A 288,358-nucleotide genomic window follows, 5' to 3' on the forward strand; every position below is an offset into this window, starting at 1 on the left:
CTTCAATATGGTGGATATTATGAATGACTTTTCAACTTGAATTCAAACGATAGAAAATTCGTTCTTATTTCATTAAAAACATAAAAAAGATAGAACACTTATTGAAAAGTTTCATTGAAAACAGAAAGAATACAAAGACGGAATAAGGATAAAAAAAAAGACATAAAGGAAAGTCTAAATCACCTACACCAAGCAGGTATCATGTCCTGAATCAGATTATAAATCTTAAGAGTGTAGGAGCGATTTACGAATTTTACAATAATGACTTTTTAAAGTGTGTCAATCGAAAAACTGCTTTAAACAGACGTACAAGCGAAGAATTTGATTGGTTGATTTTGTTCACTCAATGTCCAGTGCAGCTATTACACCTTATATCTCTCATTTGTTATATTTTATCTCATCATTTTTTTATGGTCGATCATGATTTGACTTTAGTAAAGTTCGACTTATGAAATTGCATGATGGATAAACATAAGATAATGAAATTTTTCCCGTTCTCTCAATTTTATATCTAAACAGCCAATTGTAAACAGCTTTATTTTTTTAGCTATATCACAAAGTATCCTAAACAGCGAACGTATTACAACACAGGGGGTAAATGTATTATCAATTTCATAAAGTTATACCACACCTGATTACACAAAGGATCGTAAAATTGTCTAAATGTTTTTTGTAAATAGGATATCGTTATTTTTATTATTATTGTTTACACTGCTTTCAACAATGTTTTCCTTCTTGCATAGCATATTTGTTTGCATTATATAACATATCAGTTACATGTAGTTACGTCATCGGTACTGTGGTTGTTCCTTAAAAAATCACAGTATACCATACTACATACACCAGTTTTTATTTTATTTCGATTTAAAGGATGATCAAGATTGCTTGATTAATGATACATAGAATCGTATGTTTACTACTATTATGGCACCAAGAAAGGGTCAATGAAAAATAGACCGATTAAATTGATTTTTGTTATGACATTTCTGCACTTTCTCTCAAATCTTTTTTAAAAATGCAGTAAAGAAAGGTGAATAGACTTCTTTCTCTGCATTTACAAGGCATACATATACTATTTAAAGACATTTTGAGTTGTAATAGTAACCGCTTTGTAGGATATATATACTTTTAATTAACAGATTCCATCTTCAAATTTTCCTCTTGTTCTCTTTTAACAATAAATGATTTTTTTACGAATGACGTATGTGGGATGTTTTCTTATTTTAGATATCTTGTCCAAATATTGATACCAACTGGCTTTGTATATTTTAGATCTACTGAAATATTTAATTATTTTTTTATTGTAAATATGTTTTGCTTTAATTTGTTTATTTCCCCATCTCAATTTATTCTTTCTTGTATTGATTTAACTCTATAAGGAATTTTCTTTTCTTAAAACTAAAACTTGCTACCATTCTTTTGGGATGGAGGATTTTTACTCTAAATCCAGGTTGACTTATTAATTATTTATTTTTAGAATATGTCGTTGATATTTTGTTACATCTGGTGATCCGTTTATTTGGCAATCGCCATGGCAGTCAGCAGGGTTTAAGAACATCCGTTGTTTGACCTGCTAGTCAAATGCGTTTTGTTAAAATATACTTTTTCACTTTTTTGGTCTTTTGGAAAATGCTGTTTGTGCTGTATTTAGGCCCCTCTACCAAGATCGGTTGAGAACAAAACTTTACGACAAAAGAGATGATTTCAGTTTCCCAATTTTGAGCTGTCCATTTCTTTGTAGCAACATTTCCAGCAGCACCTGCATATGGAGTATATATCTCCCAGTTGATACGATATTCTAGGGCTATATTTCCTATCATGATTTCCTACATGGATAGTTGCTGCTCATAAGGAAGCTAATAAGTCAAGAGTTCCAAGTGGTGAAGTTGAAATCATCCCTTCGTACATTTTACGGACGTCATCACGAGTTGGTTGACCTTTATGCAATATCTGTTTCACAGATGACGACGGATATGTTCCAATTGTCGTCCACTTTTACTCGAATGTGACCTACCGAATTAGATTTATCCTCGGGTTTTTACTTTTACATGTTTTACTTTTTGGCCAAAAAGGGTAATCTTTTGTAGTATTAAAGATTTATTATAGATCTTATAATTAATATTTTCCCAAATCATAGCTGATTTTCTTTTTCATAATGTTTGATTAAGGGTTTCAATTTATCAATTTAAGGTTTCCCAATTTAACTGTTTACATAAAAATCTGTCATAACCAAAATTAATACCTAAATCTTTAACGGACTTGTTTATCCAGGGTATTTTCTCAATTTTATCTATATGCTAAGTTTAAGCGCCCAAATCCAAATATCCTTGTTTTACTACGATTTAATCTCAGAGAACGAACCAAACGTTTCGATTTTATTCATAACATTTGGTATGTCTGTTTTTGAACTACAAGAGTTGCAACATCAGCAACTGAAATATTGTGGTGCTATGTGTTTTATTATGTATAGTAATCAGAATACATTCAAACGCGTATTTTTAACTGATAAAACGAAAAGTAAAGTACATAATGGACATCCTTAATGAATTCCTCTAGAGTTTTCAAAACTCTTGGATACCCATCCTTTATTTACAACATATGTCTGTATTCTGTATTAATTTGAATTCCTTTGCCTAAGAATCAAACACTTTTGTAAAATCAACAATTATTCACACCCCATCTATTCGGTATGATACTGCATAGCCTGTTATATCTTGAGCTTTCCTAAAAATAAATCTAGTATAAAGATTTTTTACACATGTTGTTTAGTTTAGGAAGAAGTTTTTAGTTTATGTGCCAAAAGATGCCAAATTACATTCCATAACGATAATTGTCTTAAGATAATGAGTCATTCTTTTAAAATAATAAAATTAATACACTTGTTCGTTGGGTATATTTAAGAAGTTTTTCATTACTTCCCTTATTAAGAACATCATTATTCATTTTCCCCCAGAACATCTTATACAATGCCAATGTCAAACTTTCTTGACCGGTGCTTCATCTGTAGAAACTTACCTATCACATTTATCTCCTTTTCCATAACAGTATCAGACATGCAAGTATATTTGGAATATTTTTATCTGGTTATGTTGTGTCAAATGAATTTTTTACCATTTTGAAATGTCCTCCTAATTTGTTGTTATCTCGTTTTTTTATATATAGATATTTTGTTGATAAATTATTGAATTAGTCGGGTTTTTTTTTAATCATAAAAAATAAGCATGTTGTCCCTTAGTTCTACATTTACCCATTTCCCTGAATTCATTAATGACCTCAATATCTTAATATATATTAATAGCGAAAGCTATCCTTCACCCCCTTTTTCACTCTATTATTTCATTAAGTGCCATTAGTACTGTAAAAACTAAAATCTTTTTCATTTCTAAGACTTATCTTTGTATCTTCATTAAAGTATGTTTCTTGCATTTAGGCAATGGATCTTTTTTTTTTCATTTAACCGACCATTCAAATCAAGTGTTCACAATTTAAAATTTTTATAATTGTTCTGGTGTGGGACAAGTACTTTAATTTCGGTGATTTATCTACACGATCTATCATAACGTTAAAATATAGATTTTGAGGAATGGCATTAAGGCCCGGTTTTGGCCCAAGAAAACAAAGATTTTAAGATGTATTTCAAATTTGCGCATAATGTTTGGAAATGCATAAAATCAAGAAATAAAAAAGAATTATGCAAGATTGTTGATGTTATGACTTCACACTTACGTCATATTATGCACCGTTTTCATGAAATAGCAGAAAATTGCAGAATTTATGCAGTTCTCCGTCGTTATGTCCTTGGAGGAAACACCGTGCGCAGCAAAGAAACATCAGAATAATATCAGAGAAGATTAATTATAACTATTCACACAATCTCGCCGAATATAAAGTTGTTTCTATGGTCGCACGTACTTTTACAAGGAAAAAAAAAAATTTTTTACAAAATATACAAATTTTGTCATGGTTTGTTGCCATAGTAACTCGATAAATGTGAAAATTGTTATTATTTTTAAACAAAAAACAATCTCAACATCAAAAAGTGGCGGAACAAAAATAGAAATAGAACACAATGGAAAAAATAGAAATAGAAAAAGCCTAAATAATGTATGATTAAGATTTTTCTTTTAAAAAAGTGTATTGGGTATACATGCATACCTATTGCTTCATCCATGTCAAATCATTTATTATGTTTGCCTAAGTTGTTGGTTGGCTTTTTATGCTGAATTTGGATCTGGATTACGACCACAGTAAATTAATCTAAAGCAGTTATAGATTATAGAATAAAATACTTGAAGGGTTATAACTTCGTAATTTATAATGTGAGATGCCAAAAAGAAGTTATTTTTTTTTATAAATAGAATATCACAACAATATCGATGTAAAATTTGTAGTATGTTTTGTCTAATTAAGAAAACCTTAAAATTTTAAAGTAAATTTTAGCAATGAAATTAAAGAACAGAAATGGGTGTATGACATTGCTAGTTTATTACATCAAGCAAGTTTTAATATGTTACTTTAAATTGATACTCAGTACAGTATTTAGCTAATACAACATTACTGAATTACTTTACACACACCAAATGTGGTTGATGCTTTGTTAGATTTCAACAAGTTTTGATTTCGTTATTTGTACAGTAAAGCATACAGACACATCATATAGCAACGATGATGATGATGATGATGATGATGATGATGATGATTATGATGATGATGATGATGATGATGATGATGGCAACGATGATGATCACGTGATGACGACAACAACGACGATGACGATGATCATGATAATCATGATATTCATAACGATGATAATGGTGATGGTGACGAAGACAATGACGACGACGATGACGACGACGACGACGATGACGACGACGACGATAATTATAAAGACGTTGGTGACGATGACAATGACAACGACGACGATGATGATGATGATGACGATGACGACGACGACAACGATGATGATGATGAGGAGGAGGAGGAGGAGGAGGAGGGTGATGATTTGAACCCTGTTTTGTCCTAGTCTTACACGATGAACCAGATTTTTATCGTATTAGTTTACTAGATAACTGTCTGTACATACAGGCTGCGCCTTTCGGACATGATATATCATGACATAAATCGAAAAGTTTTAAATACTTCAGGTCTAAGCCCTTATTTAAACTTTTACTTATCCCTGGTGAAATTAAATCATGAAATGCCTGTTGTCTATTGAAAACATCCCCAAGATGGTGATAGCATAGAAATCTAAGACAGTGAGACATAACAACAGGTGATATATTAATATTACTGTCTTCCACTTCCCTTTGTAGTTCTTTCGGTATTAATGATGATTCAGATTTAAGCAAACATTCAATAATTGTACGTACTTTATAACAATGTGAAATGTCTGTCGAATGACATAACTCACAAATTCTGTAAAATAGGAAGTCTTGCATAATAAACGATGTTTCACTGTTTGAATATAAGAGACGATCATTCCTATTTCTACGCGGAAATAAAGTATTTATCAACCCATCAATTCCACTTAACTGTAAACTGTCCAGTACATGTAGTAGTATTCTATTGTTATCTAGAGTGATCTTTCCTAGGAACATGTTGTTTTCAGGTATAAAATAGTTCGGACAGTGACAGTTTTTTACCCATGATATTAATTTATTTAGACAGAGAGAAAAACAAAAAAACAATTTAGACAATTTAAATGTGTCTATATCCACTTCCTCTGAGACCCAGAATAAAGCCGTCTTCAGAAAGTATGAACACAACAAATCTTTGGCATGATCGTTTGTGTTAACGATATGCTTTAGTGTTAATTTGAGAAGACCGTAACATAAGAGTTGAGTGAAATTAAACGAATGTACAAGATGTTTTTCTGCCACAGAGAAAGATAATCTCCATAAAAAATTACAATTTGACACATTCTTAGGTCCTATAGGTACTAACAAACATCCGTTGTTTTTAATTTTGTTAATTACATAATTAGGGGGCCACTGATGTCGATAGCGCCATGACCATGGAACTGCAATGTAAGGTAAATATTTACTTCGTAGGCAGAATGCAAAATCAAAATTCTGATTTTTGTCGGATAGACAGGGGCCGTGTTGAACAAACTTAAATCCACGATATTGCTTACTTAGAACATTAAGAAATTCTTTGACTGACAAATATCTATTGTTTTTAATACTTTCACTGAGGTCAGATTCCCCTTGCCTTCTTGGTAGTAAGCTGAGTCGAGCAAATCCAGGATGAACAGTATCTGTCTCCATAACCAAGGTAGTACGTTGTAATGTGTGTTTGATATTCCGTAAATTCTCTATAACGTCTATGGTTTTAGTTACGAACATTATATCTAAGTCACTACTTGGTAAATTGAGTCCTTCTGCTAAACTTCCACTCAATATTTGTTTTGATTTGGAGATAACAACATCATCGATCATATCCTGTATTATGAATAGTCGTTGTCTATTTCTGATGTCTATTTCAATTCCAACTGTTTTTATTAGATGTCTGACCAATTCTGTTTGTTTGAAGTCATTTTCATCCAAAAACAAGTGCTCTAAAAAATATAATTATGTATATAGATGTATGTGATGTTATGCGACAGGTTCCATTTTCGTTATTCGATATTCAGTATCTTACCGGTTGTTAGCAGTCGGGTCGATATTCAAATTTTCTTGGTTAAAGTAATAAAAGTTTGAATATTGGAAAACATGAAATTTTATATTAATGGTTACAAGGAGTAAAATTAATAACGGAAATCATTGTATGGCTCCATTTGTTATCGTCAATTCTATTTGTCTCAAATATAAACCTTTATGTAAATCACAATTTTTTTAACTCTTATGTAAATCACAATTTTTTTTATAACTTATAGATTTTTTCTCAATAATATGCAATCGTAAACTTTTGATAAACTATATGTCAGAATACAAAAACGAACGGACACTCAAGTAACATGTGTAATTTTGATCAAAGCGTCCAGGGCATTGACTAAACTTTTCTGATCTTCATAAAAGTATGTATAGAGTTAGCTAACATATATATACTAGTGCTATCTAATGGAGTTTAAGGAAAGGTTTCGTCTTTAAATGATCAAAAGGTGCGTTTCATTTGTTGTGTATAATCATAGACTTGCATAGATTTATATATCTTTTCCCTTCATTTTTATTGACTTCATACGTTATAAAAAGTATATTTATACAATAAAATATGTTTGCACTAAACTTCGATATGTACGAAGGACCTAAAGTTCTAGTATAATATTCCACCGCATAAATGACTGTGATACCCTCCTGGTCTCTCAATTTCAATAACATTTGCCTAAAAACTAGACTAGGTATAGATGCAATAACTATTGGACTCATTTCCTAGAATCATTTCATCATCGATGTATAAGGAGGGCTTAAAGTGTCACTTTGCAATTAGAAATTGTCGAAAATTCATGTACAATTTTCCAGAGCATTGGCTAGAGTTTCTTGACCTTTCAATCTTCATACAACTATGCATTGAGTTAGCTTTCATATTTATATATACATGTACTAATACTTTCAATGGGAATTTGTTAATAACATTTGTCTAACAGTCAGAATTGGTATAGATACAATTACAATAAAAAATTATTTACAAGAAATATTTGATTTTTGATATTTAAAGAGGTCTTAGAATATCACTTTGCAATAGCCGATCTTCAAATTAGTGCTTTTCCCCGGAAAAAAATGACATCACAAAGATATTATCTTTACGTCACAATATCCTATGATGCGTTTTCCCGCGAATGACCCCATGTCAACCGGGGCAGTTCATTCATAAAATCGAAATTGGAATCTCAAGTATTAAAAATCGTCGAAAATGCAGGTATTAGGCCGCAGGGCATTGGATGGACCTTCCTGAAATACTATCGCTGTTCATTGGCATTTGTATATTTTATTGATTGTTTTGTTTGCTTGGTTGACATATTTCTTTATAAAAAACGTGCAATTTTGTTTGTCCGATCCTGAAGTTATTCTAGCGATACAAATGTGTTTATTATCTATTAGTTACTGTTCTTCTTTCAGTCGATTATTTACATATAAATATTTATCATATGTTAATTAATCTTTAGTTTCCTTCGCAGTATTAAGTAATCATTTTTGTTCTTTGTATATCTCTTTTTAGTTATGGTGTAGTCCAGCCAGAAATTAGGAAAAGGTGGAATGATTAAAAATGGAAATATCCACCACAGACTAAATGACGTAGAGTTAATAACTATAGGTCATCGTATGGCCTCCAACAATAAACAAAACCCATGCCGAAAAGTAAACCATAAACGCCCGACAAGACAATGTAGAACAATTCAAAAGAAATAACTAAATGCCTGTAAAAAACAATAATCAAACAACAACAAGACATCTACAAAAATAAACAACAACCACTAAATTATAGGTTCCTGACTATATTTGTCTAATTGTTTTAGATTTGAAAATTGGTATTTGTATAAATGTTTTAGCTTTTAACCTTACTTTTTGTACTTCAACAAAATCTAGTACACACTTGCAATTGTCAATATATCCTGATTAAAACATAACAAAGTATCTACCTTTACCGCAGTCTGTACAATTCTGTAAGTATTCCAGATATTCATTTGACGATTTGTCAGGATATCTAAGGTTTAGTATCCACTGTTCGTGAGTTTTCCGTCTATCTAAACAGGACTTATACGTTCGTTCAAACTGTCTGATTGTCAATCCGAAAACATCATTCGAGATTATCATCCCTCCATCTCCAGATTGGTAAACTAATGGTGTATATCTGCGCCTTCCACGGTAATGAAAACGTTTAACCCCGTATTTTTCCCAGTACGTATTTTTTTTCATTTCGTACATATTTTTATAGTCGTCATTTTCTAGCTTATTGGAATTTGTGTCCATGATGAATCTAAAGTAGAAATTATTAAAAACATATAATTGTAGACTTTAGTTATTCAGCAGTGTATTTGAAGTTTAACATCACTGCTCGACATGTAATGTCGTGTACTCTTGTTTACTTATTTGTGTTTAGTCAATGTATGTACTCTTGTTTACTTATTTGTGTTTAGTCAATGTAAAAACCTGACAATGATTAAATTGAAATTATAGCTATTGCATTCGAATCAAAAGAGATAGACTGTATGCCTTTACAAGGTTGCAAATATTGTCAAGTGACGCGTGATTCCATGGTAACCCACAGTTATTAGTTGTTAGCCTGTAAGCCGGAAACATTGTATAATTGCAAACGACTAATTGACATATGTGACAACTGAGATCTATGACAAATGTACAATTTTACAACGTACATAAGTTATTACTAGATTTCATGTTTTGAGATCTATCGATGTCAGAAGTGTCGTCTGATCCTAGAATTCACAGAAAGTTTGCTATTTCTGATGTTTTTGTTTTTTACCTTGATTTATTCATGTTATTAGTAGATTTATGAGATTTAAACATACACTAGCTAGGGTTGTAATCAAGTTAAATTATACTGGTAAAATGTTAAAAACAACATTTGAAATATCCTGGAAACGTTCACTGCGATTGCCTTATGGCGTCAAATTGAACATTATATGCGTCCGTAGCTCTTCCCTTGATTTGCCCTCATCAGAAACATGCAAAGCCATAAACACGTAAAGCCAGCGATGTATTAAAACTTATTAAAGATACACGGACTCAATTTGCTTTGCCAAACACGCGTTTCGTCGTCATACGACCTCACCCGGGGGTTCACTGGGATATAAAATAGGGTCATTCCATGGCATTTACCGACATGCAGTAACTCCCTTCGGAAAGTGGAGCGTTCGTTTTGCATTTCGGGATGTATAAATTTGCAACGGTTACCAAGTCCTATCAAAATGGGGACATTGACTTCAATGCCTCGTGAAGAGTGAATGTCATGCTCTCTGCACGTTACGTACCCTTGCAACAACTCTTTGAGGGGTTCGTAGGTGGTCTTTTGCAAAGCTAAATGTCTGTCTCTATCCAATTTATCCATTTTTTGGTGGCATACCAAATATCCCACCCTTCTCCCCAGTCTACCTATATTGCAGGACCTATTTATCATATAAATTGTCGACAGAATCTCGCCTTCGCGTACGTTAAATATTTGCCACTTGACGTCAGACAAAAAAATAACAATCAACCAATATCCATAATACCTATAAGTGGCACTCGGATAAAACGAGTTGGAATGCTTAATCAATCAGAATTAGTTATAGAGCATTTGCAGGCAAATCAAATTCTAAAATTTATGCCGGAAGTTACGAAGAACCGAAACAAATGAAGAGCTATTGGACGCATAGGAGATTAGAATAACTAACCGTTTATTTAACGGCAGTCGTGATCAAATCAAGATGGCTTAACGTTTGATATTGTTTTAGATGTGTTAGCTAATAGGTATTTATTTTTTTCGATTAGCGTTACTTTTAGAACTGTGTTTTGTTAATATTAGTAACCAGATTAGACAAATATGGTGATCGTTTTCTCTGTCTCAGTTTATGTATTCTTCAATTACCAGCTATTACAGAAATTCACAGTTTTTCTCAAGTAATTCTTACAGGAACAGTGTTCTGCAATTACTTTAAACAGAAAATGGGTTGCAAAAAATCATAGTAAGCACCGTAGACTTGGAAGAATCCTCTTCTTTGGTACCAATTTAAACGTAAAAATCCTATTGTTACGAGGTCCAGTTACCGTTATAAATGATTGTAGCATCTAAATTTGAGAATTTGATATTAATTTGAAAACCTATGTCATATTTTGCTATGTTTTATGAAAAAGAGAGGAATTTTCACAAATAAATGCAAAAATATCGTCATTCTGTCTATAAATTCTGAACCTGTCGAACTTTCTCTAAATCAGAACTGATCATGTTTTATAGATAAAAATTCTGCTAATTACATAGTGATTGCAATAATTAAAGACACTGACAATTATAGTCTATTCAAATTTGTGACAACTGACTCAAATAATGTCTTGTTTTAGTAGAATTCGTTTATAGGAGTGCTGATAAATCAATATTAGCAATATTTTCCACCACAAATCTGTGTACAAAAATACTTGATCACTTCAAAAATAAAATTACACCTGTCATTTCATATACCTACACCAAACCTTTGCATTCAAAATGTCCAACCACAAGAGGATGGTGTTAGAGACATTAACCAAATCTTCTGATTACTTGTATGAATCGTCCCCATACAAATTTAGTCGTGCTGGATAATTTATAACTGGAACCTTGGCAAAGTAAATAATAAACACCTTAGAGAATAGTTAAAAAGCGAAAGGCCCGAACAATTGAATTCCCGAGCCCATCAACTAGAAAAAGAATTTCACGTCACTATAGAAAAGTGCTTATCCTTTCACTTAACATTCCGCTATATAATTGATGTCCTCTCAAAGTTTGGTGACTTTGTTGAACGCATCTATCCCATCGAACTCGAAATAATGGTTACAGAGCCAGTAAAGTCTGCCGAGGGTCGGTTGAGAACAAAACTTTACAAAAAGAAAGATGATTTCAACTGCCCAATTTTGAACTTTCTATTTCTATGTAGCAACATTACAGCAGCGTCTCATTATGGAGTATATACTTCCCATTTGGAACGATATTCCAGAGCTTGTTGCTCCTGTAATCACTCCCTGTTTTTGGTGGGTTTCATGTTGCTCAGTTTTTAATTTTCAATGCTGTGTTTTATAGATTGTTGTTTGTCTTTTAGTCGTTTTTCCTTTTGTGCGATGGCGTGTTTGTCTTCGACTTATGATGTTTAACATTCCTTCAGTATATGTAGTTTCTCTTTTATAAACACTATTATCAGGACTTAACTGATGGAATGTTGGTAGAAGCTCCTGTATGGAAATCTGCATATGATGACTAGACCAGTATGGATAGGGGTTTTATGTTCTAAAATAGATATAGAGTTACGTTTCGTATCTCTGTTTTTTTTATGTTTGCCATCATAAATTTTTTTTCAAGTTTTTTTTGTGTTTGTTTCCATCATAAGTTACTGGTGAATTGTATCAATTTTTCATTGCATCTTTAACATTTCAACTCTGTCTTTTATATCTTGTCACAAAATCAAAGGAACCTCGCCGTCCCAAGAAGGAACATTAACAATAGGATATTGAAATTCATAGAATTAAAACACATATTTTAGTTACGTTTTAATTGAATGTTACTGCCTTAAAATAGTGGGTTTTTTTCAGACTTTATACTGGTAAAGCGTTTTCAAGTATTAATCAAAGGTATATCATAACGGTTCGCAGATTAATTAACTGGTTTGTAAGAGCGTTTTTATCAGTTTATTATATGTAATTCAAATCACAAGTTGTTCGCCTTCGTAAATTGGTTTATCCTATCCCTTTGTCTTTATCTATATTTAAAAATGTTGATTACCATTGTCGACAAGACTTGTGCATTTTTAAGATCAAATCTAATTACTTTGTAATCACCTTCCCATTTATAGAACAATATTTGCATTTAAAATTAAAGGAGAGGTTAACGACATGGATTAGATTTTATTTGAGACGAAAGTAGGTATTGAGGTCCCTTTCTCAAACAGTCATCTCCTCTTTGTCTTTTACAATATTATCCATGCGTAGGAAAGACTAAATGATACGGTTTGTATCAAAGTACAGACCAAACTAAAGTTGTTTTTTTTAACATCACAATTTTTAAATACCTTATGCAATACTATCTAAGACTCTTAACATTGCCATAAAAGCTGGAGGTTTGGCTAGCCACAAAACCAGGTTCAACCCACCATTTTGTTCTTAAAATGTCCTGTACCAAGTCAGGAAAATGGCCATTGTTATATTATAGTTCGTTTCTGTGTGTGTTACATTTTTAATGTTGTGTTTCTGTTGTGTCGTAGGTCTCCTCTTATATTTGATGTGTTTCCCTCAGTTTTAGTTTGTAACCCGGATTTGTTTTTTTTTCTCAATCGATTTATGAATTTCGAACAGCGGTATACTACTGTTGCCTTTATTCATCTTGTAATTATTTTAAAATATTTGACTTTTCTACACTTTACACAATTATTTTTCATTCCGAACTAAAAGACAAATTGAATGAGTTGGTCCTTCGGTATGGGATCGGCGAACATGATTTATTGATTTGTTTCATAAAAATAATTAGCCAAGTAAATACAAGTACCTTGTATAAGAGAGGGATCCATCGCACTTTGTACACAAATCACTCTGATTCAAACAACAAGATGATATCAGCTTCCCTATTGTGAACTTCCAATTTCTATATAGTGAAATTCCAGCAGCGCCTGCATACGGATTATATATCCCCAAGTTGCTACGATATTCTAGGGCTTTTATTTCCTATCATTATTTCCTTGATAGAAGGTTGCTGCTCACAAGAAAGCTATTAAACCAAGATTTCCAAGTGGTGAATTTGAAATCATCTCTTCGTGCATTTTACGGACGTAATTGCGAGTTGGTTGACCGTTATGGAATATCTGTTTCACAGATGACGACGGATATGTTCCAATTGTCGAAACTACAATCCCGTCTCCTTTTCCCCGAATGTGACTTACCGAATTAGACTTTTATGAGCAATACGGCGGATACCACATGTAGAGCAACATCTGCTTACGATTAAGGAGCACCCGAGATCACCCCCTGTTTTGGTGGGGTTCGTGTCGGTCATTCATTAGTTTTCTATGTTGTGTTTTGTGTACTGTTGTTTGTCTGTTGTTTTTTTTTTTTTTTTTTTTTTTTTTTTGACATGGTGTTTACAGTTTATTTTCCACTGATGAGCTTGATATATATGATAATTTAAAATCCGTCAGGCAGATTAAAAGAAGAAATATTTTAATTTTAATCTCATTATATCGATTATTGCTGTGTACAAAGCATGGAGGTAAATTGCCAATTAATAGTATGTATTTCATTGTTTTTTATACCTGTATATCAATTATAGTATAAAAACAATAAGATGTGATATGTTTCCAATTAGATAACTTTTCACCAGAGACCAAAAAAAAGTACGCAACTACATGGGTCACAGTACAGCTCAACGATGGGCAAAGCCAGTACCTATAGTAAGCTATTATAGGCCACAACATGTCAAAAAGTAAAACGAATCAAACGAGAATACAAACGGTCTGATTTTGTACAAACAGTACACAAAATCATATATGATAAACAGTTACCAACGACGACTTTTTGTGTGTTTACATGCAACATGGATTCATTAATATATGCGATTCAATAACATGTATGTATTACTATTCAATTCATAAATATATGTTATTGTTATTGTGGGTAATGAATTTGATGAAAAGAAACACCTTGAAATATGGATTTACATAACTCAAAATACGGGTAAACACAACCGTGACAATAATATATCCTTTATTTTAAATTGGTTGCAGTGCTTTAATAAACTGATACAGTGCAATTCTTTTTATAATGGGTCAGTTGTAATCTTTTTTAAGACATACAAATTGTGTCATACTTTTAAACTTGGAATGTATAATTCGAAATGACAATGCATTAGACGATTAAATAAACATAAAAACCAAAACATCAAAAGAAAGACAAAAAGAGAAAAGGGACAACAACACAATTACATTTCATAATCAATAACGGGAAAGTTATGTCAGCTTAAACGAATTCGAATCTTTAAAGAAATAAAATCTCTGAATAATACGTCTGCGATCTATCAAGTAAAAATAAATCTAGGTAACGAACAAAATCTTTTGAAGGAATTGAATGAACCCCAAAAAAAGGAGCGAGACCGGATAAGTTGTCATGATAACCGTCTACTGCTATGTATGCATTACCAAAGACATATATCTTACCTACTGGGCCGCTGTATATACACTTGCTGCTTCACAATATTACTTGAATGATTAAACGTAGGGGTTCAAGGAAACTGACACATAGAGAGAAACATTTCCTGATGAGAAATTGTAAATACTTGTCCTGAGGATATATGATTTTCATTGTATTAAAGCAAGAACGGAAAATCACTTAACAAAAGCGTTAAACTCTTGTATAAATGTATTGACAAGGAAATCGAAACTCAACGTTAGTGAATCAATCTCATCTTTTTTCTTTTCTTAACACATACGTTTGCCAGTGGTCATATGATAATTTTATAATTTCTCATCGTTTAGTACTTAGTTGTTATTTTCACACAGACATGTTTTATGTCAGTATAAAAAAGAAGATGTGGTACGATTGCCAATGAGACAACTCTCCACAAGAGCCCAAATGACACAAAAATTAGCAACTATAGGTTATACAGAATGTAACGCGGTTAAACATGTTAGCGGGATCCCCATCCCCCCTAACCTGGGAGAGTGGTGTAACAGTACAACATAAGAACGAACTTTAAAAATCAGTTGAACTCATCAGATGGATACCAATAGAAATACATCTAACAAAAACACAGAGTGGACGTGGCCTGATACTTGTATATCCCAACAACAAAAAGACACTAAGTACAGATCTGAGAGTACTCGCTGTTACTGACAGCTAGTTCAAAGCCATTAACAACTCATTAACAAAATCATGCATCTAAGTCTAAATTATCAATCAGTACACATCCAACATCCAATGGATTAAGTGTAAAGACGTCATAAACAGTCAGAGAAAAAACATGACCTTGTGCAATGCCAAGACAAAGGTATCCACAGATTGCAGATCCATGAATGTTTATATGTATATAATAATAATATTTAGGTTGCTTTTAATTTACTGATAACAAAACCAATATTAATACCAATAAAAACAATATTAAAAGATCTAATTACAGTGTTGAATTGGTAACCTTTTAGTATAAGTTTATTTAAAGGATCGATAAGTTTACCAGGATCGTTTCTTATTTCCGGGCACGGTAAAATGTTGTAAAATTATTTATCAACTTGTATTTATTCATTGGACATATGCTAACAATCGATTCACCATCTGACATTGGCGGTTTGTATATTATTTTCTAAGCAGATGTGGTATGATTGCTAATGAGTCAACTATCAATTGAAGTCAATAGAAGAACGATATAACCAATATCATGTCATAGTATGACTTCAACCATGAAGGAAAACCCTAGTCTTGTAGTATGTTGTTAATGGCTTCTAGATGATTTAATGTGAGCTTCAATAGAGAAAACCACCAAACGCTTGAATAATACTACAACATTCAGGAAATCGTAATTATGGAAGCCAGCAACCAACGAAAATCATAACAAATATACCAAATTCCATACAAAGTCAAAAAGGGAAAGTCTATAAAAACTGAAAAAATGAAACGCTATCAATGAACGGAATCAGTGAAAAAAAAACTGCCTTATTCCTGACTTGGATCTTTGGATAACAGTGCCATATCACACCTACAATTTTACCACTTTTACTATACATTTTAATGAAAAATACTGCCTGCATACCAAGTTCGTGGGTATATACCTTTTTTTAATGCAAATTATATTATGCTAAAATGTTCGATTCTAATACAGCCATCTTAATTTAGAAACCAATATAGGTATTTATTAATCCGACTTTCAGTGAAAAGGGTTTACTTCCGTAGAAGGAAACAGAAATATATCTTTGCGGACAATTTTCATATTATCTAACATTCTATATATATAAAATTAAAACAAAAATATGCTCACATTTAAAACTACATAATTTTCACTTCTTTTCTTTTATATATTTAACAGTAAAGTCTAGTATTAAAGTTTTAAGCTTCTACCTATAAAATTTAATAAAGGAAAAGTTAGGACCATGTCCCTTCTACTTAATAATTAATGGACAGGCATTTTAATGTGAGTCCTGACAGGGTTCTCATTGGCCCTCAGGGGTCCACGCTAGATCCCTTATTTTTTAATGGATTTCAGGAATCTCCATATAGTGTAAATAAGGCTCTGCTCAGTGAAATGGCGAATAACTTGTTAGCTGAAGTCTACCTGATGACTAGTAAGCTTAACCAAATTTGCCGTATTTTATTGAAGTTATCATTACCAGACCATTTCCAGAACAGAATAGCCAAGCATTTTAATATAATTAAATTTATGTAAGATGAAGTATTTTAAGGAAAAGACAATGTAGCGGCAGTTATCCCCCACCACAATGAGTGACCTAAAATGTCCCAAATATAATGATTACTAAGGCGCATGCATTTGTGTGTGTACATATATGTAAATAAATAATATATACGTTCGAACTGCAAAATGCAGCATATTCCTGACGAGAGTACAATGGGCCCTAAGATTGTCAACAGACCCTTCCACAATTACTCGGCCTGTGGCGGCGGTTTGTTACAATATTGTAGGTATTTTCTAAATAAAGATAATGCATCTATCAAAGTCAATGTAGTTATTGATTTCCGTTACTTTGTTGTTACTTAGATTGATAGGAAATGGATACTGAAAAAAAAAGAAAAACCAAAAATTCCTAGTACAAAGATTCTTAAATAAAAATTGCGTTTTTCTTTCATGAACACTCAGGGTTTGTAAAAAACTAATTGGTATCTAATTTTGCACTTTTCGATTGACATATATACATGTAGGTATCATTTAAGAATGACAGTTTATTTCAAAAACGAATAAAAAGGTTAACAAATGCATTGAAAAAAAATTATATGACGGGATTTCTAAGTTGCTTTGTTTCCCATTTCAAACAGTCCCCTCTTAAATGGATTTTATTCCTTATATGTATTTTTCATTGTTATTTACTTTGTTTGTCTTGGATTTAAAGAATATGTTTTCAACGGAATGTTCAAACGAAAGTTGTATACTGCCCGGATATGCAAGGTATTGAATGTGTAATTGTATGAAGCACTTTTGAACTTTTTTGCCAATTTCTATTATACCAGCTTTTCATCATTTTTTTTTTTTTGGGGGGGGGGGGGGGTAAAAAACAGATTAGTAATACAATTGTTCTTAATATGCGAGGACTACTGACCAGTTCAATCTTCTGAATATATAGAGGAAAAATTGGCACTCGCATTTCAACCCGATTAGATATCAATAACAATATTGCTGTCATTACTTCAATTATTCAATGTATTCTAAGTTACCAAATTTATTGGTTTATAACGTATATGTTTAGTATTTCTTATCATTGAGTCATAAGGAAAACCCTGTATAGTATATACATCGGCAATAAAGTAAGAGAAGTATCGAAAATAAACATGACCAGGCTTATAATTGTTTTCGTCAGAAGAGCGTTTCGTCTACAAAAGACCAATCAGTGTCTCTCCAATTAAAAAAAATAATAAGACCACATAAAGAACGAAGTTAAACAGCATTGAGCACCCAAAATCTGAAAGGTTTATCCAAATACAGCTAAGGTAAATAATTCCTTTTGTAGAAATCCTTGGTATTACGAAACAGTTAATCTATAAATATAACCATACCAATGATATTGCATGTCAACACAGAAGTGCTGATTACTGGGTTGGTGAAACAATTGGGGAAGAAACCTCTACCATCAATTGCATAGACCTAGTTGTTAAAAAAAACAAGGGCAATCAAAGATACCAAGTTTATAATTTTGTTCGCCATATCCGCTACAAAAGACTCAACATTGTCCTTCCTATCAAAAAAGTTTAAAAGGCTTAGTGAGGAACGAAGTTAAAAAGCATTTAGGACACAAAATTCCGAAATGTTTTGACAAATACAAATAATAGATAATATATATGGTCGGTTGTGAACGTAGTCTATTTTGTGTTCTTGACATGTACTGTTATCTAAACTCCTCCTACAGCTTTCATTATAGAATGTTTTATAGTGCAATATTGGTACACATTAAGTCGCACTGTTTGTCCGTTTAATGTTTACAGAATATATTATGAATTCATAAGCACACTATTAAATTTTATTCTGATATGAATAGAAAGTTCATATACTTGCTAAGTTTCAAGAAGGGCAATTTTACTTTTTTACATTACCTTTCTAATTAAATAAATACAGCAAAATCTGTTGTTACATATATTTCATTTGTTATAATATTATATGTAAAAAAATTTTAACTTCGTTCCTCACTTAGGCTTTTAAACTTTTATGATAGGAAGGACACTGTTGAGTCTTTTGTAGCGGAAAAGCTGATATGGCAAACAAAATTATAAACTTGGTATCTTTGATTGCCCTTGTTTTTTTCACACTATTAAATTTGATACAATTACCTGTTCACAGAACGAAAATTCATTACCCTTAGTCAAACTTTGCTAGGTCGGTTTTGCAAATTTTTCATACATATATGGTCCACAATATATTCAAACAGATGTGACATGAATGCGTGTTTATATGATATTCACAAAATGTTATCTTCAAGGGTCTTATTTCGTCTCTTGACATGCATTAATTCAAAAATTTTTACATATAATATTATAACAAATGAAATATATGTAACAACAGATTTTGCTGTATTTATTTAATTAGAAAGGTAATGTAAAAAAGTAAAATTGCCCTTCTTGAAACTTAGCAAGTATATGAACTTTCTATTCATATCAGAATAAAATTTCAATTTCATATGGCAAACCCGTTACCATCAAGTTTTAACAAACGCAGTTTCCAAGTCCGTAATTCCTTTTACAAAGAAGGCTAGTTCCTGTCGGCTATACAAACAGTACCAAAACGAAAAAATCGCGAAAAAAAATAATGTTCATATCCTTCTTAACTTGCTCTCGTGGAAAAAAACTAGTTATTTTTTCAAAATATTAATCCTATTCAATATATATTGAATTTTAAGCTGCAAACATACAGTTCAAAATTAATACGAGTTTCACTTATTAAGTTCATTAATTAGTATTGTGCAGAAAATCGTTGTTGGTAATTGAAAGACTATTACGGGTGTAGATCGCACGGTCTCCTGAACATCTGGCCAGCTTCACGTATCCACTTGTTACCAACTGAAACAGAAAAATATGAATGGATCTGACTGATTGATTCTGTATTATTTATATACAGTGACAAATAATTCATGCATATTCAAGACGGAATTTCCATTTCACTTATATATGTAAAGCCTCAGACAAAATACCATAAATCATACGAATTTCACTGCACTAGATGCGCATTTATACAATTAATGTCTCTTCAGTGATGCTCGAGACCAGCATATTTAAAAATCCAAAATATAAAACCAACATTGAAGAACTGATCAAATTAAAAAAGACCTAAATTTTAGCCAAATTCAGACAAGAAATCAGAGCTTTGCAAGAGGGAGATATGTTCCTTTAAAATTCTATATAATTTTTAGAATTTTATAACAGCAAATGTCAATCAAATAATATCCGTAATTTCGTGTCAGTTCCGAAATATTCGCTACTGGTCTGATTGTACCCTAGGGGATTTACAGTCCACCAGCGGATGAATTGACCCAGTGGTAGTAATAACGTAAACGGTACCAATTTTACTGTACCAGATGCGCATTTTTACAATTAATGTCTCTTCAGTGATGCTCAAGGCCAAAATATTTGAAAATCCAAAATAATTTATTAAATACCAATGAGAGAAAATTGTAACTTGCGCGCTTACAATGTCGATGTTTCTATCTAATAACATTTCAAAGGGGAATAACTCTTCAAGGAATATTCGGAACTGATTTGTTAACATTTTCAAGATAGTGCTTGTCTTAATATTTGACATTATGTTAATCAAACTCCGATTAGATAGGTAGACGTGAGAGCACTTACAATGTTGACTCGTCATATCATTTCGAAAGAGCATTAAATAGATCCATGCTGAATATCAAACTAAACCGATATATTGCTGATGTAAACCTTTGACATAAATTATATTTAACACCGATGTGAACTGTAATAAGCAGGAGTTAAATGTCGAATGCCGAATGTCCCCACGCAAACCTGTTGTAAAAATTCATCTAACATTATACACTGCTTTGAAGATTATTTTATTTTCTTATAGATAAAAATCTACTGTACCTTTCTTCAAGTTCCTGTCAAGTAAATAACTTAATATTAGGAACATTGTTTCATTGCCACATCTATCTCATAAACGAATCGTAACCATTTCTAGCATGTTTATCATAAAAATGAGTTTGACTAATTGTTTCTGAAGTGAAACCAGATGCAATTTTGCATTGTGCAAACTAGCAATCACAAGATAATAAACTGTCGAATGCTGTTTGATTTTTCGTCGTTTTACATTTTTGCCAACATATTGTTCGTTTTTCTTCGACTGATGATTTTGACTGTCTACGGTGTCTTCTTCCTCTTTTTGAAAGAACAAATATATAACCCTAAATTGAACCAATATCTGATTTACTCACCCCATTTAGACCCAATTACAACTGGACAGCCTGCGTGAACTGTTCTATTATCAGTTAGTCCACTAGGTAGTAAATTATACCAGAAGGCAGCACCTCCCTTGACAGAAATAAAGTATAATATTTAATAGTATGCTAGCTTCCCTAAGAAAATTACATACCAATCAACTTACTTTTACATCTAGTAGGTTGGCAAACATTTAACTGCAAGCCGAAGTCATCTAAGTTGTTATTGAAATAATGATAAGGAAGTCCCATACAATATTGTTTTCATTTCAATGGTGGTCAGGTGGTATACATGCGACATTAAAGCCATTTTGATTAGTTTCCAAACACATATGTGATTTTGTCTGCATTAGTTTTTAAATGAATCAAAGTAAACCGAAATTATTTATGGAATGCCTTGAGAAATATTTGAGGCTTGTTCTTTCATAAGTACTGTTCGAGATGCATATGTATATATATATATATTTACTTCCATATTTCAGAACAAAAACAGAACTTTCAAATTCATATATCGTACATATGTCAGAAATATAATAAAAAGATAAAATGAAGTTTCTCGAACAACTGATTCATACAAAAACATGTTTTATCGTTTATTGTTACATAAGTGAATGTATGAAAGGAAGTATATCGTTTACAAAAAAAAAAAAAACTTGAGTAAAAGTCCACTGACACGCTAAGGTTTGTTGCTGTCGTCAGACCAGAAAAGAGTAAAGATTAGGAATGAAAATATTGGATAAGGATCACATGCTGTTACCTGAATAACAGGAATCCGAGTATTTATGTTTGGAAATACTGTTGCTCCACCAACTTTAACATCATTTAACTGAAAGGAAATAATTTTAAGAAAGCATGATTAATATAGCAGAACATAGCGTACGTCGTAACTTGCACATTTGGAGTAGGATCTGCTTACCCTTCCGCAGCACATGAGATCACCCCCAGTTTTAAGTGGAGTTCGTGTTGCTTAGTCTTTAGTTTTCTTTGTTGTGTCATCTGTACTATTATTTGTCTGTTTTTTTTTAATTTTTGGCCATGGCGTTGTCAGTTTGTTTTCGATCTATGAGTTTGACTGTCCCTCTGGTATCTTTCGTCTTTCTTTTGTAGTCACCGTGAGCAGTACTTGGTGTGTTTTTTTTTAAGATCATTTTACTTTTACATGTAGCTATTTTGTCGTCTGTAATACCGTTATTCTTCACTTGATGAACAGAATGCTCTTACACTTCATGAGCACTGATAATACACCCCTCCTCCCACTAGTTTTGGTGGTGGTTATTGTTGTTTAGTCTTCAGTCTTCTATTTACTGTTGTTTAGTTTTTTTATTATGTTGTCTTCGGTTTTTTTGTGGGTTTTTTTTTTGCCATAGCATTGTCATAGCATTGTCAATTTCTTTCGACTTTTAAGCTTTGAATGTCCCTTTGGCATACTCCATCTCTTTAGTCGGAACATTTTGATATTCCAAAGAGACTGATTGATATTAAAAAAAGGGATTGTTAAGTCTCAGTATGTTTTAACCTGTCACGTAGTGCCTGTTTCAAGCAAGAAACCTCGCCATTTGTTATGTGATTTTCTCCATGCTGTCCTGATTTTAGTCCCGGAATTTTCACTTTACAAAATGTTGCTATATCCATATCGTTTTGAATACATATAACAAATTTGCTTTGAAATTTTAAACGAAGATCGATCAATCAATCAAATATGGATTTTTATGTTATTAATACCAGAACAATACATTATGTCTCTCCTGTGTAAACACAGAAAAGGCATATTTTAATGTCGAGGACACATCTATCTTGAATTAAGAGATACAATTTGTTTGTAATCAGCATTACTGAAATTACGGAAATGATCATTTAAAAATTACTCACATAAAATAGCCAGGTAGCTATTCTATCACCCGTTCCCCTCAAATCATCTGGTTCATCTTCACTTATTGGACCCCATAATGGTTTCTCCTTAAATAAATAGAGGTTAATAACAAAGTTAAGAATTAGATCTTCTTTTCTGAATGCATTTTTGTTGGTCTGTTCTCTTTTTCAAATTATAGTCATAGTTTTCAGGTATATTATAGATATGGTTATTGAACTAACATTTAATGTTTGATTTTTTGTCATCAACTTTAGTTAAGAAACTAAGGTTTCAACTCCCTCAGGCAAAGTTGACCTTAGATGAATTTGGCTATTTGTTTTAGGTATTTTTGTCATATAGCTCTTCAACTGTTTCGGTACTTATACATCCCTCGGATTTCAAATGTTTGGCTTTGAGCGTTCCTGATGAAGGTAAATCCAGAAAAGCGCTTCGGACGCATGAAATTATTAAACGTGTTGTTTTCAATTTTTTAATTAGGTATACAGGTTCGCTCTTAAAAGAGAAAAATTTTAGTTTGGTCATAATGTCATAAAACACTAAGATGAAGTGCTGAGTCTGACTACTGTATGTACCAAATACCTGTATCACTATTGATAAACAGACGCACTGGAGCGCATGTTTGCATATAGAAATTATTTCCAGAAGAAAATGGAACATTTAGCTGGTATTCTGCCAGTATTTAGTAAAATAGCCCATCAGATAAAGTTCCCGATGCATAGAAATAAAGTCTACAATATGACCGTTTAAAGTGTCATAACTCTGGAATATCTGACAAGAATATTTTCAAAATCGAACAAAAGGGTAGAGCCAACATTCACAAATCTTAACAATTGACGGATGAAGAAAGCGTAGAGGACGTAGAACCCTCCCCCCTTTGATTGAAAAATATATCATTTCTTAGCATTAAATTGTCCAAACACTTTTACGATGCGCTACGCACGGCGATATTTATTTCTGTTTTATTGAAAAATCCTAGTTCCGCATACAGTTTTAAGTAAATTGATCAAAGCCAACCGGACTTACTGTGTACTATGTGAAAAAAACCTTAAAGCTGACGGTTAAAATCCTGTGACTCTTGAACGATTAATAAAAAATTCAAAATGATAAAATGAGACTTTTTTTTTATCAATCCCAACAGCAGTGTAAAGTTTTAAGAGTTTTGATCTAAGCCAACTCGAGTAAGTATTTGATGTTTGAAAATTGGCCTAAAATATGATGGTAAAAGTAAAGAAACACTGTGACGTAAAATTAAATAAAAAACTTTCGTATATCATTCTCAACAACAGCATACAGCTTAAAAAATATTAAACAAAGAGTTAATGTGTGATATGCAATAATTTTATTAAAAATGTCTTGATCTGGACCAAAAAACCAACTAATTTTCAAAATCGAAAGGGAGTTTTCTTCTGTCAATCCTTATAGTGAGTTTAAATTTATGAACATTGAATAAAGCAAATTTGTGTTATCGTTCGACATGTTGACATACGGACAAATAGACGGCTGGACTACGATATACCGTCATACGTCCCGTCGATAACGGGCGTATAAAAAGCATCATATTAAATTAAATAGTTGTTTTCTTAATTGGGGAAAAGGACAATTGCTGCATACAAGAAAGGTACCAACCCAAATCATTCTTGTGTCAAAATTGAAGTAACGTTTCGAAAGTTATAAACTTCTATTATAAGTTATAAAATGGAATTTATTAACACTTCGTCTATGAACACAAGTGTATCAGTCATCCGACAACCAGCCTATTTTAATTAATTAACTGTTGAGGTATAAAGGTGTCACGTATAACCACCGCTGCGTTTCCTGTGTTGACGGCACGGTTCAATGATTCCCTTGTAATCTAGATTTTTTTCGCGTAATACGAGTTACCACCGCATTGATACTCGTCGTACAAGAACTGCTTTCACTTAAAGAGCACCAGTCAGTGACCAACCTTTACCACCGGATATTGTGTGAGTTGATAAATATTTAGTTGTAATGTTTGAATTTTTAGGGGAGTTGTTTTTTTTTGTTGGTCCTTTTCTTCTACATTTTTCATTGGTTCCTTCTTCGACTGGGGAAAAGTATATTGCCTTTGACATCTTTAAGTTTTGTCCTAATATATCCTACTTACAAAAGTATCATAATGTGGGTTATACATTCCTCCTATCCCATAATTCACTATCTGGAATGGTTCGGTGTTGCTGAGCAATGGAGATGATTTCGTTTTTAAACCTGTAAGCAGTCCAACTCTCTGTGTCGCCCTTATAACTATTCCGGGTTTATCATGCAACCATGCGCTGAAATGATTGCAATGAGATTGCTCATCACTGACATGCTCTTATAATTTGATTTGGATGTAACGCGTGTTCTGATTGGCTGAAAGTGTTTTGTCTATCAGCTCATAGACATAATTTTGTCATGTACCGTGAGATCACCAAAATTTTTTTTCTAAATTTACTTAAAATGGAATTTAGAATTAAATAATAAGGAATGACTGTAATATTTTGTCTGTCTATTCGAAATAAGCTAAAAAATGTGGTGCACACTTTTAAATAACACGCTACGCAGTTATTCAGTGCGCACCACATTTTTATGTTATATCTTTATAAACAGAAAAAAATATTACAGTCATTCCTTAAAAGAGGGACGAAAGATACCAGAGGGACAGTCAAACTCATAGATCGAAAACAAACTGACAACGCCATGTCCAAAAATAAAAAGACACACAGACAAATAATAGTACAGATGACACAACATAGAAAACTAAAGACAAGCAACACGAACCCCACCAAAAACTGGGGGTGATCTCAGGTGCTCCGGAAGGGTAAGCAGATCCTGCTCCACATGTGGCACCCGTCGTGTTGCTTATGTTATTACAAATCCGGTAAATAGTCTAATTCGGTAAGTCACATTCGTGAAAGGGGAAGGGTATTGTAGTTACGACATAAGGAACATATCCGATATCATCTGTGAAACGGTTATTCCATAACGGTCAACCAACTCGTGACGGCGTCCGTAAAATTTACGAAGGGATGATTTCAACTTCACCATTTGGAACTCTTGGCTTAATAGCTTCCTTGTGAGCAGCAATCCTCTATCAAGGAAATCATGATAGGAAACACAAGCCCGAGAATATCGTATCAATTGGGAGATATATACTCCGTATGTAGGCGCTGCTGTAATGTTGCTACATAGAAATGGAACGTTCACAATTGGGAAGCTGAAATCATCTCTTTTGTCGTAAAGTTTTGTTTTCAACCGACCCTCATTGTCAATTTCTAGATGTAAGTCAAGATATGAGGCAGACATTACTGTATCTGTAGTATCCTTTATCTCTAGTTCAATGGGATAGATTTGTTCAACATAGTCACCAAGTTTTGTATTATTTAGTGAGAGAACATCATCTATATAGCGGAACGTAGAGTTAAAGGATATTGCTAGCTTCTTATCTTTCTTCCTAAGAAGTTCCTGTATGAAGTCAGCCTCATTATAATAAAGAAACAAGTCGGCAAGAAGAGGGCACAATTGGTTCCCATTGGAATTCCGACAGTCTGTTGAAAAACACGTCCTCCAAACGTAACAAATATGTTGTCAATCAAGAAATCAAGCATCTTGATAATGTCAGTTTCAGAGAATTTTTTGTTTGAATCAGAGTGATTCTTTACAAAGTAGGATTTATCCCTCCCCAAGAAAAGATACTTGTATCTACGTTCGCCATTCTTTTTAATGAAACAAAGTAATACCAACTCTTTCAATTTGTCTTTTAGTTCGGAATGGGGAATACTTGTGTAAAGTGTAGTAAAGTCAAATGTTTTAATACTATTGCAAGACTTAAGCAATGGTAAGTAGACAAGAGAGAGAAAAATAATAAAATCTCTAGAAATATATGTAAACATACCATATATATATGGGTATAGAAAAATCTTCATGGAAAGGGACGTTAATTTTGATGCCTCTTGTAAGGAGAGTGCTTAAGTCTCTACACGTTTGCAACGAAATCTAGTAAAACGTTGTGGGAGTCTAATGCAAAGACTAAATGTATGCACATAACCGAAGTACCCATTTTCCATTGACAAATCTTTTCCCGCTTTTCATCCCTGTCGACCAACTTCTCAGAGTAGATATAACATCTCGATTATGCATGTGATATTTGAAACTGACTATTAAGCAAATCATACTATTTTCAATTTCAGTTACATTTTAATTTTATTTATATTATTGCCCATTAGCACTACAAACAACAAAACGCATAATTGACATGTTATGGCAATACAAATATTTGGTATCTTCCTACATTTTTCAGTTATTTCATAATACATTTGGATAGTTAAAAAATCTAAATTACAAATTGCAATATTATTTAATTTCACCGCTTAGATAATTGAGCACAGATAACTTCTTCCAAAAAGCCTATATCAACATGGTGAATATTTGTCAGTCATACATAAAAATGAAATACATTTAAAGAGGTACATGTATGTTATAAATTATCTAGCAATTAAAGTTAAAGACAATTTAAGCTTTTGCTTTCAAATATCCGGCTTTTGGCGTTCCTGATGAAGTTAGATCAAGAAATCCGTTTCGGAAGCAGGAAATTTTTAACGTGTTGTTTTTATTATTTGTTTATTAAAATTAAACCTTGAACAAAAAGTTTATAAAAGTATCTCTTAAATTGGCAAGACTTCAAAAAGTTTAAACCAATTCCGAATTGTGCACCAGCTTTGTATACTTACGTTTCACTCACTCTTGTTTTATCTACCTCTGAACCGCTGAGTTGTCCCTGGCCAAGCTTGGATCTATGAAACTATATTTAAACGACAATTAAGTCATGTATTATAATGGTTTCATTCGGGATAAATGAACACAAGGTTTCAGTATTTCCTAATCTAAAATAATTTTCTACGTTGAATTACGTTGAATTACAATTAAACAATACTCAATGTTTCTTGCTATGTCGAAGCACTGACCTGTTGTCAGATCCGTAAAGGGGTGCTAAAATTCCCACTTTTTATAATTTTTTCCACTTGCCATTATTGTATCCTAGATCTCAGTTTTTGACACCCTATAACCCACATCCCCACTTTTTATCCCCCTAATCAGTAGATACATGATCATACTTTCAATCAAATCTATAACAATATTTAGTACGAATAGCCTTTTGAAAATTGACGAAAATTGGGTTTTAAATTTTTTAGAAAAAAATGGCCTGATACCTCTTTGCTGCCTTCATTACGTAGATGCAGTGCTTCTCTCTCTGATATGACGTCATGGAATAAAAATATTTTGGGTTGAAGATTAGCAATTTCTACCTTTCCTTTGTAATATGGTATAACTGTACTACTTAAATAACAGTAGAGTTTCGATGATTCTTTTGGAGTCTACAATAGAAAAAAAAAAACATATTATTCAACACCAAAATTCAAGTCAATGAAATTATATTGTGTACAGAAATGCTGATAAATAGAAAGAGATGCACGTCAGCACATCAATGAGCCAACAAACCAACAACACAAAAAGATAAAATGATATCTATCACTAGTAGTCAACATGTGAACGATCAGTTTGATTTGAACAGGTCAAAAATGACTTAAAAATAAACTATTTAGACATAATGTATCCAGTCTGAACTAGTATACATTATTGTTTAAGGGCCAGCTGAAGCCCGACTCCGGGTGCGGGATTTTCTCGCTGTGAAGAAGACCCATTGACGGCCTTGTGCTGTTTTCTGCTCTTTGATAGGGTTGTTGTCTCTTTTGACACATTCCCCGTTTCCATTCTAAATCTTATTTCAATCCATTTCCACTGCGGTAATATCAGTACTGTTCAGACAATTTACCTATTGTCAATTAAGATCTGTTCAGACTGTTCAGTAACTGTTATGTACCCGTACAAAACAACCACGTAGTTCATTTTCTGACTTGCTATTGAACAGTACTGGGTCGAATGCAAGTCAACTTTATGAACTAAGGAAACGAAATTCACAACATGAAAATAACTGATAAATAACTTAAATTCTTAACAAGACTTAACGTTTCTAAGTTTAGACTTTTCAGATATTGTTAAGATAGAAATAATAGAAATTACCATTTCATCCTGCAATTTGTTTACAAGTGTAGATATGTCAACAATGAATAGGTGCTTATGCAAAATGACAAGCTTTTTATCGTCCAAAGACTAGAGTTCTTTATATAAAATTACAAAGTCACATCTGTATTTTTAAACTAACTTTTAAAGTTAATTAGAAGCACCTAAGATCACCATCCGTTTTGGATGGGGTTCGTGTTGCTCAGTCTTTAGTTTTCTATGTTGTGTTGTGTGTACTATTATTTGTCTGTTTGTCTTTTTCTATTTTAGCCATGGCGTTGTCAGTTTATTTTCGACTTATGAGTTTGAAAGTCCTTTTGGTTTCTCTCGCCTCTCTTTTAATTTTGGTAATTAAAAAAAATGGATTAACAGTGAAATAGCAAGGTCCCAAAGTGTCTTGATTCTTAAATAATTTGAGGCGACTGTAGTTTACTGATGACACAATCCCGTAAATCGAACAGGAAGAGACAAATCAAGATAACAAACAAAAACCTGAGGGAATCGTATGGACTCCAAAAGGAACTACAACAGGTGCGTTGACAGGGTAAGCGGCTCCTGCTATGCAATCATCATCCGCCATGCGAATTCACACTCAGCCAAAATATTACAATTAGGAATAGGACCCCATCGGTAAAATTACAGGTTATACTTAAAAGAGGGACGAAAGATACCAGAGGGACAGTCAAACTCATAGATCGAAAACAAACTGACAACGTCATGGCCAAAAATAAAAAGACAAACAGACAAATAAAAGTACAGATGGCACAACATAGAAAACTAAAGACTAAGCAACACGAACCCCACCAAAAACTGGGGGTGATCTCAGGTGCTCCGGAAGGGTAAGCAGATCCTGCTCCACATGTGGCACCCGTCGAGTTGCTTATGTTATTACAAATCCGGTAAATAGTCTAATTCGGTAAGTCACATTCGTGAAAAGGGAAGGGTATTGTAGTTACGACATAAGGAACATATCCGATATCATCTGTGAAACGGTAAAGCCATAACGGTCAACCAACTCGTGATGGCGTCCATAAAATTTACGAAGGGATGACTTCAACTTCACCATTTGGAACTCTTGGTTTAAAAGCTTCCTTGTGAGCAGCAATCCTCTATCAAGGAAATCAGGATAGGAAATACAAGCCCGGGAATATCGTATCAATTGGGAGATATATACTCCGTATGCAGGCGCTGCTGGAATGTTGCTACATAGAATTGGAAAGTTCACAATTGGGGTGCTGAAAGCTTAACTGTTATCGAGAGATCTAAGACCACGAAATTAGGTCGAGACACCGACACATCATATCGGTCAACCAATTCGTGATAGTGACCATGAAACATATGTGTTGTCGATTTCAGTCGTCTTTCCTCATAACTCTGTTCAAGCACTTTTTGTAAAAGGAGCACACCCTTGTCAATGAAGTCCGCAAAGTTTGAACACGCATGAGCGTAACGTATTAACATCATCAATTTACATGTCTCAGAAAGTGAATTACAGATTTTTGCCAGATGCTTTTTTTTTTTGTCTGTGAGAAGATTTGTATGAATTTTGCTACATATGAGTACTAAAACAGAAGTGGTGCACAATTTGTACCCATTGGAATAATGACTGTCTACTGAAATATCAAACCACCCAGTTGTCTCTTCATAACTATTGATAATCATCATCATATTCTTCTCTAACAAATTATATATAAAAATAAGAAGATGCGGTTTAATTGCCAATGAGACAAATCTCCACCAGAGAAGAAATGACATATAAGTTAACAGCTATAGGTCTCCGTACTACCTTCAAAATGAGCAAAACCCATACCTCATAGTAAGCTATAAAAGGCCAGGAAATGAAAATGTAAACAATTCAAACGAGAAAACTACGGCCTGATTTATGAACAAAATAATGAACGAAAAACAAATATGATACATAGCAACAAACGACAACCACTGAATTACAGGCTCCTGATTTGGGACAGGCACATACAGAAGGTGGCGGGGTTAAACATGTTAGTGGGCGCCCAACCCTCCTCTAACCTGGGACAGCGGTGTAACAGTACAACATATGAACAAACTAAAAAATCTGTTGATAAGGGCTTAATTCATCAGATCACAAAAACACAGACAGGACGTGGCAGGGTATTTATACATCCCTACAACAAAAAAGACATGAGTACAGATCTGAGAGTACTCACAGTTTCTGACAGCTAATGCAAAGCCAAAAACAACTAATAAAAAATCATGTATCTAAGATTAAAGTATCAATCAGCACACATCCAACATCTAATGGATTTAGTGTAAAGACGTCATTAACAGTTAGAGAAAAACATGACATATGGCAGCCTAATACATATCTTTCGGTTCTCGCTACATAACTTTATATAATCATCATCATATTCATTTCTAACAAATGATATGTCGGGTTCTTATACATACTTTTTGGTTCTCTCTACATAACTGTTTATAAGCATCATCATATTCCTCTCTAACAAACGATATGTCGGCTTCCTCCTCCTCGTTAATATCAATTTGTTCATTTTCGTTTAAGACTTCGTTGTGTTCTAGATAATACATTAATGTACACACATATAATATAGCATTACTAATATTCACATGAATGTTGACTGCATTGTGTTGCATACTTAACAACAACAATTATAAAGGTTGTAATTACCTGTTGATAAGGCAGATCATAAGGTATTGACAATTTTTTTTATTATTTTCTATGATTTAGATGTTTTAACACAAATAGATAGTTTTCTTAGTTAATTTTTTTTCTAAAATGAATGTGTTTTTTTTTAATTAATAATAAATTTTTTACCTTGGAAGGCCCTCTATTCTTATACCTCCTCCCCCTCCCCCCCAAAAAAAATAAAGATTATATGTTCGTTACTGTAAATGCTATGTTTTCTTGTAAAGATTTTTTTCATTGTACATTTCTAAATCCATTAAAAAGGTAGAGATCTTAACATCATATTTATTTGAAGACATCTGCAAAACCGAATGCATGTAAATTTAATATTCTTATTTTCAATATGATCATTATCCACTAAGAAAATTCCAGACTAATTTCATCAATTGTTCTATTCCATTTATCATGGACTCTATTTTGTTAGGCATTGATATTTTTACAAGAACGTTGTAGAAAGTTTCCAATTTTTGGTGAATTTGTGGTCACATTTGATTTTTTGTGTAGAAACGTCGTAGAACATTGTTTGTTTGATATGTTGTTCGTTTTAAATGATATATACCCCATAAAAATGGAAGTATTGCTATAACTGGAGGACACACAGACATACTGATCTATACATACTTCTCATTTAGTATTATGGATTTTAAAATAATGAAAAAAATATTCAAGCTCCGAGACTATCCGTTGCCTCGCTTGAAAGCTTCTGTTTTATTTCTTTATTGTAAATTACAACTCTAATGATTTTAAGTTCAGTATTTCAATATTAATTTTTGATAAACATAATGATTTTACATTCCTTACCATCTGTGATTAAACTCCCTAAAATTGCTAATGCTTTATGATGCAACCCTGCCTACAAAATAGATACATTATTATAATAATATTATTAGCAGTTAAAGTTGAAGCAGTCATCTCCATGTTGACAATAACATCCCCCTTCCTTGGACTCCTAGGAATCCGCCCCTGAAAGATTCTACCGTCTGTTATTTTTTTGTCACACTAAGTATTCACATTAAACAATTATTAGATATAAGAAGATGAGGTATGAGTGCCAATGAGACAACTCTCCATCCAAGTCAAAATTTATAAAAGTAAACCATTTTCGGTCAAAGTACGGTCTTCAACACGGAGCCTTGGCTCACACCGAACAGCAAGCTATAAAGGGCACCAAAAATTACTAGTGTAAAACCATTCAAACGAGAAAACCAACGGTCTAATCTATATAAAAAAAACGAGAAACGCTTATGAACCAAATCAACAAACGACAACTACTGAACATCAGATTCCTAACTTAGGACAGGTGCAAACAGTTATGTCTGTTTGGGTTGCTCACCCGATTTTGTCAATATAACGAAACTATAAACAACTGTCATACAAGTGGGATTTTAAAAGAGAGGCAAAGGATACCAAAGTGACATTCAAACTCAAAAGTCGAAAATACACTGACAACGCCATGGATTAAAAAGAAAAAGACAAACAGACAAGGAGTCTGTTTTTCAGTGGTTGTCGTTTGTTGGTGTGGTTCATAAGTGTTTCTCGTTTCTCGTTTTCTATATAGATTAGATCGTTGGTTTTCCTGTTTGAATTGTTTCACACTAGTCATTTGGGGACCCTTTATAGCTTGCTGTTTGGTGTGAGCCAAGGCTCCGTGTTGAAGGCCGTACTTTGACCTATAATTGTTTACTTTTTACACATTGTGACTTGGATGGAGAGTTGTATCATTGGCACTCATACAACATCGTCTTATTTATATAAACAACAGTACACAAAACAACATAGAAAACAAAAGACTGAACAACACGAAGTCCACCAAAAACTGGGAGAGATCTCGGGTGCTCCGAAAGGGTAAGCAGATCCTGCTCCACATGTGGCACCGTCTTGTTGCTCATGTAAGTACAAACCCAGTGATATGTCTAATTCGGTAGGTCACATTCGGGGGAAGGGGACGAGATTGTAGTAATAAAAAGAATAGAGAATAATTGGCAAAAAGTGCAGAATACAGAAAAATGAGTTAAATGAACAAAGAATAGAGAAATTGGTCTAAAAAAAAAAAAAATAAAGAAAATGAGGGACTCCTCCATCCAGACCCTCTTATATATTGTCAATTTTTCTAGCCTTCAGGTTTTTTTTAGATTTCAATAATAGAATATGGCTGTCGAGACAAAATTATTTATTACGATGTTGAATAACATAATATATGTAGTTCTAACCTGTTCATATATGGACGACACTACTTTAAGGATTGAAGCCTCGTTTACATTTTCGTCTAGGAAGGAAGTAAACGGAAGTCTGCGCAGTAAAGCTTCACTCCAAAGTCTTGCCTCATTCAGCATGCTGCTGTCTTTAGCTATACTAACAATCTTGAGTATCTGTGACGGATTAAGCGGTTGACAATGCTCATCAAAAAGAACACCATTGATTGCCTCGTCGATGTTGAAATAATAAAACGTGCGCAGGCGTAATAACGCCTGTGCTGATGCTTGAACGTCGTACTCATCTGGCCAGTGACCAATTTTTCTAGTAACAACTTGATAGGTTGCATTTAAATCTGAAAATAAATACAAAATGTGATTCACCGTTACAACAATATATAAAAATGCAGTTATACGGTTATTGTTTTAAACTGTTAAAGACAATTATCAGGAACAATAAGGTCAAAAAAAGATCATCTTAGGTGCTCCGGAAGGGAGATATGTTCAGATGATCCATTCATACTTCAACATATCTTCACAAGGTCAAAGGAATTGTAAAACTGATGACTACTCAACACAGTCTGAATGACATTGATGTAAGCGGTGCTTGGTCATCGTACATTCTATATTTAGAGCATTTCTCTCTATTCTCTTAAATTCTCAAGAAAATCATTTTACTATTATTTTTTCCTGTGATTAAATGATTATTCATTTCTGTCATCAGTATTTTATTACCTAGTAACTCTTTTATTTTCCACCGTTATTCTCTATACGTTTGCTCTCCAGTTATTCTCTATTCTTTATTTCTATTGCTCAATTTTCTCTATTCATTTTTTTGGCCATATTATCTAATATGTAAACCTCATCCAGACCCTCATATAACTTCTTACTGAATCATTTGTTACCATCAAATATATATATACTTAATAATAAAATGTTGTATATGTTTTTTAGACGATATAATTTCACGTCTCAACATTTCTTCATAATAACAACATCAAAGGATTAGAGTACAATAATTGTGAAACTGGTGTGTTGATATTGCCAATGAGATATCTGAAAGACATGAATGTAAGCTACGACAATTCATCGTACGGTCTTCAACAATGAGCAAAAACCGATACTGTATAGTCAGCTATAACAAAAAACGCGACATGACATATGTGAAACAATTCTGACACTTTTTTATAGATCTTACTTAAAAGTCGTTCCTCTAGAAGATTAAACTGCTATTTTTCCTTTAAAAGCATAACATTATATCGTATTTAGGAATTCGATGAATAATACATTTATGTGGTCTTTCATAATAGTTATTTTTACAAACACGTACGTGTCCTGAAAACTAAAATCGGATAGCAAGTTTGTCGACTCTGGCATCATTTAAATAGTACAGTTTTTGTAAATTGCCTGTTTATCTTAAATGTTAATGTTTCAAAATTTCCAAAAAAATAATTTAAGGTTGACAATTTCTAAGATTTCCTAGATTGTATGTTCTTTGTTTTTTAAATGTATGCTCACAAACATTTATTTGTACTTTAAGCTTTCAAAACTTTATCCCACCTGGTAACGGAAATTCCAGGAAAAAAGATGCCGGCAATCTGAATCGTTATTGTACATTTTTTTCTTATACAAACTATACAATCCACAGACAATACTTCAAACACTTTAAACCTTTATGACTCACCTGATGCAGCATCGTCTAATGTACAATCTTCACATAGAATACTGCTATAAACAACTGGCCATTTATAAACAAATCGACCTATCAAGTGGAAGGCATTTATTGGATGTTCTGCATATCTTGGATCCTGAAAACTCTCTGTTACTATTGGTTCTAGGTCATTTAATAATCTGAAATTAATGTGAAAACTTACCTTTCTTTCACATATGTAAACGCATATGTATTCATTTGAATTAAATAAGAAACATGTATTAATGCATAATTAACGCCTTGGTGTGTTAACATTCGAAGCAGAAAAGTTAAAGAAAGGAACAAATTTTAAGCACCAGATTTCAAAATAGTCAACTGAACCCCAAGTTGTTGAAAATAGAGAAACTAAAAATTGCTCGAACTGAATGTTTTAAGTCATACTGGTCCCAGATCACTTTATCTCAGCATATGATACTCTCACGTAAAACCAGTTTTGGTGGGGTTCGTGTTGCTCAGTCTTTGGATTTTTTGTGTACTGTTGTTTGTCTGTTTGTCTGTTTGCCTGTTGGTCTTTTTCTTTTTTAGCCATGGCGTTGTCAGTTTATTTTCGACTTATGAGTTTGAATGTCCCTCTGGTATCTTCCGCCTCGCCATATCATAATTATAATATCTAATTTTTGGCATCCATTTTTCAACTTCCCGAAGATCTGACTACATGTAAACAAGTATATTTGAATGAGATATATAGTTCCTGAAATTATTTAAATGAAAGGGTGAATAGCAGCAAGTACCAGTAACGTCTGAACAATACGGCCAATATGGGTTATATTTTTCTTTTATAATAAGACACGTGGTAAAAACATGGGAAGACATTTATTTCTGACTCCAATGGCAAGTAAAAAACAGAAAACAGAAAATTTTCCAAATTTCATTTTTCCAGCTAAATTAAGAAAACGTCAGAGTGGCGGGCTTTAATATCGGTCTCATTGTTGTCTTTAGAAAGTAGCAACAACACTCGTTTCTTAGGGCTTGCTATCAGACTATTAATATCCAATGTCCAAATAACCAATGACTCACTGCACGTTAAGCAACAATCCATTAACTTATAAAAGTGACCATCTACTTAAAGAATTAGAAAAGCTAAGATGTTTTGAAAGATGAATTATCCAAAGATTTCATTCTTTCCTCCCAGATGTCTTGTATTTTTAATAAAAAAAAGAGGTCGGGGGTTACGTAGAAAGCTTTTTTTAAATCTGTAATTAAATTAAATCTTAGGTTGCATCTTCCTAGAGTTAAGTAGTCCAAATACTTATGACGTCGAAGGAACGCGTCACAGCAAAACACTAAATAGCCTTTCAAATCATCACAATTATTTGGACTACGTCGAGCAAAGATGACCGTAGACGTCTTACTTTTAACAAAGTAGTTTTCACATCAGGGACAGGATTAAGGTGGGTCTCATTGGGGTCTAAGCTTGATGCAGGATTGGCCGAATTTTTGTAAGCGGGAGACGTTAAAGTCAAAATATTTTGCGTGAAAACGGGAAACGAAGTCGGGCGGAACACGTGAAATTACAAGCGGTATTACTACAATGATAAGCGGGATACGGGATTCTGATATAACAATAAGCAGGATCCGGTATCGAGCGTCAGTGGTGAGTCGTTTGTAGACGTACACGCGTCTGGCGTACAAACGTCTGGTGTACAGAAATTATAAGCCTGGTGGTATCTTTGATGAGTTTTTATAAAATGTGAAAAGATAAAAACAAAACAAGAAAATAAAAAAATAGCTATTGGTAAAGAAAAAAGACAATTTAAGAATCACTTCCTACCTTTGAAGCTCAAACGATATTGATTTCTGATCTCTGGCTTGTGTAGATATGTATTTATTAAAAGCTGACAGTAATTTTCCTTCCTCCTTGGATATTATAGACAGTTTATATACAGATGAAAATATTTCTCCGTGTATATGACAAACGTGCAACAATGAAACACAAAAGTATAAAAATTTCCTCAAACGTTTCATCATAATAAGCAGTAGAATTAAATCCGTTATATATTTTTCATAAGTTATTAAACTTCACCATCTGTGTGTGTCGATCGTTTGAATATTTTAACTCAACATATATCGTACATGGATCTGTTGTCGTGGGTACGTTCTATGTAATCCTAATTTTAATTAAAAATTTTTAGAAAATCTTTTAGAAAACTTCTTTTAAAAAAATCGGTAAAAGATAACACATTCACATTTGAATCGTTTGGATGATAAAAGACGTTCAAACGTACGACTTTGAATGTTTTTACACGTGAAAACACGATGTATTGAATATATAATCACCTTACTTTGTTTTCGACAAATTTGACAATATGTTGCAGCTTAAAGATTTAGTTTAAGTTAGACATGGGATAATTACTGTAATAACATGTACAAATGTACACATAATATAAACGCACTACTTACATTAAAGTCAATCTTATAAAAGAATGCCCAATGCAGAAGAAATGTCTTGTTTTTACAAATATACAGATTGAGAAACAGACAAATGTAAATCAAACTCTAACAAAAACAACCTTGTCTCCACAAAACAATGTTTTCTGAGACTGACATCATCAAAATGCAGGTTGTCTTGATTGATTTGTTCACGTGTTTTTATTTGTATGAGGCAACTTGGGAGACGTTCAAAAATAATGAACAACATTAGCATATTCTTCACCTGTCTCTATATAGATTATGTCCTCTCACTGATTAATTTAAAGTTTGGGTACTATGCTAATTGCATGTATCCCATCCAATTTGAAATAAAGGATACAACAGATACAAATATGTTTGCTTCATATCTTGACTTGAATCTAGAAATTGACAGTTAGGATCGGTCGGTTCTAGAATATTCGTTTTGATTATTATTTCACTCTTAAAATATAAGTTGATTTAGAAAATATTGGATTCATTGTTAAGACATGCAATAGGCAGGGATTTGAATAAAGGGTAGTTCCTTCATAAGGGTTGTACTATTCTTATCGTTGCTATTGTAAGGCAATGCAAATATGATCTAGTCTGTTCCAAAACAAATATTAGGTAAGAATAACATTTTTAAAAGCACTGGAATGGTGATTATGAAGTGTTATTCCTATAATATGTAAAAGTCCGTTTAGACAGGTGTTGCACATGAAGCAGGGTATGCCTTCCCATATGAAAATCAATCAGTCTGGGAGGGCTTAAGTCTAAGTGTAAAGAGTTTGCTATTTATGCATTTTTTCCTGATTTGTATTTATATTTTAACACACCATTGTCCTGTCGTGTATGGCTGTTTCATTCCTGTATTGTGCATTGGATTTCAATTTGTTACCTTTTTGATACAGACGGTTCGGAATCATCTACTTTCGTCATAGAAATCGACAGTTTGGAGAAAAATTTTCTTATGATTTTTAGACAGAAATATATACCGGTCTTCGAACTAGACAACTCTTGTAAAAACAGATAGTTAACAACAGTTCTGCTATACACGTAATTTGGAATCAGGTTATCATCAACATCAAATATGTTATTATTAGTGTTGTTACTACGATGCAATATCCCATGCTTAGAGTTGTATTTTAATAATAGAGTGTTATCTGTTTTGGGAACCAGAACAATCTTTTGTTTGATGTGTTTGAGCTTTGATTTTGCCATTGGATAAGGGACTTTCTGATTTGAATTTTCCCTGGAGTTCGGTATTTTTGTTATTTTACTTTTTAACAGAACCCTTTTTATTTCATTAGCCAACTAGACAGATTTTTCAATAATAGAATAGCCTCCATGAACCTTCCACCAAATCACAACCATGGGATTCCGATTGAGTTAACAGAGCTGTTTGGACGCATAGACTTAGAGTCGAAGAATTAACTTTGGATCTCAAAGTCAACTTCAGCACTGTAGAAGTCAAACTGACATAGAATCAAGTTGAGGTACCCAATACTAAGAAAAGGACACAACCCAACAAGGCCCTAAACAAAAGAGGAAATCGTCACCTTCTACAAGAAAGGAAACGCTCAGAGTCTAGCCCCAGTGGAAGGTGAAAACTAAGCTAAGATTACTAGCGTGTTATAGCCTTACTATAAAAATCCTTGGATAAAGTAATCTCAGGAGAAACGAAAAACTGCCGTTTTGAGCACACCGGAAGTTGGTACCACCACAACAGCCACTGAAATGGTAGATTCTGCAATAAAAATAGCTTCCGCTAGACATGCCACAGGAAGCAGGAAGAACCATCACCAGAAAAAAAGTCAAACCAAATAAGTAGCAGTCTAAGCAGTAACAAAAAATATATCCGAGGCGTATACGTATACATAACACCGATTAAAGACAATAGGAAGAAAAAGAAAGTATGAATTTAGTAGACAGTCTGTGCTACAAAAAATGATGCGATGAGTCATGTCGATATAGACAATTTTCAAGTAAAATGTACAATATTAGTCTGGGAATGGTATACTTCATGGTCTTTGCATGCCACTGAAGTTACACTTTATATTAACAGGTATATAGTTAGAAAAAAATAGCTGACTTATTAAAGGTTTTTCGAAAAGCAGAGTGTTATTTTAGTATAAGGTGACGTTGGGATAGTCCTCTGTTTAAGTCACAGGCACTTAATTGTCTATGAAAATTTTTCTACCTATATACCCTTTAATATAAAGTGTAACTTCAGTGGCATGCAAAGACCATACACTGATTGTTTAAACTTCAAAGTGCACATATTGGAACATAAACAGTTCAGGATAAACATAGGTTCTAGTAATATAAACTTCAATTGGAAATATTAACAGTTATGTATATAAATGAAAACAAATGGTTTACATGTTTATATGGGGTCAACTACTTATGAGGCGCCTTTTTTCTATTTATTCCTTATTTTCTGATATCAAAAATATTTTTTTTATCAAAATACTGAATTCATGTCAAAACATAATTCTTGATATTAGAAAATCAATTTGTATTTAAAAAAAAATGCCTATTTTGATATCAAAAATTCGATTTCTTGATATAAGAAAATCGTCCTCATTTCAGGCGGACACAGCTGAACACAGTGCTATTTCTATATAAAAATTACAGAACAGGGGGCTACAGGCGGACACAAGTGGACCCAACGTTATTTCTATTTAAAACTTATAGAAACTGATGGCTACAGGCAGACACAGCTAGACACAGTGCTAATGATATATAAAACTTTAAGAAACAGGAGGCTACAAGCGGACATAAGTGGACACAACGTTATTTCTATATAAAACTTATAGAAACTGGTGGCTACAGGCGGACACAGTGCTATTTCTATATAAAAAAAAATCAGAAACAGGGGGCTACAGGCTATAACTTGTTGTTTGTTGAAGTGGTCATAAACTTTTTAAAAATTTAACCCCACTGGTCAGGTCATATTTCAACCAAACTTAGGATGAAAGATCCTTCGAATGATCAAGGATGAGAAAATATGTTATTTTGTGTTCCTGTCTATGAAAATAACAATAAATGAATTTTGCTTTTATCTTAAATAATATAATTTATCATAGTTGAGGTACCAAGTTTACTATCTAAAGGATTTTCAATTAACAGAAGGCATATTGGCATTCTTAATTAATACGGAAAAAAGATTTAGAGCTTGACATATTATACAGATATCTAAAATATAACATAAGAAAACAATTGATCGTAAGAAATCCTTTATTTCAAAGTCCATTGGTTTTTAATACTGGTACAGCATTTCAATTAAAAGAAAGACTATTGTCCTTTTTAATTAATGGAGTCAACAATGTTAACACCTCTTCAACTATGAGCATATCTATGAGAAAAGAAAAATAACTTTTTAATAAATAAGTTTTTAAATGTTGCGAACATAAGGTACCATTTAGTGATCATATATTAAATGTAACAGTAGAAAAATAATCATTTGATGTATAAGATTTCTTAAAGTTATTCCAAAGTCAATTAACCTATATGAGTCTGTGCTTGAAAAGAGTTTATCAGATAATGGAAGGGCTTGTACAAATAAAAATTTATGAAGATTTTTGTTGAAAATAATCCTTCTGCATATATTGAATGTACTTTCAACAGAAAGAAAAGGAACAAATAGCATACTAAATTAATATAAAATGGTCTTAAGCCTGGAAATAGCTGTGGGTCAATTTAAGTGATAGCACATATTTACTTATAAAAATGCCATAGAAGTAGAAATTCCTTATTTTTTTTTACTCATTTCTATGCTTAGAATCCACGTCTCACTCCGTACTTACTGCACGAAATGGATAAAACGAGAAAAAGCTGACAAAAAATCCTTAGATTCTTTCTTCAATTCAGAAATGAACATAATTCGGAAGGAATATAGTTACGATACTGTTGTCTGCAGGTCATTAAGGATTGCATATTTTGGTATTAATATTGATTCACTCATATAGGGTCTTTGCATCAGAAATAAACACATTTATTCTAAAACCAGTTGTTGGTATGATACGGGTTATGTTCTTCTCATATATTTTATGATGGTATGATGCTAAACCCCTAACGGGAGGGATTGTACTTGATTTTCATATGATTAAGACATAATCTTTCAATCAGTTTAATTGAGGTCTGGAGCTGGCATGTCAGTAACTGCTAGTAGTCCTTTGTTAATTTATGTATCATTGTCATTTTGCTTAGTTTCTTTTGTCACCTATTCTGACATCGGACTCGGACTTCTTTTAAACTGAGTTTTACTGTGCGGACTCTGTGCGTATTGCCAGAGACATATAATATATTATATGTCTCTGGTATTGCTATGTGTTTCTTTATTCTACATTGGCTAGAGGTATTAGGGGGGGGGGGGGGGGTTAAGATCTCATGAATTCGAATTTTGATATCACAAAATCATTTTTTGGTATCATGAAATCATTTCTTGATATCTCAAAATCATTTTTTGATATGAAAAATCAATTTCTTGATAAAAATAAGAATGAATCATAAAATCAGTTGATTTTTTTAATATTAAAAATAATGAATTTTCTATTGTCTATTTCAAAGTATTTTTGTTACTTCTAATATTTGAATATATTCTTATATGGAAAGAAATCAAATTGTTAAATTTTTTATATCAGAGCGAGCATAAGGAAACAGTAAAACGGTATCTCGTAGCTCAGTACAGAACAAATTTTCCCGCCATTTTTTGTTTGTTTGGTTTTTATTATCTCCCTCATTTGTTATGGTTTAAACTTCCTGTTTCGAGAAAATGAAAATAAACAGGACACACATGATCTCTTTGAAAAGTAATCTACGCTATTTATATAAAACTGACAGTTACTCCCCAATGCTTGAATGTGAGTACTTTGATTGCATATATAATTTTAAAATTCTTAGAAATTTAACCTTTATTCAAATAGTGTTTTTTTTCAAAGACTGTAACTGTTTGGAGGGCGTGTTGACTCATCATGTGTTTTATCAATAGTGAAAGTTCAATGTATATTTGCTGAAGGATTTTTTTATAATTTGAAGTTCAATAGTCAAGAAATGAAGGACAAGTCACACTTTGATCAAGCTCTTGTGTTATTTTTAAATAATTTCCTCAATTACAGTCACCTGAATTTCTAGCAATGAATAATTGAAAATAGTGTAATAAATAATTATAATCATGATAATTACCTATATTATTATAAGACTAAAACATTTCTATTTTCTCATTGGCTAAAAGCATACCCTCTTTGATAAAACATTTTATTGGACACCTCGGGGGAAATCACAAGAGTCAAGAGGTTAAACATAATATAAGATTTGGAACAGCTAACATGTACCTTAATACAGATATTCCAAGGCAACATCAATGACTACCATTTATGACATTATGCAAATTGTCGTTTTTTCTTTTTCTTCTTGTTTTCGGTGTGTTTTTTTTAGTTAACTATTGAATATTTCATCTTATGAAAGTTAGCGACTGCAAAAGCAGATGATATATTTAGTATATGAGCAGTTTGAAAAGTAGCTTCAGAAAAATACTTGAAAATTGTTGAAGGATAAAAATTCATATAATAAAACAATTGTTGACCATTGGCCTCAGTGAATATCACATCCCTAGGGTTGATAAATCATTGTACCAACCTCGTCTAAAGTCAATAATTGTATACATTTTGTATTATCATTTTCCCCTGTTGTCAATCACTTAACATGGTTATTGAGAGATATTCAGGTGACTGTGGCTCAATACAAATGTACTTTGTCCAGATAATCATACTATCTGCTCATGTTATTTTGATTTTTATAGATAGATAGATCCCTCTGACATTGCAGGGAATTTCATTTCAAAGTTAATCTTAAAATAATCATCTGATAATGTCCTGATATTTAAACTACAACTTTATTGAAGGATCATTCACTTGTACGCTCAGCATGGTCAGTGGTTACACAGGTAAATTTCACTCACATGAATTGAGATTTACATGAATCTCGTGAATTTCACCTAACACATGTCAGATGAGCTAGAAACGTGAAACTGAAGTACAAAAATGTAAACTGATTTCACTTAAGTTTCACATGAAAATCACAAGAAATATGTTCATGTAAAATTCACAGGAATTTTTAAAATAAAGTTAATCTGATAACATCTAAATTTTCAAATTAAATTAAAATCATCATGATCATGAAAAATATCTTCGAACTTTTTTTGTAAAGTTCTCGTGAGTTTCACGTACGGTACATTGACGTATAAACTTGTTTTAGGTTAATTTCTCATATGAATTATGTGAGCAAAATTTGCCTGTGTACATGTAGTTTTGAGGATTTGAATACATGTACAGAGTCAATGTTTCTAAACCAAACTTCTGTTGCCCTAGGTACATAAAAAAGAGTATTTCCAAACATATTCTCTGTTCAAGAATTTCAGGAAATAATACTGTATTTTTCAGGTTTTTGAAAAGATTAATGGAGTAATTTTAAAATTGAGCACAAATGTGAAACATAAGCATGATCAGTTCAATATTTATATTGTAACACATTTTCCTAAGCTTATTATTAATCATTTTAGTAGTTTGCTTGAATGTGTTATTCATCCCAATCAGTGAATGTTTAGAAATAATACTAAATCAAAGCAGAGAAGATGTTGTGTAATAGTTTTATATTTAAATCGGGGCTCATACCAAAACAGTAACTTTTAATTATCTAAAATACCATGATTCTGACAAGAGAAGCCTTGAAAATGCAGGACTTGATAAAATTCTTGATCAAAAGATAAGTCTAGAACAGGGATTAAATTAAAGGTTTCAGTACATGTATGTACCTTTCATACTAACCCTTATATTTCTGATTATATTGGATCACATGACCATCAGTAGTGTTCGTAGGTCATCTTGATGGTTAATAAGATGGTGTTTAGTCCTAAAATTGCTGGAAATGCTGAAACTTTATTTCAATTTCATACATTGGTTATTATTTCCTACAGAACTTTTTGTAATTCTGGTAAATATTTTGGTATGTTATAAATCAGGTTTTGAGTCAATTTAATGGTAATGAATTTGGCAGCTTATACCCCTGCAAAGGAGTTAATATGTCCCTTCAAAATGTAGATTATACGAAAAAAATGTGAAATTTGTAAGTGCTCTCAAGCCTATATTTCTTGTCAGATTTATAAGAAACTTGTATCAAAATAATCACTGCCAATCAACTATTTTTACAAGAGTTGTGCACCTTGAAATAGAAATGACATGTACGGTTATGTTGAAAATTGCTTTGCAGGTCAATGTAGGTGATCTCACACTTCCATTTCTTGTAGGATATTTATGAAAAAGTTGAAAGAACAAAACGAAATATTGGGAGACATACAAAAGATGTGCAGTAGCATCAGAAATTTGGAACACTCATTCTTTTATTATTTCTGATTTATTATAAATCTGTCACGGTAAAGTTACTGAAATTTATTCAAATGGAAAAAAGTCAGTTATAAAGCACCTGCATGATAGGGGATCTACATACTTTTTTTAACCAGTTGTTTTGATTATCACTGAGTGTATGTGACAGTATGCAATATTAAGGCCAACAAAATATAAACATGATAAATGTGTTTACTGTCACATGAAAAAAATTAAGGTCAGTATTTTAAAAAAAAAAAATTTTTAACCATGAGTCTATTGGTCATTGCTGGTATGATTGTAATGAAAAATGTGATAGGTCGCCTCGGGTGACAGTACACACACATAGTGACATACTTTTTATTTTGACTAGATGCGAAAGTACTCGGTATGTATAAGAATTTCCATAGGGTATGTAGTTCAAATTATCTGAAATGCTCTGACTTATCACTTTTATAATCTATATCATTGATCATATTTTTATAGAAATTTACATCTGTTCTAAGACATGATGGTTTGACAGAGATGTCTGACACAGAGGTAAAGTCAGATCCAGAGGATGACACCTTGTCTCCTGAGGAAAGCTTGCTGTTGTATGCCAGGAATGGAGATATTAGTGGTGTAGAGAGCCTTCTAGAAAAAAGAAATGGAAAACAGATTTCTTTAGATCTAAATTGTAAAGGTTGGTGTGTTTGTTATTTTAGGTCAGTACATCTTTATTGCTGTCAGATTATTTAGAGGAGAACACCCAAGAACCTATTGGTGACAAACTCACATATGTCATGTACATGTACCAGTAGTAAAGCACACTTTTTTCATTTTCTAATATAAGCTGAGCTCAAGTACCCACATATGCATGTACTATATACAGTAATGATACACTGTATGTAAAAAATGGTCAGTGCAGATTAATAGGATTGGCTACCCCTATTACTCAATCCCCATGTCACCATGCACTATAGTGATGATATATATAGAAATGGTCTGTACATTTTGATATGACTGGTTACCTCTATCACCTGATTACCAGGTCACCTTACTTCAAAGATTAAATTATACTCTCTAAATTCAAAAAAGATTTTTAACTGTACAGAATTTGTGACAAGATTTTGCAATTATTACAATTTAGTCAAAACTTGCAATAAATGTTTGCTAAAAAAATATTCTGCAGTATGCATCGGAAATGCTCAAGAACTGTTTAACTGTTGACAGTTCACATTAAAATGTATTGATAATGCTGTTATAATTAACATTTTGGTTCTGACAACAATTACATTAACTGAGCTATCACCACTCAAGGTGCATTCCATTAGTCATAACATGAATTTCCACTTACATGGAGAACTCCGTATTTTGACCTTTGGCATGAATTATTACATTCATCTTGATAAATTTTCAGTTGATTAATTTTTTAATTTCTATAGCTCCCTTTTTTAGCTCACAGGTGCCCGAAGGGCCCCTTGTGAGCTTATGCCATCACTTGGCATCCGTCGTCTGTCTTCGTAAACTATTTCAAAAATCTTCTCCTCTGAAACTACTGGGCCAAATACCTTCAAACTTTATTTAATATTCCTTAGGGTATCTAGTTTATAAATTTGGCTTATATCTCAAAAACTAAAGCTTTTAGAGCAAATCTGACATGGGGTAAAATTGTTCAATTGGTCAAGATCTATCTGAAATTTTCAGACGAATCGAACAACCCATTGTTGGGTTGCTGCCACCGAATTGGTAGTTTTAACAAAATTTTGCAGTTTTTTGTTATTATTTTGAATATTATCATGGATATATATAAACTGTAAGCAGCAATAATGTTCAGCAAAGTAAGATCTACAAAAAAGTTAATATGACCATAATTGTCAATTGACCCCTTAAGGAGTTATTGCCCTTTAAAGACAATTTTACACAATTTGTTCATCAAGTTTGCTAACATTTAATAATCTTCTCCTCTGAAACTACTGGGCCAATTACCTTCAAACTTAAACTAAATGTTCCTTTGGGTATCTTGTTTAAAAATTGTATCTGAAGTTTGTATCCATCTTTAAACATGGCCGCCATGGCTAAAAATAGAAAGTAAGGGTCAAATGCAGTTTTTGTCGAGCCTGAGACTTTTGTCGCAGAAAGCTCGACATAGGGATAGTGATCCGGCGGCGGCGGCAGCGGCGGCGTTAGCTAACTTCTTAAAAGCTTTATATTTTAGAAGGTGGAAGACCTGGATGCTTCATACTTTGTATATGGATGCCTCATGTTACGAAGTTTCCGTCAGTCACATGTCCAATGTCCTTGACCTCATTTTCATGGTTCAGTGACTACTAGAAAAAAAAGTTAACATTTTTTGTAATGTTAAATTCTCTCTTATTATAAGTAGTAGGATAACTATATTTGGTATGTGTGTACCTTGCAAGGTCCTCATGCCCGTCAGATAGTTTTCACTTGACCTCGACATCATTTCATGGATCAGTGAACAAGGTTAAGTTTTGGTGGTCAAGTCCATATCTCAGATACTATAAGCAATAGGTCAAGTATATTCGGTGTATGGAAGGACTGTAAGGTGTACATGTCCAACTGGCAGGTGTCATCTGACCTTGACCTCATTTTTATGGTTCAGTGGTTATAGTTAAGTTTTTGTGTTTTGGTCTGTTTTTCTTATACTGTATGCAATAGGTCTACTATATTTGGTGTATGGAATGATTGTAAGGTGTACATGTCTAGCTGGCAGGTGTCATTTGACCTTGACCTCATTTTCATGGTTCAGTGGTCAAAGTTAAGATTTTGAGTTTTGGTCTTTTTTCTAATACTATATGCAATAGGTCAACTATATTTGGTGTATGGAAATATTTTATGATCTCTATGTCAGTCGCGCAGGTTTTATTTGACCTTGACCTCATTTTCACAGTTCATTGCTCAGTGTTAAGTTTTTGTGTTTTGGTCTGTTTTTCTTAAAACTATAAGCAATAGGTCAACTATATTTGTTGTATGGAAGAATTGTTAGCTGTACATGCCTGCCTGGCATGGTTCATCTGACTTTGACCTCATTTTCATGGTTCATTGGTCAATGTTTAGTTTTCTTGGTTAATGTTAAGTTTATGTGACAGTTGTAATAAAGCTTTATATTAAGGACTATCAACATATCAGTGATGAGTAAAGAAGGCGAGACATTTCAGCGTGTGCACTCTTGTTGGCTTATATCTCAAAAACTAAATCTTTTAGAGCAAATGTGACAGGGGTAAAATTGTTTAATTGGTCAAGATCTATCGGCCCTGAAATTTTCACGAATCGATAACCCATTGTTGGGTTGCTGCCACCGAATTGGTAGTTTTAACAAAATTTTGCAGTTTTTTGTTATTATTTTGAATATTATTATAGATATATATAAACTGTAAGCAGCAATAATGTTCAGCAAAGTAAGATCTACAAAAAAGTTACTATGACCATAATTGTCAATTGACCCCTTAAGGAGTTATTGCCCTTTAAAGACAATTTTACACAATTTGTTCATCAAGTTTGCTAACATTTAAAAATCTTCTCCTCTGAAACTACTGGGCCAATTACCTTCAAACTTTAACTAAATGTTCTTTAGGGTATCTTGTTTATAAATTGTATCCGAAGTGTTGATCCATCGACAAACATGGCTGCCATGGCTAAAAATAGAACATAAGGGTCAAATGCAGTTTTTGGCATATATCTCAAAAACTAAATCTTTTAGAGCAAATGTGTCAGCCCTGAATTTATCAGACGAATTGAACAACCCATTGTTGGGTTGCTGCCACCAAATTGGTAGTTTTAACAAAATTTTGCAGTTTTTTGTTATTATTTTGAATATTATTATAGATATGTATAAACTGTAAGCAGCAATAATGTTCAGCAAAGTAAGATCTACAAAAAAGTTAATATGACAAAAATTGTCAATTAACCCCTTAAGGAGTTATTGCCCTTTAAAGACAATTTTACACAATTTGTTCATCAAATTTGCTAACATTTAAAAATCTTCTCCTCTGAAATACAGGTAAGCAATTCAGGCTCTTGAGAGCCTCTTGTGTTTATTGCCATGTTAAGGAATTTGGAAAAACATTGCACTTTGATTAAAAATTATTTCACCATGGTACAATCAATGACCAAATATAAAGTTGGGGGCGGATACAGGATTTTTGAAAAGGGGGCATAGTTCCAGAAAATGGAAAATTTAATGAAAAAAATGAACGATTTTATGCTAAAAAATCATATAAAGCATTAGAATCATGAGATTTTGAATTTTTGGAGCGATCAAAGATGTGTGGTACTGTGTCCCCTGGATTTGCCACTACATAGTGTTTTAAAATCCAAGAACAAGAAAGAACACTGTGGAGTCACAAGAAAAATAAATTGTGGTCAAGTCTCTGTATACAAATATAGAAGGCAAATAAGGCCATTTTAGCACCCTGTCCAGTATTCAAGTGAAAAGTTGACCAAAGATTTAATATCAACATATATATTAACAAATTGTTTTCAGGGAACCAGAAATCTAACAGAGGATGGAGTCCTCTACATCTGGCAGTATACTTTGGTCATACAGCTGTGGCAAAACTTCTTTTGGAGGTAAGTTCCTCAGTCCCGACTCTCATTAGCCTTTCAATGCTAAGTTTGTGAGTTTGAACCATGTGTGTGGCAGGTGCGTTCAATCTAAATTGACTAAGATTGCCAGATATCCTGCAAGAGCAATGCGGTTCTCTTTGGGCACTCCGGCTTCCTCCACCAATTAATACTAGCCGACACAAAATAGTCAAAAGTGCTAAAAGTGGTGTTTAGCACCAAACATTAATCAATCAATCAATTAGGACACTGGAAGTCAGGGCCAGTAAGAACATTTTAATTACAGGAGATGTGATAAATTTTAATGAGAAAGCAACCCAACAACAAAAAAACTGCAGCAACTTACAGTGATAGTGAATAGGCTTTACAATGGAATAAATGGATGGATACTCAACATTCTCAATGTCCTTGGCAATTATTAGATGCATTTTCATAGAAAAAGTTTCTTGATATTGTATGAAAGTCAGGGGTACTACTTATACAAGTAATTTTTATTTACTTGAAGAAGTAAATAATAATATACCTATATAAGTAAATTATAATGTTTGAATAATCTCCCCTTAATTTTCTCAAAAGTTTACTTGTATCAGTAATTTTTTTTTTAACAATCCCGAAAAATTCTCAAGTTTTGAGATGTAAAAACATGCCTTTAAAAATTTTCTCAGGTTAGCTCATAATTTGTATGCCCCCGCCGTAGCGGAAGGGGCATTAAGTTTTACCCTTGTCTGTCTGTACGTCCGTCCGTCCGTATGTCCCAAAATTGGTGTCCGTTATCTAAATTTAGTTTGCCTCAACCAAATGTTATGAAACTCATACACAATGCTTATTAACACAAAACACAGGTCGAGTTTGAATTTGGTTGGCGTCACTTTTATCGTTCTAGAGTTATGCCCCTTTACAAATGGAAAAATTGTTGAATTTTTCGTTTCCGTTCTCTAACTTTAATTTGCCTCAACCAAATGTTTGAAACTTATACACAATGCTTATTACCACAAAACACAGATCAAGTTTGAATTTTGGTGGCGTCACTTTAACCGTTCTAGAGTTATGCCCTTTACAAATGGAAAAATTGCTGAATTTTTCATTTCCCTTCTCTAACTTCAGTTTGCCTCAACCAAATGTTATGAAACTTATGCACAATGCTTATTAACACAAAACACAGATCAAGTTTGAATTTTGGTGGCGTCACTTTTACCGTTCTAGAGTTATGCCCTTTACAAATGGAAAAATTGCTGAATTTTTCGTTTCCATTTTCTAACTTCAGTTTGCCTAAAAAAAATGTTATGAAACTTATACGCAATACTTATTACCACAAAACTCAGATCAAGTACAAATTTGGGTAGCTTCACCTTTACAGTTCTTGAGTTATGTCCCTTTATAACGTTATATGCAAGCGGGGGCATCATCTGTGTCCATAGGACACATTCTCCATTTATTGATTAGAATTCAATGTTTCATCTCATTAATTCAACAAAGAAACTAATTGCGCAATGTCCTAAGTATTTGCGCAAGGCCTTCAAAAATTGCCTATTGGGGGCTTGTAAATGAGCAGTGTTCTGAAGATAACAGACAAATGAGATTTTCATTGTCCATGAAATTACACTTAAATGATTAGTAAAGACATCTGCAAAGGACAGACAATTAAAAATTCTATTAGAGCAAAGAAGTCTTAAGAAATTCAAGAAAAGAAGATAGGATAACATTTTTACTTGTATAAGTAAAAAAATCTGAATGTCTAAGGGACATAACTAAACCAAAAAATAATTTACCTATACAAGTAAATAAAATACACTTGTATAATTATAAGTATCCTACAAATTTACTTATATAAGTATATTAATATTTACTTTTACAAGTAAATAAAAATTACTTGTACAAGAAGAACCCCTGACTGCATGTACGTCAATCAGACAGCAACCCAAACACTAAAAAAAAAAGTGTGTTGAGAGCAAAGCATGTTATTCAACAGTTATAAATAGGCATATATACAAATGATACAATATGTCAAGGTCTAAATTGCTGATTCAGAGTCTAGAAAAAGTAGAAAATGTTTAACAGCTAGATTCTATGCCATCAGTACCAAATGCCCCAAAAATGAGAAATGAATACATTAGGATAAGTGGAACTAAAGAAAGGTAGTCATATCACAATGTGGTTCATTATTTGGAGAATTATTTTTGTTTTTTTATTAAACTTCCTATACATCCTCTAAACTAAAAATTTAAAGAGAAAAATGTTTTTAAGTACGTTGGGGGAAAACTCGATATATGAAATGATTAAATGATTAATGGCTGCTTAATTGCCAGTGGCAAATATGACATGCATATATGTATATAATGCGTTATCTGTAAACCCTGCGTATATTTAAGTACAATCGGAATCATATTTTTAGTGTGCTAGCCTCACAAGGTAAAAGAGGGGCCTTAGTGGCCATGGGACTTGACTAGGATTTTTAGTTTTCCTGTGGAAGCCAATAATGCTGAAAGTGGTGTTTAAACACCAACAATCATTTACATGATTTAATTAATTAAAAGTCTGCTGAAAGGGTACCAGACCAATTTCAAAATCTTTAAGTTTGACCCAGATCAATATCAAAACAACAACCTCTTACGAGGCTAGCAGATTATCAAAAGACCATTGAGGTGACTTAAGAATTGATTAAATATAGGAACAACATTGCTTGATAATTTGTATTTGGACCCTTTTTATAAAAAGAGCTTACATATTATTAAATTAAATAGTGTGTAAATTAAATATAAGGCTTTTGACATTTCAATCATATTTCATTTCAGCATGATGCAGATGTAAATATTGTGAACAGTGTTGGAGATACACCCCTTCATAGAGCAGCTTATACAGGCAGACATGTAAATATTGCGAAACTATTAGTTTCATTCAATATTCACACCATCTTGAAAATATTGCATAACTAATATCGGTTCTGATTGGTTACCTCACCATGTGGCTAAGGTTTTATTGGCTAAAATGAGATAGAACTGAAAACATGTCATGGAGAAAATAACAGTATGGGTATTTAAGATCTGATCAACAATTATTGCTAAATGTTGACCAAATTTATGATACTGCAAAGCACTAGAAAGTTTAAACTTGTATCACGTCCTTTATAACAATTAGTATTGATTAAGTCAGGTAGCATTAATTAGAATAAAAATTGTTATGTCGACAGTTGTTTACAGCAGAAAAAACTTTTTGATTGCTTAACTTCAAATCCTTTTCTGAGATTGCAATCATGTGTGTTAAACTTAAAAAAAATTGAATTAAAAAAAATTACCAACCAGCAGACAGTTCCTGTATTTGGTTTGAAGTGGCTTCTTTTCTACCTGTTAATCCTTGATATTTTAACAAAACCTTTATGAATATTTAAGGTATCATAATTTTTTTCTTGTTCTTGCATATATTGATCTTATTTGTATTTGTAGTGCTTTATGATTAATACTACTATGAAATCACTTTTTTTTTGGCATGCATGCCAAGCTTTGTGGTTTGTGAAAAACATGGTTGGTTTGTTGGGTTTCAAATTAATTGTTTTAAGATCAACATATTTGCACTCACTGGAAAAAATCTATTTCCTGGAGTACTTAGATTCATGGTTGAGGAAACATGAACTCAACAAAAATAGGCACCCAACAAAAAAAGCTCTTTTACAGTAATAAGTTTGAAATCAAGCTAGTTTTTTGGTTTTAAATTACATCCTTAAAGGAATTTCCTGTTGAATTTTTAATGTTTAAAAAATTGAAATTGTACACTCAATTTATTTGTCATGCCTTCAGGTTTTGAACTACCAGTAATTAATAAAGTTGAAATGAAAAACAGTTGTCATGATGTATTTTTGATGGAACTGCAGCCCATAGAATAAGACAGATTTCATGAAAATTGTATATTATATCCACAACTTATATCTTGCTAGCAATGTTATTTGTATAATACATGTACATAATATAAAAGCCTCTCAATATACTGGTAATTGATAAAGTATATGATTTTAACAGGAAGCAGTAACGTTACTGGTACAACATAAGGCTGATATACATGTTATCAATGCTGAAGGCTTCTCTCCAAAAGATGTGGCCAGGAACAAAGATATTAATCAACTTTTAGAAGGTACATTGTATGATGTCATTTAAGTCATATATTGGACAGTTCTTAAAAGTCTTTGTACCCCATTTTTGAAACGATTTTTTACATTGATTTATTTAGGACACAATCATGATTTATGATTTGCTATTATTCTGTCTAAAGTTATATTCGTACCAGAAACAAAGTTCTTAGCTCAGAACAAGGGATTTGTAAATTCTTGCTCGACTTCTTCCACTTACAATTTTCTTAATTTTATGGTTTTTAGCTCATTCTGTTAAAAGATTAGTATCAGCTGCTGATATCTATTGGCATCCTTCTTGGTTGGTTATGCATTAATTTTTTATGCCCCACCTAGGGGGCATTATGTTTTTCAGTCTGTGCGTTCGTCTGTCTGTCCTGCTTCAGGTTAAAGTTTTTGGTCAAGGTAGTTTTTGATGAAGTTGAAGTCCAATCAAGTTGAAACTTAGTACACATGTTCCCTATGATATGATCTTTCTAATTTTAATGTCAAATAAGAGTTGACCCCAATTTCACGTTCCACTGAACATAGAAAACGATTGTGTGTGTGGGGCATCCTTGTGCTATGGACACATTCTTGTTTTAAATTATTTTTATATTCATATCTCCAAATGATTAGCCAGCCTGTATAAATTTGTTGAAGTCATCTTCCAAAATTTTCTGACAATTTTGCCAATCTACCAAGTTGGCCACAAGACCCTTTGAAACAGACATTTTTGACATTAAATAAAATGCATTTTCACTTAATTCAAGATGACATCATTTAAAGCTATTGTTTCTATTGAACTACAATAACAAAATATGACTATATACAGCATACTATACTAATATATAATTGATTGATTTTTACAGCTGCAGAAAATCATGAGAATCTACAAACTCACAAAGAATTTTTGTCATCTGTTAGGGATGGCAACCTGGAAAATATACAAGGCATGGTATGTTTAAATGTGCCTTCATATAAAAATTGTTAAATATAAGTATTGCGATAAGGATACTATGTTTGTATGACTGCCAATGAAACAACTATCCACCAGAGACCAAAGATTTAAATGAGGTGGAAATAAGCAAATATACCGTAAGGCCTTTAACGTTACAAGCAAAACCCATAGCAAATATACCGTAAGGCCTTTAACCTTACAAGCAAAACCTATAGCAAATATACCGTAAGGCCTTTAACCTTACAAGCAAAACCCATAGCAAATATACCGTAAGGCCTTTAACCTTACAAGCAAAACCCATAGCAAATATACCGTAAGGCCTTTAACCTTACAAGCAAAACCCATAGCAAATATACCATAAGGCCTTTAACGTTACAAGCAAAACCCATAGCAAATATACCATAAGGCCTTTAACGTTACAAGCAAAACCCATAGCAAATATACCGTAAGGCCTTTAATGTTACAAGCAAAACCCATAGCTAATATACCGTAAGGCCTTTAATGTTACAAGCAAAACCCATAGCAAATATACCGTAAGGCCTTTAACCTTACAAGCAAAACCCATAGCTAATATACCGTAAGGCCTTTAATGTTACAAGCAAAACCCATAGCTAATATACTGTAAGGCCTTTAATGTTACAAGCAAAACCCATAGCAAATATACCGTAAGGCCTTAAGGTCTTTAACGTTACAAGCAAAACCCATAGCAAATATACCGTAAGGCCTTTAACGTTACAAGCAAAACCCATAGCTAATATACCGTAAGGCCTTTAACGTTACAAGCAAAACCCATAGCAAATATACCGTAAGGCCTTTAACTTTACAAGCAAAACCCATAGCAAATATACCGTAAGGCCTTTAACGTTACAAGCAAAACCCATAGCTAATATACCGTAAGGCCTTTAACGTTACAAGCAAAACCCATAGCAAATATACCGTAAGGCCTTGAAGTTACAAGCAAAACCCATAGCAATATACCGTAAGGCCTTTAACGTTACAAGCAAAACCCATAGCTAATATACCGTAAGGCCTTTAATGTTACAAGCAAAACCCATAGCAAATATACCGTAAGGCCTTTAACCTTACAAGCAAAACCCATAGCAAATATACCGTAAGGCCTTTAACCTTACAAGCAAAACCTATACAGTTGAACGGCAAACGCCTGAATCTGACAGATAGAGGTCAATTTGTCGACAAAAAAAGTACCCGTATGTAAAATGTTTACGCCCACAGACAGCGCCACCTATAATTTTTTCTATGGCGTCTTTGAGAACGATGTTCCGTTCTGTAGTAAATTAAAACATTAAATTAACTAAAACATAGAAAAGTAAGTGTATAAAACTAATTAAAAGATATATTTGCACATGACTGGTTATGCATGATACGCTGGCAATGTGCGCAATGTCCTTTAATCCAAGATTCAAAATTAGTTTGTTTCCTATGTCAAAATGGCGGATTCCAATGTTTACATTTTTCCATCGATTTGAGAGCTGACACAAATTTGTATCCAATCATTAATTTGCATATTATGTACTGTGTAGGGTAGCTTATCCAATGGGATTTACTGTTATAAAGTGGCTATACGTTACCAGCCATCGTTACAACAGTGCCATGTGTTTTGTGTGTATAGCTCAGGAATGATGTGTATTCAATATTTACGGTAAATAATCAATGTAATGTTCATTATATTTCCATGCATACACAAGTCATAACAGCAAATGCATTTTTTATAGAACTTACTAGGTAAACAGACATGTTTAACTGTCTGCTTTAGCAAAAATTCGTGTAAATAAACCCGATGGGTCGTTTTGAATATTCAAGCACAGCAGACGAACACGTGGTAGATTATTGATGTTTGTTTACCTAAATTGCACGCTGTTGTTACTAAATACTTAGAAATAACCATTATCGTGTTATTATTGTTTAACAGCAGATAAAATTAATTTTACAATTGCATTTAACTACTTTCAAGAGTTATATAATACACCTTGCCTAAGAAATAGGTCTAGCTAGGTCCATGGACCTCCTTTACTAGGTCCTTAAAAAAAGAGGCTGTAATAATGTACATGATGTAAATTACCATATTTACATTCCAGCATTTTTTTGCATTTGATATATTTCATATATATGTACATGTATGTACATAGAGAACAAAAGAGTAAATGAACATACATGGGTTTAATTCCCACCCTAGGTATTAATTTTAATACTCATTAGAGGTTGGAGCAAATAGGGCAGATTGCAATCGACCATAATGTAGTGTCTAAAAATGCTGATTGATGTGGCCAAGTCCTCAACAACCTTTTTTCTAAGTATACAGCAGCTCCTTTAAGGATTAGTAAGGGAACACTTTACATATAGTCCAGTGGCTAAGTCCTGTCTTTTTTGTCTCTATTATTTCCTTATTTATATTATTATATTTCTTATATTCTCTTGTACATGTAGTAAGCTAAAAGCTATCATTACTCTTTTTCCTCATCTGCCTGATAACAATGAAATGTATTCATTGTTGATGTCTGTAAAGTGACTTATAATTTAACTGCTAACGGACATTTGGACTCTGGTGGATAGTTTCTATACTGTTATCTCATTGGCAATCATACCACATCTCTTTATTTTAGTACAGGTTAAGTATTTAAAGTAAGTGACTAACAAACATTAAATCATTTGAAAGAAAAATTCTGCAATGATTTCAGTTAACATATATCAACAATAAGATTTGGTTGTATAAATTGTGTCATTATGTTTATAATGACCACTGTAATTGTGAACTGCCATGACTGCCTTGTACAAAATATATTTGAATAAGTTCCCTAATGAATAGTATATAGATGTTTAAAAAAACAAATGTATGTACTAGTTCCAGATCTATCAATTCAAAAATAATTGATGATTTTTTTAATTAATTGAATAATAACAACTTATTGCAATAATCATGATAATCATGATATTAAAATACAAACTAGCATTCTTATATGTGATACATATATAACTTAATGCAGCTTATTCTGAAATTGTAAGGTATGTCATAAAAAAGAGATTTTTTGTAAAAGTTACCAAAATTGTCTGTATTTCAACCACATTTAGGCCTAGGAACCTTAAATTTTTAAGTGTAGAGGTTGACAAGTCATGACTGTAAATTCAGATATTATCATGAGGTTTTTATTGAAGTAAATAATGCGATTAAATTGATTATCTCAATAAAAAGAACTCTCATTCTGATTTGATACTATGAGATTTTTTCTGATATCAGAAAAATAAATATCTCATTGTTGTCCATTCTTCAAAAAATTTCTGAACATACTGTACATGTATTTAAGTCAGCTTTGTTTTTGTCTGAGACTACTATAACATGGGAAGTGACCAATCTCTATGTTAATTGTTATAGTAGTCTCAGGTTTTTGTTTTGTAGTTCAATTGACTATGCATTTTAGAGCAGTTAAATATGAATTTGGATTAAATTTGAAGTTGATTCAGTATATTTTATGACATAATAACACTCTTTTATTTAAACAAAGCATTTTCAGACTTTATTTACAGACCAGCTTAGCTAATCATTCATTATTCAATCAATAATTTAATTAAAAGACTCAACAGTTGTTTGTAGGACTTATGAATTCAAATATAAGGGAAAAAAATCAAAACTTGAAGTAATACATGCAATAGGAATTATGAGAACTGCATGATATCAGATTCAATACAGCTTTTTTTTCAGTTTTCTTTGTGTTGATTATAATGTTTTAAATCCCTTTCTGGCTTTTTGGATGTTCAGATTTTTTCTCTTGATTAAGAGCGAGCAACGGAACTTGTACATCTTATATAGTTTCTTATCTAGGGGTGGATCAAGCAAATTTTCAAAGAGGAGGGGGGCATGTATTGTCTACATTTTCTTTTTTTCCATATTGTAATTTAATGTAATGCAAAGTTAAATTCTATTGTAACACAAGTTCTGCTGACAAATGGCTGATAAACCCCTCTTGTATGTAATTATTTGGCATGAAATGAAATATGTTTTTTCTGTATATGGAAATTAGGAATAATCCACCCTCTCTTTATAAAAGACCTGGATCTGCTTAAAAGTTCTTGCTTTTCTCAGAATTTTCCATTGTTACATCAGGAATAAAGGCTACCAATAATCATGCTTGACAATCATTGAGGTCACACATAAAGAACCCATCTCTTTGCAGATCATAGTAGAAAAACAAAGATACAATGTAGTTGGTAACATAAATGTATTTAAAAATATCAAGCGAAACATTCCCATACAGAATCTCTGTCAATAAGTTATTTTTCCACTCTTAACAGTGAAATCTTAAATATGTAAATTGATCGGCAAGCCTCACATCTTGAAAAATAAAATGTCTGTAGGAAAGAACTATTGTTTCACAATTGATGCTGTGTTAGAATTTATAATATCACTCTTTTTTCTCCATATGATTAGCATAAAAAGTGACAAGTTCTTCAGTCTAAATAACTTTGTTAAATCTCATTTCTGATGGAACATTTTCAGTGCACCAGATTAACAACTTTCTATGTTAGATACTTATTTAAATATAAAAATTCAAGTCTAATTTTAGAGTGAAATTTTAATATATTTAAACAAACTGTTCTAAACAACCAACATGTACAAACACTGAGTTTATTTTCATATCCTTTCTTAGAATATTGATACAAAGAAAGTAAAACAAAGACTTGTATCATTCCATCTACCAAAAGGGTGTTTGAGAATATACAAATAAGTCCAAGTTTCAGAGAAAAGTCAGTTATCTATAATTTTCTTTTTTGGAAGTTTTCAAAAACCTGTTTTAGGGTACTTGAAAAAATGCCATATTCAAACATTCCATGACTATTTTAATGTTACAAGAGTAGAGGAACATAAAATATTGAATGGTTATTCAAGAAAGTGTCAAAATATAACTACAATCATTAATTTTACTCGAATTTACTGTTGTGAACTTGCAGTTTCCTACGACGCGTGTACGGAGTTATCTCCCGTTGATCTCCGCTTCGCCACGAATAAGCTGACACAATTGCGTATCCGGGGAATTTATGATCTATAATTAATATATAAGATGCAGAAAATGGTTTTACTTCATATTTTATACCCCTCCATACGTTACCAAACCCATTTAAGAAATGATTTGGGATTTTCCGTAGACCTACGCAAATTTTCCAAAAAAAATTTCAACTTCCATCGTTGTTTTAGAGTACTTTTATAACACCTTTCATAAATAAGTATACATAATAATGAAGCTTATTCACTCAAGATTTGGACCCTACAAGTTTTATTTATGTACGAGTTACAATTAGACGATACGAGGTAAAAAACCAAGAGGTGTACACGTTCACAAGAAAACGGTAAACTCTGACCTTTTATCACGTGACCAATGTCTTGAACTTAGACGCCATTAAAGCGTTTGCCGTTCAACTGTATAGCAAATATACCGTAAGGCCTTTAACCTTACAAGCAAAACCCATAGCAAATATACCGTAAGGCCTTTAACCTTACAAGCAAAACCCATAGCAAATATACCGTAAGGCCTTTAACCTTACAAGCAAAACCCATAGCAAATATACCGTAAGGCCTTTAACCTTACAAGCAAAACCCATAGCAAATATACCGTAAGGCCTTTAACCTTACAAGCAAAACCCATAGCAAATATACCGTAAGGCCTTAAACCTTACAAGCAAAACCCATAGCAAATATACCGTAAGGCCTTTAACGTTACAAGCAAAACCCATAGCAAATATACCGTAAGGCCTTTAACGTTACAAGCAAAACCCATAGCAAATAATCATCTTTAAAAGGCCCAGATGTGACAAAACCTGAAACAGTTTTAATGCTTTGATGCATTGACATTGTATTTTCAGTTAAAGACATTTATACTTATTATTTTAACAGCCATAAAAAAGTATAATTTTGGTATAGCTTAAACAAGTTCTCTTCACAACAACTTGTCTAATATGTTTAGTTAAACTTTTTATGTTTTATGTACTTAGTATGATATAAAAATTCCATCTTGTTCTATTTAATTTTGAAAATTATTATGGTTTGTTTTTTCAGTTAAAGACATCATTTATGTAAATTTTTACGGACAACAGAAAGTCTTATTTTGCTACAGCTTAAACAAGTTTCCTACATAGCAGTCTTTTAAAATATCAGGTTACCTTTGTATGTATTTTTTAACTCTCACATTTTTAAGCTTAAAAGCAAGAAGCCTCCAGATGTAAACAAAACAGATGAGTTTGGTAACACAGCTTTACACATAGCTGCACAATCCAATCAGAAAGAAGTGGCTGTTCTGTTGTTACAGAGTGGGGTTAATGTAACAGCAAAGAATGCCAAAGGTATTGTATGGTATTTTAATTTTGCCAAATATTTGTCTGAAGTTAAAATCAGTAGCAATGCCATTATTATTAGTTAAAATGTCAAGTAATGGTTACATACCTTCCAACTTTTCGAAATCTTCATGGGGGATTTTAAGCACAAGAGGACCTAATGCATACCTATACATGTCATTAGTGTACTTAATTAAAACATTTTTTTGGTTTTGAATAAGTATTTAAATGTATGTTTTACTTTTCTGAATTCCTCTTTAACAGGTAATTTATAAAAAATTGTTCTTGACCTATAGGTTTTTCTCTTTTTTCTTTCTGGATTTTTTTAATCTTGTAAAATTAATACTTAAATAACCTGAATATACCAACTTAATGATAATTTATGCAGTCATGATAATCCTTTTTTGTCCATTTCTGTATTTTATTAATTGTCATGGCTCCAAGTTATATTCAAAAAGGATGCTGACATGATAAATGTTCAAGGTATTTTACATAAGATACATTAGAATTGTCTAGTAAAATATTCTTTAGTACCAAGATTCCTGAACAGTCTAGTGGAGCTTTTATGGAAGGTTCTGATTTTTAAAAAGATTTCTATCGATCTTGATTATAGTTATTATTTGTAGCCCAGACAGCTATAGATTTTGCATACAACACACCAATGAAACAATTACTATCTGTTACACCAGTGAAAAATATACCCAAACTTCCTCATCACTGGGAAGGCATCTTACTTAAGGTTAGTAATCATAACAAATACCTGGAACACCTAGATATCTGTAACCTCATAATTTAATGAGTGTATTTAAGATAAGTGTTAAATAAAGGCAGCAGTAGTATACCACTGTTCAATAGTCATAACTCTATTAAGAGAAAACAAATCGGGGTCATAAACCAAAACCAAGGGAAACACATCAACTATAAAAGGAAAACAACGGAACAACAGAAAAACAACTGCAACAAAAACAAACGCCAACATAACCCAGAATTAAATGAGTGCATTTGAGATAACTATTAACTCAGAATTTAATGAGTGCATTTGAGATAAGTGTAAACTTAGAATTTAATAAGTGCATTTGATATAACTGTTAACTCAGAATTTAATTAATGCATTTGAGATAAGTGTTAACTCAGAATTTTAATGAGTGCATTTGAGATAAGTGTTAACTCAGAATTTAATGAGTGCATTTGAGAAAACTGTAAACTCAAAATTTAATGAGTACAAGAGAAAACTGTTTACTCAAAATTAAATGAGTGCATTTGAGATAACTGTTAACTCAGAATTAAATGAGTGCATTTGAGATAGCTGTTATGGCAATATATGGCAGTTGTTATCAAATGGTTTGTTTCTATGTATGTTGGCGTTTGTTTTTGTTGCAGTTCAGTGTTTCTGTTGTTCCGTTGTTTTCCTTTAATAGTTGATGTGTTTCCCTCGGTTTTGGTTTGTGACCCAAATTTGTTTTCGCTTAATCAATTTATGACTATTGAACAGCGGTATACTATTGTTGCCTTTATTTACCTCAGAGTTAAATGAGTGCATTTGAGATAAGTGTTAACTCAGAATTTGATGAGTGCATTTGAGATAATTATTAACTCAGAATTTAATGAGTGCATTTGTTAACACAAAACTTCAACTGGAATATGCTGACTGCTGTTTACTTAATATCCATCAACAGTAATTTAAGACTATTATTTCCATTGCATATGCATGCAAGTTTTAACTAGTGTGAATGCATTCTAACACATTTTCACTTTGATAAAATCTTAAAATTTATGGATTGCATTTGATTGCATTTGAAATTTTTGTTGCTTACATTCACATAATTCATTTGGACTTGGATGAATATTACTGTGTCATTGGCAATCAAACCACATCTCTTTTTTTCGTAATGTTTAATTTTCGTAACATGTTTTTTTTTCAACAGAAATCTAGATTCCTTGGCTTCCAGGCATTATGGGTAGTTTTGGAGAGAGGTGTACTTTCATATTTCAAGAATAGGTATATAATTTATATTCATCATCTTTAATAATTACAACTAGATAATCTAGTTTTAGTAAAATATACCGAAGATTCTTTATTATTTGGGGAGTTTCTAATTTTAGTTGAAATTGGTGAACCACAAACGGCTGGTACTGTGGTTTCATTATTATTTGTTGGATACCAATTTTTGTTAATTTTGCTGGTAAAGTTGAACCATGAATTGAAATGTTCAAAGAAGTACAAACTTTCTATTGACATATACAGGTATGCAAATTTTTGCACAACCAGGATATCATATATCCTCAAGATTTTCCCTAAATTCACAAAAACAGGAATCAATGAAAATAAATAAGTCCACAGTGTACAGACTTTGTCAAAACTATGAAATCAAATATCCATGAAAATCCAACTTTACCCAATCAAGTGATAATTGATATCAACAAAACTGGAATAAATGAAAATAAATAAGTCCACATTGTACAGACTTTGTCAAAACTATGAAATCAAATATCCATGAAAATCCAGCTTTACTCAATCAAGTGATAATTAATATCCACAAAACAGGAATCAATGAAAATAAATAAGTCCACAGTGTACAGACTTTGTCAAAACTATGAAATCAAATATCCATGAAAATCCAACTTTACTTAATCAAGTGATAATTAATATCCACAAAACTTAACGAATATACAGTACACTGCATTAGGTTTTACCTTAAGATAGTCTTCTGTAGCCTCATTAACTGACTTTCCTTAAGTGTTGGTGGTTTAGTGGTGTCATTCCAAGCTTGATGAAGTGAATGACTGTAGAATTGTTACATATAACTGCTAATTAGCTGCTAAATGTGCAACATGGAGGAGTAAGATCAAAGACTGATCAGTTCAATGTAAGATACTTTTTCCATAAACACAGATTTGACCCAATCTTTTCTAGGCTTTTGCCCTGTAAATTATACAAATAAATGTGTGGTATGATTGCCAATAAGATAACTAGCCACCAGAGACCAAATAAAGTTGATGTAGGCAATTATAGGTCAAACTTTGACAATCATCAAAACCCATACTGTATATAGTCAACTATAAAAGTTGTCATGTTTAAAATCTGACGTACTACAGATTCATTATAATTCATGGGATATCAATTTTCATGGATTTCAAGGTTACAGGTGAAACACGAATTTTACTGTTTAAAGAAGTACTAATTTTCTGCAGACTTCTGAAGCCCGCCCCCAGGTGCAGGATTTTCTTGCTGTGTTGAAGACTTATTGGTGGCCTTTGGCTGTTTTCTGCTCTTTGGTCGGGTTGTTGTCTCTTTGACACATTCCCCATTTCCATTCTCAATTTTGTTTTGTAAAACCATGAAATCAAATATCCATGAAAAAAACATTTTTTCCTAAGACCACAAAAATTGATACCAAGAAAAATAGATGAATCCACAGAATTATGTCAACCAAGTACAAATAAGGGTATGTTTGTATCACAGAATCATGTCAGCCAAGTACAAATAAGGGTATGTTTGTATCACAGAATTATGTCAACCAAGTACAAATAAGGGTATGTTTGTATCACAGAATCATGTCAGCCAAGTACAAATAAGGGTATGTTTGTATCACAGAATTATGTCAACCAAGTACAAATAAGGGTATGTTTGTATCACAGAATCATGTCAGCCAAGTACAAATAAGGGTATGTTTGTATCACAGAATTATGTCAACCAAGTACAAATAAGGGTATGTTTGTATCACAGAATCATGTCAGCCAAGTACAAATAAGGGTATGTTTGTATCACAGAATTATGTCAACCAAGTACAAATAAGGGTATGTTTGTATCACAGAATCATGTCAGCCAAGTACAAATAAGGGTATGTTTGTATCACAGAATCATGTCAGCCAAGTACAAATAAGGGTATGTTTGTATCACAGAATCATGTCAGCCAAGTACAAATAAGAGTATGTTTGTATCACATAAACATTAATGATTAGGAATGTGGATCTTATAAATAAAATGTTATCATCAGGTATTTTTAAGTTAATCTCGGTCCCAATATCTGGGTTCAGTGAATGATTTTCATTTGGAAAATGCTGGACTCATTTTCAGACTAGTTAATACTACACTTAAATAAGTTTTTCAACCCCTAGGCATAGATGGCCTTATTCAGATTTGAAAGCACTTTTTGGAACTTTTATTTATCAGTGCTCTTCAACTTCATGTTTGAGCTTTCCAACCATTTTGATGTAAGCGCCGTTGACAAATCTTATGTAGACTAACACCTGCGGCCCTTTTCACAAAAGATCTTAAGAGTAAAAACACTCCTAAGTCATACACATTTCAGTATAACTTACGATCAATTTTAATCGTAAGATTTTTGGTGAAAAGAGTGGCTGTATCTTTGATGATATTTTCCTATTATGTTTTCAGTCAAGAATGTTAGAAAATTTTAATAGTAGTTTGTGTATTTGTGTATTTGTAGGGGAGAAAATGTTGATACTAATTTGTGTATTTTTAGGGGAGATGCCAGTAGTGGAGTAAAGAGAAAAGGAATGAAGTATTTAGATAATGCTACTGTACTGGTATGTTTATTGCGGTTCAAAGAATTGTAATGGACAGCAGAATCTCAAAATTATGTATTTATTGTTTTCATAACCAGTGAAAACTGGATATCGCTTGATGTCAACTTGAGTTATTTAATTTCAAAATAATAATAAACGAGCCTGTGACTTTTCATCATAGACAAAATAGCCTTAAAACTTTGAATAAGAAAGTACTTAAAACAAATTTGGACCCCTGTCTGAAGTAGATGACAATCACTGAATATTCATGAAGTCATGGGGTGAACTTGATTACCATCTTAAATTTATAACATTTTGACTCTTCCTAGCAGCATCTACTTTTAAAATAACTGCTGAAACAGACTACTTTCAAATTTATGCATTTTCCCATACATTTCTGGTATCACAATCGGTGTATGTTGTTACATCATGATCATGGTAGGAGTCAATTGTTCAATGACATCATTTATGCCAATTGACCTTGGGTCAACAACTCATTTAAAAAAAAAAACTCAAAATTTGTCAACAACAAAAAAATTGTGACCTCTACTACAATCGTTTAAATTGTATATTGGAAATCTTCCTGAACATGCATGAAATGTTTGCTACTGGACAGTTAAGCAAACATCAATCAATGTATATTGGAAAACTTCTGTTAATAATAGATGAAAAGAATAAAAAGAATTACCAAACATATCAGACAGTACAACAGGCCACACTAACAACCAACATCCAAAGTTAAAAAAATAACAAAATAATTTTGAACTATACTTCAGACTAGTTTACAGAATTCGGTCACATAAAAAGATATGAAAATTTAAGTAAGTTAAAAGCCATTGATTGAAAAATCATACATTAAATATTTCTATATTTTTCACTTTCTTGTATTCCTTTGATTGTATATACACCCAGTGCAGAAAAGCACATGTTCAGTGTATTTCCTCTGGTGACTGGTCCAAAAGTTTTCTGTTACTTAAATTTTTAGTTGATCTTTCATTTTAGGGAAGAGAATCTGAACCAAGTGAGTTTGTTATCCATTATTCGGATGGTACCAGACATACGTTTAGTTTTCCTCCTAAAGAACTTGATCTAGTTGTTAAACAGGTAAGTCAGGCATGAGAATCAGGTTACCAGATCAGTAAGTAAGCTTATCATATGTTATACAATCTGTTGAACTGCTAATACCTCTACAGATTCATAGGAAATAGCAAAACAGCTTTACAAAGAAAACTTGATAAACTTTGTTATTTCCTGCATAACATATTCATAGGATCTAGTCTTCACATATTATCTTCTTCAAATTTATATTTTTACCTAACACATTTGTTGTGCCTATTTGTCTTCTTTAAAACTTTTGTCTGCACTAGTTTTGATTCTCCATGGTGAGAACATGAACCAGTGTTATCATTAAAGGTCAAGGACACTGCAAATGTAATAGAGAAAGAATATTCATTATGGAGTTTGGCATTGTGCTCTGTGAATGGAAGAATGTAGCCCCATACTCTGGGTGTATGCTCCTATATTATTGTCAGTTTTGGAGCTTGCACTCATGAGATAGCATTCAACAATTTGTTTCTTGTCTTTTTTGTTTTGAGCATCACATTTTATTAATGTCTTTTTCTTGGGTTCAAACTTCATTATATTTGGCAGGATTATTTTCCATTAGAATAGGATGTATCTTATTAAATATAAAATTTTCTGAAAGCATTGTTGAAAACAGCCATCAAATTCATATATATGTTATTTGGAGCCAAAGTTTATGTTTGCTAAACAGTTTTAAATTCTAAGGGAACATGTCAAATTCAGTATTTACTATATTATATATTGCACACATCTAGTCAGTAATTATATTTGATAATAATTGTATAGGAACAAACGAAATTTATGTATTACTGAAAAATTATTACACCAGGGTTTTCGATATCACAAACTAGTCAAAACATTTACTAAATTTTATCATCGGTATAAGGACATCATTCGTAAATATAGCTCAACATGCAGACTTCTTATACGTTCAGGTATTTCACATCCAATTTTTTATGGAAATATTCTTTATAAAGCACAAAAATGTCAGTATTCACCTCTGAAACTAACAAAACCTTTAAATAGACTTATTAAGAAGGGATATAGTTACGATACTGTTGTCAGGTCATTAAAGATTGCATATTTTGGCGTTAATATTGATTCACTTATAGGGTCTTTGCATCGGCACTAAACACATTTATTTAAAAACCAGTTGTTGGCATGACACGGGTTATGTTCTTCTCATATATGTAATGATGGTATGATACTAAACCCCTAACGGGAAGGATTGTGCCTGATATTCATATGATGAAGACATAATCTTTCAATCAGTTTAATTGAAGTCTGGAGCTGGCATGTCAGTTAACTGCTAGTAGTCTGTTGTTATTTATGTATTATTGTCATTTTGTTTATTTTCTTTGGTTACATCTTCTGACATCAGACTCGGACTTCTCTTGAACTGAATTTTAATGTGCGTATTGTTATGCGTTTACTTTTCTACATTGGCTAGAGGTATAGGGGGAGGGTTGAGATCTCATAAACATGTTTAACCCCGCCGCATTTTTGCGCCTGTCCCAAGTCAGGAGCCTCTAGCCTTTGTTAGTCTTGTATTATTTTTAATTTTAGTTTCTTGTGTACAATTTGGAGTTTAGTATGGCGTTCATTATCACTGAACTAGTATATATATTTGTTTAGGGGCCAGCTGAAGGACGCCTCCGGGTGCGGGAATTTCTCGCTGCATTGAAGACCTGTTGGTGGCCTTCTGCTGTTGTCTCTTCTGTGGTCGGGTTGTTGTCTCTTTGACACATTCCCCATTTCCATTCTCAATTTTACATTTATCAGGAGTTTATTGCTGAAACAACTCCCTTGCAAATGAATTCGAATAAAATGTAAATTTGTCACTGAATTACCCCTAATACATATCAATAAACTCCAGAAAATTGGGTTTATTCCTAAGTATTTCTTTTTATTATGCGAATGCTTTAAGATTTATTACTATTATAGAAACTGTTCAACATCCTGAAGGAACATATCACATTCAGTACCCACTACACGTCACAGGGTAAACAGCTGGATGGTACCAGCCAGGAGATTGTTTCAATGAGGTCTGTTGAAGACTCATTTAAGGTAATTGGATTTTTAGATTAATTTTCTTGAAATGTTTGTTATACACAAACGTTTAGCCAACTAAAATTGAGAATGGAAATGGGAAACTTATTTTCTACATCTTTTTAATGATATTTAGAGTATGAAGGAGAAGTACATTAGTATTGGATTTTTAAATAATTTGATATTTCTTCTTTTGTATCAACTAATCAGTATATTTTTAAGGTTTATAGGTCACTGTACAGTTTATTACACAAATTTTTCATTTTATGATTCGTAAATTAAAAAAAAATGCAATGTCTATTTTGTCATTTATACATTACAGACTGCAGAAGCACATCATAATTTGTTAGAGAAAAAAATCAATAAAATGTTTGAAGAGGCCACTCATGTACAGGCAAATTCAGCAAGTTCAGGTAAGGTCAATCAATCTGTTACAATAGTCTGGAAATGTCAAACTTCTCCTTTTAAGGAGAAAAGGGTAGGCAGAAAATTATTTTCTTTATGTCCTGCCTACTATAGTAGAGGAGCATTATGTTTTCTGGTCTATTGGTCTGTCAGTCCATCTGTTAGTAAACATGTTCACTATCATGTGTTTTTGATATAAAAATAAGGAGATGGTGATTGCTAATGAGAAAACTATTCACCACAGTTCAATAAAGAGGATGAAAGCAATTATAGGCCTTCAACAATAAAAAAAAACCCATACCGTATAGTCGGCTATAAAAGTCCCAGACAGTGTTCTATTATCAATGTGTATATAATGAACTATTTGAAATTATATGCCCAAATTAGGTTTTGGCCCAATTAACATGGTTCACTGAATATGGAAATGTGATAGTTGGAAATAAGTACATGCTCTTTGTTAAAGTTTCTAGTAAAGGTATTTTACCATGAAGCTTTTGTAACATCATCTTGAAACCAAAGACACATATTCATTGCAGTCTGTGCCAAAAACTTTTCAAAGCACTAGCCCATAGGGCTAGTTGAATAAAAAAATTACTAGCCCGAATTGATATTTACTAGACCTGAAAAATTTTGTGTCAACGGTGAGGATCACGAAGTGATCCGAACCTTCTAGGAGGGTTTGGGGGCATGCCCCCCCAAGAAAATTTTGGAAAATTAGATGTAAAACCCTGCATTCTGAGGTTACATTTTTGTATCTGTAAGTGAATATAACATATCAAAAATTGTTGTTTTTTTCTCCAGGTCAAATGTAAAGTTCTCATTTTCTCCAATAAAAAATTAGAATAGTTCTTTTGCAAAAAAAAAAAATCTTTTTTCCATAAACTGACGTACCATTTCAAGTAAGCACTAGTAAATTATTACTCAACTTAGGGATTGTTACTTTTTTGGGGAAAAATTCCCTCATTGTCATTGATGGATGATCCCAACCAGTTTAAAATTATTCCTAATATTCTTTCATATTTTGTTAGTCTTAACAAGGATTCTTAAATGTCAAAGTTTAGTTAATTCTCTGGCACTTCTTTTTGATCTGGAAGGGGCCTTCATTTCTGTATTGTTTGCCACTGGACGTTAAGCAACCAACAATCAATCAATCATTTCTGTATTCTTTATTTTTTATGCTATTTTTCTCAATTTTTTTCTAAACAAATATTCTTTATGTTTTTTTGCCCATTTGTTATATTTATCTTTTTAATACTGGTTAATGAAAAATCATAATACAGTGTGTACTGGCTGGTCATTAATGCGTATGATACGATTTTGACACACCTACATAGCTGATGAATATTCATGACTTAATAGATAAGGACAGCACGTGTAGCCAAAAACTGGGAGTTGTAGATTTGTAGCGAAAATGTATATATGTAGTTTATAAAATAGAAAAATTAGATCAGAAATATAGTTATTAATTATTATAAAGCCAAGCGAGTAAAAACACGGATCTATCACATTATTCTCTATTCTATAAACCCCTATCAACACCCTCTTTATTGTCACTTTAGCCGTTAATTTTGACTTTTGTTTAAAATAATAAAATGCCTAGATCGTTTTCTGCATAGGTTTTTTAAACTCGAAACTCGAAACTTCTCCAGTTATTCATGAAGGCATTTTCAACTTTTCAATGTTTTACCTGGGATAGCCCCCTGTTTCCATTTCAGAATCGAATGAGATCGAATCCTTGATTGTTTGTTTACATTGAGTGGTATTTATAGATTGTGTTTATTGCAAGCACATGGTCGAGCCTCGTTCTCGATTTCGTTGGTGATTGGGTATATCGCGTTGACAACTGGTTCCCTTTGATAAGAAGGGGGAACAACCGTAAAGAATTTAATAGGGATACCAGTTAACGGAAGAAAACAAGGTCGGCGACAAATTTGTAACTTGTTTTTCATAGATTCAATAAAACACCGGCTTCAATTTCGCAAACGATTTCAGATGTTCACAAGACCGGTCGGGCAAACACCAGTGCTTCTGCACAAGTCCGATGAGATTTTTACTAGACAGGGGCTTCAGGCTACCGCTTAACGTTGCAGACTGTCATTGTATAGCAACCTTTTCAATTTTCATTCCCGCCTAAGATAGAAATTTGGCGTTATGCTTTCTGGTCTGTGCATCTATCAGTATGTTATTCCATTCCTTATCAGGTGAAAAGTTTCCGCTTAAGGCATTTTACCATGAAGATGTAGTCATAACAACTTCAACTTACTACACATTTTATTGTTAGGAAAACTTTTTAAATTATATGACAAATAACAATTTAACCCTGATTTCACATTGACATGATAATGTGAACAGGGCATGGTTTCCTATAGACACATATTCTTGATTAATATTATAACTGTTCTATTGCTGAACACACGGCTTTGATTGTTTCATTCTTTTTTATTCTGATAAAATGGTTAAAGGCTTTGTGAAAATCTTTCTTAATGACTGTTTGATATCACAATATCACACACTGATTAGTTGATCTGTTATTACTTGGCAACAGATTTTTGAAAGTTCTAAATTTTACCATAACCAGACTGTTTGATCATAAAAGTTGTTTGCCTATTTGTAAAAAAAAAGTAATGATACATAGATTGATTTAAAACATGTTTAAATTATTTTCAGCATTTTTATTCATTTCTGGAGTATCACTGTGAGTGTATTGTTATCATGTGATAAAAAGAACATTTTTATACGACCGCAAAAAAATTTTTGTGGTCGTATATTGGTATGACGTTGGCGTCGTCGTCGTCGTCGTCCGGCGTCGTCCGAAGACACATTGGTTTTCGCACTCTAACTTTAGTTTAAGTGAATGGATCTCTATGAAATTTTACCATAAGGTTCAATACCACAAAAGGAAGGTTGGGATTGATTTTCAGGGTTATGGTACCAACAGTTAAGGAATAAGGGGCCAAAAATAAGGATTTTTGTAACTTCCAGACAATAACTTGTGTTTAAGTGTATTGATCTCTCTGAAATTATACCATAAGTTTCCATACCACAAAGGGATGGTTAGGATTGGCTTTGGGGGGATATGGCTCAAACCGTTTAGGAATTAGGGGCAAAAAAAGGAAAAAAACAAGGGTTTCCTGATTAATGGACAATTTAAAAGCAGTGTAAGGGAGGTAATCCAAAAACAAAATTGTACAGTGTTGTACAATGTTGGATTACCTCCCTTACACTGCTTTTAAATTATCTATTTAAGACTTTTATGATGTATTTAAATTGGTAATTATGGTTGCAAACTCCATTGGAAATTTGAATTGAGATTATGACCATATCTTGAGGGAAAGAATTTTTTTTGGAAAAGGGGGGTGGGGGAGGGGGATAAAAAAGAAATTGTGGGGTGGGGGCAATATTTTTTTTACATTTCAGATTTCAGATATTAAGAGAAAATCTTCAAATTTTTTTTTGTTTTGTTTGGGGGGGGGAGCTGATGTCAATTCGCAACAGCAAAGTGTCTTGCACAAAAGCAAAAAATTGAATATAAATTCAAATCATATAACCAATTCTAAGTTCTTTGACTACAGTTATTAAGTGTCAGAAACCTATTATGTGTCAAATATTTAATTACAATCCAAATTCAGACCTGTATCAAGCGCAAATATTGTGTCCATTTTCACCCCAACTGTTCAGGGTTGGACCTCTGTGGTCGTATCCAGCTGCGCTCAGTGAAGCATTTTATTGTATTTTAGTTTGATGGTATTTTCCCTATCAGGGGTTCAGATTTGCTTTTAATAATTAAAGGTCCAGGACCTTTGAATTTTCAAGTGATAGGTCCTGCATAAAAAATCAATGGTCCTGTATAAAGCATCATTGTTAAGACTGGGAAATCCTGGACTTTCTTAATTCAAAAAATTAAAAGTACCCTCCTAGAAAAGAAATTTCCTAACCTTGGACCCACACTAATGTGAACCCCTGTTGGCATATTTTCTAATTTCAGTTGTTGAGTTCATTATTAAGTTTGTTTGACTGATTTTGGATATAAAAATTATTGACTTGAAATGAAAATGTATATTCATGTATCTACCTGACTAATGACATAAGTGAAAATGTAAAATTTGCTACTATATAAAAATAAGGAGATGAGGTATGATTGCCAATGAGACAACTATCTACCAAAGTTCAAATAAAGTGGATGTAAGCAATTATAGGCAACCATATGGCCTTCAACAATGAGAAAAACCCATTCCGGCTATAAAATGCCCCGACATGAAAATATTAAACAATTCAGTTGAGAAAACTAAGGGCTTAATTTATAACAAAACGATTAACAAAAAACAAATATGACAGACATGAACCAACGACAACCACTGAACTACAGGTTCCCAACTTGGGATAGGCACATAAAAAATGTGGCGGGGTTAAACATGTTTGTGAGCGCTCAACCCTCCCCTAACCTAGGACAGTGGTGTAACGGCACAACATAAGAACAAACTATAATAATCATTTGAAAAAGGCTTAACTCATCAGATCGATACAAAGCAGAAAAACATCAAACAAAAACACAGACAGGACGTGGCAGGGTATTTATCCATCACTCATTCCTAGCAACAAAAAGGACACTTAAGTACAGATCTGAGAGTACTCACAGTTACTGACAGCTAGTTCAAAGCCAATAACAACTAATAAAAAAAATCATGTATCTAAGACTAAAATATCAATCAGTACACAGCCAACATCCAATGGATTTAGTGTAAAGACATCATTAACAGTCAGAGAAAAACATGACCTTTTGCAATGCCAAAATAAAGGTATCGACAGATTGTTGTACCGATAAAGTGCATATGTGTATAACAAAACTATTTAGTATGATTTTAATTTACTGATAACAAAATCAATATTTATACCAATAAAAACAATATTCAAAGAGCTAATTACAGTGTTGAATTGGTAACCTTTTGGAATAAGTTTACTTAAAGGATTGAGAAGTTTCCCTGGATCGTATGTAAATTTCTGGTAAACAACATCACCATAAAATTTAGGATGTGCTATTCCGTCTGAAATAAGTTTTTTACAGGTACGGCAAACCAAATCTTTGTATCTATGGAAGAATTTAGTAAAGGTTTTAACTAATTTGTGGAAACGAAATCCCACTTTGCCCAGTTTGGTGAAAATAGTAAATAATGGTACAATGTACAATTTGCCTGTCTGTTACTGTACTAATCCCTGCCAGTAATTTTCTTTCTCTTTCATTCATTTTTTCTTTGATCTTTTTTTTTTCAATCTTTCTGATCTTACTTCAGAAATTATAAAATATCATTAGTAAATTATCCTTTATACATTTTTATGTAGGTGAGAATTTAGTATTTTAAAAGGATTTAAAAATGTTTTAAGTAAAAAGATCTGGAAATGGAATTATCTCACCTATTTGAGCTAGCTTTTTTTGAATTTTAAATAAAAACGCAAATTTGATACCATTTGAAATTTTTAGAAAATAAGTCTAACAAAAACCCTTGTATATTTTTTAAACACTCTGTTTAAACTAACATAAATTATTCATGTGCTCAAACGTGCAAGTTTTGTATAGCATACATATCTAAGCACATCCAGATATGCTTTTACTTTAAATAAGTATACAAATTTTGAATTTCAGCTGGATTAGTTGGTATGATGGAACAGATAGAAGATGTGATGAATTTATCTAAAGAAATGACTATGTCACTGAAACAATGTCTCACACAGTTCAAACAACAAGAAGAGGTAAGTCCATATTTATAGAAGTCTATGTAAAATGAAAGTATTATCAAAATTTAATACATGGATGGAAATTAAGATTAACTTAACTATAACAGAAATACCTCACAAAACTGTACTTATACAATAATACCAAGAAAACTAAATCTTTGAACTGAACTTAGTAGGTCCTCATAGCATAATACAGTCCTCATACAGATATACATTGTGAGAGGTTAAATAGTTATGCATGTAAAATGAATAAAGAAAAAAATGCGCTTAAAGCAGTAACCATTTAGGACTTCCAGTCTATTTGCCCAGCTTTTGTATTAAGGATTGTTTTTATATTGCATATATTGTAGCAAAGAGGTTTACACATTAAAATCAATTATAAAGTAGTTATTCGATACTTTGTAAGGCCACCCTTATAAAATTCTTTGTTTGATGTTACCTAACCATGCCTGGTAGGGTTGGGTAGTTCGGTAGGGATTTTATTTTTTTGGGGGGGCCAACAACATAAGTTACATTTTTTTAGATAAGAAAAACTACATTAGAGCAGGGAAAAATATTTAAATAATAATGGAAGCAATTTGTGTCAGAAAATTTTTCTGGTAGGCTGCTTTTTAGGTGGGTAGATAGGCAACATCAAACAATCTTAATTTTATTTTTGGCCTAAGTTGGTAACTCGTACACTTCTGTTTTATTTTACTGGTTAGTGAATTAGACTTATCTCCCTTTGATGCTGTTCTTTCAGATGCAGAATGTGAGTTTTTATTTTCATAGTAGTTTCATACAAGTTCAGAGTTGTTCTGCATGTTGAAGTTACTTAACAATTGCTAATTTTTATTCTCATAACATTTAATAAAATTTTATTTTATTTTTGTTTTTAACTTCTATAACTATTCCTTGTAACCTGATCATTCCTATGGCAATACAATGATTTCATCCTCTCCATAGATTTAACCGCTTTACAGACAATACTACCTCCTTAGCCTGAAAATGCATAAAATGCTTGTGGCTGCCAGTACTCAATTAATCATTTAGACTCATGAAAAGTTTACATACATCAATTGATTATTCTGATGAAAAAAAAAAACTTGTTTCTGAATTTTTTTAACTCCTTATTTTTGGTTTACATATGTCAATTTTTCTTTTTCAATAATCATTTGCTTCAGTGGGATATACAAAAAGTATGTGTGCATGTAAATAACAGTAAATTAACTATTTTTATGCCCCACCTAGGGGCATTATGTTTTTCAGTCTGTGCTTCCGTTCATCTGTCTGCCCCGCTTCAGGTTAAAGGTTTTGGTCAATATAGTTTTTGATGAAGTTGAAGTCCAATCAACTTGAAACTTAGTTCACATGTTCCCTATGATATGATCTTTCTAATTTTAATGCCAAATTAGAGTTTTGACCCCAATTTCACGGTCCACTGAACATAGAAAAGGATCGTGCGAGTGAGGCATCTGTATACTATAGACACATTCTTGTTCCTTCTGTATTACTTTACATTGATTTCCTTGGGAAACTGAAACTGTGATTTAAAGTACAAGTTTCCTATAGGCTTCTATTCAGAATTTTTTAAAACCATAAATATATCAGTATAATATTACAATTACTTTCTCAATCCAAGAAAATTACTAAGCCATAATTCTTATATGATTTGCATATCAACAAGTACTTGAATTGGATTGGTTCATTTAAACTTTTTATGCGCCAGCCACAGCAGAGGGGGCATTAAGTGTTACCCTTGTCCTTACGTATGAACGTACCAAATTTGTTTCCATTCCCTTATTTTAGTTTACCTCATTTAAATGTTATGAAACTTATACACAATGCTTATTACCACAAACACAGGTTAAGTTCGAATTTGGGTGGTGTCACTTTTACCATTCTAGAGTTGTGCCCCTTTATAAAAGAAAAAATTGCTTATTTTTTTTTTCCATTCTCTAATTTTAGTTTGCCTCAACCAATTGTTATGAAACTTATACACAATGCTTTATTTTGCCTGGTTTTCACTTCAAAAAATCATGTTACTGAAACTATTATCATAACCTACATAAACACTATGTTGATTTTACTGTGATCTATTCTTGCATGATACACATGTATGGGATCCTTGGGTTCCAAGCAAACTGAGATTGAAAAAAACAATAAACAGAACAGTTATTCCTATTGTAATGCATAATGCATTAGAGCTTGTAAAATGTATCAAATTTAAAGTAAATAAAATTTTGTGAAATTTCATGAATGATATTGGTGCATGATTACAAACATCAAGGCAAATTCAGTATTCACTATTAACACTTTTACCTGTTAGGAGTTATGGTCCTTGATTGATTGTAAATAGGCTTTTCCTGCTGTTACTGTGTGATAAATTGAAAACACTTGATCCAATCTGTTTCATTATTTTTATACAGTACCTTGTTTCTCCTTACAAAATTGATATGAGAATTTTCACTTTAGCTGTTTTTAAGTTATGGTCATTAATTAAATGGCACTTTTTTTTTGATTCTGTGTGGTGTCATTAGAATGCACGATCCAATTCTTTTCAAATTCTCATGACAAAATGGATGTCAGGATTGGTGTTGACCATTTTTTTATTTTGCAGTTCATGAGTTATTGCCCTTGATTGGTTACACAAGGACAATTATAGATGTAAGAAAAACCTGGTTTGCTGCCTTTTTGAAAGCCTACTGATGTGTTGTTGGGTTGCAGTAACATTGATCTTTACCCTACATTACCTTTTGATGGCTCATCTGGCCTTACAGGTTATGTGAGCCATCACTTGGCATCGGTTGTCGACATCCATCTTTCGTCGTTTGTTCATTGTCAGATAATTATAAGATTATAAAAATTTTACCAACCATTTTGACATTAATGCGCCTGAAATGTAAATTTTTAAGAACATTTAACATTTTATGGCCTTTATCTCATAAACTTAAACAATTATCGCAAAATTACCAAGAGTAAATATGATCAGCAGGTCAATTCTTCTAGGGAACTTTCAGAAAAATTGGACAACCCATTTTAAATTTATTACACCTGAAATTTTTGCAAAAAGTTTTTGGTTGAATATTATTTTGAAAACTATTACAGATAGATAGAAATTTTGAAAAGTAAAAATTCTAGAATAATAAGATCTGCAATTTAATTGATTTGACAGAAATCATTAATTGAGCCCTGAAAGGAGTTATTGCCTTTGAATGGCGATTTTTACATTTTTTGAAACTATAGTAGATAGAGAATCTTTCAGTAGAAAGAATATTCAGCAAAATTAGAACTACCAATAGGTCAACATGATAAAATCATCAATATTCCCCATACACAAGTTATTACCCTTGAAAGATGATTTTTACCAATTTTTGCATTTTTTGCAGAAATTATAATAGATAAAGAGAAATTGTAAAAGGCAAAGATGTTAAGCACTATATGATCTTCAAATAGGTTAACATGGTGGAAATTGTCATCTGACTTCTTATTGGAGTTTATTGCCTCTGAATGACCTTTTTCACCTTTAGTCAAAAACTATTGCGGATATAGTGAAAAAGCAAAAAATAGTGGAAAAATAAGATCTAACAACTATTTATTGCCCTTAAATGACGATTTTTTTTTACAAATCCTATAAAATAAATATCAAAATGGCAAATTTTTACCAGGGGAGCTATTTAGGCCTTAGTGATCCTCTTGTTTTAATCCTCTCCTCTAAGACCACTGAACTAACAAATGTTGGATAATCTGTTTAAATTACCAACCAATTATCTATTACTATCGTTTGACAGCATCCATTCGACTATCGGTTATAATCATGATAACTTGCTCCTTTTGTAATAGAAAATCATGCATTCTGGCACATTGTACTAGTTGTATGCAAATATTCATATCATTGCAGAGCTTTATTTGTTTATGTTTGATCTTATGTTTACTTTTCATATTTTAGTAAGCAATTAAAACAGTGAATCAATTAGAGACCAGATTCAGATTGGGCATCTTTTGTCTTTACTTATAATTACAACATTTATTCTCAACAATGAAACTGAAATTTCTAAATTTCAATGATATCACTCACATCTCACATGATAATTTCAAATACATAGCTGTATCAAAATTTGAATGGCTATCATTAAAAAGATATATAGAATTAACTTTAACCAACTTAAATCAATAAATTGAAACATTAATGTATTAAAAATAATATTTACATGAGAATATATTCATTTAACTAAGGGGATCTAACCAAATTGCTGTTAATGTGTGATGAATGTGTATTTTTCACTTTTGGGCATTAAGTTTTTCTCTTGACCATCCATCCTTAGGTCTGTCTTTCCGTCCGTCTGTCCTTCGGTCCATCCCATTTTAGTTTGCACACTCTAACTTAAGTTTTCCTCATCCAAACTTTACCAAACTCATACATAAGGCCAAGAACCAAAACCTGCAAACAGAGTTCGAATTTGGGCAGTGTCAAGTCACTTACCATTCTAGAGTTTTGCCCCTTTATAAATTGAAAAATTGCAAAGTTTGCCTCATCCATAACTTTATAAAACTCATACACAATGCTAAGAACCACAACATGCAGACAGAGTTTAAATTTTGGCAGTATTTCATTAACAGTTCTATAGTTATGCCCCTTTTTAATTTGAAAAATTGCAAAGCTAATTGAGTGGGGTCATTCATGTCCTCTTCTATTAAATACAAAAATTGGTTATGTCTTTGATAATTCAATGTTTGACATTGTTTTTTTCATCCTCTGATATTTTCATTACAATTTGTATCACTACTCGTGTAAAATTCAAACCGGAAACAGACCAGAAATATCGACATCACTGAGCCAAACCAACTGATTTCCAACTGATGATCGGAACATCACTAGAACTAATGTCAACCAAACTTGAACTGAATAATCCTTAGAGTATCTTGTATAAAGTTTACGTTTTCGTTACTGCTAATCGAACAATATGGTCATCATGGCTAAAATAGAGATATTGCCTTTAAAAGAATATTAATGTCTAATTTTGATTTTGTTCCTATTATCTCGAAAACTATAATAGATAGGTAGAAAATGTAATCAGCAACAATATATATTTTTGAGAGGTGAGGTATTCAGGCTTTTTGGAGCCTCCTTTTTATACAGTTGTTATAAAGTACATGTAAATGATACTGGTATTTTGCATAGACAACCCTACACTGTCATTACAAACTGAATATGAGTATTTATTGTATATGTCTGTTACATTAGATCTTTGATGTTTATAAGCATTTATGCATCTTGGGTTCAAATGGCATATTTAGCCATGCTCCTTTGTCAAGATCAGTGACTTTTATGTTTTATCATTCTCTGTAAATGTGTTCTGTGTAGGTGTGTTTTGTAAGATGATAGGCCATTGATATTTAGAAAAAGTCCAATATCCATTTTTTAAAAGAATGCAGGTCCTTACTTTTTTTTTGATCAATTTTTGTTGAAATAGATGTTTTAATCATCTTAAAAATCTCTTATATACAACGATGAACCCCAAAACAAAACTAAAAGTGTCACCTTGTTTTCAATAAATGGATTTTGTAGCTACAAACAAATTAGAAACACAATCATTTATTTACAAATTGGAACATGATTATAATCCATGATGATTAACAATAAGATAATTTTCAAATAAACTGTGCATATTCAAACTGAACTAGATGAACTGGTTACATCTTAACTAAACAAACTCTATGGATATGAGAGAATATTGCATTTCTTTAGGACTTTTAAATTTTATATTTCAGAAAAATAATTTAAAAAAAAAATTTAAACATGAACACAAAGCATGTCAACCAATTTACCTTTAGATTCAAATGGACTACGGCATATACAAAAAACTGTTGATTGTAAAAATGTTTACACACTAATTTAAAACTGAATTCATGTCATTTTATGTATGTATAATTGAGTACCATATAAAGTCACAAGAATACATTTACATGTCCATATTAAATTAATAATAATATGTCATTTACAATTAACTAATTATGTAAAAATACACAATTTCAACTTTGTTATGAATATAAATAAGATGTTTTTTTATTTACTGTTATCATGGTTATAGTAATCAATATAATTTTTAAATAGAAACTAACAGATTTTACAACATCTGGGATTTAAAAAGTACAATGGGATTTGTATGATTAGAACCTTGATTTCCCCTGTGGGTGCCTCTTTAAATTGTCACAGAATCAATCACCTGCGACTGAAAAATCAAAACATTAAAAGGTGTGCTCATCAGTTTCTACCATAACAGTTAAACACTGGTTACCTGAAAAATCTGGATTTGGGATGTTTGGTAAAATGGATTAAAAATATTTTATAAGATCAGGTATGTCAAATTTTAGAATGGGATATCATTAGAGGCAATTTACTTTATTTGTCACTGGGCTAATTTCAAGGGACAGTACATTACAAATTGGTGTACTTATTACAATATGCCACTGTTACCTGAAAAAAAATCATGATCACCGATGTATGATAAAATGGATTAAAAATATTTCATATTAGTTAGCTAGGTATGTCAAATTTTACAAGTGGGATATCATGAAAGGAAATTGACATTATTTGTCAGGGGTCTAATGACGTTCAGGGAACAGTACATCATAGCATTACTAATGATGTATTTAGTACAATGATGTACCATATGTCACTGTAGGGGGATATAACAGTTTGTTGGTACAAAATCACATGATTACGAAACATTTGAAAAATAGCGATCAGTGGATCGGTAAAGTTTTATTCTAATATTTTAGACACACATTTTGACCTTAGGGTTACAAATTAAATGGAATTGAGTGATGGGGAGAAAATTTATTTCAAATTCAGTATAACAATATTTTAGCTTATAATCATTTTGTTATTTGTATATGAGATGTCTGTTCAGTGAAATAAAAGTTCAAATTTGATATCTAGAATTTTTAAGTATTATTAAGATTACACGTTATAAAGACTAATCCAGTGTTTTGAAGTCTCAGGAGTATAGCTATTGATTACAAATTGTATTGCTTGGTAGATTAAGAATTACGATTTGATTATCTTAGCTTTTACATCTTGTTTGATTCTCTGATGTAATGACATTTTTTATTAAAAGTCATTAGTTACGCTTTTAAAAATCAAATTAGTATTGGAAATGATTTAGATTATATAAGAATGCATTTTGAAAAAAATCCCGTCATTCCGTCACTCCGCAACATCTATGGACTGAATTTTGTGAAAATAACAGTTATATAGATCTTTTTTTCTAAAAGCCTTCACATATTGAGCTGATTTATCAAATTTCCACTCTTAAAAATGGCTTCAACCTTTTTTGAGAGAGGGGCCATTCATGTTGTTCCGACACATCTAATTGGAAGTCTGGAGCTGGCATGTCAATAACTACTAGTAGTCCTTTGTTATGTCCTTTTTGTTTAGTTTCTTTTGTTACTTATTCTAACATTGGACACAGACTTCTTTTAAACTGAGATTAACTGTGTGTATTGCTGTATGTTTGCTTATTCCACATTGGCTAGAGGTACATATAGATGTCACAAAACATGTTTAACCTTGCCACATTTTTGCGCTTGTCCCAAGTCAGGAACCTCTAGCCTTTGTTAGTCTTGTATGATTTTATAATTTTGGTTCATTTGTATGTCAAGGAGTTTAGTGTCGTTTTTTCCCTAAACTAGTATACATTATTGTTTAGGGGCCAGCTGAAGCCCGCCTCCAGTTACAGAATTTTCTCACTGCATTGAAGACCCATTGGTGGCCTTGGGCTGTTTTCTGCTCTTTGGTTCGGTTGTTGTCTCTTTGACACATTCTCTATTCTATTTCTTTAAATCAAGAGAGATGATCCAAATATTAGATCATTATGTCTTTTGTGGTGTTGTCATGACCAAGGGATACATCGCCAAAGGTTGGTGGCACGGGATCTCTTTAAGTTTCTAAACCTATCCTGTTGCTTTTCTGCTTTCATTTAGAAAGTATTTATAAATGCCTGCAGTGTTAATGGAGTAGAGTGAACCTTAGGAAAGTTAAGAATATATCATGGGTATAAGACCACTTTTTTTGGACCCTTGAAATTTGGAACTGCAAAGTACATTATTATATGTGTTAATCTATAAAACAATACTAATATGATGTTCACAAGACATTTTTCTGTCATATATTTCAGTAATAACCATAACTATACCATATGGGTTTTTCTCATTGTTGAAGGCCATACAGTTATGGAAGCTATAATTGCTTACATCCACTTCATTTGAACTTTGGTGGAATAAGTTGTCTCATTGGCAATCATACCATATCTCCATATTTTTTTATATGTATATTTAAATTTTGACTAAGTCTAAATTGAAAACAACGTTCAAACCTATGATTGCTTTGGATAAAAACCGCAATTTTTATATGTGTGCATGCAAAACAAATTTCTTGTTAGAGGGGTCTAAATACAGCACAAACAACATTTTCCAAAAGACCAAAATAGTGAAAAAGTATATTTAAATTTTGACTGACAGACTGGTAGGACAAATTAAACCTTTAGTTATTAAATGTTCAAGAAGTCAAACATTTACAGGTGATACAAGTATTCCATGTATGTATGTACTTATTGACACAGTTATGAAATAACTTGATTGTTTTGTATTAGGTTAGGGATTGCTGGATTGATTTTTGAATGAATATTTTATTTGCCTTTAACAAACAGTAAAGATATTGGACGTCAGAACTGTGTCATTTTGTAGTATGTTTGTGTCTGGTCATTAGCACAGTTCTAGTTCATGTACAGATTAACTGCAGTTTTTGTTTTTTTTCAACAAATTTGAAATCATGACATTGTTTTAGACAGCAATAAGCTTAAATACAAAAGTAATATATTTAATCCTATATGTATCTGATGATATGTGAAATGCTCATATTAACATGTGATAGATTCTGTTCATAATGTTGTTGATTCATTTATTTTCAAGGGTTCTAATTTTTTGCATTCAAGAAAAATTGAGAATTTACGTTGATATTTCCCTATACCCATCAAATCAATGAAAATTGGTACCCCACTTATAACAATGAATCTACACTCTACAGTATGCTATAAGATACTTAAAAGTTAGTAAAATATTCAAGGGAGCATCTAAAAACAGTCCAAAAAAGACAGACGAAAGCCATGCCCAACATACAAAAACAGAAAGACTGCAGTCACAAAACACAACACAGTGCAGCATCAACCACGACAAAAACTAGGGTAAGTGACCGTTCACTCCAATGCTCTGGAAGGGTAGCAAGTTCCTTGTCCACTACTGCCACCAAACCAGGTTGTTTCTAACGGTAAATGACATTCCATGATTAGTGATAAATGGTACAACAAATAAAACAAACTGGTGATCATTTTTGACAGACATTCTACAAGGATCAACCAAACCATGGTGGCTAAAGTAAACTTATAAAAGGCAGTGTTTCTTAGGTTTTTCTGCATATATTGTTACCCTGTTAGTTTTAGTTTTCACGTGATCAATAATGATACAAATGCCTTAAAAGTAGAGAAATATTTCATAAAATCTAGTTACTACCTGCCATATATTTATGTCAGTTTTATGTTGTGTGTTTTCTTATCTTTATTTTTATTTTATTCTTTGAGAATTTTTATATTTAATACAGCCACATCTTTAGTAATAGTATCTATCTAAGTAATTCACAACCTTTTAAGACTCAGGACAACTTATGACAAATTTATTGAAAACATGTCTGTCTATTGACCTATCATTGTTAACTTTTTATACATTGTGACTTGGATGGAGAGTTGTCTCATTGGCACTCATACCACATCTTCTTATTTATACATACTGTCTATAGCAACTAGACTTTATATTGGCCTCTAAATATTTTATTATTATTTGTGTTTTTGGGTTGCTGTTTGATTGGTGTGTACCCTACATCTATTCATATAAACTCATAACATTTTTTGATGAGCATCTGCTCAAATTCAAGATCTGCAATACTTAAAGTCATTAGTTCAGATTTCTTCTCGGTTAATTTGGCCTGCCATTATTGTATTTTATTTATTTCAGTTTAAACAACTGTTGTCTGCATGTTCTACCTTTATATTCATTTAATCTGAACAAATCATTGCTCTTGACTTTAACGAGTGTCATAGATCTAGAGCAAACAGAAAACGCCTCTGTAGCACTGATAATAAACTATTGACATTATACGGTGGCCACAGATGCTAAATATTGACAAAATATGAAAAAAAGATATTATCGGTAATTCGTAATCAGGGGCATTGAACATTCATTAAATATATTTGTAGTTTCTGCTGTGACAGACAACAGGACAGTTAGAGTTCAACAACATCTTATACATGGAGTAAAATTTCTTACAATAAATAAGTAATAAGTTGCAGACCTACTATTTTGCACTTTTTCCAGTAACCTCTGAACTCATAAACTCATAAAGGAATTAAAAGGAAATTGTGTTGGTCTTGTTGCTTATAATAATCATTTCTAATCATGTTTACATCAAAACCATATGCTGTACTTTTATTTAGTATCCAGTTTTCAGAGTGCAGCAATGTTTGTCATGGGTATTCATATTCCCCTTTAGAAAAAGGACTCATCTAACCTGAGTCATGACAGGATAATTTGAGTTTGTTGATTGTGGCCATTATCTGTCAGAAACAACCAACGAACAAATATTACCAATATTAGAATAAATATTAATTTTTTATAACAAAATTTTCACATAATACTTGCTTAACATTTTTGGCAGGAACATCTCTAAGATGGTTTTCTTTCTCTTTTACAACTGATCAACTAGCTTGAAATTAAAGATGGCCGTCATAGCTATTAATAATCATAATTCCCAAAGAAAGTACAATGAAAAAACACATTTCTGAAATAACATTTAGAATCAAACACAGTAACAATTATGATATTTGTTTAGCTCACTAATTTACCTAGCCAAAGCTACTAGAAATGTAATGTGGCTAAATGCATGAGGACTGACAAATTTTTGGGGTTGAAATTTCTGAAAAGTGGAAGATATGAATTATAATGGGAAGGATGGAAGAGGACCAAACACTCTAGAGATTTTATATTTCTGAAAGAAGAATCACAGGTTTGGGCTTAAACATGTTAAATGCAAATACTTATCAATAATTTTTTTGCTATCCAGACACTAATTTAGACCCAATGTTGATGATATGGCTCTTTGCTGGTCCACTTCCAGGAAACTTGTTTTGTTTGAACACAGAGTGTTTAAACTTTCCAGAATATTTCTATTTACATGTTAAAGATGTGCCCCTTACTTTGTACTAATTTGGAGAGTTTTTGCACATTTTCCAAATGTTGAACCTTGGGTAGCATTCACAATGAAGTCTAATCTCATTTTATTGACATTTTTTTGTTTTTGTATAAAAATAAAGATGTGGTAAGATTTCCACTGAACTCTATTCACTAAAATCCAAATAATGTGGATGTTAGCAACTACAGATCACTGCACAGCTTTCAACAATTAGCAAAAACCATACCATATTCTAAGCTTTAAAAGGCCCAACATGAAAAAATTTGAATTGTTTTCAAGTTAACTAATTTTTCTTTAAAATTTGGAGACGAGTTTTACTTGCTTATTTGTAGAAACCTGTGATCATGTTTCTTATATTGTGGATTCATTATTATTTGTTGGGTATCATATTTAGTGGATTTTTGTGGGTAAAGATATGCATACAACCCGGAATTATTTGAATCTGGAATAATTTTGAATTCTGGAAAATTGATAAGAAATGTATGTTGAAAACTAAATTAAGGGTTAGCTATTCGTGCATGGCTAAGGGGGGGGGGGGGGTTTACTTCATACTGAAATATCAGTAAAAGTAAAATTAACCATACTTAGGTTTCTAATCAGTTTTCCAGGTTTCAAAATTATTCCAGATTCAAACAATTCCTTGTTATACCATGAATTTTAAATGTTCAGTGAAGTATACATTTTTGATAGGCTTGTATGCAGACTTTGACAAATCATTGAAATTGAATATGCATCAATAATAAAAAAATTTCCTCAATTCATGAAAATTGGTACCCCCGAATATAAATGATTGAATCCACAGTAATAGCATTTATAAAATAGATAGTTTCCAAAAGTATATCAAATACTAGTGTGGCTCATTACCATCTATATAGCCTTTCGAATTACAGACCCATAAAGCCATGTAAGTATGTAGCCAAACTATTACAGGTTTTGGTCCATTAATTTAATTGAGGGTTCTGCTTGAAAGGACTCAATGAGACTTGGAGTAGGTCAATGATACCTGAGTTATTTATTTGAAAAAGATTAGGATACTGATACAGCAGAGTGACTTCTTACACCTGAACAGAAGTACATTAATGTAAAATAAATCTTGTAGATTGTATATATAACGGTTGTATAAAATTTTGGTCCAAATTTCAGACAAAGAATATATTTATGAGAATTGCAATATCAAGATACACATTATATACCTAATCAAGGGTAAAGACCCAACAACTGAGTAAAACTGAAAACAATGTACTGTCAATTCATTTATTTTCATGGAAATTAGATTTCATGGTTTTGACAAATACTCATGCATACAAGCCTATAGAATTTTTGTATTTTGTTGAAAATTTAAATTCTTGGTTTTAACCTATACCCACAAATCCATGAAAATGGTATCCCGCGAAGTTTAAGGAATCCACAGTTTAGGAGTTGGTAATGTTTTGAATATGTGAGAATAAAATGACATGTTAAAATTAGAATATCTGCTTTACTTTTTTCCTTAAGGTAAATAATTAGGGGTCCTCAGTATACATGTACTTTGATAAATGTCATAGATGCCTAGTATCTACAAATATTTGTTGGGAACACATGTCCTCAAATACAAATTAATCTCTTTAAAGTCATCTTTGTATCACAATAATTAAATCAAATACCTTATTTTTCTATCATATTGATTCAATTTTGTTGTAATTGTACACTTTGATTTTTGGAGGTTTAAATTCCAGTGAGTTATATTCAGTGATGTGTAAAAGCCCAGATTTTTTATGTATAATTGGTAGTTTCTTTTCTCTGACTATTAGCTTTATCTTGATAGGAAGATTTTTATGTTCTGAGGTCAACAAGGACTGGTAGGTGCTCAATGAATTGGAGAAAATTTGATTTATTTATTTAGCCTCCTTTCAACTTATTCAGTTTACCTATTATTATTGCAAGATGAAATGAATTGTTCAAAATTTAAACAACATTCTTGTACTTGTTAAATTTAATTTCATTCAAATATTTTTATGGACAAATTTACTTTCATACATTAAAATTTGATAAATGAAAAGTTTTTTTTATATTATACATGTACTTTGTAAATACATGAGCTGCGTTGGATATAAATCGACCTTATGCAAGTGCACGTATACATGTACATATATAAGACTTTGATTGATTATGGAACATGCAAATACGAAATAAAAGATGCATTTTGGTCTGTTTGTAGGGTCCTTATGACAACTCAATTTTCAAACAGTTACAGACTTTCTGTAGAGATTGTTTCGACCCGAAATAGGTAAAAAGATGTATTGACATTCATTTGCATAAGGTCGATATCTATCCGACGCAGCTAACATGTTTGTTATACAGTTTTTGGATCTTTCCATATTTTTCTGCTGTCAGAACTGTTTGATTGATTGGTTGTTGATAAAATGATTCTTGTACATAAGTAAACTTTGAAGTGTCCAATCATATGACTTTCAATTCAATATCCTTAGAAGGGACTTGACTGTGTATGAACACTGCATGATCGTACTGTTAGATGTTTGACTATTTGATAGTAAAGTTACCTTTTGTCTTAAAGACTGAAAAAAAAGGAAACTTGAAAATTATAAGAATGTAAATAGCCTGCTTTAAATTTTTTCAGATATTCTCTAGACTCTGGACGATTTTGACCATGACATCATATTGCAGAATACAATTTTCTGTTGTTGAAGATAATATGCTCACCTCTAGATATATTTCTGTTCTTTGTGTCGTTGACTTGCTGTGTCATTGATGTATATATCTCACATCACCTTATATTCTAGACCGCCTCAGTGGCCTCGTGGTAGCCAGTTCTCCTTGAATGCGAGAGGTTGTTGGTTTGAACCCCAGCCAAGTCAAACCAAAGACTTCGAGATTGGTATTTGCTGCTTCTCTGCTAAGCACATGGCTTTAAGGAGTAAGAGTAAAGACTGGTTGGCTTGGAGTCAGAATGATGTGTCTGGGTAGGGTGACATGTCTGATAATGTCTTCCTGGAGACTGTTAACATGTGAATTAGCAGGATAAAAAATGCGACTCAGCATGTCGGTCTAGTACAAAGTGGGGTTAATGTTCATATTACATTAACATGTTGAGGTCCTGAATATGCATTTAATTTGCAGCTGGACATTTAAAACAGTCATTCATTATTCATCATTATTCTTTTACAAATGTATTCTAAACATCAAACTGACCACTGCTGTATACATTTAGTTAATTGATAAATGTACTTGTACCAGTATGTGTGTAGACAGAAATAAACATTCTCGTGAACAGAAACAAAATGACTTTAATAACGGCAATTACATGTTTATTTGTCCCTGTGAGGCAGAAATTACCACCAATCAACACATATAGTTTATCAATTCACCCTATGTGGGTAAAACGTAGGAAGTGCACCTTTACAGGTGAGCAATTTTGAATTGAATCGTAATATGATAAACTGTGTTTAGAAAATAAATGGATGGAAGATTAGAATAGTTGTATGTATTGAAAATATACTATAGTTTACTGGTATAACATGATAAACTGTGTTTGGGAAATAAATGGATTGATGATTAAAATAGTTTATCATAATGAAAATAGTTTACTTGTATATAATAGTGGATTATTTGATGTCTGAAGGATTTATAAGTACATGTAGGCATAGTTAATATGATTTAAATATACATGTACTTATTAGTAATAATACTACATGTAGGTGGGTATGTTTGACTCTTTTTAAAGACGTTTAAATGATACAGCAGCATAAAAAATGAAGGAAGTAACCAATGAAAAACAGTAAATAATAATGCAGACTGGAAATATATAAATGTTGAACGAGAAAAAATCTTTGTGTTGTGACTGATAAAGTATATATGATTTTTATTCAAGAGAGTTATAAATTCAACAATAAACATGTTCATGTATGTATAATTTGACCAAAATCTATTAAAATATATAAATTTATGTGTGCATGTAAACAAAGGTAATATGTAATAATTAAATAAGAAGGAAATGTATTGTGTGAGGAGTTGAATGAGAAAACAAATGTTAGGGACATTCATGTTGTTACTGTTTTATACATGGACAAGAATTAATTAAAACATATATACATTGTAAATTTATGTGTGTAAACAAAGGTAATTAAATTAAATAAGAAGGAAATGACTTTACACATGTAAGGAGTTGAATGAGAAAAAATGTTTGTGTTGTTTTGATAACTTAGGATTTTTATGCCCCACCTACGATAGTAGTAGGGGCATTATGTTTTCTGGTCTGTGTGTCTGTTCGTTCGTCTGTCCCGCTTCAGGTTAAAGTTTTTAGGTCAAGGTAGTTTTTGATGAAGTTGAAATCCAATCAACTTGAAACTTAGTACACATGTTCCCTATGATATGATCTTTCTAATTTTAATGCCAAATTAGAGTTTTTACCCCAATTTCACGGTCCACTGAACATAGAAAATGATAGTGCAAGTGGGGAATCCGTGTATTATGGACACATTCTTGTTATTCATGCGAGTTATAATAAATTCAACAAAAAACATGTTCATATATAATTAGACCAAAATTCATTAAGTTAATCAAGATTATATTAGATAAATAAAACGTATGTGCACAAACAGAGGAAATGTTAGAATGAAATGAAAGGAAATTGTACAAAATTTATTTTTTTAAATAAAATAACTGTGGTAGATTGAAATTTGGCTAAACATCCTTGATTTATGCTTATAAATGTAGGATTATAAACTAAAGTGTAGTTTGACAAAATATAAAGCAATTTAACATGTTAAACTTCTGGATGTAAAAAGTATAATGATAAAGAACTTAAAGGTTAGAATATGTACGAGACTAATAATGGGGTTGATGTATATAACCTCCTACTCAAATGTGAATCATTTGGAATATGAATAGGGAGGAATGTTATACTAGGTATGAAGATGGTTAATCATTCTTTGTACCACCTTTAAAATTTAAGAGGGAAATTTAATTGGTGGTATCATGGCTCTCAATCTCTGTTGTCTTTCAAGAGAGGAAAGAGCGGATTTCAGTTTTTATTATTGATTGATTGCTGTTTGCTAATTCGTCCAGTAGCAAATATTTTATGCAATACTTCATATTTTTCATGTTGGGTACTTTTATAGCCCACTATATGGTATAGGTTTTTCTCATTGTTGAAGCCGACACAGTGGCCTATAATTGCTTGCTACCAATTCATTTTTACTCTGGTTGATAGTCGTCTCATTGGCAATCATACCACATCTACCCATTTTTTCAGTATTCTGGACGATGGGGTTTTATATTGGGTTTTTTTCTGCGGAGGATTTTGAAAATATTTGTTCAAAAATTTTGTGATTACATTAATATAGAAATAAGGAGATGTGGTATGATTGCCAGTGAGAAATCGCTATCCACAAAAGTTAAAATGAAGTAGATGTAAACCATAAAAGACTGAAAAAATTGAAATTGATTAACTGGTTCTAAGCACAATATTCATCCTTCAGGGTGTACTGCTCAGGAAATCAGAACAGAAAAAGTTTCTGAGACTTATAACCATTAAACCATGATTGTTGCATTCTCATATTTCACACATTCATGGCATTTGTGCACTTATTTGAGAAGGGCCTGATTCCAGGATTAAATGTGTTAAAATATACTAAGAAGTCACATTTTTTTTATAAAAGGGTGGAGCTTACCATCTGGTTATACAGAGTTGGATAGTCTGTAGTTAGCCAAAAATTATCTTTTATGTTTGGTTGAAACTTCCAATATATTTTTCAAAAGTATTTTATACCAGTCATAATTGACATCTTAGTGTTGCCTTCAAAGATGGCTATTCTGATTATGTTACTTTTAATGGACCTCTTGAAAAATCAACCCTGAGGCTGATGAAAATGTCATAAGTAGATTTCATCTCCACCCACCTATTTGAATTTTTTTGTATTTAAATTGTAACTAGTAACTTAATTTAGAATTCATACCTTTTTACTTAATTTAGAAATCATACCTTTTTGCTTAATCTCAACTTATACAGTATTATATGAGCTGCATCGGATAGAAACCGACTTTATGCAAGTGCACATATACATGTACATGTATAAGACTTTGATTGATTTTGGAAAATTCAGATACGAAATAAAAGATGAATTAATGTCTGTTTTGTAGGGTTCTAAAGATATCAACTCAATTTTCAAACAGTTACTGGCTTTGCATAGAGATTTTTTCAACCCGAAATAGGTTAACAGATCGATGCATTGATATTCGTATGCATTTTCAAAACTTTTCTGATTATAATTCTGAAACATGTATACTGTAGCTGTCACTTAACCTTACTCAGAGAGAAGGAAGTGTACATCAAATTGATTTTATTTTAAGCATTTTTCATTTGAGTATAGTCATCAGGTGTTATTTATTTCTATGCACATGTGTTTCTTTATAGAAGCTTGGTGACAGATTTGGAAACCCCCTGAGGATAAAAATAGATTATGTAAGTAAACCTGGTTGTTTTCTAAGAGCTTTTCTGTTTTTTGCAGCTGAGACAAAAACAGTTGGAAGAAGAGATGGAAAAGTCCAGAGTTTTGCAGGAAGCTTTACATGCATTGGCAACAGAACATCATGAATTAGAGCGTACGATAGGTGGTAAAAAATCTCCTCCTCGGTGCTATGATACGGACGATGATGAATTCTATGACTGTGATGGAGAAGAGAGCGGAGAGTTTGGTAAGTTCATATGTTAAATTATTTGACTTTTTTAAATACTGTTAATTCATCTATTTTCGTTGGTACCAATTTTCGTAGTTTAGGGGAAAATTTAATTTTCATGGATTGTGGAAAAATTGAATATTTATGGATATTTGATATTGTGGCTTTGCCAAAGTTTACTTACAAGCTTATAGAAATTTAATGCTTTGTTGAACATTTTAATTCGTGTTTGACGTATATACCCACGAAATCTACGAAAATTGATACCCCACAAATGATGATAAATCTTTAGTATTTATAAATAATGATATGACATGCTGTTGTTGTCAACAGAGTAACAGATGCTCATATTTACTAGCCAAGGTTTACGTTACATTTCCTTCCATAGATATTGACAGGAACATTTATTAAATTACTGTAGTATAGTGGACCTATATCTTATCTTCTTGATCTTTTTTATATGAAGTGGGGGTCAATATTACACCCTTTAGACATATTTACACTTGTATTCAAATTTGTCTGCCAATACTTAAAACCACACAAGTTCCAGCAATTTGAAATATTGATGATTGTTGTATGACATCAGACATCTTTGCTAGCCAAGGGTTACGATTCAGTCCCCTCCTCTCCAGAGAGAAGGAGACTGGATCGCAACCCTTAAAGGGGACTGGATGGTTACCCTTGGCTAGCGCAGATGGGCATCAGAAGTTTATTCAGAGACAGATCTAGGGTCATTCTAAGACAATTCAGCTAAATACCCGAAAGGTTGAATTCTCTATTATTATGTGTTATCGGCCATGGGAACTGCAGATTGAAATGTTGCACAGATCAAAATCAAGATTGTTAAATCCATTATTTTACAATCACAATTAAAACTGGAGACAAAAATCTGATGTACTTGATAGTAAAAACAATTGTTTTTATTGGCAATCGGGAACACAGATCTTATTGTATCTGCCATAGTGATAGCTGGAATGTAATAGAGTGTATATATATGACTTCTTTATTTTGATCTTTAATTTTTTTAACATAAAGCATTCTTTTTAGAAAAATTGAAGTAAAACATAGTCAAATGTATCAAGCTTTGGGTTTTGGCATATTTATGATTTATTGTAGTTTGTAATACGTAAACACATCATAGATACCAGGATTAAAATTTTGTAAGGCTTTCATCTACAGTGACGTTCAGATAAAAAATTTTGTAAGGGTTCCGCGGAACCCAGTGTCTCGCCTACTTTTGCTGTTAATTGCAGGCTCAACAAAAATGAGGAAAAAAATTAATAAAGATATTCCTCTTTATACTATCTTTTGATTGTAAGTAGCTTCTGTCCAAGTTTGGTAAAAATCCAGGATAGTTTATGAATCTAATAAATGTTTTAAAAACTTAAACTGCAGACTGTATGTAATGTTAACTGAAAGAAAAACTAAGTCCATTTATAAGTAAAATACGGAAAAAATGGAACAAAATTTTAACAAAATTTCCCCTAGATACTAGCTTTTAATCATAAACAAGCTTCTGTCCAAGTTTGGTACAAATCCAGGATAGTTTAAGAAAGTTATTGAAATTTGAAAAACTTTAACCACAGAGTGAACGTAATGTTAACTGGCAGAAAAACTAAGTCCATTTATAGGTAAAATACGGAAAAAATGGAATATTTTTTTTACAAAATTTACTTCTGGATACTATTTTATGATCATAAACAAGCTTCTTTCCAAGTTTGGTAGAAATCCAGGATAGTTTAAGAAAGTTATTAAAATTTCAAAAACTTTAACCACAGAGTGAATGTAATGTTTCCTGGCAGAAAAACTAAGTCCATTTATAAGTAAAATATGGAAAAAATGGAATTTTATTTTTATAAAATTTACTTTTGAATATTATCTTATGATCATAAACAAGCTTCTGTCCAAGTTTGGTAGAAATCCAGGATAGTTTAAGAAAGTTATTAAAATTTCAAAAACTTTAACCACAGAGTGAATATTTGTGGACGCCGCCGACAGCGACGCCGCCGACGGAATGTAGGATCGCTATGTCTCGCTTTTTCGACAAAAGTAGAAGGCTCGACAAAAAGTTAAAATGGCCAAAGAAAGCACGAAGCTGTAGAGGATTGAGGACCCAAAATTTCCAAATGTTTTGCCAATTGCAGTTAAGGTTATCTATTCTTGGGGTAGAAAATCCTTAATATTTCTAAAAATTTCAAAATTCATATTATACTGATTGAATAAAGAATAACAGTTTGTAAATTAAAATAGGCAATTTTTTGTTAAATTGTAATATAATTTTTGTAAATGAAATATAAATAATCATTTGTGTTTAATTCTCTGCATTTTGTTTTCTTATATAATCTGGAGACTGTTTAAAATTAATCGTCAATCTGACACGTATGAGAAGCCTTGGAAATTTAAAAGATTTTTGTCAGAAATTAAAAAAATCCTCATCAAAGTCAATTTTAGAATTCTTTTTTTGTCAAAAATTGATGTAGATTAGAACCTTCAAAAAACAAGTTCAGCACAGCAAGTTTATATAGGCTACTTGTATTTGCTGTTACTTAAATTATTTGAGTAGAAAAACAAAAAACTTCTGTAAGAAGGGAGGTAACTCATAATTACAAATACATGCCTTTTCTTTGATTACAAAACTTTAAGGTCTTTTAGATAAAAAAATTCCATGCAGTTTTTTTTATTAAGATATGAAGTAATGTATTGATTATTGAAGTCAGCAGATGTTGTACATTTTTAGACTACAGCCTATTGCTCATAAGAAAAAAACAATTATGTTTTATCATGAAAGCAAAAAAAAAATTATGTTTTTATCATGGACATGCAAATTAATCTTCAACATCTTGTGATCCGTATATAGTATTGGAAAAATTAAAAAGGTGGTAAAAAAATATACTATATAGTAAAAAGTGGTCATAGATTTGTGAAAAGGACATGCAGTGAACAAATCTGGGTGTATTAAGTGCAACTTAGGGAATATCTGTAATTTATTCTTATACATGATGACATATATCTGTCATTTTACTGCTATAAATCATGTTTTCTTGTAAGGTTTGATCACAAACAAATTAAAAATGCTTAAATAACCACTTTGTACCTAATATCCTTAAAAAAAACCCACATAGAATCTAAGCACATGTAATTTTAAAATAACTTTGGAGAACTATAATATACATATCATAAGCAAAGTAATTGTGGAAGTTTATGGTGAAAAATTAATAACATTATAATTATCTTTCTTGATATGAAACGGGGACCCTCAGTTATTTTCACCCTTCAAGTGCATTGAAAATCACAGTAAGTAAATGTGATGCTGTTCAATAAATTATTTTGGTAGCCACCTTAGGACTTCTGTTTCATGTTAGGCATTTTTTCAAGGTTTCTTAGCACAATCTTGGTGCCTCATGACCCGCATTTCATTGCAAAACACTGTTTTGATTGACAACAGGTTCAGTCAGTCTACTTCTGGAGGAGATTAAAGGCTAGAATTTAGGAAATTTACTCTATGTACTAACGCCTGATTAAATTTAAAATTGATCAAATTTTTTACAGAAATTCAAACTAGAAAGCATACCCTTTCAAATAAATCTACATACTTATGTAATAATATCACTGCACACCATTTTAAGTTTTTTTTTTAAGAACTACATTCATTGGTACTGGACTGGTTGCAGTAACTGGGATCCTATTCCATATGGATATGAAATCAGTACCAAACTTAATCTCCCTTGATTTTCCAGATATGCACATGAACTCAGTAACTAATTATCTCTCTTGAATTTTTCAAAATGGATATGAAATGTAATGATCTCCCTTGATTTTTCAGATATGAATATGAAATGTAATGATCTCCCTTGATTTTTTCAGATATGAATATGAAATGTAATGATCTCCCTTGATTTTTCAGATATGAATATGAAATGTAATTATCTCCCTTGATTTTTCAGATATGGATATGAAATGTAATTATATCCCTTGATTTTTCAGATATGAATATGAAATGTAATTATCTCCCTTAATTTTTCAGATATGGATATGAAATCAGTAACAAACTTTGACGCTATGTCTTATCAATCAGCGGACTCAGGAAACTTTCCTTGTAATAAATCATCTAACTGTGATATACCCAAAAATGGAAGGTAATGGCAAATTACACACATTATATAACACACATATGTATGGCAAATTACACACATTATATAACACACATATGTATGGCAAATGACACAATTTATATAACTCACATATTGATTGTCAACTACACATATACTATAACTTGTATGTCAGTATTAATGTTTTTATACTTCTCTATCTGTTATTTATTATGAAGTTCTGGCAGTGACTGCATTTTGGATCTTTCAGCACGTTTATTTTGGTGTATTACCCCTATTTTACCATGAAAATCCTTGGAATACAACACAGTTCAAAAATTTTATGATTGAATGCTTTTGTTTTGGTTTTTCGTTTTCGTAATTTTTTTTTTCTGTAACCCATTGTGATATATTGGTAGTTCCATAATCATTGTTCCCTATGGCTTATATCTTATGCTTGAATGGCTTTGGGTATGATTTTCATAATATTATTGGCGCTAATATCCATTCTGGTACAACATTATATTTCCTTGAACATCGTAAAATATTTGCCACTGGTTGTTAAGCAACCAACAATCAATCAATCAGTCTATATGTTCAATACAACACAAATCTACAATGGTCAAATTACTTTGAGATCAGTTTTTGTGACTAGTGAAGTTCATACGTGAGAGACATGATGATAATTTTATACAACCAGGGATTGCAATGGCTTCCAAAAAGTTGTTACTTTAAAAATCACTAACTTTGAATTTTTGTCAACAAGACCCACCATTCTTTCTTACAAAGACTATGTATTTACTTAATGTTTTACCTTAATTCGAGGTCAGTTCATGCACATTATAGACCAATTATAAATAAAACTATTAGTAATTAAATCACTTTAACCATTTGAAAAGCTGTTTGTCTAATTTTTGTGCTATTTTCACATTTCTTGAGCTGAGTGAGAAAAATATTTATCCTCACTAGTGAAAAATTTGTTCTCAGCAAATGATTGGTGGAAACTTAATTATGACATTAAATGTTTTTTGATTTCTTCTGAATTTCCTATTGTGATGTCCTGAAAAAGGCCACCATGCCTGATGACGTCACGTATAAAGAACACAACTTTCTGCAAATCTTTGAAAAGAAAGGATAAAAATCATTAGAGAAACAGATTCCAGCACTATAACTCGTGTATTACGATATTTCTCCACTCGAGTCAGTTAAATTTTTATATTTAAAGCGTGAGCTGTATATTGAACATTTATAACAAACATTCCAAAACATGGATGTTTGTTTACATAGAAACTAAAATTAATATTTTTACATGTGGAAAAATAAAAAAAAACTTGAATCTAATTTCATTTTAAAAAGTGATTAAACATGATTCATGCAGAGCTCTTTGAAACGAATGATTCATTATTTCAAATCAAATATAAGACAATCACTTTTTGTATTGTCCATTGAGGGTAATATTGACGACAAACATCATTGGGCAATCAGCTGATGTTTTTTTTGGTTGTTTTTTTTACGGGGGGGGGGGCATAAATTTGTTAAAAAGCATCCCCCCTTACAATTAAAACAGTTACTCTTAGAAAGGCCACCTTGAGGGTGCCATGTGCTTGCCTCAAGTTTGGTGGTCTTGGTAGTCACATCTCCTTATTTTTATATTGGATTAAACAAATGACTTCAAAAGTAATATTTGCTGCTTCTTATCTTTTATATATATAAAGCATCCAGCATTATGAATGACTGCTAGCATATGAACTACTAACAGTTTGCTTGGTTCAGATTTATTTCATTTTCCTTGATATTCATGAAGTATTTGCCAATGGATGTGTAAACTCTTATCTATAAAAAGAAGATGTGGTATGATTGCAAATGAGACAACTCTCCACAAGAGACCAAATGACACAGAAATTAACAACTAAAGGTCACTGTATGGCCTTCACGATGAGTAAAGCCCATACCGCACAGTCAGCTATAAAAGGCCCTGAAATGACAAATGTAAAACAATTCAAACGAGAAAACTAACGGCCTAAATTATGTACAAAATAATGAACGAAAAACAAATATGTTACACAGCAATAAACAACATGCAGCCACTGAATTACCGGCTCCTGACTTGAGACAGGCACATACAGAATGTGGCGTTGTTATACTCGTTTGAAGGCGCCAACCCTCCTCCTAACCTGGGACAGTGGTGTAACAGTACAACATAAGAACAAACTATAAAGATAAGTTGAAAAACTGTCCTTTTTGGGGTCATCATGACTATGAATTTGAAAATTATACCAGTCTATATATTCATAAAAATAATGCATTTATGTCACACAAACATAAGTATATTATCTAAATGTCAGATTAATTAATAATTCATATAGTATTTATGAATGGGAGTTTTAAAAATATTACTGTATGTTTTTGTAACCCCACTATAGATGTGAGGGTTAATTTGCAATCACCTTGTCATGTCATTTCTTCCGTTCGTCTAACAATTTTTATTTTTTGTTATTTTTGTCTTGATGCTACAGAACAGAATGACTTCATATTTAGTCAGCAACTGTGATAAGTTTTAACAATTTTGCACTATTCCAATCTGTCCCACCACTACTTTGTGTCTGATGATGCTTTGAATTTTTCAATATGTTGAATGAACTTTTTTTTTGTCAAACATTTCTTCAGACTGACTTCATATTTGGTCAGCAGCCGAACTGTGATGAGTAGTAATGGATGTGCACTTTATGCCTACTTCCTACTTCCAGATACTTTGAACTACAAGTTGGGTTATGCTTATCATTACAATGTATGCATTCTAGTTTATCTATGATGAGGGCTTCAGTGGCCACTACAGATATTTTTGGAATAACTCTTTAATGAAAACGGGAAAAAGGCAGTGAAATTTTGAAATCTTTTTTGCATTACAAGTTGTCTACCTCTATGATTGGAGTTTTACTCATTCAACAGTATTTGGTGAACATTTGCACTTAAGATAAGGTATTGAATTTTGGAAAGTCTGTCATGCTATCTCACTAAGTCGACCTTAGTTTATGGATTTTTCCACAGTATTTTTGGTCTACCTCCTTAGGGTCAAACATTTTATGTTAAGGCCAAAATTAAAATTTAAATTGGTTGATGTTGCATACCTACTTCAAAAGCGTCCTACCCGAAAAAAAATTTATGACACAAATCGTTATAAATTTTGTTTTTAAATATTTTATCCTGCTCTTACATCGTTTTCTTTTCTTAAACATGTAACTTATGTTGTTGGCCAAAAAAAAAAAAAAAAAAATACCTACTCACCCATCCCTCTGAGGCATGGGTTGGCAACATCAAACAAACTTTTTTAAGGGTGGCTTAATTGACCTTTATCATCACTATCAGTGAAAATCAGACAAAAATAATATATTTAATTAAACCAAGCCTAATTAAAACTATAAAATAATGAAAATATTGTGTTCTGACAAACATGACAAATGAATTTCCTGATTGTGGTATTGATAATGGCTTATCACTTTTTAAACTAGATTTATCTCCCTTAGTCTGAATGACAAACTTTCTGTTATGTTGAATTTTAGATGTTATTGAATTTTGATATATTTAGCAAATTAGTTAAAAAAAAATGGGGGATTTAATAAAAAAAAAGGTTGAAACAAGAATTAAAGAAAATAATTGCCTCTCCTTTTTAAAAACCAAATCTATGATTTTGCAGGTGAACTAGATAAACAAGACATGGGTGTCTGAAATGTTATGATCACTCAAAACAAATCACCAGAAATGGACAGGATCAGTGAAATGTCCAAGAAAAAAACAAATAGGACTGAAAGTTATATCTCTTATTGAAGCAAACATTTATGTGTGTTAAAATTTAGATATCTGTTTTTATACTTCATTAAACAGTCTTTGTAGTGAATATTGTATCTTGAAACTTAATAAATTTAAACTTCGATTAAAGTGCAGTGTAGGGTATTGCTATCGCTTAGTTTTGGTCCTTCCTTTCACATTTGCATATCCTCCTCTGAAACCATTGGGCCCAATTTGAACCACTCTTAGCAAGATTATAGTGTCCTTTTTAGTGAAGAAGTGATTCGATATCTAGTGCTGATGTCTTTGCATTCATGACAACAATAATGTCACACAAATTCCCAATGAACCCTACTGAAAATCCAATTTTTATCTTCTCTAGAACTAGACAAATGTTTACTAAATGTTGTAAGAGAAAGTTATATATAATAATCCTGATTTCATTCAAATGTTATATCATTATATAAACTTTCAAATTTTACCTTGATGGACTTTGAAGTAATAGCTAAGACTGGTCAGAACAATATGTCAAAGTAGGACAACATGTTTTCCTTGGGACACACTGCTCAGTGTGTGTGTCTTCTAAAAAGTAGGGTTCAAATTCACATCACATTATGACAATAAGAAGTTGTGATAGGATTGTCAATGAGACAGTTTTCCACAATAGATGAAATGACGTAGAAGTTAGCAACTATAGCTCACTGTACAGCAACCAACTATGGGCAAAACCCATACCAAATATCAAGCTATAAAAGTCCCTGACATGATAAATGTTAAACAATTTAAACGAGAAAACTGACATGTTTTTGCCTTGATATGCCTGTAATATGCCATAAGCTAGATGTTGTCAGCATCAAATTTTACAGGTATAATGATGTAGGAATTATTTAAAAAGCTACTGATGGGTTTTGCTCAAACTTCACTATGTAATAAAATTTGTGTGAATAGTTCCTTTTGTTCATGACTACATATTCTCGTTTGAGTTATTCTACCTTTGTCATTTCGGGGTCTTTTATAGCTAACTATGTGGTATGGAATTTGCTCATTGTTGAAGGCCGTATGGTGACCTATAGTTGTTAACTTCTACATCATTTGGTCTCTGGTAGAGAGTTGCCTCATTGGCAATCATACAACTTCTTATTTTTATACAATAACTTAACTGATGTTTTGAAATTGCAAAGACCGTCCATGAAATAATAGCAGTAAATCTACAACAACATCAAAATGGACTTAATAATTTTTAAGCCAAATGATACAGTATCGTGAGTGAGTCGTTAAGAAATTGTGGAAGCAGCAACTTCTTTCTAAAATTTTAATATTTTTAAATGATAAACTCTACTGAATTGACAACTCTTTAAATTAGTCTTTGACTGTGGCAAAGTACTGATGCTATGAACTATTAATAACTTATTATTTCAGGATGCAAATGCTAATTTTAATTGTTGGTGTAAATGTCTTTTTACCTCTTTTAAAGATATATATTACGCAATGATAGGGAAGATCACCAAAAAATGATGCTAAGTTACCTGTAAGACATAACAGCCTTGAATTTTTACTAGATAACATTTTTGTTCGCTTTGGAGATTCCGTATATCGTCAGGTTATCGGAATTCCAATGGGGACTAACTGTGCACCACTTATTGCGGACCTTTTTTTGTATTGCTATGAGTTACAATTTATGACAAAAATCAGCAAAGACCCATCGAAACAACATCCGATACACAAATTTAATAATACTTTTAGATATTTGGATGATATTTTGGCTCTCAATAATGACGACTTCAGTATGTATACTAAAGAAATTTATCCTGTTGAACTTACTTTAAATAAAGCTAATACTAACAATGACCACTGCCCTTTCCTCGATCTTGATATCTATATCATTAATGGAAAGCTTAATACTAAAATATATGATAAAAGAGATGATTTTTCATTTCCTATCGTTAATTATCCATTTTTAGATGGTGACGTTCCCTTGTCACCATCTTACGGTGTTTATATATCTCAACTTGTACGATTCGCTCGTGTATGTAACAATGTTTTAGATTTTAACGAGAGAAATTTATGTATTACTGAAAAATTATTACACCAGGGTTTTCGATATCACAAACTAGTCAAAACATTTACTAAATTTTATCATCGGTATAAGGACATCATTCGTAAATATAGCTCAACATGCAGACTTCTTATACGTTCAGGTATTTCACATCCAATTTTTTATGGAAATATTCTTTATAAAGCACAAAAATGTCAGTATTCACCTCTGAAGCTAACAAAACCTTTAAATAGACTTATTAAGAAGGGATATAGTTACGATACTGTTGTCAGGTCATTAAAGATTGCATATTTTGGCGTTAATATTGATTCACTTATAGGGACTTTGCATCAGCACTAAACACATTTATTTAAAAACCAGTTGTTGGCATGACACGGGTTATGTTCTTCTCATATATGTTATGATGGTATGATACTAAACCCCTAACGGGAAGGATTGTGCCTGATATTCATATGATGAAGACATAATCTTTCAATCAGTTAATTTGAAGTCTGGAGCTGGCATGTCAGTTAACTGCTAGTAGTCTGTTGTTATTTATGTATTATTGTCATTTTGTTTATTTTCTTTGGTTACATCTTCTGACATCAGACTCAGACTTCTCTTGAACTGAATTTTAATGTGCGTATTGTTATGCGTTTACTTTTCTACATTGGCTAGAGGTATAGGGGGAGGGTTGAGATCTCATAAACATGTTTAACCCCGCTGCATTTTTGCGCCTGTCCCAAGTCAGGAGCCTCTAGCCTTTGTTAGTCTTGTATTATTTTTGATTTTAGTTTCTTGTGTACAATTTGGAGATTAGTATGGCGTTCATTATCACTGAACTAGTATGTATATTTGTTTAGGGGCCAGCTGAAGGACACCTCAGGGTGCGGGAATTTCTCGCTGCATTGAAGACCTGTTGGTGACCTTCTGCTGTTGTCTGTTCTATGGTCGGGTTGTTGTCTCTTTGACACATTCCCCATTTCCATTCTCAATTTTATTTTGGCTGAGAGGACTCATGTATTTGCAGATCTCTTGATGACTATAATTGCTGTGCCTGGCTAGTTTAATTCAAGGGTGTTGCATCATTGAGGCACTCACCTGAGTCTTTCTGCCTCATAAACGGTGCCCCTTTATTTGAGCAGCAAAATAAGATCTACAAATAAGTCTTCATGACTGAAATAATCAATTAACTCATTATAGAAGTTATTGGTCTTGAATGATGATTCTTACTGCTTTTTGCCAGAAACTATCTAAAAAATTCTCATTTGTAAACCACTTTTGATCTGAACAGCTCTTTAACGACTGAACAATAAATTATTAAGTATTTTCAGTCTTTTAGTCAATTTAATTTTTTAGATATATCCATAATATGGTAAATACCGGTTCTGTTCTGACAATTAGCTTGCAGTCAGTTAAGATATGTTCAGTCTATATTCAGACTTTTCAGTGGTTGTTACTTACCTGTACATGTCAACAACATACTGGGGGCCTCAGTGGCTGAGTGGTCTAAGTAGTTACTACTGTAATCACTAGCCAGTCAACACTGAGGTTGTGAGTTTGAACCCCGCTTGTGCGGGTGCACTCGACTCCAATCTTAATTGACTAGGATTGTCAGTTTTCCTATCGAAGGTTGGTGGTTTTCTCTGGATACTCCGGCTTCCTCCACCAATAAAAACTGGCCGTCACGAAATAGCCCAAAAGTGGTGCTTAAAAGTGGCGTTAAAACACCAAAAATCAAATCAAATCAACAGATTTGCTAATCATTTTGCTTCAGACTTTCACTCAATCTACTATAGTTTTACCATAAAAATGCAAAAAAAAGGTTAAGATCTTCATTCATGGGAAATAACTCCTTGACACAATCTGATCAACATACAAATCCTGTGTCCACTTTTTACTTACAAGGATTTGAAAACAACCTGTTCTTTTTTCTGCTCTGGAAATTATAACATCAGCCAACAAAATGTCTGTCATCAAATGTTCAAAGGTGTGTATCAATATGACAACACCGCAAGATACTGAAAGTCTTTTGGACCAGTTTTAGTTTCAGGGGAGAAGATTTTTTCAAAAAAGTTTACAACAACAGACATATGACAGACGACGATGACAAACAGAAAGTGATCACTGATGGCAAAAGCTACGAAGAGGCGGAAGATACCAAGGGGACATTCAAAATTTATTATTCGAGTAAAACAGACAAAGTGGTTACAACAATTAGAATATAACCTTGTTCATCTGTTACACAGATATTCCATAATGGTCAACCAACTGGTGAAGGTGCTCATAAAACGTTGAAGGGATGACTTCAACTTTACCAATTGAAACCCTTGGTGCAATAGCTTTTGTTAGCAGGAAGGCAATCAAAATAGGAAACGCAAGCTCTGGAATAACATATTAACTACATATGAAGGTGCAGTTGGAAAGTTGCTGCTTAGAAGTTCACAATTGTGAAATCATCCCTTTAGTTGTGAATTTTTTTTCTTATCCTACCCTCAATGTCAAATTCTACAAGTCAATAAATCTATGAGGTAGATTTTACTGTATCTGTGATATCCTTTATTGCAAGTTTGATAGGATAGATGTGTTTAACAAAGTCATCAAACTTTCAATTATTAAGTGGAATGTTAAGTTAAAGGATATTTTCTTTTTATAGAGAAATGAAGGCTTGAGAGCAAATACAATGCAATTCCCAATATAATATTTCCAAGGAGCAAAACTCTTTTAAAAATATTTGATCGGCACTGATTTTCAAACTTTTCTGAATCATTGCTTATATAAACCTTTGATATAAGTTTGATAAAAATCTGACAAGAATTGTACACATGAGAGTGCTAACAATGAAATTTTCCATATGATTGATATTTCCAAGGGGCATAACTCTTTTAAATCATTGATCCGCACAACAAGACTTTGCTGATGTAAACCTATGATAAAAGTTTTAAAAACATGAGAGCGCTAACAAGACTGAACGGAAGGACTGACGGATGAACTGACGGACGCCCGATATTTCAGTGCTGTCAAGTCTCACGCATTTTCATACTTATTTGGCAGCATTTTCCTTTGATCTATTGTTTATTCTTATTGACCTTAACAAAAATTTTTTGCTAAATCTCACCCATTTGCAGTATGAAAAATTGACAGCCCTGATATTTCTATGTCCCCCTGCAATGCATTGTGCGGGGGGATTACACATAGCTTTGCCTCGGTTGACATTGTTTTCTTGGGGTAACAATCTGCTCTATCACCCTTTCAGCTATATGTTATTTATATAATGTTGAATAAACTTTGTTCTGTATTAGTGGAACTGAAATATGATTTTACCATTGGTGTTACCCCCTAGAAATGTTAGAAGTAATTTATTTGAAAAAAATACACATACTGTACTGTATTGGCCATTGCCCCAAGTAAACATTTCCTCTTACTGTCATGTGTCCTTCATTAAGATATTTTAAAAGAATAGTGTACACACAATATTCAATTCGCCACTTGGCATATCTGTAAAGATCGTTTCGTTTTGTTTTTTATATTTCGTAATATATAGTTACCTGTTATTACCTTCGTATTTCCGCTCTGTTTGACAGTCTTCGATTTAGTGCAAAGATGAAGTTAAGTGGTCTTTAAATTCCTTTATTTGACACGTGGATCGAAGTTAAATGAACAACGATGTCAACATATGTGCCATGAGTATATCTCTACTTTTGTCATCGAACTTTAGCGATGTTTTTGATCGGAATCTGTATGTTTCCCTTGATCAATGACTTTTTACTATAAAATCGTCTGCAGAGCACCAAACTTGTGAAGAAAATTTAATGTTTTTATGAAAATGGCAGCTAAAATCAACGACGAAACAGACAACGAAAAACGTTTTTCTAAATTCAGGTAACAAAACTATTCTTGTGCATGTTTCTTTATTTTGTAAAGTAGCGCTTTCCATGTTCAACTGTGTAAAGACGTTTTGAAAGGTTATTGGCCCTTAGCAGACCTCATGATTATCACCATTGTGTATAGTCATGTTTATAAATTGTTTTGGGGTATAATACCCATTAATTGGGATAAAACCCATTTATGAGAATCTTCCCCAAGGCCCAACCTAGAGTCGGTAGACATGGTAGAGAAGACTTCAATGAAAATGTTATTTTATATGTTGTATGTTTTTATTAATTAATAAATTATTGTACCAAACTCCATAAATTTTCATTTATAACATCCCCTTTTTAAAATATTTTATGCATGTTAATCAAATGGGGATTTAGGATTTCTGAAAAAAAGGGGGGGGGGGGGGGGGGGGGGGGGGGTTGTGGCTGCTGGGCCCAAACTAGACACAGTTTGTAGTGGAACAGCTAAGAAGTCTTGTTTACCCTAGTCCAAATAATTATGACGTCTAGAAAGTCGCTGTAAGGCGTCAAAGCAAAAAATAAAATAGTCTTTCTAGATATCATAATTATTTGGACTAGGATTACCCATACATGTAGTTCCATAAAGCACCCCCCTAACCAACCCCTGTTAATGTACTTGTAACTTATCTCTGAGATAGTCATGATGAACAATCTGTTTTTCCAGGTCCCAATCCCACTTTACACACACAAGCCACAAGATGATGATGTCATATTTCTTAGTAAGACATTTATCATCTGCAGCTGGATGAGGGTCAGAAAATAGAAAATTGTGCTACAGTGGTGGAATTTAGATAATTCCAAATGTTTAATCAGTCTTTTAGAAAAAGTAAGAAGATTGTATGGTGCAAATTTTTCAACTTCAAAATTGAAACAACTACTAACAGGACTAACGCAAAACTGATCCTGTGTCATTAAGTGTTTATTATTCATTGTTATTTACAAGATGAAAAACTCCTCCAGAAATAAATATCTCAATGCATGCATGTGCAATCACAATGGACATGATGTATGCATGTACAATCACTCAGAAAAAAATCACTCTTTGGATTAGGCCAAACAATATATATACATGTACATGTATTGTATATATATACAATGTATATATAAACCTGTTTCCTGCGGACAGCCTATTTGGCATAACATAATAATGGAAAAAATAGTACATTTGTCATGTGTGAGGGTAGGTAGTTTTATTTTGTAAAACCTGTTACATATATGTAGACCATGCAGACTGTATGTACTAATATACATGTGTACACGTAGGGTGATGTTCTGAATTTAAACGGGAACATACCACATCTTCTTATTTTTATATCAACCAACAATTGTCTTATATTTATATACATGATATACATGTACATGTAGGCATGAAAACAAGGGTACATATTGATGTAGGAGGCAGGAAACAGCTCTATTTGACAGTCCTTCATTTCTGTATTCTTTAATTTTTAAGGCCATATTTCTCTATTCTATATACTTTTTGCCTATTTTCCTCTATTCTTTATATTTTAGCACTTCATTCTCTATTCTTTTCTCTTTTTTTGTCTATTTTTTGCCCATTTATTCTCTATTCTGTAAACCCCATCCACTCCCTCCTATATTTTCCTAGCCTTAAAACATTTATTTTGTTCTACTTATATCATAATGGTTATACTGTAAATTAAGACATTGTGTAAGAGATCTTTGCAATGTTTTTATTATTGTGAAAATTGATGCAGGATCATGAGGATAGGTTACACAAAAATAAGAACTTGCATTTCAAATTTTGATTGCAATATTTGATATGCTGCATTTCTGAAATCTCAATAATTACTCTTGCATTTTTGTTTATTGTTCAAAAATAGCTTTTAATAAATGCACACACCTTGTACATGTATGATCCTTTTGATGAAATTGTGTGTTTTATCACCCTTTTTTGGCAGTCAACATAGGGCTAAATATATCATGTATATATAAAATCAATTCTCATTTTTCATTTACAATCATGTATTCCATTTTTGTTGAAATACATTCTATTTAATTATACTTTATATTGTAAGTACATTGTACATGTACCATGATATTGACAGTAATTTAACATAAGTTGAAAGGTCAATAACATTCATGATATTGATCATACATTGAATATTATTGGCCATACAAAATTATTAATAATTTTTTTTATATAAAAATTGCAATCCCTTTTTAGTCAATTGAATATTCGATGTAAATATATTTAAGTCCATGATCTTGTTATGCTTGTAATGAACTTAAGAAAAGTAAAAAGCACTCATGTACTTATGTTTCCTACTATTATGGCTACCCTTTATTATTGTGCTACAAAGTGTGGACCCTAAAGTTGTTATTTACATGTATGCTTACATTGAATATTTTTTGTCACATTTGTCTTAGGTCAAGGTAATTTGATATTTAGGCTCTTAACACATAAGTTTTCAGAAAGAATTTTAAATCATAAAGATTTGATGAAGCCGCTACTTTAAATGGTTTCACCTTTATAGAATTGATAGGTCTCAATGATGCATACAATGTTTTCTGCTCTTTGGTCGGGTTGTTGTCTCTTTGACACATTCCCCATTTCCATTCTCAATTTTAATCTTGCATTTTAAGGTCTCAAATATCCTGACACTGTCATCCCGACGAAAATTTTAAGTAATAATATTTTCACTTATTGTAACTCTATATCTTTAATGAATCATTGAAGGATATTCATTCATATATTGTATTTCCTATCAACAAACAGACATCTGTATACCCATGATACCCTATTGATCTAATTAAAAAAACTTCCATATATTGATTCCTGGAAGGATAATATAAACTGATGTGGCATGCTGTTATGACTTTACTATAAATACTTTACTTTGAAGTCGTTCTAAAATGCATAATTGAAATTTTACTCTATTAACTTTGTTAAATGACTTTAATGGGTACTCAGTAGTAAAAGTTCTAGTATAATTTGCATCTGTGTCTCTCTCTTTTTTTTTTTAAATTACCTTAAAATTAATGTTTGTCAATAAATGGAAACAAATCATGTCCTGAATATGGGTTTAATAATTTGTCATAGGGCAATCAGATGAACAGAGCATGGAATTTCTTGTTTGATTGATGTATGCTGCACATCCAGGTCCACCAAAAAATATTACATAGATATAAGAAGATGTGTTATAAGTGCCAATGAGACAACTCTCCATCCAAGTCACAATTTGTAAAAGTAAACCATTATAGGTCAAAGTACGGCCTTCAACACGGAGTCTTGGCTCACACCGAACAGCAAGGGCCCTAAAAATGACTAGTGTAAAACCATTCAAACAGGAAAACCAACGGTCTAATCTATATAAAAAACAAGAAACGAGAAACACTTATGAACCACATCAACAAATAACAACATGCATACTGTGTACAAATTTTCATAGATTTCATGGGTACAGGTAAACCAAAATTCTAATGTTCAACAAAGTATATATTTTCTAATTTATATCTTCACTTCTTAAAACAAGCTTAAGACACTGAGACAAGAACTTAATGAACCTTTCTGTACTGTAAAAAAATATAAGCGAAAAATACTCAAGATGAATTTAAAACGGGGAAGTTTGGTGTTTATATTAACATATTTTTGGTAGTCTCCATTAAAATTGTTTACCACTTGACTATATCATTACCCTCTATGTGGTCAAGGCAAATGTATTCCAGTACTTCATCTGTTCTCCAGATAATTATAGAAAATTATATTATATCCTTAATGAATAAAATTACATCTTAAGACTTCTTATACAGAAGTCTGGCGGGAATTATAATTTACTATAAGATGTATGTACATTATGACACTTGTTACGTACAGTCAAAGAAATTCAGTAATGAGTATTCAAGAAGTTTAGACTGCAAAGTACTAATCTGTCTGGACTCTCATTTTTAAACTGTCAAGTCCAAAGAATTTCATCAAGATTATTGTATCAACTGAGTAGTGTGGACTTCTCTTGAACTGAATTTTAATGTGCGTATTGTTATGCGTTTACTTTTCTACATTGGCTAGAGGTATAGGGGGAGGGTTGAGATCTCATAAACATGTTTAACCCCGCCGCATTTTTGCGCCTGTCCCAAGTCAGGAGCCTCTAGCCTTTGTTAGTCTTGTATTATTTTTAATTTTAGTTTCTTGTGTACAATTTGGAGTTTAGTATGGCGTTCATTATCACTGAACTAGTATATATATTTGTTTAGGGGCCAGCTGAAGGACGCCTCCGGGTGCGGGAATTTCTCGCTGCATTGAAGACCTGTTGGTGGCCTTCTGCTGTTGTCTGTTCTGTGGTCGGGTTGTTGTCTCTTTGACACATTCCCCATTTCCATTCTCAATTTTATTACAAATATCATTTTATGACAAAAGTTTAAAAATTATCTAAACTTGATGTCATTTCCTTGCTCTATTTTGTCATAGGGACTGAATAATAAGTGATATAGAAATAAAATTTTCATCTTCTCACTGTTGAACTCGCCATGACCAAAAATGATGAGTCCCTGGACTTGTCTTTAAAAATCCTTAGTGAGAAAACTGAGACCCCTGTTACCTCATAACTCCTTTTATTCATTTAATCTTTTAAGGAAATAATTTAGGTATCCTTATGTATCCTTTTGGGTTGGATGTGTTATTTATGTACTAAATACATTATAATACACATGTATCATAAGATATGAATGGGAATAAAATTGAGAATGGAAACGGGGAATGTGTCAAAGAGACAACAACCTGACCAAAGAGCAGAAATGGGTCTTCAACACAGCGAGAAAATCCTGCACCCAGAGGCGGGCTTCAGCTGGCCCATAAACAAAAATGGATGTCACACTAAACTCCCAAACATATAAATGAACCAAAATTAAAAAAAAAACATACAAGACTAACAAAGGCCAGAGGCTCCTGACTTGGGACAGGTGCAAAAATGTGGCAGGGGTCAAACATGTTTTATGAGATCTCAACCCTCTCCCTATACCTCTAGCCAATGTAGAATATACATGTACATTTTGTATAATCCTCATGTTCATTTTGAATAAGTCTTATCATGAGTTTAGAAGTAATTCTTATTTGTAGTAGAATCATAATTTGACTACGGACCTAACCTTAAGATACAAGTACACATATACATGTAGTCTAAATATACTGAATTGTTCATGACTTAGGATCTAGCAGTTTTAGTCGTAAGATCTTTTGGGTTACGAGGGTCTGTTCTGTTTATCCAATATTGTTTTCATAAATCATTCAAATTGTTGCAAACTATTTATTGTGAATTATATGTAAACACCAAAGGCCATTCAATAATGTCAGGTAAACAGGTAAAAGGTCAAAAGGAAATTTCTATTTAATGTTTTTAAAAGGTTTTACATACAAGTTCATAATAGATTTATAAACATAAATATTTTGACCTGGACAACAAAAAAGAAATTTTTTATTACGTCAGAGCAGTTAAAATTAAGAAAAAAAGATATTGTCATTGTTCATTCCAAGTTAAAAATTTTGTTGTTAAGATGATTATAAAAAAATTATAAAAAGGGGGAGGGTTGAGTACTCAGAAAACGCTTTTAACCCTTCCACATTTTATTGTGTCTGTTCCAAGTATAGAACATCATCATTTGTTGTCTTTTTACATCTTAAATCAATTTTTTTAAATCCTTTTAACGAGTTCGGTTATGGTAGTCTAGCAAAGTTCAAAGTTTACCTAAATAAATGTATATATTTAGCTATTTTGTTTAGGTCATTTTGGTCCTATAGTTTCTATATATAGTTGTAATGTATTTACACATCTCTGACTTTCAAATATTAAGTTTTAGTGTTCCTGATTAAAGTAAATCTAGAATTAAGCGCTTCAAAGGCATGAAATTTATAAAGTGTTTTCTTCATTCATTAGCTAGCTAGCTTAGTTAAATTTGTTTACAACTTGACTTATAAATATCACGTACAAAATGTATATTTTGGGCAATTTAGATGGTGACGTGGTTTCCAAACTTGTCAATTGTCGAAGTTTTTTGTTGACCTGTGGATAATATAATCAAAGTACTGGAAGTACTGAACATCGGATGACCGCAAGTTCTTGTGGATGGTCACAAGCACTTGTCTCAGAAAAACAAAAATCACATCTCTATACCTGAAAGTGAGGTTAAGGTACATAGATATATTTTTTTCTGAGACAAGTTCCTGTGTGGATGATGAATAAATGACAGGGAATTCAACCTCACCGTAATAACTATTATATTGTAGTGATTCAAATCAGTATACTCTGGTTTGTTGTTATATATTATATTAATATTTAATTGTATATAATATATAGTTACATGTATATATAATTTTCATCCATTTGTATAGCATTCTATTCTTGTAATAATTCGATTTTTCTAATAGATTGGATTTGAGTAGGCATTCATATTTTCCTGCAAAATGTTCTTGAGATATTCTTCCGCATGTGTTAACACAAATTTTCGGTATTCTTGATTTGTTATTGATATATATATTTCTCATGACAAAACATTTTTATATCATTTATCTATGTTCTTAAAAATTATTTTCATGAATATTTATTGATGAAATTGATATATAACATATGTTAAGGAATGTTATTTTGCGTTGGGTTATCAGTCAAATGTCTGTGGCAACAATACACCAGAATGCCCTCACGTTCATCCGATGTACAAATGATAAGATGCCATTGATTTACCATGAGACAGTTAAGTTCCACCAGAGTCCAAATGATGTAGATGTAAGCAACTTTAGGTCACAGTGTACCCTTCAACAATGAGCAAAACCGATTCCACATAAAAGTCCTCAACATGATCTAGATGTCTTTGTGGTTTTATTACGTTGTTTGGTTTCTATTGCTTTGATGGTTTACCTCATAACTCATCTTATTCAAGTAATCTTAAGGAAGTAATTTGTTTGTATGTCTTTAATTTGTACCCATTTAGGTTTGGATGTGTTATTTATATACATGTACATTTATCATAAGATTATATAGATGGGAAATATACATCTTCATGTTCATTTGGAATAGGTCTTATCATGTGTTTAGAACTAATTCTTATTTGTAGTAGAATCATAATTTGACCACAAACTTATGTCTTAATCTTAAGATAGAAGTTCATGTACATGAAGTCTAAGTATACTGAAATGTTCATGACTTACGATCTATCAATTTTAGTCGTAAGATCTTTTTTGTAACATGGGCCTGTTCTGATTATCATACAAATTGTTCCATATTGTTTATAGTGAATTATTTTATATGTAAACACCAAAGGCCATTCAATAATGTCTAGTAAACGGTCAAAAGGAAATTTCTATTTAATGTTTTAAATGGTTTTACATATGAATTTATAACAGATTTAAATATAACATAAATATTTTTGAGTACATGTACGTCAGAGCATTCAGAATTTGAAAAAAATATATTGTCATTGGTCATTCGAATTTCAAAACTTTGATGTTGAATTTAGTGATTCATAATACAAAATGTACATGTAATAGGGAAAGGAATAGTATTGGTTTAAATCATTATCCAGTGCATTGAACTAGATAATGACACTCTTCTCAACTGTTTAGTCATAAAGTACAGAATGATGTAATATATATATTGTTGAAATAGTTAAATTCTAAAAGTGGTGAAAATGGAAAAAAATTTGAAAAATGACACCCTTTAAATGATCAGTCATGGTCTTCCTTCAGTAGTCAATTGACCTAAAGAAAAAAAAATGACTGCAAATAGATAAAGATTGCTGTCTATATGTAAATCTGACTTGTAAAGTTGAGAAAACTAAACCCTACCACAATGATGACATTGTTTTAGTTTGTTAGAAACTGATAAGAACTGAATACTTCAGATAGAAGCTATATATATCGGGTAATTGATTGTTTCAAGTTCTTTCAAGAGTCCTAAATAGTATCTCATTAATCTAACAAGTCATTTGACGTCATGATTTATTTACAAACAGCCATCCATGATTGATTAATCAAATTCGGAAAGATTGAAAATGATTTTCACTCATGGAAAATATCGTATAGCCCACATGGTTGAAAGAGATTTATAGATTTACAGTTAGATAGGCTTCCTTCATTATCATGGTTAATTGTATATTTTTTTGATTTTTTTTTTTTTTTTGTGTTTACTTGAATTGCAACTCGATGAAATAAAATCTGAATTATTTGAAGTGTTTCAGTAGATAGGAAGTATTTTTATTGATTGAAAATAAAGTTAGTTTTTTTCTGGTATCTTTTATTTATGTTTACATGTCAGAGTCAGATATATGGATTGATGGATTTATGTGAAGATTAAAGGATACAATATTTATTATACACTATATAAAGAAACTTAGTTCTAATGTCTTTGACCTTATCTAACCATATCTTACATTTGTCAAGTTTGTAGTTTAATATTGCTTATTTAAATACCAAAAGGGTTTAGTTATTTGAAAACTGTCCAACAACACTTGTCTCGGTTGATATATCAAAAGTCTGAAAGTTTCAGTTGAACAAATGTCATTTAACTCCTCTGACATCTTACGCAATGCTTTGGTTATGTCTTTAATTATAGTAACTTTAGAAATTAAAAATGACTAAATTAGTATTCTTGTCATAAAAAAATATTGCATACATATATATGTCTGCTAGGGATACATGAACCTTTTCAGTAGGAACACTGTTTAATCATTAAGTATTACATGTATTACAACATTCTCATAAACAACTTATTTCTCAATAGATAATATACAATAATAATACTTTAAAGATACATGGAAAAATTAATACAGGTCCCTCCGTCTGTACCACTTCAGGTTAAAGTTTTTGGTCAAGGTAGTTTTTGATGAAGTTAAAGTCCAATCAACTTGAAACTTAGTACACATGTACCCTATGATAAGATCTTTCTAATTTTAATGCCAAATTAGAGTTTTGACCCCAATTTCACGGTCCACTGAACATAAAAAATGATAGTGTGAGTGGGGCATCCGTGTACTATTGATACATTCTTGTTTAAAGATATTAAGAAATATAGGGGTTGATTGGCAAATATGAAATAAAGCAAATTAAAGCCAAAAGAATTACAAATATTAACAAAAACAGAAGACAAATAGCATTAAGCAATAAGAATGTTTTTATGTTTTTCAGAACGAAGCTTCCAGTACCAATGTTTGACAGAAATGATTTCAGTATATGGAGTATACTAAAGCAATGTATAGGGAAGGTTTGTATATATATAAAGGTTTGAACGTTGTTTTCAATTTAGACTTGTTTATATATATATATATATATATATATATGTATATATATATATATATAACAGTATTTATTATTGAGTCATACATTTATTTCAGTTTGAATTGGTGTGATTTAAGTCTACTAGCATGACTAGCTAGATACACAAGAGGGTAGTAATGCCCTTTACCTTAGGGCGTCAAACGGTCATTTTCGGCTACCGTTAGTGTTAAATTGGTTAAAATTTTACCATGATTCGTCAGAGGTCTCAAATAATTATTACCGTTATTTTGGGAAAAAAATTTAACATGATTCGTCAAAATCAGTCGAATTTTTTATCGTTTAAAAGAAATTGTACATTTTATCATCATGCACCAAAAATAACCGTTAACGTCATTTGGCAAGAATCTATACCGTTATTCGTCATGAAGGTACCCCCATTACGACCCTCACACTAAGGACAATGTTCACTTTAGGCCAAACAGGACCTTGAATTTCAACTTTATCATAAAATATCAATTTTTTTTTCTTGAATGGATCTATTTTAAAAGCCTTTAACTTCAAGGTTAAATAAATCTCTTCATAAGAGTTTATTCTAGACTTCAAAGTCAGCACAAATTGGATTTATTGTTACTATGATTTTGTGCATGTTTGGTACCTTAAAGCTTGAGGAAGTCCTTGGCAGCATCTTACAATCCAAAATTGTATAGTTAAAAGTTATAAGTCATTGCTTAGAAATTAAAACTGTTTCACAAATTGCTTATTATAAATAGAAGTTGTGGTAACGTCAATGAGATGTTTTGTTCATGCAAGTATCCGACCTTTTTTTACAGGATTGTAAAATTTCAAGTACATACAATACTTATAGGAAAAGTCTTCTTTAAATTCTCTGATAATAATGTTTAAATAAGATATGATAAATAATTGAATATATTGCTTAATGAGTGTACTCCTTGATATAAATAAAAGGAGATGTGGTGTGTACATTTTGCTCATCTTTGAGACAGATACCCAACAACACTAATCTGATTTCCATTTTTGACATTCCTTTCAAAACTGTACTCTCTAAATATATACTATAAGGGATTATGTTGAAGTAATGTTGACAGTCAACTTGACCAGTGTATTTTTGTCTTTTGACACGATGGCCATATGTAAATATGAATAATTCAAACAAAGAAAAAAAAACACCATAGATAGCTGTGAAGTTTGTTGGATTAATCAGACTAATGGAAAGTAATTGTGTGAGATAATGTATCAGACAGACCTATAGATGATAATATATATAATCTGTTGATGTATTTAAACATCTGTCAGTGATATAGATAATGATATTGACATGTACAATGGTGTAATATTGACTAATCATAACAAGATTTATGTATCATTGATGTTTTGGCTAACTGGTTATGATTAAATGGCTACTGAAAAGTTTCATAAAATGATGGATCAAGCTTATAATGTTCTTATGTTGTACTGTGTTACACCACTGTTAGGGGGAGGGTTTGTCGCTGTCAAACATGTAACCCTGCCACAGTCTGTATGTGACTTTCCCAAGTCAGGAGCCTGTATTTTAGTGATTGTCGTTTGTTGTTGTTTATCACATTTTTTTTTTTTTCGTTTATTATTATGTACATAAATCAGTCCATTTGTTTTCATATTTGAATTGTTTTACATTTGTCATATTGGGGCCTTTAAAATTATAGCTTACTATCATGACTATGCAGTATGGGTTTTGCTAATTGTTGAAGGCCGCATGATGACCTATAGTTGTTAACTTCTTCATTGTTTGATCTCTGGTGGGGAGTTGCCTAATTGTTACATCATACCATATCTTCTTACTTTTATATTCAAGAAACTGTTTAATACTACAATCATAAAAACACTCTGAAAACTATGATATACAGGTAACTCTCTTTATCTCAAACTCTCTTATTTCAAAAAGTGAAATGTCTGTCCAAGTTTAAAGATTTGCATTAGTTTACTTCGAATATTTCAAAATTCCTGTTAACAAATTATTGTCAGTCCAATCAACTTTAAGATAGCAGCAGTATTTGATAAGATAATGTTTGACAGCATTGTTTTCATATAAAGCTTCTTATGTGAACCTATGTGCATTAATTAGTTTACTCATATATAGTTTTATAAATAATTTTTTTGTATATCATCACTGGATTTCCAATTTAGACATCTCTATAGACTTAATTTTACAGATCTTCTATCTGTTGTGTTTAATTAACAATTGATGAGATAGGTAACTTTGACATTTACTAAGGTCTTAGATGAAATATGCTTCTAAGGATGGATTTGATTTTTCTTAGGGGATCATGAAAGGAGAATTTCTTAGGGGATCATGAAAGGAGAATTTCATAGGGGATCATGAAAGGAGAATTTCTTAGGGGATCATGAAAGGAGAATTTCTTAGGGGATCATGAAAGGAAAATTTCTTAGGGGATCATGAAAGGAGAATTTTTTAGGTGATAATGAAAGGAGACTTGTGGTTTAGATTAAGTAAGGAATACATGTTAGTTCTGTGATTTTTGTAAGCTTATTAATAAAAGAGGCATCATGTCCTTTCGTTAAAATAAGGAGATGTGGTATGATTGATAATGAGACAAAGTTTGTAAACAACTGTTAATAAGGTCACTGCAATGCCTTAAGCAATGAGCATAACCCATCCCATTTAGGAAGCTTTACAGGCCCAGCATGACTGAGTGTACCGGTAAATCAATTCAAACCAGAAAACCCTGCTTAATCTCTTGTCAATACAGCTATAGTGTTTTGGTATGAAAAGTTTACAAATATCAACAGAGTGTCTACTAATTAAGTTCGCCATACTTATTTTCTTTATGGGATAATCTAGCCCTATGGTGGAACACATGTCCTTTATTGAGGACAGTATGTTAGTCTCTAGTTGTCCACTGCTGTTTTTGAGCTGCTAATATAAAAATAAGAAGATGTGGTATGATTGCCAATGAGACAACTCTCAAACAAACTAACTGCTTTACATTTAGAATATATCATCATGATCATCAAGTCTTCTTATTTTGAAATGATGTTTTAAAACAACAGATATACTGTACTGGACACTTTGATTGGATTGAAATATAATTGTATACTGTTGTTTGTCATTTTGGTAGGTTTTTTCATTTGTTGCCATGGCGATGTCAGTTTGTTTACGACTTCTGAGTTTGAATGTCCCTTTGGTATCTTTCGCCTCTCTTTAGTCAACATTGAAAACAGTGATCAGATATTATGTGGAACAAATTTTACTCTTGTTTATCACTTGCTTTGTTTACAAAACTTTGAATTGTTTGAAATATTCAGGATTTTAGACCCCAGGAATAGATTTACTTAGCTGTATTTGGCAAAACCTTTTGGAATTTTCACCCTTTTTTGCGTTTTGGGCAAAAACTAAAGAAGATAGAGGGATACAGGGATGGGCACGATTACTGACAAATGTAATCGATTAATAATCGATTACTTGAAGGATTTTTGTGTAATCGATTAATAATCGATTACTCTGATTTTTGTATGTAATCGATTGCAATCGATTACTTTAGCAAAAGTAATTACATTACTTTTCGATTACTGTCAATTACATGCTACAAAATTACAAATTAAATAAAGTAAGTTAAACACAAAGTCAATGATGTTGTTCAATGTATGTATAGTGGAAATTTTGAACTTTACAAAAATAGCATTTAAAGCATTGTTTCCAAATTTTATGTTGACAGTTGTTTTCTAGATGGAAGCTCTTACTGTCTAAGGATCCGAAATATTCAAAAATTCTAGAAATTTGGTTTTCAATATGAATGATTGGTGATAAAGTTCTTGCAATGGCATCACATTGCATCAATCACTTCTTTATATTTTAGGTTATCTCCATATTTTTGCATATTTTTGCTGTCATACTGACTAAAGTTAAGTTTTTTGTTTTTACTCATTATTAACAGCTATATTTGAATATAGTTCATTACAATGTTGAAAGTTTACTCTGAAAAAAAACTATAAAAAAGTAGAATAATTAATTAGTTCAGCTAATTTTAGAGATGAAAATTTATGATTTGTAATTACATGCATGAATTAATCCTTTTGTTTTGACAACCTCCCTAATTACAGGCTATAATACTGCCAATGGAGTACAATTATAACCTGGGGCAATATAATGTAAATCTCCTCTTAATTAATTAGACATAATTGAAATCAAAACAAAGTCTTCATCTTATTGATTAGAAGTCTTTGTTCATCTGATTAGTAAAGACAAGAAGTTTGTTGAGAATTTTGTACTCTCATTTCAAAATTATAAACAATTTATATTTTTTGTGCAAAAATTGGATACATGTATCTCTATTTCTGAACAAGAATTTTAATGCATAGCCATTGATTCATTGTCAAAAGGATTTCGTGTACTTTGTAATTTTTATGTCATAACATTATAATGAATCAAATGTTTATCTATTCTAAGCTAAAATTCCAACTATTATTGAAAATTATGCTTTAAGGAATTTTAATACAAATAAGCTTACTACTGCAATATAGTACAGATTTTAACTTAAGACTTATTTCTTATTTAAATCTATTTTCTTATTTTTATATAAAAGGTCTTAAATTATTGACCAGCAAGAAAAGTCATTTGTTTCAAAAGCTAGATATACAGTATAATTTGATAGATCTGGTTGAAGCAGCTGGAGCCAATAGATAGAAACAAGGCATTTGATAAACTCTTAAGTCATATCAATACATTTTATTTTTATCTGTACTATAAAGTGATGAATACATACATAATTTCATATAATATAGATTATATTTCATCAAGCTATTTTACCAAAGTAATCGAAATGTTATCGAAAAGTAATCGATGATTACATCATAATTTTTGCTGTAATCGATTAAATTACGATTACATGTAATCGAAAATATCTTCGATTACAGATTACTGTCGATTACTGGAAAAAATGTAATCAATTACAATCGATTACAGATTACGATTACCCCATCCTTGGAGGGATACTGTACACAGAAAAATGATTAGCAATACACTTAAATTAACTTAAAAGAAAATTTTGTCAATAATTACATTCTAGTCCCATTAGTGGAGAGTATAAAATTGAGAATGGAAATGGGGAATGTGTCAAAGAGACAACAACCCGACCATAGATCCATTGTTGAAAATGCACATTGACCTAGGTGAGCAACACAGGCTCTTTTAGAGCCTCTAGTTTTGTCCTGCTGTAGTCATCGCTAATAGTAAGGATTAACCTCAATTTAAAGGTCACTTTTTAGCTCACCAGGGCCCGAAGGACCCCAGGTGAGCATATGCCATCACTTGGCGTCCGTCGTCTGTCGTCGTCGTCTGTCGTCGTAAACTATTTAAAAAATCTTCTCCTCTGAAACTACTGGGCCAAATACCTTCAAACTTTAACTAAATGTTCCTTAGGGTATCTAGTTTATAAATTGTATCCAAAGTCTTGATCCATCGACAAACATGGCCGCCATGGCTAAAAATAGAACATAGGGGTCAAATGCAGTTTTTGGCATATATCTCAAAAACTAAAGCTCTTAGAGCAAATCTGACATTGGGTAAAATTGTTTAATTGGTCAAGATCTATCAGCTCTGAAATTTTCAGACCAATCAGGCAACACATTGTTGGGTTGCTGCCCCTGAATTGGTAATTTTAAGAAAATTTTGCAGCTTTTGGTTATTTTCTTGAATATTATTATAGATAGAGATAAACTGTAAACAGCAATAATGTACAGCAAAGTAAGATCTACAAATAAGTCTACATGACCAAAATTGTCAATTGAACCCTTAAGGAGTTATTGCCCTTTATAGTCAATTTTTTACAATTTTCATAAATTTTGTAAATTTTTGTAAATTTTTACAAAATATTTTACACTGTAACTACTGGGCCAAGTTCATTATAGATAGAGATAATTGTAAGCAGCAAGAATGTTCAGTAAAGTAAGATCTACAAACACATCACCATCACCAAAACACAATTTTGTCATGAATCCATCTGTGTCCTTTGTTTAATATGCACATAGACCAAGGTGAGCGACACAGGCTCTTTAGAGCCTCTAGTTTGTTATTATCTTGAATATTATTATAGATAGATATAAACTGTAAACAGCAATAATGTTCAGCAAAGTAAGATCTACAGAAAAGTTAAATGACCAAATTTGTCAATTGACCCCTTAAGGAGTTATTGCCACCGAATTGGTAGTTTTAACAAAATTTTGCAGTTTTTTGTTATTATTTTGAATATTATTATAGATATATATAAACTGTAAGCAGCAATAATGTTCAGCAAAGTAAGATCTACAAAAAAGTTAAAATGACCATAATTGTCAATTGACCCCTTAAGGAGTTATTGCCCTTTAAAGACAATTTTACACAATTTGTTCATCAAATTTGCCATGTTTGCTAACATTTGAAAATCTTCTCCTCTAAAACTGCTGGGCCAATTACCTTCAAACTTTAACTAAATGTTCCTTAGGGTATCTTGTTTATAAATTGTATCCGACATTTGTATCCATCGACAAACATGGCTGCCATGGCTAAAAATAGAACATAAGGGTCAAATGCAGTTTTTGGCTTATATCTCAAAAACTAAATCTTTTAGAGCAAATGTGACATGGGGTAAAATTGTTTAATTGGTCAAGATCTATCAGCCCTGAAATTATCAGACGAATCGAACAACCCATTGTTGGGTTGCTGCCACCGAATTGGTAGTTTTAACAAAATTTTGCAGTTTTTTGTTATTATTTTGAATATTATTATAGATATATATAAACTGTAAGCAGCAATAATGTTCAGCAAAGTAAGATCTACAAAAAAGTTAACATGACCATAATTGTCAATTGACCCCTTAAGGAGTTATTGCCCTTTAAAGACAATTTTACACAATTTGTTCATCAAGTTTGCTAACATTTAAAAATCTTCTCCTCTGAAATACAGGTGAGGGATTCAGGCCCTTGAGAGCCTCTTGTCTAAGAAGCACTCTGCTTTCTTTGGTCCCGAGGGTGACTTTTATAAGCAGGTTTGACTGATGTAACGTTCTTATTGATATGTGAAAAATCAAACAAGATTCTAAGGAAAAAAAAACGCTAACAGAACAAGCTATAAGTAAAACCTGAATATAAGGTTAATTACTGCCGATTCCTTTCTAACTCTCATCGGAAATCAATCCCCCGTGGAAGACTGTAAAACACTAATTTATAAACGTTAAACATCATACAATTTGACTTCAACGACAGCAAAAAACTTTCTATCAGTAAATTGTTTAAGGCCATTAATGAGCAAGTTACTACCAAAACGGCTTTTACTAATCAATATGTAAAATGTTTCCATGCATATCGACGAAGTTGATCTACTGTCCCAGGAATATCTCTATTTGCCTTACTAAGTCTGGTGTATTTTTTATGTAGGATGTTAATAGAGAATTATATTGATCTGGTGTTTTTTAATTGGATCATTATTTCCCATGTGTAGATCGATGCTAAAATTAGGGGTTAATGACTTGTAAAGCCACTGGTGTATGAAATCCATCTATATAAATTAGACTACAGTTTAAAAATAATTACAATTAAGATGTTAAACTGAATTTAAAAAAAATTATTTCTAAAAAGAATCTGTTGAGTTGATACGCCAGGTTACTTCAGGCAGTTTATCACGTAAAATAAAATAATATATAAAATTTTATTTGGCCCAGCTTCCTCAGTGATGGTCTATTTACCTTGAAACTTTTGCATTGGTCACACATCAAAGTTTTTGAAGTGAATCACTTGTAAATGGTAGGTCAATGGTATTTAATATGCAGTTGTATTAGGTATTTTGGTACATCTCATTTAAAAGGAGAATATTTGTCTTACCTACTTGTGTTTGAATCTTCAGAAAATTGCACCAAAACTTTCTGCAACATATTTTCTTTTGTGTACAGTGTAAGTACAACAGTACAGTTAAAGAAATGTTTCCAAAATTCAAAGTATTTCAAACAACACATAATGACATTTCATAACTAAAGCTTATACACATACATGCCGGTGCATGGACCAGTCAAGACATGTTCCAAAAACTGTTAATATATATATCCTTTTTTTGCATCTGGCCTTTTTAAGTTTAACCCTTCCATAATCTAAACATTTAGAATAAAATAATTGAAAAATATTTAAAATGCCTCTCTTTTTGTTCCCACACCAATCAAACTAAGAAATGAATGAGAGAGGGGTGGAAAAAATAAGAAAAATAGAGAACTAAGAATAGAGAACTTACAGTATTTGTGAACAAAGAAAGTAATGGTTATAGTTGAGGTCTAGGGCCTACTCTATGACTACTTTGATCATTGTTACATTTATATATTAAGATAAATGTTAGATATATTTTAAGGTGACAATACATACCCATCTTGAAAATGAAACAAAAAAGGGCAAAAAAAAAATATAAATGTCAGAATTGGAGTAAACAACAGAGATTTAAATCAACAACCAGTCCCAGAGAAAAAAAGGCTAAGCAAAAACACGTCATTTTTTATTGGCATATTATTCAATAAAACAATTATTTTGTAATGAATCGATAAATGTGTGGTGTTATTTACTGTTGAAAAACTGTTATTCAGTGAGCCGAACTGTAAACTACTTTTTGCGATTAAATAATTGATTCACATTCACACCATGGATGTAATTGGATATCCTGCATTTTATCATGCTTTATCGTACAATGAACGTATTTAAGTCGACATATAATTTTATCATGCTTTATCGTACAATGAACGTATTTAAGTCGACATATAATTTTATCATGCTTTATCGTACAATGAACGTATTTAAGTCGACATATAATTTTATCATGCTTTATTGTACAATGAACGTATTTAAGTCGACATATAATTTTATCATGCTTTATTGTACAATGAACGTATTTAAGTCGACATATAATTTTATCATGCTTTATCGTACAATGAACGTATTTAAGTCGACATATAATTTTATCATGCTTTATCGTACAATGAACGTATTTAAGTCGACATATAATTTTATCATGCTTTATCGTACAATGAACGTATTTAAGTCGACATATAATTTTATCATGCTTTATCGTACAATGAACGTATTTAAGTCGACATATAATTTTATCATGCTTTATTGTACAATGAACGTATTTACAGCAAAACGCACTGAGTGTGTAGGTATAGGTGATATCTTTGGTTAGCTTGCTTGTTAGCTGAACCGTGAAGTCATTATTAAGTTAGGTAAACTACCCTCCTTTAAGAGTAGACTAGTCAGACCGATTACCAATCTATCTGTCTGTAGGACTGTACTACTCTGAAAGGAGGTAGTATACCTAATTATATAACCTAATAATAACTTCACGGTTCAGCTAACAAGCAAGCTAACCAAAGATATTACCTTTACCTACACACTCAATGCATTATGATGTAAGTCGGCATATCATTTTATCATGCTTTATCGTACAATGAACATATTTAAGTAGGCATATTCAATTCTAGTCCTGTTACTAATGTTTAATGTTCATCAACTACCAAACATAACAATGAGAAAGTTTTGTCATCGAATGTATAAATGTTAAAAGCATTATTGTGGTATATAACAATATATAGTTTCTGTAAAAATTAAAAGAGATTAAATAAAGATAAACCTGTTGTTATTTATGATGATTTAAATTTCCCATGTGAATCCTAAACATAAGCGGTATAATATTCAAGGTATATTGTAAATAATTCAGGTATGAAGGATGTACTAAACACTGGTTTTGTATCATCTATAAATTGTGAATTTGTATTCGTAAAAACAGCATATGGTCAAAAGCAATAATATCAAGCAAAAATTCATCGAAGATAATGAATAATTATGTGAACTTAAGACTAAAAAACTAAATTACACTAAAATTTATTGCTGCAAAGCAACTAAATTTCACTGAAAGTTTATTTTCAGTATAAGCAGACTTTTACTTGATAATAAAAAAACATATTCTATTGTTGAATTTTATGTACTTTCAATTAAAACAAACTGGATAGTGCTGAGTATTCCTGGTTAGGTCAGCCTATCAGTTCCAGGCTAGCAGTAACCCTGAAGTGCCTGTTAAAATTATAAATCATGTGATGGTTCAGGCCTGGATTTCTTAATAATAACTTGGAACCTGTTCAATTTGTAGGAAAATTTCTGACAGTGTTTTCACTTCTAGGCGTATAACCCAGGTAGCAAACAGAACTAGTACTGACAAAAATATTTGTATGGAAGTGAACAGCTGACTAATCTTATGAGTCTACATGTTTCCTGCATACTTTTCTTATAATTTAAACCAACTAATTTTTGCAAGGGATTTATTTTTCGGGACTTTTCGTGAGTAGAAATATAACGTGAATATAAATCGCCACGAATATGTAATAACACCAAGAAAAGTAGAACATCGGGGAAAGTAAATTGCTGTGAAGTCAGCTAGACAGGACTATTCGCGAAATAATGTATAGATGCGAAAATAAGTTGTTAACAGCAATTTATCATGTGGGGTATATTATATGAGCTCAAAGCAAAGCCTTAATGGTAAAAATACACTAGTTATTGTTTATATTTTCAGGAATTATCAAAGATTACTATGCCAGTTGTGTTCAATGAGCCATTAAGTTTTCTACAGAGAATATCAGAGTATTTAGAATATGCTAAATTATTAGAACAGGCCAACTTGAGTGATGATCCAGTAGAGAGGCTAACAGTAAGATTTCTTAGATATATTTGAAACAAACATTCATATTCTGTGTGGTCATCAAAATAAAAATAAGTCCTAGGTGAGTTGTGCTGTGTGCCTTTATATTTCTAACATACAGTGACTTCATATAAACTGTACGGCAGTGCTCTTTGAAAATAAACACAAAACTAAGGCATTATTGAAAGGGAGACTTGAGGACAATTTAATGCAAAGGGGAGACACTTTAAAACAAGAATATCTTGGTACTGTTAATTCAGAAATTAATTGATATAAAAATAAGATGTAGTATAATTGCCAATGAGACAACACGCCACCTGAGACCAAATGACCGATGTTAACAACTATAGGTCACTTGAACAATGAGCAAAACCAATACCGCAGTCAGCTATAAAAGGCCCAGAAATGACAAATGTAAAACATTTCAAACAAGAAAATTTATATATTTATGTACAAAACAATGACCAAAAGACAAATTTGCTATACAGCAACAAAAGACAACCACTGAATTATAGTCTCCTGACTTGGGACACGCATAAACAGAATGTGTGCTGGGTTAAACATGCTTGTGCATGTTTAACTGAAGTTCACCAAGTCAATATTTTGTTGGTAAGTTATCTGCAGTGAAGTTTAATATTTTACATATATATCTAGCTTACATATAGGTCCCTAAGGGTAGAATTGTTTTTGAACTATTTAGGTCTTCTTTTAACAGTATGTTTCTGCATTTGCTGTCTCTGCGATCTCATCTAATTGGGAGAGAATTGGTAAACCGTTTAATCCTTTACTAGGGGAGACTTATGAGTTTACAAGGTAAATATTGATGTAAATAAATTTTTTCACCAGAATTTTTAGATCATTTAATAGTTATTTTTTACAATTATGTAGGTTTTATTGGTAAAATAAAATCTTTGATTTTCAGTTTCATTCAAATATATTTTAAAATTTAATCATTAATTAAATTGGTGATATAAAATGCTACTTTGAACAAACTGCTTCTTACACAACATTGGAGATATTTTCAACTAATGTAAAAACTTTCTCTTTGAACACATATTGAAATAATTTCAATTAATTTTATTATCACACTCCACAATCGATTTATTTTTGGAAAATAACCTATAATATGTGTACATACATGTATTAAAGTATAGCTTCAGCTAACACTGCAAATAAATGAGTAAAAATTAAAAAAGGTACAGGGCAAAAAGCACTTCCCTCGGAAAAAGAACTAACAAATGGTACTATTTACATAGCTGATCAAAAATTTTTATTAACAAAGAAAAGTATTAGTGAAAAGATTATTATTTTGAAAGATACCCCATATTCTGTTTCACACCACATTTGAAATTTAAGCTCTGTAATATTGAGTTTCTTCTTCGGTTTATTGTTATTTGATGACCTGTTTCTGTTTCAGGCCAGATTTAGGATTTAAGATAATAAGTGAACAGGTCAGCCATCATCCTCCAGTCAGTGCGTTTCATGCTGAATCACCTCATTTTAAAATACATGGATCGATTTATCCCAAGTTAAAATTCTGGGGAAAATCTGTAGAAGTCAATCCAAAGGGTGTTATTACATTAGAACTTTTGCGGTAAGTATATAGCTATGTAATGGTTTATTTTATCTATACAAAACATCTTTTACTAACTTTTCGAATGACAAAACAGTAACTTATTAAATTTAACTTTAAGAACTTGGTTGCAGAGTTTAAACTGCCTTAAATCTAGTACTTGTCCAATTTCATTGTTGTTCCCATGATGCTACACCTTTTAATTGGTCAATACACTTTGAAAAAATGTTATAGTTATCTTTGATTATTAAAACAAGAGGGAGTTTTCAGCTACAATTTTTAATGTTGGCCAATTTATTTCCTCCAGTTGAAGGACTTTAGCATAAGATAATATGTTTCCTGCTATGTTCCTACAGAACATCAGCGATGTTGGCTGATGTTGTCATTGTGTTCTCAATCTCACTCGACTTGAAAACCAGTTGCTTAACTAAACGTTATGAAACTTATACACTTACTTATTACAACCAAACACAGATCAAGTTCAAATTTGGATAATGTCACTTTCACTGTTCTCAAGTTATGTCCCTTTATAGATGTAAAAATTGCTGAATTTTGCTGTATATTTACAAGCAGGGGCATTTGTCCCATGGACACATTCTTCTCATTTATTTTTATACGACCGCAAAAATTTTTGCGGTCGTATATTGGTATGACGTTGGCGTCGTCGTCGTCGTCCGAAGACACATTGGTTTTCGCACTCTAACTTTAGTTTAAGTGAATGGATCTCTTTGAAATTTTACAATAAGGTTAAATACCACAAAAAGAAGGTTGGGATTGATTTTGGGGGTTATGGTACCAACAGTAAAGGAAAAAGGGGCCAAAAATAAGCATTTTCTAGTTTCCAGACAATAACTGTGGAACGGTGTATGGATCTCTCTGAAATTATACTACAAGTTTCCATACCATAAAGGGATGGTTAGGATTTGCTTTGGGGGGTTATGGCTCAAACCGTTTAGGAATTAGGGGCAAAAAAGGGGGAAAAACAAGGTTGTCCTGGTTAATGGACAAATACTTTAGTACAAAACATAATTTAAAGCAGTGTAAGGGAGATAAATCAAATACATCATTGAAATTACCTCCCTTACACTGCTTTTAAATTATGTATAAAGTAATGATTAATGAACAATTAAGATCATTTAAAACAGTGTAAGGGAGGTAATCCAAATACGTTTTGGTTGCTTCCCTTACACTGCTTTTAAATTATGTTTAAAGAAATGCATATTTATAAAGGAAGTCCAGTAAAAATATCTGCAAATGTTGCATCTTTTTGTTTTACAAAAAAATCCATATGAAAGATTTGACACTATATTTTAAATTCTATTATAAAATAGATTAAGTTAGCACTATGGTAAATTTAAATGGGTAATTATGGTTGCAAACTCCATTGGAAATTTGAATTGAGATTATGACCATATCTTCAGGGAAAGAATTTTTTGGGAGAAAAAAAGGGGGGGGGGGTTAAAAAGAAATTGTGGGGAGTCAATTTTTTCTCATTTCAGATTTCAGAAATTAAAAAGAATTATTCTTCAAATATTATTTTTTTTTCAAATCTCAAATATTGAAAAATTTCAAGAAGTAATATTTAATTGCACAGTATGGTGCATTGGATTTGTAAAATCTTTGACCACATTTATTTATTTGTTATGCCGAATCTAACCGTGTATATAGATTTTTAATTTTGGGTCCAGTTTTCAAATTGGTCTACATTAAGGTCCAAAGGGTCCAAAATGAAACTTTGTTTGATTTTAACAAAAATTGAATATATGGGGTTCTTTGATATGCTGAATCTAACCATGTATTTAGATTTTTAATTTGTGGACCCCGCTATCAAATTGGTTCATATTGAGGTCAAAAGGGTCCAAAATTAAACTTCGTTTGATTTCATCAAAAATTGAATTATTGGGGTTCTTTGATATGCCAAATCTAACCGTGTATTTAGATTTTTAATTTTGGGTCCTGTTTTTTAAATTGGTCTACATTAAGGTCCAAAGGGTCCAAAATTAAACTTAGTTTGATTTTAACAAAAATTGAATTGTTGGGGTTCTTTGATATGCTGAATCTAAACATGTGTTTAGATTTTTGATTATGGGACCAGTTTTCAAGTTGGTCCAAGTTGGGGTCCAAAATTAAACTTTGTTTGATTTCAACAAAAATTGATTATATGGGGTTCTTTGATATGCTGAATCTAAACATGTATTTAGATTTTTAGATTTTTGGCCCAGTTTTCAAGTTGGTCCAAATTGGGGTCCAAAATTAAACTTTGTTTGATTTCAACAAAAATTGAATATATGGGGTTCTTTGATATGCTGAATCTAACCATGTATTTAGATTTTTTATTTGTGGGCCACGCTATCAGATTGGTTCATATTGAGGTCAAAAGGGTCCAAAATTAAACTTTGTTTGATTTCATCAGAAATTGAATTATTGGGATTCTTTGATATGCCAAATCTAACCGTGTTTTGAGATTTTTAATTTGGGGTCCCGTTTTTTTTAAATTGGTCTACATTAAGGTCCAAAGGGTCCAAAATTAAACTTAGTTTGATTTTAACAAAAATTGAATTCTTGGGGTTCTTTGATATGCTGAATCTAAACATGTGTTTAGATTTTTGATTATGGGGCCCAGTTTTCAAGTTGGTCCAAGTTGGGGTCCAAAATTAAATTTTTTTGATTTCAACAAAAATTGAATATATGGAGTTCTTTGATATGCTGAATCTAACCATGTATTTTGATTTTGGACATAGGACCATAATCGGTAAATTACTTAGACCACATTCTTTCTTTGTCAGAAACCTATGCTGTGTCAAATATTTAATCACAATCCAAATTCAGAGCTGTATCAAGCTTGAATGTTATGTCCATACTTGCCCCAACTGTTCAGGGTTCGACCTCTGCGGTCATATCAAGCTGCGCCCAGCGAAGCATTTTATTTCAGATGTAATCAAAATATTTCTTTGAAAGATTTCAAGCCAATACTAATACATATTTCAATCTTTCAGGCATGGTGAAACATATACTTGGTCCAATATAAACTGTTGTGTTCATAATGTGATAGTAGGGACTATCTGGATAGAGCATGTAAGTTTATTGCTCCATGAATTTATGTTTTTGATAGAATTACATATCAACATAGTTTTGTAGATTTGATCCTTTATATGAGTATACTTGGCCATGTCCTTGTTAGGCTTGTAACAAAATAACAGAAGACATTCTGAGATCATTTGCCCAACAGTTTTCAAAATTTGCCAGGATTGTAAGTCATGATTTGTGGTTGACAATGTTGTGCTTCCATTTTGATTGAATGACTTGAGCAGGAGTTATATGAACACAGGTGCCTCATGATGAATGATTTTGATCTAACATTTTTTTTTTTAATTGTATGATGGTTCATACTCAATTCTAATATGGCGTTCTTCTTTTGCTTTGGAAACAAAACCATGCTCTAATTACAATAAAATATGGGCTGCACGTGATTGACTTCACAATTGAAATTGCAACGTCAGTTGTATTTTGAACAACGCCGGAGATCAAAATGGACATTTTTGTTGGTGTTGCTTGCTAGGAAATTAAATAAAATCATTCTAAAAGTAAGTTTACATATATATGTTAACTCTTTATCGTGGAACTGTTGATTTTCTTTAACGTTTTTGGTTCATCAAATCAAAATTGCTGCCTTTCGAACGTGTATTATAGGTCCGCTTCGAAGTACAAAAGTTCTAATTTTTCCTATCAGAATCGAAATAATTCTATCATACCATGCTTTATGCAAATTTTAACATGGGTAGGCATTATATTTGTCAATATTTTACACCTTGCTAACGCTCGGTATAAAGATATTGACAAATATAATGCCTACCCATGTTAAAATGAGTATAAAAAGTATGGCATGAAAGAATTATTTCTTAAGAAGTGAATACAATCTAATAAAAATATCATGAAATGTGTAGGTGAAATATATATCACACTTTCAATGTCTGTCTTCGTTTTGCATTTAAGTCTTGAAATTTTCATATTGCATTATTAAAAGATGGGGGGGAGGGGGGCATTTTACCACAGTGTAGCAATATTGTTACATCAGTTGTCTGTTTATTTTGCAGTGTTTACATTTTAAAACATGAAATATGTAGAGTATTTGACCTATAATGGTTTACTTTTACAAATTGTGACTTGGATGGAGAGTTGTCTCATTGGCACTCATACCACATCTTATATCTAGTAAGGAAATCCAACAAAGGGGCATTGATTTCTAGATTGATCTTATTTGGAGAAATATAGCAGCATATAAACTTAGATTTATTTTAGAGCATTTATTAAGTTTGGGTTTCTTTTGATGCATGTTATTTTTTTGTCTTGTTGAGTCACCATCAGCTTATTCTCTGTTTCAGTATGGTCCCATGGAAGTTATTAATCATAAAACCAAACACAAAGCATTACTTAACTTTAAACAGGGAGGCTGGTTTGGTCGAGATTTACATAAAGTAGAAGGATTTATTTATGATAGCAAGTAAGTTGATCATACTAAAAGTATAACAGGGAGGCAAGATATATATATATGATAGCAAGAAGGTCAGATATACTGAATTTTAAACAGAGGATGGATAGAGATTTATACAAATAGTAGAAGGATTTATTTATGATGCTAGTAACGGCAGCTTACAGACTTACTGTCTCAGTGAAACAGAACAGTTAAAAACAAGCACACGATACTGATTTTACTGTCGCTTGTATTTGGAATGATATTCATTAGGAAAAGATGTCAACTACCTCTAGGGGAAAAAATAGAAGATAATAAACCTGGGCAAATTCTTGACCATAATCTGTCTTTCGTTAGATCACGTAACAGGCTTTTGTTGTCTGCTCTTTGGTCGGGTTGTTGTCTCTTTGACATATTCCCCATTTCCATTCCCAATTTTATTTTGACAAAGCGTTGTTTAGGAAGGTAATATGTGCAAGGGGAACACATTGTCAGAGTTCGCGAAAATGGTCGGTCCTGTCGGTCAAAATGAGGCTCGGACCAGTATTTTGAAGGCTAGTGCCGGTCCCGATGACCGATGTAAAAACGGCCGTTGTAGTGCATATTTCGGCACTTTTTTACATCGTTATTAGATGTACCGCAACTGTTTCCACAAAGTGTTTACATCGGTTATCAGATGTACCCGCTGCCAATTTCCGGTACTGGTTTACGGATTTATTATAAACAAACCAAAGCGGCGATACTAAATTTGTTCATAGAGCCATCCCTGGCAAACAATTGGCGATTGAACCCTACAATGGAGCAAACAAATACTGTTACAGCCGAGAAAATGATTCAGATGATGAAATAGATAGTGAAGATGACTTTAAATTAGAACAATCAGAAGACCTGAACTGGTCCTTCATTGTTTATTTGCCTGTGGGTGCGAAGAATAAAACTAATATTAATAAAGTTATTTTTCGATAAAATATGTTATTAATTTTATTTCAGGATAAATTGACAGATTTTGTAGGACTGGCTAAAATTTTGTAGGACTGACAAATAATCATGCTTTGTCGGTCCCATGACCGACGGGTCAAAATAAGTTTTCGCGAACTCTGCATTGTTGGTTGATAAGCTCTATATAAGGATATTTTTGGAGCAAAATGTAGAAGAAATGTATAAAAGAAACACCAAAAGACTAGTAATAGCGTGTCATTATTTTATTTATGTACGTAAGAAAAGGATATTTTGCAAATATTGCTTAACAGAGCTTAAACCTCTAAAAGCCATTCGTCTGCATATAAAAAAATATATATATCAAAACCAATAATATAAATTTAGTTGGGTGTCAGTTAGGAACTTTACATATTCATTAGACATTGTCGTTCCCTAAACTATGGTAATTTGGTTTTATATAAAGTTTATATTTTGACTTTTTTCAGTAAACAAAAAGTAAAGGCATTATATGGAAGTTGGGTATTAGATATGTACAGTGTCCCTGCAGATATTTATGAACAGCATATGAGTGAAACAGTTAATCATCAGCCATGCCAGCATAAAGATAAAGTGAGTATGCCACCACTTACCAAAATAGAGGGGCATAATGTTTCCAATCTTTCAGTCTGTTATTAGGGCCCAGCCGAATGGCGGGTCACCCTATTGTGATCAGTCTGTCCGTCCGTCCATAACAAATTGTGTCCACTCTATATCTAGAGAACCGTTATAATTTCATACTTTATACTTGACATGTATATTAACCAACACCAGAGGGTGTATCATAATGTTTCCTAGGTCAAAGGTCAAGGTCAAAAACTTTGGTTTCAGTTGACAACCCCATGTCCTATGGTAAAGATAGTGTCCGCTCTATATCTAGAGAACCGTTGTAATTTCATACTTTATACTTGACATGTATATTAACCAACACCAGAGGGTGTGTCATAATGTATGTACAACTTCCTAGGTCAATTGTCAAGGTCTAAAACTTTGGTTTCAGTTGACAACCCCATGTCCTACAGTAAAGATACAAATTTTTTACCAAACGTTATTCACAGCGGGGCCCACAGAGATGGCTCCCATCTCAATGATGTCTAGTTTCATCTGTTTATCCGTCCTTTACTCTATTTGTCTGGTATCAGGTTTATGTTTTGATTTAACCCTTTCGCCACAATTCAGACAGCTGACAATGAGTCCCGGTTTACCGGGATCGGAATACCTCCGTTATATTTCCCGCTGAAAAACATTGCGAACACAAGTCATCTTTCTTTGTTTAATGCCCTGATGAAAGTGTAAACATGGCACTTCCGTTTGTTGAAAACCTGGTCAAAATCAAATGAAATTTACGGATTTTACTGAAATTTGAAATAAGGGAACATTTTTTTGAAAGAATTTTGAAGAATTGAAGCCAAATTAGTATACTTTATACAAAATTTTTGTGGTCGTATATTGGTATGACGTTGGCGTCGTCGTCGTCGTCGTCGTCGTCTGGCGTCGTCCGGCGTCGTCCGAAGACACATTGGTTTTCGCACTCTAACTTTAGTTTAAGTGAATGGATCTCTATGAAATTTTACCACAAGGTTCAATACCACAAAAGAAAGGTTGGGATTGATTTTGGGGGTTATGGTACCAACAGTAAAGGAATTAGGGGCCAAAAAGGGGCCAAAAATAGGCATTTTTGTAACTTCCAGACATAACTTGTGTGTTAGTGTATGGATCTCTGTGACATTGTACCACAAGGTTCCATATCACAAAAGGAATGCTGGGATTGATTTTGGGGGTAATTGCCTCAAAATTTTAGGAATTAGGGGCCAAAAAAGGGGCAAAAAACAAGCATTTTTCTAGTTTCATGACAATAACTTGTGTGTAAGTGTAAAGATCTTTCTGAAATTGTACTGCAAGGTTCCATATCACAAAGGGAAAGCTGGGTTTGAGTTTGGGGGTAATTGCCTTAAACGTTTAGGAATTTGGGGCCAAAAAGGGGCCAAAAAACACATTTTTCTAGTTTCCAGACAATAACTTGTGTTCAAGTTTATGGATCTCTCTGAAATTGTACTGCAAGGTACCATACCACAAAGGGAAGGCTGGGATTGAGTTTGGGGGTGATGAATCATAAGGGGGTTCAAAAAATTTGGGGGGGGGGGGATTTTTTTTTTTTCCTTTTTTTTCTTTTTTTCCTTTTTTTTTCTTTTAAAATTTTCCATTTTAAGTTGGTTATTTCTGATTTATATTTTAAAGCAAATAATAATGATATGGTAGGAGATACACACCAAACAGGATGTGTAAATTATTATATAATAAGTATTGTGCAATAGCAAGAAATTTTCAATTGCACAGTATTGCACAATAGCAAGAAATCTTCAATTGCACAGTATTGCGCAATAGCAAGAAATCTTCAATTGCACAGTATTGTGCAATAGCAAGAAATATCCAATAGCACAATATTGCGCAATAGCAAGAAATTGTCAATTGTACAGTATTGCGCAATAGCAAGAAATATTTAATTGCACAGTATTGTGCAAAAGAAGATACTTCGTATAAATTGCTTATAAATTTCTTGACCAATTTCAATGGGGTTTTATTCTTGAATTCTTGGGGTTCTTTAATATGCTGAATCTAACCGTGTATTTAGTTTTTGGATTTTGGGCCCCGTTTTTAAATTGGTCCACATTGAGGTCAAAAGGGTCCAAAATTAAACTTTGTTTGATTTCATCAAAAATTGAATTATTGGGGTTCTTTGATATGCCGAATCTAACCGTGAATTTAGATTCTTAATTTTTGGTTCCTTTTTCAAATTGGTCTACATTAAGGTCCAAAGGGTCCAAAATTAAACTTAGTTTGATTTTAACAAAAATTGAATTCTTAGGGTTCTTTGATATGCTGAATCTAAACATGTATTTAGATTTTTGATTATGGGCCCAGTTTTCAAGTTGGTCCAAATCGGGGTCCAAAATTAAACTTTGTTTGATTTCAACAAAAATTGAATATATGGGGTTCTTTGATATGCTGAATCTAACCATGTACTTAGATTTTTGATTTTTGGGCCCCGTTATCAACTTTGTCCACATTGAGGTCAAAAGGGTCCAAAATTATACTTTGTTTGATTTCATCAAAAATTGAATTCTTGGGGTTCTTTGATATGCTGAATCTAACCATGTATTTAGATTTTGGATATTGGACCATAATAGGTGAATGTCCAATTTAAAATTTTTAAGTTCTTAGACCACATTCATTCTGTGTCAGAAACCTATGCTGTGTCAAATATTTAATCACAATCCAAATGCAAAGCTGTATCAAGCTTGAATGTTGTGTCCATACTTGCCCCAACTGTTCAGGGTTCGACCTCTGCGGTCGTATCAAGCTGCGCCCTGCGGAACTTTTTATTAGTTTCTGTTCTCTACTTAAGTTAGCCTTAACCAAATGTTATGAAACTTGCACACAATGCTTATTACCACAAAACTCAGATCAAGTTCAAATTTGGGTAGTGTTACTTTTACCGTTCTTCAGTAATGTCCCTTTATAAATATATGCTATGCAAGCGGGGGCATCATCCATCTGTGTCCACATGTGGACACTATCACATTTATTTGACATAAAATACTGTTTTTCTGTATATTACTTATAAATGGACTTAGTTTTGCTTCCAGTTAACATCACATACAGTCTGCAGTTAAAGTTTTTAAAACATTCATTAGATTCATAAACCATCCTGGATTTTTACCAAACTTGGACAGAAGTTTATTACAATCAAAAGATAGTATCTAGAGGAAAATTTAATTTTTTCCCCATTTTTGTTGAGCCTGGGACTAACAGCAAAAGTAGGCGAGACACTGGGTTCCGCAGAACCCTTACGAATTTTTTACTACAATAACTTGAATTCGTTATTATATGTGGGATATCATTTTTTGTGGATTTTGTGGGTAAACTGGAACCATGGATTGAAATGTTCAGTGAAGTACGAATTTTCTATAGGCTAATATGTAAACTTTGGCATCACAAAGAAATCAAATATTCACAAATAAATAAATGAGTCCCCAATAGTAAATTTAAAACAGGAAACCAGTGTCCAATGGTTTGATAAACTACTTAATGTTGACTTATGTCTAACAAACAGTCAGACAATCAAACCACTCAAACTTGATTCAGTAACTAAGTTTTCAGGTATCCAGACTATTATTGAACACACAATGTAAAGATCTTGATATTGTATACAAAACAGACAGCAGGACATAGCTAAAGTTTTGAAAACTTTCAGAAATACAAAATATATCAAATTTCTTTGGGGGATTTTTAAATACCAAATTTCCTACTTTTGAACATTAGATATTCAATTTCTGGTTTTAATTTTTTTTCTAAATTACAAATATTTGACCAGCATTTTTCTTGTTTTAACTTGTTTTCATTTCAATTTGATTTGCAGATGAATGGTTCTAACAACGAAAAAGATGATGTTACAACAAAACATGCAGTATTACATACCTATGATTTACATATCCGTGATCAACAGAGTGTGTGGAAGTGTAGACAGCGTCCAAGTCATTCTGATGAGGTAAGCTTTACAATAGATTTCATATCTATGATCAACAGAGCGAAGGGTTTTGTAGATCACAAACAAGTCATGTTAGGATAAGCTTAGACAGGACGTTCATATCTATGATCAACAGAGCATGAGGTTTTGTAGATCACAACTTAGTCGTAGTAAGGTAATTATAAAAATAAGAAGATGTGGTATGATCGCCAATGAGACAACTCCCCACCAGAGACCAAATGACATAGAAGACCAAAAAACAACTAAAGGTCACAGCACAGCCTTCAACAATGAGCAAAACCCATACTGCATAGTCAGTTATAAAAGGCCCCAAAATGACAAATGTAAATCAATTTAAATGAGAAAACTAACGGCCTGATTTATGTACAAAACATTGAACAACAAACAAATATGATATACAGCAACAAATGACAACCACTGAATAACAGTCTTCTGACTTGGGACAGGCACATACAGAATGTGGCAGGGTTAACTTTTAAACATAGACATGATCAACAGATGATGTGGAAAAGTAGACCAAGACCAACTCAAAATCACGGAGGAAGTAGGTCTCTTCTTATATAAAGGTATACACAGGTTTTCTTTTTTTGGAATGTTAAATATATCAAAAGGGTGCAATTTCACAAAGATTATTTAAAAAAAATAAAGATAACAATAGGTAGAAATCTATATGTCAATGGGTCATAAATGTTCATCTTCTAATAAGATGTCTGTAGAAACTTTGTATTGATCTAATAAATTGAATGATCCCATGTGGTTAACATATTATTAAGATGTCACAGATTGTGTCTATTATCTGGGAAATATATAAATTGATTATGATTTTTCTAGAAAATATATGTATGGCGAGGGATTTTCCCAAAAATCAATTTATAAATGGGGGTATTTTTGAAACCCTAGTAGGATGTCTGTATCAAGATTTGTATGTTTAAAAAAACCCACCCCCTAGTGACAATTGGGTCAGCTTATCGAAGCATTTTGTGAGGGTGGGACTGTGGGAGGGAACCAATGAAAGAATTGTGACCAAACAGATCTAAACTAAGTCATTCCTTATAAGTTACTGTGATGAGGTAGAACACAAGTAGGTTCTGGTTCATAACTCCCTGTGCCTATATCATCCTGCTCTGTGGTTCTGTAATTCCCTTGTGTCACAGCTTAGTAATGTAAGATCAGGGCATATAATCCACCTCATAATGTCAGAGAAGTTTTTATGCTGCAATTAGCCTATTTTCCAAAAGGAATAAAAGTGTACAAATACAACTGTATTTTAGACAGTAATAAAATAAATAATATCCTGGCATCATAGTTCAATTATATTATAAAGTTAACAATACTTTGTAATTCAAATTAAAGCATACTTCACATTTTATTTTGATATCATTGCAATTTGTATCCAAACAATGTCGATTTATATTGAAAATAAAGTAAACAGAAAGGAATTATAGTACTTAATCTTGAATATTAAATTGTAAGATAAAAACGACAGAAACAATATACAGTCGAATCTCGATGTGTCGAAAACTCGGATGAGTTGAAGTAATTTCTCTGTCCCAGATAAATTCCCGTTTGATCAATGCATAATTACCTCTGATGAGTCGAACTCAATTCATTCGAATACTCTGTTAAGTCGAGTAAATTTTATAGTCCCACCGATTTAAAGTTCATGTAAATCGACCCCGATGTCTCGAGGTTCGAAAGTAAGAATTTTCGAAAGATGCAGACCTAATGATAAAAAATTCAAATCGGAATTATTTCTCATGTAACCTAATCATTTTCAAGAGAGATTAAAGCTGAGTAAACATACTTGTTTGTATAACAGTTAAAATGACATGTTTATGGTAGCCGGTAATTAACACCTTTGTCGATTGTGCAAGCGGAACGTTAGTGTGTTGAACATATTTCATATGAGGTGAAAACAAAACAAATTTAAATGACCCAAGCCGAGATTATATGAATCGTTAGAATTAAAACTCGTTAATTACAATAAATAAAAGGATTAAGACAATTATGATAAATTCATGATTATTTCATGTAAAGCAGAGGACCTTCAGATCTTATTTCGTTCCGCGAGTGATTTCATAATTTATAGTGACTGACCTTTGTAAATATTTGTGTAGACTATTGATTTTATTTGTGCATGATTTGTGTTTGTACTTGTGTGTTTAATTGTTATGAAGGACCAAAAATGGAGATTGAATACACAATCATAAAGTGCCATATCGAATAAAGGCACACTGTTCAAAGTATCTAGTTTACGCAAATTCATACCGTATTTCATGCATTCCAAATTTATGACGACACACTCGACCTCGGATAATTCGAACCTCTGAAAAGTCGATTACTTTGGTCTGGTCCCTTCGACACAGCGAGGTTCGACTGTATGTACAATGTTAGATAGTATAAAACTTGTTTGTACTTCCTATTTATCAGGAGAAAAGCTTTATTAATTTGGTGACCTTTTGTTGACATCCACTTTATAACGCTACAAATGAATTTTTATTTCTGGAAAATATTAACATTTTGTATATACATGTATTAAGAAATGAGAGCAACCAAACAATGTCTAAGCATTTAAACAACTTATTTCTAAATAAATAACCATTTTCATAGTCTCTTGGTAGCGTGTTTGCCTCGAGTGTGGGAGGTCTTGGTTGGAACCCCGACAGGATTAAACCAAAGACTTAATATTGGTATTTGCTGCTTCTCTGCTAAGGAAGCAGCATTAGGGAGTAAGAGCAAAGACTGGTTAGCTCGTAGTCAGAATAATGTGTCTGTGTACGGTGACATGTCTTCCTGTGGACTGTTACCTTGTGAACTAGCAGGTTGAAAATCCAGCTCAATGTTGTCAGTCTTGTACAAAGCAAGGTTAATATTCATTCTACATTGAGAATTTACATTTAATTTGCCACTGGACATTAAGTAGCCATCCATCATCATCATCTGAATAAGTATGAAGTCAATAATAACATGAAAATAAAACATAAATGTTCACAGAATCTGAATTTTAAAAGATATCATAGAAATCTTATCTAACAGACTTGAGTTTTAAAGAATGACATAAGATACATATCTAGTGCTGAAGACTATGTTGCCCTTCAGATGTCTTTTAGTTATTTTTATGCCCCTGCTGTAGAGGAGGGGGCATTAAGTTTTACCCTTGTATGTCCGTACCTACGTACAAAGTTGGTTTCCGTTCTCTAACTTTAGTTTGCCTCGACAAAATGTTATGAAACTTATACACAATGCTTATTTCCACAAAACACAGATCAAGTTTGAATTTTGGTGGCGTCACTATAGCCGTTCTAGAGTTGTGCCCCTTTACCAATGGAAAAATTGCTGAATTTTTCGTTTCTGTTCTTTAACTTTAGTTTGCCTCAACCAAATGTTATGAAACTTATATACAATGCTTATTACCAAATAAATCAGATCAAGTTCGAAATTGGGTGGCGTCACTTTTACTGTTCTTGAGTTATGCCCCTTTATAAACATAAAAATTGCTGAATTTTTCATTTCGGTTCTCTAACTTTAGTTTGCCTCTACCAAATGTTATGAAACTTATACACAATGCTTATTACCACATAATACAGATAAAGTTTGAAATTCTGTGGCATCACTTTCACCGTTCTTCAGTTATGCCCCTTTTTAAACATAAAAATTGCTGAATTTTTCATTTCCGTTCTCTAACTTTAGTTAACCAAATGACCACACTGCTAATTACCACAAAAATACAAATAATCAAGTTTGAATTTTGGTGGTGTCACTTTTACCATTCTATAGTTATGCCCCTTTACAAATGGAAAAATCGCTGAATTCTGTTCTCTAACTTAAGTTAGCCTCAACCAAATGTTATGAGACTTATACACAATACTTATTACCACAAAACTCAGACCAAGTACAAATTTGGGTAGCATCACTTTTATTGTCTCTTAGTTATGTCCCTTTATAACTTTATATGATATGCAAGTGGGGGCATCATCTGTGTCCCATGGACACATTCCCCATTTATTGTTTTAGTGTTTCTGTTTCATTGAAATATACCCCAAATTTCCTTTTAATCTTGCTATGGTATTTACCAGAAAATTCTATTAGATTATTTTTTTTCTTTCAGTATTTTAATTTTACATATTTTGCCATGTCATTAAATGAGCTGACAGAAGACGTAGCAGGCAAACTAGCACCTACAGACTCACGTTATAGACCAGACATTAGGTTGTTAGAGGAAGGTAAAATAGGTAAATATCATTAATAGTTATGAAGACTGAGTATTCAGGGAATAAACTCAAGAGACCTCTACTATATTTGTCAACAACAAAACTGGAGAAAAAAGAAGAAAAGGTTGAGATATATTTTTGATGCCATCTTTTATATTTCAATTTTGATAACAAAGTTTGAAAGTGACACACTAGGATTGATATAAACAACAAAAATTTGTTTGACCAAAATAAAATGTATTTGTACTTTGACTCAATGAATAAGTTAATTGATAAACAATGGATGAATAATCAACATAGTTAACACTACAGATCGTGAGGTCTTCATAGATATACCTTATGCTTCTTTTTTAAAGAGTGTTGTAAAATGGGGGGGATATGTGCCCAAAAAATTCATTACATGTTGCTTTTTTACCAATTTGTTTGAAACATATTGAAATTGAAAATAAGTTGCACGAAAACAACCCTTTGAAATCACATTAAAACATAAGTTAGAATTCTAACAAGAAGAATATAAAATGTTTGAAACAGGATACAGATTGTGCCATAAAAAGGAAAATAAATAAGTTTGCATCACATTGAATTCAGAATCAGAAAAACAATGGTAAGTTCATTTATTTTCATGCATACCAATTTTCATTGATTTAGGAAAAATTGAATTCTCATACATATTTGAGTTTTGTCAGTGTGCATACAACCTGATGTTCAGTGGTTGTCGTTTGTTGATGTGTAAAGCTATTGAATCCAAGGATAGCAGGGAATTAACATCATACATATATAAAATGATAGATAGACAACGTCATCTATGCACGATAAGTTCAACAGGAGTATTCTACATAGTTCTATGCTACCAAATCAAAAGTTTATATAAAAGAAAGAAGTCAAAGGTTTCCCATCAAAGTTTAGTTACATACATTTTTTTTGTACCTGAGGTCGTTGAATATAGATCATTATACAAATAAGGAGATATGGTATGATTGCCAATTAAACAACTATCATCCATGCTTACTAGTAACAAACCACATTTGCAAAGTTGAATAAAATACAGTTGATACCTGGTATTTATTCCTAAAAAGAAACTGCCCAACTATATTAAACAGTATTTGACTGTAAACAGGGTACACACTGGACATAATGCACTAGTTCATAAACAAGTCAGAACAATCACCTTCATATAATGCTCAGAATATGACATTCATGAAACCTGTTCAATATCATTAGAGAACTCTAAATCTTAAATACTGGAAGCCACCTCTCATAAGTACACTGTACTACACGTACTATGCAAAATAATGATATAACTGGACTAAAATTACACACAACCTGTAATTAACTGCCTTTACAGCGCTTTCGCGCTTTGATTTATATAGATTAGAACTTGGTTTTCCTGTTTAAATGGTTTTACACTAAGTCATTTTTCGGGGCCCTTTAATGTGTGCTGTTTCGGTGTGAGCCAAGGCTCTGTGTTGAAGGCCGTACTTTGACCTATAATGCTTTACTTTTACAAATTGTGACTTGGATGGAGAGTTGTCTCATTGGCACTCATACCACATCTTCTCATATCTATATACAAGCTTATACAATAATAGTACTACGTTGAACATTGAAACGTGTGGTTCACCTATACCCACATGAGAGATAAACCCCCAAAATGGTATTCTGCCGGGAATCCACAGTAAGTCTTTTAATTTATTTGAAGATGCTGCTTCTGAAGAAAAGAATAGGTTGGAAGAAAAACAAAGAACATCAAGGAAAGAGAGAAAAAAGAAGAAAGACGAATGGACACCTACGTAAGAATGGTTCTAAGAATTATTTTAGTTATCTGCTTGAATATCATTGAAAAAAACAGTGAAACACTATAAATGAAATATCTGTTATCTATATATCCAGGAGAAAAGATAAAAAACTTAATTGCCTTTCTTAAGCCAGTTACAAAGGGCCAGTGTGAGCTATTGTCATAGCTAGGTTCCAATGGTAAATTTTAACCCATTTATTTTGTATTTACTTATTATTTCTAAACTAATTATGGAAAGATTGAAACTCAGTCCAGTAAAATTTATCAAGTCAAGATTTTAGCCCACAAATTTTCCATTCTACTTAAATATTCTTGTTGCATTTTATACATTTCATGCAAAAATGAGCAATGCAGGCTCCTTGGAGCCTCTTATTTTTGTCCTGAAAAATTGTAAAAGATTTCCAAGATTTGTAATTTCAGATCAAACCTCTTTCAGATCCAGATCAATATTTTTTTTTACCAATATCTGAGCTTGAGCTATGTTGACAAAACATTGTGCTCTAAACCATCTCCAGTTTATAAGTTATCTCACAAATGTCAACTACAAAACTGGAAATATTAGGCAGCTTATATTGCAAACACTGGAAACTTTCTACCTTCCCAGACAGCACAAGAGGAATATGAATTATGGAAATGTTGGACGAACAAGACAGCAACCCAACAATATTAAGTTAAAAAAATGTGTCTATGCCATGGTTGATAGACCTTACTTAGTTGTGATCCATTTTTCCTTTTACACAATAAAATATGTTTTAACTTTGATTGATGATGATGTATTTTTTTCAGCTGGTTTAAGTTAGGAAAAGATCAATACACGGGAAAAGATACATGGATTTTTACTGGTGAATATTGGGATAGGAACTGGCAAAAATCACCGGATATTTTCTGATGTTAATTTTTATTAGTATTCAAATTAGCAATGTGTCAAAATTTCCCTAAACCAGGAAATATGTTCATGGGAGATAACTCCAGGACAAATACCCTCATGGAAATACCTGAAATCCTATTTGTTCATGGAGATGGACAGTTTAGAAAAAAAATATGAGAATCAGATAGAAAGAAAGTGTAACACTGAACATGGATTTTTCTTCTTTGCTGATGGTGTTAGTTGGATTTACAGATTATTCTGATTTGATGGTTAAAATGTAATTCTATTTGTCAGTAATAATGGATATTCACAAATTTGTCTTTTTGCACCTATAGAAAACTTTTGTGTTCAATTGCCTTATCATATACCCCATGGTATGCAGTGAAAATTGATAAAATTGTGTATTTTTTCTGGTTTTAACATGGCCATAATTTTTTTATGTAATTCAGATTTTTTATTTGAGATTCCTATTAAAATTAGTTCATGATCCATAATTTTGACAGTTTAGACAAGTTTCACAACATTCATGTTTTTATGGTCAAAACTTATGACGCAGCAATATATTCAACCATTTTGTTTAAGTATGTGGTATTTTAATTATAAAAAAAAACAGAGTAAGTACTACTCTCCTAATTATTATATGCAAACTTCTTCAAGTGTCCTTTAAAATGGTGCGTTATTCATGGTTTACGTTACATCTGTGGCCTATCAGTACAATATACTCAACATGCTTCAGGTAAAATTCATGGTTAAATGATTCACTGAAAATCCATTGTACAAAATGTTGATTTATATACCTTTCTGTAATATTTATTGAATAGAGAGATGTTTCATTGAAATCACTCACAAAGATTGTTTAAATGATTCACTTTTTGTGTATTGTTTATCTGCAGTAAGAATAGAATAATACTGTGAAAAAAAAAAGGTAAAATGTTTCAAGTACCCCATTTTTTTAAAGAATTTATTGTTGATATGCAGTTGGGGATCCAGGGGGGGTTCCCTGGGGTTGGACACCCTTTTTTTGATGATCAATGCTTTTGAATGGGGACATATGGTTGGAACCCCCACTTTATCCTGGATTGGAACCCCCCCCCCCCCCCTCCTTTAAAAATGGCTGGATCCTCCCCCTGATATGTATATACATAAAAGAACATTACTACTACATTTTAAAATCAAATACTGGTACCTGGTGTGCAGTAAATGCACAGGGTCCAGTTAGAACCTAAATAGCCATAAATACTTTAAAAGTATCCATGATTCGGTACTACCTTTTATAGACACAAGTCATGTAGAACATGTAGAATATAATTTATGTTGCATACTTTTTTTGATAACATTAAAGAGTCTACAAGTGTACTGTTTACAAATACCTGTTGACTAATATTTTCATAAAGTATAAATATGTTAAGTAATGTTATTCCTGTTAATAATGAGAAAATGGTTACATTCAATCAAAACATTTGTTAAAATATTCTCAATTGTTAAGATAAATCAGGGTTAGAAGTTCTTAATTAAATGCTTTGTGTTTGTATATTCGAGAAAATGGTATCAGTTCATGCCAAATTATTTGTTTTTATTGACCTCACCCATATTAGTCAGAATTATATTTTTGGATAGGAAAAAAGAATTTGACACTGACAAATATTCCATAAATGCTTGCATAAACTTTTATTTAAAACCATGTTTATACCCTCAATTTATTGAGATCTAACCATGCTGTGTTGATGTCAGGAGTATCAACAATTGTTACCTTGGTGAGGGGCACTTAAATCATTTTGTGGAAGGGGTAAGCTCCAGAGATATTCAGTACCCCAAACCCTTTTCATATATTTTGAATATTAAAAAGAAAACATACCCTATCATATTTTTTTTCACTGACAAAAGACTTTATACATATAATACATATGCTATTTTATGGAGAGTGCAAATAGATGATCAGATATCTGGTGCATTTATAGCTGGTTTTGATTTCATCTTTGAAAAAACTAAATATTTCAGTTTCTTATGATATAAACGTCAGCCTTATTAAATCTAATTTTCTCCCACTTATCATATATTATGAAGCTTAAAATATTGACATATTCCAGTGGCTTTTCCTTACCACTCATTACATAGTAAGTGGCCTTCCCGATAAGGTTACACAGCCGAGACACATCTCTGTGTGTTAACAGTTTCTATCAAGATATATGGTACTCATGCAACTAATATTACTTTTCAAAGGTGTTCCTCCAAATTCAATGAACCATATTCCATCAATATGATATGATTTGATATTATTTTGTTTTGATATTTCAGTGTGTGCAATAATAGCACTAATTATGAATGGTTGTGTTGGTTATGAATAGTCTTTTATTTTCTTATGTCTACTCATTGAAATGTATAGTAATATCTCAAGATTTTCTTAAAGCAATTTGAATAATGGAGATCAGCTGCAAGGCAGCAAAAAAGTTTGTTGATTTATGATTTGGCAATTATAATTCTGTTTTACCATTGTAATATTCTATAATAATAACATAACTATGATATGGATTCCATAATAGCTTCTCTTGATTGGTCAAAAATATATGGATATGTACATTGCTGGTTAATGATTGGTCAAAAGTATGTGGATATGTACATTGCTGGTTAATGATTGGTCAAAAGTATATGGATATGTACATTGCTGGTTAATGATTGGTCAAAAGTATATGGATAAGTACATTGCTGGTTAATGATTGGTCATAATTATATGGATATGTACATTGCTGGTTAATGATTGGTCAAAAAAATTGATGTGTACATTGCTGGTAAATGATTTAAAAGAAATAATTAATTCAATCCTTGCTTGTAAATGATTATTCAGAAGTGCTTGCAAAGAGTGTATGTCCATATAACTAACAAGTATTGTTTGAACATGTTCCAGTGGACACCTTTAAGGTATAAGATAAGGTGTACAATGACTTTTTTAATAAATTTGAATTAGGGAATAAATAATGACAGGACAGTGACAAAGCTACTAAATTACTTTTTGTCTGTTTAATGTGGATTCATTATTACCGTGGATTCATTATTATGTGGATTACCAATTTTCGTAGATTTAATGGGTATAAATAAACCATGAACTTAAATGTTCAGCAAAGTACAAATTGTGTATACACTTGTATGAAGATTGTAGCCAAACCACAAAATCAAATACATGTATCCACAAAAATACAATTTTTCCTTAATCCACAAAAATTTGGTATCGACAGAAGTGAAGAAATCCACTGTTTGTTAGATTTCTAATAGATAAACAAGTAATACTGTTTGGAAAATTCTTTCCACTTAAGAATTCATGTTTGATTTTGATTGTTTTATTTTATAGAAAGGTAATGGATGAGACATTTCTGTGTGTACACACTTATTTAATTTATGAAAAGTAAAGTCATTAGCTATGTCTTCATGTATGTGATATTTTTTTCTGTATTAGAACTAGGCACCATGAGGATTTTATTATATATACATGATATATAAACTATGCATTGTAAACATATTACCCTTAATTGTAAATATTTTTTTCCTAAAAAATTTACAAATGTTAAGTTTGTGAGAGATTTATGAGAGGCTATGACATGTTGTTTTATTTATATTCCAATGCCCATGTTTATCCATTGCATAAATATTCACACCATTACAATGTCTGTCATGTCTGGGAGTAATCAACAGTGTGTGTTTCTGCCATTAATATATAAGGCCAACAACGTATATTTTTCTTCTTTTTTTGTTGCAGTAGAATAAAATTTAATTTAAGAGAATAAAATTTTAATTTTGGAAAAAAAAATGTGTTGGAGTGAGATCTCGACTTTCAAATTATATTAGTTTTCCGTTGTAATGTTAATATAGGTACCTTTATATATGGTTTCGACATACAGGTCAGCTAACACATGGTTTAGAGGTAAAGTTGTTTTAGTTTTATTTATTACTATAATTGCACATTATTAAGATTTTTTTTAATTTTTGTAGCTGTAAAAAAAAAGTTCATATATCTAAAGGATAAACACAAATAAGGAGAAAAAAAGAATTTAACTGTAGCTGTCAATGGCATAATTATGTCTATGAAGTATTTCCTTTCTTGGCAACTGTCAATTTTTAAAATTTTTATTGAGATCTTCCATTTTTACACATTTACAGTTGGAATGAAACATGACATAGATTGCCCTACTTAAAATTTCTTGTGTTGACATTTCTATCACAGCAGAGCTGGATTATGTTAATATTACTCGTAAAAAAATATCTTCTCTGTTATAATCTTATATTTGTTTTCTAATATTTTGGTACTGAGCTTGGCCGGTAAATTGATTCGTCCAATTGGTCTGTTTGTTAAATGTAAAGTTGACAAAATTAACAGACTTGCTGGACGAACAAAATAATATAAAATTGGAGGGAAATTTTTTTTTGTATTGACATGGTATAATTTGGGCATTATATTCCAGTTATTGGCATTGTCTATGCACATAAATGATGTGCACATCAAGTTTTAGTCAGAGTTAACAGAGTAAGCACATGTTAAATGATGTTATGTGCAATGCACCAAGTAGTTTACATTTATGTAGAATCTTCTGAATTAGTTGTAAAAAATGTTTAGACTTGCATAATTATTAAGGTTTTTGTTGAATGTATGAGTTTTTATAGTCTTTCATTTCAATATTACGTTGAATGTGTCATGAGGTTATGAGCATCTGTGTTGAATGTGTCATGAGGTTACGTTTATTTGTATTGAATGTGTCATGATATGCTAAGTTTATTTGAGTGAAATGTGGCATGACTGGCTATGTTTATTTGAGTGGAAAGTGTGTCATGATATGCTAAGTTTATTTGAGTGAAATGTGTAATAATCGGCACTGTTAATCTGTGTTATGATTTTGTGATATTTATGATTATTTATGATTTTATCAAATGTCACAATAAAAATAGATGATGAATTTTTTGTGTGTATTTATCTGGCCCTGAATAACTTAGTAATGCTCAACAGACATATGGGGTATATAAATGTCAGTGAGGTAACTGCTCAAAAGACATAGGGGTATATAAATGTCTGTGAGGTGACTGCTCAAAAGACATGTGAGGTATATAAATTTTGGTAAGGAAACTGCCAAAAAAGATGTGGGGTATATAAATGTCAGTGAGGTAACTGCTCAAGAAACATGTGGGGTATATAAATGTCTGTGAGGTATATAAATGTTGGTAAGGAAACTGCCAAAAAGATGTGGGGTATATAAATGTCAGTGAGGTATTTAAAGATGTGGGTATATTAATTTCAGTGAGGTAACTGCTCAAAAGATGGGTAGGTATTATAAGTGTCTGAGGTATCTACTCAGACACATGGGGTATATAAATGTCTAATGTAACTGCACAAGACACAAGTGGGGTATGTAAATGTCAGTGAGGTAAATGCTTAAATGAGGTGGGGTATATAAATGTCCATGAGGTAACTGCTCAAAAGATGTGTATATAAATGTTGGTGAGGTAACTGCTCAAGACATAGGGTATATACATGTCAGTGAGGTGACTGCTCAAAAGACGTGAGGTATAGAAATGTCATTGAGGTAACTGCTCTAAAAGACATGTGGGTATATAAATGTCAGTGAGGTAAATGTTCAAAAGACATGTGGGTATAGAAATGTCAATGAGGTACCTGCTCAAAATATGTGGTGTATATAAATATCATTAAGGTAATGGATCAAATGACTTGTGGGGTATATAAATTTCATTGAGGTAACTGCCTTAAAGACGTGATATATAAATGTCAGTGAGGTAACTGCACAAATGACAAGTGAGGCAACTGGTCAAAAGAGTTGTATATAAGTGTTGGTGAGGTCAAAGCTCAAATATAAATAAATGTCAGTGTAACTGCTCAAAACAAAAAGAAACATGGGGTATACTAATGTCAGTGAAGTAACTAGTCGAAAGATAGGTTATATAAATGTTATTGAGCTAACTGCACCCAGACATGTCGGGTATATAAATATCAAAGAGACTGTAATACTACTTATACATAATAGTTACTTTCACATTTCCTGATGTATATACTGCCCCACGGGATATCCTTATTTAGCATATACAGGAATATTGATTTCTGCTCAGGCACTTCTATTTTTTAAGTAAATACAGTACTTTTGTCCCAAAGGCAGTTAATCTATCATGACCATATAATAGGGTTGTAATGGGGGTACCTTCGTGACAAATAACGGTAAAAAATCTTGCCAAATGAGGTTAACAGTAATTTTTGGTGCATGATGATAAAATGTACACACTTTCTTTATGACAATAAAAAAATCGACTGATTTTGACGAATCACATTAAATTCTTTCCAAAAATAATGATAATGGTTAATTAATTGAGACCTCTGACGAATCACGATAAAATTTTAACCAATTTGACGCTAACGGTAGTGGAAAATGACCGTTTGATGCCTGATGGTAAAGGGCATCCTTACCCTCATATAAAATAAGTAGATGTAGTAAGATTGGCAATGGTATATACAACTTTCCAACAGAGACTTAAAGGCCATAGATGTAAGAAACTGTAGGTTACTGTACAGCAATCAACACTGAGAAAAATTCATACTGTGGTTTTGTACATAAATCAGGACATTTTGGTATGTCAGTATAAAAATAAGGAGATGTGGTATGATTGCCAATGAGACAATTTTCTACCAGAGTTCATATGAAGAAGATAAAAATAATTATAGATCACAGCCTTTTATAGCTTGCTAAGTGGTATGGGTTTTTTTTAATGTTGAAGGCGGTAGAGTGACCTATAGTTGATGATATCTACGTCATTTTGTCTCTGGTGGATAGTTATCTCATTCGCATTCATACCACATCTCCTTATTCTATATACATGTAGGAAGTGTAACAGAAGCAAACAGACTATTGACTTGACAGACCAACTAACAAATGTATGCCAACTCAATTATGTCAAATCAAATTAAGTTAGTAACAGACTAAATGTGGTATTCCTTCCAGAGAAATATTAAAACGTACTTATTCAAACATGTAAATTATAGATTGATTGATTGATTGTTGGTTGCTTAACGTCCAGTGGCAAATATTTCATGCATATTCAGGACGAAGTAAATTGTAGAAATGGTGCAATCTTTACTTCACCGAACTTGTGGGATTGTGGAACATAATCTAGTAGACAGGCCTAAAAGGCCAAGAGAAGTTAAACTGCTACTACAAATATTGGACTTTAAGCTATTCCTTAATCCTGAGAATTTGACAAGGCCAGAAACAGCACACCTGTCTTGATTTTTGACTCTGTCAAGGTAACACAAAAATTAAATTATGAGCAGGTAAAAGGCACAAAACAAACTCCAGTGGAGAGTTGTCTCATTGGCAATCATACCACATCTTCTTATTTTTATATCCATTCTGCCTCAAAGTTTTTAGAGATGACTTAAACAGTCTTGCCTTTTAACACTATGGAAAAAGTTTGGCTCCTCTGGAAAAAAGCACTTTGGATTTGCTTGTATGTCAAACAATTCGTTAATTTTAATTGCCTGTGTGTGAGAGCTTCCGAATGTTCAGTAGTTTCCTTTGATATTACTTTTCTTCATCATCAGGGTATTAAATTTCGTAGTTTTTATACGACCGCAAAAATATTTTGTGGTCGTATATTGGTATGACGTTGGCGTCGTCGTCGTCCGATGTCGTCCGAAGACACATTGGTTTTCGCACTCTAACTTCAGTTTAAGTGAATGGATCTCTATGATATGTACCATAAGGTTCAATACCACAATAGGAAGGTTGGGATTGATTTTGGGGGTTATGGTACCAACAGTTAAGGAATTAGGGGCCAAAAATAAGCATTTTTGTAACTTCCAGACATAACTTGTGTGTTAGTGTATGGATCTCTCTGACATTGTACCACAAGGTTCCATATCACAAAGGGAATGCTTGGATTGATTTTTGGGGGTAATTGCCTCAAAATTTTAGGAATTAGGGGCTAAAAAAGGGGCAAAAAACAAGCATTTTTCTAGTTTCCAGACAATAACTTCTGTGTAAGTCTATGGATCTTTCTGAAATTGTACTACAAGGTTCCATATCACAAAGGTAAAGCTGGAATTGAGTTTGCGGGTAATTGCCCAAAAGGTTTAGGAATTAGGGGACAAAAAGGGGCCAAAAATAAGCATTTTTCTAGTTTCCAGACAATAACTTGTGTTCAAGTGTATGGATCTCTCTGAAATTGTACTGCAAGGTTCCATATTACAAAGGGAATGTTTGGATTGATTTTGGGGGTAATTGCCTCAAAATTTTAGGAATTAGGGGCCAAAAAAGGGGCAAAAAACAAGCATTTTTCTAGTTTCATGACAATAACTTGTGTGTAAGTCTATGGATCTTTCTGAAATTGTACAACTAGGTTCCATACCACAAAGGGAAATCTGGAATTGAGTTTGGGGGTAATTGGCCAAAACGTTTAAGAATAAGGGGACAAAAGGGGGCCAAAAAAACAAGCATTTTTCTAGTTTCCAGACAATAACTTGTGTTCAAGTGTATGGATCTCTATGAAATTGTACTGCAAGGTACCATACCACAAAGGGAAGGCTGGGATTGAGTTTGGGGATGATGAATCATAAGGGGGTTCAAAAAATTGGGGGGGGGGGGATTTTTTTTTCCTTTTTTTTTCTTTAAAATTTTCCATTTTAAATTGGTTACTTCTGATTTATATATAAAAGTAAATAATAATGATATGGTTTGAATAGGTAAATTAAAAAAATTTAAGTTCTTAGACCACATTCATTCTGTGTCAGAAACCTATGCTGTGTCAAATATTTAATCACAATCTAAATTCAGTGCTGTATCAAGCTTGAATGTTGTGTCCATACTTGCCCCAACTGTTCAGGATTCGACCTCTGCGGTTGTATCAAGCTGCTCCCAGCAGAGCATTTTATTGAAAAGGTAATTGATTCATGGGGTTTTGAGGTAACATTTGCACTAAGTGCAATCAAAACTCTTAAACAGCTTTATTGAAGGCCTCATCTTTACCTAACATAGTGCAGTGAGATGAACATTTTTTAGATTCTGTGCATGTCTGTGTCCAGCAATGTGTCACAAAATTATGTGTATAACCATTGCACACTTTACCAGGTAACGTTTATAAAATATTTAAGCACTGAGGGGTCAAAATAAATCCAACTGAAAAGATTGCACATATTTGTTTCAATGCTTAATTAATACAATGCATTTCACAAAGCAAAATGAAAGCATTTTTTACGTCTCAGTGCTAACACACACTTTAAATAATTTGTGGTTTCTAAAATGGAAAATGGAAAATAGGTTTTATGTTGACCACTACATTTTATTTTTGGATGGAACCATTAGGTTCGCTCTTCCTAGTAATCAAAACATTGACATCAATCAAACATTTAATAAGAAATAATAAGTTACAGTAAGCTACAGTAAGACATGTTAATGACCTCTATGGATATAAACTTAAATATTCACAATTGAGTATTATAAGATCACCACTTATACTTCCCATAATAAATTTGTCTTGTTGATCCATGCTCAATCTTATCTCACATATTACAGCTTAGTGCATTTAGATTTATTTAACCTGGCAGTAATAACTCTGACCTAAATCTTATTGACAACATGTACCATGCATTTGACATGAACCTATGAAGGTTTCTCCATACCACACAAAACAATTAGTGCTTAAGGTGGTACCAAACACCTTGACTAAAACTAATTTGGCTTGTTTAATTTTCATAAAATTTTGACAAAATATTTACTTTGACCCTTTGACAAAAATATAAAAAATTTCCAAAAACTTAAACCACACACTTTATCGGAAAAATTTCATTGGATATATAGCAGTTTGACAAACACTAATTTTGATCATTGAGAAGCTTAATATTTCCTTAACAATAGAACATGATTAAAATGTTCGGCAGATTTTTTAAGAGTTATCTCCCTGTAGTGTTATGTACCACCTTAAATTGATTACTGCTTATTAATTTATTTTCCTGGGTACCAATTTTCGTGCATTGAGAAAACAAATTATTTTCATGGATATTTGATTTCTTGGTTGTGCAAAGTCTGCATACAAGCCTATAGAAATTGTATACTTTGTTGGGAATTAATATTCATGGTTCACCTATACTAAAGAAAGAGTGGTGGATTTAGAAAGCCTCCCCCCTCTTATATCAATATGCAGAAAAAGTGAAAATCCCTACTAATATATGTCTCAGGATGAATCTTTTTATAAAGCTAGTGAATTGTTTTTTGTAGCTTATAAGAGGATTTACAGTCTCTATTTCTAACATTTGGAAATGCTTTTTTAAAGTGATCAAAATACTTGGGAAAATGTATTTTGAATATAATTCTTTTGAAAGGAAATCTAATTCTAAAGTTAGCTTAGATATTTGTTTGTCTCAGAACATTTCAGTTTTTTAAATTCAAGAACATTGTGCAGTCATGGCATCCCACTACTGCACACATGTCTTTCCATGATGCTTTAAAAAAAAATCAGAAAATTCTGCATTTTCCTTTCTTAATTGAACGAAGTAAAACATTTTAAATGAAATAAAATGCCAAGTGAAAGTAATCGGTTGTAGTATAAAATGCCAGGTGAAAGTAATTGGTTGTAGCACAAAAAACCAGGTTAAAGTATTGGTTGTAGCATAAAATGCCAGGTAAAAGTAATTGGTTGTAGCACAAATGCCAGGTGAAAGTAATTGGTTGTAGCATAAAATAATGGGTCGTAGCATAAAATGCCAGGTGAAAGTTTGTTTGTAGCATAAAATGCCATATGAAGGTAATGGGTTGTAGTATAAAATAATTGGTTATAGCATAAAATGCTAGGTGAAATTAGTGGGTTGTAACATAAATGTCAGGTGATAGTAATGGGTTGTAGCATAAAATGCCAGGTGAAGGTAATCGGTTTTAGACCAGTTAAATTATCCCACTGTACTAAAAAAACAACAAATAAACAAAGAAAATAAAAATATATACATATCTTTTAAATGGTAGTAAAATTCAATATAAACTAACTGTTAAAAATATTTCAAGTTTTCTATTTCTTCATTTTACATGTCACACAATACATTTGTACACACATATGTAAAGAACACAAAAAATGCACCTGAACAAACAAAATAAAAGAGGTACTAATAAATTAAGAACTACATTTTGTAAAAAAGTCATAAAGTTACAACTTATAGTTAGTATATTTACTACAGTATAAATAAAATTAGCACAATTGCATAGACTGAATATACATATTACATGTAAAATATTCTCTTTTGCAAAAATATATAGGAAATTTTATGTAAAATCTTTTTTTAAATGTAATACTTCAACAATATGAAACAACCAACACAATCAAACAACTTCAGAATGTTAAATATTCTCTTTTTGAAAAAAATATATAAAAAATTTATATTTTTTTGTTAAATGCTACAATTCACTAATACGAAACACAATAAAACTACAGCAAACTAATAAAGCAAAAACATAAAGACCACAAAAAAATTTTGTTTTAAAAACCTATTTTGGTACATTGTATTCTTCAAAATTTGTAAAATTAACATCATGTTAAAATGTTCTGTTCAGAGTTTCTATAACCTTTAAATGTTGTGATAAGGCATTAATTTTTTTGACAAAAAAAAGTCTAATTTACAATAGAATATAGATAAAATGATGTAAACTTGTACATTTTAGTACGTTGGACTCTCTGTGAAAGGTTAAATTGACATTTAAAGAACACAAAATGACTCTAGCGTCCTGCATTGAATATTTTCCACTAGAAGGTTACATTCATTGCTTTATAAAGATATACACTCTCCAAAGACCTCCTTAATATTCAAAGGCAAGATACATAAAAAACATATTACAATCATTCAAATGACACAATTTCCCTTGGATTATAGATTATCTATGGTTTTGAAAACAAGTGGGAGCAATAGTCCTGAGATTAGATGTAGCTGTGAAAATTCCTAAAGTCGAAAGGTCATTGAATGATCGATATTAAACTAGATGTGTTGGAATAACACGAATGGCCCCGGTTGCAAAAAAAGCTTGAAGCCATTTTAGTAGTGGAAAATTTCAAAGACCAAAGCCTGTAATTTCAGCAAAAATCAGTGGAGCAGAACTAACCATTCACACCATCGGTAACTCATCATAGTAGACTAACATACTAAAAATCAGCTCAATATGTGAAGGCAATTAGAAAAAATGTCTGTAAAACTGTTATTTTCTAATTCCAAAGCCGGTAATTTCAGCAAAAATCAGCAGTGCGGAACCAAAGTAAACTCTATCTGTAACTCATCATAGTAGACTCACATACTAAAAATCAGCTCAATATGTGAAGGTGTTTAGGAAAAAAACATACAACTGTTCCTTGCGGAATGACGGATAAGGGTAACACTATATAGCCCCGACCTAAGTCGGTGGGGCCATAAAAATCTGTGTATCTCTTTTTCTTAGGAAGTGTCAATGACAATGGCTTATGACTTCATTGTGTTCTCATTCTACTCAACTGTGAAAAAACAATCAGAGTAGCTTGAGATGGAAAACTATCACACAAAATTAATAAAGCAAAATTAAATATCTAAGCCACATTCAGTAAACATTGAAATCAGGGTCAAATGACTCAAAATATTTCTCATTTGGCATGTTTTAAAAAGTTCACATCACAATGAACATGTGTAATAAGTTTCAAGTGTATGTGACCACAATGTCATGGTAAACTATTGTTAACCAAAACTTTCTCCTGATATGGGACACACTAATGGATGGACAGAAGCCCAGACCAAAAAATTTAATGCTCCCACATTGTCGTCGGCAAGCTTAAGGCATAAAAATAACAATTTTACTGTGCTGCCAGCTTATTGCTATACATATTAAAAAGAAGATTGAATGGTGAGTGCAATTTGATATTTCTTATGTGAATACCTAAAAAATTCAACTTTCACACTCATATATGGAATGTCAATATGTGCGTATCTCCATAAACTAAATTTCCCTTGCCTATGCCGCCATGTAAAATTATTTTCCCATCAACAGTTCCACAAACATGCCCCGCCCGATTAATATCGGTAGTTCCTACTTTGTACATTTTAATTGGTTTAGCAGTCAAAATAAACATGTCCCCAACTGGCTCTTTGCTCTTCCCATCAAATGTTTCCCCGCCATGAATCAAAAGGGCTCCTTTTCCAGTAACAGTTACATGATTTTTTCTTCCGGATGGATATTTTTCAACCGGTTTCAACTTTTGTGCCACTTCTATGAACTTCTCTGTTGATCCACTATCTGTTAAGACACTTTTAAAGCTAGATTTGTATTCCAGAAGTTCATTGTCTCTTCCACCGATTATAAAAAGAGTTGAGGCAGCAACGTTGGCAGTGTGCCCAGATCTAGATGCTGTAGCTTGCGTATATTCACTGTAGGTGAACTGCTTGTTATCTGCTGACCCATGTAGAAGGAAACCACTTCCATGTTTTCTTTGAGTGCGTAAACCTCCTTCTCTTCCAATCACCAAGATAACTCCATTATCCATGTGTGTGGCTGTATGGGAGCTCAACCCTCCTCCCTCTGGAAACCCAGTTACAGTTGGGAATGACCAAAACTTCTTTTCTGTGTCGTAAACATAAACATTTGATGTTCTGGTCTTTCCAGTCCAACCTCCTACGAGCACTAAATATCTGTTTCCAAGTTCTATTGCAGCATGGTGGCTGAGTGCTGGACTAGTAGGAGATGTAATTTCATTCCACGTCATAGAGGAATCAAGACAATAGAATCTATTTGTTGGGATCTTACTGTCCTTCTTTTCTATACCACCATGAATGTAAAAATTGTTCCCTGAAAAGATAAAACATTTAGAGTCGAGATTCAACTTTACACAATACATATGGATCAATAAAACCTTTTTCTATAGTGAATTATAGATATAAAATAAGGAGATGTGTTATGATTGCCAATGAGACAACTATCTAACAGAGTCTTTCTATGTTGTGATGATACACTATTGTTTCAGAAAAAGGGTGAAGGTTTGGTACCATCAACACGTTAAAACACGCTGCAATTCTTTGCACCTGTCCTACGTCAGGAATCTGATGTTCAGTAGTTGTCGTTTGTCGATGTGGTTCATAAGTGTTTCTCGTTTTTTATATAGATTAGACCGTTGGTTTTCCCGTTTGAATGGTTTTACACTAGTCATTTTTGGGGCCCTTTATAACTTGCTGTTCGGTGTTAGCCAAGGCTCCGTGTTGAAGACCTTACTTTGACCTATAATGGTTTACTTTTATAAATTTTGACTTGGATGGAGAGTTGTCTCATAATACATTGGCACTTATACCACATCTTCTTATATCTATCCACATGATGAAGACGCAACCTTAGCAGCTACAGGTCATCATATATACTGTCTTCAACAATAGCAAAACCCATACTATAAAGTAAGCTATAAAAGTCTCCAACATGGCAAAATGTGAAACAGTTCAATATAAAAAATCAACTATCTGACTGTCCTGGCACTTATTACAAAACACTTTGACGATGCCATAACATTTTATCAAGGTTTTGGGTAGTGACAAATCAGACACACGTTATTTCATGTATTATGGTATTTTTGTATTTTCTAGATTTATGTGTATTGTGATAGTGAAGTGATGTAATAAAATGTGTTTTGACTTTTATGTCATATTTTGTTATATAAAAACAAATGGTCACTGAGTCTTACAGTATCTAACTTTTGAGTTCCTTATTTTTGTCTTGCCATATTTAAAGTAAATATTATAAAGGGGATATATGAGTTCATATTCCATGTCAGTGTTTTATATCCTCTGAGCCATAAGGCGGAGGGAATATAGGGTACTGACATGTACAGGGAATATAAGCCTATATACCCTGTGAAGCCCTAATAAAGATTATATATATGTGCTTAGTTATGTGTGAGCTATTCATAAATTACAGCATTTTGCACATTTATAATTCATTTGGTTAAACAGAGTGAATTGAGAGCATAAATGGGTGTTACTTACCTATTGTACATCCAGCATGGAAGGCAAGGTTAGGTCCTACTGGATACACTAATTCCCATTCCATTAACAATTTTCCTCCAGAGGCCATCTTCAAGTACATTTGTCTACATAATGCTGAAATTGAAGAAAAACAAGGTATAGTTTGTACATGCAGTGAGGCCTTTATTTAATAACATAGAAACTCCAAAGCTCTCAAACAATCATGTGTAGTGTCCTTCTAGGCACCAGTCCTGTATAATGTAAATTTTCTGTTACCAAAAAACTCAACAAGTTTGAAAAAATTTTAAACTGTAAAATTCCAATACATTTACAAATTGTAACTTTTAAAATAAAGTATTTTTGACCTAATCAATAGAAATATATGTAACACTCTCAAATGTCCCCCAAAACGTGTCCAATCCCCAAACATATCTATTTCGCTAAAACGTGTCCTATGTTTTCATCCTCAAACGTGTCCAACAATTGTTATTTGCAGAAACATGTCCTCTTTAAGACGCCATAACGTCTAAAACCTTTCTGTGCTAATATGTTGTCTTTGACGTCAGTAATGTCTATTGCAAATTCAATCAATGGATACGATTGAAGATGTTGGAATTTCTGCTTGAGTCAAAAGGAAAAGAAATAAAAACAGCTATCCTACATATAGTTCAATACAGATGTATTTTTGGGACCAATCACAAAGATTAAAAACAATACAGAGTTAAAAGAAAAGAATTCAAAATGGAGACTTTGTAAAATTTGAACGTGCAATTTTTTTTCAACAAAATAATAATCATATTTGTTGTGAAAACCGAGCTGTGGAAAACGTACATGGTATAACTGAGATGAAAAAAAATGAATACATGAAAACTATCTGATACAGTCATGACTGTGTTCTGTCTTTGCAATTTTTAATTTGGACAGAACCCACACTTTTTATATTTGACATTCTGTGCACAATTTGCTTCAAATCATAGAACCCTACTGCACCCTATTTACAACAAAACAGCACCCTTTAAAAATAACAATCAAGGGAGAACATTTTCAAGATTTTTTTCTGTGCACTTCGTCTAAGAGCCTGTTATAATCTCGACTGGATTTTATTTCAAACAACATTTGTAATAACGAAACACTTTTTCATTAGGTTTAACACGTTTGGGTGTTTTTAATATATGAAAAGGGCACATTTCACCGTCATTCATCAACTAGATATGTTGGGAGTTCAGTGATGTCATATGGATGGACACGTTTCTGAGTGTTACATATATATACAAAATATATGTTCCCATGCTTTGTTCTAGATAAGTGATCTTGTTGAATTGAAGACCTATACATTTTTGTATATATAGAAAGGTAGCATTCTTCAATACCTCTGCTAAACTTGACACTGTTGTGTTTACTTGTCACTACACCAACAAGAGGTACATGTATGACCTAAATCTCGCAGTCAGATAAACAGACTGTATGATTTAATAATTTTTGAGAGATTAGTGCATCATGTGATGTGTTTATTATATAATGTACATTATATTGACAAGAACCTGAACGAAAAAATTAGCACATTTCTATCCCTACTGATTTCTCAAGGAAATAATAGATACCAACTCTGTCAAGAATGTGATAACATATGTACTTGTGGAGTATCTATATCGGCTGCTGCCATCGGTTGTCAATAAATTGTTGAAACAAATTTTATCACATAACAGTGGTTACATGTAATTATTGATCGTATTAATCCAATCATAATTTGTTTCCCCTATATAAAAAGAACTGAATTTTCAAAAGATCCACAAAAAATCGGTAAATATTTGATAGAAGAACTATAAAATCAAATGCGTTATAACGATTGAGAATGTCAGTCTGACAAGTCTTGATTTTTTTTTTAAATCTAACTAATATCAAATGTAAAGTGCATATTATGAATCTTATGCATAGACAAATACGCATGTATATATATACAAAAAATGTATATACTAGTAGTATTTCAATGTTTGAACAAATTTATACCGATATGTCTTAAAATGTTGATTTATACCATGAAGAGATATGAATAGCTTGCCGTATGGATCTTATTAACAGATACTTATTAATTCACAATTTATAAATCAATAGACCTTATAGCTATTTGAAAATCTGCGCCACTTGACCCAAGAATCTGCACCTCTTGAACTATTGACGTCATACAACAATCACTTTTCCTTTTTGGCGTCAGATATTTTTTATTATGACGTCAAAATTTTATTGGAACCTTTGTGATGTCCAGTAATGGCGGACAAATAGCGATAAGGTGTATTTAATTGGTCAATTTCTTGTGAATTGTTGGATTTGTAACTTGTCCAATAAATGCCAAGGTGACAATGGCTCCAACCCGTTCCTTCAGAGAGAGGAGCTTTAGATGGAATTGCAGACTAGTTTATACCAGTATAATTCACAAATGAGACAGCGGAGTTTGGTATTTACAGGCACTGCAGAAACAATTTTGTCCAGTACACCAGCTGGAGTTGTTTTAAACTGGTTAACAGGTCAGGAATAACCACCAATTGGTGGATTATACCTCAATTGATGTATAATCCACCAATTGACATATAATGGTATAGACTAATTGACGTATAATTCTTTGTTTTTCAAAGCAAATTATTCAACCAAAATGGAGCATTGTTTTCTTAAAACCATATTATTGTATGAAAACATGTCAAACATTCCTAGTTTAGTATAGTGACATAACATATTGCATTTAATCAATAATTGTATTTGCAGTTTCTTCTATTGTTATTGTGACGGGATTGCTTCCCTTCATTAGTAGATATTTAGTCAGCTGTAAGCAGTTGAGCTAAGGAAGTACTTCTTTAGCTCAGTCGGTATACGCGCTGCCTTGTAACACAGCTAGAGGTCCAGGGTTCGAGTCCCGGTGGAGACATACGATTTTGCAAGTAGAATCATGCTCTCCGGTTACATTGGCGCCCAACAATAAAAACCCACGGTAGTTAGAGAGGATTTCTAGCTAGGGTATGTGTGTGAGAGTCATAATGGTATGATGACTCTTGAGGTGGGGGAAGTGTGACGGGATTGCTTCCCTTCATTAGTAGATATTTAGTCAGCCGTAAGCGGTTGAGCTAAGGAAGTACTTCTTTAGCCCAGTCGGTATACGCGCTGCCTTGTAACACAGCTAGAGGTCCCGGGTTCGAGTCCCGGTGGAGACATACGATTTTGCAAGTAGAATCATGCTCTCCGGTTACATTATCTTGTCAATTCTTGATTGGCAAATTTACCACTAATCACCTGTCAATGGACATCAATACTGTCTGCAGTCATGTGATTATGAGTTCAACTCCACAGGTGAATGGAGCTCTTTGTTAAAACTTAACTTTCATTATTAAAAGTCAATCATGGTCAATAGTACAGATGTTTCAACAAAAGAATTGTTGTACACATGCATTCTCAAGAGATGCAGCAGGCTTTGACAAAACTGAAACTTTCGGAGGACTCAATAATGGTCATAAAATAGGTTGTAAGTTGCAAAATGATGCTCCTATCTCACACTACCATTTTATAACAAAAAAACTTGCATTATACGTCAATTGGTCTATACCAATATATGTCAATTGGTGGATGATACGTCAATTGAGGTATAATCCACCAATTGGTGGTTATTCCTGACCTGGTCAAATGAGGCATTCTTAGGAGGAAATAATTGTGTACCTGTAAAAGTGGATTCAGTTATAAATTACTACAACATATTTTTTTAATTGAGAAGTGTGAGTTAAAAATGACCATGAAAATGAGTTTGGGATAAAATCTTGAGAGGACCCCCAGTCATCATGGCAGTGGTGTTTAAACAAAATGCTCGAAGTAAATTTGTCAGATGTCTTTGAAACTTGATTGTAAATGTTGTGCTGTGAAAGAAGATAATTTTGTCATTGAATAATATTATTTAATTAACGTAAAACCGACTAAACCTATTTGGTTTTACCATGATAAAATCTGGTCTTTCAACTGTTCAACTTGTTTACACTCGATACGACGTTGAAGAGCTTTCGACAAGGGAGATAATCCGGATTTGCGTTCTGTACACTCCTTCGGTAAATCCAAATTATATGCTATAAAGAAATAAAAGACGGCTTCTTTAACCAAAGAATCTGTAAAGTTTAATTTCATTCGAAAAAAAAATAGCTGATTTAAAACTTAACTAGATGTCACTTGCATTGTCTTTTTCTTTGACATGCCAAAAAGTACTGATGGTGCTACATCTCTAACAAACACATTTTTCTCCGTTTAAAGACAAAGACGAAATTTCTGGTATCATGGCGCATGAATATTTCTGGTGTTAATAAAACATATTTTTTAATAGTGTAATTTAGGTGCAGAGCGTTTAGATAAGTCATGACAAACCAGCCGCAAAGGGTTATTTCGGCAATGATCATGAAGTGAGGGCCTGCATGGTGAGGTCCCTCTGGTATCTTTCGTCCCTCTTTTACAGAATAGAGAATACTGGGCCAATAATCTAGAAAACCAAAAAAAAGAGAAAATGAGAATAAAGAAACGTGGGTGCTAAAATATCAAGAATTGAGAATAATGGGCAAAACTAATATAATGGATTGAGAAAAATGGCTTTCTCAGAATCAAAGAATACTGAATTAAAGGGACCCTATTTTCCTATTGCTTGTAATTTAAAGGTTTTGTTGGCTTGCTTGCTTTGTTTGTAAAAATGTTTGCTCAAGCATTGTAATTAAGATTGACATCTGTAATCATACGGATAGGCGGGGCTTCAGCTTGTATACATTATAAAATTGAGAATGGAAATGGGGAATATGTCAAAGAGACAACAACCCGACCAAAAAGCAGAAAACAGCCGAAGGCCACCAATGGGTCTTCAACACAGCGAGAAAATCCGCACCCGGAGGCGGGCCGAGTTCATTAATATACTCTGCATTATACTTAACATCCAATAACATTTATAAGTATAATGTATACAAGTTGTAGCCCCGCCTATCTATTGATTACAGATGTTGACATCTGTAATTAATTACAATGCTTGAGCAAACATTTAAGCAAGCCAACCAAATCTTTAAACTGACTACAAGCATTAGGAAAATAGCTCTAAAAGTTTCTTGGAACATGTATTAACTAAACAAAATTTTAAAAGGTAAGAAAAATTGAAAAAAAAAATTTGTTTTCGTTTACAGCAGACACATTTCCAGGCCATCCCATTCCAATTTGATATTAGATTTGTGAATTGATTAGTACACGCAAATTGTTTCCTTTCTAAAATTTTCGGACATTGAGTTCCATAATATGCATGGGTCTTAGCTACTCTGGGACTATTATACTAACAATATATTATGTCCGAGGTATGGGTTCAGCATATCGAAAAAATTTGTTCTAAAAGTAGTTGTTTTAATTGATGGAATTTCCAATAAATTAACATATTTCAAACTATACTTTGTGTTTGATTTTATTAGACTCAAAGGAGCTGGGCCGTTTATGATTTTAAAAGTCTATAACGTCACCGTTCTCATTCGTCTAATTTTAACTTGGGAGCTTCACCCAGTTATATATCATAATATGAAAGATAATCGTTGTCAGTGGCGTAGCTAGGCCATTTTTGAGTGTACGCTCGAATCTCATCGAGGGGTTCGAGGTCCCCTAAGCTGGTCCAGGGCAGGAGACCTTCTGGTAGGTCGCGAAACCCCCCGGAAGTTCACGCGTTATTGAGAAAAAGATACCAATATCTGTCATTAAAAACTCATATCAATAGCAACATACTTGATCGGATATAAGAACACAACTTTACGATAAAAGAGATGATTTCAGCTTCCAATTGTGAACTTTTCTTTTCTATGTAGCAACATTCCAGCAGCACCTGCATATGGATTATAAACCTCCAAGTTGATAAGACATTCCAGAGCTTGCATTTCCTTGATAGATGGTTGCTGTTTAGAAGGAAGCTACTGAACCAAGTGAAGAGTTCCAAGTGGTGAAGTTGAAATCATTCCTTCGAAAATTTTACGGTCGACATCACGAGTAGGTTGACCGTTATGGAATATCTGTTTCACTGATTGCTAATGACGACGGATATATTAAATTTTGATATTACAACAATCCCGTCCTCTTTTTCTCGAGTGTGACCTACCGAATTAGACTTATCACTGGGTTTGTACATACATCAGCAACACGACGGATGCCACACGTGGAACATAATTTTGTTTTGGTGTTGTGTTTTGTATACTGTTGTTTGCCTTTTCGTAGTTTTCGTTTTTTGCCATGGTATTATCAGTTTTAAACTGATGAGTTTGAATATCCCTTTGGTATCTTTCGCTTCTCTTTTAGAGTCTTATTTGTTTTTTATGTTAAATTTATCAATTTTTGTGTTGATTTGGAATCTAATGTACATTTAATTAAGAGAAAAATGTCCAAACCAGTTGCTTTAAAATATGTCCAAAAGGAGATGTGGGGTAAACAATCAATCAACAAAAAAATCTAAACTTTAAATAGATATTAAAACACACTTGTGACGTAAATCTATTGTTATAACTGTCCATTATTTTCCAGGAATGGAGAGTTATTTCTTATTGTCCGTCTTTAATTAGGCGTATGAAATACCCTTAGGGAAAAATCTTTGTGACTAATACCTAGACTTTGTAACCGATGACAACAATTTACCTAGAAGACTTGCCACAAGTACATTTGATATTTATATTTGTCCCCTCTAACATTGTTTCCTATCAAAATGCAGTAGTTTTACTTAAAACCCCCTTTTGAATTAATGTTCCATATTACTGCATATTTTTATAGGAAAAGTGAAAGAGAAGAAAATAAAAATAAAAAATGTACTTGTAAGAAGTGATTACAAACATCAAACAAGAAATACATCTGCACTTGTGTTCGTTGTATCGGCGTTAAGGGGACATGACGACTGAAACTAAAAAAAAAGAATATAGGGGCACTGCATATTTATTACTATACTCAGACATTTCCAACATCAAAACACAACACTGACTGAAATATTACACTTCACTTCATGGAAATATTCAATGTTATTGACAAATTGCCATCAGATTTGTTTATTTTGAACTTTCCGGAATCATCGTTTTCACTATCGGTTCGTCCTTGGATAACGGAATTGATTTTCCTTTTCTGTTTTTCATTTGTTCTTTTGTAATTTCTTACAGCATTCGATCTATGACCCGTGACCTCGCATATTAATTGCTCATCTACACCAGCGTCGTACATCCTAGTTGCGGCAGAAGCTCAAAGCGAGTGGTTAGTGCGGTAACCACCTATACCTGCTTCCTGACAAATGCTAGCTACAATGTTAGCGAGGCTATGTCTACCAATTGGTTGATCAGCATACCAAATGTTTCCGTTTGGAATTTTCAAAGGTCTCAAGTACAACGCATCGGCTTTCCTTGGAAACGGTGGACAGTGAGAAGCATATAATTCAAACAAATTCACAACGCACCTAGCTTGATTTTCGGTATTTTGATATGCCACCACAGATTTTCTTTTAACGTGTTTATGCTTGATACCTCCTTGATCTGCCTTAGATTTTGCTTCAGTATAAATCAAACACTTTGAACCATTTTTTTCATTTATTTGAAACTGTGATGAATTTCCCCCTTTTAAATCTCTGTGTTCCTGGTCATCTCTTAATGCAAAGTTTAAACCTATTAAATAGACTAACGTATTCAATAAATGACGAGCGTTATCAGATCCTAATGAACTACTTGCCCATAACTTTTCTTCCTCCTCCAAAGAAATTTCTTCGGCCTGTTTTTTAGGAACGCGAACTTCTGCTCGTAATTTCATTACATTATCTAGGGAATTTTTTATCTGAATAAAGCCAGAATCAGATAGAAACTTATGATTATATCCAAGTGTATCCATGTATAACTGTAAACAAATAACCAGAGAATAAAGCTTATCTGGTGGATATTCAGTTCCATCAGTTTTACGAACTTCACAAATAAAGCGGGAAATGGAATAATTCAATTCATCAAGCGACATTTCAGCCAGATCTACGCGAATTATACAATATTAAGAAACAATAATAAATATTCAAGCAAAAATACATATCTACTCTATATTTCAATAATTAATATTAATCGAATATTGCAGTTATGAGAGAGAGTTGAATTTATAAAAGAGTATGATTAGGGTAGACGTTAACGAGACAGCAACCTAACGATATAAAACAAGGTCTATGAAGGTCAGCATACACGACTATAAAACGAATATTTTCTAATAATGTATGAATAAAGGGAGACGTGGTGTATACACAAATTAGACAGCAACCCAACGATACAATATAAAAGATATCTAGATAGGCGACAACATATACAGTTTTCAACAATAAACAGCTTCATATCGTCCCGAGTTTAAAACAGTTAATAACTTAACACAAACTGTCAAAGATCTGACAATACGAAATTCCTAAAAAAAAATTACACAAAAAAACCAAGAATATAGGACATGCAAATATATGATTGTTTTATATCACTATTTATATTTAACTATAGAATTATACATTGCTCCCAAATAGCTCCTGATATAGAAATATAGTATTTAACCGTATTTTGTATGTCCGGCTGTAATCAAGTATCAAATGGAAATTAAATTCCGAACCTTAATCTTACTATCCATATCTGTAAATTCGTTGGTTAAAAACTTAAATAAACACTGTTTGTGTTTTACCATGATGTATTATATAATATAAGTTCTTTTTTGTGCACAAGTAAGAAAAAAAACCAGTATGAATAAGAAGGCGATATTGGTCAAACTTTTGTTTAGTCCGACTGTGACAAAATACCGACAAAAACTTGACGGCCGGACGAATCTTTTGTGAGAAGTTATTTGCTTATTTCTAAATATCAAACTAAAATATTTATTCCAATACAAACAAGGAAAATTACGCAAACTTCCTTATTTTTTTGATGTACAGATGAACGAGAAGACTTTATCACGGCATACAACTGATCCTTATCATTTTGTATGAGACCTTTATGATGTAATCATGCACAAAGGAAGACTGCTTTACATTTTGCTTTTATTTCTTCATTTCCAGAGTTAAATGGGTCCTGTTATATATTTCTTAGTTAACTAAGTATAATCGAAAAAATATCAACATGATATTTGACTGACTGTTGATTGCTTAACGTCCAGTGGCAACTATTTCATAACCTAAATGATGATAAAGCACGCACAATGCCTCAAGATTTAGAATTACTGTTTATTTTGTGTTTTGAACAAAACGTCAGTTTATATATATATCAAACATAAGTTACTTACTTCTTTGATTGCATATCTTCGATTTCTTTATCTGTCTTCGGCTCGTGAAATCTTGAAGTTGATGGTTGATGACTTTTACTTTCAATTTTTGAGACATTTATAAGTAATTCATCGTCAGACTGTGTTAATTTCGGATTGGAAAAACCTTCGTCTTCAGAAATATCAGAACATGCAACTGAATATGTTTCACTAGTAGTAGTAGTAGTATCATATCCCAAGAAAAAATTACATAAATCCAAGTTATCATCATTGGTTTCTTGTGAAAATGTGTTTTGCGTAAGAAAAATTTCCTCACCGTCCGAACGTGACATAATCCAAACTTGGACACTAGCTACTATGGACTTTCTTGTTAAAATCAACCCAATTTAAAGCAACTGTTGTAAAGAGAACTCACTAGTGAGTTTATAACTACTCACATAGTTTAGTAAATTCTTTTAAAATTTAAAAGGTTCAGTGAAGGGAATGGTCAAGTGATCAATAATTTATATATTTTATTGTAATACAAAAATTGCAAATATTGTAGTGTGTTTGTTATTTTTTAAGTGTGTTTTAAGTGATAGAATGTCCAAATAACTGTCCATTCCTGGGAAATAATGGGCGTCGGAACTTCGGGCCTCTGCTCCATTAATTCCCAGGAATGGACAGTTATTTGGACTTTCTCTATAACGTAAAAAAGCAAGTCTCCGTTTCAATGTTGTCATTCTATTCATTTTTTTACCTTATTTAATTTACTCACCTTCAAATTCAAATTTCATTAATGGACACATGTCCTAATTAATTCTTATAGATGGTCAGGTGTAACGTAAAATAAATATTGAACTATAACATAAAAATGCAAACCACATCGTATCTCAGCAGATAATGAATTGATCTAAACAATAGTAAACTGAGTAGAATTCACAGTAGATTCAGACTTAAACAGAAAATGAACAAATATATAATATAAAATATGAAAACAACACGTTATTAATTTCATGCGTCCAAAGCGCTTTTCTGGATTTACCTTCATCAGGAACGTTCAAAGCCGAATATTTGAAAGCCGAGGATGTATAAGAACCGAAACAGTTGTAGAGCTATATGACCAAAAAGTATATAAAAATAATATGATACCAGTTGATTAAAAAGTAAAGGAGTAGGCCCGGTAAGACCCTTTTTTGGCCCCAAAATATAGCATTTTTTTTTTAAATTTGTTGAAATGTAAACTTTTAGCTATTTATTGAAAGGTAGAATACTTTTGTTCCATAAATATGGGCTGTTTTTTACAATACAGTGCACATTTGTGCTAATTTTAAGACTGTTTGTGTCTGAAATGGAAGTGGCCGCATTTGTGTTCAGTCTTAATATTCAAATATATGTTGTATTTGATGGTTATACATAACATATATAAAGGTTGAGACTGAACACGAATGCGGCCACTTACATTTTAGACAAAACCATCTGAAAAGTTACGTTTAATGGCATATTTGATAGATTTTTCATATTTAAGCTTGAATTTGAGCGTCTTTAATGACCAAATCATTTCAAATCCTATTACATAATCTAAATGAATCGACTGAAATAAACACTTAAGTGTTTAAAAAATATCAAAAATCTTTCATCAGATGTACTTCGAATTTTAGGCCAAAACTAGCCGTTACCGGACCTTCTGCTTTCATCACTTTGTCTTTTATTTTCAATTACAAGCCATTAAAGAAAGAATTACAAGGCTCGTGTGCTTTTAATCAGTTCTTTTGATTTATTTGGGTTAAAATATTTTTTTCTTCAAATTTATGTGTACGCCCGGGCGTTTTTGACGTAAACGTAGCTACGCGCATGGTTGTATATAAATCTTAGAGCCCTCTCCTGAATTTCTTCAACTTTATCTGAATTGGATTCACTACAGAAATGTCATTAAAGTGGACAACATTTAAATTTGAAAGTAAAGACGTGTGAAAAATTGTTAATTTGTTTCATTTTGATAAATTACCACCGATTCTTTTTAAAACATTTAATTGTTGTGATGCCTTTCTACATAATGTTTGATTACGAAAATCAAAATTTAATTATGTCTATATTTATTCCCAAAAGTTTGACAACATCGTCACATGAGATTATACAATCCTGGGTATTGAAAACTGGATTGAAACTATGTGTTTTCTTATAACCAATAGCAATGGTATGATGAATTTTGTCAGGGTTTGCTTGCATTTTATTCGTTTTAAACCAATTTACTAGCTCGCCATATTCCTGCTCAGGGTTTTAATTTGAATATCATAATTTGGATTTGATATAAGGACAAGGTATTGCCAATATCACCAAAGTTGTCAGAGGATTGATATATAAATGGAAGAAATTTCCGGATTAAAAACGGGCCTTTAGAAAACATAAAAATGTCGAGACGACCTAATATAAATTGAGACAGGCATGCAAAATTGATACAACTAATATGTACCAAAAGAACACTGAAACAAAAAAATGTATTCATACAAACACAACTAAATACAAGACAAAGGTACACAAACGCTGAAAGAATTACAGATGTACAGACAAACACAACTAAAGAAAAGACAAAGGTACAAACACGCTAAAAGAATTCAGTACAGATGTACAGACAGACACAACTAAAGACAAGACCAAGGTACAAACACGCTGAAAGAATTCAGTACAGATGTACAGACAAACACAACTAAAGACAAGACAAAGGCACAAACACGCTGGAAGAATTACAGATGTACAGACGTACACAACTAAAGACAAGACAAAGGTAACAAGGGCTGAAAGAATTACAGATGTACAGACAGACACAACTAAAGACAAGACCATGCAAGGTACAAACCCGCTGAAAGAATTAATTCAGTACAGATGTACAGACAAACACAACTAAAGACAAGACAAAGGCACAAACACGCTGGAAGAATTACAAATGTACAGACGTACACAACTAAAGACAAGTCAAAGGTAACCAGGGCTTAAAGAATTATAGATGTACAGACAGACACAACAAAAGACAAGACAAAGGTACAAAAACGCTGAAAGAATTACAGATGAACAGACAAACACAACTAAAGACAAGACCAAGGTACAAACACGCTGAAAGAATTACAGATGTACAGACAAACACAACTAAAGACAAGACAGACACAAAAACGCTGAATGAATTACAGATGTACAGACAAACACAACTAAGGACAAGACAAAGGTACAAACACGTACGCTGAAAGAATTACAGATGTACAGACAAACACAACTAAAGATAAGACAGATACAAAAGACGCTGAAAGAATTACAGATGTACAGACAAACACAACTAAAGACAAGACAGATACAAAAGACGCTGAAAGAATTACAGATGTACAGACAAACACAACTAACAACAACATGCAACAAATTAAGAGAGAAGTCAAAACAAACGACTATACCGTCTAACAGACAGACGTACACAACTAAAGACAAGACAAAGGTAACAAGGGCTGAAAGAATTAAAGATGTACAGACAGACACAACTAAAGACAAGACCAAGGTACAGATGTACAGACAAACACAACTAACAACAACATGCAACAAATTAAGAGAGAAGTCAAAACAAACGACTATACCGTCTAACAAACAAGTACCGCTGATAACTGATAGACCTACATACAAATCATTCAAACCAAAAACAAATGCACGGACGTACAATGTCAAAAACAAGCCAACTCTGATAGGGACAGGCATATAAAAACCACACTTAACGTATTAAAAGACATACTGTGAAGGTACTTTTATTCGTGGATATTGATTTTCGTGGATTTTTCAAAATTCGCTAAGTTCGTGGGTTTTTGAATTCGTGGATAGTATTGGAGCATTTTAGTTTTAAATGGAATTTTACATTTCGTTGGGAATTTGAATTTGAAATTAGTACCCCACGAACAAAAGTACCTTCACAGTACTTATAACACTAGAAACAAGAGAGGATCGAGTGTAAATCAAACAACACTGACATGAACGCAAGACAATCTACCTACAAAACTGGGTCAAATCACAAGACAGGAATATCTATCAAACAACTCTAAACGCAATTAAAGCAATCTACCTACAAAACTGGGTAAATCACAAGACAGGAATATCTATCAAACAACACTAAACCCAATTAAAGCAATCTACCTACAAAACTGGATAAAAAACAAGACAGGAATATCTATCAAACAACACAACACGTAAGGCAATCTACCTACAAAACTGGGTCAAAAACATGACAGGAGTGTAAATCAAACAAAACTGAACGCAAGGCAATCTACATAATAAACTAGATAAAAAACAAGACAGGAATATCTATCACACAACATTAAACCCAATTAAAGCAATCTACCTACAAAACTGGATAAAACGCAAGACAGGAATATCTATCAAACAACACAACTCGTAAGGCAATCTACCTACAAAACTGGGTCAAAAACATGACAGGAGTGTAAATCAAACAAAACTGAACGCAAGGCAATCTACATAAAAAACTAGATAAAAAACAAGACAGGAATATCTATCACACAACATTAAACCCAATTAAAGCAATCTACCTACAAAACTGGATAAAACACAAGACAGGAATATCTATCAAACAACACAACTCGTAAGGCAATCTACCTACAAAACTGGATCAAAAACATGACAGGAGTGTAAATCAAACAAAACTGAACGCAAGGCAATCTACATAAAAAAAACTAGATAAAAAACAAGACAGGAATATCTATCACACAACATTAAACCCAATTAAAGCAATCTACCTACAAAACTGGATAAAACACAAGACAGGAATATCTATCAAACAACACAACTCGTAAGGCAATCTACCTACAAAACTGGATCAAAAACATGACAGGAGTGTAAATCAAACAACATGCACTGAACGGAAGGCAATTTACCAACAAATCTGGGTAAAAAATAAGACAGGAGTATAAATCAAACAACACTGAACGGAAGGCAATCTACCTTAAAAACTTGGTAAGAAATACTTTAATAAGACAGGAGTATCTATCAAGCAACACTAATAGTAATTAAAGCAATCTACCTACAAAAATTGGTCAAAAATGAGACAGAAGTATAAATCAAACAACCCAGAACGCAAGACAATCTACCTGCCTGACAACGCCATGGCAAAAAAGCAAACAAAAAAAACGACCACTGAAAGACAAACAATCGGAGGCGACAGGAGGCCTCCTTAAGGGGATACATATATGGTTTTTGCATAGATTTTTTTTAATGTTCTACTACTAACGTTGCCAAGTTTGTGCACCCCTTTTAAAGAAATCCTAGATCAGCATCTGACAAGAGTTTACAACACACATGTATATACACAACTAAAGACTGAGCAACACAAACCCTACCAAAATCCTGGGGTAATCTCAGGTGCTCCGGAAGGGTAAGCAGATCCTGCTACACATGTATCTATCAAACTACGCTACAATTAATTCTTTTGATGTATGGCTACTTTCTTGTATATTATAGAAATCTTGTTTTCTTGTATAAACGTACCATACTTAGTTTCCCCAGAAATTGTAAGGAAAATAACTAATATAATGTACAGTTTATTATATGTCTTTCAAATTATGCATCAATCATTATCTTATATATCAAGTCATTGATTTGTCAACTGCATAAAGGTATATATCATATGACACTTGCTTGCTTATACCACCCTTTTAGAGAACTGCTGAATAAGACATGATGTCATCACATTTTAATATAAAAATAAGGAGATGTGGTATGATTGCCAATGAGACAACTATTCACCAAAGTTCAAATGCAGTGGATGTAAGCAATTATAGGCAACCGCAAGTCTGCTACACTATGAAAGCAGGGTAAACTGGCAATTTCATGTATGTTAGATGAAAAGGGAGACAGTTTTTGATCTTTTTTTATTTCTTTTAAAATGCAAAGATCAATTTCTATACATGTAAAAGGTGACTTTAGCAGCATTTTTATGGTACAGACCTCTTAAAGATTGATTGAACAAAAACTGAAAACAAAAAATACTATTTAAAGACTTTCAAAGTCAAGATTCAGATTAAAGTTTGACTATTAAAGTCAGAGCGCTGTGACTACAAACCCCCACTCCCCCTGGCAGAATTCCTGGATAGATAGTTGTTTCATTGGCAATCACACCACATCTCCATATTATATATGTATATCATAGTTTTTTTTTTAAAGCCTGTAAAGCTGATTTGCCTTTTATTATGACTGTGAGGGTGGGTTGAAAACACAACTTTACAAAAAAGAGATGATTTCAGCTTCATAATTGTAAACCTTCTATTCTATGAAGCAACATTCCAGCATCTCCTGCATATGGAGTATATATATTTATTATACGTCATGTCAAAATGCCAGATTTTGATGGGTTTATATACGAGGGAGACAATTTACTTTATTATACTTCATGTCAAAATGCCAGACTTTGATTGGCTAATACGAGGGAGACAATTTACTCTATCCCATGGCAAATACTCTTTTACCCTTACGGAGACGCTTGATCAAGTGTGCGCTTTATTAAATACGGATGATTGTTGTGTACAAGACATCATAGTTTATTACTTTGAATTTGAAATTTAATAGACAGTAATAACAGAACATTCAGGATAATGAATTAAATAACACATATCTGAGAGGGTGATAGAGCAGATTGTTACCCCTCGAAAAGACATTGTCAACCTTGGCTTCGCCTCAGTTGACGATGTTTTCTTGGGGTAACAATCTGCTCTATCACCCTCTCAGCTATGTGTTATTTATATAATATCTCCCAGAGCTTGAACTTCCTATCATGATTTCCTTGATAGAAGGTTCCTGCTTTCAAGGAAGCTATTAAACCAAGAGTTCCAAGTGGTGAAGTTAAAAATCATCAGTTTAAAAATTTTACAAACATTATCATAAGTTGGTTGACAGTGTTATGAAATGTGTTTCCTAGATTATGATGGATATATGCCAATTGCGGTAACTGTAAACCTATACTTTTTATATATGCCAATTGCAGTAACTGTAAACCTATACTTTTAATATATGCCAATTGCAGTAACTGTAAACCTGTACTTTTTATATAAGCCAATTGCGGTAACTGTAAACCTGTACTTTTTATATATGCCAATTGCAGTAACTGTAAACCTGTACTTTTTAACTATGCCAATTGCAGTAAGTGTAAACCTGTACTTTTTATATATGCCAATTGCAGTAACTGTAAACCTGTACTTTTTAACTATGCCAATTGCAGTAAGTGTAAACCTGTACTTTTTATATATGCCAATTGCAGTAACTGTAAACTTGTACTTTTTATATATGTCAATTGCAGTAACTGTAAACCTGTACTTTTTTTCAAGTATGTTACATCACTGAATTAGATTTATCACCCAGTTTGTACTTAAATGAGCTACCATTTGATTTTTATTTGGGGGGGGGGGGCTAGGATGAAAAATTTTGTCCTGCATTTTTTTTTAGTTGTACTGGGTAATCTCCGTCCTGCCTTTTTATTTTTCACTCTGTTCGGTCCTGCCTTTTTTTTTATTAGTTATTCTGACTTTTTTTACATAAATTGTTATCCTGCCTTTTTTTTTGACAAGTTGCTCATCCTGCCTTTTACTCAAAACTCCTGTCCTGCCTTTTTTCAAATTTCATCCTAGCCCCATAAAAATCAAATGGTAGCTCCTTTACCTGAGCAACACGATGGTTCCACATGTGGATTAGAATTTAGTTACACTTCCAGAGCCTGTTAGATCACCCTGGGTTTTTTTGGGGTCTGTGTTGCTTAATCTTTAGTTTTCTATGTTGTGTTTTGTATACAGTTGCTTGTCTTTTTGTCGTTTTTTTTGGGTTTTTGTGCCAAAATTTTGTCAGTTTAATCTACTTATGAGTTTGAATATCCCTTTGATATCTTCCACCTCTCTTTTATTAAGGTTTGGCTAGCCATAAAACCAGGTACAACCCACCATTTTTTCTTAAAATGTCCTGTACCAAGTCAGGAATATGGCAGTTGTTATCACATAGTCTGTTCCTATGTACTGTGGATTCATTTATTTTCGTGGGTACCAATTATCATGGATTGCGGAAAACTTTCCTTTTCGTGGATACGTGATTTTGTGGTTTTGCCAAAGTCTGCATGCAACCTGATAGAAATTTGTATTTCGTGGAACATTTAAATTCGTGGTTCACCTGTACCAGCGAAACCCACGAAAATTGGTACCCAACGAATAATAATGAATCCACAGTATATTGGTGTTTGTTTTTGTTGCAGTTCAGTGTTTCTGACTCTGTTGTTCCATTGTTTTCCTCTTATAGTTGATGTTTTACCCTCGGTTTTAGTTTGTAACCCGGATTTGTTTTCGCTTAATCGATTTATGCCTTTTGAACAATGGTATACTACTGTTGCCTTTATTTATTCTTTTACTTTATATGCATTATATATAAATCTTGTTTCACTTAATTTCGAACATTGATTCCAGATAAACAGGCAATATAAATCTTAATCTTACCATTATTATATTGTTAACTGAAACTTGATGGGCAGAATAAATGTGCCAGGAGGAAAAGTCATAGAAAATAAACTTTATTGGTAAAATTAAGAGAAAAAGTACAAAAAAATATTGATTGTAAAAAAATACGTAGTAAATATATAAGATTGTCTATTTTTGATAAAACACATTTCAAAATAAATAATTGATTAATTCTGATATGACCATAAATATCACAAACAATAAGATTCTCTTTTCTTTTCAAAAGCTATGCATCCATACTCTCTCATGTTTCCTGGTTCATTTTTAGCTTACAAAACAGGTAAATATATACGGAAAATACATGCACAGTCAAACCTGCTATAAAAGTTACCTCATTTCAGTGAAAACCTATCTTATTGCCCTGTACTTGTCCCAGTGTGGTAATGCCTATGCATTCTAAACCTTAATTCAAGAATCAAATCTGTTACAAGATCGGTTCCCTTTGGTCCAAATGGCAGTGGCAGATTCAGGTTTGGGAGTTGGGGTGGTGTAGAGGGCATATGCCCTCTCTTATCGGAAAAAATTTAATTTTTTTGCTTGAAATTGTAAAAAAAAAAAAAAACACATTTCTACCATTTTGGACAATTATGCCCCCTTTCATCGGACCATGGGTCCGTCCCTAAAGGAAGACCTTTATAGACAGGTTTGACTGCTATATCAGTTTGAATAGTACAACCTCCACCTCCAATCCAAACTTCAAAAAATATGTTTTATATCACTTTTTAAATTAACTTAAAAAAAAAACATGATTGCATTATCCTGTTTTTTATAAAACGACAATAACTTTTTCAATGATTCCATAAATAAAAAGATTAACATAATTCACTTTGAGAAAAAATATCTGATTAGAAGAAAAAATATTTTCAATGAGGTCCAACTTAGTTTTTGCATTTGTAAACTATTTTTGATGGATATATTCAACAATGATTACTCGTATCCTTGATATGTATATAAAACAAACTGTTCAAACAATAACACTAAAACAAAAAAGATGAACAATACAAGACTCAGCAACATTAATACAAAACATCACTTCAAATCTAAGAACAAAACTTCACTTCACCAACTTTGTTAACTTTGGTAACACATTAAAATGACTAGTATTAAAAATGAGGACATACACTATAAACAAAGTGTAAATGAGATAAAAAAGTTACACACAAAATTCACATCTCACCCTATAAATAATTCAGGGCCTCTCAGTAAACAGATATCTTCTTCTGACCAGGGACTAATTAAACTCTTTAAAGCCTACCCTATTATTTTTTTATGCCAGGAGACAGGAAACAAGTAAATATATATTTTTGGCCTGATCTGTTACAAAGACAAACAATTGTTACACACACATAAAAATTAATTGTACATATACATGTAGGACTCTGAACCCCGATGGTCACGCTGATGTGTGATGGTTTGATGCTGAAGTGCGATGTTGGCATTGTGACAATATCTTGTTGATGGCTATGCTAAGTGAGATAGTGGTAACACTGAAGAGCGATGGACTATATAAACTATAATTTCAATTCTTTTTATGTTGATGTAAAAGTCAATTTGTTTTTTAGAAGCAGTTTTTCAGGTTTTTAAGTTAATGAGAGGTATATAAACTTTGAATACTACAGAAACGAGGAGTGATAATAGATAGGTAGATCAAGACATGGAAAGATAACCTTCTGTAGAGGATATTTTTCAAAATCAACAAAAGGTTCTTTTTTTATGTACTATGAAGCGTGGAATTTTCTAAATACATACAGGTCCACAGACAGACTCTCCATATTATAATATGGCAAACAAGGAATTCATGAGAGGAACCAAGCAAAGATAAAATGTTAAAGCATAATTATATTCACATGAAGATAATCTCTCATTTAGTACGCAAGTGTAACTAAGGACATACATAGACAATAACGAAATCCAAATTTATATAATAACTATTAAAAAAATCTGTAGATTTTAAACTAGCCATCACTCGTAATATAGACTATTGCATACCAGTGAAGAAGCCATCACACTTCAGTGTCCCCATCCCTCCTCCGAGTCCTACATATTTGTATATCACAGATATTTCCAGATCATATGTACCCTGAGTTTTTATATATATCACAGTATAAGATAAAATAAAAAGATTAGCTCTAATAGGTCGTAATAAACATTTGATGTCATCATTTTGAAAATGGTGTTCAGGTAAAGCAAAAAACAACTGAAGATGAAATTATGACCAAATAATCAAATAAATCTGAGATGATTCTGCATCTTTCAATGCTTTGTTGGTAGTTTTTTTTATTTATTTTAAGTTTACTGTAAACTCAGAAATTATTGCGATGTTTTTATTATTGCGACAGGATTATAATCGCAATAATTTAAACTCACATTTTGAAATATTTTATATGAATTAAACAAGATTTTTCTCAATATATCGCAAAAATTAAAATCGCATTTTAGTTTAAAATGGCAAAATCGCAATAATAAATGCATGCAATAATTTCTGAATTTACAGTATTTAATATCTAGCAAAAAATTGAAGATGATGAATACTCATACACTGTCATAACTATTACATTATTCAACATGTTCAAGTTCTTATTTACAGTTTAAAAATTCTAGTACCCTGGGTTTACATTTTGTACCAGAACTAAATAAACTTTCAAATACAATTATAAAATAAGTTGCAAAATCTAGTTTGTACATGTATGTTTATAAAAACTTTTGATATGATCTACATATATTTCACTGTAAGTATCTATACTTTAAAGTCTAACCATCTAGTATCACCATGAATGATTTTATGACCAAAGCCACCATGTATCAGAATATTTTCATCCTTGGTAACACAACAAATATGGCCTGAACGCCCAACTTTACTCTCACCAATTTTGTAAAAATTGATACTTGGTTTGTCTGTCATGATGAACATATCCCCAACTGGTTTTCCAATTTTACTTCTCCCATCAAATGTTTCCCCTCCATGAATGAGTATTGCACCAGATGATTCTAAGGCAATGTGATGCTTGCGTCCACCAGGCATTTTCTCCATAGGTTTAAGCCTTCTGATGATTTTTTTAAATGATTCTGTTACTTTTTCATTATCAGGTGACCCACTTCTGTAACCACTGTGAACTTCCAAAAGTTGATCATTTCGACCCCCAAGTACGTATAATCTTGGACCAATGAAATTTGTTGTGTGACCTGACCTAGATTCTGTGGCCCGGCTGTATTCTGAGTAGGCAAATTTTCCAGATTCTATACTTCCAGTCAACATGTAAGCATTACCATGGATTTTGTCATCTGGTTGCATGCGTAACGGACCTTCACGACCAAGGATTAGAACTTTACCATTATTTAACAGTGTTGCAGTATGTGAACTCAACCCTGCATCAGATGGAAACCCCTCAGCTGATGGATATAACCACTTGCATTCTAAAGTGTCAAATACAAAGACTTTCGATGTTCTTGCTTTCCCATCCCAACCACCAATCAGGAGCAGATATCTATCTCCGATGGTAACACATGCATGATGACTTAAAGCAGGACTCCCTGGTACTCGGACTTCATTCCAGATCATGGTATCAAAGTTCAAGCAGTGTAGCTTATTAGAAGCCTCTATGCTGTTTCTGTCTATTCGACCTCCATGGACGTACAGAAATTGACCTATAAAAAAATATGAAAAAAATGTAATACACATAATTATAAGTAATAGTTATCTCATAAAAAAACAATTTAAGGATGTTCGCTCCTCTTGTTTTTGAATTTTTGCCAGATATTCGGAAACCTCTGGTTTTATCCATGTAATGCCAATAAAAATTTTGCCCACTAACCTGTACTTTTCTTTTCATAATTTTATTTCATATAGTTTGAAAAGCCATTTTTCAAAATCTTCTAAAATCCTTGTTATTTTTTCATAGTTTTTGAAAGAAAAAAGTTGCCAATGTTAAATGTATGAAAAATCTAGAGAGAATTATTTCCCGCCAAATTTCCAATGGCTTATATCTCGAAAACAAGCACACGTACCCTTCATATTTTCTGCTGTTTTAGTTTCTTTAATTATGTACTATCAATTTATAACAGTCTTTTAAAAAGCTTGTTATTTTGAAACAGAGTAGCGAACATCCTTAATGCTATAACTCTGGAATCAGTAAGGCAATGTATACAACTGAGACATTTTATATGAAAATATGAATTAGTGACAATAATAATATGACTAGCACCAATGACTTAATTCATTCTAAGTTAAAATAATAATTGGATGTTTGGAGTCATTTTTATTCCTTTCCTGTCTTAAACGACTGGCTTATCTGAGGTATGCAACTAGATGTGTTGGTATGACATGAATGTCCCCTCCTGCTGCCTAATTGTTTTATTAAATGTAAATATCTGGGAATTATATGAAAGACAAGATACCTTAAAATGTTGCCTTTGCATACCTAATAAAATTGAAAATGGAAATGGGGAATGTGTCAAAAAGACAACAACCTGACCAATGAGCAGAAAACAGCTGATTAAAAAACATACAAGACTAACAAAGGCCAGAGGCTCCCAACTTGGGACAAACACACACTAAAACTCAGTTCAAAAGAAGTCTGAGTCCGATGTCAGAATAGGTAACAAAAGAAACTAAGCAAAATGACAATGATACATAAATTAACAAAGGACTATCTAGCAGTTACTGACAATTTGCCAGCTCCAGACCTCAATTAAACTGATTGAAAGATTATGTCTTCATCATATGAAAATCAATCAAATCCTACCTCAGTTCAAGGGCCATAATTCTAAAATATGTCAGTCAACATGAACAAAATTATTTTACATAGTTACAAATTGGTGGAAAACAAAACACAAGTCAGATCATTTTAAAGCTTTTAATTATGATGAATAATATTCTATTTAATTCCTTATCCTTAAAGGCATATGATACAGTTACAGGGGAGATAATGACATACTGTAAATTCAGAAATTATTGCAAGGTTTTTATTATTGCGACAAATGCGACAGAGTTGTAAACGCAATAATTTAAACTCGCATTTTGAAATATTTTATATGAACTATAAAAAAAAACAAGATTTTTCTCAAAATCGTAAAAACTAAAATGGCATTTAAGTCTAAAATGACAAAATCGCAATAATAAATGCACGCACTATTTTCTGAATTTATAATAGCTAATGTAAAATGTTATTTTTGTGACGTCAAACTGCGACATATCGGGAAAAGATGCATTTTTTCGAGGGATTTTAATAATTAGTACATGGACCCCTCTTTTTTAAAATTGGCAATTGACTTGATATTGTTTCAAGATTATTTGTTCCAATTTTTATGAAGAAGTCACCGATGTAACTTTTTTAAAATTAGATAAATAAACAGGAAAAAATGCTGTTTTTTTCTAAAATCAAGAAATTTTTTTAAAAAATGAATCATTTACAAAGAATTGTTACACAAGTTTAAAATCCTACTTTTGTAACGAAGATATTCCAAATCTTCTTACAAAAAACTGCATGTATTTATCTTTTAAAATACAAAAGATAAGTATGTCTGTTCAAAGGATAGAAATGTCCAAGAAACCAAACTATTAAGTAAATGTCAAAAATTTCGACCCCATTTATCTCTAAATTTAGCACATGAAGATTTATTTTTTATGACATATTTGAATTGATTAGGTAAAAAATAGCTTGTATGCATATTTTTGTAAAAAAACCACCTTGGGATCAAAACAGTATTGTATGCCCTTAATAATTAAACAACAATCTATAAATTTTTTTTTTTTAAAGCAGTGTGTGTCGTTAGTAATTCATGTGTGTCATATTTGTTTTATATTAATTGAATTTTCATAAATTAGGCCATCAGTTTGAATTGTTTCACATTTTTCAATTTAAATCCAGAGCATTTTAGGCTGACTATACAGTATGTTTTTTTTCTCATTGTTGAAGGCCATACAGCGACCATTAATTGCTAACATCCACTTCATTTGAACTCTGGTGGACAGTTGTCTCATTTGCAATCATACTACATATCCTTATGTTTTTAATATCTTACCAATACAGGCTCCAACATGGAAGGCAAGACTTGGACCAATTGGACAGAAAATTTCCCAATCAGCTAACAAATGTTTACCACTGGAAGCCATCTACATTGTACGGTGATCTCTAGAGCTAATAGGGTTTCTTCTAAGGCTACTTACTTACATGATTAGCTTCTGTTTCTGTAAAACAATTTTACAATAAAACTAGAGCTCTAAAGAGCCTGTGTCGCTCACCTTGGTCTATGTTCATATTCAACAAAGGACACTCTTCAACATTGTAGACGAGAATAGAATTCATGACAAAAATCTCTGATCATTTCATCTGTTTAGTTTCTCTCTATCTTTTTTAGTTTTTGCTCAAAACACAAAAGAGGGTAAAAAATCCTCATTTAAGGGCAATCACTCCTATAGGGAGTGACAGTCTTATAACTATATCGGCAAAATTTGACCTTGTAGCAGATCTTGCTTTGCTGATTATTTTTGTGATTTAAAGTGTCTATTTATATTATCTATAATAATTTTTATCATATAAGGCAAAATGCAAAAAAATGGTAACAATCTTCATTAAAGGGCAATAACTCCAATAAGGAGTCGTCAGACGATTTCCTCCATATGTCTAAATTGTAGATCTTGTCTTGTTGATCAATTTTGCTAATTCAAGTTTCTATCTATCTATTATAATTTTTAAGATATAAAATACGGCAAAAAATCAAAAAATTGGTAAAAATGGTCATCAAAGAGCAATAACTCTAATAAGGAGTCGACTGACGATTTCGACCATTCGAATTATTTGTAAAACTGGTTTTGATGATCATTTTTGCAATTTAAAGTTTCTCCCTATCTATTATAATTTTCAAGATAATAGGCAAAATTGAAAAATAATGGTAAAAATTTGTCATTTAAGGGCAATAACTCCTATAAGAAGTCGTCTGACAGTTTTGACGTATATGAACAATTGGTAGATCTCAACATTCTGAACATTTCTGCTCATGTCAGATTTTCTCTATTTATAACGGTTTTCAAAATAATATTCAAAACTTGCATTTTACCCCTATGTTCTATTTTAAGCCATGTCGGCCATCTTGGTTGGCAGGCAAGGTCATCGGACACATTTTTTAAACAAGATACCCCAATGATGATTGTGGCCGAGTTTGGTTAAATTTGGCCCAGTACTTTCAGAGGAGAAGATTTTTGTAAAAGTTAACGGATGACGATGACGGATGCCAAGTGATGAGAAAAGCTCACTTGGCCCATTGGGCCAGGTGAGCTAAACAATTATATATATAAAAATTGTTGTTTGCTTAAGTTCAATAAGAACTTTTATGCTCTCAAAAGAATACAAGAAAGGGAGAATTGGCATACACAATAATCTGTGTGGTATGGGTTTTGCTCATTGTTGAAGGCCATAAAGTGACCTATAGTTGTTAACTTCTATGTCATTTGGTTTCTGGTGTAGAGTTGTCTCATTGGCAATCATATCACATCCTCTTATTTTTATATCAATGTAAGTTAAACATTTAGTGACAACACCTGTATTGTATTTTTTTTTATTTGGAGAATTTGGTGTTGATTGCCAAAGAGATTACTATGAGATGCATAAACACCTGCCTATTGTTAAAGACTCTATGTTGCACCCTAGATGTCTAATGGGTATTTGTTGTTGGTTTGCTATCTCATTGACATACATGTATACCCTACATTGGGTTTTACTCATTTATGTTGCCCCCTAGATGTCTCGTGAGTATTTGTGTTGTATGGTTGCTGTTTCATTGACGATATACCCAACATCAGATTTTACTGAACGAATAAAATTTAAATAGGTCTCTCGGGTCAACAAATTTCCAAAGTCTTAGCTTTGAAAGACACACAGCATATGTATTTGAAAGGGTTTACTGAAAGAGAAAAATGGCCTGTAAAATATAATGACTTCTGATTAATGCCCAAAAAATTTATAAGAAAATATTAAGTATCCTGAAAGTCTTGCTATGGCATACATGTACCTGTTATACCCAATTAGGCAATATTAGAAGATATAAAAGCATCAAGGGGGGGGGGGGGGATCCGGGGGTTGGATCCCCCTCTTGTTTGACGATCTATGCATTTGAATGGGGACATATAGTTGGAACCCCCCTTTATCCTGGGTTAGGAACCCCCCTTTTACAAATAGCTGGATCTGCCCCTGGCATCTAATATTATGGAAAAGAAAGGGTACATGTAAGTGTGATATATGAACATGTATCATGTGTATTGCTTCAATCATACTGATAAAAATTAAATGATACTTCTATTGAAAATATAATAACACAATTGCTATGATTTTTCTTATAAATTTTTTTGTCTTTTCTAAATCAACAGGTCATGCAGGTTGTGAGGATTCTCATACATGGAACCTCAATAGATGATTATTGTATCTGTAGTTCAACATTCCTATCAAATATAATGAACTTTAGAATTGAAGACTTTCATCCAAATAACTCAGATCACTGTCAAATAACCGTAAACATTTTTTGTAGTAATATAATGGGCCCTAAACAGGACATATGTAATCTTCGGAAATTGCCATCAGTCATAAGATGGTCTCCAATTTGAGAGCAAAAATTTATTGAAAACTCAAATTATGATAGTTTTTATAATATTTGTACAAAAGCCGAAAAGCTGATAGCAAGTGAGAACGCTGATCGATAAAAGCACATCAGAAGTGGATGACGTGGTTTCTGATTTTAATAAATTACTAAAGGGAGCAGCAACCCTAGATAACAGATTTGAATCAAAACTGCATAATAAACAAAAAAGAAGGAAAATTAAAAAACCATGGGTTGACAAAGTCTGTGATGTTAAATATAGGCATATAAAAGCTCTCTGTAGAACTTTAGGTAGGAATCCTTGGGATTCTAGTTTGAGACTAAAAATTTTTACAGAGAGAAAAAACTTCAACAAGCTTGTACGTAAAAAACATAGGGTCTATAAAAATAAAATACTCAAAAAATATACTTGACCTATCCGAGAAAAATCCTTCGGAATTTTGGAAATCTGTAAATTTATTAAAGGACAAAGCGAAGGAAGACCCTAGCTCCAATATTTCACATGATGAATGGTTGAAGTACTGGATCAACTGGAGTATACGGAAGAAATAGTTCTCATCAGCGGGTTATTATATGAGTGAATGGGCATTACATTTAATGGCTAATACGGACACATGGACACATGGACACATCGACACATCGACATATAGACACATCGACACATTGACATTTGAATTACTAGTATCTCAAATATTTGTTTGTTTGTTTGTTTTGTTTTGCTACGCCGTGTTAATTGGCAAACTAACGCCGAAGGCTATGTCAAAGAGCAATATAGCGTCGTAGGCTGTGTATAAGAGCAATAAAAGTTAGGGTTAAGGTAAGAGTAAGGGTTAGGGTTAGGGCTAGGGTTAGGGTAATGGTAAGGGTAAGGGTTAGGGTTCATATTAGGGTTTAGCCTTATCCTGCACCGTAGGTTTTTGCAAATTGTACTATAGCTACGTAGGTAGTGGCAATAGGCAAACTAGCACCGTAGGCTGTGACTTACATCAATCTTACGCTGTAAGCTGTGTTAATTAGCAATCTATCGACGTAAGCTACATACAACTACTTTGGTTGTGTCAAAAGGCAATCTAACGCCGTAGGCTACATACAACAAGTTGGTTGTTTCACATGGCAATTTAACGCCGTAGACTATGTCAAAGAGCAATCTAGCGCCGTAGGCTGTGTCAGAGAGCAATCTAGCACCGTAGGCTGTGTCAAAGAGCAATCTAGCGCCGTATGCTGTGTATAAGAGCAATCTAAGTTAAGGTTAATGTTAGGGCAATCTAACGCCGTAGGCTATGTCAAAAAGCTACAGCTATATCTCAAATATTTGTTTGTTTGTTTGTTTTGTTTTGCTACGTAGGTAGTGTCAATTGGCAAACTATCTCCGTAGGCTGTGACAAACATCAATCTTACGCCGTAGGCTGTGTTAATTAGCAATCTATCGCCGTATAATCTACATACAATTACGTTGTTTGTGTCAAAAGGCAATCTAACGTCGTAGGCTACATACAACTACGTTGGTTGTGTCAAATGGCAATCTAACGTCGTAGGCTACATACAACTACGTTGTTTGTGTCAAAAGGCAATCTAACGTCGTAGGCTACATACAACTACGTTGGTTGTGTCAAATGGCAATCTAACGCTGTAGGCTACATACAACTACTTTGGTTGTGTCAAAAGGCATTCTAACGCTGTAGGCTACATACAATTACGTTGGTTGTGTCAAAAGGCAATCTAACGCCGTAGGCTACATACAACTACGTTGGTTGTGTCAAATGGCAATCTAACGTCGTAGGCTACATACAACTACGTTGGTTGTGTCAAATGGCAATCTAACGTCGTAGGCTTTGTCAAAAAGCATGGTACTGTTTATTTAGAGATGTATGTTCATCAGCAATGTTGAGGAAACCGATTGTCCTTGGTGAGGCAACAGATGGGTTTGACACCAACATAGTTGAGATAGATGAGAGTTTATTCGGAAAGAAGCGGAAGTATCATAGGGGAACAGGAAACCAAAAGTATTGGGTATTTGGAATAACCGAGCGCGGTACAAGAAACAGTGTTCTTCAATTAGTGGAAAGAGATCGTAATACATTGCTTCCTATCATTAAGCGCTATTTAAAACCTGGATCAACCATTTTCTCCGACAAATGGGCAGCGTACGATACTCTATCACAAGAGGGTTATAAACATTTGTCTGTTAACCATAGTGTTTAGTTCAAGAGCGATGAGGGGTGTTGTACCAACTCAATAGAAGGTTGTGGGACTGGCTAAGCTTAGGATGAAAAAGATGAAAGGAATATTACCATCGAAAATCCCAATGTATTTAGATGAATTCATGTACCGATACAAATCTGGATTTTCAAATGGTGACATTTTTCATAATTTTATTGAAGACGTTGCTACCTTTTCACCAGTTACAGTCATTCTATCAGATTGAGATTAACAAGAACATTAATTAGTCAGACATTCCAGTTGCTCAATGAATAACGCAAATGTAGGCATGGTTAACAGAAAAAATAAAGATGTATTATATTATTTCTTCAACTTTCTGAAGTATAGTCTAATATACAATTAATAGTCATTTAAAATGTCGATTTGTCGATGTGTCGATGTGTCGATATGTCGATGTTTCGATGTATTGATGTGTCGATGTATCGATGTGTCTATGTGTCGATATGTCGATGTGTCTATGTGTCGATGTATCGATGTGTCTATGTGTCGAGGTGTCGAGGTGTATATGTGTCGATGTGTCAAGGTGTCTATGTGTCGAGGTGTCTATGTGTCTGTCATTTGAGACTACGTTTCAGGATTCGATATAATATTTGATACAACATTCATATCATTGCAGATGTATGAATAGTTAATTGGGTTAGGAACTACTTCTACCGTATATTACAGTTGAGCCGAAGTACTTTATAAATTTAATGAATTTTCAACATTGTAATAATTTTGATGAAAACATTAGTAGTATTGATTGTAATAATGATTGTTTAAATGATAGCATTACTGAGGAGGAGGTGTTAAAGGTTGTAAAAGACTTAAAGTTAAAAAATTCTGCTGGTTGTGATGGTATAACAAACGAAATGATTAGAGTGTCATGTGGTAAATTAGTTAAAACATATGTGTTGATTTTTAATTTGATATTTAAAAGTGAAATCTTTCCTTCTATATGGAGAGAAAATATTGTTAAGCCTATATTTAAAGGAGGGTGTTTTAATGATCCTTCCAACTACAGGGGTATAGCTCTTTCTAGCTGTTTAGGTAAATTTTTCTTAAAGATATTATCTACCAGGTTGGAGAACTTCCTTGAAACTAACAGTATATTACACAAGGAGCAAATAGGCTTTAGGAAAAATAGCAGAACAAGTGATCACATTTTAACATTAAAAACTCTGATTGACCAGACCTTTAAAAAATCTAAACAGCTATACACTTGTTTTGTAGATCTAAGAAAAGCATTTGACACAATCAATAGAGATGACCTTTTTCATAAATTACTAAAATATAATATAAAAGGGTCTTTTTTTAATATTTTAAAAGATATGTACAAAGATGTCTCTTTCTCTGTAAAATTAAAAGAGGGACTAACACAAACATTTCCCTCATGTGTAGGATTAAAACAGGGTTGTATATTAAGCCCTACATTATTTTCATTGTATATAAATGAACTGGTTGAAACGTTTGACCACAAATGTGATCCAGCAGGCCTATATGATAAACAAGTGTCTTGTCTTCTTTATGCAGACGATTTAGTAGTAATATCAGAATCTGCATCTGGCCTGCAAGATGCTTTAGATTAATTAAATATGTTTTGTGATAAATGGAATCTATCTGTTAATCTTAATAAAACAAAGATTATAATATTCAATAAAACAGGAAAAATTAAAAAACACAATTTCTATATATCATAATGGAAAACTACTAGAGCTGACTGATGAATACAAGTTTCTAGGTATAATTTTTAAACCATCTGGATCTTTTACTACAGCAAATGATCCGTTATCTAAAAAGGCTAGCAAAGCTATATTTTGTATTAGAAAATTATTATATTCTGAAAAGATGAATTTACTACCACATTTAAAGCTTTTTGATTCATGTGTTAAACCTATTTTATTATATAGCAGTGAAGTTTGGGCTACTTTTAGTTTAGTGAAACAAAATACTACCTATATTCATTGTATATAAATGAACTGGTTGAAACGTTTCACAAATGTGATCCAGCATGCCTATATGATAAACAAGTGTCTTGTCTTCTTTATGCAGACGATTTAGTAGTAATATCAGAATCTGCATCTGGCCTGCAAGATCCATTAGATGTATTAAATATGTTTTGTGATAAATGGAATCTATCAATTAATCTTAATAAAACAAAGATTATAATATTCAATAAAACAGGAAAAATTATTAAAAAACACAATTTCTATTATAATGGAAAACTACTAGAGTTGACTGATGAATACAAGTTTCTAGGTATAATTTTTAAACCATCTGGATCTTTTACTACAGCAATTGATCAGTTATCTAAAAAGGCTAGCAAAGCTATATTTTGAATTAGAAAATTATATTCTGAAAAGATGAATTTACTACCACATTTAAAGCTTTTTGATTCATTTGTTAAACCTATTTTATTATATAGCAGTGAAGTTTGGGCTACTGTTAGTTTAGTGAAACAAAATACTACCATCAAGTCAAACTATGCAAACTTTAGTCCAAATAAGATTCAAATCAAATTTGCTAAATTTTTATTGGGTGTTAATAAAGGTGCTGTGAATAATGCTGTACTTGCTGAATTAGGTGTATTCCCACTTTCATTGTCAGCCCTTAAAAATACAATTAATTTCTGGATTCATATCATTAATATGAATAGCGAGAGTATGGAAAAGAAAGCATACAGTGAAAACTTTAACATGTCTAATGGTTTTTGTAGTAAAATAAAAGTGTTAATAGGTAAACTTGGTTTTCAGCATGTTTGGGAAAATCAAAATACTATGTCAAAGACAAAATTACTTTTTTCAGTTCAAAAGAAATTAGAGGAGGAATTTATAAAATCCTGGAAACAAGCTCTTTTTTGTGACTCATAGTCATGGTAATAAACTAAGAACGTATTGCAAAGTTAAAAATAATTACGAATTAGTAAAATATCTCATACTGGACCTTAACAAAAATGTTATTTCTAAAATGGTAAAAATTAGAATTAGTAATAGCAAACTACTAATAGAAGTTGGTAGATATACTAGAACACCTTTAGAACAGAGAATTTGTCCACTTTGCAAGGATGGAATTGAAGATGAATTCCATTTCCTCATTAAATGTAAAGCATTAGAATTTAATAGAAATATACTCTTTTGTAATTTAAGTGATATAGTTCCATCTTTTGTTATTATGTCTGAACAAAATAAATTTAGTTTCATTTTGAAAAGTAATGATACTGACATTTGTGCTGTATGTGTAGCTGGAATAAGCGATATGTATGATTCGAACATTCATTTAAAGCAAACATAATGTTGTTAAGGACTGTTGTAGTATTAAAGCTTATTGAAATAGCTTGAAGTGATAATATAGTATGAATAACACCTCCACGCAATGTAGATATAAAATATGTGTACTTTTGATTTTGATTTTTATAGATTCCTAAAAGGCATTATTTTTTTTAAAGCAAAAATTAATATAGCCTTTCAACATGTTCAAGACATTATAATTATTTTGAGCAAATCCAGATTATACCTCAGCTGAACATGGTTTCTTTTGGGCATAATAAATGTTGATGTACACAGAAGTTTGACTGCCATGACGGTCATTTTTTTGTTTTATCACTGTAGATTGGTTTGGGGGAATAATATCCATTTATAGGGATATAATATACCAATTTATGTGGATCTTCCCCTAACTGTCATGACTGTAAAATTCAGTTAAAATCAGTATTTACAATGATTTAAATTTATTTTTATTAAAACATTTCATTGGATGCCAAACTTTATTTATATTGATGTGTTATAAACAGTTTCAATCACATGTGGCCATCTTAATATCATGCTGTAGCCAGGCATTTCTCTGGCATCTAAAACTGTCAAATTAAACCAGGGCACCTGTTGAAGGGGAGATAACCAAATGAGCAAAATTAATATTTAATGGAAATTTTCACTTTAGAAATGATTTGAAAAACGTACAGGTTGTCTACATGGATAATAAATGGTTCATAAGATGTTTACCGATATAACACTGGCTTTAATCTCAAATCAAAAAGCATTTTCCTTCTGTTTACAAGTTTGTTGACCTGACGGAAGTACCCGGATGTCTATTCCCCCATAGTTCGTTGCGCCACCTAGAAGTCACCAGGCTGATTTTCAGAAAGACTAGTACGCTCCAAAAATTCAAAATATTTGATATTTCATAGAATTTTATGAAAATTGTGGTAAGATAAGTAGCATTGTAGTGCATTATTACTTCAGATTATCTACATATAAACAATACAGAATATAATTTGAATGGTAAACAAATCCTATTTTTGTGACCAAATTGTGTCGGCACATCATGGAAAAAATGCCATGAGGAAAATGATCACGTCTCATATTTATTGTCACACTACTCAATAGTCCTTCTAGCTAAATCATGAAGTGAGTAATTTTGTTATATTTTATAACATACTGTTTGTGAATATTCACAAAAAGTTGAACTTAAATGAGCTGCTGAGTCAGAATCAGATGTGTACCCAACAAAACTATTTTAACCCTGAACCAGTCATGAAACAGTAGTGGTAGGTGTAACTTTAAGCTTGGTGCTTTTGATCTAATAGATACAGTCATATATACTTTAATGGTTTACTGTTCCAAGAGAATTCTTTGTTGTTCTTGGTATCAAACCTAATAGACAAATGAATCCCCTGTGTCCGTGTAGAACTAAACTAAAGTAAATTTGGTCACAAAATATTATCCACTGTATCGGTTTTATGAGATTGCCAAAGAATAGTCACAAGTCCCAGTTGTGTGGATACACCAGACTACTGTATAGTAAACAGTGGTAAATTTAAATGAAGTGATGTCAGATATAAGCCTGTCAACGTATATTTGTTCCGCCTAACAGAAGTTCCACTGGAAACTTTGTTATAAACAATGTCATAATATCTGTTCCTGTTGGAACAAATATTCTATACCATTTTTTCCGTTAGGAACATTTACTGTAATATTTATTCCAGTGGAAATGATATTCCAGAATATTGATTCCATTTGGAACTTAAATTATGAAGGAACTTCTATTCCGTGACAAGCCATCTAAAGTATCAGCTACAGCTTCACACCTTCTGTTCTCATGACACACCCAATGTGACTGTCTAGTTTCAATAATTGATACATATACTTAACCGATGTACTGGTTGCTTTTTTTTGACTGAAGGTTTTTAATTGATTGAAAAAAAATATAAAATTAAGAGTTTTCCCAACATAAAATCTCATTAGCATTCTCCAATATAGAAGTTCTGATCTAAATATGTTCTTAAATAAGAAAATCCTTATTCATTTGTTCCCTCACTTTATATATATGATAAGTAATCTGACGTGTCTGTGGAAGTTTTACTTGATATGAACCTTAAATACAAAAAAAAATGTTGAGCTATGTATCCTTTGGACCTATGTAAATATATATTAGCTCCTCAATGAGATAGCAACCAAACCAAAATAAAATACAAATACCTTTCAGGCCAGTCTCAATTGTCCTATGTCTAAACAAAGTTTAATTGAATTCAACGTGAAGATGACAAAAGTCATTATATCTATACTTGTAATTCTTGCATGTCTGAAAAGGCAATAACTTCAAGAGATATCACAAATATTTACAAGTTTTTTGACTGGATTGATTGATTGTTGTTTGTTTATTTAATGTCTATTTGCAAATATTTCATGAATATTCAGCACAAGAACAAAATAATAAATACAATAGAAGGTCAAGGGGGATGATAGGCAAGAAATTTGGAATGGCACTGAAAAATGAGGGTATATTGGATTATAGGGAACAGAAATTCATCCTTGCAACAGGTCACCTACAGACTACTCAAAGAGGTGTTGCAAGGGATTGTGGTCTCTCTCTACATGAGGCAGCAGATTTATAGCCCTTATTCTGTCCAAACATGGCTGCAAATTTACACATACTGCACAGCCAAACTGACTTTCCTCTTTGGCAAGGGTTTTACTGTTGGTCTTGAGAAGACCAAAATTGACCATATTTCTATACCCCAGTCTTGACTAGGGATCGAAAGTTTTATAAACTTGTTGCAGGTTTTTAACCTTTCAAAACCAGGTCCGATTTCTGCTTGAATAAGTTCATACATAAAACATTCAGGGTCGTTACTTTACATGCTAAATCATTTTAGTAACTTTTTAAAATTACCACTACAAGTTTTTTTTTGAAAAGGAGGCTCTATTAAATTTTAGATTTATAAGTTACTTTTTAAATATTTTAAAGCAGGTCACTGGTGTCTATTTAGATTTGAAATAGTTTATAATATGTAACCCAAAACAAAGTATGTACATGTATGCTCTCTACATGTACATGTATATATAATTGTAATTATTTTTCCACAGATGTATAAAATAACTTGTAGAAATATTTATTTTTACCTTTTATCTGGATAAAAAACTTTGATTTTTTTTTCTCCATATTTTACTGATAAATGGACTTTTTTTGGCAGTCATGACCATATGGGCTTTTTTCCTCTCCAATAAAAATCATGCAATATATATTAACATTTTGTGTAAATCAGGTTTTGCCAAAATATTGAGAATTTCAATAATTTAGTAATTTTTACACCTGCATTTTATATTGATAGTTATCACAGTGACCTACATGTATTGTTGCTTACATAGATCTACGTCATTTGGTCTCTGGTTGATAGTTGTTTCATGGGCAGTCAAAAAATTCTCCCAACTTGACCAATTCACGATGAACTTTGTACTTTTGTCTATTTCATTTTGAAAGTAAATGAAAACCATACAAAACAGTTTATATTGAGTAGGCAAGGCGATGAAAAGGGGAGTAAATACCAATGGGTAAAACAAATACCACAATTTGAAGAAAAAAAAAATACCAACACTATCATGATCCTGGCCAAAAGAAAAAGACAAGCAGACAAACAATGGTCCACAAAACACTACAAAGAAAACTTAACATTGAGCAACTCAGTTTCCACAGTTGCCAAACAAAATTAGATAAGCAAAAGACATCAGTCCACCCAACACTGAAAACATAAAGTTGAGCAACACAAAGTTATAAAACAACAAAAATAACAAATGGGGTTGAACTCAGGTGTTCTAGAAGGTCAAGCAGTTCCTGCTCCTCCAGTGTCCCTCATCGTGTTGCTCATGGCAGGCTAAATTATGATGATTACATGCAGTCACATTCCGTGATGTCACTATCTAGGAAAAAACAGATGAATGGATGGATGGCTGTTAACATCCAGTGATAATTAGATGCATTTTCAGGACGAGAACATGATAAGGGGATATGAAAATAAACCCTGCTTTGTTCTAGACCGACAGGCTAAGTCAGATTATTATTCTAGTTCAGAAAGTACATTGTAACAGTCCACAGGAAGACCTTACTGGGACACATTATTATGACTCCTAGCCGACCAGTCTGCTCTTTCTCCTAAACATACTAAATGCTGCATGATTCTCGGAGAAGCAGCAAATACCAATTTTCAAAACCTTAGTTTGACCCGGCTGGGTTTGAACCAACTACATTCTGACTAGAGGCAAGCAAACTACTACAAGACCACAAAGACGGTTGTCCAGGAAGAGAGGCAGGGTTGTGACAATTGGAACATTTCTGTGGTCAACTAATAGACAACTTTCGAGTTCGTTGCATTTTCATCAAAAACTTTGATTTTAGTAAACATCATTCATGCGTTTTGGGGCATCTTCACTTCCTTCCAATGTTGAGCTAGAGGTTGAAAAAGTATGATGCTATATTGCACGAATTATTCTTCTAATTATAGTCTTATAATTGAAAATCAGCAATGCTGTCATTAGGGAATTGTAATTAAGTACATACGGAACAAACATGTACATTATTTCTTGTTTATCCTGCATAATGACGATCACGAAGACCCTTGATCAACTTTAACCCTAATAGTGCAAGGATATAGGGGATCCCCTCTGTCTGGTAAATTGTGACAGAATATAAGTTCCCCCATAAAATTTGTTCCAAAGAACTTTTAGCATATAACAAAAGTTCTGTTGGGAACTTTCCTTATATAAGATTTTATCCAATGCTATAAGAAAATTCCTTCACAAAGGATAAAATATTACATAAGGAAAGTTCCCAATAAAACTTTTGTTATATGCTAAAAGTTCTTTGGAATAAATATTATGGACAATGTTTTATATAATAAAAGTTCCAGGAGAATTTGTTATATTATAAAAAGTTCCAGGAATATTTGTTATATTTAAAAGTTCTAGGAATATTTGCTATATTATAAAAGTTCCAGGCATATTGGAATATTGGCTATATTATAAATGATTCAGGAATAGTTATCATGGTTATTAGATAATTAAAGTTCTAGAAATATTTATAATATGATCAAAGTTCTAGGAATATATACTACAATATCCAAAATTGTTTCTAGTATGGAAGTAAATTTCCAATAATAAAGTACAGGCATTTTCATTTGAAATTTGTGGCTAACTTCATGCTTGACTTATGTATAAGCTAAACTTTCTTCATTGGTACAGACTAACGGACCATTTAGTTTAGTAAGTCATGGTGGAGCAAAAAAAATATATATTCTTACCTTGTATAGAATAAGAGCCATCCTTTAAATATGCACAATTTTTGTTGTATTCCTCAGACTCCATTCTTTGTATGTACTACATGTACAGGTAAATGTCATGTGTGGTGAACATTAATTAAGATGTAATCAGGTGTAAAAAATCAAATGACACTCTTTCTTTAAAGGAACAAATATTATGAAACCATATGACGTTTTAGTTCCAGGAAAATATCATATGAAGGTGGAAATAGTATTATGTAATGTTTGTTCCCAAGAACTTTTATTATCCATAGTTTTGTTCCAGAGGGAACAAGTATTATGCGGAACAAATATGTTCACAAAATGACGTCACAAAGGTGCACATAATCAAGATAATTGACGAACTTTTCCGGTGAAGGACATAACTGGAAAGTTGTCTATTAAACATAAAACATGAATGTTTGTCTTTTATAATTTCAGAATAAAAGTATATATAAGAACCGATATTGAAAGTTGGTATCATCAAGGAAAATAGAGCTGGAGAGGTAAAATATAAATTGTATAATTACAAAATAAAAGGAGTTCAGAAACTGTAGGGCAACTCTCAATGAAACAGCTATCTAAGTATCTTTAAGACATGCATGTTCCTGAAAAGTTTCAGTCAAGTGTTAAAATGTATAGGTTTGATAAATTCTTATGTCATGTATGTTGTCTACAAAAGGCCCTTTCCTAATTGTACAGTTGGAAGACTGGGGTAATTTCAAAGCCATCAGATTTAAAAAAAGATAATGAATGTATCTGTGAAGAAATACAACCAAAAGTCATATTTAATGCACAAAAAAACGTCTCCTTCTTCAATATAATGCATAGCTCAGGGGTGGATCCAGCCATTTTAAAAGGAGGTTCGCAACCCAGGATAAAGGGGGGGGGGGAGATCGTCAAAAAAGGGGGATTCAATCCCCCAGAACCCCCCTGGATATTCCACTGTAGCTTATATAAATACATGTAGATGTAGGATAAAAATCAAAAAGGCAATATTTAACCAAATAATATAATAATCCTCCCCAAAATAGACATCTAGTGCTCAGCATACATTCCATATTTCAGTAATACAATTGGTCATACCAAGTATACATGGTATATATATGTGAATTGCTCAGAAATAGATATATAATCCAGCATGAATGAAAAACAGCAGAGACTAAAACAGATTTATCATCAACCACACATAACTTATTAATAATGTCGTATATTGGTATGACCTTTGCGTCGTCGTCGTCGTCGTACGAAGACACATTGGTTTTCACACAATAACTTTAGTTTAAGTGAATGGATCTCAATGAAATTTAACCATAAGGTTCAATACCACAAAAGGAAGGTTGGGATTGATTTTGGGGGTTATGGTACCAACAGTTAAGGAATTAAGGGCCAAAAATAAGCATTTTTCTAGTTTCCAGACAATAACTTGTGGAACAGTGTATGGATCTCTCTGAAGTTATACCACAAGTTTCCATACCACAAAGGGATGGTTAGGATTTGCTTTGAGGGGTTATGGCTCAAACCACTTAGGAATTAGGGGAAAAAGGGGGAAAAACAACGGTGTCCTGGTTAATGGACAAATACTTTAGTACAAAGCATAATTTAAAGCAGTGTAAGGGAGGTAATTCAAATAAATCATTTGAATTACCTCCCTTACACTGCTTTTAAATTATGTATAAAGTAATGGTTAATGAACAATAAAGACAATTTAAAAGCAGTGTAAGGGAGGTAATCTAAATACAACGTTTTGATTACCTCCCTTACACTGCTTTTAAATTATGCATATTTATATAAGGAAGACCAGTAAAAATATCTGCAAATGTTGCATCTTTTTTTTTTACAAAAAAATCCATATGAAAGATTTGACACCATATTTTAAATTCTATTATAAAATAGATTAAGTTAGCACTATGGTAAATTTAAATGGGTAATTATGGTTGCAAACTCCATTGGAAATTTGAATTGAGATTATGACTCTTGAGGGAAAGAATTTTTTTGGTGGAAAAGGGGGGGGGGGATAAAAAGAAGTTGCGGGGGGGCAGGGTCAATTTTTTTTCTCATTTCAGATTTCAGAAAATAAAAAGAAAAATTCTTCAAATATTATTTTTTTTGCAAAAAAAAAAGTGTGTGTGTGTATGTGGGAGGGGGGAGTTAATACACAACAGCATAGTGCATTGCTCAAAAGCAAAAAAAAGGGGGGGTAAATTTTTTATTTTTTTTTGTGGGGGGAGGAGGGGTCAATTCACAACAGCAAAGTGTATAGCACAAAAGCAAAAAATTGAATATAAATTCAAATCATATAACCAATTCTAAGTTCTTTGACTACAGTTATTCTGTGTCAGAAACCTTTTATGTGTCAAATATTTAATTACAATCCAAATTCAGACCTGTATCAAGCCCCCACTGTTCAGGGTTGGACCTCTGCGGTCGTATCCAGCTGTGCTAGTGGAAGCAATTTATTTTATTTGTTTGTCATTGAAACAATGTTAATTGATAAAACCAGAAAATAAATCAAACTATTACATGGTGAAAACGAAAGGTAAATATTCTGCAACCTGTTTGACTATCCAGAATGGCAATAAATAAACTGCTATATCTGTTTCATGCAAGTATATTTAAATGAATAAAAAGTGTTTAATTCAGAGCACTTTTATTTTCTCTACAGGGATGTGCAATAGAAGAAATGAACAGGTCTTAGTTTAAGGTTGAATAGAAGTTGTGAACAGTGAGTATTGACATTAAAAAACTTGCCGACTAATTATTGTAATGATTTTTATAGTATTTACCAACACAATAGCCGTGTAAAACTGTCAGTGACATCTACAGTGTTTTGCAACTTTAACCTTAAATAGCACTAAATGTGGTTTCAATCATATAAATGGTATATGTGTGCTTTTCATCGGGCTGTTCCTGATTCACATGTAAGCAATATAAAAATAAGGAGATGTGTTACGATTGCCAGTGAGACAACTACATGTATCTCCCAAAGATCAGATGATGTGGATGTAAGCCTCTATATGTCACCATACAGGTCCGTACGGCAGTCAATAATGGACAAAACCCATACCTTATAGTCAGCCATAAAAGGCCCATAACTGACAAAATGAGCACCAATTCAAATCCTACATTATAAGAATAAGTATGATTGCCAATGAGACAACTATCCACAAAAGTTCAAATGACATGGATGTAACCAATTATAGGTCACTGTACAGCCTTCAATAATGAGAAAAACCCATAATGAAGAGTAAACTATACTAGGCCTGACAATAAAAAAATGTGAAACAATTCAAAGAAGAAAACAAACGGCCTAATTTATACAACACCATTTTCAAAAAACAAATATGGCAGACATGTAACATAAACAACCACTGACTTTTAACAGGCACATAAAGAATGTTTGTGAGTACTCAACCCTCCCACTAACCTGGGACAGTGGTGTTACAGAACAAAATAAGAACAAACTTTAAAAATCAGTTACAAATGGCTTAACTCAATAGATGGGTACAAAGCACAAACAAACCAACAAACATAAAAACAATACATGCCCACTTTCAAAGCGACATGAGATTTATTATATTTTTCATTTATTGAATTGGCATTTTTATTCCCACCTAGCTATCCTCTGACAAACCTTATCTGAGATGTCATGGTTTACATCTGGCTTTGTCCACTATAATTATTAAAGCATACCTGCCAATACTGCCAATGCGCATAGTTCAGAAATACAAATATCCGTGTAAATGTGATTAATTTTTATTTTAGTTTTACATTATATGCAAAATGTTGGGGGAATGACACTAATCAATAGATAGATCGTCGCTAATTAAATTTTTAACCTGTCACTGATTGCTGTGTTGTCAAAAGGTGTTCTATGTATAATTAGTCATTTTAATTATATAAAAACAGAGATCTTAATTAAGTATACTCTTTCTTGTGGTCTACCGAACAACAATAAAGACTTGACTGAATGAAACTTTGAAACAACAATACATCTGGGAGTAAGTAGTGAAATCTACAGGAGACAAATTTTCACGTTTCTCTAGCTGGTGCGAACAAAGTGAAAATTAAACACAACACGAAAAAAAAACCATATACCGTCTATTAAATATTAAAATACTTTTAATGCAAATACAAAATTTTGACACATAATCTTCCCCTTAGTGGAGTCAGAGAGGTGGAGATCTCCTACTTTATTGCACCAAACGGGTGGCAAGTATGTTAAAGTATTTTGACTTTTTTTATGAGACATTTTCTTATAGATATATACAGCATCCCAAATACAAAGAGGCAAGAGAGAAAAAAAAAACCAAATGAACATCGTCAAAAATTCTTTGACATTGCAAGTTTACCATGATATGTATAGATGTGTATGTTTAATTTTCCAAAATGCTGCCATTAGATATTCTGAGATCCAAGCATTGCTTATTAAAACCAGAAAATTGAATACATGTGGATTTAATATTACTATCTTCTTTCCAGATTATCTGTGAAAATGTCTGACATAAGTGATGATGAAGATCCCATTGACAACATTGATTTCTCAGTGATCAGTAATTCCATAGAAGCCGGAGGAAATACACTTGACCAGATCCTGAATGCTGTACATTATGGATCTCCAGAAATTCGACATCTTTTACGGGAGTCATGTGACTTCATATTTGAATGTAAACATTGCAAGAATCTTTTCCGCTCCATACCTAACTTCATTGCTCATAAAAGAATTTATTGTGGAGATAAGTCATTTTTTCAAAACACTCCCAAGAAGAAACCTAAGAAAAAGGAGGAGATTGTTATTGTACGTCCAGTTTCTCCGTCCTTGTCCGTTCCTGTGGAAATAATTCCAAAGGAAGGAGAAAAAACTGTCTTAGAACAGATACTGACAGGTTCTTTTCAAGGTAGCTCCGAGGCTTATAAACACTATACAGAAGCAGCCACTCATGTGGAAAAACAAAAAATGATTCAATCTTCTTCCACTGTAGTAACCAGTGCAATAAAAAACACACAAAATGCAGTCAATGTTAATGTTGTTGAGAAACCGCTTACATCAGGGAAAGACGTGGTATCCAATGCTACAAATATTTTAGAAAAAGCAAAAAAATCAAGAAAACAGGCTCTAACAAAAATTGTAGATGGTCTGAAAAAATCTGCCACATCTTCAAATTCATCACCTAAAAAGATCATAGATAAGAACACTGCCAAAGATGGTATTGGTGTTGGTGAAGTTCAGAATAAATCTGTTGCGACGGTGGTCAAACCTGTCTTGGAGTCAAAACGTAAAAATAACAAAACACAAACTAAGGCAGATAGCACTGTAGTACAGGGACTTAAAGAAAAAGTAGATAACACTTTGTCTACTGTGAAATCAGGAAAAACAGAACCAATGAAATCAGCAAAAGTTGTTTTGACCCAGTTGTCAGATAAAGCACAAATTTCTGAGAAAAGAGACTCGGCTGTGGACAAATTGTCACAAAAGTCAAATGATCCATCATCTTTTGCTGATAACGTCAAAACTGGGAAATCAGCAGATAAATCTCAAACATTAAAAATATCTTTATCACCAAATGATTTAAGGCCTGTCAAATCACAAAATGGATCAGAATTGTCTGAACTTAGTCAGCTAGGTCACTGTGACCTAGATAAACTGAAGTGCCTCATTTGTAACTTACAATATACACAGAAGAAAACACTACTCCAACACATGCATGTAATTCATTCAGACACAAAGAGAAAATATCCTTGTAGTATGTGCAAAAAAAAATTCGACTATTTTTGGGGACTGACACGTCACCTTTTGCTGAATCACAAGAAATCTAAAGAGGAAGTTGATCGAATGAGACCTGAATTACGGGGTCTTGCATATACAGTTAATGAACTAAGTAAAATCGATGATTCTGAACACACCATGGACAAAAATCAAAGTACCATGAAAACTGCACGTAGGAAGCAAGTTATGAAAACTATTGTGAAAATGAATACTTGTGAGGGTTGTCATAAATCATTCTGGCAAAAGAAGAACTATGAAGAGCATGCAAAACAATGTGGTTTTTTGGCAGCTGACCAATCGCAGAAAAAAGTAACAAAAAAGACCCCTACGAAAGAAGAACATTCTCAGTCACCTTTGACTGAATCAGTAGCATCTCGTCGTAAAAAGACTGTCCAAAAGTTGGCTGAAAGTAGGGACACTAAAGACTCTGAGGATGACATTTGTGACAATACATCAGAGGTTGCTAGTGATAATGGAGGAAAATTTGTGGACAGAAGAAAAGCGGCATCAGTACACAGAGTAAGGGTTGGTGGGAAATTTGTTTCCAAGGATTTTCAGCAGAAGATGCAGGAAAAGGTAGAGCAAGAAACAGATACTAACAGAACTGAAATGAAAGAAAAAATGAACGAGAATAAATCAAATGCTAGCAAAAATAAACTTGTGAAAAAACTGAAGGAAAAGTCTCGTACATATGTTCCTGCTCAGAGATTCATCAGTACAAGAAGATCAGCTGAGTTTTATCACTCACCTGCCCAAAGGACACGGTTCCATGACAAAAGGAGAGCAGTTGTGTCCAGTCCAAAGAAAGATTCACCAAGTAAATCTAGGAAAGCATGTGAAAAAATGTCTGAATCAGGTTCTGAGTCTTCTACTAAACAATCTCCTGAACAGAAGTCAGAACTGGAACTTGCAAGACGTAATCTATTACAAGCAATAGAAAAAGGCAGGATGAAAGAGGACGACAACACAACAGAGAAAACAGGATCTCCTGTGAAAAAAGAAAGTACTGCAACACCAAGTAACAAATTGGGGTCTGTTAAAAAACTGTCTGATTCAGAGACAGGACGATCACGTTCAGTTACCAGAAGGTCAATGAGCACGCCATCCAGGGATGGTTCAGCTGATGGCATAAAAAAACCTGGTGTTAGATCAGACAGGAAACAGCCTCAATCAAGGGATTCATCTATTGATAGTGTTAGATCAAGGAAGAGCACCAGAACACAAAGAGATACATCTAGAGAACTGTCTGTAGATAGTGTCCGATCATGTCAAAGTACAAGAAGTTCATCTAGAAGCAAAATGGTTACAGAGAAAGTCATAGGAAAGAGAGATGAGAAAGAATCTGATACAAAAAGTGGATCTCGTCTTTCCACTCGTCAGTCTACTATAAAGGATTCACAAGATTCAACAAATGAAAACATAGCTAATATCAAATCACCAAGTGACTTTGCTGTAAATCAGTCAGCAAATAAATCTTCAGAGTTGCTACAAACAAAAACATCAGAAGATACGTTACTAAAATTATCTTCCTTAAAAGATGCCGAGAGCAAACCTGGTGAAAAGTCGAATAGAAAAAATGTCAAGAATTCACCAACACAAAAGCCTGATGGCAAAAAATCTTCTCCAATTTCTAAAAATTCACCTAAAGATGAGAAACAATCCCGTAAAGTTGCACCATCTAAGAAAAGTCCAGGAAAGGATGAAGTTGATGGCACAAAGCAAGGAGGCCAAGTGCAGAAAGTAAAACCTAAATGGTCCACTAAAAATTGGACTGATAGAAAACCTGTTGATCCTTTGGAAACTCCAAAGAGTGTGACAAAGCGTGGAACTAGTGTGAACACAGTGAAAGTGTCGAAAAATGACGGAAAATTAAAAGGAGTAACAAAACATAAAGTAATGAAAGCAAAAGCCAGGTATGCTACAAGGTCAATGAAGACTAGCATACAGACAGCCAAGAAAATTGGTGAATTAAAAAAGAGGTACTCCACTAGGATCTCTGCAAAGAAAAATGATGATGATTCTAAATCTCAGGACTCAGTTGAAGTGGGAAAATCTAAAAATTCTGATAAAAGTAAAGATAATATTAGTGAACAGAGGCCTGTAGGCAAAAGTCAAACTCCACCAAATTCAGATAAAAAATGCAATCCAAAAGATGGGGAGAAAAGCATAAAAGGGAAACTTACAGAGGAAGTTAAAATGTCTCCAGTCACTGATAAAAAGATGAAGACAGTTAAAACTTCTCCAGCTTCTAGTCAGAAAGGTAAAATTGAAGCACCTGAAAAATCTGATAAACGGAAATCAGTTGGTAAAAATCAAACATCTACAGAAGTAAAAACAAAGACTGTTGAAGCTGAAAAAATATCTACAAAGTCATCAGAAAGCAAAAGTGTAAAGGAAGAGAATGTTGGTACTAGCGATGAAGCTAAATCAAGTGATGTGACCGTATACTCCCACAGACCAAGGATAGCTTCAGATATGGAAGGAGTAAAGATCATAGAGGAAATATGGGTCAGCAAAGAAATAGGTCAACCATTACAGAGTGTCAAATGTAAAAAGACGATTATAGACTCACCCAAAAAGTCAAAAGCTGGAAGGATGTATGTAGTTGATTCAGCCGACACTGATTCAGACAAATCAAAATGTCTAGATTTTAGCCGAATAAATCATTTGGTGGATTACAAAAATAACAAATGTCTACAGTGTGGACTTGAACTTACAGATATTTCTAGTCTACGTAGACATGCAGTCCGGCATCTTGGATGGAAGAGGTATAAATGTAGGCTTTGTGCCTACACTGGATTTAACAGGTCAGAGTGCAACTCTCATATAAAAAGACGACATGCAGAAAAACTCATTGCCAGCTCGTCTCCATTGTCTTCATTTATCATAGACTTGAATAAGGAAGCGTCAGATGTTCGTAACAGAAAAAAGAAATCTACAATGAAAAAGAAAACTATTGCAGAAAAGAAGTCAGAAAAACTTTCTGATACAGGTCCCAGAACATTGAGAAAATCTGTAAGGAAAAGCATTGCAGAGGATGGTCAGGCAAGTGAATCTGCAAACAGCAAGTCGGAAAAATCTGAATCATCAGTCACTGAAAGTCTGCCTGCTAGTAGAGCAAGATCTAGTTCTGGTCCTCCTGTTGCAAGCACCTCCCTGGAATCAGAGTCCACTGATAATGAGGCTATATTAACACGTAAAAGAAAACGAGCAATCAGTGAAGAAAGTGTTGTTATGGAAACAAAGGGAGATGATTTGACTCTGATGTCAACTTCAGAAGCATCTGAACAGTCTAAACTACAATCTGATTCTATGAACAAGTCTATTGATGATAATTTAGATGACTTGGAAGAAGAACTTCGTAGTGTTTCTGATTATGAGGATAATAATGAACCACCACAGAGAAATGTTGTATCACCCACATGGACCAAAATGAATGCAAATGTGGCTTTAATGATGGCCACACTTGAGGAGGCAAGAGCTACAAAGTTCTCAAGAGGGAAGCGAGGCAGAGGAGGCCTTCGTAAATTTAGTCCTCCACTTCGCAAATATACCCGTCTGAGTACAGATGATTCAATAGATCAAGATGCAAATTCATTGAAGGATAACAATGAAGAGTTGTCTCCCTTAGATAGTAATGTAAATAAAAACTCTGATTCTAAGATGGAAAAAGAAAAAGAAAAAATGGAGGAAAATGCTATTGAGGAATCTCCACAAAATCCACAATCTACAGAAAACAACAAAATAGATGAAAAACCGTCGTGTGAAAAGTCTGAAAAATTTCAAAGTGACTCATCAGAGATTGAAACATTTTCGAAAGATGAAAAAAATACTGAGATAAAGGAACCACCAGAAAAGGAAAGTAGTGAAGAAAATAAGAAAACTGAATCTACTGCAAATGAGGAAGTGAAATATACTGATATGGAAGAGGTCGATTCCTCTGTTAATAAGGATGAAGAAAATGATATGAAAGGAAACGAGCAGTCTTCAGAGGATGAAAAAATGCAAATAGTAAAATCTTATGAGCAGTCAGTGAAATTAGATGTGCAATCCGAAAAATCAGATGTTGAATCGGTAAAATCAGATGTGCAATCCGAAAAATCAGATGTGGAATCAGTAAAATCAGATGTGCAATCAGTGAAATCAGATGTGCAATCGGTAAAATCAGATGAAGTTGATGCTGAAAAGGTTAGTAGTGAAATAGTTGATGTGGCAGAAGCCAGTACAGACAACAAAGTTCAAGAAGAAACAAATACAGAGTCTGGTGAAGAAATATCAAAATCAGGAGAAGAATCAAAACAGGACTTGAAAGAATCTAAAATAGAAAACACAGCTGCAAAGGTCGAAGGTTGTCAGACTTAACTTGTTCTTTGTGATTCTTTATTTAGTTTAGAAATACAACATGTACATAAATGAAATATATAATACAGTAAATTCACAAATTATTGCATCAATTTATTTTTGTAATTGTTGTGCAATGGACAAAAGTTTGTGATTAATTATTGTGATTTCAGGAAATGGTGTATACAATAATGCAATCAAAATTCAAAATGCAAGTTTTTATTTTTTCTGATACCTGGTCTGTTGTTTATTTAAACATACTATTAAAATTTCTGAATTAACAGTATCTTACATCATTGTGAATTCTAAATTGAATTCATCACATATATCATGTATATGTTCATTATTGAGAGAAAGCTCAAGTTATTTTGAAAAATAGGGCTGAATTCAGTATTTTAAAGGGGCATTAGCTGTCAAATTCATGTTCACCAATTTGACTCAAATTTCCATATTCTATTTATAACATACCGTACTAAAACATATATATCCAAATTATAAAAAGTCAAAAATAAACAATTTATAATGCATGGACTCGATAATATGTATCAGCATTTCATGTGTATTTTAGTCTAGACACAATCTAATTTACCATAGAGGTGACCTTCGAAGACTGCTGACTGTCATGGCGAACACGAGCAATTGGATTTTTCTAGGTCTGTTTGATTTCATATTAAAGGTTAAAAGAATATGTTAATCATTGATTTTACCTGTATCAGAATGAGTTTTTGTGGATAAAATCAGTCAATCAAATTTAGATTGGTTTTCTCTTGTTTTGCTTTCAATGTTGACATTCTTTTCCTTTAAATAGCTGAACACGCCTAGTTTATGCATAACCCATCTGTAGCTAAGGGGTTGAATTGAAGGTCACATGAATATGGATTCAAAGAGGTCGAATTATTAACTTGCAAGTGAATAGTTCATCAGCGATGTTTCTTAGTTTATTTTTGATAAAATTGAACCAAACTGGCTGCTAAAAGCAAACTATTATTTTACTATTTCACTTTCATTAATGTTTGAACAAAAAAAATCATATTTGATATCTTGTAGCTAATGTCCCTTTAAATCTTTTTGTTTTTTTTTTGTTTTTTTTGGGGGGGGGAGTTTATTTGATTTGAAGAAAGAGATTTAGGTAAAAGGGAATGAACTATATGCAATTGGTATTCAGGGCTTGATCACCCATCAAAACTGCTGTAAGAATTGTGTTAATTTAAATGATGATTGGAATGTTTATCATGTTTATCATGTTTATCATGTTTATATTATAAATGTTTGGATTTTTTTTATGTGATATGAATGTAAAGTATAATTTTGAAATCAATAACAACCGTTATCAAAAGTAAGAGGCTAGAAAACTGAATGATTTTATTTTGTTTGACATTTTATAATTGTCTGTTTTGTTAAATTTTGGGGTGTTATTTGAAATTTATTCATTGTTCTCAATATCTTTGTCTTATAGAGATAACTATAATATAAATTGTTTATGTATTTTCAATCTGTTAATGGATAAGAATACATTAAATCTTGAAACTCGTGTCTGTAATTATAAATTCAAATCATCAAAATTTTACTGAAATATGACTTTGTTAGGTGTTCAGATTCACGTAAAAATCCATGTTTTATTTAATGTTAGATCTGAACTTGTCATGTTTTTTTATATGACTGAAAATCATTCTTTAATAGTTCAAACTTTACAACTTTAAAGGTAAACTTTGATACATGTTAAATTAAGACTGATCGCTCCATAAATAAATGGTAAACTTTTCATAAAAATGTATCGTCATCACCATGTATATTCAGCTACATTTTATGAAAAGATACCACTGTGTAGCATAACCACTGGATATAGGTACTCCCAAAGCAAAGAAACAATGATAGCAAAAAGTAACTATTCTTTTCTATTCACCGTATAATTAATCCGCTTGATTTACATGAATGGGTCTGAAAACAATACTTTATTTAAAAAAACAGTGTTGTTCAAGCTTAAATATGATATAGCTTTGTTTCATGAAAACGTCAAATGAATAGTTTCAAGGATAAATGTGTTTTAACAATTTGAACTGGTTACATGCTACTTTGAACAGGTACCCACCAGGTCTGATTCTGATGATTTGAAGAGAGAGAAAGACAGTTAAGGATCATAATCAGCCCTAAATAGTAGCTACATTATTAGGAATCAGTACATGTATCACAAAACTTTACTAGTCAGCAAAACGTAAAATATAATGAAAATAGGAAGAATTTGACCTAACCTGACCACATTTGTTTTTATACCCCTGCTTTAAAAAAGTGGGGATATACTGTTTTACCTCTGTCTGTCCGTCCGTCCGTCCCATGAATATTTTTCATCGCATCTTTCTCAAGAACTACATCATAAGGATTTCTGAAATTTGGTTTCAGCTATACCGTGTGATGCGTTTTCAGATTCATCACTCAACACTTTCCTGTTTACCGAACACTTACATCATTTTACACATGACATCCAAGTAGCTGAAAATTTTTGTCACATTTATCTCAGGAACTGCATTACAAGGATTTCTGAAATTTTGTTTCAGGGTTTATATGAATCAGCTATACTGTGTGATACGTTTTCAGATTCATCACTCAACAACTTCCTGTTTACCGAACACTTACATTTGGGCTGGGCTGTGGGGGCATCATCAGTGAGCAGTAGCTCGCAGTTTCACTTGTTTTCATCGCTTCAGGGGTACCTATATGATATCTGGTGGTGATGCTACACAGTGGATACAGACACTCTCACATACCCGCTGAGTTTAATAGGTCTTGATAAGTGCAATGTATCTTTTTCACATGTAAATGATGTACATATTTTTTTTTATCATGATCTGTTGTATATAGTTACACTATACAAACATTGTATGTACATATCTTTTGTACTTGTGTAGATTAACTAAATATTTACTAAGAATGAATTTCCGAATTGTTTTTTAAGGTCAATTAAATTAAAAGGTTGAAATTATCTTTTCCTATACATTTTTTTTTTACAAGTTAACTATATTATTTACATACATGAAACTTATGTGTGTTAGACTTAACAGTTATCTGTAGTTGTTAACTTCATCATTTGTTCTCTGGTGGAGAGTTGTCTCATTGGCAGTCATACCACATCTTCTTATTATGCCCCACCTACCATAGTAGAGGGGCATTATGTTTTTCGGTCTGTTCGTTCGTCCGTTCGTTCATCTGTCCATTCGTTCGTCTGTCCCGCTTCAGGTTAAAGTTTTTGGTCAAGGTAGATGTAGATTAAGTTGAAGTCCAATCAACTTAACTTAGTACACGTGTTCCCAATGATATGATCTTTCTAATTTTAATGCCAAATTAAGTTTTGACCCCAATTTCACGGTCCACTGAACATAGAAAATGATAGTACAAGTGGGGCATCCGTGTGCTATGGACACATTCTTGTTTTTATATTAAGTCCAAACATTTGTCTATTGTTGCTATGGGTATGTTGACCTTCAGATGTCATTATGTTTTCCAGTCACATCAACTTGAAACTTGTTTATGATGATGTGAACTTTAGAAAATATATGTCAAATTAGGTTTATGTGATATTTTCCTATGTATATAGCCATCTAAATTCAAGAAAGGTAATGAAAGGGGGAGTTTTTGCCTGGACAAATTAATTGTTATTGTCTAAATAATGATTTGAATGGTTTGTTAAGGGAGCTACCATTTGATTTTTATGGGGGGGGGGGGGGGGGGGGGGGGGGGGGGGGGCTAGGATGAAATTTGAAAAAAAATAGGCAGGATAGGAGTAATAAGTAAAGAAAAAAGCCAGGATGAGATTATTTGCACAAAAAAAAAGGCAGGATGACAATTTATGTAAAAAAAAAGTCAGGATAAACTAAAAAAGAAAAGGCAGGACCGAATAGAGGGAAAAATAAAAAGGCAGGACAAAATTTTTCATCCTAGCCCCCCCATAAAAATCAAATGGTAGCTCCCTTAGTGTATTTGTTAAAACTTAGAACTTCTCAACTAAGGATTCTAACAAATTATAATATGAGCATTTTTTTTTATAATTCTGTTGTAAATTGATATGGATACCATTATAAAATCTTTTCGTATATTTGTCTTTTGACAAAGACTAGGTTTCTGGTGAATAGACCATATAATATTATGGTTCATGTGAATCTTGATGGCAAAGTATATAAACTAGTTCTCTTACTGCCATTTATAATTTTTGTCGAGCCTGCGACTTTTGTCTTAGAAAGCTCGACATAGGGATAGTGATCCGGCGGCGGCGGTGTAAACTAAATTCTTAAAAGCTTAATATTTCAGAAGGTAGAAGACCTGGATGCTTCATACTTTGTATATAGATGCCTTATGATATGAAGTTTCCGTCTGTCATTTGTCCATTGTCCTTGACCTCATTTTCATGGTTCAGTGATTACTTGAAAAAAAAGTTAAGATTTTTTGTAATGTTAATTTCTCTCTTATTATGAGTAATAGGATAACTATATTTGGTATGTGTTTACCTTGCAAGATCCTCATGCCTGTCAGACAGTTTTCACTTGACCTCGACCTCATTTCATAGGTCAGTGAACAAGGTTAAGTTTTCAAGTCCATATCTAAGATACTATAAGCAATAGGTCTACTATATTTGGTGTATGGAATGATTGTAAGGTGTACATGTCCAGCTGGTAGGTGTCATCTGACCTTGGCCTCAATTTCATGGTTCAGTGGTCATAGTTTAGTTTTTGTGTTTTGGTCTGTTTTTCTAAAACTGTATGCAAATACCTGCCAGTACAGTGGTGTATGGAAATATTTTACGATGTACATGTCAGTCTGGCAGGTTTTACTTGACCTTGACCTCAATTTCAATGGTTCATTACTCAATGTTAAGTTTTTGTGTTTTGGTCTGTTTTTCTAAAACTGTATGCAAATACCTGCCAGTACAGTGGTGTATGGAAATATTTTACGATGTACATGTCAGTCTGGCAGGTTTTATTTGACCTTCACCTCATTTTCACAGTTCATTGCTCAATATTAAGTTTTTGTGTTTTGGTCTGTTTTTCTAATACTGTATGCAGTAGGTCAACTATATTTGGTGTATGAAAATATTTTACGATGTACATGTCAGTCTGGCAGGTATCATTTGACCTTGACCTCATTTTCACGGTTCATTGCTCAATGTTCAGTTTTTGTGTTTTGGTCTGTTTTTCTAATACTGTTTGCAGTAGGTCAGCAATATTTGGTGTATGGAAATATTTTACGATGTACATGTCAGTCTGGCAGGTTTTACTTGACCTTGACCTCAATTTCAATGGTTCATTGCTCAATGTTAAGTTTTTGTGTTTTGGTCTGTTTTTCTTAAACTTTAAGCAATAGGTCAACTATATTTGGTGTATGGAATGATTGTAAGGTGTATATGTCTGTCTGGCAGGTATCATCTGAACTTCACCTCATTTTCATGGTTGATTGGCCAATGTTCAGTTTTCCTGGTTAACTTTGTTTCTTAGATACTTTAAGCAATAGGTCAACTATATTTGATGCATGGAATGATTTTAAGGTGTACATATCTGTCTGGCAGGGTTTATCTGACCTTGACCTCATTTTCTTGGATCATAAATGTTAATGTGATACTTGTAGTAAAACTTTATATGTAGGACTGTCAACATAAAATCAATGGTCAGTATAGTAGGCGAGACTTTTCAGCTTGTGCACTCTTGTTTTTCGTTACTAGGATGATTTGAAAATCACATGATTCACTGAAATGGCATAGTCATTCAATGTTTTTTAGACTCAAGATGATAAAAGGGCTTCATCTATTTTTATAAACATTGTCTATTGTTGAAGACTGGATGTTTTGTCTTGGGGCATACAATACAGTTTTGATCCCACAGTGATTTTTTTACGACAATTTGCATACATGCTATTTTTTACCTAGTCAATTCAAATATGTTATAAAAAAATATACCTTCATGTGCTACTTTTAGAGATAAATGGGGTTGAAGACTGTACTTTGACCTATAATAGTTTACTTTTGTAAATTTCGACTTGGATTGAGAGTTGTCTCATTGGCACTCATACCACATCTTCTTATATCTATTGAAATTTCATTTTCAAGGAAATTCTTTCCTTTGGACAGACATACTTAACTTTTTGTTTCAAAAGATAAACACATTTGTTTTATCATTGTGAACCTGATACAGTAGCATTTTTCGTATTAATAAAACTTTTTGAATTTAAAGTAGCTTGACCATTGATAAATACCTCTATTTTGTATTGATCTGGCTTTTTTGTACATTTTCATAGCAGTTATAAAAGAAAATAAAGTTACAGAGAGTTATGTTCCTTCACATAAGATTTTTTTTCATTATGCTTACCATTGTAATCATTGTATATGTATATGTTTAAACACAAGTAAACTGAGATGATTTGTAATATTTTGATATGTTTGTGATAATTTGTTACAAAATGATTCTTGTTTATTTTATGTGGATTTACCTTATGAAACTAATCAGGAACATATATATTGTTCCCAGAACTAATCAACTGTTTTCGGAATTAGTTTTCATTTCTTTTTATACATCTTGTCCTCCAAAATAATAATTATCCTACATAATAACCATTATTTTGAATTTAGATTCAATTAATTGAAATTGTTTTGATTAAAAATTGTAACTTCAAAAACAATAATCATTTTTTGTATTTTTTTGGGGGGAGGGGGAGGTGAGGGGGGAAATATTTGTTCGCACTTGAAGTCAATGTATCTGTATCGATTAATAACATTACTTTGTAACTAGTCATTATGCCACCAAAGCATGAAGTATAGTGCTATTCTGTATATTTCAAATTGATAATAAAATATGAAATGCAAAATATATTCCTTTGACCTCTCAGATCACATTTAGATGTGTACATAAATTTAATTTTGTGGTTATGAAACTTAATCATTTTAGCTGTGTATACTTGTATTTATAGATTATGGTTTGTCATCTCAACGAGATTGATTTTCTCGCTTGAGCCGGTACGGCTAAAATGAGAAAAGCAATCGAGTTGAGATGACCAATGATAATCTGTTTATCGCTATTTTTACCTATGACGATGTTGTTAATTTCATTGACAACGGCACGTGCACCCTTAGTTTCTAGTGATAATTTTTCATATCACTCTACTGTGCTGGGAAAGGAAATTATCAGTCAGTAAGATCAAAGGAGAATTTCGTAAAATAGTGATAAACTTTATTAACTATCCTCAACTTCATACCATATTCAATAGCTTGAGATTCCTGTCATTATTTTCTTGATAGATGGTTGCTTCTTACAAGGATGCTATTAAACAAAGGGTTCCAATTGTTAAATTTGTAGTCATCTATTCTAACGTTTTACCAATGCCCTCATCATTTGGTTGATCGGTATGAATTACATGTATGTGTATCACAGATGATCATGGATATGTTCCACTTGTTATAGCCACAACCAACACAATAGGTGCCACTAGTAGAGTGGTCATTGCTTACCCTTCCTAAGCACCTGAGTTTATCCCTGGTTTTTTGTGGGGTTCATGTTGCTCAATCTTTAGTTTTCTGTAAAGTGTTTTGTAGACATCTGATTGCTTTTTTCATAGTTTTTGTCTCACCTTGACAAAGTAGAAAAAGCAAGACTAAGGCATGCTGTTTCCAGCAGTGGCACACACTAAGTATTAGTTTATGATTTGGTCAGTTTAAGGGGAACCACTAGTGGTAGATCTATATTTGATATGTTTTTATATAAGCATTGTTATATCTCATTTCAATGGAGATTATTTGAACCTGCCTCCATAGTCATGGTCAATTGACTGAAACTTTTGCATTGTTTACATGTTCAAGTTTGTAATAAGATGATCCTCCAAGGGTAAGTCAATGGTATTTGGTATGCATTTTTATTAGCATTTACATATCTGATTTCAATGTAGATTATATGGCCCTACCCCCTCATCATGGTTCATTGACTGAAACTTTAGCATATATATTTTACATGTTTTTAGGTCAGTTTAAAGGGAACCTTATCATAGTCAAATAGTATTTGGTATGCAGTTGTATTGGCATTGGCATTTCTCATTTCCACGTAGGTTATTTGGCCATCCACCTTCAGGTAATGCTCATTGAATATTTTAGAAATTAGAAGACCTGGATGCCTTCATACCAATGTTCTTAATTGATTGCAAATTGGGAATTCATCTGACCTTGACCTAATTTTCATGGTTTATTTGTCAATGTTAAGTGTGTTTCTATGCATGTTTCTCTGATACTAAAAGCAATAGTTTAACTATATTTTGTGTAGTGTTTGATTGCAATGTGTACATGTCTGTATGGAAAGGTTCATCTGACCTTGACCTAATTTTCATTGTTTTTCGGTCAATTTTTAGTGTTTGTGTACAGGTATGTTTCTTAGATACTAGAAGCAAAGGGTCCATTATATTTGGTGTATGGAATAATTGTAAGGTGTACATGTTTGTATTGCAGTGTTCGTTTGACCTTGACATCATTTTCTTGGTTCATTTGACAATGTTAAGTTTTTGTGGTTAAGTATGTGTCATAGATTGATTGATTGATTGATTGTTGTTACCTTAACGTCCAGTGGCAAATATTTCATGCATGTTCAGGATGAGAACAAATTAACAATACATACAATAGAAAGGTTCTGCATAGGGGGTCGACCTAAATAATGGATGGGAAATTAGGAATGCCACCGGAAAATGCGGATTTTGGATAGGGACAGAAATTTAGTCTTGCAAGAAGCTATCGGCATCAGATTTAATTTCCCCATTCTGACCAGACATGGCTTTGAATTGATACATCCCACTTAGCAAAACGGACACCCCTCTTTGGTAAGAGTTTTACTGCCGCTTGGAAAAAAGACCAAGGGATAACCATATTTCTATACCTCAGTAAACCATTGTGGTCTGTGTTATTAAGTCCAAAGAAAATTGTACTCTTAGTGAAATAATATTACAGCTTCTTGAAATTTATATTTTCAACTTGGAGGAATATTTGCATGGATGATGATGAAAAAAAAATTATTTGGGCTTTTGATTTCCCTCAAAAAAGTATCATCTGTTACCTTCTCGAAAAAAAAACAAGCTAAATCAATGGAATCCGAAAAAAATGTCCTACCTAGTAGATCAATTGAGCAAAAAGAACGTCGAAATATGTATTATATAAGATCTTTGAGAACATTATCTACGTCCAAGCTGATCGATGTATTGTAGTTCAAATTTGTATATCTGATGCAGTATTCCGTTATATATTTGATTTTCTTTCCTTTTTGGGTTTAGGTCAGACGGTACTGCGTGAAAGTTAAATCAAATCGCAATATACTAGAATAAGCCATGCCTAGATAAATCAAAAGGATAGTGCAAATAAGTTAAAAACAAAGCTTTCATGTCGATCCGGCCCAAGTCGATCCGTCCCACGTCGATCCGGCCCAACGTCGATCCGGCCCATATTTAAAGTCGTTCCGGCCCAATAAAAAAATATATTTATAAGGAATAAAAATAAAGATATATATTAATTGTAATTCATAAATATTTATGAATTTTATTATAATGTAAAAGGTAAACGGTAAAAAAAATTGGCATTTTACAAATATTTTCTTTAGATGAGTTTAAAACAACTATGTTGATTATGTTTTCATTACAACAGAGACATATAATACATATAATACATGTATTATATGTCTCTGATTACAAGTTTTCAAGATTATTGGGTATAATTATAATAAAAACGTATATAACAGAATTTAGTACAATCAACAGACATCAACATTAATCAGCAGTAATTTGCATTTTCTTTCAATTGACTGTGATCCTAACAAGTCTTTCATCCTGTGTAATAACAAATAGTTACATACACAACGGTACAAGTACGATTACGAGTGGCATTACCTTAGTTCACAATCATTAGACAATTGTTGAATAAACAAACCAATTATAGACTAATGATTTGATTAAACAAGTCATTATGATGAGTTAAATTTTATAGGTTCCATTGGACTGTAAATATTTATTTAGCTATTCTGTGTGTGAATTAAATAAAATAAAAATCGCCATGATATTCAAAGTTATCATGGAAAATAACTTCATATTAATATGTTGAAGCTGCTATACAAATAGACACAATCACACTCATTTTCGTATCGATGTAAAATAATTCTTTGACTGGTACTCCAATACTTCACTTACCTGTTGTCATCCATCAACGATACTTTTTACAAATTCCATTTATACTGTTAAAATTTGTCACAAAATCCTCCAAAGTCAATATAGTTTATTCATATTTTATTATGGGGCCGGATCGACGTAGGGACGGATCGACGTGGGCCGGATCGACTTGGGACGGATCGACTTTGGGCCGGATCGACTTGGGGCCGGATCGGTTTGGGGACGGAACGACCGGATACCAAAAACAAACTGGCATATTCAATTCTGTTAATGCCAGGCTTCAATTTGTGAAAGACATAATTACTCTTTTACGTGCATGCCCTTTTTAGTCCACTACCAGCAAAGCCGAAGGGGGTTTTAGGTTTACACTCTGTCCGTCCTTCCATCTGTCAGTCAGGCAAATCAGTTTTCCACACTGTATTCTTCGTGCTTGAAGATATCTATTTGGTATTTGGTATGTAACTTCATTCACAAGAAAAAAAATCATATATTTTAGTATATATATAAAAGAATTATTTGCACCAGGAGATATTTGAACTTTTTTAATATGGAAAATATTACAAATTACTGATTAAGTTAGCATTTTGTTCCAGTACAATTAATTTTTAACCAGTAGGGGACTATGCATTGCCATGCAGTACTCTCAGAGTGCTTGTTATTCATCGTAAGGCAAACGACATATCAACCCAATGCCTACCCTTTCGAATCGCATGTTCTTGGTACCATCATTAGATATTCGATCAGGTCGATGTTTAGAAATGAATGTGCTGACCTGGTAAGAGCTGAAAATAGATAATCTTGCCCATGACATGATGTAACATACAATACTGCCATTTGCAAGAAATAATTGTGCACGCCGTTAATTTGAATCAGTAGTACAGACAAAACTAGACAAACTCCGAAAAGGTTTTTCATTATATATATGCCATTGATTTAGATATTCAGATTAATCCAGGCGTCATGAAACACATGCGGCTTGGGGCATGGAACCCAACATCGTTTTGCGTTTAAGATTTTCCAAAATAAAAGAAGAGGGGTAGGGTAGCATATATAAACTACAGTTATGGATAAAATCAAGAATGCGTAAAATAATAAACCATAAATTTGAATATCAAAGTTAATTTATAGCAATATCTTAAACGCAAAAAGAACAGAAAAGAAAAAGGGACATCCATCTCTCAAGCACCTATTGTCATTAACGAGGACATAGGTTAAGTTTTTAAATTTTTGGTCAATTGTCTATCGTACACTAAAACAGTAATTATTGGTGCGCGCAAACCAGACATATGCACGTTCTTTATAAATCGGGGTCATAATAGAAGTTGGATTATAGGACGTTTAGGGTGATTTTATATTTCCAAAAGTTTTGTGGTCGCCATCATTCACGAGTTGCCACACGTTAGACCATTAAAACACGGTAAGTGAATTCGATGTGTTTGCCGTTGCCATTTTTACTGAATTTTAACTACTAAGGTGTGTGTTTTACTGCTGTAACTAAGAGAAGTGTTGCTTGCTGTGTAATCAGTTAGTAATATTGGAAGTTAATCAAGCTGTACGGGTCCACTAACTTGTCCGTCTTCTCCCCTAGGAAAAACACACACACGCTCGCACGAGAAGGATACTTTGAAATACAATTTTTTGTATTTAGACATGTGATGTACATATTTACCAGAAATTGATATTTGTTGCAATTCCGAGAAAATCTTATCGAAATATCGAAAGGTACAGTAGCTTAGAAGAGTGCCCAAACTGTTACTAATGAGAGAAAGTCAGTAACTCCCTTATAAATGGTGTGCGCAGCAGCGTTCTTACCTTTGTAATAATAGAAATTCCAAGAATTAAAGTAACAGAACTACTTACAGTTTTGAAACAATATACTTTGGACTTTATCATACATGCAAAGTAATAATTAAAACAAGTACTTATCAATGTGTATACAAAACCGTTGGCCCCATACTTCAGTTTATTTTTGGCGTTATACAGTACACAGTTAATTCTTATAGTAAAATGACTGCAATTGGCGTCTTCTTGCTGAATATCTTTTTATTTGTTTGTTTTTCTGGAGAGATTACTCTTGCTAGAGGTAAGGAAAATATGTCAGTTTTTTTGTACACAGCATTAAATATTACCAAAAACACCTTTAAGTTATTGATTATTTTTGAATTGCCTCTTTCAGTCCAACGGACAATTTATCATACTCTTTCTTGTAAGATCCCTCATTTTATTTGTAGGATTTTATTTTGTATAAGAGTTTCAAATTTCTTTTTTGTTATCACAATTTTCGGACCAATTAAGATTTAAGTTCTTGGTATTTGCCAAGGGTTTTATTTCTTATTATGATCATTTAATATGGATGTACCGTAAATTTGTATATGTATAAATGATTTATTAAAATTTAAGACAAACATAGTAAACTTAAAAGACAGATTTCAGTTGACATAATTTCTGTATTTTGTTAAGTCCCACGATTTTTACAAGGATTTATTTATTCTTTAGAGGATGCATGTTTAATGAAGTCAATAGTTTTAAATAAAACTTTTAACTAAATGAAATATCAAAATTACACAGATAAGAACATTACGAATAAATTGGTTGTGGAAAGATATTATGGTCGATCGAGAAAGAAGCAATATATTTGTTTTTATTTGTTTGTTTCTTTCGTTCCGAAAATTTAAGGTAAACTTTGAAACATATACAACATGTACAATGAACAAAATAAAAAAAAATGAATTCTATAGTTTTGTTTCAGAAGAGATCAATTGAACATATTTTTACTGTACAGGTAAAACGTTATTCTAAAATATTGACCAAATTGCAAGTTGTTTTAACATAACTTTTATGTCATATATATTTATGAATATAAAATGGTCTGTTTGCACTGTTTAAAATGATTGAAATGAATAATAATAATAATAATGAAAGCGCTGATATTTTTTTAATTTTAATGAAAATGATACATAATCGTTATTTCCACACTAGAATTAGAAATACTTTTTTCAATGGTTATTTGGGCTGACATTTTAAAATCAACTACATTTCGTATTTTGACCTTTTCCTACTATGCTGACATACTTTAAAGCTTTACTATAATAACTAGTTTTATTCGTACAAATAATTTGTAAAGTCTACAATTTTGGTACCGTTTCGTCATAATAGTTTTACTTCAAAAATAAGGAGATTTGGTATGATTGCCGTTGAGATTTCTGTCTGACAAAAGACCCCCCCCCCCCCCCCCAAAAAAAAAAAAGGATGATCATGTAAAGCAAGTTCAGGTCAATTTACGACATTCAACAATTAGCAAAACTCATACAGTGATGCAAACACATGTATAATTTTGTGTTCATTTGTAATTGTTGTATTTGATGATAGTCCAATGTGTGGACTTTATTTTAATAAAAATTACTTGCTTACTTACTTACTTACAGTGTAAAAGCTTTGAAAGGCATAGGGGAAAATGTGAGACAATACAACAGAGAAAACTTACGGTCTGGTTAAAGTTAATAGCATTAAATGGAATATAATTATGTTAGACGGCAACCAAAGAAAACCATGCTTGCTTTGGAAAGACACAGAGAATCTGTCTGGGGTTGTCCATTGAATAGTTTGACCGGAGCATTGTTAAACATGTTAAACTAATCGACAAAATAGATTTCTGCTTTTATAAATTATAAAATCACAAATGCTTGTATCTTTTTATCCTGCAGTTAATGAAGAGAGGGTTATTCAGTATTGTTCTTTGACATTGTTTTCACGTAAAATATTAACTTTTTACGATAAGTCTAAACAGAAACTACAGACAAAAGAGGAAATCTGATGATAGCCGGAAGCCAGATTGGTTCATTAAAGCCCCTTTAAGAACAGTACTTATCATTATAGAAAATGTCCGTCGACAAAAATCATGATAATGAAAAAATTTACCTCACAACTATTACAATCTGTTGTAGATGATCGTGAATCATCAGAAATGGATTCAAAGATTGACAATATGATACATGCTTTACAAGGTACACGTATACATATTAGAATAATTTCGTGTAGGAATAGTAGCGTATATATCGAAAAATCCTTCTAATTAAATGAATGTTATTGATTGTTTGCAAAGAAAATAAATATTATGTTGGTGTGTATCAGCTAGTTCGACTCACTTACAAATTAAAGCTTATAAAACAAGTTTTCCTAATTAATTGTTACTATGTAAGCATTATTTTGTTGGACACAAGCTATTTTCATGCTTTATGATAGTATCGATTTTATTTACTAATTATTATTTATTATACTGAAAAGATTTTAGTTGAGCATTATGATATTTTCTATACTAGGTATATGCATTCAAGACAACCCTAATCAAACTGTTAAACATCTGAAGAAGCATACACAGACTATTTTAAACAGTAAGCTTATTATGAATATACTATTTTAGGTTTCATATAAATATATCTTCTGTTGCACATCCATATGCTGTAATTTTGCATTTTATGAAGTATGAATAATGAAAATATGAGTTTTTGGTAAATTTAATAAGTTTACTTTTCCAAAAAACACTATCACTTGCTTTGATAGTATATAAAAAAGTAAAATAACAAAAATACCGAGGAAAATTCAAAACGGAAAGTCTTTTATCAATTGGCAAAATCAAAAGTTCAAACACATCAAACGAATGGAAAACAACTGTCATATTCCTGAATTGGTACAGGCTTTTCCTTATGTAGAAAATTGTGGATTAAACCTGGGTTTATAGCTAGCTAAACAATGTATATTGAATTTTTGTTTTAAAGACATTGGATTTTACAAGGACATTGTTAAATTGAATAAACAACTGAAAAATGAAATCAAGTGGATTGTTAAAGGTACGTCAATTAGTTATTAAAAATAGTAGGTGCGTGTCATGCCAAAATCATTGAGCTTAGAAGGCTTATGCTCTTCAAATTTGGCTCACTTAGATGGGATGCTCATATAATGCATTGTAATGCATGTGATCGGTTTCTGTCTAGAACTACCCGATGAAGATTATTACAGAAAGATGTATCAATTTAACATATTTGTTTTATCGTCGTATCTCAATCAAAACACAGACCACTGCGTCTTCTAAATAGAAACATAGATTACTTATTTATAATGCTATAACCCTGTAAACAATATCAAAAGGTTCGGGGTATTTTTATGAAAACATGTGATTGTGAACCAACAGGAGAAAAATGTCTGATCGTTTTAAACATTATTATTTAAGCAGCATTATTTTGTTCTAATATTAATTCTAGAATAAATTCCTGAATTCTTTTATTCCGTTAACTAGCCAAGAATATCAACATTATTGAAATGAAATAATTATGGGGTTATCAAAATAAATCAATGTTCATTATGGAGGCGTTTCATTATATATTCGTTTGTTAGTTGTTGGTTTTGATATTTATTTTCAAGAATTAAATGGTCCTGGTGAAACCAAGAGATTATTTGAACTACTAAAACGAGATGCAAAAGGTAACGTTTCATTTTAGGTTTCAAGGCATTATAGTTTTTATTAACGTATTGAAAAATTCATAAAGAATTTGCTTAATAATTCTAATATGTATAATCGAAATATCTAATGATTCAATGACGTTAACGGTACCAATTTTACTGCACCAGATGCGCATTTCGACCATTAGCGCTATTTAGTGATGCTCGAGGCCTGCATATCCGAAAATCCGAATCCAAATAAAAACGTCGTATAGCTGTGCAAGCTATAAAGGACCTAAAGTGAAGCCAAATCTGGACAACGAAATAAAACTATGCATGAGGGAGACATATTCCTTAACCTATATGAGTTATAAATCATTGTCTCGCCTGCGAAGAAATTCGCGGAAAGCGAAAAATAGGGATTGCTTTTCCGGCGACGGCTGTGGTGACGGCTGCAGCGACGGCGTCAACAATTGTTAAGTTTTCTGCTTAAGTTAGTTTGATAGGAACTACTTGTGATAGGTCATTGATATTTGATATAAAGTTGCATTACAATCGGTTCATATCAGTTTGACAACTATTTCGAGGCCATGTTCTATATGTCATGGTCCAGTAACTTAATTAGCAATTCTCAATGATAAATTTTCTGCTTACTAAGTTAGTTTGATAGGACCTAATTGTGATAGATCAATTGTGACAATTTTGTATGAAGTTGCATTACTATCAGTACATATCAGTTAGATGATTATTTTCAGCCCTTTCCCACTAGATTATGGTCCAGCGACTGAATTAATAAACCATGTCACTGTCCATCAAATTTTTTTCTGAATTTTATGCCGAAAGGCGAGACATATCTCTGTGTCAACAGTTTATTTTAGCACAGAAATTCAATCAAACAATATCCGTATTTTCATGCCTGTACAATCTTAACTAAATTACAATTTAACAAAAATGAACTTGTGTTAAAATATTAACTAAATTACTATTCAACAAAAATAAACTCAACAATGCAAAATTTAATTTATCGCGCAGAAGTTTGTGGTGTATTACCACAGAAGAAGCCAAAATACAAAGACTGTACAGAAATAAAGGAGAAAAGTAAAGAAAAACTGGAAAGTGGAGTGTACACAATTCATCTTGGAGGAACAATCTCTGTCTAGGCTTATTGTGGAAAGTGGAGTGTACACAATTCATCTTGGAGGAACAAGCTCTGTCTAGGCTTATTGTGGAAAGTGGAGTGTACACAATTCATCTTGGAGGAACAAGCTCTGTCTAGGCTTATTGTGGAAAGTGGAGTGTACACAACTCATCTTGGAGGAACAAGCTCTGTCTAGGCTTATTGTGGAAAGTGGAGTGTACACAACTCATCTTGGAGGAACAAGCTCTGTCTAGGCTTATTGTGGAAAGTGGAGTGTACACAATTCATCTTGGAGGAACAAGCTCTGTCTAGGCTTATTGTGGAAAGTGGAGTGTACACAATTCATCTTGGAGGAACAAGCTCTGTCCAGGCTTATTGTGGAAAGTGGAGTGTACACAATTCATCTTGGAGGAACAAGCTCTGTCCAGGCTTATTGTGGAAAGTGGAGTGTACACAATTCATCTTGGAGGAACAAGCTCTGTCCAGGCTTATTGTGGAAAGTGGAGTGTACACAATTCATCTTGGAGGAACGGCTTATTGTGGAAAGTGGAGTGTACACAATTCATCTTGGAGGAACAAGCTCTGTCCAGGCTTATTGTGGAAAGTGGAGTGTACACAATTCATCTTGGAGGAACAAGCTCTGTCTAGGCTTATTGTGGAAAGTGGAGTGTACACAATTCATCTTGGAGGAACAAGCTCTGTCCAGGCTTATTGTGGAAAGTGGAGTGTACACACTTCATCTTGGAGGAACAAGCTCTGTCTAGGCTTATTGTGATATGACGACAGACGGGGGAGGCTGGACTGTATGTTTACTTTAATCTTATATTTTTTGGCAAAATGTATCATTCTACAATCTCAAAAGTTTAAATTTTTTTAATCTGGTGTTAAAGTCAACGAGATAACAATATAACAAAGAAAGTAGACATAATACATTTACATCTGGATTTCAATATACAGTGGTTAACAATAGATTGGTGTCTGTACAATATGTCAAGCTTTAAAAACGTCATCACCGAGTCTTATAAGGTTGTTAGTGAAAGTAATAGCGACTATCAAAGATCTGCTATCTAAACAAAATTCTTCAAATAACACAACACATTAAATTTAGACGCATGACAACTACTGAAAAGTTTTCTGACTGATGACATACACGTGCACATGTAAATTAAAGGTTTGAAATTATACCAATAAATATCATACCGGAACAAAGAATGTTCGCAGATACTGAAAGCAAACTAGTTTCATTGTTTAGCAATGTATATTTGTTACCTCAGTCTGTTTGTTTAGGTTATTCATAAACGATTAAATGGAACTGGTGGTTATAATCGAAAATGGGCGGAGTGTGAAAATGGATTCGGAGACATCCGGAAAGAATTCTGGTTTGGTAAGTGTTGAAAATCTGAAATAACAATGATTAATTTTGTTTTACATGTAGATACAATAATGGAGAATACACAAATTGAAAATACAAAGAAATTATCAACTGCGTTTTTTTCTAAATAATATTGATATCCGCTATTACAAATAAAATGTACTTTCAACATGCTGGTATTCCAATGGGACTCAAATGGTCCCATCACAGATTTGTTGGTTTTCTGTTATGAATCTCGGTTTGGATCTTTAAAGCTGATACTAATCTGACTCTGTGTCTGACTAGTAAATGATTTTATAACAAAGTTGATGTAAGTATCATGCTATATTGAATTGATTTGTATTGCTTTGTATTGTAGGCAATAAGTTCACCCATATATTAACTTCAAGTGGAAAGTATGAGTTAAGAGTAGATATCATTGACAAAAAGAACAAGAAGTGGTATGCAGTGTACAAAACATTTGTTGTAGGTGATGCTAAATCGAAATACAAATTAACGGTTGGTGATTACTCTGGAAATGCAGGTAAATAGTAAAAAGGTATAGCCAATTCCACCGGTATCTATGTCACATTAGGACAATTTAAAAAAAAAGTATTAACCTTACTATAATATGTGTACTTTGAGGTGTTAACAAAATAGTGGCGTATTTCTAAACACTTTTAAAACCAAATAACAAAAGTCTTACGATGGATCAAAGTGTAATTTTGTTGGATTATTTTTACTAATTTGAAGTGTTTTTGAACAAAATGAATAAGTATAACATTATATACAAAACCAAATTTCTATTGGAACTTAAGCTATGTTGTGTCCTTCAGATATAAATTTATTTATTATTGCAAGCTATGTCCTTCAAATATTGTTTCGAAATTGAATTCAACAGCACTCTTTGGCGCCGAATAACTTTTTGATTCTGTGGATGTGTATAACATTGTGGATTATTTTTTATTTTAAATTCTGCAATATTCGGACCCTCTGCGTTTAACAAATAACGAGTAAAAGTAAAATAATGTTTTGGTTAACTCCGATTGTTTTATTTTATTTGGAATCAGATATTTCATATTTCATTTTGTTATGGAGTGTGATTTTTATTTTGTTTTACTGACTAATTTAATTATTGATGAAAAAATATTTTAAATTAATCTTTTCTATCTAGATTGCTGCTTATCATCTAATTTTGAAACAAAACAACTCACTCGCATTTTTCACACATCTTTTATAAAACTGTTTTAGGTGACAAACTAACATATCACAACGGAATGAAATTCACTACAGTAGACCAGGACAATGACCCGTATAGTAGTAGCAACTGTGCTCAGTTACAGAATGGATCATGGTGGTATAAAAAATGCTCTAATTGTGACCTAAGCCGAGGTCATGGAAACCGATACAAACCATATCGGGGACATGTGCAAGATCTAGTAGAATCAGTTATGATGATCAGAAAGGCATAACTAATTTTTTCAATTACCGCAATAAAATACACTTTCGGACGCATGAAATTATTTAATGTGTTGTTTTTCATTTTTTATGTCCCCGCAACTAAAAGTTGGGGGGCATATTGTTTTACCCCTGTCCGTCCGTCCGTCCGTCTGTCCTTCCGTCCGTCCGTCTGTCCGTCCTTCCGTCCGTCCGCCCATTATGGGTATATAGTTATTCAAGATAACTCCTTCTACAGTTTGAACACTAGGAAGTTTTCACTTTGCTGGTTGTTTTTACATATATTGAAGGTGTGCATGTGGTCAGGGTTTTAATTTTTATTAATATTTGCTCTTTTGGGAGATACTTGAACTTTGTCATTTTTGGAGTATATACTTGCATAAGACATGTAAGAGGTGCATAGCGTTTCCAGATAACTCCTCCTACAGTTAACCATAGACCTATGTGCTCCCATGCTCAACTTTGTGTATTTTAAAATAACACTTTGCATCAGCGGGGGCATCATTTGTGTCTCCCAGACACAATAATATCTCAAAGAAAGTCCTACATGACGCTGCTATAATACAGTTACTTCTGAGTGGAGTGCGGGAAATTTGTTTTTGTTTCTGTGTTTATTTTGGGGTTTAAAAGAAAACTCAGCTACGTATTTACCACCCACTTTAAGCGTTGGATTTGGAAAATTTCAAATGGATAATTTTTTCCGAATAAAAATGTTAATGAAATTTCCCTTGGATGAAAATATCATCATCATGGTACGTTAGGAGTTTAATATGTTTTTAACAGGTGTGAATACCTTAGATAAGTTCGTGTACTACGAAACACATTTTGACCCTGCTTTATGGCGTCATGTATTCGGATTTCTTTTTTCAATTTAGTAGTCAGTCATCCTGATTGTATTTGTATTGTACCTGTTTTTAATATGTAATTTGGTTTAACGGCATATGGTCTAGATCAGCAAAGGAGCAAGTCTGTTCGTACGTGAAACTGATTAATTCTCACCACAGTTTCTGTTTGTATCATGCCAGGCAATCAGAATCATTTGTTGCCTGTTGCCTTTTGTTAATTGTCTTTGTTTTTTATTTTTTCGGGTGTTGGTGGTGGGAATGCCTGTTGTATTTTCCATTATTTCTGGTTATTCGTGTTGTTATTCTATACTCCACACTACAAGGTAACGGGGTATATGATTTTTGGCCCGTCCTTATTTCTGTCTGGCCGTCCATCCTTCCCTCCCTCAGGAAAATTCGTTTCGTTTTCGTCTGCTAACTCAAATACTTTTTATCCGATTGCAACCTTAGATAGCAATATAGTCATATAATGAGAGGATATTTATTTGAAGGTCACAAGGTCAATGGCCAATGTCATATACGTAGAACGAAAAAGTGCAGAAAAGTGGTTTCCAGATTCTAAATCAAATACTACATATTGGGTTACGACCTAACTTGGATATGTGGTCAAATATTATGAGAGGAAGATGAGGTCAACACATTAAAGGTCAAGGTAAAAGTTAGTAGTAACTGAAAATAGACCAACATTGTGCAAAAAAGTGGTTCCCGGATGCTAACGCAAATATTACACATTAGATTGGAAGCTGACTTGTATATATGGTTACAGCTTATAAGAAGACGATCCCAGTTGATTTTTAGGTCACTTTGTCCAATGTCAAGGTCATAGGAGAGGGTCCGGTAATATAGACTGCAATGTATGCAGAAAAGAAAGTGATTTCAGGATGCTAAATCAAATACTACATATGCGATTACAACCTCACTTGGATATATAGTCATATATAATGAGAGTAAGACCCCTATTGACGTTGAGGTCACTGTGTCAAGTATAAAGGTCAAGGTCAAAGAAAATAAAAAAAATTGGTCAATAGTCATTGTCATATAAATTTACAGAAAAATGCATAAAAGTGGTTTTAGGATGCTGAATCACATGGTACATATGGCATTTCATCCTTACTTGGACGTATAATAAGAGAAAATCCCTGTTGATGTTGAAGTCACTCGGCTCAAATTTTTTTTATGTAAGACAATGTCACTGTCCGAAATCATAACAGAACAAGATCCTCCTAAAAACGAACGGAACAAAAAAAAGCTTTTCCGTCTATATGGTGCGGAAGAGAGGACCGGAGCGTTAGGTATGAGAGCTTGTTTACTGAATGATCTTTAATTAGGTATTTAAGTATTACGTTCACATATTACCCCTACTTTCAGAAGTAAGTTTTTATTCAACGCAATCATAGGTTTGAACGTTGTTTTCAATTTAGACTTATTTATATTTTTTCGTTTGGACTTGTATTATATTTTCCTTCGGGTTTATATGATCCGTTCATCCTATTTCGACTCTTTAAAATTCAAGAGTCTATCCTAAATTGAGGTAAATTATATGGCCTTCCAAATAACGTTTCGATCCCTAACATCACTGAAGAGACATTAATTGTCGAAATCCGGATAGGGTGTACAAATTTTTGCACCTCATGTTTGCTGTATACCGTCTTCTCCGCAAGTTTATTGTTTTCTGTTTGGTATTAAATTAATAATTAAGTTCCATGTTACATCTCGTGATCAATTTATTTGGCAATCAACAATGGCAGTCAGCAGGGTTTAAGAACATCAGTTGTTCGACCTGTTAGTCAAATGCGTTTTGTTAAAATATACTTTTCACTTTTTTGGTCTTTTGGAAAATGTTGTTTGTGCTGTATTTAGACCCCTCTACCAAGAAATTTGTTGTACATGCCGAGTATAAAAATTGCGGTTTTTATCCAACGCAATCATAGGTTTGAACGTTGTTTTCAATTTAGACTTGTATATATATATATATACTTTTCAATTTAGACTTGTTTATATTTTTCCGTTTGGACTTGTATTATATTTTCCTTCGGGTTTATATGATCCGTTCATCCTATTTCGACTCTTTAGAATTCAAGAGTCTATCCTAAATTGAGGTAAATTATATGGCCTTCCAAATACCGTTTCGATCCCTAACATCACTGAAGAGACATTAATTGTCGAAATCCGGATATGGTGTACAAATTTTTGCACCTCATATTTGTGGTGTACCATCTTTTCCACAAGTTTATTGTTTTCTGTTCGGTATTAGATTAATATTAAGATCCATTTTGTACTGGTGATCAATTTATTTGGCAATCGCCAATGGCAGTCAGCAGGGTTAAGGACATCCGTTGTTCGACCTGTTAGTCAAATGCGTTTTGTTAAAATATACTTTTTCACTATTTTGGTCTTTTAGAAAATGTTGTTTGTGCTGTATTTAGACCCCTCTACCAAGAAATTTGTTTTACATGCACACGTATAAAAATAGCGATTTTTATTCAACGCAATCATAGGTTTGAACGTTGTTTTCAATTTAGACTTGTTTATATTTTTCCGTTTGGACTTGTATTATATTTTCCTTCGAGTTTATATGATCCGTTCATCCTATTTCGACTCTTTAAAATTCAAAAGTCTATCCTAAATTGAGGTTAATTATATGGACTTCCAAATACCGTTTCGATCCCTAACATCACTGAAGAGACATTAATAGTCGAAATCCGGATATGGTGTACAAATTTTTGGACCTCATATCTGTGGTTTACCATCTTTTCCACAAGTTTATTGTTTTCTGTTTGGTATTAAATAAATATTAAGATCCATTTTGTACTGGTGATCAATTTATTTGGCAATCACCAATGGCAGTCAGCAGGGTTAAGGACATCCGTTGTTCGACCTGTTAGTCAAATGCGTTTTGTTAAAATATACTTTTTCACTATTTTGGTCTTTTGGAAAATGTTGTTTGTGCTGTATTTAGACCCCTCTACCAAGAAATTTGTTTTACATGCACACGTATAAAAATAGCGATTTTTATTCAACGCAATCATAGGTTTGAACGTTGTTTTCAATTTAGACTTATTTATATATATATATATAGGTGACGCAAACGGGGATTGTTATGTCCGTCCGTCCGTTTGTCCGACCGTTCCACTTTTGTTTCAGTTACTGCTTTTGAACTGCTTGCAGATTTTTGTGATACTTTCACATAATCTCACTCACAAGGTGTACCTTTGCATCACCTTTTTCTATCCTCAGCTGAGTTCAAAATTGAGTTCGAATTATGGCACTAAGAAATTTAAGTATCAATGTGAATAAATCCCGCATTTTTTTTATAGTTTTGCTCATTGATTTATGCATTATGATGACCTGCAGTTATTTATATCCCCTGAAAGATTGATTTCTTAATATCATATCTGAAAACATTTATTTACAATATGCAAATTTAGACAAACTAAATAGTTTTGATGTCAACTGTTTGTTTTAGGCAAAGTTGACAGTTCTGGAAGTATGAAATTATTCTTGGTCTAACCATATTTCGTGATTAAATGCATTATTAAGGTCTTTTTCTTTCAAAAGAAAATTTGGACACACCTCGGACATACACTTCAACCAAAATAAATTTGTTTTAAAAGACACAAATGGGTGGGATACACACAAACAGAAGATGCACATTTTTACAACAAAACAAAAGTGGTCCATGCATGTAACTAACGTTTTCTGACACAAAAACTACCATTATTGAGTCAAATAGTAGTCAAAATTATAATTTTCCCCAGAAGAATGATCAATAATGACGTCATAACATAATACTATTGTTATGCGTCAGAACCTTTTGGTTTTGTATTTGTCAGATATTTATACATCAATTGTTTACTTTATTTACTGAAGGTACATTTCATGGCATTTTATGACCAATTATGACCCTTTGTGAACATACTCCTCTGTAATTAGTTGTCTCACTGGAAATCATATAATATCCCCACACTCTAAATTGCCGGCTATCTTTACGTCATGTAAATAAATCTATTCGCAGTTTCTCTTTATTTCACTACAGTTCTATTGTAATATTTTACATTTCACGTATTGTTATTACAATAGTTCATGTGTTTTTAAAATAAATGAGGTTAGGTCTTCAGGTGTAATACCACCACATAGTACGTCCCATCCGGTTGCATGAAAAAGGGTCGAAAAAAATATTCCCTTGAATTTGTCAGTTGTAGGAAATTAATAACTTCTTTATTGCAAAACAAACAAAAACCAATTTTGGTTATCATGAGCAATACAGGCACAAAACAAACATAAGAAAAACTCAGCAATAATAATATACATGTTAAAAAAAGTTATTGGTCTCCTTTCCTCAGTTCTACTGACTCTTTAATAAAAGAAACAACTGCTTGTATATCATTGGGTGTTGATGGATTAAGTATAATCGTGAATTTATCAGTTAAGTTGAGTGTACTAAAATTGGCATATTATTTTTCAATAAAATTCTGCATTTGGATTTATATTTGCATTTAAGTGTTTTTCTGTGTAAAAGGATTGTCAAAACTGTTCATAGAGTTAATATGCCTAGAAACAATTTAAGTAAAAACATAAATTAGAATATAGCAAAGTGCTCTCGACCAATGAAATTGTAGGATTTGATGCCTCTTAATTGTCAAGAATGAATGTAAATCATGTTCTTAGTAAGGGATTGTCCTATTATTTGGGTCTACATGTATTTACAGTTCAAAACAAAGATTTTCTATAAATGAGTTACAACTGCCCCAAGCACAATTATCAGATTGAAAGGATTTATCACACAGTGATTAAAAGTGACTAAAAGTTGAACTGTGAAACAATAAAAAAACTCAAATTGAATAAGTTGAAGTTTACTGGAGCAGTAAAATTGGTACCGTGAATGTTATGAAAATACAAAATATGTATTAATAACTTCAAATTACTAAAAAATTAAACAATATCAAAGCATTTGCTAAAAAAGAAAAAAAAAAGCTTTAAATTAAAAAATAACATAAATCTTTATAGCTTTCCAAAACTTTGATCATTGGATCAGCGGTTGGGAAGAATAGTTATTACGGTACCAATATTCCGATTAAATAAAAAAAAACAAAACAGGAATTTAATTTAAGTCTTGAACATATTAAAAACTTTTAAATGCATTTTATTTGAACATTTCCCTGACATAATGAAAAAGTATTTGATGTGAAAAGCCGGACCAAAATATTGGCTGTTAAATAGAATTAAGTTGTAACTCAAATGTATCAATTGATTTACACTGTAAATTAAAAAAAATAGATAATTCCTCACTAAAATATTACACGATTTACATTCATACTCACAATCAGGAAACATATACAATTCCTACATTTTCTTTGTTCTGTTGTGTCACCTTATATCTATAACGCATTTATTTAAAATATTTCCCAAATGATAAGAAAGTCCGTACATCACTAAAACTAATCCATAAATGAAATGCCTAAAAAAGAAGTCATGCATTAATTATAAACATTGTACTGACAATGAAACTAAAATACTCTAACTCTAATTAATTGGTATAATCATTTCAATAATAATAATTGTCTAAAATATGTTATATCATTATTATATGTTTTTTTTTTTTTTTTTTTTTATTTATATCATGTCTATACTTATAATATTACTTTGTGTTTAATTCTAAACCAATATTTAATCTTAAACACTAGACTAATTTAATAGCGTATATTTTCACATAAAATATGTAGTATGTGTATATAAAAATATTGTGGTTATCTCCCTTTATAACCAAAGTGAAAGACTGTTTAAGATAAGGTAGAAGGTTGTGGTAATTTTCTAATAGCAAAACTGTGTAACAATTTAAAACAAAGACTTATTCCACAGTCTTAAAATCTCTGTATTAGTAAAAAAAGGTTGAAAACACCAAATGTGTATCAAAACAGTGGTGACCATGTTGGACAATTTTTGTTTGTTTTTAATTCAGGTTACACAAGATACTGTGTATCTTGTCTTACTCTACAGTCTTTAGTCTTAATTTTTATATTAAAATATATCTGGTCTCTATGTTTGCTCTATATCACATATTTGACGATGTACAGGATTTATGGAAGGTATTAAAATTTTGTTAGTAAATTGTCATGGTTTAGGCGATATTGGTAAAAGAAGAGATATTTTTGGTTACTTGCGAGATAAGAATTGTAACATATATTGTTTAGAAGATACTCATTTTACTCCATCCCAAGAAAATGATATTGAAAACCTATGGGGATACAAATGATTTTTTTTAGCTCATTTTCATCTAACTCCAGAGGTGTTGCAATTTTTTTCAAAAATAATTTTGAGTTTCAAGTTCATAGAGAAACAAGAGATTAATATGGAAATTATCTTGCATTAGACATTACAACTCAAAACCATAAGTTAATTCTAATTGCTATTTTTGGTCCTAATATGGACGATCCAGGTTTTTATGAAAAAATATCAGATATTATTGAAGATTTTGAGAATCAGTACTTCATAATCTGTGGTGATTTCAATCTTGTGCTTAATCCTGAAATAGATTATTACAATTACTTAAATGTAAACAATCCAAAAGCCAGGTTAAAATTATTAGAAATTATGGATAATCAAAGTATGGTTGACCCATACAGAGAACTATATCCAGATAGAAGACGCTATAAGTCACCACTGAAACAGTCAAGGCTTGACTTCTTTCTCATATCGGATGTGTTATTACCTTCATTAAAAGGTTCATATATAGAATCAATCTATCGATCCGATCACTCCATCATAGTTTTGCATTTAGTATTTAATGATTTCAAAAGGGGAAAAAGGAAGTTTAATAAGTCATTGCTCTCTGACCAAGAATATTTGGACACTATAAATATAAAAATTGAAGATATAAAAAATCAGTATTCTGCTCAACCACTTTCAGAAAATCAGACCATTATGAATTCAGATTTTTTGTTAAGTATAGACATGATAGATGATCAATTATTTTTGGAAACCTTAGCATTTAGTAGTTACAAAAAAAAAAAGAGAGGGACAAAGTAGAAAATCTTACAAAAGAGATTTAAAGGGCAGAAGAAAATATTAATAGCAATACTGACTTCCAGAGTCTTGGGGAAAAAAAACAAGAACTTGAAGACATTAGAGAGAAAAATTAAGGGGGAGTGTACTAAGATCCAAGGCAATATGGATCTCAGATGGTGAAAAACCTCAGTAGTAAATATTTTTGTAGTTTGGAATCTAGAAACTTTACAAATAAAATTATCCCTAAAGTACAAAAAGATGATGGAGAAATGATTAGTAATCAAAAAGATATTCTCAAAGAGGTTAAATTTTTTTATCAAGAGTTGTACTCAAAAAGAAATATAGTTACAGATAAGATTAAGAATTTTGATAAATACAATGTTCACCAACTAACAAATCAGGAGTCGGATAAACTAGAGGGTCCAATCTGTCTACATGAAGCATCAAATGTTTTAAAAGCAATGAAAAATGATAAAGTCCAGGATCATCAGGTTTTACAGCTGAATTTTTCAAAGTTTTCTGGGGAAGAATTAGTCCGTTTGTTGTAAGATCTATAAATTATGGTTTCGCAAAAGGTCAGTTATGCAGATACAAGGTATAATCACATGTCTACCTAAGATATAAACCTCGACAGTTTCTTAAAAACTGGAGGCCAATTACTCTCCTAAACACTTCTTACAAAATTGCATCAGGGATGATTGCTAATCGATTTAAATAAGTCTTGGGAAATTTAATTGATCCTGATCAAACTGGTTTTGTTCTAGGTCGAATTATAGGAGAAAACACAAGATTGTTATATGATTTGATGCAATTTGCAGAAGAAACAAACATACCAGGACTTCTCCTATTTGTTGACTTTGAAAAAGCTTTCGATTCATTATCATGAGATGTTTTACAAGAAGTATTAAAACATCTATCCGAAATTGGGTGGGAATTTTCTACTCTAAAATACATTCAACTGTAAACCAAGGGGGTAAATTATCAGATTTTTTATCACATAGAACGGGGTTGTAGACAAGGCGATACGCTTTCTCCTGATTTGTTTATACAGTGTGCTGAAATACTAGATATTAAGCTTCGCAATAATAAGAAAAAAAGTGGCTTAAAATCTGTTAGTATTGAAAACAAATTGTCTCAATTTGCAGATGATACTGCTATTATTTTAGATGGATCAAAAGAATCTCTAATGGAAAGCATGAAAGACCTTAATTATTTTCGGGAAATCTCAGGGTAAAAAATTAACTACAGTAAAACCCATGTTGTATGGATTGTCAGTATGAAATACAGTCAGAATATACTTTGTACTAGGTTAAACTTATCATCGGGTAAAAGTAATTTTTTGTACCTTGGAATAGACTTTGATGTAGATTTATCCAAGATTATACGATTAAATTATGATAAAAAAAATGTTGGGGATTGAATCTCTATTAAAACAGTTGAGCAAGAGAAACTTAACTCCAATAGAGCGTATTACAGTGGTTAAAACATTGGCATTACCAAAGCTAATCAATCTGTTTTCATCATTGCCCAATTCAGAAAACAGAATTATTCAAAAACTTGATAACTTGTTTTTTAGTTTTGTGTAGCAAAAACCTGTTGGTAAAGTAAAAAAAGAAACACTAGTGAAAGATTATTTTGAAGGGGGTCTAAAAATGATTAGTTTGAAACCTTTCATAAATTCACTAAAATCTACATGGGTTAGAAGGTTGATCAATAATGAAAAATTACAGGAAATTCTTGCTTTCCACGGGATTAATTTTGAGTTACTAGAAAATACAGGTGTCAAAACATAGAAAATAGTATGACTGTATGCACAAATCAATATTGGAAAGATGTTTTGAGTGCCTGGAAAGAAATTATTGCTTTAACTATTGAATGTATACGTGGGAATACTTTTTGAGTATGCCTTTATGGTTTAATGCGAAAATTAAAATAGTAATGATGTTGTTTTTTTACAAAGACTGGTATGACAAAGGTGTACACATTGTAAACGATTTATTTGATGAAGCTGGAGATTTTTTTTCCTTGACCAAATTCCAGGAGATTTATCACATACGTACAGACTTTCTGAAATATTATGGCTTAACAAAATGTGTTAAACAGTATTCCAGAACTTTTGTTACAAATGCTACATCTCCAATAAAGAATTGTTACCCAAGCATTCCCAACAATATCAAGATTGTTTTTAAACATAAAAAAGGTTCTCAAGATATGTACTTCATACTGAGAAAAAATCTTACTCAACCTACAAATAAAAAGAAAATTATGGAAAAGTTTGGTGTCAGTGATGATGAAATGGAACTCATTTACAAACTTCCATTTAAAATTACTACAAATAGTAGAGCACAGTGGTTCCAATACAGGATAAACCACTTAGTTTTGACTACCAATTATTTCCTGGAAAAGATAAAACTTGTACAAACCCCTCTTTGTACTTTTTGTAATATACAACCAGAAACCATTATACACATATTGTGGGAATGTAGAAATGTACAAATTCTGTTGGAAAATTTTGATACAAGGACTTCATCTACAGCACACATAACACTTAATTATAATTGTAAGACTTTTGTATTTGGTATTTTTGATGTTGGAAACTGTATTGTACAAAGTAAGATATTGCTTTGTATTAAATATTATATCTATTCAAGTCGATGCTTGAAAAAAGTTCTATCACCACAGGCACTCAAACAATGATCTGTACTATACTGAAAAAACTGTAGCTATTTATAAACAAAAACAAGAACAGTTTGAGAGAGAATGGAATGGCTGGAACTTTCTGTGTTTATACTGAAGAACAATCACACCAATTCACGAGACTTTTGTTTTTTAAATTTGCTAATGAAACCTATAAATCTGGCTTTTTTACTTTCCATCTGCCTTGAATCAAGTACCATATAAATGCAGTGATATATAGAGCAAACCACTGATGATCATTTTTTCTTTTTTTTCCATACAAATTTCATACTTGTTTTAGATTTTTTTCACAATTTTTTGTTTTTTTCTATTAATTTCTTATTCCAATTTTTTTTTTCATCCTCAAAATTTAACTATAAAAATAAAACAAAACAAACACAAACTATTTTGCAGCAGAAAACTCAAACTGTTCTTAAGAAAATAGTAATTATAAGAATTGTTAAAATTAACTTAATTTTAATTATCTGACATTGTATTATCTGCACTATAAAGGATAATTTATATACCTTTGTAAATTATCATGATTATGCATTATGTGTTTTGAAAAAAAAAAAAAAATATAAAAAAAAATATTTTTCGATATAATATTTTAAAAAGGTTTCTCTATTATTTTTATTAATTTTATAGTTAAAGAAAAAAGGGAATTCATCATCTAAGATATTGCATATTTTACATTTTCTTTCATTTCTTGGTATTTTTGTATATCTTCCAGTTTCTATTAAAAGACAATAATCGCTTATTCTAAATTTGGTTAACATTTTTCTTGTTTCTTTGTTTGGGTGAGATACATTTCATTGCAGTAAAAAAATTCTGAATCATAAACATATATCTTGGTTGTTTCAAAGCACCATTCGTGTTTCATTTGTTGTTTCTATAGAATATTTTGGAAACTTGAGGTTACATGATTACAAAGCTTGTACACAGGAAAAAAAGGGGTGAAAATTTGATTGGTTAACTTCCAGTGATGGTTATTATCTTACATGCAATGAAATGTTATGTGAAATTTTGTCTGTAGTACTGGACAGGATAAAACTTGACTCATGCCAAATATTTCTTTATTTGAAACAAAGATAAATTCTGTACAATTTTTTGAAAAGTGCAAATTTAACAAAGACTAATAGGGGAAAAACATTGGTGGTATTACACCTTAAAATTTTCACAAAAATGTCAACAAATCAAGTTGAGTGTTCACTCGTTTTCAGGAAAATTTCGTCAATGATTGCAAATGTCATGAAAAGTACAACTAGATCCTAACATTTACGGCTTAATACAATATGTCTTTGCCATGTGTGCGACCTTCTTATCAAAGAATGAACTATTTCTGTTGTTCAGTTTTTATTACCCGATTGAATTTGGTCAATCAACGAGTTTTTGCTATCGTGTACAGCAAACCCGCAAACACTGACAGCAGCTAGATCTTGGAAATTGTAAACAATTATACGGATTAAACCTCATGTATCAATGTTTTCTTCACACAATTTAATTTTCAATTCTTATCAATGTTTTGAATGCTATAAAAAGGACACAGGCGTTTAATTTAAGTATAAAATCATTTAAAAAAACCTGTAGCTACCGGAGCCGCAAATCTCACAAAATTATACCCCGACCCATATAAATCAATGGCAAAGTCAATACCTTTGCCAAAAGTAACCTCAAAAATTATTCAGATATTTTAAAGAACTAAATATTAAATGCACAATATCATTATTAGGTGAAGATCTTGAGTAAGTTTCGATACATTATAATAAGGTGTTAAAGAAAATTTGCTGGTTAAAGCAATGACACAATTTAAGATTTGCACCCCCCCCCCCCCCAAATCCCCCCCCCCCCCCCCCAAAAAAAAAAAATGCAGAAATTGCACAATGACATTATATATGGTTAGCATCCTGAGAAAGTTACTAGTACATTAAATCATGACAAGGGATTTACAGAAAAAAGCGGATACAAATATGTACTGTAGCGTGCGGATAGGACAAAGTCCTTTTCTTGCTAAAGTAATTAAACCAATTTTACATCATTTGGATGACGAAGGATCATTGAAGGTGCAAAAGTACATCATGTGAGTAAGATTCATAAATATCTTTTTGGCATTCGAGAGCACATGTGGAGAAAAGAACGAGCGGACAGACTGACGGACTTCCCCCGCCTCCATCTCCCATCAATATACACCGCTCGCTTAAGAAAATTGGGTGTAGAAAGGATCCGATAAAAAGAGAAAAGAGAACAAAAAAACCTGATAACCAAAACAAATCGAAGAAAGAGACACATGGATGAATTTATGGAAGGAAGGAGAGAATGGTTTGGAGATTTGAGAAACCTTCCCTGACTGACTGATGATGGTGTTTAACGTCATACACAGGAACTTAAAGACCGGACAGTACATACATTTCTACAAGTGATTCTTTTCATATAATTGTGTGCAAGGTTTTTCTGGATTTTTGGGGAAAATGAGATAAAAATATAGAGGTTCACCGACTTTGTTTTTTGTTATTTAAGTATCAAATTTTCAGTTGGTTAATATCAAACCCATGACCAACAAAAGTTTTACACACAAAACAGAAGATTTGTATCTATCGATTAAAGACTTTACAGCATATATGCTTATGTGTTCTTTGATTTCATCCCGCCAAAATGATATGCCAAAGTGAAATATTTTCCTTGTATCTAAAATATCTACAATTGATTTCTTTATAGAAATTACAAGAGTAAAGGATAATTGTACTCACTTAAATGAGAAGAAAATGTATGTGTCAGCGACCTTTTACAAAAGGTATGGTTATTTTCATGTTATTTTTTCATTTGTTTTCTAAACTATGGAGTTATCTATCATCAGAACAAGGAATCTGATTGTCATAATACAAGTTTCCGCAAATTTTGATAAGCAATGTCATAAATATCGCAAATAGGAAGTTTGGCACAAAAAAAATTCATGTTTTCAATAACAAAAACAATACCCATGGGCTTTATTATTCGAGAAAACAGGAGATAGTATTTGTATATCAGTATTTTACAGATCTGATGTGGCTCAAAACACAGGACAAGGTTAGCAGATTCAAATTTTGTTAATCAATGTTTTTTCAATTTTTTCTTTTCGTATTACCTAGAAATAAGAAGATGTGGTATGAGTGCCAATGAGACATCTCTCCATCCAAGTCACAATGTGTAAAAAGTAAACAATTATAGGTCAAAGTACGGCCTTCAACACGGAGCCTTGGCTCACACCGAACAGCGAATTATAAAGGGCCCCAAACAGACTAGTGTAAAACAATTCAAACAGGAAAAACAACGGTCTAATTTAAATAAAAAAACGAGAACGAGAAACATGCACATATGAACCACATCAACAAACGACAACCACCGAACAACAGGTTCCTGACTTAGGACAGGTGCAAACAAATGCTGACTATTTGCATTACATTATTAACGTATTTAACGTTGGCATCAATATTTCTTTATTTTCTAGCAATGTGTAGTTTACTATCCATATCTATGGAAAGCCTCAGCTGTCACATATTAGAGATTTACAAAACGTTATGCTGAAGCTTAAAATGTAAATTTAAGACAGCGTGATGTTGAATTGAGTCATCAAAATGCTAACTCTAAATTACAATTTGCTAAGTTGAATTTGCGCAATGTTGACTTGCAATGACAAGTGCTTTAATCGTGATAGTATAATGATAAGTCACGATGTTGTGATGATATGCCAAACACACGTAACGTTGGGTTTAAAGTACATGATGTGAAGTTGACGTTGCATCATGTTAGCTTGCAGATGGACACTGCTCAGTCATCCACTTCGATAGCTATGATAACAAATAAAATGAATAGCTAAACTGTATGGCTCTGACTTGTTATTAATAAATGTTGAGCTGAAATAGTACGATGTTATATCATTGTGATATTACGATAGGTCTATCATGCAATCTGTTGATTTAAAACACCATGATGCACAGTTGAAAGTACATGATGTAAAGTTAAGATAACACGATGCTATACCACTATATTGAAACGAAAGGCTTACCATACAATTTGTTGACTTAAAACAACACGATGCAACGTGTTAAGCTAAGATGCTCACTTGAAACTACACGACGTACAGCTGAAATTTTGTAATGTTAAGCTACGATAGCACGATGTTATATCATTATAATGTCACAATAGGCTTGTTCTACAATTTGCTCATTTAAAACTACACAACGTACAGTTGAAAGTACGTGATGTTAAGCTAAGATGGTACGTTGTTATATCATTAGAATGTCACGATAGGCTTACCACACGATATGCTCGTTTAAAACTACATGACGTACAGTTGAAAGTACGTGATGTTGAGCTATGATAGCAATATCTTATATCATAATAATATCACGATAGGCTTGCCACACAATATGCTCATTTAAAACTACACGACGTACAGTTTAAAATACGTGTTGTTCAGCTAAGACAGCACGATGTTATATCATTATAATGTCACGATAGGCTTATTATACAATTTGCTCATTTAAAATTACACCACGTACAGCTGAAAGTACGTGATGTTAAGCTAAGACAGCACGTTGTTATATCATTAGAATGTCACGATAGGCTTACCACACGATATGCTCATTTAAAACTACATGATTTTCAGTTGAAACTAGGTGATGTTAAGCTAAGATAGCATGTTGTTATATCATTTGAATGTCACGATAGGCTTACCATACAATATGCTCATTTAGAACTACACAATGTACAGTTGAAAGTATGTGATGTTGAGCTATGATAGCACGATGTTATATCATAATAATATCACGATAGGCTTGCCATACAATATGCTCATTCAAAACTACACGACGTACAGTTGAAAGTACGTGTTGTTGAGCTAAGATAGCACAATGTTATCTCATTATGACGTCACGAGAGGATTATCATACAATGTGTTGACTTGAAACTACACGATGTAAATTTGAAGTAGTTTGGTCTTGACTTGAAACAGTAAAATGTTAAGTTATAAAAACAGAACGTAAATTCAAAATAAAACAATAATAGGATGACATATACTTGTGCAGAATTGAAGATTTTTGGTGTTGACTTCGAATATAGTACAAATATTACATCGTTTTATGTTAAATTGAAAGACAATAACGATGCGTAAAACATTACAGAATTATGTGAATTGAAACTGCAATTCTATGGAAAAGAATGAGGGACAAATCCCCAGGATTTTTCTTCTTCATTTGCAAGTTGATGAATATTAATGTAATTTAACTCCGGAGGCAAAATGATATACAAAGAAAGTTTTCCATAAATTCATAAAGCAAAAGAATTACCCATCGCTATATATTACACTTGAATACAGTTTTGCCGTATATTTTACATGTTTTGTTTGGATTTTTTTTTTATGATTAAACCAAACTTTTTTTTTGAACAATATTTAAGAAAATATTTATCTATTTTGTGTGTTAATATATACAACATAATATTGTGCTTATAAGACTTATGACTGTGAGGGTCAAATTTTACTCATATAAAATCACATCTATGTAAGAGTTAGCGGAGAATTTGTATTTACCACTCCCGTTTTCCACGAAATAGAACATAAGAATCTGGAGTCTTAATCTTAAAAAAACAAAGATCAACTGATATGACAAATAATACGCTTAGCGTAGGACTGAGAATGTGACCTCCCCCCTGGTCATGTTAGAGGTATCTGAAAATTTGAATTTTCTTTTCCACGAAATAAAACTAAAGAATCTGGACTTAATCAAAAGCGATGCGATTACGATTTCCATAGAATGCCAGAGACAGTTTGTCGACTAGTTCGTTGAAAATTCGGCTAGGCAAGTAAAGTGTGTCTTGTAACAAAGCAGGGTTTATTCATATTCATATCACACTTACATGTTCTCGTCCTGATATGCATGTAATATTTGCCACTGTATGTAAAAGGCACCTCTTTTCCCCGAAATAAAACCAAAACATCTGGACTTAATCAAAACCGATGCTATTTGGATTTCCATAGATTGTCAGAGACGGTTTGTCAACTAGTTTGTTAAAAATTCGGCTAAGCAAGCAAAATAGGTCTTCTACAGAGCCAAGATTTATTCATAGTCATATCACACTTACATATTCTCGTCCTTATATGCATGTAATATTTGCCACTGTACACTAAATACAAATACATTTTCATCAATTCTTTTTTACGAAAAGGAGACTATTTTAAGCACGTTCATCGATTTGACACCCTGTAAATTTTTTGGGAGTTCCTCGAAAATTATAACACATTCCTTCTTATTTGCAAAATCGCCAAGTGACGGGTGCCACATATGAAACAGGATCTGCCTACCCTTCTGGAGCACCTGAGATCACCCCTTTTTTTAGGGTTTCGTGTTACTCAGTTTTGGTTTTCTATATGTTGCGCTTAATATACTGTTGTTTGGCTTTTGGTCTTTTTTCTCTCGTTTATTTCGGCTGATGAGTTTTTGTCATGACATTGTCAGTTTGGTTAATATTTTTACTATCCCTTTTGTATCGTTCGCCTTCTTTTATCCATTTTTGTGTATTTTTTTTTTCGATTCTCCCCTCCCCCTGAACAGTACAATAGATGGATGAATGAAAAAAGAAACCCTTTTCAACAAAAGGAGATCTACAAGTAACTCGACGTAACCGAAATTGTAAATTTCTTCCTCATTAGATATATTGCCCTTTGGGTAGATCGGGTGTCTTCCGCCATCTCAGAGAGCTACCATTTGATTTTAATTGTGGGGCTAGGATGAAATTTGAAAAAAGGCAGAACAGGAGTTTTGAGTAAAAAAAAAGGCAGGATGAGCAACTTGGCTAAAAAAAAAGGCAGGATGACAATTTATGTAAAAAAAAAGTCAGAATAAACTAATACAAAAAAAAAAAAATGCAGGACCGAATAGAGTGATAAATAAAAAGGCAGGACAGAGATTGCAACTAAAAACAACTAAAAAAAGGCAGGACAAAATTTTTCATCCTAGCCCCCCGCTCCCTTAGATTCGCATATAGTTCAACACAATCGGTCTAGATCTAAAACAATATACACATTTTGAGAGAGGAATGTAATTCATATGTAGTACTTTTCATCTTGATGAAGAAAATTATGAGATTTATCTGATTAAAACGACTATTTGTTTTTGAATACAGAACGTTTTTTGCATATGTTTTTCAACTTTTTCATATAGGGGAGATAACTCGGATAACATTATTTTTTGTCGTTTTTTTATTTTTTTTTTTATTTTTTGCCATGGCATTGTCAGTCTGTTTTCGACTTATGTGTTTGAAATCCCTTTGGCATATTTCGTCTCTAATGATGGAATGTGTAGGGACTTAACTATTTTATTTTGTAGACAGAAAACGAGTCTCGTGATCCCAATTTTTATTTTATTTTCTAACATTGAGTTTTCCATGTATAGTTTATACAAAATCTGACAATACTGCATAACCTGTAGCTTGCAAAATGCTCTGTGGCCCAAACTTTTTATTATGTTTTTCAAAAAAGAATAAACTACATTTTGGAAAATAATTAAAAAAAAATCTACCGATTTTAATTTAGACCACACTCATGAAAACTATGAGAGAGAGAGAGAGAGAGAGAGAGAGAGAGAGAGAGAGAGAAACTGTTGACATCAAAAAACATATCTACAAATTAATCAAAGCAATACCAAAAGAATTCATGGACTTTAACAAATTCAATTTTTACAGATTTTTGATTTTTTTTCTTTTTCTTTGAAAACACATATAGATGGAGAGAAGCTGCAAAGAACCAAGAAAATCACTATGGACAAGAAAATAAGTGACGGAAATCATTAATTGGCTTCTTATTTTAAGTTATAGGGGTCATTGTCCATTAAAGACTTTACCAATTTAAAAAAATAAGATATTCTCCGAGTGGATATATACATAAACCTGGGCACTATCTTACTTGGTGCTGGAAAAATGGTTGGCACTGCTGTAAATGATGTATTTTTTTTAAAGTTGACGATTTAGACTGGAGGCTCTAGGTCAAATTTCATTTGGTTTCATATAGACTTAATGTATGAGCGAAAAGTATACAACAGAATCTACCATACTTTATGTTTGGGTTGGCCCCATGCAGTAGGATTCTTCCACCTATCAATTCTTTTTGTTTTATTTCGTGGAAAAGAAAATTCAAATTTTCAGATACCTCTAACAAGGGAGGGGGGGGGGGGGGCACATTCTCATATAGCTCTGACCCTCTCAGTCCTACGCTTTAGCGTATTATTTGTCATATCAGTTGATCATGTTTTTTTTTAAGATTAAGACTCCAGATTCTTATGTTTAATTTCGGGGAAAACGGGAGTGCATGGTAAATACAAATTCTCCGATAACTGTTACATAGATGTGATTTTATATGAATAAAATTTGACCCTCACAGTCATAAGTCTTATAAGCCCATTATTGTGTTGTATTTATTAACACACAACATAGATACATATTTTCTTAAATATTGTTCATAAAAAAAGTCTGGTTTTTAATCATAAAAAAAAAATCCAAACAAAACATGTAAAGTATACGGCAAAACTGTATTCAAGTGTAATATATAGCGATGGGCAATTCTTTTGCTTTATGAATTTATGGAAAACTTTCTTTGTATATCATTTTGCCTCAGAACTTGCAAATGAGGAAGAAAAAATCCTGGGGATTTGTCCCTCATTCTTTTCCATAGAATTGCAGTTTCAATTCACATAATTCTGTAATGTTTTACGCATCATTATTGTCTTTCAATTTTACATTAAACGATGTAATATTTGTACTACATTCGAAGTCAACACCAAAAATCTTCAATTCTGCACAAGTATATGTCATCCTATCATTGTTTTATTTTGCCTTTACGTTCTGTTTTTATAACTTAACATTTTTCTGTTTCAAGTCAAGACCAAACTACTTCAAATTTACATCGTGTAGTTTCAAGTCAACACATTGTATGATAATCCTCTCGTGACGTCATAATGAGATAACATCGTGCTATCTTAGCTCAACAACACGTCTTTTCAACTGTACGTCGTGTAGTTTTGAATGAGCATATTGTATGGCAAGCCTATCGTGATATTATTATGATATAACATCGTGCTATCATACCTCAACATCACATACTTTCAACTGTACGTTGTGTAGTTTTAAATGAGCATATTGTATGGAAAGCCTATCGTGACATTCAAATGATATAACAACATGCTATCTTAGCTTAACATCACCTAGTTTGGACTGAAAATCATGTAGTTTTAAATGAGCATATCGTGTGGTAAGCCTATCGTGACATTCTAATGATATAACAACGTGCTATCTTGGCTTAACATCACGTACTTTCAGCTGTACGTGGTGTAATTTTAAATGAGCAAATTGTATAATAAGCCTATCGTGACATTATAATGATATAACATCGTGCTGTCTTAGCTGAACAAAACGTACTTTCAACTGTACGTCGTGTAGTTTTAAATGAGCATATTGTATGGCAAGCCTATCGCGATATTATTATGATATAAGATATTGCAACTTAGCTCAACATCACGTACTTTCAACTGTACGTCGTGTATTTTAAACGAGCATATCGTGTGGTAAGCCTATCGTGACATTCTAATGATATAACAACGTGCCATCTTAGCTTAACATTACGTACTTTCAACTGTACGTTGTGTAGTTTTAAATGAGCAAATTGTATAATAAGCCTATTGTGACATTATAATGATATACCATCGTGCTATCGTAGCTTAACATTACGAAATTTCAACTGTACGTCGTGTAGTTTCAAGTGAGCATCTTAGCTTAACACGTTGCATCGTGTTGTTTTAAGTCAACAAATTGTATGGTAAGCCTTTCGTTTCAATATAGTGGTGTAGCATCGTGTTATCTTAACTTAACATCATGTACTTTCAACTGTGCATCATGGTGTTTTAAATCAACAGATTGCATGATAGACCTATCGTAATATCACAATGATATAACATTGTACTATCTCAGCTCAACATTTATTAATAACAAGTCAGCACCATACAGTTTAGCTATTCATTTTATTTGTTATCATAGCTATCGAAGTGGTGACTGAGCAGTATCCATCTGCAAGCTAACATCACGCAACGTCAACTTCACATTATGTACTTTAAACCCAACGTTACGTGTGTTTGGCATATCATCACAACATCGTGACTTATCATTATACTATCACGACTAAAGCACTTGTCCTTGCAAGTCAACATTGCACAATTCAACTTAACAAATTGTAATTTAGAGTTAGCATTTTGATGACTCAATTCAACACCACGCTGTCTTAACTTTACATTTTAAGCTTCAGCATAACGTTTTGTAAATCTCTAATATATGACAGCTGAGGCTTTCCATACATATCCGTATACTTAAAAATCTACTACAAATAATGACTGTGATTCCGACAATTACGAAAGTAATGTTTTAATGTTATCAGTCTTACTATATATATATGCAAACTACACATTGTCGTTTTATCAACGTTGGTAGAGCTTCAAAAGTTCTATATTTTTTAAAATATGCGTGTTTTAAGTTCTGTTTCCTTCTTTAAAAGATTGACACGACCCTTTTATCAAAATAAGATTGTTATGAAAAGATGCAGAAAGGTCAGATACACATCCTAACAATAAATAATGGTGATCAAAAGCTGATAAAATGTAGCCAAAAAGTTAGTCAAAATTATGATTTTCTTCATAAGATTTCACGAGAATGACGTTATATAAAAGAAATAAAAAATTGTTCTATTAGGTCAGAGCTTATCGATTTTGTATTTGTCAGATATTATTGAATATTTTGTCTGCAAATTTTAATATTAATAATGCTGAAGGTAAATTTCACTCGATTTGATGGCAATATTGGCCCTTCGTGAAAACTACTGCCACCAATGATCAGGCACATATCTACACGTCTTTCTCGATCAATTGACCGATTAATTGATTGTTGCTTGCATTAAGTCCAGTGGCAATTATTTCACGCTTACATGTGTTCAGAACGAGATTTAAAATTACTTCAATATGTAGGGTAGGCGGAAAATTTAGATAGCCACTTGAAATGAGGATATGTTAGATAGGGGCAGAAATTTAGCCTTAAAACAGGCCACCTACGACTTCTTAGAAGAGTTGCTGCAAGGGTTCTTTAACGAGAAGAAAACGATCAATTCACTCAACACAAGACATCGAGCCATATAGTTATCGAGCCCATTCTAACAGGACGTGGCTGCGTATTCATACATCCCGCACAGAGTCATCGTAACCATCCAGACCGGACGTGGCTGTAAATTTATTCATCCCACAGTTTGGCAACGACCGAAAGGCTAAGGTGTCCCTCCAGTTCTTTCTCTTAACCAGTATTTTCTGTAGTAAAAACAACCATATAGCTTAGATTAAGTAACCATTCTTTGCTGAAGAGAGTAGGAAGATACCAAAAGGGACACAAAACACAAATTGTCAAAGCCGTGGCAGAAAAAGCCCAGAAAAACGACAGAAGGGCAACAGTCTACAAAACACAACAAAGAAAACTTAAGATTAAACAACACGAACCCCACAAAAAACCGGGGTGATCTCATGTGCTCCTGAAGGGTAAGCAGATCCTTCTTCACAGGTGGCACCCGTCGTGTTGCACATGTATTATAAAATTGAGAATGGAAATGGGGAATACGTCAAAGAGACAACAACCCGACCAGAGCAGACAACAGCCGAAGGACACCAATTGGTCTTCATTGAAGCGAGAAAATCCCGCACCCGGAGGTGGTCCTCAATTGGCCCCTAAATAAAATTGTGTGCTAGTTCAGTGAAAATGGAAGTCACACTAAACTCCAAAACATATAAATGAACTAAAATTATAAAACATACAAGACTAACAAAGGCCAGAGGCTCCTGACTTGGGACAGGCGCAAAAATGCGGCGGAGTTAAACAAGTTTTGTGAGATCTCAACCCTCCCCCTATACCTCTAGTCAATAAAGAAAAAAAAACACATAGCAATACGCACAGTAAAACTCAGTTTAAAAGAAGTCCGAGTCCGATGTCAGAATAGGTAACAAAAGAAACTAAGCAAAATGACAATGATACATAAATGAACAAAGGACTACTAGCAGTTACTGACATGCCAGCTCCAAACCTCAATTAAACTGATTGAAAGATTATATCTTCATCATATGAAAATCAAGTACAATCCCTCCCGTTAGGGGTTTAGTATCATGCCATCATAAAATATATGAGAAGAACATAACCCGTATCATGCCAACAACTGGTTTTAGAATAAATGTGTTTATTTCCAATGCAAAGACCCTATGAGTGAATCAATATTAATACCAAAATATGCAATCCTTAATGACTTGACAACAGTATCGTAACTATATCCTTTCCGAATAAGTCTGTTTAAAGGTTTGGTTAGCTTTTGAGGTGAATGCCGACATTCTGGTGCTTTGTAAAGAATATTACCATAAAATATTGGATGTGAAATACCTGAACGTAAAGATGTCTGCATGTTGATTTATATGAATGATGTCCTTGTACCGATGATAAAATTTAGTAAATGTTTTGACTAGTTTGTGATATCGAAAACCCTGGTATAATAATTTTTCAGTAATACAGAGATTTCTTTCGTTGAAATCAAATACGTTGTCACATACACGAGCGAATCGAACAAGTTGAGATATATAAACACCATAAGATGGCGGCAAGGGAACGTCACCATCTAAAAATGGATAATTAACAATAGGAAATGAAAAATCATCTCTTTTATCATAAATTTTGGTATTAAGTTTCCTGTTAAAGATAAAGATATCAAGATCCAGGAAAGGGCAGTGTTCATAATTAGTATTAGCTTTATTTAAAGTCAGTTCGGCAGGATAAATCTCTTTAGTGTAAATACTGAAGTCGTCATTATTGAGTTTTAGTATATATACACATTCGGAGATAAGTCTCATTCGGTGGTGTCACATATTTATATGCCTAAGGGTATCCTCATGCATGTATTTCTATAGAGGCGTTTACTTACTTCTGATAAGATGCCTTCTAAATATTCAATTTGAATCCTGCAACAATTCTGATATGAGCAAAACGGTCATGTCATGTGCTCTTGCAATTGGCGCAGGTGCCATGTAATTGTGACAGCCTAATAATTACACCAGTACTCCAAATAACTACTGCAGAGGTAGACCGTGGAATTCGAATTCAATTCAGTGTTATTAATATTTAAATTACGTATATAAAAATAAGAAAATGTGGTATGATTGCCATGAGACAGCTATCCACCAAAGTTCAAATGAAGTGGATGTAAGCAATTATAGGCAACCGTTAGGCTTAGAAAACCCCATACTGTATAGTCGGCTATAAAAGGCCTCGACATGAAAAATATGTAACAATTCAATTGAGAAAACTAACGGCCTAATTCGTAACAAAACAATTTACGAAAAACAAATATGACAGACACGAACCAACGACAACCACTAAACTACAGGCTCCCGACTTGGGACCGGCACATTAGAATGTGGCGGAGTTAAATGTTTGAAGGCGCCAAATCATCCCTAACCTGTATTTGCTCTGTAGTATCAATTCCAAGTTTACTATCCACAGCGGTCACTGACATATTATATAGATATAATATATCAGTGACCGCTAAGGATAGAAACATGGAATTGATAGTAAACAGCAAATACGAGTAATTTCTAGTATATGTATGTTCATTTGAAATAAAACAAACAAAAAAATAACGCCAAAATAATTGAATTTAATAGAACACAAAAAAAAAAGATTTTGGAAAAAAGGGGAGGACTAAAAAAATTGTCCTGTCCCAAGTACTCAGTTATGGTAAAAATAAGGATATATGTTTTGATTGACAATGAGACAACTATCCACCAGAGTTCAAATGAAGTGGATGTAAGCAATTATTACAGATAGATTAAAAGACATTTACTTTTTCCACTATCAATATGTTTGTGTGTTATGGTTGAGGGGAAAGACAAGAACATTTGATTATTTTTTTCTGTAAGGAGTGTGCTTTATTTATTTGAGAAAATTCTATCCAAGCGATGTCAGGCTTCGCCATATTGGGTTGTTGAAAGCTTAAATCACAGACAACCGCTTTCACTCGGAGAAGGTGGTAATCAATGGTCTCATGGTAACCATGGTAACGTGCTCGTCTCGAGTGCGAGAAGTTTTTGGTTTTGTCCCCGACCAGGTCAAACCAAAGACTTGAAAATTGTAAAATGCCGCCCTCCTCTATTAAGCACGCGGTATTTAAAGGGGCACCAACTGTCAAACTCATGTTCACCGATTTGACTCATATTCTCATATTTGATTTATAACCATGTAAAACATTTATCCAAATTATAAAAAGTCTAAAATAAACAATTTACAGGGCATGGGCTCGATAATATGTAGCTTCGTTTCGTGTGTATTTTAGTCTTGACGCCATCTTATTAACTATCGAGTTGACCTCCGGAAACCTCCGATGGTCATATAAACGATATAAACATAAATATAGATATAAATAGAAAGCGAAACTCGTGCAATTGGACTTTTCTAGGTCTGTTTAATTTCATATAAAAGATTAAAAATATATGTTAATCGTCGTTTTTACCTGTATAAGAATGATTTTTGTGGATCGAATCAGGCAATCAAATGATTTACCTTTGTTTCACTTTCAATGTCGACATTCTTTTCCTTTAAGTAACCGAACACGCACAATGCATGCGTTATCCATCTCTAGCTAAGAGGTTAAATTGAAGTTCACATGAATACGGATTCAATGAGGTCGAATTATTCTCTTGCAAGTGAATAATTCATCATCAATGTTTCTTAGCTTAATTTGACAAAATTGAACCATACTGGCTGCTAAAAGCGAATTATTATTTCATTATTTCACTTTCATTAATGATTGAAAAAAAAAATCATACTTTAGATTTTTTATATATCTGATAGCTAGTGCCCCTTTAAGAGTTTGAATAAAATACTATGTATATGATCGGATAGAATCGGACTGACTGTTACCTTGTGAACTTGTACATTATAAATCTGTCTACTTCGGAGTGCCGGTCTGTTCACATTCATATACAAACAATAGTACACAAAACACAAGACAAGACTGAATATCACAAACCCCACCAAAAACTGGGTGCGATCTCAGGTGCTCCAGAAGGGTAAACAGATCCTGCTCAACATGTGACACCCGTCTTGTTGATCATGTAAGTACAACCCCAGTTATACATTGTAAGTCTAATTTGCTAGGTCAAAGTCAGGGGAAAGGGACAGGAATGTTGTTGCGACAATTAGAACATATCCGTCGTTGTATGTTAAACAGGTATTCCATAACGGTCAACCAACTGAGGAAAACAAAAACTTTGGAAAAATGATACATATTTGATCTTCTTTCAGTATTGTGTTTGAAGACGACAACAGCTATCAAACATGGCTGCCACCTTTACTCAAAATAGGAAATTATGCAAAACAATCATTACTAATCCTTCAAACAAACAACTATTAGTTTTCAAATGGAAATTTATTATTTCTTTATCCAGGTAAAAGATCCATTTGCCTTACGTTACATACAGAAAAATGAAGAACTGAGGAAAGAAAATATTGAATTGAGATCTGAAAACAAGAAACTAAGGGTAAGAAATAAAGATTTAGACAGAAAAAACAAAGGGTTGGAAGAAAAACTCAAAGAGTTGGAAGGAAAAAACAAAGATTTGGAAGAAAAAAACAAAGATTTAAAAAAACAGCAAATATGGCAAGACAAAATGAAAGCCGAAATGAAAGTGCTCAGTGGTCAGATTGATAGTTTCAAGAAGAAAATTAATAAACAGTAATAATTTTAATTTAAATATATATACATGTACTTGTAGAAATATGTCTTCATTAGGACCATTTGCTGACAGCCTTAATATAAATTTTAAAACATTAGAACCTGGAAATGAAGAACAACTTGTCCAAAATATACCACAATTTATGATTAAAAATGGTTTAGTTATTGAACTTTTTATATATGCTAAATCTGAAAAAAGTGAAAAAACAATTCAACCAGAATGTAGAGTAGCCGAAATATTGTCGAAAATTTGTGAAATCGAATTTACCATCATAAATTTACCAACTTTACGAGCAAAATTGTATAAAATTCTTGCATGTAAAAAAAAAAAGGAGGAAAGGGACTAAAAACATTCAATAATGAACAATTCTACATACCGATTCAGAGTTTGTCAAATACCCAGAGTGCAAAATTCAAGAGAATTGTACAAACATCACAACTATCAGTAATTAAGGAACTTAAGGAAGAAAATGAATTTCTTGAAAAAGAAAAAAATAAAGTGGAAATAGTGAAAGAAAAATATTTGAATGTCAGAAAAGAGCGAATTTTATTAAAAAGAAAACTCGATCGTGCTTTGAATAAATCTGAAAACAATAAAAAATTTAAGAATGAATGTTCAAAGCTGTCTGTTGTGAAAGACAGTATCATTAAGGAATGTAACAGCTTAAGGGAATCTGTTGAAAGACTTAAGTCATTGAAAACAAAGTATGTTGAATTGTGTAATGAAATAAAAGATATAAAGACAGATTTCAAACATAAAGAATTAGAATGCATAGAACTTAAAAATGATAACAGTAATATGTTAGATGTATTAAACGATAGTATAGAGACAATGGGAGAAGCAAAGAATACATTAGATGATACGGTTAGTGAAAACAATGATTTAAAAGAGGAAAATGACTATTTGACTGCACTTTTGCATGATGATGATCAGATGGTGATTGACACCTGGGACGAAGAAAAACAAACTTTTAAGCCCGAGCTAACTAAATGTATTATGAAACTGCTTGACCTTAACATCTCGGCTAGACATGTTTCAGATGTAGTTAAAGAAGTGTGCATGATGTGTGGAAAAGTTCCAAAAAGGCTTCCTAGCAGACAAACAGTTGATAGGATGAATGACCAAAGACTTTCGTTGGCCTTAAAACAGACAGAATCTTTATCAAAAAAAAATAACCTAACATTGTATTCAGATGAAACCTCCAAATATGGACGGTGTTTTGAAGTATTTGCTGCAACTGACGAAAACCAAAACAGCTATTTACTAGGCTTGCGTGAAATGTCATCTAAGTCTGCAGAAACGGTTTTAGATACATTAAAAACTATTTTGCAAGACATAACTGACTTGTGCCAGGAAAAAGAAAATAATGAAAAGAAAAGCAATGTCGGCTATAGACTGCTATCTAATATAAGAAATACAATGTCCGATCGGGCAGCTACAGAGAAAAAGTTTCATACATTACTGGAAAGTTTTCGGATTGATATTTTACCAGATTTTGTACAGAACTGGGATGAGTTGAGTGCTGATGAAAAGGATGTGTGTTCAAAAATGAACAATTTTTTCTGTTCTCTGCATCTGTTGGTTAATTTTGCGGATGTATGCACAGTGGCATTAGGAAAATTTGAAAAACTTTTCAATAAATCGTTAGGTGCAGAGACACTTGAGGCAGACAGCGAAGACTCAGAGGTTAAAAATGCAGAATGTGGAACTATAAGGCTTATTCGAACATGCAGCAAATCATTTGCTAAAGGTGTTGATGAGAGAAATGGTGTACATGGGGATTTCAAAACTTACACGAAAGCAATCGGTGACAAAGTAAACTTTATAAGATATAAACACAACAGGTTTAATGTGTTTTTCCAACTTGGACACACCACCTATCATCATAGGAACAATATAAAAACATTTCTTGAATCCATTCATAGCTGTACAAATAAACTGTTATCATCTGTTTTGGCAGATATCAAGGAACCATTGTATATTGCCGGTTCAAGAGCCTTAGGTTTAATATCCAAACTTGTATGTGGGCCATTGTGGAGGAAAATTGAGGACAGTAGTCATGTATTTTATCTTAATGAACTTTTGTCTGCATTGTTGGATTTTTTGGAGATGGGCAAAGTAGACAGTTCTATAATTCTATCGGGAAATTTGAAGCCATTTCCAGATCAAATCAATGATAATGATGAAATTTTAAATGAACTTCTTAAACCAGATGATTCTGATGAACTGACTGTACAAATACTGCAATCTCTGTTTGCTGTTATGATTACTTTATTAAAGAGGCAAGCAGGTGACCATCTACCAGGTGGGAAGTTTTCAACACCTACTCAGCTGACACAAGAACAGACCAGAAGTTGTCTAAAACATAACAAATTACCAGAGTTTTTCTTCGGACAACTTGATTTCCTTATGAAGTACAGACCAAATGCAACAACACTTTGTAATGAAGCTTATCTTCTTTTTTCTCATAATAAAACAGATGAATGGCTTAATAACCTTCCTGCATCTGAAAGAAATCAGATGATTGAGGACAGTAGAAAAGAAGGTAGAAAAATACGACATCAATTTAAAGAAAGATTAAAACAAATAGAATCAGAAAGATTAATAAAATTAAGAAAGAAGGAAGAGGAGATTAGACTCAAAAAGATCAAACAGCTACAGAAAAAACAAAATATGACAAATGACATTATGTACTTTGGACTATGGCAAAGTCATGAACAAGTTAGTCAACACTTAATGGAATTTTCTACAAATACAGAAAAAATAACAGCTATAAAGGCACAACTTAATTTTCGAAAAAACGTTCTAAAACAGATTCCCAGTGACAAATGCCTGTTTGCATTTTCTGCGGTAAAAAAGAAGTTTAATGTTGCCCAATTAGAATCAAATTTAAACACTTTAATTTCTGAATCAAAAACTACTACATGTACTAATGAAAGAACCACTGTCAATAAACCACTATTAGTTGGAAAATGGATCGAGCATAAATTTCAAAACAATATCTTATATAAAGGAAAAGTATTGTCCGTTGTTCCTGGGTTCATTGAATGGTACAATGTTAAGTATGAAGGTGACTCAGCAGTCTATGTTTTTAAACTGCAAGAAGATTATGCAGCTGGCGATCTCCAGATTTTTGCCATGTCACCTTCGCAAGGTTTAATCAGACTCATGTTGACTTTGTTCAAATGTTAGTTTGTTCTTTGGTTGTTCTTTGGTTCCAAGTCTGGAGCCTCTGGCCTCAGTAAGACTTTTATGTTTTTTTATTTTTAGTTCATCTATGTTTCAGAGTTGCTACATCCATTTTCACTGATCTGTTAAGGTCCAGCTAAAGCCCGCCTCTGAGTGTGGGATTTTCTCGCTGTGTTGAAGACCAATTGTTGGCCTCGGGTTGTTGTCTCTTTGACGCATTCCCAATTTCCATTCTCAACTTTATTTCTTAAACAGAATGGTTAGGTCATTAACAAAAAATGTCGTGGCATGATAGAGATATCAGTGTAAGAATTTTTTTTTATGTGCTAAAATATTGAACATTCTATAAACAGTAAAAGACCTCTTTTGCAAATTAATGAATTTATTAGAAAACTTGATAATTTTAACTATATACAGATTGAAAGTACAAGAAATATATCCTAGATCATTAATACACTTGATTATATCTAGCGACACCATAAATTCTAAAATAAATTATGATAAATTATGGTCTGTTAATATACTCGTACTTCTAATAGTAAAGGTTTCTCTAGAAATATTCCATTGTATTACTGTTATGTTACAATTTTTTTTATTGCTGCTTTTGTTTGTTTTTGTTGCTTTTTGTTAATTCTGTTGAATGCACAGAATCTTCTTGCAGTAATATGATAGTAAAAGCAGACATGTAAATATACAGATAACAATGACATTCTTCGCAAGATTTTTTGGATAAATATTTTAATATATAAAGGAAGAACAATACTTTCGGTTGTTTAAAAAATAGTAGCATGTAAATTTTAATATATTTTAACTTTGTACTCATAAATCATCTTTTAAAGCTATTGTAGTTGCAGCTTTGTCTCTGTCATTTTAATTTATGTATTAAAGAACATGTTAACATTGAATATGATTATTATTGATATAAAAAATTCTTGAATCCAATAAATTAAGTTTTATTAATATATATGTTTTTGCAGGTTTAGAAGAGCAGTGAGGTTTATAGAAGAGCAGTCGAGATTTATAGAAGAGCAGTGAGGTTTATAGAAGAGCAGTCAGCGAGATTTATAGAAGAGCAGTGAGGTGTAAAGAAGAGCAGTCAGTGAGATTTACAGAAGAGCAGTGAGGTTTAAAACGAAAAACAGCTTAATACAGAAAAAAAAGGTATCCAGAGCCAAGTCTTTTTGCAAAAATGACAGTAAATGTGTTATAATTTTAAAGTTTTATACCAGTGTATTCTTTCCATAATAAAACTATGTTCATTTCTATTTAATTCTTGATGATTTGCCTTGCAATTAATCATTCATTTAGAAAAAAAATGATTTTGACGAAAGGGAGATAATTTGATTTACAAAATTTATGATATTTTATATTTTTTGCAAAATTGTATTTTTCTATGCTACACATCTTATTTAAAGGTATATTTTTATTTTTATTAAACCAGTTAAGTAATTTTGGAAATAAAAAGTAAGCCAAATATTATTTATTTTTGAAAATATTCATGGTTGACGCTTTTTGTGGGGAATATTTAAGGTTAGATAATTTGACTGACATTTTTTAAATCTTTAAACATGGATAGAAAAATGTTATCTCAGATTATCTTGTATTTATTGCTGTTTTATATCAGTAAGACTCTGAACTAGTGGAATGTTACTTCAAATTACTTAGAAATATCACTAAAAAAATCACTTGAGCATTGCTACATATAGCATTATTTTTTGCATGTAATATTTGCCACTGTACGTTTACCACAGTGTTACAACGAATGCGTTGATAAGAACGACCTTCTAAACTTAATATATCATGTAAACATATAGCTATTTATAGAATTTTACATACTATGTGTACCGGATGTAGTTGCGATTTAATACTGACTATAGAAGACACAATATATTGCAGCCTGCAATGTGACAAATAAATTTGAACCAGGTAGGATATTATATTGTTATCTTATTTCATGTGCAAACAAATAATTATACAACAGAAAAAGCAAATAGAACAAGCTTTACTCATGACAATATTCACGAAATGAAAATGATCAATAATACATTTGATAAGTCATGTGACATGTGTGAGTAACGTGTACAAATGCACCATTTATTTTTTTTTAATTTGCCAACGGTCAAGCTCAAATCAATATGAACGAACACATATTATTTATGGAACAAAACTTAACATGAATATTATAAATTTACTTACAGGTAATATATTTATAACGATAAAATATACTTAAGGATGTTCGCTACTCTTGTTTTTGACTTTTTGTCAGATATTCGGAATCCTCTAGTTTTATCCATGTGGTGCCAATAAAAATTTTGCCCACTGACCCCTACTTTTCTTTTCATAATTTTCTTGCATATAGTTTTAAAAGTCATTTTTGAAAATTTTATAAAATCCTTGTTATTTTTTCATTGTTTTTGAAAAGAAAAAGGTGTCAATGTTAAATGTATGAAAAATCTAGAGAAAACCATTTCCCGCCAATTTTTCAATTGATTATATCTCAAAAACTAGAACACGGACCTATCGTTTTTTTCTAATCTTTAAGTTCCCTTATTCATATTCTTTCAATCTATAACAGTCTTTTATAAACCTTGTTATTTTGAAACAGAGGAGCAAACATCCTTAAGGTACATATTCTTTAAACTAATGTCATTTCACTATACACAGGCATGCACTAATGTCATTTCACTATACACAGGCATGCACTAATGTCATTTCACTATACACAGGCATGCACTAATGTCATTTCACTATACACAGGCATGCACTAATCAATTCACTCATACGTATTTACAGCACTGTCCAATCATATATATCTATAAAATCGGAAAATTACATATTACTATTGTTTAATATAAATAATACATAGAATATACTCGCATAAAGAATAAAAAAATTAACTACACTGAAAAAAATATAGGTGGTTTGGTAAACATAATTACGAACTTCCACAAATTTCGAATATTTCAAATCCTTCAACAAACTCCTCAAGTAATACTCAATCATGCGACATATATGTGCCGGACTATATATGTATTTGGACAATACGTGTATTGGCATGACCATATGCGTATACTCGTATATATGGTCCAATCATACGCATATGGCCGGACTATATGAGTATTTTACTTGTTTGGTTTTCAACGGGCTGGACCATTTTTAGTATTTAGAACATATCGGTATTTTTCGAATATATTTTAACTTCCTTCGCAGGAACACACAGCTCGTTTTCCGAATAAAAAATCGACACAACTGAAATCCTAAATATTTGACATATAGTTTGAACCTTTTGTGTATCTTTTATCTTGCCCTCACTAGAGTCAGTTTAAAGCGCCCGTCGCCGTTTTTGTCCGTAAGTGAAACATGCGTTTAAAGAGGCACTAGCTGTCAAATTCATGTTCACCGATTTGACTCAAACTCATATTCGACTTATTGCATACTAAAACGTATATCCAAATAAAAAAAAGAGTATAAAATAAACAATTTACGATGCATAAACTCGAAATAATATATCAGCATTCCGTGTGTATTTTAGTCTAGACACCATCTAATTAACCATCGAGATCACCGTCCGAAGACTGCCTAGGGTTATATAACCCGATATAAACATAAACATAGATATAAAAAGATAGCGAACTCGTTCAATTGGATTTTTCTTGGTCTGTTTTATAAATTTTATTATAGGTTAAAACAATATGTTAATAATCGTTTTTACCTGTATAAGAATGATTTTTGCAGATCAAATCAGTCAACCAAATGGTTTACACTTGTTTCACTTTCAATATTGACATTCTTTTTCCTTTTACTAGCTGAACACGCCTAGTTCATGTGTAACCCATCTTTAGCTAAGAGGTTCAATTGAAGTTCACATGAATACGGATTTAATGAGGTCGAATTTTTCACTTGCAAGTGAATTATTCATTAGCGATGTTTCTTTGCTTATTATTACAAAACTGAACCAAACTGGCTGTTAAAAGCGAATTTTTATTTCACTATTTCACTTTCATTAATGATTGAACAAAAAAATCCTGTTTTATTTTTTTGTATATCTTGTAGCTAGTGCCCCTTTTAGAGTTAGAAATAGATCTTTTTACCTTCTTTTTCCCCGGTGTTTAGATTTATTTTGTTTTTATTTTCCACATACGAAAAGAGGGGCATCAATTGTATACTGCCTCTTCTTTTTACAGATATGTGCAGAAAATATTGTATGATGAGAATAATGTCAGCAAGAATAGGCAGACATGTAAATTTTTTATGTCTTAATCTCTTCCTGTTCATTACATGACCTTAATTGTTTACCATCTTTTCCTTTTACAGATATTTTGTGTGTAGAAACATATTGTATGAAGAGAATGTTGTCAGCAAGAATAGGCAGACATGTCAAAAGGCTTGCAATTAACTGTCCGAAGTTATATTCTTCAACTGTTGACAAGGAAACAGAAGCTGTATCAGATGGGGCAAAATCTTTCAGAGAAATTCCAGGTCCAAAAGGAATGTACAATATTCCATATTTTGGAACGGCTCTACATTTTAAACCGTTCAGTAAGTAAGAATAATGTCCTTTTACAAAAACAACTCGTTATCTGCGAAGACAGTGATCAGAAACAAGACAACGTGGGTAAAATTTTCCGACGTGAAAAGGTTTTCAAATTCCTCATCATTCGTTTTTAACTGACTATATTAAGTTTAGTTTGCGCAATATGTTAATTGGTTTTGAAATTTCGTTTTTTATATTTTTTCTTAACCGTTAAAGTCTTGGTAAGTAACAAATATTTGGTATGATATGTTTTAGTTTTATCGGATTTGATGTGGTCTTATTTTGGTTCATATTCCCCATGCTTCCAGACATTTGTCCATTTGTTAAAAACAGGTCGAATCAGCAGATTGCAAAAAAGTAACAACAAAAATACTGAATTCCAACAAGGTAAATTCAAAAAAAGGGAATTCAAAGTCCAAGTTATATACCTTGCTAAACCTGCCACTCTATGAACATTATTTATAGTTCCGTCATATTATAAACATTGGTTGAGTAACCCAACCAGACATACATTTGTAATTGGTTGATGTGATACTAATTAGGACCCATCAGGCAAAAGTGGTATGTAAACATACATCACATATATACAACACAACTGAATACAAAATCAAAATAACCGTACAAATAAATTAGGAGATAGCTGTATTGTATTTTAAACTTGGCCTTCGTAAAACGTAGATTTTACTGTCGCAAATTGAGTTTACCTAGCGACGCGGAGCAATTCAAAATGGTGGCTTTCTTAGTTACGGACTGGAAGAACGTGGAATCTAACCCTTCAAAATATTTGTCAATTTAACGTCCAATGAAAATTATCGTTACAAATGAATTGCATTAGAATAGTTGATAGTAAATCTGACATGTTTTTGTAGTTGATAGTACATATAGTTGCCGCACTAGTATACCTTTATTAAATACTATAATATAATATAAATACAAGGGTAAAAAAAGTAAACAGCACTAAAAACCTCTTCCGTCCGAAATTGCAAAGAAGACTGTTGACTGTCTATTGTCGTCTAATGATACATTTGACATTTGTGCGGCCAGTCATACAATAAGCATTCGTCATTATATTTAAACTACTAGTACACGTATATGTCCACTTTTATAACAGCAAACTATGAACTTAATGACCTACCAGAAATTCTTACTAATATGAGGGAACAATATGGTGACATAGTGAAGATGCGTATTGGCAGAGACTATTTTGTATATATGTTTGATCCGGACTACACCCAGACGGTACTACAGCTCCCATACAAAGAATTCTTTGCATACCAACTGGATTTACCTGAAGTATTTACGAAAAGAACAGGACTACCTAAAAGTTTAACATTAATGTAAGTTTAAGCTACTGTGGATGCATTTATTTTTGAGGGTACCAATTTTTGTAGTTTGAGGAAACATTGTATTTTCGTGGATATTTGATATCGTGGTGTTGCCAAAGTATTATCGCATAGAGAAAAAAGTACTTCATGGAACATGTAAATTTGCGGTTCCCTTATACCCATGAAATCGACGAAAATTGGTATCCAACGAATAATAATGAATTTCCAGTATATGCCAGTTTGAAATTGACTGACATTTGATACAATCATTAATGATTTAGAGCGTATCAGTTATTACACCGGGGGCCGTATCAGTTGAAGTTATTATACCGGGGGCCGTATCAGTTGAAGTTATTATACCGGGGGCCGTATCAGTTCAGCTTTAATGGTCGTATGAAACTTAATTATTATTGAATAAAAGATGAACAATAATCCACAATACAACTGATTGGGTGCTTCGGGTCGGTAATGCTTTGCCTCTACTGGTGGCACCCGTTGTGTTGCTCATAGCAGAAATGGTTTGACGACAAGTCGCTTTTGATGATGCCACAATCGTGGAAAAGAGAAAAGGATTAATTATGATTACGACAAGTGAACCAAGTCAGATGCCTGTAATCAATTGGTTGTCTTTTTAACTGCATATCATATTTTTCTTCGTTTATTGCTCTGTACATCATTTAGTTTCTCGTTTGAATTATTTTACATTTGTCATTTCGGGGCCTTTTATAGCTGACTATGCGGTACGGGTTTTGCTCATTGTTGAAGGTCGTACGGTGACCAATAGTTGTTAACTTCTATGTCATTTGGTCTTTAGTGGATAGTTGTCCCATTGACAATCATACCACATCTTCTTATTCCTATACTCATCCATGGTCATCTATGATACAGATAATACATAACAGTCAACAAAACCATGATAATATTCGTTAATTTAAAATTTCGAAGGGTCGACTTCAGTTTACCATTTGAAACTTTGATTTAGACCTCCCTAAAAACAGTAACCAAAAACAGTAACTAGGTAACACTGAAATATATTATTGGAAAAACAAGCCCTAGATTTTTGTTATTAACTGGGCGATATTTAATGTATATTCAGACTTTGCTTGAATATTGTTACCGAAACAATCGAAGGTTAACATTGCGAAAAATTGAAAACAATCAGACCCTCATGTCAATGTTGGTGTGATGTCAAAATATTAATACGTAGACTTTACTATATCTAGTTCAATGATCAACACTATTTACTTAACTGTAAATGTGTTATTGATAATGACTTGATTGTGCTATTTTGTCATTTTAAAGCAGAAATCAATAAAAAGAATATGTTTTTGGAATGGTACAGAAAACACTATTAAATGGCATATAAAGATACTTTGTATTAACAGATAGAACTAATGTCCCCCGTCTTTCATACAAAACTACACATAAACTATACAGTTTTGTATCCAATAAAGAACAAAAATATCGTTTGACACTGGAAGCGATTTTGTCTGTGTAAATATGACAAGTATGTTTCGGAACAAATCTGGAATGAGCTGCGGAACCATTACTAGTATTTGATTTGTGCTTATCATTCCTCACTTTTGCTATGTTTTAAGATACACTTTATTTTGCATACTATCCTTTTAACTTTTATATGTCATATATGGTATCTTTCTATGCACTGTAATTAAAATGACTAGGCAAACCAATTAGAGCCATAAATGTTTTTTTTATATGAATAACAAATAGGGAAGGTAAGGAGTGGAAGGAGCTTCGAAAACCAGCTCAAGAAAAGATGCTACGTCCAGCCGTGGTTGCAAGTTACGGCCCCTTGATAGAACAGGTTACTGATGATTTTGTTGATATACTCAAACAAAAGAAATCGGTTGATGATTTGAAAATGACATTAATGAACTACACTACTGAGAGTAAGTATACTTTCTATATATTTGTATTATATGCACCAAAATGTTAATTCAAAGAGGTTTATTTTTTCGGAGTTAAAATTTCAAAATTTCAAGTACCAAACCTATCCACGAGATTTTATTTTCGCAATCGCCTTGTCCCTTATATTGATTCACCCAAAAGTTTTATCAAGAAGGGGGATTTCCCTCAATTTTATCTTTTATCTGAAATTTTCAAAAAACCCATTGCAGATATTTCCTTCTTTACAGTTTGAAGAATTAAAAAACTAATTAAACTTAATGATGTTATGTTCTAAACAGACATACCAGTAACTGCATAGAATAAAGCTACATGTTCAAATGAAAACAATACGTCTAAATTAATCACCGAAGTTTAAAAGACGATTTATAAAAGATCAATTATAAAACACATGAACAGATAACTCATAAAAAAATTAGCGAAACCTTCAATCCACATATTTTTCGAACTGAAAGCGTTTAGTACCAGAAATTAAAACATTTCGTGCTAAACGTTTGTTTTTTTATTTTACCTTCATTAGGAGCGTTCAATCCAAACGTGGATAAATCCTACTTTGTAAAAAATCACTCTGATTCAAACAAAAAAATCTCTGAAACTAATATTATCAATATGCTTGATTTCTTGACTGACAACATATTTGTAACCATTGGAGGACGTGTTATTCAACAAACAATCGGCATTCCCATAGGAATCAACTGTGCCACCTTTTCTAACTGACTTGTTCCTTTATTCATATGAGACTGATTTCATACAGGAACTTCTTAGGAAGAAAGAAAAGAAGTCAGCAGTATCCTTTAACTTTACTTTCCGCTATATAGATGATGTTCTCTCACTAAATAATTCAAAATCTGGTGACTATGTTGGACGCATTTATCCCATCGAACTTGAGACAAAGGATACAATAGATAATGTTAGGTCTGCCTCATATCTTGACTCACATCTTGAAATTGATAATGAGGATCGGTTGAAAAGAAAGCTTTACGAGAAAAGAGATGATTTCAGCTTCCCAATTGTGAACTTTCCATTTCTATGTAGCAATATTCCAGCAGCGCCTGCATACGGAGTATATATCTTCCAGTTGATACGGTATTCCAGGGCTTGTATTTCTTATCATATCATAATTTCTTTGATAGAGGGTGACTGCTCACAAGGAAGCTATTAAACTAAGCATTCCGAGTGGTGAAGTTGAAATCATCCCTTCCATAAATTTTACGGACGCCATCACGAGATGGTTTACCGTTATGGAATATCCGTTTCACAGATGATAGCGGATATGTTCCTAATGCCGTTACTACACTCCCGTCCCCCTCTCACGAATGTGACGTACCGAATTATACTTATTACCGGATTTGTACTAACACTAGCAACACGACGGGTGCCACATGTGGAGCAGGATCTGCTTACCCTACCGGAGCACCTGAGATCACCCCCAATTTTGGTGATTCGTGTTGCGCAGCATTTATTTCTCTATGTTGTGTTTTGTGTACTATTGTTTGTCTGTTTGTCTTGTCTTTTTTTAGCCATGGCGTTGTCAGTTTATTTTCGACTTATGAGTTTGAATGTCCCTTTGATATCTTTCGCCTCTCTTTTAGAAAACAAGAATAACAAAGCGTTAGTTTATAGTACAAAAAATAAAGGGACTAAAACAAATAGCCAAATTCATCTAAGGTCAATTTGGCTTCAGGGAGATTGAATCTTAGTATCAACATGTACAAATAAGGCACTAAAAGCGTATTGTACCGTTTTCACATGCGTACACACATAATTTTGTTCCAGGTGTCGCAATGTTGTGCTTTAACAGAAGACTAGGAAGCATCGATAGTGAGGAATCACCCGAGATAGCAAGATGTATTACGGAGTTTTTCACATTGCTTCAGAAATCACTGATAATGCCGTTTAAGACTTTTAAATATTTTAGAACCCCATTGTATAAGCGATTCGAAGAAGTAAGACTACGCATCCAAAGGTAGGTATACGTTTATTGCATCTTTAACGTGGATCATAGGCTTAAAGATCCACTTTGTAGAAAAAGTAATTGTTTTGATAAATAAGAAATCTTCGATAAATGACAAGTTCAAGCTGGTTTCTTCCTCATACGTTGCATGAACAACACGACGGGTGCCACACGAGGAACAGGACCTGCTTTCCCTTCAGGAGCACTTGATTGATTATTTTCAGACCACCTATTTTACGACTTTACTGTAGTTCAAAATCTTAGGTAAAATAAAAATTCGATGACTATATTATGAATAAATGCTGTCGGGCTGCATCAATGTTTGAATGACTGTAGGTTCTGGTAAAATATGTTGTCTTAAATTAGCAGATTACAAATTTGAGGCAACAGTAGTTTTCTAATGTTCAAATCTCATTATTCTACCAAAAGAAGCGAGACATGGGGCGTCGAAAGGATACGTGTCTCCTGTTATGAATCACCTGCCGCGCAAATCCACACTAGGTTAAACTCATAACTAGAAATATGGCGATTTAAAGAAAAAATAATTTGTTCTCATTATACTCAATACAATTGTTCTGAAATTGTCCTAACATTTTGCATATTTGAAACAAACATTAAGTCTATGAACTGTGTTAAAAAATATATAGAGTACTCATATTTGTCTTATCAAGCATTGTAGAAAAGGAATTAAAGGCACAGCTTGATGTCTTGAATCAGCTGAAAAAGGAAAATCAGTTAGATGATTACTTACAAAAAGATCCCAACTTTATGTACTCAATGTTGGCAGACCCTAGAATGACGCTTGGAAAAATTACTAGTATAGTGACAACATTATTTAGTGCAGGAATAGATTCAGTAAGTCTTCTTCAACCCCTTTATATTAATTCTAGGCATGTGGAAATTTTAACTTAATTCAACTAAAACATCCTACTTAAGTAGATATTCATTAAAAAGTATCAACACAAGAGCAAATGAAGTATTCAAATAGACTCCAAAAATACATACACACATTGAATGGGACAAATTTACAGCAAAGGTTTTCCATCTGGTCACCAAAGGCTTATATCCTCAGCGGAATTTAATCCCTTGCTGTGACTTCGTTGCAGCACCCTACACAATTTTAATCCTGGTATCTATGGTGAGTTTATTAAAATATATATTCTCTAGTACTATCTTTATCAGCTTTTGAGTTGTTTAAGGTTTTCTTTAAATGTCTGTTATATATAAAAACAATGAGATGCCAACGAGACAACTATTCACCAGAGATCAAAGTACATAATAACAGCTATATGTCACTACACGGCCAAAGCTTCCTAAGGTCAACCTTAGTTTTAAATACCTATCAAAGAAGTATTTCAAACAAAATATTTTGTGGATGACGTCAATACCGATCACTGACCACTAAGGTAATGGTACACTAGCAGTCCACCAGCAGAAGTATTGACCCAATACTATGAATTGATAATATCCTTTGCCACAGTGTTAGAAAATGACAATTAAATTGATAAATTTGGAAATAAATGTTTTTTTCAGACAGCCAACAGTTTATTATTTGCCTTGACTGATTTAGCCTTGCACCAAGAAAAGCAGCAGAAATTGTACCAGGAAATTCAGACTGTTGTTGGAGATAGCACACACTTAACCAAAGAACATTTAGCTCAAATGTCATATCTAAAGGCTTGCATCAAAGAATCACAGAGGTAATGGTTTAATACAGTCCTTGATTTGTGTAAACTTCCCACTAACACCATTACACCATTACACAATAAACCATACACCATTAGAACATAAAAAAATCCCAGAGGAAATAGTTTGATAAGTCATTGAATGGTGTAAACGTTTTGTTACATTGTCACATAAACTATCATGCTCACCCAAATTTGTCAATGCAACTGAACTATTAACAACTGTCAAACAAGATGGAGGTTTAGCTAGCTATCAAACCAGGTATAACCCACCATTTTCGGAAATTCCTGTACCTAGCCAGGAATATAACAGTTGTTTTTCACTCGTTCCGTTGATTGATAACGTAAGTTTTGTCAGTTTTTATGGAATTTCCTCTTTTTGAATTGAACTTGAAGTTCGGTACTTTTGTTATACTTTTTTTCTAATTACACTAAACACCAAACACGATCACACCATACACTAATACACATCAAAAAATCTAAGAGTAAAAGAGAGGCGAAAGATACCAGAGGGACATTCAAACTCATAAATCAGTAAATGTTTTAATAAGTCCTTGAATGGTGAAAATGTCCCACATACACAACAAACCAATACATTATGATACACCATAAACCATTACACAATACATCATAAAACATCACAAAGATAATGCTTATATAAGTGTTTGAATGATGTAAACTTTCCATTTATACTATCTACCATTACATAATACACTATACGCCATTACACCATCATAGCATTACAGAGTGAAAATTTTAATAAGCACTTGAAAGGTGTAAACTTTCAATTTGGACTATTCACAATTACACCGTCAACCAAACATTATTACACCAACAATAACATGAATAAGTCACAGAGTGAATGTTTAAAGGGGACATACAAAAATAGTCAAAGTCACATTCAAATTTGGCCGATGAAGTTGAACTCATAGTTTCTTTTAAAATAATTTCTCAATTTTAAAATGTTAACAGTTTGATTTTGATTTACTTTGACATAAGCAGATGTATGAATAATTTTCATAAATTTCATATCAGAATTATTATTTTAATATACTGTTAATCATGTGTATGCGTAGGCGAACGTTCCCTATTATGACAGGACCTGCAAGGTTTATGGAATGGGACACAGTTATTGGTGGTTACACTATTCCAAGAAAGGTTATTATTTTTTTATTTTAAAGAAGATTTAGATCTGAAGTCGTTTTTAAAAGAATGCAATAGAATTTCCATATGTATCGCAAATATATTTTTCATTACAATCTACCCGTCTTTTAAAATTTCAATACAGACTAGGAAGTATGTCTCAAAAGCACCTGTATCTTACATCTGGATACAGAACTTATAAGATTCTTTTATCTCTACTACTTTTATTTTTTTCTTTATTCGCGACACCTATCTTACATCAATAAATTTTGTCAATTTACCATCGTGTGTTAAATATGAAATTTGCGCAACACTTTATCTTTAACTTAAAAAAACGATTTCAGGAATAATTTTACATTAGACTTATTTATTATTATTAAATTTGTAAGCACCTTTTGTTACTTTGGAGTGTGTTTTTAGTAAGACCCATTGGTGTCTTCAAGACCTTCTGACAAATAAGGATATCTGTTTCGAAACTTCTCTTAGCAATGGACCCTAAACATAATTTTTATATTTGTTTTAATTCTACATTAAACTAAGGGCTCAGCAATGTTTATTGTCAATCTGAACTGTTAAAGTTATAATTCAGCATTTGCTATCAATTTCTAAAACTTTTATTGGTGCTATCACCTACCATAAGTGTAACATTTTTTGCATGAATAACATAAAATGCATTAATAGTTTCGTAAGTGGAATGAGAGCTGCTAGAATGTCCGAATCATTTGTGTTTTTTTGGTGCTACCTATTTTATACAACTAGTTCATAAATGTTTTGTAGTATATATTTGTGTTTATCAAATTCTATGCGACTGCCACACAAGTGAAAGGTTTAGCTAGCTATAAAACCAGGTTTAATCCACAATTGTCTACATAAGGAAATGCCAAAATATGACAGTTGTTTTCCATTCGTTTGATGTCTTTGAGCTTTTGATTTTGCCATTTGGGTACAGATGCGCAATTCATTTAAAAAAGGCGGCAATGGTAGCATTTTCCTCAATTCCTCTGCTCATATCGTAAACTTGGATATGTTTGATGACTCGTTTCGAAGCTGAAACATTTTCACATATGTGGTTAAATTTTCAGGGTACAAAGTGCGATTCATTTTTCCGTAAATTAGCACACCCCGAAAATCCTTTCGTGATGCGACTCCTTGAGGTAAAAAAATCCCTTTTTTCACACAATAAATTCTTTGAAAATTTAGTTCTTTGCATACATTTAATAACTCATAGTATTTAAACCTTTGTTCTATGTTCCTCTGCTCTCCAAATCTGCACAAAGTGTTAAGCTCAGTCACTTGTTAAAAATTGAAACATGTTCAATATCACTACACAGAGATTTTTGTTTACGCCAAATTTATGTGTTCCTCAATTTGAGGCGCATTAGGCATATTGACCCATTTGATAAGGGCTTTTCCGTTTTGAATTTTCCCTGGAGTTCTGTATTTGTAAGCAAAACAAAATATTTCAAATAAATCAGCTGTCAGGCAATTATGTTTGTTGAGCTTGCTCGCATTTTTTTTTGTAGATATAAAGGAACTATATACAACTGTCATGCAAGTGGGAGATTTAACTATCGTAAAACCAACTATTTTGTCTTTTTGAATTACACTACTGTATAAAATGCAACAATGTAACTTTAACTTTGAAAACAAAGCAATGACGATATTACCTAATTTTGAACTCGAGGAGGATTTGAAATAACTAAATAATTGAATTTTATTACAGACATTAGTCAATCTTAATATGGCAGCTATGGTAATCGACGAACGATTTTTTCCGAAGGCGAAAGAATATATCCCAGAAAGATGGCTAAGAAATGTCAATGATGAAATTACTAAAGGCCAGGAGTTCCCTTTTGCTTTTAAGCCATTTGGATTTGGTCCAAGGGGTTGCATTGGTCAAAGATTTGCTGAAATGGAAATGCAAATTGGAATTACAAAGGTAGTTTAACTAATGAGAAACAAAAATTATGTAGTATTAAATTATGACACAAACGTCGCTTGATCTACTAGAATATATAAAAAAATAAATGCCGCCTTTTTTAATTTGCCGTTTAGTATTTCAAAGTCACAATGAGCACTTTAAGTAAAACTATATAACTGAGCCCGAAAATTCATTTTTCAATTAAAAAAAAAGAAGCAAACACTTAAAAATACAGTTACATATAGATACTTCTTAACCATGTAGAAAGGTTTTATTATGCACTTTGAATGTGATAAAATATGATGAAAACTGTATAGTCATTATAGAAGCATTAAATCTAGGAAAACAAACACTTCTCAGTATTAAAACACCACCACTACATAACGTCCGAATTTGAGCTGGACATACAAAACGTATTCAACAGATACATTTACGGTGTTTATAACACCACCATTCATAACTATACCAACAGTATACAAGTAGATATTATCATTTGTACAGAGGAGGAGTCAGACTTTATTAATTGTCGAGATTTGCATCTAGTGCAGAAACATTGGAAGCGTTATTTTATTGATACTTGTACATTGAGATGAGGGGAATTAAATCTGTTCAATCATATTCAATTGGAACCCTTACAACATATGCAATGTAAAGCTGTCAAGAAAGTATAAGTAAAAAAAGATTTAAATTATACTGCAATGAAATGCAAGGTATATTTCAATTGTACATTAGCATGTTTAATAACATAATCAGCTAGATTATATTTTTATAAAGAAATAACCAAACTATGTGTTTTCCTTTCTGTATAGAAATAAAATAGGACTGATGTCGTTTATGTCTTTAAAACACTCAGTAGACGATGTGAATTTCACCTTGAAGACAGATCATGATCTTTTCGAGTCAAAAATATATTTGATAAGCTTATCTGAAATACCAAATATGTTCGATAAAGGTTTGTTCATGAAAAATATTCTGGATAAGTGGCACACAAGTACAAAGATTGGATACTAAGTACTAGTATGACAATATTTTTGTGTGTCTAGTTGTCAATTGACGCTCAACAATGATGCAAACGACAGATATAAACAATTGAAAAAAAATCAAAACAAAATAGAAGAAAATCAATAAAGTATAGAATTAAAAAATGAAATACCTAACAAAAGAACTAAATTATTTGGTGACTTAGAAAAATAATGCTTTTTGATGATCATTTCTTCTGTCGATGCAAAACACATGGAAACTGTTTTAAAATGCTAATTGGAAAACCATTTTTTCACTTGCTGGTTGTTACCACGTTTGGACAAATTATATATGGATTACCCTAACTATTATAACTTTGACGCGTCTGAAGCGCTTAAAAGATTGACCTTCATCTGGAACTCTCAAACTCAATAATGTGCATGAAAGAATATGATGTATCAGTACTTAAACACGTGATAAGAGAGACATGAAAGTTTCCATTTGCTTAAAATAATTGTTAAAACATTGGGCACATGCATGGGAACCATAATTTTTGTTTGGATGCATATCTCACATATATACATCTTTTTATAACAAATTTACCTTGATCGAAGGGTGTAGCCGATGATTCTTTTAGAAATATATAGATCTTAAAATTGCAGTTAAACTTAAAAATAGCTACACACGATATAACATCAAACTTAAGAAGTTGTTGAACTTGTTGGAAACAAACTTAAAAAAGGATAAGTTTGTCTAAATTGGCATATATTAGAACGGAAATATGGGTTTGAGAAACAGTTTTACAGAGTTCGATTTTTAGGGCAAAATTTATTCCTTCGTGGCCCTACTTATTTGTCTGAGGTAGTTAAAAACTTAGTTTCTGAGCGTTACTGGTGAAGGTCAATCTTTTCATATCACATTTCAAATGATTTAAAATAATATAATAGAAGTTCCATAGGAAATGATAAATATAAACAGGAAAATGGGTGATAATGAAACTATGAATAATATTCTTTTCCAAAATGTCTACCCCTATCATTTTTTCTTCCCTTCATTCGATATCTAAAAACATGAATATTTCTTAATATTTCAAATTATTTAATGTTTTAAGAGAGTTTAATGTCTGCTTGATTACACACATGGTAACGTGAAATCCTGGTTAAAGCTACCACTTTTACTTAAGAGTTTGTAGGATGTACATAATTTGAATTAACGGATTGAATATTTTGTAATTATTTATCTAAATCATTCATAATTAAAATTAATGTTTTAGCTCCTTCGAGATGTTGGTTGACGTTTTTGACTGTTTGGTGCAGAATGTGTAGTTGACTTGATAACCAACTTATCTATATTTTGACTCTCATTAATTAAAGTTCTGTTACCAGGTGCAAGTTTCCAGTGCTGTGGAATATATTCCGTTAATACAATACTGGGATGTATAATTGTTTTATCCTTTATTTTTACAGATTATTCAAAACTTTGAGATTTCAATGCCACCTGGAGTATCAGAGATTAAAACAATATGCCGTACATTTACATCACCTGCACAAAAGGTCACACTTCAGATGCAAGAAAGAAAGGCTATTGCTGAATAATTGTTCAGAAACCGAAATATTAATATGATTAAGAATATATATATGTATATATGTATAAACAGAGTTATTAGCAAGTCTAAATTAAAAACAACGACCAAACCTATGATTGCGTTGGATAAAAACCGCAATTTTTATACGTGTGCATGCAAAACAAATTTCTTGGTAGACAGAGTTATTAGTACATACTTCGCCGATTGCTTTTTTAAATATCAGATGTTTTATGATTCATGTTTATAATTATCATTTATTTTATCAGAATTTTACCAGCATTTTATCAGAAATATCGAAACAGATTTCTCTTTGTAAATGCATTTGCTGAATAAGCGATGTTTCACTTCGTGTTAAACATCAGGTCGTGAATAAATATAGATGACACATGTATATTTAGCGGATAATAAATGTAAAACATAATGCTTCCAGGAACAAGGACGTAAACATTTCCAACACTATTCAAATGTACATGTTATATGTCAATCTTTTAAGTAGATACAATTATCATAGATACCATATATACAATTTTGTACGCCAGACGCGCGTTTCGTCTACGAAAGACTCACCAATGACGCTCGAATCATAGAAATTGAAAAGACTAAATAAAGTACAGTCAGCAAAATCTAGGTACAAATCCCGCTTAAAGCCGTAATTGATCGGTTGTGATTTCTAAAATTCTGATTAATTTAAAAATTAAACCTTTGATTCATGTGGTTCTATTATTATAATGTTGTGTTATTCCATATCTCCTTATTTTTATATTATTATCAAATATATTTTATTTCATCTTCCTTTAAAACCCATATTTTAAACAACCCCAATTTAAATCTCCTAAACAAGCTTAAGCTTATCTCGTGATCATAAATAACAACAAATAATAAAGTGCAATACCACACGGCAGAGCCAGGGCATGTTTTAACAACAATTTAATAACATTTTCAGGAGCAAATTACGAAATATCTTGATAATATCATCATCATACATACATTGTATATAATCAAATAACAATAAACATATGTAAATCATCTCAATATCTTGATGCAAATCAATTTAGATAGCATATACATGAAACTTAACATGACCGAAGATGTAAATCCTGTTGTGCCGAGTGAATTAACCGTAAATCACACAAAACATACCCTAAATGCCATCTATAGGCAGACAATTAAGAGAAAATAATTTCATTCTAATTCATGAAATCGACTGACTGAAATTATACATGTTTGTCCTTTAAAACCATTTTTTCACAACCAGAGATTTCTAAAAAAATTATCTCATGATAATAAATAACAAAAAGTGAGTTCAATACCACGCATAGCCGAGGGCCAAAAACCCAAAGAACGGGACAATTTTGAGGTTAAATCTATATCATGAAATAAAAGTATTTTAAATTAACACAAAACAAACTATAATTCTAGATTGTTGGACACTTCAAGCAAAATTTCTAAAGAGTATCTTTGGCTTTTTTGGAACGCCATCTACCGTGTCACAAAAAAACCACGGTAGATCTTTTCACCACAGAACACCACCTCACATCGGCCAAAAATCACATAACACATAAAAAAGTAAAATCACAAAAATACTAAACTCCGAGGAAAATTCAAAACGGAAAGTCCCTAATCAAATGGCAGTCAAAAGCTCAAACACATCAAACGAATTGATAACAACTGTCATATTCCTGACTTGGTACAGGCATTTTCTTATGTAGAAAATGGTGAAATAAACTGGTTTTATAGCTAACTAAACCTCTCACTTGTATGACAGTCGCATCAAATTCCATTATATTGACAACGATGTATGAAAAAAACACACAGACATAATAGGTAAAAATGTCAAAATTAGGGGTACAGCAGTCAACATTGTGTTATAATCTTAATCACTAAAAAAACAAACAAATATGTCACTAAGAAGTACAAAAAGGCAGATACTAGGTAGACAAAGCGCATTAGCAAAATTGAAAGACAAGAATACAAAAATTTACAATAGCACAATAACACAATGACGGGATGTATAAGTACAGAGCCACGTCTAACATACCTATCTATATCATTTTCATCTTTGCATGAATTGACATAGTTGACTAACCTTCTGAACGAGGATGAATATGTTCATACATATATATGTAACTTGAAAAGGAAATGATAACCAGATAACGAAAACGAAATTAACAGTCTTTCATACATGGGCAGTTGTTAGAACAGTACACTTATTATTTCAAATAAAATTATTGTGAAAATCTCCAATAAAATAAAACGCTCCCTTAACCTTGGTATCGGGTCACCTCGATTAGTAAAATTAAATTATGGCCCATAGATATTTATCGATATCAAAATTTCATGAACCCATTAACAATTCAACGATTTTAAAACAAACAATACTGGGGAGTCACATTAACTCAAAAAAGTGCGATACTAGTTGGTCGACACGGTAAGCGTCTCCTGCTATGAAAGCAGATCCCGCTGTGCCGTTCCCAGAATTTTGCAGCAAAAATGGCATACAATGGTGTAACATCTGCTCAAGGATATCATGATTACAAATAATCAAGACACAGTTACATTTATTATTAAGGCTATAAGTTACCTAGAACTGTTTGCAGTTAGCAATGTCAAGCTTATGGTAAGTTATATACCTATATGGAGTTATTTTCTTCAGAACGACAGGTCATTCTGTTAAAGTTATAAAATAATGACCTACGTCAGGTCGTTTTTTACCATAATGATAATGCAAACTACAGAATATTAAAACATTTAATTCGCGTGTAGTAGCCAATTTGGGTTTTACTGTACAGTTTTCTTTTTTGAACATTTTTTAAAGTTTAGGCAGAAACAATCCCTTCCTCCGTTTATTCGGCTGAAATAAATAACATTTACTCTATTAAACGACAATATATTTCTATTTTAAATAGGGGAACAGTCACGAAGGGGGTATGATATTTGATTCTGATTCTCAATTTTTGAAGAAATAATTTTATTGGCAGGAATAAGAGATAAAACTATTATTCTGAAAAGGTTGTTAAAAAATAGTGACACAATAATCTAAGAGTACAAGAAATTACTTATTGTAATTGCATTTTGTACTAATAAAGTATTTGCTTACATTTGAGTTGCGGCATATGACACACTGTTCTTTTGTTTAAGACTAAATTATATGTGTCACGCGTCTAAAAATAATAACAGATTATTAAAAAACATCAAAAGGCCATGTCCTACAACCAAGCCAGGTTAAATATTATATTTGACATTTTAATAACTATATAATTGATTATACATTTTATAATAAACAATATAATCGTGTGTTATTTCGGTTATTTCGCCGTAAAGATACATAGGATTCACCTTCAAAATAATGAAAAACAGACGAACAGTTTTACAATTGTAATGCAATTTTTATGTAACAATTTTTTTTTTCATTTGCTAAATTCAACCTTCATAAAGGTTAAACAAAAATACCGAACTCTAAGGCAAATACAAAAAGGGGAAGTCCATAAAAACTGACAAAATCAAACGTTATTAATCCTCAGAATAAGTGAAAAACAACTGCCATATTCCTGACTTGGAACAGGCATTTTCATAAAAAATCCATAGTTTACATGTAACTAAGGATTAAGCCACCATACTGAATTGCTTGGATATAAATCAACTACAATAGAATTGAAAAAAATACAACACCTACCTCAAAAACGCCATTTTGATGTGATTTAATTCAAATTTGAAAGAAAAAGTAACGTAATAGCCTTCAATTTGGTAGTTTTCATGTATATGACGTCACGTTTGGCCATTCTGTTTATGCGCCAAAATCATTCATGAAGTTTTGCGGAATTTGATTTATTGTTATTTAATCAATTTTATTTCTTTTGTTCATATGACTTTTGACGTTACCCGGTATTTAGGCATCCCGCCATCGGGTTTTTTTTACTTTAGACATTACTGGTGCAGGTGGGTCCTGAGGAGCGATTCGGACACAAAGGATTTTTCTACGTGTTATTTCTATTTTGATTACACTTGTATTTATATTTACTCAATTTTTACTTTATCGAGAAAGTGTATACTATATACGGTATGTACTATCAACGACAACAACTTTTTTGTGACGCATTGTCAAATTTACGTCAGTGATGAGACATTTGTAGACGAAACGCGCGTCTGGCTTACAAAATTTTAATCCTCAGGAGCCTGTAATTCAGTGGTTGTCGTGTGTTGCTGTGTTACATATTTGTTTTTCGTTCATTATTTTGTACATAAATTAGGCCGTTAGTTTTCTAGTTTTGTCATTTCGGGGCCTTTTATAGCTAACTATGCGGTATGGGCTTTGCTCATTGTTGAAGGCCGTATGGTGACCTATAGTTGTTAATTTCTGTGTCATTTGGTCTCTTGTGGAGAGTTGTCTCATTGGCAATCATACCACATCTTCTTTTTTATATATAATCAATTTATTACTATATACTACACCTTTTTTGTTGTCGTGTTTGCTAGATTATTTTGTATGCTTACACAGATTTGGCTGCTGGATTCTAATTATTGTCACATTAACCTATTATGTCTGATTGGGTTGCTTACTCAATGTTATCAATATAACGGAACTATAAACAACTGTCATACAAGTGGGAGGTTTAGTAAGCAATAAAACCAGGTTTAATCCACCATTTTCCTCGGAAAATGCCTGTACCAAGTCAGGAATATTGCAGTTGTTTTTCACTTGTTCCGTCGATTGATAGCGTTTGATTGTGTAAGTTTTTGTGGTCTTCTCCTTTTTGAATGTGCCTTAGAGTTCGGTATTTTTGTTCCCAAATTGAAATTCAAATTTAGGATCATCTTCAATCATTAATAAGGAATCCTCGATAACAGGCCAAGAGATGAACACGTTTTTAGTTAACCATGTTTACCTCTACCTGTGAACCATCTGCCCTGTTATCTTGCTCAGAAGTTACGGAGAAAAATATACGCAGAAACCAATTTCATTAATATTGCTTTTACCTAAGCTACATGAAAAATAAAACTATTGAAACTGTACCTAAGTCTGTGACAATTATGCAAATGTCAGTTGATACCAACAACATGTATTCGGATTATTTACATGTTATATCATCTATGGTTCGTCTGAACAGGTTTCATACCGAATCATGTTGCAAATTGCAGAATACAGAATCCCTCGTATTGACAAACCTGAGATTATAAAAGGTATTTTCCTACAATAAATTACATTAACAGAGGTATTGATTTTTTCAGTTTGTCAAGTATTTTTACTGACCCTACCGTTCATAACTTTATACCTCCATATTTTTATCACATAGAGCCACCTATAGTTTCTTATACTATTAAAAACCAAGTAGAAGTTTAATTTATATCAGATGTCAGTATATAAAACAATTCTCCTACAAGATGGGACTGTGAATCATCAAAGTTTAAATATTATCTATTTGGCCATGTACTTATAAGGGCCCTCAACATCGTTCAAGACCGATGTTTATAAACTTTCCTAAAAGGACCAAAATATGTATTTAGATTATTTTATGTTCGCTTCGGCAGACAAAACAGCCAAAACTTAGGTAATGGTATGACGTGAATACTACACGGAAGTTCTTAAGAAAGAAATTATACCTTTATGTATCTACATTCAAGGTGGTGTGCTACAAAGAGAGTCACATTATAAGTTATATGGTTCACTACTGGCCCTCTACGGATCCTTAGAGGGTTAGTAAAATCCATAGGAGATTCGGCCTTCGGCCTCACCCCGTATGGATTTTACTAACCCTCTATGAATCTGTAAGGGGTCAGTAGTGAATCGTATAACGAATATCACACACGGGACTTTTCCTGTCAAGTTTTGTATAAAAATAAACAATGAATAAATAACATTAATAGCTGACGTCACCATTAATAGTAGACGTGACGTCATGAACCCTATATGAAATCTACTAACCCCATACGGATCCATGGGGTCACCACGTAACGGGGTTACACCAATCACAACGTCACTATTTATCCGAGGTGCGATAAAGTATATAATCACGTCACTACCACAGCTCAGATTAAGGCCTTCTTTGAAAATTTGAAGGTCCCTATTATGTATTGGCTTCGTACTGAACACAATGACTACCACAGTTGGGTTGCTTTAACCAAAAATCCCGGATGTTGAACCAGTTACCACAATGTACTTACTATTGTAAAATATTATTTCACAGGATATTTTTAAATCGCAGAAAATCAATTCATCGATAAAAATAATAAAGATTATTGTGTGGAGATTGTTATATATAAATATATATATCATATAATAATTCTGCAGTTTTAAATACCTATACATACACTTAAATATTATTGAAAAAAAAAACAGAACCGTATTATTCCTATAGTATCATGTTAAATAAGTTCGCCTATCTTACCATTAGGTAGCAATGGTTGTGACCTTGAAAGCACTTGGGGGACAATCACTACAGCCAAAATAGTCAATAAAACAACGTAAATCATCTACAACATTGAATATATTGTTTTTAGCAAAATATACTTTACTTGCAGTTATGTATTTAAATTTGATAAAAATAGGTCTATGGTAAAATCTGATAAACTAACGTTTTGTTGTTCACGTCGATATCGACAATTTTTATTTTATTTATTTATTACACATTTTACCTCCAAATTATATTTGCAGCGAGATTTGGTTGATTATTTATAAACGTACATGTGTACACCGTATATTTCATAGTTTTAACTAACAATTTGAAAAAGCGATAAATACAACAAAAAATACATCTGTTATTATACATACCTTTGATAGTGTATTGTGTATGCTTCCCCGACTGACAAATAGAACATTTTCACACAAGCATTTTATATCTACAGTGACAGGATATAAAAGGTCACAATTAATCAAAATTACTGCAAATTTTTTTTAAATCAATTACAATTGAAAACAATAACCACCAGTAGTACATAACCTGACCTAAATTATTTTGAGAACACAACCTAGAGTGCTTATACTGATAATACAAATGATTCATTTAAGTCGCAAAAAGGTACGGATATAAATATAGGGGTATATACATGAAAGATGAATGAGACTGTAACCAAACAACACAAACAAACAGGCATACATAAGTTTAGTCCTGAACAAAAGACAATTTGACCCAATCCAATATATAAATTCAAAAAACTTATGTGCACAATCGTCATTTCAATAATTGTAAATGATTTGTTGAAATAAAGCCGAGAAATTATATAGAAATTGTAAAAGAAATTGATGTTTTACACAAAGATACTTTCTTTTCTTAAAATTAATCTTGAAGATGTATCATACATTCAATAATATATGGTGGTGTGATTTAATCAAATAACTATAGTTAAAACTTCATTGATGGTTATTTTACACATTCTGAAATAGAAAAAGGTAAAATTATGAAATCATATTATACTCAAAGTTATTTTAGAGAAAAATAGATTGTATTTCGTCCTATGTTTGGCGATTTGCAAGACGGTTAAGAATGAAACCTTTTAAGACGTAAAATAGCTGATATTACATGTACATAATCCAAAAATATATTTTTTTTATCAACTGTTGCATTTTGTTTTGTGATTATTAAACATTAGAGAAAGGTGTGCTGCAAATTAAAATCCTCCTAAATAAATTTAAATCAATTATTAACCGAATTCTATGTTTTTTTCCCTAAATTACAAATAGTTATAATTGACTAGATAAACTCATCATCATCTCTGACATAGACCTTCCTTATCGGTCAACAAAATCATGATGGCGTCCGTATAAGTTCATCAAAGATAACAGGCTTATACTTTATTACGCCAGACTCGTATTTCGAAAATGTTTAGAAAATGAACATATCAAGGATATTTCGTGTCAACACAAAAGTGCTGGCCAGTTTATTTTTCCCGAATAATTTATCACGACTTTTAACATCATTATGAGAAACACAAAAGTGCTGACCAGTTTATTTTTCCCGAATAGTATATCACGACTTTAAACATCATTATGAGAAACACAAAAGTGCTGACCAGTTTATTTTTCCCGAATACTATATCACCACTTTAAACATCTTTATGAGAAACACAAAAGTGTTGACTAGTTTAGTTTTCCCGAATAATATATAAATATAAGAAGATGTGGTATGAGTGCCAATGACACAACTCTCCATCCAAGTCAAAGTTTATAAAAGTAAACCATTATAGGTCAAAGTACGGTTTTCAACACGGAGCCTTGGCTCACACCGAAAAGCAAGCTATAAAGGGCCCCAAAAAATACTAGTGTAAAACCATTCAAACGGGAAAACCAACGGTCTAATCTATATAAAAAACGAGAAACACTTATGAACCACATCAACAAACGACAACTACTGAACATCAGATTCCTGACTTAGGACAGGTGCAAACAATTGCAGCGGGTTTAACGTTTTAATAGTACCAAACCCTCACCCTTATCTGAAACAATAGTGTAACATCACAACATAGAAAGTCAAACTATAAAATATCAATTGAAAAGGCTTAACTCAATCAAAAGACATATTAGACACCAGTGAACATACACTGAACAAATAAATTTGATCTATGATACAATGTAAATACAAAATAAATAAACTAAGGGAAGAATAATTAAAGTAACATGTTATACCGATTTGAAATTTTAAACAATTTAAGAAAAACAATATGCTTGAACAAAAATATCAGCCATTTGCAATTACTTTAAACACAGGTAAATGAAAATAATTTTGTTGTTAGGTATACGTGTACAGTTCAAATAGAGAAAGGAATTATTTTTACAAAATAAATAATTTTGATGTTCATAGTACGAAGAAGTGAAAATTTATAGTGATATCAAACACTTATCAAAGCTGGTGTATAGACCAGATATAATAGATATAAGAAGATGTGGTATCACCACTTGAAACATCATTATTAGAAACTAATTCTGATGGAAGGTCCGGTGTATTTTTTAATTTGTAACGAATAATGAACTTCAGATCAATCTTTTAATGTTTTACAGTCCCCATTATGATTTGGTTGGACAATTGGTGACCTCTTGAGTATAAATCGAACGTGATAGCGCAGTTGTAGCTTCTGGTGGAACACGATGGAGGATGTATTTCGAATTACTTGAGTTCCTCTCTAATGGCTTTAATTCCCCTCTGGAATATATGATAAATGCGTTGATTGCAACTTTCCAGTTGTCCATTTCTCAGCAGTAAAATACCATCTGCTCAATCGTATAAAGATTACAAATCTCAGTTAATTAATTATGCTCGTGCATGTTCACACTACGTTGACAGGAATGTTCTCATTACGCAACAACTGTTCCAAAAGGATAATGAGGAAGAACGATTAAAATCTACACTTTATTAGCTTTACGATCATCAAAAAGTGGTTGCCAGATACAATATGTCTGTTTCTTAACTCACTAGCTACTTGTTTTCGCGGTCTAAGAGCTTTAGAAACGTTTATAATCATCTGATCTTTTATTTTACCGACTGTGTCCTATTCCCAATCGTAAGTGTGATTGTATTAAATCGACGAAACTCGAAAATATACGCCTGGTATATTTAATCAGTTTTTACGGACGCCATCATACTTTGGTTGATAAAGAAGATCTATGTCACAGATGACAACCGATATGTTCCAAATGTAATACCCATAGTCCCTTCCTCTTTTCCCCGATTAGGACATCACCAAATAAGACTTTTCCCAGAATTTATACTTACCATGAGGTTTACGACGGATGACAGAAAATCTACCGACCATTCCTTAGCCTGTCGAATCACTCCATTGTTTTGGCGGACTTCAGTCTTTAGTTTTCTATTAAGGATGTTAGCTCCTCTTGTTTTTGAATTTTTACCAGATATTCGGAATCCTCTGGTATTATCCATGTAATGCCATTAAAACATTTTGCGTTTACCCCTACTTTTGTTTAAATAATTTCATTACATATAGTATAAAAAGCCATACTTGAAAATGCTATAAAATCCTTGTTATTTTTTCATAATTTTTTAAAGAAAAAGGGTGCCAATGTTAAATGTATGAAAAGTATAGAGAGAATTATTTCCCGCCGAATTTTTAATGGCTTATATCTCGAAAATAAGCACACGGACCCTTATTTTTTTACTCTTTTTTTAGTTACTTTATTTATATACTATCAATTTATAATAGTCTTTTATAAAGCTTTTTATTTTGAAACAGAGTAGCGAATATCAAAGGATTACAAAAAAATCAAAAAATCACTGATTTATAATTAAAGTTGCAACAGGTTATATGTTAACATGAACGTACATTTTCTTTTCTCGTGTTTTTTTCTTGTTTGTTTTCAATATGTCTCTTTAATCTTGATTATAAACTGTAACTTTTTGATCCGGTAACAGTTTTTGAGCAGTTTCTGCACTTATTGGTACTATATAAAATCTAATCGAAATAAAACCCTAATTTCACGTCAACTCGGACTGCCTTTATGGAAAAAGTACATTCAAACCTATATGAAAATAGGTTTTCAGCCATTCTGTTGGATAGAAAGCTATATTATTTATGTAGAAGTATACATGGTATACTAGTAATTGGAAATTACATGAAATTTCATTTGATAGAATTTGTATATCATTTTAAACATAACGTTTAAAGGTTAGCCGAGATATATGTGTCTATAATTAAACTCATCATAGATACGACACATTTATCGAAATGAAACACAATTGTGTTGTTTATTATAATCAAACACAATTATTATTATAATGTCAAATAAAAAATAAAAATCTGGCCTGGTAGCAATTCATAGCCTTTTACTAATACTGATCAATATACCATAACTTTTATATACGCATTAAATATATGAATTAGTCTGTATCAAAGAAAAAACTATAAATTATTTGAAATTCTAAAAATTTTCTTCCGCAGAAATAGATAAACTTTTGTATTAGATATTTGTGGTAGTTCCTTTTGGAATGTTGGGTCATCAATGCTCTCCAATGTCGTACCTTATTTGGCCTTTTAACTTTTTTATTCCAACGTCACTGGTCTGATTTTTTTTAAACGAAAAGCGCGTCTAGCGTACACAATTATAAGCCTGGTATTTTTGTAGCGTTTTTTTGTTATAGACCATATACCGTAACTCAAATGTATACAAAAACGCAATTTCAATAATCAATTTCTTAAATTCTATTAAACAAATTGCAAATGACTCAAGAATTAACAGAACCTGTATTAATGTACTGAATAAAGTTACAGTTTGCAATCTATGACGGATTCCTTGTGTTTTCGTCAAATTAAGATTTTTTTTGTTGTTGATGGTAGATCTCGTTCTTTATTAATCTCTATTTAATTAATTAACAACAAGAATAACCCTGATGTTATTTAGTACTACACAAATAATATGGAATATGTTTTCTATTAAAAATTGTGTCCGTCAGATTTCAATTCCAGTTAGTGAAATTTTATTTTTGTAATCCTCCAGATTCGTTCTTTTAAAAATACTAAGCGTCTACCTTAGAACATCATTACGAAAAATGCTGCTTGTATCACTATCAAAACATGATCTTCGAACCCTTGTGTCGCAGCTCAGTATTGATTGTCGATATTTCCTTGTTATAGTCTGTTTTGGTCGTTGTGTTGTCTGTTTTCTATACATTTAGATTTTTTGTTAACCTTTGTATCTGCGCCGTTTCTTGTAAGAATAACAACAAGGTCAGCAGTCTTGTAAGAGTTGTATATTGTATCAATAGATCCTTAAATATCAATAATTGAACTTTCTTTTTTGGCGAAGCAGCATAGATAGAGGCACTGAAAAGTATTACGCCAACACTTCAGGAAAACTGTGATACTGTTTACTCGCGTAGTAGTATTAACCATATGTGCATTCATAAAAACTCTAAAGAACTTCTGGATAATTTTAAATCTCGGTCTATTTCTGAAATTAATTCTATCAAAACTTTTAATTTTTCAACCCTGTATACCACTATTCCCCATGTGAAATTGAAAAATCGTCTAAAAGAAATAATCCACAATGCTTTTCAACATAAAAATGGTAGCATACGCTATAAATTTATTACTTTGGAATACCATAAGGCATATTTTGTAATAGTGAACATGCTACACAGAGGAACAAGTGATCTGTATGATGGAGTTTCTTATTGACAACTTATTTGTTGAATTTGGAGGTAGACTTTTTCAACAAATTATCGGCATTCCTATGGGAACGAACCGTGCGCCTCTCCTTGCCGACCTCTTCTTATTTTCATATGAATCGGAGTTCCTTCAGACACTTGTCAAAAACAAGAGAACCAAAGAAGCCAGATTATTTAATTTCACTTTCAGATATACTGATGATGTTCTTTCCATTAACAATCCGAACTTTTCTGATTGGGTTCCATTAATATATTCCCCAGAACTAGAAATTAAAGAAACAACAGACACGGCTTCCTCCGCCTCATTTTTAGACTAATACCTCGAATTTGACATACACAGTCATCTTAGTACCAGAATCTATGACAGACGAGATGATTATAATTTTAAATTATCAATTTCCCCAACCTTAGTAGCAATATACCAACTTCACCTGCATATGGGATATACATTTCCCAACTTATTCGGTATTCAAGAGCTTGCAGCTCCTACTCAGATTTTGTAAAACGTCACCAGTGTCTGAGCAGAAAGTTGATAAACCAGGGGTATGTCAAAGAACGTCTCGTCCTTTTTCTAAAAAAAGTTCATCGGAAGGTACCAAGACCTTGTTGATAAAAATTTCGTATCAACTTCACAAATAATACTCGATGGTCTTGAAGTATAGATTCTGCGTACTGACGTTCTTTATCATCTTAATAACGTGTTATAGTATTCTTTATTTGTCTTTATTAATATTATTTTTACTGTTCAGTCTGTTTTTGGTGATATGCATTTGACGTGACTCTGTACTTATACATCCCGTCATTATGTTATTGTTCTATAATTTTTGTATTCTTATCTTTCATTTTTGCTAATGTGCTTTGTCTGTATGACTTTTTGTGTTTCTTTGATACATATGACGTGGCTCTGTACTTATACATCCCGCCATTGTGTTTTGTTCTATGATAATTTTTGTATTCTTGTCTTTCATATTTGCTAATGCTTTGTGTGTATGCCCTTTTGTGTTTCTTTGATACATAATGACGTGGCCCTTTTTAAGAAGAAATTCACAGTAAGCTTATAGACAAGCGGCAAGAAGGACAAGGGAAACTTCTAATTTAGATTCTGCAGAGGATATGCCTAAAAGAACTATAGACTATATTCTGTTCATTCTTTGAACGACAAAGTTATGTTATTTCTACCTGTGTGACGTTTACATGCTGATCAACTGATGTACGTCAAACGCACGATTCTACGTCAGTTTTAACGTTAACCTAACCATGTGCCTGTCAGGGTTAGGATTCGGTCCCAGTACTTAAAATCTTTCAATCCTTTATGGGTGGATTTAACATAGATAAATAAAATCGTATAATAAAAAAGAAATGAATGAGGTTGTTAAATTTGATATATGCCTTTTTGTGCTTCTTTGTTACATATTTGTTTGTTTTTATAGTGATTAAGTAGTTTTCAAAGGTACCAGGTTTATAATTTGATACGCCAGACGCGCGTTTCGTCTACATAAGACTCATCAGTGACGCTCAGATCAAAATAGATAGAAAGCCAAACAAGTATAAAGTTGGAAGAGCATTGAGGACCCAAAATTCCAAAAAATTGTGCCAAATACGACTAAGGTAATCTATGCCTGGGATTAGAAATTCCTTAGTATTTCGAATAATTTATACTTTTGCAAACAGTTAATTTATAAAAATGACCATATAATTGATATTCATGTCAACACCGAAGATTATAACACAATGCTGACTGCTGTACCCCTATTTTTGACATTTTTACCTATTATATCTGTTTGTTTTGTTCACGCATCGTTGTCAATATAATGGAATTTGATGCGACTGTCATAAAACCAGGTTCAATCCACCATTTTCTACATAAGAAAATGCATGTACCAAGTCAGGAATATGACAGTTGTTATCCTTTCGTTTGATGTGTTTGAGCTTTTGGTTTTGCCATTTGATTAGGGACTTTCTGTTTTGAATTTTACTCGGAGTTCAGTATTTTTGTGATTTTACTTTTTATTTGTGGAGAGAAATGCAACCCTAGTTACATAAGATTTGAGACGAACACACCTTCCAAGAGCGGAGTTAGAATTCAAACCTAAGTGTTGACATACTAGTGATACAGTAGATGAACTTCTTAGACCACTCGACCACCGAGGCCCTCCATTTGAAGCAGAAATAGACGACAGAGTAAAATGTTGTAATACATAAGGTATTTCATTTAATGAATACAAAATAAATTGAAAAACATATATAACAAATATGCTCATAGTAGCATACTCAAATTTTCGTTCACGTCATTTGTTATTGATGTTGTCTTTTCGTTGTTTTATTTCCCCAAAAGAAGTTTTCTATTCTTATTTTTCACCGAGGTTTCTTCTTCTTTCTACCTGTAATTTCAATCGTTGTTCTAAGGCGAAACAAAAAAGAGAGGCTGAAATGTCGATTCAAAAACAA

General features: G+C 32.4%; 9 protein-coding genes and 1 long non-coding RNA gene across 15 annotated transcripts; 6 read left to right on the forward strand and 4 right to left on the reverse strand.

Annotated features, from left to right (window-relative positions):
* Positions 1-783: 783 nt before the first annotated feature.
* On the reverse strand, positions 784-6,552 carry LOC127723874 (uncharacterized). The gene is made up of 2 exons (XM_052230592.1): positions 5,291-6,552; positions 784-809 (listed from the first exon to the last, which is right to left on the reverse strand). The coding sequence occupies exons 1-2, from the start codon at positions 6,435-6,437 to the stop codon at positions 784-786; spliced, it is 1,173 nt and encodes a 390-aa protein (XP_052086552.1). The 5' UTR covers positions 6,438-6,552.
* Positions 6,553-19,396: 12,844 nt separating this feature from the next.
* LOC127723224 (prolyl 4-hydroxylase subunit alpha-1-like) lies at positions 19,397-37,990 on the reverse strand. The gene is made up of 12 exons (XM_052229786.1): positions 37,556-37,990; positions 35,758-35,924; positions 34,092-34,429; positions 32,683-32,734; positions 31,626-31,750; positions 28,331-28,495; positions 27,851-27,921; positions 25,249-25,414; positions 23,123-23,209; positions 22,011-22,079; positions 21,251-21,347; positions 19,397-19,868 (listed from the first exon to the last, which is right to left on the reverse strand). Exons 1-12 carry the CDS (start codon positions 37,750-37,752, stop codon positions 19,804-19,806), a joined length of 1,599 nt encoding a protein of 532 aa, XP_052085746.1. The 5' UTR covers positions 37,753-37,990; the 3' UTR covers positions 19,397-19,803.
* A 4,951-nt stretch (positions 37,991-42,941) lies between these two features.
* LOC127723226 (oxysterol-binding protein-related protein 1-like) lies at positions 42,942-145,750 on the forward strand. Its single transcript, XM_052229788.1, has 27 exons — positions 42,942-43,037; positions 46,041-46,236; positions 50,041-50,126; positions 52,913-52,987; positions 54,131-54,242; positions 55,089-55,174; positions 61,381-61,525; positions 62,143-62,255; positions 63,442-63,515; positions 66,004-66,067; positions 67,049-67,150; positions 69,074-69,196; positions 69,501-69,591; positions 75,222-75,328; positions 93,101-93,287; positions 97,294-97,405; positions 116,211-116,286; positions 126,895-127,029; positions 127,736-127,833; positions 128,438-128,614; positions 131,590-131,668; positions 132,976-133,094; positions 134,489-134,612; positions 138,460-138,588; positions 142,697-142,820; positions 144,499-144,589; positions 145,381-145,750. The coding sequence occupies exons 2-27, from the start codon at positions 46,080-46,082 to the stop codon at positions 145,481-145,483; spliced, it is 2,889 nt and encodes a 962-aa protein (XP_052085748.1). The 5' UTR covers positions 42,942-43,037; positions 46,041-46,079; the 3' UTR covers positions 145,484-145,750.
* A 9,321-nt stretch (positions 145,751-155,071) lies between these two features.
* LOC127723238 (uncharacterized) lies at positions 155,072-156,434 on the forward strand. The gene is made up of 2 exons (XR_007991948.1): positions 155,072-156,122; positions 156,155-156,434. It is a non-coding gene; the product is annotated as an uncharacterized LOC127723238 (long non-coding RNA).
* Positions 156,435-158,349: 1,915 nt separating this feature from the next.
* LOC127723231 (kelch domain-containing protein 9-like) lies at positions 158,350-164,477 on the reverse strand. Its single transcript, XM_052229793.1, has 3 exons — positions 164,419-164,477; positions 160,470-160,583; positions 158,350-159,288 (listed from the first exon to the last, which is right to left on the reverse strand). Exons 2-3 carry the CDS (start codon positions 160,567-160,569, stop codon positions 158,405-158,407), a joined length of 984 nt encoding a protein of 327 aa, XP_052085753.1. The 5' UTR covers positions 160,570-160,583; positions 164,419-164,477; the 3' UTR covers positions 158,350-158,404.
* Positions 164,478-178,258: 13,781 nt separating this feature from the next.
* On the reverse strand, positions 178,259-193,106 carry LOC127723229 (kelch domain-containing protein 9-like). 2 transcript variants are annotated; one of them, XM_052229792.1, is made up of 4 exons: positions 193,009-193,106; positions 192,233-192,251; positions 184,244-184,409; positions 178,259-181,867 (listed from the first exon to the last, which is right to left on the reverse strand). In XM_052229792.1, exons 3-4 carry the CDS (start codon positions 184,332-184,334, stop codon positions 180,960-180,962), a joined length of 999 nt encoding a protein of 332 aa, XP_052085752.1. In that variant the 5' UTR covers positions 184,335-184,409; positions 192,233-192,251; positions 193,009-193,106; the 3' UTR covers positions 178,259-180,959. The 2 variants fall into 2 exon arrangements, with proteins under 2 accessions (XP_052085752.1, XP_052085751.1); XM_052229791.1 differs by lacking the exon at positions 192,233-192,251.
* A 10-nt stretch (positions 193,107-193,116) lies between these two features.
* On the forward strand, positions 193,117-207,965 carry LOC127723225 (uro-adherence factor A-like). Its single transcript, XM_052229787.1, has 4 exons — positions 193,117-193,211; positions 198,018-198,082; positions 200,242-200,301; positions 202,059-207,965. The coding sequence occupies exon 4, from the start codon at positions 202,072-202,074 to the stop codon at positions 207,703-207,705; it is 5,634 nt and encodes a 1,877-aa protein (XP_052085747.1). The 5' UTR covers positions 193,117-193,211; positions 198,018-198,082; positions 200,242-200,301; positions 202,059-202,071; the 3' UTR covers positions 207,706-207,965.
* An 11,846-nt stretch (positions 207,966-219,811) lies between these two features.
* Positions 219,812-224,454, forward strand: LOC127723235 (uncharacterized). The gene is made up of 6 exons (XM_052229802.1): positions 219,812-219,931; positions 221,793-221,852; positions 222,168-222,239; positions 222,624-222,695; positions 223,267-223,326; positions 224,317-224,454. The coding sequence occupies exons 1-6, from the start codon at positions 219,856-219,858 to the stop codon at positions 224,442-224,444; spliced, it is 468 nt and encodes a 155-aa protein (XP_052085762.1). The 5' UTR covers positions 219,812-219,855; the 3' UTR covers positions 224,445-224,454.
* Positions 224,455-224,748: 294 nt separating this feature from the next.
* On the forward strand, positions 224,749-227,296 carry LOC127723234 (fibrinogen-like protein A). 5 transcript variants are annotated; one of them, XM_052229800.1, is made up of 5 exons: positions 224,749-224,792; positions 225,187-225,225; positions 225,710-225,806; positions 226,153-226,317; positions 227,025-227,296. In XM_052229800.1, exons 2-5 carry the CDS (start codon positions 225,199-225,201, stop codon positions 227,243-227,245), a joined length of 510 nt encoding a protein of 169 aa, XP_052085760.1. In that variant the 5' UTR covers positions 224,749-224,792; positions 225,187-225,198; the 3' UTR covers positions 227,246-227,296. The 5 variants fall into 5 exon arrangements, with proteins under 5 accessions (XP_052085760.1, XP_052085759.1, XP_052085757.1 ...); XM_052229799.1 differs by lacking the exon at positions 224,749-224,792 and adding an exon at positions 224,807-224,850; XM_052229797.1 differs by lacking the exon at positions 224,749-224,792 and adding an exon at positions 224,865-224,908.
* A 31,213-nt stretch (positions 227,297-258,509) lies between these two features.
* On the forward strand, positions 258,510-274,829 carry LOC127723228 (probable cytochrome P450 CYP44). Its single transcript, XM_052229790.1, has 10 exons — positions 258,510-258,696; positions 261,085-261,309; positions 262,416-262,641; positions 264,361-264,539; positions 266,332-266,521; positions 267,181-267,364; positions 268,043-268,209; positions 269,271-269,352; positions 271,061-271,276; positions 273,685-274,829. The coding sequence occupies exons 2-10, from the start codon at positions 261,111-261,113 to the stop codon at positions 273,811-273,813; spliced, it is 1,572 nt and encodes a 523-aa protein (XP_052085750.1). The 5' UTR covers positions 258,510-258,696; positions 261,085-261,110; the 3' UTR covers positions 273,814-274,829.
* The last annotated feature ends 13,529 nt before the right edge of the window (positions 274,830-288,358 follow it).

This window comes from Mytilus californianus, unplaced genomic scaffold (assembly GCF_021869535.1).
Source record: "Mytilus californianus isolate M0D057914Y unplaced genomic scaffold, xbMytCali1.0.p SCAF_13, whole genome shotgun sequence".
Taxonomy (NCBI): Eukaryota; Metazoa; Mollusca; class Bivalvia; order Mytilida; family Mytilidae; genus Mytilus; species Mytilus californianus.

Coding starts and splice junctions, on each gene's coding strand:
- LOC127723874 (XM_052230592.1), bottom strand. CDS start 6,437: ATGATCGATGATGTTGTTATCTCCAAATCAAAACAAATATTGAGTGGA. Junction 810..5,290: donor ACAAAGGGAAGTGGAAGACA/GTAATATTAATA, acceptor TGATTTTTTAAG/GAACAACCACAGTACCGATG.
- LOC127723228 (XM_052229790.1), top strand. CDS start 261,111: ATGAAGAGAATGTTGTCAGCAAGAATAGGCAGACATGTCAAAAGGCTT. Junction 264,540..266,331: donor AATGAACTACACTACTGAGA/GTAAGTATACTT, acceptor ATTTTGTTCCAG/GTGTCGCAATGTTGTGCTTT. Junction 269,353..271,060: donor GTTACACTATTCCAAGAAAG/GTTATTATTTTT, acceptor ATTTTATTACAG/ACATTAGTCAATCTTAATAT.
- LOC127723235 (XM_052229802.1), top strand. CDS start 219,856: ATGACTGCAATTGGCGTCTTCTTGCTGAATATCTTTTTATTTGTTTGT. Junction 219,932..221,792: donor AGAGATTACTCTTGCTAGAG/GTAAGGAAAATA, acceptor AATCTGTTGTAG/ATGATCGTGAATCATCAGAA. Junction 222,240..222,623: donor TACACAGACTATTTTAAACA/GTAAGCTTATTA, acceptor TTTGTTTTAAAG/ACATTGGATTTTACAAGGAC.
- LOC127723231 (XM_052229793.1), bottom strand. CDS start 160,569: ATGTACTTGAAGATGGCCTCTGGAGGAAAATTGTTAATGGAATGGGAA. Junction 159,289..160,469: donor CCATGCTGGATGTACAATAG/GTAAGTAACACC, acceptor TTATCTTTTCAG/GGAACAATTTTTACATTCAT.
- LOC127723234 (XM_052229800.1), top strand. CDS start 225,199: ATGACGACAGACGGGGGAGGCTGGACT. Junction 225,226..225,709: donor CAGACGGGGGAGGCTGGACT/GTATGTTTACTT, acceptor CTGTTTGTTTAG/GTTATTCATAAACGATTAAA. Junction 225,807..226,152: donor CCGGAAAGAATTCTGGTTTG/GTAAGTGTTGAA, acceptor TTTGTATTGTAG/GCAATAAGTTCACCCATATA.
- LOC127723224 (XM_052229786.1), bottom strand. CDS start 37,752: ATGATGAAACGTTTGAGGAAATTTTTATACTTTTGTGTTTCATTGTTG. Junction 32,735..34,091: donor TGTCGTCCATATATGAACAG/GTTAGAACTACA, acceptor TCTATTTTGTAG/GCAGGGTTGCATCATAAAGC. Junction 22,080..23,122: donor TAGCTACCTGGCTATTTTAT/GTGAGTAATTTT, acceptor ATTTCCTTTCAG/TTAAATGATGTTAAAGTTGG.
- LOC127723226 (XM_052229788.1), top strand. CDS start 46,080: ATGTCTGACACAGAGGTAAAGTCAGATCCAGAGGATGACACCTTGTCT. Junction 69,592..75,221: donor GGCAAATTCAGCAAGTTCAG/GTAAGGTCAATC, acceptor TTTGAATTTCAG/CTGGATTAGTTGGTATGATG. Junction 128,615..131,589: donor ATTACATTAGAACTTTTGCG/GTAAGTATATAG, acceptor TCAATCTTTCAG/GCATGGTGAAACATATACTT.
- LOC127723225 (XM_052229787.1), top strand. CDS start 202,072: ATGTCTGACATAAGTGATGATGAAGATCCCATTGACAACATTGATTTC.
- LOC127723229 (XM_052229791.1), bottom strand. CDS start 184,334: ATGGCTTCCAGTGGTAAACATTTGTTAGCTGATTGGGAAATTTTCTGT. Junction 181,868..184,243: donor CCATGTTGGAGCCTGTATTG/GTAAGATATTAA, acceptor ATTTTTTTATAG/GTCAATTTCTGTACGTCCAT.